Consider the following 288,358-nt stretch of genomic DNA (forward strand, 5'->3'; position numbering starts at 1 on the left):
ACTTGAGCGCCTTTGCAAAACCTGAAAATGTCTCCCTGGAGCAAAGGACTCGCTAAGCTACGTTTAAAGTAACTTGGGAAGTGATATAAAAGTGGAACTCTTTTGGGCTGTAGCAAACGGCTCGCACAGTCGGCTTTCAGCACTGACGGGCCAGTTCTGCACAGCTCTTCTCCCCATTAATCCACCATTTCCCAAGGAGGGAAGAAGAGGCGAGGCGAGAGCCACCTGTGCCGAGGCCTGTCCCGGCAGCTTGGTGGCAGAAACGGGCTAGTGACCAACGCTGGAGCAGGGCTGCGGAACTGCAGCCAGTCCCTTATGCCAGGGTGAGCCAGAAGGCAGCCTGATTGCGGTGGGCCTTGCGGCTTCTTACAGGACTGCAGCTTCATCGGGACGGGTAAGCTGGCAGTCAGCAGTGACCTCGCAGAAGCCCAGGCAGCGGGAGACGAAGCAAGAGAACTCCCACCGGCTGGCTTTCGGCCTGGAGGCAACGGGCATTAAAGCTGCCCGTTGGGCTTTCAGGAGACTGGAGGCCATTTTCCACGTGTGCTTAGCGCTTGAGCAAAAGAGTGCATTGCCGTGTTTGAACTTTTAGAAAAGAATCAGTCCAGATAAATCTGACAAAACTGTTAAATTTGCATTTCAAGGAGCTCCGAGGATTCACAAAGTCCAAAGTGCAGAGAAAATGAACCAGAATGGTTCACTTTTCAGAGGGGTCTAATTTGCAATGAATGCGAGACAGCTGTTAAAGTAATAAACCTCTTTCCCTTTTGAACGGTCAGGAGGAGAAGCAGGTACCAGCAAACTCGGGGGGCAGGTGGTGGGGAGGAAGGGGAGGTGTGTGTGTGGTGGGGGATGGGGATGTGTTGAGGCTCTATTGAAAAAAAAATCCCAGGGAAGGGCAAGATCGGAAAGTTGCTGATGCGGCTGTTGACAGATCTACAGGGCAGACAGGTGTGGCAGCCCCCAGATTAAAATGTGGCCCATGAAAACTTATAACCCCAGTACAGTGAGCCCTCACTTAACATCATTGACAGATCCCATGACTTTCAACAGAACCAATTTAAACAAGAGTTAAGTTCCTACAGCATCTCATCAACATTATAACAAAATGACACTGAACAAAAGGACATGGTTTGAGGACTTGCTGTGAGGCAGGGCAACTTGTTATCTGGGCTAAAGAGAGAATGGAGATCAAAACATGGGCCTTATATTTTTTTAAATTATAAAACACTAATCAGAAAGAATATATACACCCCTGTGTTCATAACAGTGCAATTTACAATAGCTAAGGTCTGGAAACAGCCCAAGTGCCCATTAGCAGATGAGTGGATAAAAAAGCTGTGGCACATTTACACCATGGAATACTACGCAGCTGTAAAAACGAAGGATCTCGTATCCTTTGGGACAGCATGGATGGACCTGGAGAGCATTATGCTAAGTGAAATAAGCCAGGCAGAGAAAGACAAACATCACATGATCTCACTTATGTGTGGAATCTAATGAACAAAATAAACTGATGAACAAAATAGATCTAGAGACATAGAAGCATGGAACAGACTGAGGGATCTCAGAGGGAAGGGGGGAGGGGAGCAAAGAAGAGATTAACCAAAGAACTTATATGCATATATGCATAAGCCATGGACACAGACAGTGGGCTGGTGAAGGCCCGGGAGGGGGCAGGTGTGGGGTCAATGGGGGGAAAAGGAGACATCTGTAATACTTCCAACAATAAATATAAACAAAAAACAAAACAAGAACATGGGCCTTAATGTAAAGTAAGGGGTGTCTTAACAAAAAGGAAGCAGCTAAGAGCTAAACTCAGGTCAACAGCTGCTATATTCAAATGATCAAATTCCATAGATGACTGATTGGAAAATAAAAAAGGTGGAGGGTTTGATTCCCGGTCAGGGCACATACCGAGGTTGTGGGTTCAATCCTGTCAGGGTGCCGTGTGGGAGGCAGCTGGTTGCTGTTACTCTTACACATCAATGTTTCTCTCTCTCCCTCCTCGTTACTCTAAAATCAATAAAAATATATTTTTTTAAATAAAATAAACCATTTGAGAGCCAAAGAATTCACACGATGTTGCACTGTTATTTGTACCAAGTTATTCATTTCTGTTCCAATCTTAATAGAAGGGTGAACAGATGTTAGGCTATGTCAGAGGACGGACAGAGGGAAAGAGCTTGCTGCAAACTTACAAAAAAGGAAAAACCTCCCAAATCTCTCACTGGCCGGGGGCCCATTTTCTTCCTTTCCCAATTCTAGCCATGTAACTTGAGGATGAGCACATTTGCGAAAGAACTTGATGTGTGGATATAATGTGATGGTTTTATGTTTGTGAGAAAATAAGTTCATAAACTTATGAGAAAGAGAATTATTAAAGAAGTTATTATAGTATTTAAATGAGAATGAACTATATAACCGTATTACAGGATATTTAAAAATATATGCAGTTAAAAATAGTCCCAAAGTGGTTATCTCTGGGTGGTGGGATTATGGGTTCTTTAAAAATTATTTTGCATCTCTACATTTTCTAAACTTCCCATAATAATACTAAACATGTATTTTTGTGTGATTAAAAATTATCTTAAGATGCCCAGTATTTCTGGGCGTAAGTTAGGATAATTGGGAGTATGAAATATATACATGCACGTTACACACCTATACATACACATATGTGATTCACTTAACATATAAACAAGTCAAGCACATTATAAAACACTTTTGGCTTGCCTTTGTCCTGTTGTGTCACCTGGAACAGATCTTGCATCTTCTTATCCTCCCGCTCATGTCATCCGTCTTGCTTCCCCTCACCCCACACATGATGGGGTTGGCAACTCAGAATTCATCCTGCTATTTCCCTCCATGCTTACGCAGACATGCAAACACATCACACATTGCTATTGGTTGTTTCGACAAAATTGGATCAATATACTTAGGTCTCCGTGTCTTGCCTTTCTCACTCAATTGAGCCCCTGCCAAACCGACTGCTAGAGCTCTCATTTATTACTGTAACGGCTGTATGGTAACCCAGTGTAGACGTGTCATCCTTTATTCAGCAATTCCCCTATTGAAGTTTCTAGGTGTTATTTGGTTTTGCTTTTTTTACACCATTATGAAAGATGTAATTGTCGTCCTTATACATGTATCATTACTCATAGTTTTATTTCTTTAGGAAAGTGCCCCAGGAGTAGGAATGTTTAGAGAAAATGCATTTAAAATTTTAACAGATACTGCCAGGTTGCTTTCCAAAAAGGAAGAAGCACTTAACAATTTCACTAGCCATGTGTATTTTAGCATATGTGCTGCCGCCAAAGCGAGCATAGCCAGTCATGCTTCAAGTATTATTTTTCCTGCATTACTGAAAGTAATTGGCATTCTCATTAGTTTTTGGCCATCCAAGAAGTATAAAGTAGTATCTCATTGCAACCCTGATTTCCCTACTTTAAAAATTTGAGTGTCTTTTCAAATGCTTATTATCTGAATTGATTCTTGTCTGGGTTGTTTATTTTGCCTGTTTTTATGGGGTACTTGCTTTTTCTTTTCAATTTGCGATTTGGATTTTTTAAGCTGACACAAGTAATTTATTTTTTAGAAAAGCAACATCCAGAGAATGCCCAACAGCCCTAGTATGTCTAAAGTGCTATATATAAAACTAGTAATTGCTCATAACGACAACACTGAAGTACTGAACAAATACTGAGCTACATTCTGAATCCATTTGATTTTAATGTCCTTCTATATATCAAAGTTCTAATACACTGATATTCGCTAAGCCAGGTATTCAATCATGTAACTTCTGGTGATACATGACTTGGCAATATCCAAGTCTTTTAGGAATACATAAGTTTACTCACACTCACCTGGTCTATCTCCACACAAATACTTTAAAGTCCCAATTTATTGGTCAAGTGGTATATTGCTTGAGTCCAATAAATATATTTAGACTTTTCTATTATACCAACCAAGTTAAATGTCCAACTAAATGAGTAAAAACAATCTGGATTAGGATGTGTGACCTAACCCCTTGTGTCATCTGTATTATTAAGTTTTCCGTATCAGTTTTTCCCTAAATTTGTTTATAGTAACATTTGTCTTATATTTTGATATAGCTAAATAGATCTTTTCTTTTTGTTACTACTAGTTTTTGTCTAGCTTTGGAGGATTATAAATGGTTATATTTAGTCAGTGTTTCTTGGTAGTCCCAGTATGAACTGCCAAGGGGAAAAACAATAACAAAATTGCCCTTTGTGAATGAACAAGTTAGGAACAGAAAACTCCAAAATAACAATGGCTCTAATAAGTAGTTTATTTCTGCCTTGAAGTCCAGAAGGAGTTAATCCAGGGCTTGTATGTGCACCCCAGTGTAGGGGATCAGGTTTCTTCTTTCTTGATGATCTGCTGGGCATGGCTTCCATCCCCCAGGTCAACTCACAATTCAAAATTCTGTTAGAGATCCAGCCATCTGTCCACTTCCAGTTAAGAAAGAGGAAGGAAAAAAGAAGGGCTATGCACTCTAAAGAGTTTCCCCAGAAATTGTCCAGATCCCATTTATACCACATTAACATCACATTAACAAGAACTTAATTACACTTAGTTGCAAAAGATGCTTATATTTCCCTGGCAACTAGTAAAGAGGGACTATAAAACAGCCTTTATTTCAGACGGCCCTGTGCTCAGCTACAAAACTGAGTGTTTCAATACATTGGAAGGTAGGTAAAAACTCACCACGAGTTTCAAAGCAAGAGCTTGCTGAGGTGCTTTGAAACTAATGATTTTTGGGGGAAAATACCTTTTTATGAACTTCATATTACTCTAAGTAAACAGGTGTATACAAATAAACGAGGAATGAATAAATGAATGAATGAACTCACTGCTAATAGTTTTCCAGAGTTCGTTTGCTATCCCTAACCTCGCTCTTCTAAGGTGGCCACTCCTGACCATCATTTTCTTCTCTAGCCAGGTGGGCACAGGTGTTTCAGCAGATGATGCCTACTTATTTGGAAAACTACTATCAACCAGAAGTGACCCAGCACCACTGCATAAAGGAGACTATGTTTCCCATCCACTGCTTGGGTTCATCAATTGCTCATCCCGTATGCCTGATGCTCTCAACAATCTGGAAACTTCCTTCATGAGCCAGGTAAAAGGATTAAAAAAAAAAAAAATCTACTGAGAGAAAAACATTTTTCAGCTAGAGGGTTAATGCTGCTGGGTGTTTTTTGATGAGTGGCTAGATGTGAAGGAATAACTTCTGTTGAGATGGTCTTGGGTCTAGCCATTTTTAATAAGACTGCACATCGAAAAGAATGTAATAAATTTTATCTTCAAGAAGTAAAGATAGACACAAAGCAGATGCCATGGTTTTATAATGTGGGTTTGTTATCTGCTGCCTTTTGAACCTAAGAGATGAATTTCAAAATACACTTCACCAATGCTTGCTGTATATTAAGAATAATGCGAACTTTCTGAGCAAATCAGGTCTCTAGTTTTAAAATAAAATACCTGTATTATTAAAGAAATGGTAAAAAACAGAATTAGGGACACATGATAGGCAGGCGTGTGTCTTTTGACTTTATTCTTTGATCATGTCTAACAGTAATAAGGAGGAGGAGAGGAAGGGGAAGGAAATATCCGGTGCTGAGCTGCTCACTTACAACCTACTGGTTCTGAAAACTCCTGGGTCCGTCTTTCAGCAGGGTGGCTCCTTTCCTCCTGATTGACACTGAACTCCAATGCATGAACTGGGCCAGTAAAGCTAGACTTAGGCGGTGATAAAGTCTGCTTTGATAAACAAACTCTCCATGCAGCATTTTATTAATCAATTCATGCCACCACCAAGTAGGCTACAATTATAAATCCTACAAATCAGAGCTACCCGATCTCGCAGCTGTGAGGCACAGACTTCTAGGTGGAACTTCGGTGAGTCCTCACTAAACTGAAGCCAGTAAAACCGTCTGAAACGGTGTTTCCCATCTGCCCGCCTTTCCTATCTGTTCTCCGATTTGTGAGGTTCTTGCCCTCTGACCCTTTTATACATTCCCAGTCAGTTCAGCTCATGGTCTGTTTATTGGGCAGCTGGGCACCAGGCTGTGTGCCAGGCATGGGGTGAAGGCTGGTGAATAAGGCAGGTCCGTACCCTCCAGGAGCTCACACCCTAGACGTTCTTAGCCCCATGCTGAGTGAGAACCATTACCCATTATTTGAAACAGAACAATAATGGTAATGTTAATGCTTCCCAGTGATTTTTACTTAAGGCTCTCTCTTTTCCTCCATCCTCTAACATCTATTTAAAATTAGAACAGATTTTTAAATATCTATACATTAACACATACATTTGCACTCACATATGTCTTCTCCAGGAAAAGGGCCTAGCTGACACCTGGTCATAAACTGTAGCAGCCCATCTCGTCCCTGCCACAAGCCCTAAACCTTGATTTTAGCACCATTAGTCATGTACATGGCAGAGGAAAGAGATAAGGACTGGGTTTATCTCGTGCACTTATTTCAGTCAAAAAGAACTGGAAGAGATCAAACGCAGTGGGTCAAACTCATTTAAATTTATCCGTAACTAATTCATCTTGAAGAGCTCTCAGCTACGTTCTTACATTTTAATGCTCATATTTCTAATTGTGGAATTTAAGAAGTGTCCTGCCAGCAGTGGCACTTAAAATGTAGTGTCTGTCGGAATGATCTAGAGGGTTTCTTAAAACACAGATTGCTGTGTGCTACCCCAAGTTTCTCATCCAGCAGGTCTGAGATGGGGCCTGAGAATCTGCATTTCTAACCAGCTCCCAGTTGATATTGATGCTGCCGGTCTGGGGATCTCGCTTTGAGAACCACTGTGCTAGACTAAAGGAGCTTCCAACAGAAATAGGAAGTGTGGAGATTCTGTTAGGCCAGTAGGGGCTGTGTACCCCTTTAGACCTGCCTACCCAGCCAGCCCTAAAGATGAGACTCAATTACCCTTTCTCTAGTGACTCAGACAGTGGCACATGCTAGCACTTTTCCAAACCAAGGGAGGCAAAGCTTCCTCCCCAAGTGCACCTGCCCAGCACAGGTCTGCCTAGAAACATCCATCTCCACCTCACACTACAAAGGACTCTTAGCTGCAGGGTCTATGTTTTATGAAACAATTTATGTTATTCTATATAGTGTTTAATTATTTTTTTAAATCATCACCCATCCCACCCTCAAGTCCGGAATGCATTTCCGTGACTCCTGTTTCCTGTTGACCGTGCCTCAGAACTTCCCAATATCTATACTAGTCAGGCCCATTTGGAGTCACGCAAATATGTCACCATAGATAAAATCTTACCTTGGCTCATCAGAAGAGCACAGAGGGTAAGCGGTGGGCTCCGAAGTCTGCCTGAGTGTGAATTCCCACTCTGTTCTTATCTAGCCAGGTAACAATGAGGAGGTTCTTTATTCTTCCTGTTCCTTAGTATTCTCCTCCATATTATGCCTACATTGTAAGGTCTTCATTTAAAATAAAACAATATCTATACATGCCCGGAAAAAAAGAAGGTATTCAATAAATGGCAATGCATATTATTATTATAGAACTGTAATCATATTGGGGAATATATAGAATTTATTTACCTTCTCACTAATTAGGAATGGCTATATTCTGTCAAGACTAATAGGCAGGCATAAAGTATAACAAATTTGTTTGGATCTTAAACATCTTGCAATAGTCTTGGTGAAACAGGTTGAATTCACAGATACATGGACATCGAGGATAATGACTGTGTCCTGCACTCAATCACTGCTGTGGGTTCAAATATTATGGTAAGGAATTATGTTCTTAAAAACAATGACCCAACTTAGGAGTATGAGGTGTATCTCAGTCCAATCCAGGAGTGCTAAACTCCCACGGAATGTGGTAAAAGATCTAAGTTCCTACAGAACTGTGTGCTGGGTATGTTTAGAGGTGAGGAACTGAGGCTTGGGGAGGAGAAATGACTGCATGAGGTCACAGTGCTAACATCCAGCAGAACCAGTACTCAAAGTCAGGCAGTCTGACATCCCAGGCCATGTTCTTAACCATGCTGGCTACTTGCCTTCGGGTTGGTCCCATAGACAACTACCCGTAGTAAATAATTAGGATTCATGCAGGTTTGGTGTCATTAAAGATAGAGAAGGTGACATGGCATATTCTGTCCCACCAAGTACAGAGGAGAAACCTGGTAGAGTGGAAAATTTTGGAACCATGACCCCTGGTGTGAGAGAACAGAGGAGCGAGAGGTTGGTGTTGTTGCACTGGGTACAGAGCACACAGGATAAATCACACAGAATGTTTTACCATCTGTCTGGATTTTTTAAAAGTAGGATGACTACATTTATGTCTTATCATGATTACTCAGAAACTACATCATAGCCTATTTTTATTCTGTCATATAGTAATTTGTGTGCTGCTGATTAAGACTAGCGAGGACAAAACTCTAGGCTCCTGTCATGGCATTCAGCATTCTGTTGGACATATTACAAACATATGCTGCGTGCCCACTCACCACCCAGTCTTTGTGCTAAGCTTCTGGGAAAAATATAAAAATATCGGACATAGTTACCATCCTAAAAGAGCATGTGATCTGGTTGGTAAGATGAGATAAACACAATTAAAATGATTATATAAAGTCAGAATGACCAAAATAGAGGATCGGATAAAAGGACGGTAGCCAGGAAGCCTATGGTATGTTGACAACATGGGAAGCCTGTAAGTAAACAGGGGGAAACATGCAAACTGCTTTTAGCCACTCTGCCTGGAACAGGGCAATCAATCTGAAATTTAGACTGTGGGCAGATTGTGGAAGGCCATTCCAGAACAAAGCTCAAAATTACTTATAGGAAAACAAATATGCCCAGCACCAAACAAGCTAAAATTCACAATGTCTGGCATCCAATTAAAAAATCAGCAGGCACTCAAAGGAGAGAGAAAATATAGCTCAAGATGAGAAGAAAAATCAATCAAACTGACCTAGAAGTGACACGGATGACAGAACTATTATAACTGTATTCCTTATGTTCAAGAACCAGAAAAAAGATTGAGCGTAATGGGGAGCATGGAATAGCTGCTCTGCTTCAAGGAATGTTAACCTGAAGATGGGCAAAAGCATGCGGTTCAGCGAAGCAGTCTGAGAATTATTACTCTAGGCTGCCGGAGCCAGTGAAGACTTTTCAGCAAAATTTGACATGAAAATTATGACTTTTAAAATATATCTTTATTGATTTCAGAGAGAGGAAGGGAGAGAGGGAGAGAGAGAGGAATAGCAATGATGAGAGAGTCACTGATCGGCTGCCTCCTGCACGCCCCCTACTGGGGATCGAGCCTGCAAACCGGGCATGTGTCCTGACCGGGAATCGAACCTCGCTCTCCTGGATCATAGGTCGAGGCTCAACCACTGAGCCATGCTGGCCGGGCTGAAAATTGTGATATTTTAGGAAGAATGAGCAGGTACGGGATTCAGAATGAACTGATGGGAAAACCAGAAGCAAAGATTTCAGGCAGTAACTATAATAAAACCACAGGAAAATGAGATTTTGGCCCAAAAGAACGGCAGTGGAAAGAGGTAAGAATTTTTTCCTATTTTAATTTACGTTTTGTTACTAAGAGCACCTAGATTTTTTAATTGGATGCCAGACATTGTGAATTTTAGCTTGTTTGGTGCTGGGCATATTTGTTTTCCTGTAAGTAATTTTGAGCTTGGTTCTAGAATGGCCTTCCACAATCTGCCCACAGTCTAAATTTCAAATTGATTGCCCTGTTCTAGTACCAGAGCACCTAGTACTCTAAATAACAAAACATAAATTAAAAGGAAAAAAATAAACTCTTGCAGCTCCATTGGGTGTTAGAACAATGTATAAGAAGGCATTATCTTTGAAATTTCACGAAAAGGAGGGGTTTCTTTTTAGAAATAACGAACAGAATAAAGCAACTCTGTGTGAAAGTTAGTACTGGAATGGTGCTTGGCTTTACATATAAGTTGCCTGAGTGGGGTCAAACTTTGTGATAAGTCCAGTTATGAAGAAAGAGACTTGGATTTAAGTAGAAGAAACTGTATGAGCAAAGACACCAAGAAGGAAACGAATTGCTCAGAAATGGAACATGGTGAATCAATGCCTAAGAACAGTGCTATCCAGAAGAAACAGAATGCAAGCCACATGTGTCATTTTAAATTTTCTAGCAGCCACATTAAAAAAGGTAAAGCCTGGCCTGTGTGGCTCAGTGGTTGAGCACTGACCTAGGAACCAGGAGGTCATAGTTCAACTCCTGGTCAGGGCACCTGCCAGGTTTGAGGCTGGTCCCTGGTAGGGGGCGTGCAGGAGGCGGCCAATTGATGGCGTTCCTCTCTCACTGATGCTTCTCTCTCTGTGTCCTACTCCCTTCCTCTCTCTCTAAATCAATAAAAATGTATCAAAACAAAACAAAACAAGGTAAAGAGAAAAGGTAAATTTAATTTTATTAATGAAACAGATATTTTCTTTAAACCAATATATCTGAAATATATGATCAATCTAAAATTATGAGAAAATTTTATATATTTCTTTCATACAAAGACACACACATTAATCTGGTACATTTCACCCTTATAACACAACTCAATTTGGAGTAATCACATTTCAAGTTCTCAGTAGCCACACGAGGCTAGTAGCTATTGTATTCAACGATGGAGCCCCTGAGCACCAGGCAGCCAGCCTTGCTTTCTTCTCTATTTTTTTTCTTACCTCTAACCCAGCTGAGCATCTATTAAGTACAAGATACTTCCCCTACTCAAAGCACCATACACAGTTAGACACAATAAACAGAACAGAGGCCCATAACAAGTATTTTTGTGGAAGTGGCTGCTGGCTATTGCTTGTAAAAATAAGAGGAAATGGGTGGAGCAAGGCTGCAGGTGATTATAATCCAGGGTTAAGGTAATGATAAATGTGTATAGTGGAAAGAGTGAGGATAGGAATACAGGCAATTTGGTTCCAGTTTGTTCTGATTTTCCACCCCTGGGATCATTACTTAAGTTCTCTAAGTACCATATTTCTAAGTGTAAAATAACATGCAAAAAATACTTGTGATATGTAAGATGTTGTAAAGTCAAAGTAATAATATTAATACTGTCATTTGTAGGGCATTTTATTTACAAAAAAAGTTAAATAAGTCTGACTTGGAGACAATGTTAGAGAAGCAATTATCTCCATTTTATTGAAAGAAGGTGTGATGTTGGGCCTGATGTGCTTCAGGGTAACAGCCAGTCTGCTCTCTAGATGCCAGTACCCTTGGCGATCCCCACCTGCCCAGAGAAGTTAGGTAATTACCTAAAACAATAAGCTGGTGCCAGGAGGATTTGTACTTTGACATTCCGTTTCCCAGTCCCCACCCCCTTCTTCCTGCTCTTCCACTCTCCTTCCCCAAGGATGTGAACTTGAGATATGGCCAAGGAAACAAAAGGGACTGCATCAAAATTGGTGAGAAAGAAAGGAACCTTATTTATGAGATAAATTTATGCTTTGGGTGAACTGTTCTTCCTAGTCTCAATTTATATCTTTTATGACTGTACTTTAAATCAATTCAGATATAGTGAAACAATAAAATATTCTGAAGAGCTTTTTGTTTCCTTCTCGTAAGTTCTGAGCAGGGGAAGAGGCAAAATGGGTAAGACCAAGTTTGACCTGGAGAGCACACTGCCCTAGGGGAGGTCCCAACAGCAAGCAGGAAAAAGTTCAGGCAGATGTAACTGCTAGAACTTCAGTGAAGTTTGGCACATAGGGAGAGTTAAGAAAAACAGTACTGAATTCACGTTCAGAGGACCTGATCCCACACCATTGTTGGTTATTCGTTAGCTCGGGATCTGGGCAGTTTAACTACCTGAGCCTCTCCACATATGCTCACCTGACCATATTTGATGATCAAAGAAATGTATAAAAACATTAGAGGGTGATTTGTCAAAGGTAAAGTCCTACCCAGAGACTGGTTATGATGACCATCCAGGTGGCAGGTGCACTGGAATTCTCACAGCACAGGGCAGGGAGTCAGACTTTGGAGGAGTCAGGCTGTATTTCTAGGCAAGATCCCAACCATGGAGGAATTGGGGTTCTGTAGAGAAAGCTAAAACACACAAGGCATGTTAAGAATCCACTTATTAGGACTTGGTTGGAAGGTAGGATTGAATTAAAAGGCAAAAGCATAGGTAGTGGAATTTGGACATCTGATTAGAGTTGGACCATCAGCAAATTCGACAAGGTAACATCACCGCCCTGCCTCCCCTTGCACGGTTTTTAAAAATGATGCCTGATCAAAAGTAGGACTGGCTGAGATGGCTGGGTGGGGATGAGTGTACAGATAGAGAGCATGCACTCATACATTTGGTGGTGGAGAGAGATTCTAGGTAGAGAGCCCAGGAGATTTTTACTATAAGCATCAAAAAAATATAAAACTTACTCTGGAAAAAAAAAATAGGCTCGTAAATTTGAAGGGCTTTTTGAAAGATTCCTGCTTTCTATTCATGGGTCGCTACCAGAGCATTTGTCATTAATCCAAGGAGTCCTGTGAAATATATGATTCTTCTCCAGCTGCTGTGCAAATGATCGCGCTGCTCAGTAACGGAATACTAATGAGATGCCTGGGTCCTTTAAGAAAGCTGAGTGATAGTGATCATCAAAGTGCACATTAGAAAATCCAACTGCATGTGATAAACCACGTCAGCCATATTAACTCATTTAACTCGCACAGAGGAGGTCAGACCAGTGTATTCGAGAATGCATTATCTTCCAGTGGGTTCATCCTTAGCAGGATGCCTGTACAAGCTCTATCAAACCAACAGCATTCAAAACTGAAGTCAGCTGGTCTTCCGTAAGTTCAAAAAGGTGAAGGATTCAATTATTATTAAACAGGAACCTGGTTTAATTTTCTCTCTTAATTTTTATCTAAAAGTCATGTGGTAAGAAATACTGATTATTAATTGTTTTCTTCACAAACTGTTCCTAAAGTGTAGAGAGACTGATGCAAGAAATCTCTGACCAAGGTTGAGAGGAAAACTTCACTCTCTTCTTGAGAAGGCGACTTTTGATCCTGTGCTTCTGGCATCTGTCACTTAGGCATTCCCACCACCCTATGAAGATTTAACATACGACAGCCTCTTCACTACATCCTACACCAACTGGGGTCTATTTTCTCAAAATAGGTGAGAAAGAAGACAACAGGCACTGGTACTGTAAGGCAGCGGGTGACATTAGCATCCCTTGGGAAGTTAGGAATGAAACTCTTAGACCCAACCCAGACCTACTGAAACAGAAGCTGAGGGGAGGCCTCAGAAATCTATTTTAACAAGCCTTCCAGGTGATTTTCGATGTACACTCAAATTTGATAACCACTGTCTAAGGTACTAACAATGTGAGAGCCTAGTAAAAAGGTGCTGATTTTTTTGGTAACTAATTTAAGTGTACTGAGATAAAATATTAAGGATTCAGACTTATTATATAGTCTTATTAATAGGAGAGACAGGCAGAAAGCACCCAAATCTGACAAGTATCCACTAGCCAATGCCTTCCCCACTCAGTTCAAAATAGTTGGCAAGGGTTTTTTTATACGTATGATGACATTCCCTTTGTTGTTTTTGTTGCCTCAACAAATAGCATTAGAAGACACTTGCTTGTTTAATACCAAAGAACTTGTATGCATAAATGCATCACCCATGGACAGATGACACTGTGGTGAAGGCCTGGGGAGGGGGTGGGAGTGGGGTAGCGGGTGGTCAATGAGAGAAAAAAAGGGGACATCTGTAATATTTTCAACAATAAAGATAAATTTTAAAAAAGACTGGGAGGAGGGAAAGGGTTGGTGACACCTGTGTCTATCCCCCTTTATTAGAAAAACAGAAGCTTTTCAAGAAACACCACTCACTCAGCATATTTCTATGGTTCACTTGTCTGAACTATGGCTCAGGACAACCCCTCCTATCAAAGGAAGCAAGTATAATTATTTTCTCACTCTGTAGTTTGAGAAAGAACTCTACAGGCAAGGAGGGGTTGCCATGGGTGATGGGTCAGTTACGGAGTTATAAATGTATGTCAATTTAGGTAGCCATAACTAAAGTATTTACAAGGATGTTTCAGCTGCAGTGACAAAGGGGCAAGTACATCAAGGTGGGATCCCAAGTCCCATGTCTCCAAGTTCCAATGAGGGGCCTTCCCCTGCACCCAAAGGGGCCCTAATAGGATGTACTCTTGGGGTACCTCAGTGATCATCACTTGCCCCTCCCAGGAGGGGTGACGTATCTGCCTAGTGAACTTGAGGGAGGCTGACAGCCAGGACTACGTCATTGGGCAGGCAGGCTACCCTTAGGGGCTCACAGTGCAGGTCCCTGTCTGTCTCGGACCTGTCTGATCTCAAGTGAAGTACGTCGTCCTCAGTTACTCTCCCTTGTGGTGAGCAGCACACAGGCCTCAGCGGGGATTTACTATTTTCTCCCTGATGACTAAATGGAAAAACTTAAACTGGAATAGGAGGAAGGCTGGCTTCCAAATTAAATTTAACTTTTGATTTAACTCCTGCCCCCACCCTGTATATCACTGTTAAGTTAAACCTGTCCTTTGATTCTGGCTTGGTGTTTTTGTTTCTTCTTAATTGAACATAACTCAGAGAAAAGAGAGGGTGTATGGCAACTCCTCCAGACCTCTAACAAAGAGCAAAATCAGAGAGAGATCTTAATCTGCAACCTACAACCTATAAGGAGTAAATGCACAGTATCAAATCAGAAATCAGAAAGAATTCCTGGAGGTAGAAAGTTACACGAGTGGAGCATCAGGAAAGGAACCAGGGTATTAGGGTGTAAGGGGTTTCTTGTGGGAATGAGTGAAACAATTGTGAGAAGGCCTTCCCCGAAGCTAGAGGCCAACCTCCTGAAGCACTAAAGCAAGCTGGCAGCTTGAAAGAGAGTATGTGCAGCTGCCAGAGGGAGACTGAAGGGAAGCTGGTGATTCTACAGAAAGCTCCTGCCTCCAGGCGAGCCTGGGTGCTGTGGGTCAGCAGGACTGGCAAGTGGGGAGAGCTGCACCCAGAGCAGGAGAGAAGATAACCTGGAATCTCCTGGTCTCTCTCTCTCATCACAACCACCATGGAAGCCTCCAGAGAGTAATGACAGCTGCTTTATCTCTGCTTCTAAATCTTATGCAGTTTCTCTTCTAACTCTAATCCTAAACCTGGGGAATATAGTTGCAGTCACACTCAACTTCCAAATAAAGAAACAGTGAAATCATGCTTCCACTTAAAATGACTCATCTGTCCCTGTACAACTAAAACATACCCTCTTCCTAGAGGATGCAGTTTCATGTCACCTCAGTCACAGATGACGTCCATTCCTCTTTGGGCTGAATCACTGCACCTTTGATATCCTAGAACCTAAATATTAAGCCATAAGATTAACCACTATTAACACATCATGTTAGACAACAAAGGGATGCAAGATGGGAGAAAAAGAACTGAAATTGAATGAATACATAGATTCATTTCAAATTTGAGATGAAATACTTGTTACTACTAGAGCCTCTGCTTTTGTAACTGGTATGTGGTCAGTGCTGGTATTTCAACATCCTTCTGGCGCTTATCCTTCCCTATCCCTTAGCCCTGTAGTAAACACTTCAGTGGTAGTTTGTTGCCTGCTGGGGTGATACAAATTGTCATTCCTTAAAGGCCTGGGTCATCAGCAGTTACTGTAGTTTTCCAATGACTTTTATCACAGGCACAGAAGTACTGAGAGGCCCTCCCGAGGCTCTCCTGTATTCTGGACATCCTCCTGCCCCCACCCTGTATATCATGCAGGATCATTCCTCTTTCAGTACAGTACCCCTTCTGCTCCTGACGGTTCCTGATGGTTCAAAGCTCAAAGCAGCCAGGTGCCAGTCTCAATTTCCAGGTCACTAGAACATTTGCTGTATCCCTTGGTGAAAGAACTTTACTCTGGGAACCAGAAACTCAAATCCAGCAGAGTCTAAGGTTGCAGGAGCAGGAAGTTCAAATGGTGCTGGATCAATGGGAATAGAGGAACCCATCCTATTTATATCCCTTGCAGAAAAGACATTTAATAAAAAATGTATATCCTTTTAAACTAAAAATAGAAACTTATTTAATCTCATACAACATTTCTTAAAAAAAAAAACCCACATCACTCATACTTAATGGTGGAATGCTAACATCATATCCTTCAAGGCTGGGAAGGAGGTACAAATGTCCATTCAATGAAATATTTTATTGGAGGTCTTTAAAATAAAGATACAAGGTACAATAAAGTGATGAATAAATGATAAGTATAAGAACTGGAAAGAAACTGTCTTTTTTGGTGAACGATGTATTATATATATATGTATATAAATTCAAAAGAATAGATGAATAAATAAGAGTTTAGCAACTTGGTTGGATCCAAGGTTAAGATACAAAAATCAACTGCATTTTAATAGGTACAAATTAGAAAATAATTTTTTTTAAATCTCATTATGTTGAATGAAAGAAGATACAAATGAATACATACTTGGTGACTCTACTTATGAAAAGTTTAAAACCAGGTAAAACTGTAGGTGTTAGCACTGTAGTACTTACCTTTGATGAGAGAGAAGGGGCATGAGGTAAACTTGCAACTTGGTTATGGGCTCACTAGTGTTTTGCTTTGTTATATATGTCATTGAATAACATTAATTACTTTGTGCACTTTTTTACATGTGTACCATCTTCACAATTAAAAAATTTAAAAATTTATATATTAATAAACAAAAAGATGATAAAGTAATAAATGCATCCAAGAGATAATTCTCTGAAATACATCAATAGATAAACTTCTGGTTGATCTAACGCAGAAGAAAAAGTAAAAAGGTCAAGTACATAAAATCAGAAAAGAAAATTAGAGATATAGAGAAAACTAAAAGCATCTCAGGATATTTTTTTGTTCAAATATATGCAAAACAATTTAACACCTGGAATTAAAACAAATGCTATTTTTAAGGAAAATATAAATTATTTAAAAAATTCAGACAGAGAGAAAAAAGTCTGAACAAATTAACATAGAAATAATACAGAAAACCATCTTGGCACTAACCTCTTCCTCTGCAAAAAAGCACACCACACCTAGATGGTCAATTCTCTTAACCTTCAAGGAACATAAAACTCATTCCTTTAAAATTACATACAATGTAAGTAAAACATTATTCTTTTATTAAGCTAGAATGAAATCTAACCCTGACAAAGGATGCACATGAGCACACACAAACTAAAACCTCTCATTTATGATTCACTGCAAAAATTCTAAATAAAATGTTACCAGGCAGAATCCATTAACACATTTAAATTTTCCATGACTAAGGTCTATTTATTTGAGAAACCTGAGGATCATTAAAATTAAGGAATATATTAATATATTTTATCATACATTGACCAAACTTTTCCAGCTCTTTTCCAGGGTACATGGTAGGATTTCTCTTTCCTCTCCCCTTACAGTTCCATATGGTCATGTAATTTGCATTGGCCAATAAAGTGAGAGCCAGAGATGTGTGTCACTTCCAGGTGGAAGGTTTAGAAGTCAGTGACTGACTTGCCATGCTCTGTTTCCCTCTATGATAGCAACTCTCAGTGCTCCAGATGGCTGCTCTGCGAGCCTGAGTCTGGGAGTAAGGAAGACATGGAGCCTCTATGACATGCAGCAAGAGTAAGAAATAAACCATGCTGTTTTAAGCTGAGAATTTGAGATCACTGATTACTTCGGCATAAACTAGCATATACTGACTGTTAGGGATTAATAAATAAGAAAAGTCATGTTATCTTCCATAGATGCAAAAAGATAAAAATTTATATCCATTTTGATACAATCAATCCATTTCCAGTCTTGATAAAATTAATGCAAATGTTTAATACATTAAAATATATATATATATATCTTAATTCAAAAGTTAGCATAATGCTTAATAGAAAAATACTAGAAGTATTTCCATTAAAGACAAGAATGAACAAGAAAGTCCTTTATTAATATATTTTTTTAAACTGGCGTGAATCAGAAAAAAAAATATATGATTTAAAACTTGGAAATGAAGATGTAAATTCTTTCTTGTGTATAGATGATATAAATGGTTTCATTATTATTTATAGTAGTTGTTAGGTGCTTCTCTTGGATTCTTTCAGATACGTTCAGTAATGCTTTGGGTACAAAATATAAAACTACTTATAGGAATCAACAGCTTTCATTTAATCAAAAAAATATAATGAATAAAAAAACCAAAAAAGTTAAAATTTAACAGTATATAGAAACTATAAACAAATAAAATATTATCAAAGGTTATAAAAGACTTGAACCCATGGAAAGGCAAATCATGTAATAGAAAAGATGATTTAACACAGAGATGTTAGATTTATAGATTACTTTAGAGATAATTGACATCATACAAGTAAAAGTGTCAATCTTTTTTTTAATCTGGACAAGATGATTCTAAAATACTATGGAAAATAAACAAGTATATTCAGGAAAACTCAAAAAAATTAGATAAACTCTATAAAATATTAAAACATCAAGCTACAATAAAATTTAAAAAAATAAATTTAAAACAAAAAAATTATGCATAGAAAAAATACACCATTAACAAAGTCAAAAGTTAGTCAACCAAGTAGGAAAAATATTTGCAACTTTTATCACAGGTAATTGGAATATTTCTTACTAAAGATGCCTGCAATCCAGTAACATAAACCACCCAAGAAAAAAAACTGGAAAGAGATTAAACAGTTCACTGAAAAGGAAACAGAAAAATGTAATTTCTACATGTAGGGCAGCCATGCAAAGTTTAACACCATAATGGTTGACTGATTATAATAAAATGATGAGGAATGGGGCAAACAAACATTGCCGGTGGGATATCTTAAAATGCATACATTTGGACCAACTAATTCTACTTCAAATGGCATCTGTATAAGGATAATTACTGCAGTCTTCATTATAGCAAAAGATGAAAAATACTGTGTTCATTAATGAGTTGAATAAATGATGGTGTATATCTACCAGTGAAATATGAAATTATCAAAAGTGATCAGTAAGCTCTATGTGTACTAACAGTCTAGGCCATTTTCCTAGATATTGTCTGGTGGGCAGAGGAGGGTACAGAACGACATGTATAGCATGCTTCTATTTCTGTAACCCACCAAGAACATACAGATGCACACACATCTCTGTATGTAATGCACATCTCTTTATGGCTACATAAACTGGTAACAAGTCCATAATTCTGTGGAGAGAAACTAGCTGGCTGAGAGAGAGGGGTAAAAGGGATTATCACCATGTACTTTTTTCTTTTTTGCACTTAATTTTTTTATAATAGTTTTAGATTTAGAGAATAAGCAGATAGAGTTGCAGACCCTCACCCTACCCCTGGCACCTCCATCATTTACACCCTGCACTTGTGTGGTATATTTATTACAATTCATGTAGCAATACTGATATAGTAACCAGAGACTACAATTTACATTAAGGTTCATTCTTTTGAGTTCCATGGATTTTGAGAAATGAATGTCACGTCCCCATTACAATAACATGCAAAGTAGTTTCACTGCCCTAAAAATCACCTAGGCTCCACCTATTTATCTGTCCTCCTTGCTCTCCCCTCCCCACCACCAGGCAACCAGTTTTTACTACTGCTACTGTTTTGACTTTTCAAAAATGCCATATAGATCGAATCATACAGTATGCAAGCTTCTCCGGTTGCCTTCTTTCAGCTAGCAGTATGCACTCAAGTTTCCTGTTTCCTTTTATTCCTGAACAATATCCCATTGTACGGATGTAACAGTTTACTACACCACACTTGGCTGTGATTTATATTTTTTATACACCTTTGGATTCAATCTGCTAATTTTTGTTGAGAATTTGGTAGACAGGTTCATGAGATGTTGGTTGCCAGAGTTTTTCCTGCGTTATAATGTCCTGGGCTTACCCCAAAAGGGTTACTTTCTCTCTACCCCAGGCCAAAGATGAGGTGAGTTTTCTCTGATCTTCACTATGAGGACCTGGTAGGGATCTCAGAAGTATAACTCAGGAAAGTATGCAAGTATGAGGGCTCCCAGCAGCCTAAATTCTTAAATTAATCCACACAGTAAAATAGCCTCTAGCAATTCATCCAAGTTCCCATTTACGTGTTCCTGCCAGGCTTGCGCTTCAGGTAAGTTGATCTATATTCTCTGAATTCACCTGTCTCTACAGTTTTCAAGATGGTGGTTAGTCCTGTGACTTCAGTTCTCTGATGGAGCTAAGAAAAGTCACGGATTTTTCAGGTTGTTCAGCTTTTCTCTTGTTGTGAGGGTGGGAGAGACAACTCCAAGCTCATGTCGGAGCGGAAAGTGGAAGTCCATGCTTTTCTTAAAGTTTGATTTTGCACCATTAGCTTATAATCCACTCCTTAGCCGGATCCTTTAAAGAATAAAGAATCTCACTCATAGTTGTTAAAATTAAGGTAATATTATTGCCCACAGAATGGGACAGATCCAAAAGAGACATAAGTACACTTGATTACTATGTAATCATCACCAAACTAACCTGACAAAGTAGCACAAGCCCTGAAAATATTACCCAAATGACCAGAAGTTCAGTTCCCATCCAAGCACCATAGTAAATGAGACATTTTACTACCTGATCAATCCACAACATCAATACCTGAGTCTCCTATTCAGATTAGCAGCTCAAAGATAGCAGCAATTTCAGTCATGGCTTCAATTAGTCTAATCTCAAGGGTATTTGCATGAAATGCTGCTCAGGCTAAAGGTTCAGGGTGACCTTGCTTATTCTCCTAAAGGGTGTTTACAAAGCCAGCCTCAAATATCTATCACCCTGTTTCCTCTCCTCTTGATTCCATACAAGTTTCCAATATTGTAATCCTTCCTTGATATTCCAACTAAAGCTTATATTTTCATATCTCTGTAAAGACAATGCATAAATCTTTACTTTGAAATACATGGCCCTAAACATTTTTGGTGTTTTAAAAAGAGGCTAATAGGAAAATGACATTTCTAAATAGAAATATTAACACAGAATAAAACAACTATAATTTATATAAAGTGGAGTATCGGTAAGACTATTACAAATATGTGGCTTAAGTAGCAAAATATTCTTTAAAGTTTGTTTGCTGGTAGTGTCCTTATATGTTGAAAGATCTAGGAATATAACAGGATCCAAGTCTTAGACATATTGTTTTGTTTTGAAATTTAGCAAATGTTTCTCAACTATGTCTTTTCCTCATAATCTTTTCCAAGAAATTAAAGAAATAACATCATATAACTTCATAATACATTTTGTAGGTACAATCATCAGTTGGAAAAGGCTACAATAACCAAAAGAAGGCTGATTTAAAGTATGAAAAATGCTTCTTTGAAAGTGAAAAAATGTTTACTTAACACTAAACAGAAATAAATTAAGTAGAAGAGCAACCTAGACTAGTTGTAGTCAATAAAATTGTTTCCCTAGGTGTAGACAAGAACACTTTGAAGATCTGAAGATTTAACTTCCAGTACTAACCTTACCACCTTACACTACTCTTGAAAATGCAGAATCTTTACTCTTAATTTTACTTTGTACAACTGGTCACAAGTTTGTTGAGAAGAGATACGAAACCAAGGACAAAGGAATAAAAGTTTCTATTCTAGTCCCCTTCCAAAAGAGAAACACTGAGAAACTGCTAAAAGCCAGGAGCTTTATTTGTATTTTAAAAATATATAACAATACTATGAAGCATGTGTTATTTTCATTTTGCAGATAACTGAGGTAGAGTCAGAAATTAAAGTTAGACGTGGTTATAAAACTCATGTTTTAAACCATGATTTTTAAAAGTTAAAGTAGCATTTATTTTAAAAATTGAGAATTCAAATAAACAACAAAATTGAACATAATTTTATTGCTCAAAGGCATGCACAAAAATAGGGTTCTACTGAAAGTAACTTCACAGGTGATCTAACCATAAATTCCTAACATGGAGTAGTCATGCCCTAGGCATATAACTTTAGTAAAAGGCGTATCTTTGCCTTAAGTAAGCCCTGTCTATTTTTGTGCATCTACCTTAACACACTTTTGAAATGCCTCTTTTTCAGACGCCTCAGAAGTGTGACAACATAATCTCAACTATCCTGCAATCTAATCCCTGCCTTGCTTTCTCCCACCTTCATGTAATCTTCCTTAAGTTTCCTCCTTAATTTCAAATGCATGAGAGAAACTGCAAAACTGTCATTCTCTGGAGCATTATGAGATGTAGCTTCCCAGCCATTCTGTTTGGCTGAAATAAATTCATATAAAAGTTCTCTACAGGTCTGGATGTTTCTTATGTTACCACCAATTTTTTTGGTATATATACAAATATTTATACACACCTATATAACTTAAAAAATGCAGATATATGAATCATTGTTTACAAATAATTTGGTTTCCTGCCTTTTCCACTTAACAGCAAAAATCTTTCCATGAATTTACATATTTCAGTATCATTTCAAAAAGGCTGCATGTTATTCTATTAAATGACACTTTACCCTAATTAACCAATCTCCTCTTACTGCATATATAAATTATCTCTAATTTTGTGGCAGAGTAAAGTGTTGTAATATTACTGTACCTATTTCTTAATACATGTCTGTATTTTCTTAAGATAAATTTCTATAAGTGAATCTGCCTATAATGCATGTTTATTTTTTAATCACATACCAGTCTATATTGGAATCACAGGGATCCTTTTCTGAAAATGCAATATAAAGTTTACATATCTTTTTGAAACATGAGGGGCCTGGGTCACTGCTCTTTAAGGATCCTTTCAGCTTTAACATGGTCTAATTAACTGTTGGTTTTATACAAATTAGTTGGTAGTAAATACTAGTCTATATTTGTGGGTACATAAAAGCCCTGCCTAACTGAACATGATCAGTGTTGTCTTTTCCTAGGGCTAATCATAAGCCTTTTAATTTGAAGTTTAAGAAAAAAGTAAGGCTACTCTAATACACTTCTAATACACTGTACCTTTTGGCTCTTTGAGATAAGTGAGATGAAATTAACTCCTGGAATAACAGTATAGATAATGTAGTGGAGAGACAGAATCATGTTCACTATTAAATCCCTGCCAAATGCTCGGCTACTTAGTGGAAAATTAGTTTTTAATAACATAATGAAACTGTAATCCAACCTACTCTATTGACTTTGAAAATGTCACCCTCTCTTGAAGCATTGGCTGGACCTTACAAAAAAAGCCCTTTGCTATGTATCCTAGGATTATCTACCTTTTTTGAGATACCAAGAGCACATAAATACTGGGTCCTTAGGGAATTACATAACTAAAAAAGTACAGTTAGTTGGGAGAAAAGATACTTCTCACATTTAATGACCTTTATGAAGGGCTATATTGTAGTTCAATGTGCAAAAAAAACCCCCAAAACAAAACAAAAACTGGGTTCTGCGAATTATGGCACCTCATTTATGGTGATAATTAAGTTTCTCTCGGGTATTTTTGAAATGTTTAGATGAACACAAGCAGAAACAAAACAGGCCTTATGGTCATGAAGAAAGTCAATTAGTTACAAAATGCTGAACAAAGTAAAACTGTAAGATTTCAAGGTAATTTGCAGATTCAAAAGAACCCATGGTTTTTAAAAATATTTATACTATTTCCTTTTAATTTATGGATTACAAAGGCATACAATTTCAAATACTTTTAGGCTCATTGCCCACATTATAAAAATTAATCACCTACCTTTTAAAGGTATAGGTTATATTATTTATTTGTTCATTTTGCTTATTTTTTTAAAAATACCTTGAATATAAGTAAATGCTGAAAATATACAATTAGTTTCTTAATTCAAAAGACTTATTTATCATTAGGGGCAATAGGCATTTAATATTTTTTGGTGATCACTGAGCGAACCAAGACAAGTGACTAAAACAAACAGAATTTATGGTCTAAATGAACAGTTCTCAAATTAGGGGGTTTGAAAAGGAAGATAATATCTAAAGGGCCCTGTGGCTTGATAAATATTCAATATGTTTAACATACCTCTTACTTATTTTCTTAAACTACAGAAAGCAAATCTCAAATTCTTGGCTTGGGAAAATATATGCATAAAATGTGCATACTCTATTAATAATAAAACTGTAAGTACTATATTTTAATTTTTTCAATGATATAATAAACGATGCAATTTAGATGGCTATTCACAGAATATCATAATATTACCAAAATGTCAAATTTTCTCCCATTAAGAAGAAAATATCCATTTGGCAATCATCAGAGTAATAATTGATTCAAGCAAGAATTAATAGTGGATGCTAAAACTAGTGGGTAAAAGTTGAAAGAAACAAGTTATTTTCAATATCTCCCCACAGGTTAATTATTTCCAAAGGGAAAAATAGTAATATTACATTCAAGGTATTTTGTGTCTATTATTGCATACAAATAGATAACTACATTTTGGTGTTGCAAACCAAGGTATTTCCATATACTGGTATAAAGCAAAACTTATCAATTGTTTTTGGGGTTGGTAATGTATGAGACATATGAGGCAATTACAGAAGATGAAGAGGGTAAACGGGTTGGCATAACCGCAAGCTTTCTACACTTACATTACGTACAACATTAACTCCAAGCGGACTGTGAAAGTTAAAGACATTTGTCAAAACAGATAAAAGAGCAAGGCCCAACTACATACTGTCTAAAAGTTCATGCGATTTATATATAAAGACATAGGTAAAAGGTAAATTGATAGAAAAAGATATACCAGGCCAACAGAAAATGTTAAAAGGCTGGAGCAGCTATATTAATATCAAATAAAATAGACCTCAAGACAAATATACCAAAGAGACACACTTGTTAATAATAGAAGAGTCAATCAGTAAGATAGAACATCCAAAAGCAAAGCTCTGATTTTGTAAAGGAAGTCTTTTTGGGAGGCTACGATACTGGACAGCCATGCCCGTTTACGTAGGTAGTGTCTATGACTGCTTTCATGCTACAAGGGCAGTGCTCAGTAGTTGTGAGAGAGACTGTATGTTTCACAAAGCCTAAAATATTTACTACCTGGCTCTTTACAGAAAATGTTTGCTGACTCCTAAAAAGAATTAAGTTACACACCAGACATGTGTTTGGTTCAACAGTAGGTACGTCAAAAGCAAAGTTGTAAATACAATGCATAACTATTTAAAAAGAGAAAAAGAATCAAAATAAGGTTATGAGTTTTAAGGACTATACCTTGATTAGAAGTACCTGTAACATATGTAAATGAGCCTCAGGTAAAACTTGAAATTCAAACATATTTTCATTTAACTAACAGTCCTAACTCAAGGCAGAATCTCCTTATATCCTTAAAAAAATTAACATAACTAGTTTTTAAAACACAGAATAAAACTAAAAGGGCACTAATCTGACAATGTCCCCCCAAAACACAGCATCAAGTTTTAATGATGAGAAGTCTATATTTTATATTTGTTCAAGCAGCAAATGGAAATGGTAGCAGGAACTGTATTAGTGTGCACTTGAAAACAAATTCTTCACAGCAAAATTTTAGAGATCTAAACAATTCTAATATAATGATGCATATACTTAGTTTTTGTTTTCTCCATTAGGAAATGGGCGCACACACACACACACACACAGAATTTTGTCAAACTCTATGATGGTGGCTCGAACGTGCTTAAAATAAAAAAATTTTTATAGAAAAATATACACAGGCACACACACACAAATACTTTGGGTTTTTGTTTTGCGATTTTAAATCTGAGACACACAGAACCAAAAAGCAAAAACAAAAGGTACCCAACATCCTTAGGTTAAGAAAATCAATAGGAACAACATGAAAGATGCTCCAAGAGACAAAGGCTAGGAAAAAGAGAAGTGAAGAAGGTTGATGAGCACTCACCTTTAAAACTGAAGTACGCTTTTCCTCTTCAGGCAGAGACTAAGAATAACAAGTTAAAACTGTTGTATTAGCAAAGGCTGCAGCCCAGCCAGGCGTGGCTTAGTGGTTGAGCTTCGACCTAGGATCCAGGAGACCAGGGTTCGATTCCCGGTCAGGGCACATGCCTGGGTTGCGGGTCAATCCCCACACTCCAGTCGGGAGTGTGCAGGAGGCAGCTGATCAATGACTCCATCATCACTGATGTTTCTACCTCTCTCCCTCTCCCTTCCTCTCTCTGAAATCAATAAAGATATGAAAAAGAAAAAAAACACAAATGCTGCTTTAAAAAAAAAAAAGGATCCTTTGTCTATGTTGGTCTTCAGGAACAGGCAAATTGAGTGGTTTAAATAAATGCATACTTGCAAGAATGGACTAGATCTGCACTGTCTAGTAGGATGGCAATTAAAGTTAAAGAAAATTCAATAATATTAAAACTTCAGTCTTTAGCTACATTAGCCACATTTTAAGTGTTCGATGACCACATGCGGCTAAAGGCTATGATACTCAACAGTGTAGATGTAGAACATTCCCACCATCACGAAAAGGTCCACTGGATAGCACTGGGCTAGGCTCAGTGTCTTGAGAGTGTCTAAATTATAAAGATAGTTTGATTTTCCCTGGAGCTTTTGGTTTATTTATTTTACAAAAATTTGTTTTTTATTTTACAGTCTTTTTTCTTCAGTCATATGTATCCATTTAAACATTTTACATATTAAACAGAAAATGCATGCAGTTGCACAAAAAAATAAAATGTACTCCTTATGGAATAAGAATTTAAAATGTGTTACTTTGCACAATGCTCCTTTTTAAAATTTGCGTAACTGAACAAAATGCAGATAGGTAAAATTATTATAGTTTGATATTATCTAATGTAATTAGTAAATTACAAAAATATGTTTAATTTCTAAACACAAAGTCAAATATACTATAGTAGAAAAATAGAAAAGTAAATCTAAGTTCACCTAAGTTAAATGGAGATATAAATAGTAAAAAAAACACAAGTAAAATTAAGTTGTAAAAGTGCAGCATAAATTCAACCAAAATATTGATATAAAAATCTCTTTTCAAACACTACTTATAACATTTGATTCAAATGAGGAGTACTGAAAAATTCCCTTGTATTAAAGAGAAAGATAAAGAATATTTAACCTATGCTTTAAAATTAAACAGCCAAATTAAAAACTATTTAAATGAAAGGTAATACATTAAATAAAATACACATCAGCACTAACAACAAATAAATTTCTGAATATGTAGCAAGGATAGAATCAAAGTTATATGACATAAATTGTAAGAAATTCATAATTGATTGAAATGATATAGGTGGGCCAACATACAACATTTTAAAGAGTAAAACTAAAGCTATTTCATAAATAATTCTATAAGGTATTAGTTCCATATATGACAAACAATAGTCATTTTTACACATCAGCTATTTTCTAATTTTTATACACTATTTTATATTCATTCCCTTTTTTTTTCAAATTTAGAACTTATACCATATATCTTAATGTACTTTAAATGCAGTAATACAGTTATTTTAAATTCACTGATTTTCTTTTGTGTTGCTTTAGAGAAAAACTCCTCTGGCTATATCATGTCTTCTCTCTTTTTACTAATCACATTTCCAATTTATTGATCTTTATGATTGTTATGTCAAGCAAGTTTGATTTTAAAATCTAAATAATCACAAATGAAACTAAATTAAATAAACTGAAGGGAATGGGAAGCAACTAAGGAAAAGTAAAAAAACCTTAGAAAAAGACAGTAATGATGGAGGTTAACAACAATATTCTAATGTAAGAACCAAAGAAGATTCTAAGCAATAAAAGCCAAAAACAGGAAGTAAAACTTTAAGACCAGATAAAATCATGTATCAGATCAGGTTCTTTACTAAATTAATAATTTGCTATTCTTTTGCAGTCAGAAATTACCTTTCCCACCCCCCCTCCAGTAGATAAATACATAATGTCTATATACTGAGATTCACAGTTTCTGGATTTATTTTTCCACCACTTAAACTGTGGATCATTGCTATCATATGAGAGTGTTTGTTCAATTCCTCTTGCTGAAGTTTCACTTGTGACTCTTTCTCTTCCAAACGGCCTTCTAATTGGGACTTTTGAACCTCTAGGGAGGAAGCCTAAGAAATTGAGGGTGGGGGGAAGAGGAAAACAAACAACTTTGCATTTGTCTCTTCACAGATATTTTAAGATGTTCTTATTTTTCATTTGTAAGACAACATTTCAAAAGATTAGTTTAAGGTAAGTAATCATTAAACAATACAAAATAAGTTGGGAAGACGCATTCAATTTGTCTCTTTAAATCAAGGCTAGCAACTGAAATTTTGCAGAAAATACTACATTTTACTATTTAGAATTACTATTAAAATAACCACATTAAAGCAAAACCAGGAAATCTGTAAATGTGGCACGGAATTTCATGCCTCTTCTGTCACTTATGCTCTTAGTTGTTCAGTCTTTTAACTGTGGTCTTTTCTCATCTTCCTGACAGTGGGTGGACACTCATAGCTTCCACAGCAAGCAACCGCGATAATGCAGAGGAGTAATGGGCTTAGATTCAGAACATATAAGTCCACTATTCCACTGAGCTCTGTGACTGTCCTTGAGCCAAAAACTTAACCCAACACTCGGTTTTGTTTGTGGGATGAAAACAATTATTAAATTATATACTAACATATTTGTCAAAGTGAGGAGCATTAAGACAAATGTCTCAGAGTCCTTTGCAAATTATAAAGTTCTGAACAAACGTGAACTACTATTATTATTACCATCTCTATAATCAGAGAGGCGGCGATATGCCTATTTACAGCTACCTGTATGTGACACAAAGAACTGGGAACCCTTTTCTGTATTCCCTTCCCATTTAACGGCAGTAAGTGCCGGCAAACAGTATATATTTAATAAATGTTTGATTATTTTCCGAAATACAGGTTTTCACATTGTGAGAGAGTCCTCACAACAAACAATTGTCAAGCCACTTTGAGATCCTATTATCTTCAAAACAAAATCACACTAAAGAAACAGAATATTAATTTATCCAAATTCACCTTTTTCACAAAGAAAGACTTTTTCATTTTACTGCAAATGAGAACTCAACAGATTCTTACCTTAATGCTCAATTCTTTTCTTATATGTTCAGATCTGCTTACTTCTTTTCTAAGGATATCAATGGTTTCTTCCTTATCTTCCCTTTCTTTTTGTAAGATTTTTATTTTTTCTTCTTGGACTTTTGTTTTTTGTTGCAAGTCTTAAAACAAACAAACAGTCAGCTATACTGACTTACCCTGAAAAGCTTTCGTAGCTATTATGTCTTAAGAGCAAAAGAAAGACAACTAGAAAGACAAAGAAATAACTTGCTGGAAATAAAAGTTTTACAGTATTTGATGAATTAAAAACACCAAGTAACTCTTGCCCTGTACCAGAAAAATGTGAAATCTCCATGTCTTTCCCACTTCCTCTGTTCTAAAGATAAAATACAGTAACGAGGGAAAGGACAATCCTCAGAGCTTACAGGTTAGAAGAGAAAGGGAGAGAGAAAACTATGAAAAATTATATAGGTAAATGATGTCTGTGCTCTAAGGCAAGTGAGTTAGAACAAAAATGTTTTTGTGGAACACTTCAGAGCTATCATTAAGAAACTAGTAACTAAAAGTTACCTAGCACTGCCACCTGCTGTTATGCTCCTTTAAAATGTTTTATTTTTAAAAAGGCAATAATTTCCTATAACTCCCAGTTTTTAAAACCAATTTAACTAAATTGCTTTTTGAAATGTTATGGCAAGAAAAGGAGAGCTGTTTGGGATGTCATTTAAGGTGTTAAAAAAATGAGAGAAGTAGAAACTAATGAAAAAGCAAAATAAAAACCCATGTTTTGATTAACACAAGATAATGTTACCATATAAACAATTGGTTAAATAAAAAGCTACTTACTTGCTAGTTTACATTCTCTGTCTACTAGTTGGTTCTGTACTTCTTTTCTCTGTTCTTCTCTTTCTATTAATTGGGCAACAGTTCTGAAGTTACGAAAAACAAAACAGAAGAAAACATCAGTGAACCATTATCATTTCTTTTTCTCCTCAAGTATTTTAAGAGAAAGTTCCTAAGAATAGTAGTTACCCTAAAGTAAGTTAAAATTCTATTAATTTATTTGTAATAAACAATGTTCTGTATAAAGAGAATCAGTTTTTAAAAATTCCAAAAAAATTAAAAGAACTAAACATTTTACTTTTCATTTTGTTGCTTGAGTGACTCATTCAACTTTTTCACTGTCTCAATTTGTTTCTTCAGAGACTCACATGTGATCTGCAACTCTTTATTCTTCTTTTCAGCAGTTTCATTCCTGAAGACAAGGAGATGAGTAATATTTTTATGGAAGAAAACAAAATGAAGAAAAGAAACTCAATGTTTTCTTTATTTTTTCTTCTAACCAAATTATATACACTGCAGGTGAGAGGACTGTTACAAACAAGCAGGACATAAATAGAGTTAGATTAACTCTAAAAGACAATGAAGACATGTTTTGCCTGACTGAGGTGATAAAAATTACTATGAAATGGCAATGTGTGGGCCATTAACCTCACATTTATAAATATAGAGTTCTATTTTATAGACAATACTGTATTACATAATTTCCTGTAAAATAACATACAGCTATCTTTATAGTGAGGTCCAGAAACTGAAACAATTTCTGTAAAAGTCTGTCATCATTAGCCTGTTAAGCATACTATACGCTGAATTATAAATGTCAAATTAATGAATAAGTAGTTGAGGGTTCTAAATTTCTCTTGCCTCTTTAAAGCTCTGCATCTAATAGTCTTGCTTATTTTACTTGCAAGATAAACACAGAAAGAGTGATACTGTGACATTCAACTAAAGTGTGAAAAATTGACATAATTGGAACCACTTTTTAAATAGAGCTAAGGCAGCCATTCCAGAGGAATCACCATGCATGGCTTACTCTTCAAACCTATGGAATGTTTGAACTGGGAAAAATAATGTTGGGACTGGGCAAAACGAACACTGTATTTCAAAGAATTGTTTGCAATCTGGATGGTTTGGCTCAGTGGTTGAGTGCCGACCCATGAACCAGGTGGTCATGGTTCATTCAATTACTGGTCAGGGCCTGTGCCCAGGTTTCAGGCTCAACCCCCAGTAGGGGGCATGCAGGAGGCAGCTGATTGAAGTTTCTCTCTCATCATTGATGTTTCTCTCTCTCTCTTCCCCCTTCCTCTTTCTGAAATCAATAAAAACATTTAAGGGGAAAAAAAGAACTGTTTGCAAAGCTAACAAAAAAGCAGACATCCTAACTACCAAACTGAAAATTAAAGCTGTTCTTTAGAGTTAGCATCACCATGTACAGCCAAACAATAACTTAGCTAATTTGCACCTATAGAAAGTCCTTCCTTTTATTTATGTAATTATTTTCCTTCCCTTTCTTGTAAAAACCTCTTCCCTTCACTCACTAATTTGAACACTATTTGGGTTTCTGCCTGAATCAATGCTTCCCAAAGAGCTATTTTTTGTGATCTCAAATAAACACTTGCTGCCTCTCACTTTGGCCTTTTCTTTTTAGGTTAACATAATCATAAAATGTCCTTTCGCTTTGCAAAGTACTAAGATAAACAAACTGGCTCACTAGCCAAATTTGGCCAGCAGAAGTGTTTTATCTTCCTATACAGAGTTTATAAAATTTAAATTGGAATTCCCTAATATTACATATGAGTTTTCCCCAGCCAGCTTCATTTACTTGTTACCCACCTGGCTGCTCAAGGCAGGAGTTTTACTTCAATCACTATCTTGAACATCAGCAGGTACTAGAAACCACTATTCTTCTTGGACCACTAACTTACTTTCTCTTATACCCTGACTTAACACTAATAATTCACTTTATCAGGGCTGCCTAAATCAGACTTCGGAAAAAGTTGTCACTGGAGGAAAATATCCTGTTTTAGGTCACCTTGTCATCACACATTTTCCAGATGTTATACATTTTCCACCCTTCATTTTTATTGACAGGCAAATAAGCACATGGACCTTGCCAAAGTTAACCATTTTCTATATCTCTTTATTAACAACATAAAACACTAAAAAATTTTCAAACCTTAACCAATCACGAAATATATATTAAAACAAGGAACAAGTTAACCAGTGTTTTTATTTTTACTGTTTGGTGGAAAATACGTAATTGTCCCTGGACTTCCTTATAATTCAAAAGTTTTAAGACTGGCCTAAAAGATCAAAAAGTTTTACAAGGGAGGAAAAAACAATCAATCTTATACTTTGTTAGTGGGTGTATAAATTGGTATAGCCTTTTTGGCGGGACACTTGGCAATGTATCAAAAATTTAAAAGCACACACCCTTTAACCCAGCAATTCACCTTTAAGAATTTATTGTACAAATATAGTCGCATATAACTAAACTGAATTCAGTAGCATTAAGGATAAATACTGACTAAAAATGTAAAAATCAGTTAAACACTAACACCCAAATTTCCATTCTATTGGGCTGAATGACATGAAAGTGTTAATATTCAACCACTTTTGATCTACAGAAATGACCACTTTATGGTTAAACCTAATATAAACCGTGACAACTAAGGTCATTCAGCAATTACTTATGGTGTGTCTATATGTACCAAACACTGTTCTAGGCCTAGGGATTTCTCAGTGAACAAAACAGACAAAACTTGTCCTTGCCCTGCTAACATCCCAGGTAACTGATGAACAAATGAAAAGAAATAGAGTCAAATTGGAAAGAAATAAAGAGGCCTTCTGTTTCCAACTTTAATACTGAGTTTGAGTAAGCAATACTTCATTTCACTGTAACTAAGTTTCTTGCTAACTACTTGCCTTATGGTATTATCTATATATATATATATATATATATATATATATAAATACTTACAAAAGGATTTTAGGACCACAGAAAAGAAGTGCTGTGTGTTCATTATAGGTTCTAACCCTTAAACAGAAACATTTATTAATTTACCTCTGAAGAAGTTCCATGTAGGATTTTGTCAATACTTCATGTTCTTCAGCCACAGACTGTAACTTCCTATTATGTTGAAAGAGATGCTCTATATCACTCTGGGCTCTTTCTGATTCAGCCTGCTGTGACTTTAGCAATGCACCAAGCTCTTCATTTTTTCTCTCAACTTCTCTCAACATACCAGCAAGTGTCCGTGCCTAAAAGAAAATGGAATTTTCCAATATCATTTTTTAATACGCTCAGTTTTTACAATTTTAAAAGATTTACCAAATACCTAATAGGCTAGCATCTACTGGGTTATATAAAAATTTATTAGTCATATATACTTATTACTTAATTACTTCTAATAAATACGACACGACTATAGTTTTTTATTTAATAGATTACACTGACAAAACAATCTCGGAATGGCCAGATTCATGAAAATGGACACAATTATAATAACATGAAAGCAGCTGTACATGCAGTACTCAATTAAAAGGATACAGTCCCTGGGGCTAGCTGTAAACACTAAGTCAGAGTTTGCACACCTGTTTTCCCATTTCAGGCAAAAATTAAGAAAAAGATCTTAACCATATAACAGATGCATAAGCAAACATTTAAGATTAAGCTAGCATAATCAGCGAACAAAACCTAGATTCAATATGAAAGTAATTGTGATAAAAAACATTAAAGAAAAATACATCAAAGTAGCAGGAAAATAACTAGACTAAGAAGTTTACATTCCTCTTCTTTTGTCGAAAAAATACTACTTATTTTGAAATACCAGATGAAAACCTAAGCTATTCTCCGCTTCAGGACAGAGTCTATAAAGCAGTAAATACCCAATTGTTTAGTGTTATTTTTGCAAAAAGCCTTTTCAGTAAAATGAGTAAAAAATTAAATTCCCCAATAAAATTCACGCCATGTCCAATAGGCAGGATATAAAATATGCTATGAGAAGGGAGAGAAAAAATGATTTTAATATCACTAATTTTCTTTATTGTAATTTATGAAAAACTCAATATACCATCATCAGTCAAGCCAAATGAATCCATGTTAAAATAAGGAAAAAAGGAAAAATATGGCTATATTTATTTCTATTTTTTAGAATACCTTTACTTGGAGAAGATTTAAAAGGTATGGTACTTATCACTGATTTTAATGCCTCTTTCAAAAGTCAGAGAATTTTATTATAATTACAAATAATATCAAGTTGTCTAGATCCCATTTGTATCTACTGGGATATTCATATTACTGCACTAAATTCTCATTCATAACGCATACATTATGTACATACACATACATAGCACAACACCAAACTTTCCCAGCCCCTACTGTGTGCCAAGTACTGTGCTGGGGCCATTTAGATACAGAAACAGTCTCTGACATCAAGGGTGGGGGTGAAGTCATACAATTTTCACATGGTGTGAGAAGTGTTATAAAGAGGGAAGCCCAGGGTAGATGTACAGAGGAAGAAGACCAGAGTAGCTTCCTGGAAAATGGAGACATTTAAACTAAAATCTGAAGGAATACGAAGAGCTAGAGAGGAAACGGTGCTGCAGACATGGAAGAGCAAGTACAAGGTCAGGGAAACCTAAGACTGTCAAGCTCCAGAAACAGCAAAGTAATCTAATATGGTTGACTGCAGAGAATGCACAGAAATGCAAGGAGATGTGGAATGAAAAGTAGTTACAATCCTAGCATGCAAAACTAAGGAATTTAAGTGATCTCTGAGCCGAAGGTAAGCCACTAAAGGATGCTCAGCACAGGAGTGACAGGATCAGATTATGGCCTCATGGGTCACTGGGGGGAAGAAGGGATGGTAGAACCAAGTACAAAAGAAAGATGACTTGGCTGTATATAGTAGATGGCTGAGAAGAGGGCACTACACTGAAGACAGGAAGCCTAATTAGAGACTCTACTGTGATTCATATGAGAAATGAAAAAGTTTTGACTTGCAGCAAATAGTGGCAAGAAGAGAGGCAAAAGACAGAAAAAAGTAATACTTAGGTAAAATCTACTGGATTTGGTAAACGACTAACTGCAGAAGGTAAACTGTGATTTCCATTTTTGTTTGGAGAAATCTAAGAACACTAGAGGAATGAATATCTAAGAAAGAATACATTTTTAAAAAGGGAGGGTGATGACCTCAGTATTGGTTATGCTGAGTTTACAGTATTTGTTATATATTTAAATGGAGCTGTATGAGAAGTCATTCAGTACTTAGGAAGAAGGGCTCCGAGTATAAATTTGGGAGCATTAATATGGTAATGACTGAAACCATGTTCCATCTAAAAGGGGGAAAGGATAAATACACCAAGAAGTGGAACTGCTGGGTCACATGGTTGTTCTACTTTCAAGTTTTTAAGGAATTACCATACTGTTTTTGACAGTGGCTGCACCAATTTACACTCCCACCAATAGTACAAGAGGTTTCCCTTTCCCCCACATCCTTGATAACCCTTGTTATTTGTTGACTTTTTGATAACAGCCACTTTGACATGTGTGAGGTGGTATCTCATTGTAGTTTTGATTTGCATTACTTTGCATTGTGACAGATGGTTACTACATTTAGTGTGGTGATCACATCATAAGGTATATAAACATCAAATCACGATATTATCCATCTGAAACAAATATTATATTGTATGCCAACTATACTTAAATTTTAAAAATGGGGGGGAGAGCTTAGAACATGATCCTGGGAAAACCCAGTATTTAGGGTTGAATGGAGAGAAAAGCTCATAAAGAATACAGAAAACAAAATAAACAAAACAGAAGCAAACTCGTGGATACAGAGAACAAACTGATGGTTGCCAGATGGGAGGGGGTTTGAAGGGATGGGTGAAAAAGGTGAAAGGGATTAAGTGCAAATTGCCAGCTATAAAAATAGTCAAAGGAATATAAAGCATAATACAGATAATATAGTTAATAATATAATAACTATATATGCTGTCAGATGGATACAAGCCTTATCAGAGTGATCACTTCATAGGGTACATAAATGTCCAATCACTATGTTGGACACCTGAAACTAATATAATATTGGATGTCAACTGTAATTAAAAAATAAATTTTACTGGACCCTACAGGACACCTACTACACAAAGCCACTCTACAAATTCCAGGAGACATAGCAGCTCTACCTAATACATAGAAACAAACACCTGGAAGCAGTCAAAATGTGGAGGCAAAAAAACATGTCACAAAGGAAAGGAGAAATCTCTAGAAGAGGAACTAAATGAAATAGATCCAAGCAAGCTAACAGATACAGAGTTCAGAATTTTGTTTATAAGGTTGTTTAAGCATACTATTAGGGAAATAACTGAGAAAATCGATAACATAATAAAGTACCAATTTGAAATGAAGGCTACACGAACTGAAATGAAGAATAATTTACAGGGAATCAACAGTAGAGTAGAGGACACTGAGAATCAAATCAGCAATTTGGAATATGAAGAAACAAAAAACATCCAACCAGAAGAGCAAAAAGAAAAAAGAATCCAGAAATATGAAGATAGTATAAGGAGCCTCTGGGACAATTTCAAGAGGCCCAACATTCGTATTATTGGGGTGCCAGAAGGGGAAGAAAGAGACCAAGAAATTGAAAACCTACTTGAAAAAAATAGTTACAGAAAACTTCCCCTACCTGGGGAAAGAAATAGACTTACAAGTCCAGGAAGCACAGAGAGTCCCAAACAAGAGGAACCCAAAGAGGCCCACAGCAAGACACATCATTATTAAAATGCCAAAGGTTAAAGACAAGGAGAGAATCTTAAAATCAACAAGAGAAAAGCAGTTAGGTACCTACAAGGGAGCTCCCATAAGACTGTCAGCTAATTTCTCAACAGAAACCTTGCAGGCCAGAAGGGAGTGGCAAAAAATATTCAAAGTGATGAAAAACAGGGAACTACAACCAAGATTGCTCTACCCAGCAAAGCTATCATTTAGAATTGAGCGTCAGATAGAGCTTCACAGATAAGAAAAAGCTAAAGGAGTTCATCACCACCAGACTAGCACTAAAGGAAAAGTTGAAGGGTCTTCTTTAAGAAGAAGCTAATGAACAAAAGAATCTGATGAACTAAATAGATCCAGAGATATTGATGCATGCAATAGACGATCATATTTCAGAGGAAAGAGGGAAGGGGAGTGGAGGGTGGGAAGAAATTAACCAAATAAGTTATATGCATATATGCATAATCCATGGACACAGTCAATAACGGGGTAAAGGCCTGGGGAGGGGGTGGGAGTGAAGTGGAGGGAGTCAACTGGGGGGAAAAATGGGACACCTGTAATATTCTCAACGATAAAGATTTTTAAAAATTTAAATAAGTAAATAAAAATAAAAATTTTAAGAAAATATCCATTAGGATAGAAAGGAAATCAGAAGATAACAGTGAAATCAAAATTAATGGGAAGGGGTTTCAAGATAGAAGGAGTAGTGTAAAATGCTGAGGACAATTTACTTCAACCAGAGCAACAAAGATATAACTTTGTACATATTTTACTTCATTTATTTTTCTACTAATTAGATGTATCTTTACATTGTACAGACCTCTGACTCGGCTTGAGTTCTCTGACAGCGATATTGAGCAATCAATCTATCAGCCTGTGCGAGAGCTAGAGCTTTTGCTTCCAAGAGATCTTGTAGCCTGCTTTCTTTGGACTATAAAAACAAAACAAAAATACACTGCATTAATCTTCATCATTAACTGGAAAAGATCTATTAAGGCTTAATTGTTACACATAGTTAAAATAAGCTTGTACTCACAGCTAATGTAGACAGTTTCATCTCATATACATCCATTATGTCAGATAGTCTCACATCATTAATCTGATCCTTCACCTAAGTTTTAATACAATTGGGTCAAAAAATCAGAAAATGTTAACATCCGACAAAATAAAGAAATGCCTACTAAAAAACTAAATCATTAAAATTTAATAAATAACAAGTAAAAAAAATAATGAATGTCATATCAGGTGATTCACAAACATTTCACTAATCTGGCTATTGTATAAGAATATGTGGGTAAAATTTGGAATGCTTGCGGTAATTTAAAATATATTTCTTAATCTGAGAATGTGGGGAGGGTGGGCTGGCAGGGGAATAGTAGGGATATATGATAGCTGTGTTAAAATATAGGAATTTTTTGGCTGATTTTTTTCTTATTTCCAAACTTTCCATAATATTGTTACTTTTTATATTAAAAGATTTCAACAATCAAATCTGCATCTAATGTTGTTTAAATAAATGTTATAATTGGGGCTGATATTCACTGGTATGTAGTGAGCAGAATCCCATTTATAATGGCTGTTTATCACTCACCACCACTCCAGACTGAAGTTTCTCTATTAAGTCCTCAATGTTCAATCCAGGAACTCTCTCTTTCAAAAGTGGAGGAGTTGAACATTTTAATGATGTTGGAAAACTGTGATTTAATGATTGCACAGGCATTCTTCTGGGCATATGTTCTGTTTCCTGTTGTCTATAGGCATTGTTTGCTGCTATACTTTCTCCAAGTCTGAATGAGAATCAAAATGAGGAAGAAATAATTACATAAAAACAGAACAAAAGGCAGAGTTAGTACAGAAGTGGAGAATCTTTTAGAATGGGTCTTTTTGGGAATATAAATCTTTGAATATTTCTGAAATAACCTTGGAGTCTATGATGAAGAGGGATTTAGGGAAATATCTAAATATGCTAGAGGAAACTCTTTTCTACTTACAACCCTTTATAATAACTATTCCGCCTCCGGTTTCGAGGCACTAGAACTAGTTTGTGACTATGAATTTATATGTAAAAATTACGTACAACGTTATTGGTTGTAGTAAGAACATCTTTACCATGGGCAACATCACCTGGCCTTTATCTATGTTCTTCACCCTTTCCCTTTTTCCCTCAGTATGTGTTCCCACAAACCCAACTTCCATTCTGCCCCTTCCATTTATCCTGTCTCAGGGCCTTTGTACAAGCTGTTTCTTTACCTAAAACACTTTTCCTATGAGATCTGCATAACTGATGACTCCTTATCATCAGTTCTCAATTCAAATTCCCTTCTTCAAAGAGGTCCCGCTACTCATAATGATGTGCACATTATAAATGGGAATCTGAAATAGTTTCCAAAGAGAAAAGTATACAATACAAATAAGACAGGGACAACTAAGACACAGTGAAATGGTGGGAAGGCGTGACATGCAGAGACAGAAGATGAACTCCCACTTTCAATGACTCTGAAGTATAGGGGGTTTTGCTTCATGTCAGATCACCACAGCTCAAGCAAGCAGGCCACCAACATTTCTATCCTGACTTGAGACGCTCCCCTTTGTCCATTTATTTCTTTAAAAATATTTATTATAAAATAAAGGGAATTTTGATTGATTTCTAGGTCTTGTTTTCCATAGTTCTTCCTCTCTGAATTTATGACTATTTAAATTCATTCTGAAAAATAAGTTTGCTAAGTCAGTTAATAGAAACAGCAGAGGTTAGCAAACTTTTCTTTCAAGGACAAGGTAGTAAGTACTTCAGGCACGAGGGTCTATATAGTCTCTGTTACAACTTCCCAACACTGACATCATATCATGAAAATAGACACAAACTATACAGACAGTACGAAAATGAATGGATGTGGCCCTATCCCAATAAAACTTTATTTACAAAAACAGGTTCCTGTCTGCTGGCTATAGTCTGCTGACCCCTGGCATGTAGAAATGTCTTACCTACTTATCACTGCTTCAGTTTATTCAAACTACTTTAGCAAATACATTTATACAAAGCACTTCAACTTTTTAAAGTATAACCCTACTAGAAATTTTGTCAACCATTTAGTTTATAGAGAAGCTCTGAAATACTAAAATTTTTTCAAACACAATTGCAAATATTCTCTTAATGTTTGAAATTAATAAGTATAGTGGATAATTTTGCCTGGTCATTATCTATTCCACTTTCTGATAAAAGCACAGAACTTTTCTCTGGGAATTCTCTCATCCCCCATCCTCCCACCTCGCACACCCCCCAACTCCCAACCTCCAGTCCATGTAGTTCTCATAGCTAACCCCTTGGCATTTGTCAAGGTCCCCTCCTTGGCAAATGACCCAGATCTGGTCAATGACAGTGATGCTTAGACTTATTTAAACAGTTGGGAAGGAAAAGCTCTTTCTAGAGAGGAACTAAACTGGGAGGATGTAAGCTTAGTCCAGGAGTTACTAGACAGAGAGGAACAGTACATGGTTAACATATTCAACCATCTGGATCTAGCTTTTCCCTGAGTATACACCTGGTCTTTTCTGTTGGAATCAATTTCTTTTTAATTACTTGAAAAATTACTCTTACAATGAAGTCTTCAGTTCACCAATTTTCTCATCTGTCTATATTGAGGCCTACTAAAGAAACACAGCAGGATATTCCAGCACTACAAGAGGTACATTGAAAATGATTACAACTCACACTAAAGCAGGAAAATCTGGCAGTGGAGCAGCTTCCAATAATATTCTCAGTCCAGACTGTACTTGTTCTCTATTATCTGACGTTAAAGCAAAGGCCAAGGGAGTTATCAGGCGTGGATCCTAAGCAAATCAGGAACCAGAAAACAAGAGGCAGAAAGAATAAATAATGTCAAGTGAGTAAACAGATCTAAATCATAAAATAATTCTAGGCAAATTCTAAAAGTGTTTCTATTTGATGTTTGAATGTATTCATTAGTTTTTACTTTGTTCTAATAGTCTTAGCAAGCAATATTAACACTAGCTTTAAAAATCTGGCGAAGATTTTGGATGTTTTTGACTGTGCCTATGAAAATCATGTCTTAAATATTTTGATGAAATTAATATATGAGCTGACAAATGTTTTGAGTTATTGTTTTATTTTTCTAGCTACCATTTAAAAGAAAAACTGGCTAAAAGAAAAAACAGCTAATCACTTCCAAATTAAGTAAAAAGTTAAATTAACGCAATAAAAAATAAAATTCAAATTAACTCAATAAAATTTTTTAATTTAGTGACTAAAACAATTATACTTAAAGTCTAAGTCCTTCATGTCAGTAAATACTTTATATTAGTACTGTAAACCCCAAATCACCTATTTTGAAAATATCTCCTAAGAATTCACATAAAATCAATTTGACTCAATTTTTAAGCTGAGTAAAAACTGAGAACATTAGAACATGAATCCTTTATGACTATAACATTTTACTACATTGAGTTCTTCTAGATACTCAAGTATAATCTAATGCCACAGAACCATAAGAGCCATCCTTTTCTTCATAACCCACATGGTAAGCCACCATAACTCCCCCCATGGAGGATCATTATTTGCATCTTATAGTCAGGAACCCAGAGCCCAGAGAAGTGAAATAACTGGCTCAAGTCTGCAGTGACTAATAAGTGGTGGAATCAATATCGGAACCCCCGCCTCTTAAGCATTATGCTCTCAAAGTGTATAAGTGGCGCAAGGCTAAGGTTTCAGTTTTGGTTTCTATCATGTCTAGAGAGACACAAGAACCATCTTTGTTAAGTTATTATAGTAACTTAATTCACATATTTTTGTTAAGTATCTGTCATAAACCAGGTTTTATAGATATCAAGGTAAACATCTAGAGCTCTTATTCAGCTACTATCATCGAAACTTTTGAAGTAGCTATTTTCTGCACACCTTCTCTAATCCTATCATTCACAATCAAGTCCTTTTCTTCCAAATGTCTCCCTAGCCCCTTAATACCCTACCTCATCAACTCCAACTAAAAACAAAAACCCAAAACAACTACCACTCCCCTCATTACCACTATGCCAATAAAAATGAAGAAAACTGAAGATACAAAAAAGAGAGGAAGCGTCACTATCATGAATACTCTGTACAGTAGAACCAGGAGCACTTAAGTTCAGTTTCTGCGAAACTGTAAAGTAACTGTGTAGTGAAAATATTATAGCTGTTTAAGAAAATTAACAACCTTAAACTTTCTTCTGAATGCTAACTCTATGAAAATCATCTTCCCAAAATTAAGAATTTTAAAACAGAAACATATATTAGGAAGTATTTACATATGAATAAACTTCAGTTATTTGAAGAGTTTGAACTCACCTGAAGGATTTTGTAGAAGCTTACTTCCATACCAGGAACCAAATGTTTAAGTTTGTTCATCAAATCAAGAGTTTTCAAAATTACATCAGCGGCAAGTTTGCTTTAATAGAAGTCATATCTAAATTAGTTAACTCAAAAGTTACTTAGAGTTTATTTCTGTCCATAATTCCAAAGGAAATGAAAAACCAACATCTTTGTTTTTAAATCTCAAGAAGATACAGTATTGTTTCTGAGAAGTAAAAAATCATTGAAAAGAAAAAAATATCACAGACACCAACATCCTTTTAACCTAAGACCCAAAGAGAACAAATCAGCATTAAGTTTAGACGACATTTCTTCTTCTATTCTTAAATACCACCATGCTTCAACTTTCTGCTTCAAATTACTAGCAGCATTGGTAACATGACCCACTTAATTCTTAGTTTTGTCACTGAAATGTCAATAATAGAGGGCAACATGAGGCAATAAAAAATATTTACTGAATGAATCATCCTAAACTGTATGCTCAGCCATGTGCTTAAAAGGGAGTAGAAAAAGGTAAAAAGATAACCCTTGTTACTGAACAGTGCAATTCTGACAATTATGATATTTATGAAAACTGGAACAAATCATAGTGTCTAGCATTTAGCAGGTCCTCAAATAAATAATTGTTGGATGGACTTAATTCACGTGGAAGGAGGGGAATAAAATAATCTCGTTACTATGTCACCTTTAACCATAAGTCTTAACACACTAGGATAGAAGGGTTGTCTGTGTTATCAGGAAACCTCCAGGAGTGACTGATTTCCTTATAACAAAAGCTATCCATTTTTTCATGCTTTTCCACTGAAACATATAAAATTAAATAAACATAAAAATAATTACTAAGGTAATGTCAAAAAGGACCCCCAGAAAAGAAATGTTCAGGAATATAAAAGACCCTTAGATAATCACAATAAATTAAAACATGACAAAACAAACTCTACCGATAAAAAACAGATCACAGATGTTAACATCTTTCTTCAGAAACATGTGATCTATGAATTGAATAAATTTTCTAAAAATTCACTATGAAAACATTCTCTGCTACACCTTTAGTTAACCGAACATACCCCAAAGATGAGCCTCCAAAAGAGATGAGAATCACTTCATCTTTTGATGTTTATTAAGTTTGGCCTCACCATTTTGCAATTTGGATTTCATATACTTACCACAATTCAGAATCAGCTACCTTTGTTCCAAACCCCAGATCAATCTTGCCATATGTAAACTGTTGTTCTATCAGAGTGGTACATTTGATAGTAGTCAAAATTTTAGCAACATGCACTTTTAGAGTATCATCTCCACATACAGGTAACATTGGTTAAGGAACATGAACAAAAAATTTTCAAAAAGCCTTACATTTGTATAGCACTTTACAGCATTTAGGATGATTTCATGCAAATTATCTGAAATTTGGTATAATTATTGTTACATTAGCTCAATGACAGATTAGGAAACGAGAGTTCAGAGCATTTAGGTGGCTAGAGATGAGACTGACACCAACAGTTTCTGACTTAAAGGTAAAAGAGAAAGAATCTGTTTCTCTCCTAGATGTTAGTTTTTTGCTAGCAGGCTATCACAACGGTTCAGTAAGTATTTGTTGAACGAAAGGGTTATTTTCTCATACTTTATATATTGTTAAGTTATTTTGAATACTTATAATTTAAAAAGGGTCGTTTTCCCCTGGCTGGGTAGCTCAGTTGGTTAGAGCGTTGTCCTGATACACCAAGGTTTTGGGTTTGATTCCCTGTCAGGGCACATAAAAGAACCAATCAATGAATGCATATATAAATGGAAAAACAAATTGATGTTTCTCTCTCTCTTAAAAATTGATTAATTGATTGATTAAAAGAGTCAAATTTGGTATCAAATTTGAGAGAAGGCCTGAATATATTATAGATATCATTAACGTCAAGCAAAGTACTCATGTGTCTCTACAGCAATGATTTCTCAATTTTAGCTGTATGTCAGAATCACCTGGGTAGTTTAAATAAATAATCCTAAACTCCTCTCCAAAGTATTCATGTGTCTCTACAGCGATTTCTCAATTTTAGCTGTATGTCAGAATCACCTGGGTAGTTTAAATAAATAATCCTAAACTCCTCTCCCCTAGCCTTTAACTCCAGTTAAATAAGAATCTCTAGAAGTAAGGTTCTGGTGTCAGTATTTTTTAAATGTCCTCCTGATGATTCTAATAAATAGGCAAGGTTGAGAATCACTGTTGTAAAGGAAGAAGAAAATTAAGAAGCAGCAGCTGAGAGAGAAGAGTAAAGAAATACGGAGTTTGCTCTAAGGCAGGACAAAGTTGAACAAATTCTTCCTACTCTGAGATACAAAAACTAACTAGGCAAATGTAAGAGATCTGGCTCAGATATAGTGGCTCCTTGCTGGTTTTTGAAAAAGGATTAAAGCATTAATGAAATATTTAAAAACTGAGATTTGGACTTTTTGGAGGGTTAGAATCAGCTGATCTTAAAAAAAAAAAGTTAGCAAGGAAAGACCTAAGGAAATCAGTATATATAAGTTAAACAGTGACACTAACTGTACTCAAGGTTTTTCTTGAAATGAATTAATTTGTCTTCATAATATTTGTCTGTTTTATTACCAAGTGTGATGTCACCTTTATTAAAAACATATATGCTTTAATTTTTAAAATACAACTAAACATTACTGAGCTAAAATAATAACACCTTTACCAACATTTATTATTATGATATACTCAATCAAAGATGGCACCACAAATCATCCAGGGGCAACAATTAACATCAGAAGTAACAGGGCAGTTAATTTAGAATTTAGCTCCTAATCTAAAATTATAATAATATCTAAATCAAATTTAAAAAGCATTTCTAAAAATGTTCTTTAGCTTAAAAGTTTTGCACAAAACTAAGAAAAAAAAATCTGAATAACTTTTATAGAAATTCTTCATTGAGAATTAGTTCTGTAGTTTAAACTTCAGTTCAATAATTGTGAATAGATACAAGCATGAGAAGTTACAAAATTACAACTAAAGACAAAAGTGCAGGAAATACAATGGTGGGGAAAAAGTGAGTGATTATTCAGTTTCCATGTTTATAATAGTAAAGGATATTTAATAAAACTTCAATGCCTTTGACCATCCTTTCACATTTTTTTCTTATTAAAGCCTCATCCAGATTTTGCTCTGTGAACTGAAGCTGATCAAGAACTGTAGGCAGCAGAAGGGTCACAAAACGGTCAGCTAAGGAACTGTTAGCAGTATCTATGACATCCTGGAATATAACCACCACCAATAATTAAAAACAAAACAAAACAAAACAAAACAAAAGATGCAATACAGAATGCAGAAATAATCATGGAGCTGTAATACTTTCTTTAAATGTTTTATAATTACTTTAATAGTTCATTGACCTGTATCTTCTATTAAAAATCTACCTTTTAGCCCAGCCAGTGTGGCTCAGTGGTTGAGCATCAACCTATGAACCAGGAGGTCAAGGTTCGATTCCCAGTCAAGGCACATGCCAGGGTTGCCAGCTCAATCCCCAATAGGGGGCATGCAGGAGGCAGCTGATCAATAACTCTCTTATCACTGATGTTTCTATCTCTCCCTCCCTCTCACTGAAATCAATAAAAACATATTTAAAAAAAAAAAATCTACCTTTTATCCAGTGTTGAGGGCTATGATGACTTCTTTCTCACACAGAACAATAAGGTTTTGGGATAATCAACTGCAAACAAGACGTTTTTATTTATTTATTTAATTTTTATTTTATTTATTTATTTTTTAAATATATCTTTATTGATTTCAGGGAGAGAAAAGGAGAGGGAGAGAGAGTTGAAACATCAATGATGAGAGAGTCATTGATTGGCTGCCTCCTGCACACCGATCGGGCATGTGCCCTGACCAGGAACCAAACCCCAATCACCTGGATCCTAGGTCAACGCTCAACCGCTGAGCCACTCCCGGACAGGCAACAGGACGTTTTTAAATAGACTATATTTGTGATTTAAAAACTATTTTAAATTAAAAGTGTACACTAAAGACAAATATCCTGAATTTGCTAAATGTAATTACAACAATTATATAGGCACTAGTTTTAATGCTTTACAACCACAAATAATTCCCATGAAGAATCTCAAAGGGCTTTTGAAACACTAAAACTGATTGTTAACAGTCAAGACTAACTTAAAACAGAACAACTTGTGCATAATTCCTAACAAATATATTTAATCATTCATACACATTTCTGTTTATGCATAGGGCTCAGTAAGAAGAGGGGAAGAATTCTAGAAAGATACTGAATATAGGCAGAATAGGTAAAAACAGGGAGAACAGTAGAGAATACAAAATGACCCTGATGGTAGAATCTGTTAGAATGTAATGGCCTCTATGGCAAGAATTTTTGTCTGTATCCTAATGATAGGGGAAGGGCATGTAACAGGAATAAAACCACAGTTGTTTAATGATGATTCACCTTACTAACTATAGATAAGAGGCTTTCTTAGACCCTGGGAAACTGGAGGATGTGCTGAAAGAAGAAAAACAGGGCTATAAAAAGACAAGACACCTCAGAGCCTGGATATGGGTCTATTACCAAGGACAGGACACACTGTGACTTGGTTGTTGTGCCTGGACCCTGCCCCCCCCCTCCCCCCCCCCCCCCCGCAGGAGTTTGCCTCAGGAATGCTGACCATTCTCCAGTCCCAGGAACGGGCTGAGCTGTTTTTAACATCAAAAATTAACTACCTTGTTATTAGACTTCAAGATCCTGGAAGGAGACACACAGACCACAGGCCCTGCAGCCTTATCCCGCCCCCCTTTCCCCTTGCATGCAGCCCTTCTTCTTTAGCCCTATATAATCAGCCGGCTAGCCGGAGGTGTTAGAGCAGAATTTTCAGGATGACCTGCTGCTCTCTCCATACTGCCGGCATTATTAGAATAAACGTTCATATATGATTCAACCTTATCTCTGCTTAACTTGGCTCAAGTGGTGACAGGCGGCGTTGGACCCGTTTTGTGTCTGATTTCACTAGTGTCTAGAAGTGTGGGGCATGTTTCATGCCATTTCACTGACTGAATCCAATGTCCCTGTTAATCCACTCAAGAGAGCAGACTGTACCTACTGAGATAGACAGAATGTGATTACTTCAAAAAATAGTCATACAACAACAAACATACAAACCATAAGCCTTTACTAATTACACTGAAAGGAGTATATATATATAAGCTATTCAGTGAAAAAAAGGAAACACTAATATTTGTGACTCTGCCAAAGAAAAGAAATTCAGTAACTGAATGGTAGGGAGCCTAGTAATGAAGAAGTTTTCCTAAAGTGTGTGAACTGGAAGTCTATTGTGAACATAACTGAAAACAAACTATTCATTGAGAATCATAAAAGTGAGAAAGTCAAATTATCAAATATTACCTCAAATATTTCCTTGAACAACTCCAAGGCTAAAATAGAACAGTTTTCTGATCCATCCAAGGGTTGGCTTGACCAACGAAGTAGAGCTACAGTAGGTTCTAAACATTTAGAACGGCTTCCCAGAATGGTGTTGCCAGATGGAGATTGTTCAAATATCATCTGAGTGAGAACATGGCGCAGCTGGGTCACTGAACAGAAGGCAAGAAGTAATTCTAAAACCTGTGCAATACAAAGTCTTCATTAAATGTCAATTCCATTAGGCTTTAATGCACAAAGCAACCAAATTATAAAGCTGAAAGTGACATACATTTTTTTAAGAAAATACAACAAAAATTAGGGGCAGCTTCCAATTTTTCTTTCAGTATTATTTTTCAAAATGAGTAATAGGTCCACACAGTTACGAAGAAATCTGTTAATGCTGGTAACTCCTGATTGACAGGACTATGAGAGCCGAAGAAGGAAGGGCAACTTCAACTAATGTTTACATGCCTTCTACAGTACTTAATTTTTTAAAGTACACATATATTTTATGTACTTTTATTTTTAATTTTAAAAATAAAATTAGTGATTAACACTTGCTCTCATGCTAAGATTCAAGAATTGCTATAAAGCATACATACTTTAGGATAATATTTAAAAGTGGCATCCCAAAAAGCTTTAAAACCTTAAGAATGGCTATTTCCAACCCATGTTTGCATGTCAGCATTATGCTGCTTAGTTCCCCTATTCTACCTCATTTCCTCTTTACTTCATAGTTGGGCCTTATCCCATTACATAACATCCCACATCAACCTGTTTATTAACTGTTAAGTTAAATTCTACCTTATTTCATATACCACCGACCTATCTTTAAAAAAATTTTTTTGTATCTCTCTCTCTGCCTATCACCTATTTCCTACGTTTGTCTGTTTCTTGTAAATGACATATAATTGGGATTTGTGTTTAATCAACTTGATAGTACCTAATTTTAATAGAATTCAGCCCATTAGCATTTACTATGAAACAAATGATAACAACCTTTGATTTGTTTTCTTTTAAACATAAATTGTAGTACTTGTTTTTGAGTAGGTAATACATTTTCTTGAGTCAAAAGTATGTACCAGTCTGACCTCTAGTTACACTCCCAGGGGCAAGGAATGTTACTAGTTTCTTGTTTATCTTACAAGAAAATACTTTCTCAAGTTCACTTACTCTGTAAGTATAACATACAGAGAGGTAAACAAGTGAATCGCTAGTGCAAAGCTAGATGGTTTTCCCAAAGTGAACTCACCTGTGTAACTAGCAACCAGATCAAGAAGAAAATTCTACCAGAACTCCAGAACCCACTTGTTTCCCCTCCTAAGGCCATGTGGAACCACTCCTCCACATCCAATTTCTGACACATAGATTAATTTTATCTTAGCTATCCTTGGATCTTTGTATTTCTACATAAATGTTTCAATCACTTTACCAGTTTATATTAAACGATCACATGGAACTTTATACAGGGCTGGGCAAAAGTAGGTTTACAGTTATTCATATGGAAAATACAATAATCAATAAATACTAATACAAGAATAAACTGTGTTTTATGTACTCACAACTGTAAACCTACCTTTGCCCCACCCTGTATATAAAATGGAATCTCACAGTGTATACTCTTATGTCTAGCTTCTTTAGCTTAGCATTATGTGAGATTCATCCATATGTTGCATGCAGTTTCATTTCACACACGTTCACTGCTTTAGAGTGCAGTCATGCACCACATAATGACATTTCAGTCAATGACAGCCCACGTATATAATGATGGTCCCGTAAGTTTATAATGGAGCTGAAAAATTCCTATCACTTAGTGTCATCTTAATGCCAGAGAGCAACTACTCATGTGTTTGTGGTGCCACTGGTGTAAACAAACTTACTGCACTGCCAGTCATATAAAAGTATAGCCATACAGTTATTTTCAGTGCATAATACTTAATACTAGTAAACGACTGTGTTACTGCTTTATGTATTTACTATGCTATACTTTTTAATCATTTTATTTTTTTAAATATATCTTTATTGATTTCAGAGAGAAGGAGAGGGGGAGAGAGAGAGAGAGAGATAGAAACATCAATGATGAGAGTCACTGATAGGCTAGCCTCCTGCACACCCCTGCTGGGGATCAAGTCTGCAACCCGGTCATGTGCCCTGACCGGGAATTGAACCCCCGATCGCCTGGATCCTAGGTCGACGCTCAACCGCTGAGCCATGCCCGGCCGGGCTTTAATCATTTTAGAATGTACTTACTTATAAAAAACCAGTTTGCTGTAAAACAGTATGCTGTTATGCCAGTAGCACCTTCAAAGATCTCATGTTTATTGCATCTTGATTGCATCATTTCCCCTTGTGCTTGATTTAATCTCATGTTTTATTAATTTAGTGTAGGTGTGCAGTGTTCATAGTCTACAGTAGGGTACAGTAATGTTCTAGGCCTTCACATTCACCACTCAATCACTCACCCAGGGCAAGTGCCTTATATACCACACCATTTTAAAATCTTTTATACTGTATTTTTACTGTACCTTTTCAATATTTAGATGCATAAATACCACTGTGTTACAACTGCCTACAGTATGCAGTACAGTAACATGCTGTACAGGCTTGTAGCCTAGGAGCAACAGACTATACCATATAGCCTAGGTGTGTAGTAGGCTATACCACCCAGGTTTGTGTTACATTTATGATGTTCATACAAAGTTTCACTTCTCAGAATGTATCCCTGTTGTAAAGCGATGTATGACTGTATTCCAGTGTATAAATATACTATAGTTTATCTGCCCATTCCACTGTTGATGGCATTTGAGTTTCTAATTCTTGGCTACCATGAGCAGTACTGCTATGTTTAGCATATGTCTTCTGGTGAACATACACATTCAGTTCTTTGGGGTAAATACTTAAGAGTTGAATGGTTGGATCCTGGTGCATGCATGTGTACAATGTTAGTAGTTATCAGCATGAAAGGAGTGTCAGGTTGAGAACCAAAGTTTTGCTTAACAACCGAGGTTTGACTATAGATAATTCCAGTTTTCATAAGTGGTTGTACCAATTTTCAGCCCATGCATACTGGGACACAGGAATTCTTTACATTCTCATCTATGCTTGATCTTATCTCTATTTTTAAACTTAACCATCTGCCATCTGGTGGGTATGCCGTGGTATTGCATCACCATTTAAATCTGCATTTCCCTAAATATTAATCAAGTTGAATAACTATTTCATATTTATTGACCAATTCAAATTTTCTTTGTTTAGGTTAGCTACTGGGTTCAGTGTTTATTCTGACATATATGTACAAGTTTTTAAATAATATATTTTAGATAAGACTCTTTTTTTAAATATTTGTATTATAGATAACTTTCCCCATGCTGTGAGTTGCCTTTTCACTCTTATTGGTGGACTTTACATGACCAGAAACTCTTAATTTTAATGTAGTTCTAATTATCAACTTTTTTTCTGTATAGTTGGTGGGTTTTTTTCCTTGTCTAAGAAAATCCTCATCTATTCCAAGGCTATAAAGATATTCTGCTAAGTGTTTCTTCTAAAAGTTCATAGTTCACTGTTTCACCTTTCACATCTAAATCTACAAATTTTCTGGAACTGATTTTCTCACTTGGTGTGAGATAGAGGTCAAAATTCAGTTTCTTCCCATAGATATTCAACTAACTCAGTGGCATTTAGTGAAATTACCATACTTTTAAGACTACACTGTTTCAATATGATCCATAAACTATGGGCTTGGTTTTGGACTGTACTCTGTTCCATTCTTTTAATTACTGTCGTTTCATATTAAATCTTGATATCTGGTAGTATTTTAAGTCCTCCAATTTTGTCCATTTTTTTCAGGATAGCCATGGATATTTTTGGACCTTTGCATAATGATACAAAGTTTATAATCAGCTTCCCAACTTCCAAATACACCAAAATAAAACAAATACAGAAACAAAAAACACTAAAACCAGCTGTAATTTTGATTAACCTACTATTGTAAACTCTTGCTATCTATGAATTTGGTATATACATGTTTATTTAGGTGTTTTATTTCTCTCAATATTTCATAATTTCAGAGTAGAGGCTTTGTACATGTTTTGTTGGATTTATCCCCTAAAAGCATTTGACATATTTACTTATTTATTTTTATTTTTTTAAAAACATATCTTTATTGATTTCAGAGAGAGGAAAGGAGGGGGAGAGAGAGAGATAGAAACATCAATGATGAGTCATTGATGGAGCCCGCAATCCGGGCATGTGCCCTGACCGGGAACCGAACCCTGATCTCCTGGATCCTAGGTCGATGCTCAACCGCTGAGCCACGCCTGGCCAGGAGCATTTGACATTTTTAAAAATCAGTAAATGATATTATTTTTAAAATTTCATTTTCTATTTGTTTAACATTTTCTGCATGTATTTTAGTGAACTTATGGACATGTCTCTCACGCCTATGTAGCTAGGAGTGGAATTGCTATTTCACATGGTATACACATGCTCAGTAGGCACCGTGAAACAGTTTTCCAAAGGGACTACTGTTCCAGTGTATAAAGATTTGAGGAGGGTTCTAGACTACCAGCAGTGTCCTGTTTCCTGATCTAGACACTGCTTGTATGTCTATGTTTAGTTTGTAAAAATCGAGAGAACTGTGCACTTTGATTTTTCCTCACTTTACAGTTTTTAAAAAGTGTAAAACAAATAGTCATGTTTTTACATACCTTTGAAGAAGAATCAGGGTCCTTTCCATTAAGAAGACCTAATACTTGACTAAGACATGAAGAAAAGTGTTCATACCTAGGTTGGAAATAAAAATATACATCAAATGAATAGTACTGTAATAACTATATAGGGTGCCAGGCGGGTAATGGAAATACTGAGGGAACACTTTGTAAGGTATATTGTTGTCTAACCACTATGCTGTACACCTGAAACTAATACAAAATTTTAAAAAAATACATCAAATAAGATTATAAAATTGATACATAAAAATATTTATGTACAAAACATTTAATTATATTTTCTTCTATTTATTATGAGCTTCTAATATAAAATAGTCTTCGTAAAGTTTATACTTAAAACTTGAAACATATTCTACCACTATGATATACATAAATTGGCTCTGTCATTTATAAGACAGTGAAAAAATGATCCATGTAGCAATAAATAAATCATTGAAACTTTCTGTACCTCAATAGCCATTTTTTAAAGGTTGTAAAATTCAAAGAACACTCATATACTAATAAATTAGACAAGCTACTTATTTATAAAGCCTTTATACTTTCCAGGCATTAAATTAGGTTCTGCAGATATAGAGGTAAGGAGAAGGGCCCTGTGTTAAACAACTCTAAGAGTACTAGTGGTACCACATTACATTCTACGTGATTGGTATATCCTAGATTTGGGAGAATAGTGCCCTGTCAGAGAACTCAATAGTCTAAGACTGGAAGCAAAAAGACAAAAAATAGTAATATAGTAATGTAATGTAACATATGTTATAGTGGAAATGTATAAAGTGCTATGAAAACAGGATGGGTATCAAACCTAGACTTGGTGGAAATAGGCCTGACCAGGTGAAGCTTCCCAGACTTTAGTCTTAAAGAATAAAAAGGAGTCAAATACAACGGAAAGAGTCTTCTGGCCTTCTAGACGAAGCGCTTTAGAGGAACCGGCACATAAATACATTTCTAGCGAGGGGTAGTTCTATTTTCTGAAATGATTATACAGAAGAAAGGAAATGTGAAGAAATAAGGCTGATAGATTGGCAGGGACCATATTTTGAAGGGCTATAATAAGAATGTGGATAGTCACCATGAATACAATGGTAGATCACCGACTTGAAAAAGGACATAAGGTTGGAGAAAAAGATGGAAGTTGGACATATGTATAAATCACAGGAGTCACCTGAATGGTAGGCACTGAAGAGATAGGAGAAACTGCTGAAGATAGTACAGAATGAGACTTAATGCATAGAATGGGACATGTTTATGAACAGAACAGGAGGACACTAAGTAAAAATTGGAATAAACATAGGTAACTTTGCCTAGAACATATCTGAGGAAACTCCAACTATATGGAATTCAGAGGGGTTTTTTCTGTGAAACAAAGATTAAGGACATGGACATCTTCTAAGTGAAAAGTGGTAAGAAGAAAGTAGCAAATATTTAAAGGAGCCACTGTAGAAAATGTGAGAGAAAGCTGACTGGGAATAAATATAAGGGGTGCTGCCCAGATAAAGTTAGAGATCATGAGTATGTGGCATACATATTCATAAGGTGTGATTTTTCTCAAGCTTTAATTAGGAACACAGGTATTAAGTTAGACTTTGGAACAGGAATGTTTTGCTAAATGATAGAGCAGGTAAATAAGAGGTCAACATAATTTTCTTTCTAGAGGGGACTCTGGGGTCTAGGCTAGACAGAAAATAGATAAACGTAATTAAGAGATATACAGAAGTAATTAAGCAACCACTTACTAATGTTAAATCAGATTATCTTTCTGTCCTCCTAAAGAGGTATACTCAAAATAATTCTTCTATTTACTCCGAAGCTGTTAAATAAGCACTTTGGGTGGTCAGAACAGGTATTATATGAGAATATATTGGGAATATTCTTAGAAGAGATAAAGAGAGGGCAGGTAAAGGGAGGGCACTTTGGAAGACAGTTCTCTTACCTACTGATGCTTAAGAGAAAGAAAAATAAAATGCCAATGTGAATGCTGTTTGATATTACAAAGTACCAGTTAACCATATGAGTAGTGGTCAACCTGCCCTAGTGCTTAGCTTTTGTTTTTTTAACTTCTAGATTCTGGGTTCTTTAAAGATTAGGAACTACATACATCTTTGTGTAACTTCCAGATTCTATATTCCTTAAAGTGTAAGAACCGCCTTCCTGTTCCTGTCTCTGCTAACACTGACTCCTCCCCCATGCTTGAACACAGTAGGGCTCAATAAACATTTTATTTCTGAATGATTCGTTATCTTAACTTTTTGAAGCAATTTCAACAATTTTCTAACTTAGGACCACAAAGCAGCTTAGACATTGGGGAAGTTTAATTCAAGATGCAATAAGGCCATGAGCTCTTTGGAAAACAGTTGCTAATCGATCTCGAAACTTAAATAATTATATGAAATGTCAGTGAGATAGAATGAACATATAAACGTGTTCTCATTTTTTATCTCATAACACAATAGAGGCATCCGCTAAAGGAAACATCCATTTTTTATACAAAAAAGAAAAAAAGCACACAAAGACATACTGACATGAATGTTCCCATAATAAAGATATTTTTTCAAAAAATCATAATGTTCAAGATTTAAACTGGTTTTAAAACAGATTAATCGAGATTTGTAAATTGTGGAGAATGACAAGTTTATTCATCTAATACAAAGGCTAAAACATACACACATGCCCTTGTTATACTTTTACATTTCAGGCCAGGAAAGCAAACAGAATGGGAATAAAGCACATCAAGATGTTCTTATTTGGTCTATTGTGAACCAAGTAGAATTCAAGTTTACTAAATCTAAAAACGAAGTTTTATTTATCAGAAACATCTTGTTTTGTTTGTTGTTGTTTTTGTTTTTTTTTTTAAAAAAAAGGTCTTAAAATTTGTTAAAGAGACCCATACCTGGTAAGATAATCAGCAATTTTAGGATTCTTCAGGAGATCCATCAATAGGTCAACTGAATACTTTCTGGTTAATGTGCCATCACCATTTATGAGAATATTAAATATTAGCTGAAAAGTCTGATGAATGTTTCGAGCATGGAATAGCTTAAAAACAAATTAAGGAAAGCATATTATACCAAAAAAAAGTTAAGTTGAAACCATCCTAAAACTTAAATAAAGAGCCTCTCTTTTAAACTACCAGAGAATATAAACTTCAGAATTATCTTCAAAAATAGTAACAAAAAGAATATTTACCTTTTCCCCAACCTCTTCATTTAATGTCAAACTGGATAATATTGAAAGTGCAAACACAACTACAGTTAAACTGCTATGAGCCAAGAAGCTTATAAGAGTTCGATAAAAAGATTTCACATTATTCTGAGGAAGAAAAAATTAAAAATAAGTTAGAATGAAAAATTATAAGTTTTATATTTTGGTTCAGAAAGTGTATCTTGCACAGGGTAGATAAACTTTTATTAATCATCATTATCAACTTAAGACATCATTTCAAGGAGAGGGTACTTTCATATACTGCTTACAGTAGTATAGACAAGTACAATCTTAATGAAAAGCAGTGTTCGGATATGGGATTATGAATAAAAGTGTAACTTCTCAAACATTTCCATGGCTCAAAATAACCTCCACCTCCAAATAAGACCAGAATAATCCAACACATGAATGAGATTATTTAATTTAAAATTAAATAGGTAATACTGTATATTGCACAGCAGGGGAATTGTCCACAAAGCACTTTAAAGAATCAACAAACTTCCTCGATCTAATATATTTCTAATGGTAGGTCAGTTAACCTCTTTAGTATGCCTTCACTTATCACAAGTACTGGTAGCTGATCAGAGGCATTTACTCATGAATCTTTCTGGTAGAGCTGCCACTGATTTTGTGGAAATACAAGACTGAGGTAAATGGATTGCCAGTGATGTGCATCTCTTCTATCAGCACAAAATAATTCAGCTTTCCTTGTGTTATTCAATACAATAATGGGATACTAACAGAAGAAAAATTTTTAGCACGCAATACTTGCATTAACCCCTAACATCTTAAACAACACATATGAAGGGTGCAGTACTTCAAGTTATTTGTATGTCAATTTGATTCTGCATTAACTCTGATGGGTCAGCTGCACAAGACAAGATGGATAAAATTCTCTTGAAACACAGAACCCACGACAAAACAAGAAAAAAAATTTTACAAACAAACTTCTTACCAAAGTCTTTATGTGTGTTTGAACAGAAAGATTGTGTCGACAAAGATTTGCCAATAATCCTAGACAAGGCATTGTTAACTCATCTTCAGAAGACTGACTATTGTTTAAGAAAAATTAAAAAAAAAAAAAGCATTAAGTTCATTTTAAATTACTGAAAATATACACATATAAATTCCTCTTTGCATACAAAAAGAAAAATCTGATTAACATGTGAAGACCATCAAGCTTTGAATAGTATTGCGCATTTATTTCATGTTTTGAAACTAAATGATCCTACTAAATTGCAGCACAGAAATATGAAAATAATTGTAAGAGTGATCACATGCTATCTGATCAGTATATTCTCCTACCAAGATTAAATATAAACATATAACTTTCAGTTTCAACCGTTTTTTTCTGCTCAAATAAAGTTATTTCAAAAATTTTTGTTATGGAAATTAAAGGTGCTTTACACCATTTGATCCTTAAAATCATCTAAGGAGTAGACAAGAAATCAGTCTCAGTTTAAAAAAGATGGATAAAATTATCTAAGTAAAATTGATTACATAGCTTTATTTTAAAAATAAACCAATAGATTATTTGGTTATATGTTTGGTTGCATACTCACATATGATCTATCAGGAATGTAATTAATTCATCTATATTTGCACCAGAATGGAAAATTTTGACGTTATATGTTAACCTCTGCAGAAGTTGAATGCACTGAGAATAAAAAAATAGTAATGAATATAAACACATAAAAACATATTGCATGCTCCCCAAAATGGACTCCTGTGCATATTCTGAACACATCACCATTTCAGGAGGCAGACTTTAGAGCAAGAACTTTTCCATTTCTTAAAATGGTTCTCTTTTTTAATTTTAAATGCGAAGTAGTTAGTCTACTAAGAACCTTGGGATTCATCTCCTGACTCACATATTCTTACACATCCTAACTCAAGCAGAGCATCTTTCCATCAACCTGGTTTACTTAATCATCTTAAACTTATATGTAGGTTGAAACATATATATTCCATCAATTTTTATATACATTTTTTCACATTCATCATCTTTAAAATTTCATGTCAGTTTAATTGGCAACACTTTTCTTTCTTACAACTGCATTTTAGGTTCAATAATGGGTATAAGAGCTTTGAGTCTATGCTAAATAAGACCAAATCTATAGCTACTATTTTTGTAGACTGTTTCCTCAACAAATTGAGACTATACGCCAACTCAAATTACAATTTTAATGCGAATAACATTTATCTCAAAATGCTGACATTTGTGTTTACAATCTGTCAAAGAAGTTATAATGTAGATTGTTTTCTTTAGTAATAGTGCAAGATGTGAATAAGCTTCCCTTCTTCACAACTTTTAAATAGTAGTACATGTGTGATCAACCTGTTCTTAAATTTATTAATGGCAAGAATGTGCCTAATTTACAGTATTATGCTGACATATACGCTATAAGTTAGTTTCTAATAGATACTATCAATTTTGATCTGAAATTAAGGAAGAACAAGTACTAAATGAAAAGTACAGTGCAGTGTGTATACCTGCAAAAACACTGAATCACTGTGGCAAGTGCTGCTCCGACATACCACTCCTGCCAGCACATTATTCAGGTTATATGTATTCTGAAGATAGTCTCTGGTTTCACTATCTACAGCTGTAAATTAAAATAAAAGGCACAAAACATCAATTTTACATATATCTTTATGCTGAAAGAAATAATTTTAATTTCCCTATTAAATTTGCCATTATATAAAAACATCAAATATGGTATGGCTAATTTACAAATACTTTCCAATTCAGCAGTTTAGTCAAGAAATTACATGAGCTGGAAAAGAGAAGGGAGTGTGCGCTTTTCTTTTTTTGCCAATAAACAAATGATTTCTCAATGTGGGCTAAATCTCAAGTAAAAAATTTGCTTTACATATTTATACAAATTTTACTGTTAAAAATCATTTCAATTTTTCTGTAATCTAAAACTACTCTAAAAATGAAGTCTATTAACTAAAAAATAAAAATTTAAAAAGCAAATATAAAGATCATTTTAATATATTTCAACATTGAAAGTGACTGCCATTCTCATACATATGGTTGGTGGATGTTAGAATTAGCATAGCCTTTTTGGACAGCAACTTAGTAATGACTATCAAACTGAACAATGTCCTGAAAATTCTCCTGGGAATTTATTCAACAAATACGCAGTAATATTTGAACAAAAATACATAAAAATGTTCATGCACTATTGATTCTAACAGCAAAAACTCAAGAAAAGAACATACATGAGTACACATCCTTAGTGGAGTCACTGAATAAATTATATTACTCTACAATGTGGTACAAGGCAGCTATTAAAAAGATTGCACTATAGAAAGATATCTAAGACATAACAAGTATAAAAGAAAACAAGTGGTGCTCTGCAACACCATTTTCGTTAAAAATAACCAAAATTATTTGTTAATTTTTATCTAAAATTATTTGTTATAGCATAAAAAAAAATCTGGAAAGACACATATCAAACAATTAAGAAAGCTCTCCAATATTTTTCCCAAAGTGGAAATGATGAGAAGGGTGGTGGTGATGAATACAGACTCATTTTATTTTACTCTCTATACTATGCTGTCTAATTTGGTAGAGACTAAGCCACATGTGGCTATTTAAATATAGATTAATTAAAGATTAGGTTCCTTAGTCTAGTACTCACACTTCAAATGGTCAATAGTCCTATGTGGCTTGTGGCTACTATATTGGACAGCAGATACAGAACATTTTCATCAAGAAAGTTCTATTGAACATGCTGTATGTCAATCCTTCTGGATCACTGGGATTTTGTTTTCAATAATAAGCACATGTTAATTTTATAATCATACACAAAAGTATCTCACCACACCCCCAATACAAATCAAGAAAAAAGGTAACTATTAAATGAAAATTTAAAAACTAAAGCTTAAAGTAGGAAAAAATAGAAAAAGCAACACCATTTTAACCCTTAGCTCTAAGTGTAGTCTATCAAAAACGGACAATTGTTTTTTATCATTAGCAGTGATTTTTCCAAGCAGCGTATTTAATATTGGCATTATGTGGATGTAGTTTTGGTTTTTTTTTAATTCAAAAGTAGGTCAGCATTTCTGAAGGTGCATTCTTATCTGTAGACCACTGAACCTTTGATATGTTTGAGATTCTTTGTTCCAAAAATTTTTAAGAAAGCATGCATACAATATTCCCCTTTCAAGATATCCACAAAGCAAAAGTATTCTGTAAGGTCCTGCAATGAAGAAATCTTTTGAATATGAATCATTCTCCTAAAGATTCTATAACAAAATCTGCCCTTTAAAAATTGTTAAATTCATACATCATCTAAAAAACGAAAAATGGAAATTAAATTACCTAACTGAGATAGCAAACTGATGATACTGAAGATCAGTGGTGCACTTATGTTTGGGTCTTCAAGTAGCTCTACAAGGCAACTCAAGCATTCACTTGGTAATATCTGATTTGATGTAAATAATCGTGTAAGCTTCTGTCCAGAAATTACCTACAAAATAGTAATTAAAATGTGTTAGTTAAAAATTGGTGCCCTGCTGGTGTGGCTCAGTTGGTTGGTCATCGTATGTCCTGTGCACCAAAAGGTTGCTGGTTCTATTCCTGGTCAGGGTTGTAGCCGGTTGATGTTTGTCTCTCTCCCTCCCTCTTTCTCTAAAATTCAATTTAAAAAAATTTGTTTTTTTAATTGGCAGTTTTTATCTCTTTTCCATTTCAAACAAAAACTCAGTTCTTCCAAAGAACTCTCCCGTTCTTCCATTGCCACTCTCCCAATTCCGAAAATTCATACATGCTGTTATTTCTGCCTGGAAGATTAATTACCTATCCCATCTCTCACTGGCTAATGTAATCATTGGGGTCTCAGCTTTAATTTGTTTCTTCCAGAAGCTTTTTCTAACCCTCTTCCACCAATTACATTAGGTTTGCCTATTACACTATCCTATAGTACATTATACTTTTATTTCATAAACTGGCAAACTTTTGATCACCTAGCAATATATATATCCTCCCTACCGACTAACAATACTTATCTTCCCTACTACACTGAACACTCATGAAGGCATCAACTACAAATCAATACTCTACTACCGATATAATGAATAAACGAATTCCAGTACATTCATTCCACCTACTTTAAGGGAGACAATGGAAAGTGAAAAGTAGCTAAATTCAGAGGCTTACCTATGTGATTAAGTAGGTGATTATTCCTGTTCCCTCCCCCAAACAGTAGCTGAGCCCAGAGATTAGAGATTTCAAAAGAGGAAGTTTAAAAAAATTTTTAAGTAGCCAGGTCAGGCATAAACAAATTTTATTTTTGGTTATTCCACTTTTTTTTTAAATCCTCACCTGAGGATATATATATATTTTTTCCATTGCTTTTCTCAGAGTGAGTGGAAAGGAGAGAGGGAGAGAGAGAAACATTGATCTGAGAGAGACACATTGATTGGTTGCCTCCTGCACACACCCCAACCAGGGCAGGGGACTGAGCCTGCAACTGAGGTACATGCCCTTGGCCGAAATCGAACCCCGGACCCTTCAGTCCGCGGGCTGACAATCTAGCCACTGAGCCAAACTGGCTAGGGCTATTCCATTTTTTACTCCTCTTTTATAACCCTACAAACCACACTCGCCCTACCTCCTCGAAAAGGTAAAGCTGGGACTGAAGACCCCAAACAGTTGTTAGACAGCCATGTATTTTGAAAATGCTTTCTGAATGTTATTTATTAATAAACATACCTTTTCTATGAAAAAGGAAAACCAGTTAGTTACTTTAGAATTAGAGTAAATCTGTTCTAAACATTTTTGTTTTTAAAAGATGAAGTCTAAGAAAGCTGTTTTAGCATTCCTCTAATCTTCCCTTTCTGTGTCCCTTTATTCCCTTACCCAGATGACAGTTTTTCTTCTAAAGCTTTGCTGATAAGGGAGCTTCAGGGTATCTTTTCCCAAGGATTATGTGTTTCAACATTAAAGTAAAAACCTGAAATACTGAAAAATGTTCCAAAGGTGAAATGATAGAAGATACTTTGTGATAAGGAACCTTCTGAGCATTGTCCTTTTGCCTACATACAAAGCTAGCCCTCTACATGAAGACATTTTCTGCTTTAAATACAATTTCCTTCAGGACTGGAACTGTATTTAAATATAACATAATACTCTAACAAGTAATAATTATTTATTACAATATAAAATTTATTTTTTATTTTTTTATTTTTTAAAAAATATATCTTTATCGATTTCAGAGAGAGGAAAGGAGAGGGATAGAGAGAGATAGAAACACCAATGATGAGAGAGTCATTGATTGGCTGCCTCCTGCATGCCCCCAACTGGGGGATCAAGCCCGAAACCGGGGCATGTGCCCTGACCGGGAATCAAACCCTGATCACCTGGATCCTAGGTCGATGCTCAACTGCTGAGCCATGCCCGGTCGGGCTACAATGTAAAATTTAAAAGTCATTTTATAAATTTTCTTCTTTCCTCATACACATTGAGTGTTTTATGTAAATAGAATTTATTTTAGGAATAACTAATACTTTAGTACATACTCTGGCCTAGGCATTGCCCTAGGTACATCATGTATGTTAATTCTTTTCATATTCACAATAGTCTGCAAGGTAGGTGCCAACTGTATTGTAGATGAGTAAACTGAAGCACACACTATAGTAGCATAACTGGGATTCACTGTTCCTAATCAATGCTCATAATCATTACATAAGATTAGTGCCATGAAAGCCCATAAAGATTGAGACCAGTTCAGCTCTGCCAATAATAAGAAAAATTCAAAGCTCAGTTTCTGCATGGGACTATAAAGAAAAATTAGCAGAAGTGCAGCAGGATAGCAGAATGAATAGTTAATATCCTTTCACAGAATAACCATCTCTCTTTGTATCCTCCATGTTGCTCAAAGATATCCACCATTATTATAATCACCAAAATGGTTAAAACTTTTAAATCTGAAACACCAAAGATTAGTATGGATGAATGACAGCAAATTTCATATATTGCTGGTTGAGGGTAAAATGGTGTAACTTCTGAAAAATTGCTTGGCAGTTTCAACTAAAACTGAACATAAACTGTAAGACCTAACAATTCCACTTCTAGGTATATAAGAGAAATTAGTGCATACATCCACAAAAAAAATGTATGAAAATACTTATAACAGATTTATTAAAACTCTACCCAGAACTGGAAACCCAAATGCCCATCAACAGAATACAAATAAACTGGTGAATGTATAAAATGAAATTCTACACTAATCAAAGAGTAAAATGTGCAGCATGAATGAATTTCAGAGATTACTTTGAGTGAAAGAAGCCAGATACAAAAGTATGTATTGTATAAGTCCACTTATCTGAACTTCGTGAGAAGGAACAATTGAAAAAAACCTTATAGGGAGCTAGAAACATCCAATATTATCATATAGATTGTACCTACTTGAATATACACGTTAAAAAAAACTATCAAGCTCTTTCTTTAGTTAAGATTATTGCAGGTTATGCACTGAATGTATGTTATCTCTCTAAATGGTAGATTTTTCAGTAAACCCCTTGAAAGTTTGGAACACAGTACCAAGTTGTTAAGCCTCAAATTTCTTTGAAGTCTCCTTCAATTCACCGTAACACGGTGTTCAGATTCACAACATACCTGTTTATTCTGAAAGACAGGTAACGTTTCAAATTAATATTTAAAATAATTCCTTTATCTTAAAAATAAAACTAATAGCCTTGCTTATTCTGTGGCTTGAGGATCCACTAGCACACTGCTGTATTCTAATAGAGAAGTAAAGCATTAGCATGTAACAGCTAACACCATCATTATTAGGTTTGCAGAAATTTGTTGAGGTAATGAATGAAAAAAAAATGTACTTAGGAGATGGGCACCTTAAGTAGTAAGAAGGAGCACCAGTGAAGCCGGAGAAAACAAAGGCACATTTAACGCACTCCAGTTTCACGAAGAACTAATGTTGCTGTACCACTCACCATCGTCTTCTCTCCGCTGTAGTTTGCTATCTTTGGTAATTTAACCTTTTATCACATGGTTAATATAACAGAATATATTTTAAAATTATGTTCAATTCTATATTAATAGAAGCTGCGACAGAGAATTAAAATAAGATTTGGTTGAGCTTAATTGTGTTTTATTAGACGGAGGTCAATGTTAGTTGGCATTCCATGAATGCATAACAAATGACAGCCGATTAAGAGCAAAAAAACCTCTAACACAGACTAAGTAGACACAAATCAGTGGTAACAAAACAGAACAAAAATGAAAGCAATTCAGTATTTTAGGACTGAAAAACAGCATTAGGATTAAAAACAAGTTTTAATCATCACTCCCCACCACTGCCACTCCCGAGGATCGCTGTATACTGTCAGCGCTGTTACGATGGAAAAAAACAAAATAAAAAGCAAGGGACAAGATACAGGTTTACGTTTTCTCCTCTACCAGCCCCAAGCACAGCCTCAGTGTCCAACCTGTCGCCCCTCCCTTCCGGTTCCTAGGACTTTCCGCGGCCCCTCCTCCCCTCCGGCTGCAGCGCCCGAGGGAGCGCGGAGGGCCCAGGGGCGGGGCAGGGGGCGGTGGGACTTCTAGGCTGACACTCGCCTCCTTCACCTACACGAAAAGACAGCCGGGGGAGGGGGGAGGGGGGAGCTGCCCTCCGGCCCTAAATGGGCCGCTCCACCCTGGCTGCACCGTGCACTCAAAACTACTACAGGGAGCCCGTCTCGCCCTCCCCGCGGGAGCCCCTCACCTCCAAGTGCCGCAAAAGCTGGGCAGCGTTCGCCTCCGACTTAACGGCTTTATACTGACTGATAGTGAGCAGCAAGGACTTCAAGCAGGCAGTGGAGTCCATCGGGACCCGCCACAGGACCGCCCGAGGGCCACCACCAGCCGGCCAGTTCGGGCCTCCAGCTTTCGCCGCGCTCTTTTTTTGATTTTTCGGCCCCACCCCCTCGCTTCCAGGAGTTTCCGGTTCCGGTCTAGCTCCGGAAGTCCCTAGGACTGCTCCTAAACACGGGAGGGGTGGGGGTTGGAGGATGGAAGGGAGGGGAGGACCGGGCAGTGAGGTTGTGGCGCTCGAAAAATCAGGAGCTGTCCTTTCAGACCCCTTACTTAAAAAGCCGCGAGGTTTCAGCTTCGCGATCCCATAAAGACGAGAAATCTCGCGAGAGATGCGATTGCAGCTCAGTCTGTGAAGGGGCGGTTAGGCGTGAGGGGTCCCGGTTCCTCCGTGCGCCGTGTTTTGGTTTGCTCCCTGGGCCTTCACGCTGGATGGCGTGCTTTTTCTTTGTGCATCAGCCTATTCCTGAGAAACGGTCGCGTCCCCCTAGTCTAGACACGGTGAGGAGTTCTGAGGAGGAGAAACTTGGGCTCTAGATTTTGAGGCGGCCTGGGAGGGGTCTCTTTTTAAAATCTCTCGTATGTGCATCCCTTCCGCGCAGGACTGTTTGTTTCTCCGAGTAAACCTATGGCCCTTGGGATTCAGTTAAGTTAGTCTCGTACCTTTACGATGGTCGGCAGACTTACCTGAGAAAGCGACCTGCGAGTGACTCCTGGGCTCTGTATTGCTCCGGGTGTGTTCTCGTTAGCGTCAGTTTTTGTAAGTGAAGATGTCTGTTTTACCTGGCATGATTCCTTGTTTTAGAAATCTCGTCTATGGAAGTAGTACCGTCGTTGGCGGGTTTTGATCGGAGGTAATTAATATGCATGCGTATATAATGAAGTAAGTTAAATAGCGGGTGCTGGAGCTTTTGCTTAATAGATGCTAATATTGAATAAAGTTTTAAAAACCAGTTTGGAGAAAATTGTAAGAATGGGATACATATCCTTTTAATTAAACTATTTGTCAGAAATAATGCTTTCTCAATTCAAAGAAAAAAATTTTTTTTACATCAGTACATTCTAAAAGCAGGGTTTTTATATTAAGATACAATTTAAAATTAAATCTGAAAGCTTAAATAATCTAGCCAATTGATACATACATGTAAAAATCATTGGGTAATTAATCTATTTATGCATTCTGCAAATAATTATTCAGTGTAATATGGGCGAGACGTGGCCAGCCAAGGGTCAGAGATAATGAAGTATCCCCTGCAGGGAAGGGACTGTCTAATAAGGGAAACATCGTAAATGGTGCCTATGTAATTCACCACGTAAATTAGAGGCACCATGCAGTTATGTTAGAGTCAGGCTGTCTGCTTACAAATCCTAGCTCTACCTTTTACTGAGTGAGCATAGGCAGATCCTCACTGCTTCAGTCTCTAAATAGGGTAAAATCTGGCCAAGAATAATACCTGTTTCATAAGATCGTTCATTCAATAAAAAATTGGAGCCTACAATGTGCTAGGCACTAGATTCAGTGAATAAAATAAGAATCCTACTGTAAGTAAAACAATTCTACCATTACATTCTGATAGAGAAAAGAAAAACAATAAATAATAAACACAATAAGTTAAGGAAAGTGAAATGGAGAAAATAAAACAATTATTCCTCTAATCTAACAGACCGAGAAGGGAAATGGGACATCAGGATAAAGAAAGCAGCATTTGAGGAAATACTTCAAGGAAACATACTCTCTAGTTGAAAAGATTTCTAGATAGAATAGCAAGGGCAGAGGCCCTGAAGTGGGAGCCTGACAGGTGTGTCCGGAACAGCAGGGAAGCCGCTGCAGCTGGAGTAGATAGAGTGGTAGAGATGAGGTCATGTCAGGTCGTGCAGACAGTTGCCTGGCATAATTATGTTGTCAACAAGTGCTCGTTACATCTTAGTTCCTTGGCAAATGCAGTGATAACAGTTTGGTAGTGTTAGATTTCACTAGTAATGACAAGTGTGTCATCATCATGCCCAGGGTGGGGAACATCCGGCCGGTGGCCTTATATGGCCCGCTAAATCATTCGTCCCTGCCAAGGCAACTGCAGGCAAGACTCGAAATTCAATAAATCTAGGAGCTTTTTTCCTAGCTAATATTTAAGTTGATAATTTTATATGGCCTGAGAATGATGTTATAAATATCCAAATGGCCCTTGACAGAAAAAAGTTTCCCGACCCCTGATCATGCCCTTCCCTATTTTATAGAACCAACAGGAAAAGGGTCAGAGCTGCTTGCTGTGCCATCTTTGTTTGAAATCTTGCATTTTAACTTAAGCAGTTACACGAATTTTGCATTGCTTCCATAAAGAATTCATTTTAATGTAAAATAACATTTTCTCAAAAAAATCACCAAAAATTGATATTGTAAGTTTAGTAGGGTGTACCATGATGATAGCTGTGAGAAGCCCTAACATCTTTAGTCAGAGGTACTTGCATATCCTAATATGAGAAACATAGAACCATATTTTAAGCCCCCAAAAGGGGCGGGGGGGAGGAAGGGGAGATGAAGCTGGGTGCAGATGACTGAGGACCTTATTAGCTTTGAACTTGAACTCCATCCAGAATTCAGTGGTGACCTCTGGTTTTTAAGCTGGGACCTGATGATCTAGTTAGGTTTGTGTTTTAGATTGATTACTGTGGCAGCTGGATGGGCTATGATTTTGATGAGGGTAAGGCTGCAAGTAGGGAGAATATATAATTTGCTGGAGTCTTTCCAAAGGAGAACCAAGATAATTAAAGTGGAGATAGCAAAGAGGTGACAAATTTGAGAACTATTTATGAGGTGAAATAGGCAGGATTTAATGACTAATTTCAGTTGTGAAGAGCAAGAAAAGAGATAAAACTAGAAGGGATTCCAAGTTTCTTAGTTTGGGTGGTTAAGAAGATACAGATACTGCTGAGTAGTTAATAGAAAGTATTCAGGTTGTATTTTATGCTCAATGAAATGTTACGTAGTTTATCATATAATCTTATACCATTCTCATTAAGTTTATTCCTGGTTATTATATAATTTTTGTTACTGTGAGTGGGTTTTCTTTTTCTCCTATAAATTTTTAATTTGTCACTGTCACTATAAAAACATACTGATTTTTGGTATATCTTTTATTTAGCCTACTAACTAAAATCTCATTAATTCTAATAGTTTTGCTTACTCTCTTAGACTTTCTAGCTATATATATAAAATCTGCAAATAATAATTTCATCCCTTTCAATATTTGTTGTTTTAACTTATTTCAATAGTTTAATATCCAAAATATGGAATAATCATGGTGATACTGAACATCTGTGTCTTAATATTTAATTGAATGAAAACGACACAGTATTTTAATACAGTATAATTTGTGCTATTAGAGTGTGATAAATATTTTTTAAAATGTTTAGGAGATTGCCCTTTATACCTTTTTAAAAGATTTGCCAAAATGTCTGCTAAAAAATTATCAGATGTTTACACTTATATATCTTATTTTCCTCTTTAAAATGATAATGCAGTGGGTTATGTTGCTTTTGTTCTTGGGATAAAAATAGCTTACTGAGCTTTTGCATGTGCCAAGCTCTGTTCTTAAGAACTTGATACTTCATAACAGCTCCATGCTTTAGGTGCTTATGTTGTCCATTTTACAGATGAAAAAACTAAGAGAAAGGTGTAATAATTTGCCATCACACAGGTAGTAATAACAAACCTTCTATTTGCTATGCTGCAAATATTTTATTCAGGATTTTATATCTATGTTCATGAGAATTAAAAATAATTTTTCCTTTATTCTCTCTTGGAATTTGGGTTATATGTTACTTTTGAAAAATGAATTGGAAGCTTTTCTCTTTTTTTTTTCTGTGCTATAGAATAATGAATCACATAAGAGTCATCTGATCTTTGTGGGTTGTATACAACTGGCCAATAAAATTCAGCTTGATAGCTTATTTAGTGATAGATCTTTAGAATACATTTATATTTCTAATAGGGTTATCTGTTTCATATTTTTCTGTTTTTTCTTGAGTTGATTTTGGAAATACTATAAATTTTTTCAGCATAGCAACTATTTATCTAGATTTTAAAAATTGTTGATATAAAGTTGCATCAGTATTCCAATAATTCTCATTATCTCTTCCTTGTAGTTTTAAATTTCCTTTTTCATCCTATCTCATTTTTCAGTTGGGCTTGCCAGCCATTAGTCTATTTTATTCAGCATTTCAATAACCAACTTTGGTTTTATTCTTGTTTTTCCCCTCCCAAAATCACTAGTTTTACTTTTTATTAATTCCATCCATATACATACACTTTCCTTTATTTGCTCTTTTTATAGTTTTTTTTTTAAGTTGAAGGCTTAGTATATTTCCATACTATGTGGGTTTTTTTTTAATAAAGTGCATTTATTTTATGCCAAAAAAAATTTTAAAGACACTAGCTAAAGTAAACATCTGCATTTTATCAGTCAGGTAAATATATTTTTTAAATGCTAATATACATTCAGTTACCAAATATTTACTGAGTACTAGTTCTTTTCAGAGAGCTTAGAGTCTGTTTTGGAAATAGACCAGAGTAAGTGCTATTAAGAGAAGTAGAATATTCTATGGGAACACATGATATTTTCTTAGGGCAAAATATTAAGTATCCAATTTCTTCATTTTTTTAAGGATTGGCATAAAATCCCTGTTCTCTGTAAATTTTTATTGCTCTCTTTTTTAATGTTTGGCATAGGTATTTTCCCTAATTTATAGTTCTGGAAACACATTTAAGGGAGTTAAACAAAAGCTGCTTAGGATCATACAACCTAAGTTTAGGGTTGTGTAGCTCCTTTATTTCTTTTGGAAAGGCTTAAAAATATATATATCTTCAGTACTGAATAGGAAAATGGAAATTTTTAATGACTCTTGATTAGGGTTTAAGTCACATTAGATGAGTCAGACTGAATGACAATATTAATTACATTTTTGAGAGAAGTACAGAATTTGTAGAATCCTGAATGTTGTAACATGGGAATTATACTAGAGGTATGAACACAGGGCTAATTGTTAATTCATTCATCCACTACATATTTAATGAATGTTAAGTGGTAGGTACATTTCTATGTTTTGGAAATACAGCAGTAAGTCAAATAGACAAAAAATTTCTACCCAAGTAGAGCTTTTATTTTAATGGGGGATATAAACAAGACATATAAAATATATGAATATTAGTAGTAAGTGCTATGGAGGAAAAAAAGGGAAGCGGGATGGAAACTATCTGTCAGGGTGGGATGTTGTAGTTAGTGTGGAGTGTTAATCAGTATTTGCTGTATAACAAATCACCTCAAAACTCAATGATTAAAACCATGAGCAATTATTTCTTGCTCACAGGTCTGTGGGTTAACTGTCGTTAGTCTGATTGAGGCCTGACTTGGCTGGGTTACTCTGCTGAAGCTATTTTGTGGGGAAGGGGAGATATCTAGAGCTCAGTTTCAGTTATGTTGAGATGTCTGCTAGATACCCAGGAGATGCTGAATGGGTTGTTGAATATATTATTTGTAGTTAAGGGAAAGGTCAAGGCTGGTGATGAAAATTTAAAACCTTTAGACCAAATGATATAGGGCGAGTATGGATAGAAAAGATTGAACCAAAGTACTTAAGTACTTAGAGGTTTAAGAGATGGGGAAGAATCAGCAAAGAACACTGAAAAGTAGCTGCCAGAGACAAAGGCCCTTTCTTGACCCGCAGTTGTCTGCAGGGATCAGTCTTGTAGAATCTGGGCTTCTCTTGAGGTTGGCAGAGAAGGCAGTCTTAATACATACACAAGCTCACCCTTTCTTTTTACTTTCAGAGGCCTTGCGGTATGCAGAAGGATGGGAGGCTTCATTCTTTAAATCAGTATTGAGTGTTTAAGTGTGCCAGGTGTTCTAGGCACCAGGGATATAACAGAGGAATTAAAATTTTTTCCTGACTTTGTAGGGCTTGCATTCTAGTGGGGACATGAGGCCAAATCTAAAACTAGGAGATTATTCAGTAGGTTTAAACACTAGGTGGAATAGTAGTTCCATTGGCTCTGGTTCCAAAGACTCAAGGCAAAGAAATTCAGTGGTAGAACTGGCAGAGGTCTAGGAGTGGGGTCATTTGGATACCATGTCCTCACTATGGCTAAAACAATTCAAATACTAACATTAAATTGATTTTATCCTTTATGCAGGTCTAGAAAACAAAGTCTACCATTAATGTCACCTTTCATTTTTCAGAAATGTCATCTTCATCACAAAACCAGAAAATTTGTATAAACCAGAAACATTCTCCCTTTACAGTTCTTCCTGTTTCCTTTTCCAACTGTCAAGTATTAAAATTCAGCTAATCTATAAAAGATTTGCCAAACCATAAAGTAAACATTCTCACTTTTCAAACTATTCCTGATTATTTTCCCCCTATACATTTCACAGAATTCAACTCTAGGTTAATGAGTACAAGGTTTGGATATTTTTTTGATAAATCTCTTTCCCCATTGCTACACACATTTTCACATCTAATTTCATATCCCAGAATCAGAAGGTTGCCATTTTGTTTAAACACAAGTACTATCCATTGTTTCTGAATCCAATTTTGTAGATAGTAAATATGAAAGTGACATACTTTTAAGTTAAGGTACAGTAATCATTTTTAATCATAACTAATATATATTGAAGGCCTACTTTGTGCAGACCTTCTCATTTTTAGATTTCTGGTCTTTCAGAAAATAGGCATCAAGTTCATGGAACAGTTAGATACTTATTTCTTGAATTAAAATGTGAAGCTGTTTTCTAAGACAGTGGGGCCCAAAGTGGAGTGTGCACATCTCAAGATACATGAAATTGTCTCTCAGGGTATGGGGACAAATATTAGAACTTTTATTTTTATTTATTTTAATCTCATTCTTTTTAATATTATAGTTGTAATTGAATATAATTCATAAATGAATTTCTATTCATATATTTTAAATGTATTCTCAGGTTTACTGCTTTAGAGATAATGTGACCAAATAATTGGAGACTTCCCCCAAATCTTTAACTTTGACAGAGTATTTATTTATTTAAAATATGTTTTTATTTATTTCAGAGGAAGGAAGAGGGAGGGAAAGGGAGAGAGAGAGAGAAACATCAATGATGAGAGAGAGTCATTGATCCATTGCCTCCTGCACGCTCCCTACTAGGGATTGAGCCCACAGCCCAAGCATGTGCCCTGACCGGAAATTGAACTATGACCTCCTGGTTCATAGGTCGACACTAAACCACCACGCAGGCTGGGCTTGACAGAGTATTTAGACAAGCATTATTATTCATTTCATTACCAAATATAGTATCTGGCATTGTTCTGAATCGTTTTGTTGAACAAATAAATTCTCTTAGCAAAAACTAGTATGAATAGTGTACCATGAAATAGTAAGATGGCATGATTAATTATTTTTACAATATCATTTACTGATCAGTGCAGTCATGTAAATAGTGTTATTTCTGCGTGTTTGCCTGTGTGATTATTATCTAATTCAGTTCCTAATTGTACATTAAGCTTATAGTGGGAAGAATATGCAATTTGTGGTTGGTGAAACTTGGGCATGAATTTCTGCTCTGATTGATTTATTAGCTATGTGAACTTTCTAAGCTTCAGTTTCTTAATTTTTAAAATGGAACACAGTAATGTTTATCTTTCAAAGTTGTGTAAGATCAGATGTGTACTCAGTGTGCTTAGATGCATAGCCCAGCATATAGGAACTGTTGAAAATTAACCTTATTTTCAATGAAACCAAGTTAATGCACCTCATTAATTTTATATGAATATAAACTATAATTAAAAGCTCGACCTACCTAAACACTACTTACAAACATATGTCTTTCTGAGATAATGAGGGGCAGTACTTTTCTCACATGGGTGGGTCAAGTTGGATTTGGGAAGTGTAGGCTTTGTTGACTGGCGGTGATGGAGTCAAGTACATACTGTGTCCTCCATTCCCTGCTTGACGATCATCTCTACACGTGCCATGTCTCAACATCCTGTCATGTTTGCTTTTGTCTAACAACCGTAATGACAACATATTTTTTAAGTTGCTGAAAATATTTCACTTTTGGAGAATTTGCTTAGGGGTGACATATGCTCCTTCCAATAGTTCCTAGCTACATTTCTGAACAGTGTAGTTTTGGCAGTGCTACCTGTAATTAACCTGAAACTGATGGGTAGTTTGATATATGGATAGTATTATTTAGGTAAATCCTGACCTGTCATTGTAATTTTAGGTACATTTCAGATATTCAACACAAATTAATATGCATTCTTTGGGTTTGCCTGTGTAAGTGCAGAAATAATTGACTGAATAGATCTGAAAGAATTAAAAATCTGCTTCTGACAAGGTGCTAATTTTGGCAAGGATGTTTCCTGTTTTGGCAAATTTATAAGGAGGGGGCAGTGGGTATACATTGCAAGGTTTCTGCTTCCTGGTATAAGTTGCCAGGTAGTGTTAACAATGGTCTTTGTTAAATGGCAAGAGCTGAAGTATCCTCTCATATTTTTTTTAACCTTGAAGTGACTACTATTCATCTGTGGTCAAAACATCTCACATCAACTTTCAGGAGTTTTTTTTGGAATTCTTTTGGTAAAAATCTAACAGAAGTAATAACTAATGGTGTCAGAGTTTGTGTTATTAACAGATCCATGAACTTCTTGAGTACATTTAACTCATTGCTGACCTAGAAAGTCCAGCTTTAAAAATAGCTATCAAAATTTTACCAAGTTGCAGATTCAAGGTTGTTAATTGCAGCATTGTTTGTAATAGCCAAAAAAAAAAGAAGAAAGAAAAAAAAAAAAAGACAAAGCTGATATATCAGTAGTGGTCAGAGAAGATGAAATACTTACACAATGGCATATCATGCAATTTAAAGAATATGACTGATGTATATGTGCTCATACAAAAAATACAAAGTGCTAAATGTGCAAACTAACCTGCTATCTGTGCCGTGTGGGATATATTTGAAAAAATAGTAGTTTTGCCTCAATTCTTAAATGTCATTATTACCATTCCTTTCTGTACAATAGCATTTCTCCATCATGTAGAGAATTGGAAGAAAGGTGAACTAATTTTGCTGCAAACTTAAACAAAAGTAAATGATGATCTGGTGGTGGTGATTAGGAACATATATAGTGCCTACTATGTGCCAGGTACTTTTCTATTACGTTTTAAATACCTAATTTTCATGACAACCCTATGGTATAATCTTCAGGTTCATGGGTTGATGCTCAGCTGCTGAGCCACACTGGGCCGGGCCTACCAGGTATAATCTGAATCCCATTTTTTAGATGAGGAAACTGGGGCGCGGCGGTGTTAATTAATTTACACAAGATTGCACAGCTAGTGTGCATCAAAGCAGGCTTATATGCGCTTGCAAACTGATCCCAGTGTTCCTGTGCTCCTAACTACCAGCGTTATGCAACCTCTCTACTTATTTTTAGCATTGATGGAAATCTAAATGAGATACTTTATGTCATTTCTCTTTCTTGTAGACAGGTGGTTTATTGTTTGTGTTTATACATGCTACACAATATCAGGATGGTCTTATTTTTCTTCCTCAGAACAATCTGTTATATGTTTACTTAATTAACCTTTCCATTTTAACTCATTTATTTAGTTAGGTGGTTCTCAACTGGGAGCAATTTTGTCCCCCAGGGGACATTTTGCAATGTTTAGAGACATTTTTGGTTGCCACAATGCAGCTGAGAAGTGGGAGAGAGTTGCCATCTACTGAGTAGAGGCCAGGAAGGCTGCTAAACATTTAAAAAATGTGTAGGAAAGCCCTGGCTGCTATGGCTCAGTTAGTTGGAGCATCATCTCACCAAAAGGTAGCAGGTTTGATTTCCAGTCAGGGCACATACCCAGGTTACAGGTTTTATCCCTGGTTGGGGTACACTTGAGGCAAATGATGAATGTTTCTCTCTTTCTTTCTTTTTCTCCTTCCCTCCTTCTGTCTAAAATCAATAAAGAAATAAATAAAAATGTATTTTTTTATACACTTCCCATAGCACATAACTATCCAGCCCAAAATGTCAGTAGTGCCAAGAGAAACTCCAGTTTTAGTGAGCATAAGAAAAGTTCTCAATAACTGAACTACTGTCCTGCAAAATAGCAAGTATATTATTTTGTTTTCATTTATTTTCCTTTTTTCCTTTCTTCTTTTTTACATTAATATCAACTTTCCTACTTGGCAATGTGTGATCTGTAAGTGTCAGAACTGTCAAGGGTAGCAAATTCATGGGACATCCTCCCATACATTGAAATGTAAACTTGTTGGCCAATCAGAGCCTGTAAATTGTTCAGGTGGATTTAAAAACAATGTGCTTATATACAATTTAGGGAGGTGATAAGAGTCCTCAAGGTACATGTTTGAATGAATAATTAAAAGTTATAAACAAGAGCTGTGCCTACTTTGATGTGAATAAGCACAGCTTTAAAACTGGGGAAAATAGCCCTGCCCAGTGTGGCTTAGTGGTTATAGCAACAACTGCACCCAAAGGGTCGCAGGTTTGATTCCTGGTCAAGGCCATGTACCTGGGTTGAGGGTGCATTCCTGGCCCCCAGTTGGGGTGTGTGGGGAAGGCATCAAGTCGATGTTGCTCTCATATTGATGTTTCTCTGTCTCCCTCTCCCTCTCTTACACTCCCACCCTCCCTTCCACTCTCTCTGAAAAAGCAATGGAAAAAAATATCCTCAGGTGAGGAGTAACAACAACAAAAAAATGGGGAAAAATAGCTATTTACAAAAAAAAGTTTATTATAATTTCAGTAGATAAGAGGGAAAGTGGGAGCTGGGAATTTAGAAAGAGTAGTAAAAAAGGTATTTTACTGTTATCAAGATATAGATGGTAAGACCTTATTTTTCAAACAGCCTGCAAAAAAAATCATTTTGGTTGGTGGATAAAGATGTATTGTAAATTGACACTGAACTTCAGCTTGCCTTCTGTTTGACCAGCCAGAATCTGAACAGGTTTCAGAAGAGCCGTTCCTCAGTTCCAGGAAAGCAGTTAGTTTTTAGTTTCCTGCTGATAGGATAAGTCTGTTGAAACGAATATACCAGGGGAAACCAGATTCCCCTTTCTCCCATGTTAACCCTGAGTTTAAAGGTTTCCTTCAGCATCTAGACTGGTAAGAACCTTTGGATTATTTTAGAAGCACAGTGGTAATGTTGCAGGCTGGCTACTTCCTTTCTGTTGCTAGGCACTGAGGCCTTCCGTCCCGACAGAGGCTGTGAAGTGCTACTGCTGCTGCTATTGCTGGTAGGGTTTGCCACACATCTGCTCAGCTCCAGGGAAATGATGGGATTGATGGTCTGTCCTGGAAAACCTTTCATCACAGAGATTCATCTCAGGTTGTATTTTTAAGCAGGCTGAAAAAGAAAGCCATTAGCCTTTTTAAACTCTTAATTCAGATCCAAATATTTTCTGATTGATTAATTTTACACCCTTTTATTTTTCAAGCTAAACACTGAATAGCTTAGTGGAGACCTTCCATCCTCTCTGCCTTGTTGCCAGAGGGTTTGCTTGCCTTCTTTTTAGCCTCCCTGCTGTCTGTTCAAACAGCTACTGACTAAAGGGAAGCTTGTCAGAGGGGGAGGTGTTGATGTCCAGGGAGGTTATAGAAACCATAAAAGAAAAACAGTTTGATTACAATCCTAAAATTCTCAAAGCGATGTCCTTTTCTATACAGCTGTTTAAACAGATGAAGCAGATATGATGTAGTGTGAAAGAATAACAAGGCTTATCCAGCCTGTCTCTGCTTCCTTATTAGCTTTAGGTTCTTTCACTGGGATTTGGATAGAATGTAACTTTAAATAGGCTTATGACTTTGCTTACTCAGGTTTTAAAATAAGAATACAACTAAAATAAAATAATTTTCCTAGGAGAACTAGATTCTGTACAGGTAATACTGACAGCAAGAGGTGTTTTGTTAGGGATGGGCAAGAAACTAAGAGGTGTTAGAAAGCTTGGTTTTAAATGAGGAAATTTAGAAGTCAGCATGTGTGAATCTTTGCATTTGTGTTTTGATTAAGTATCAGCTAGCATTAAATTATCTTTGTCTCAATACTTTCTGTGTAACTTAGAGCTGGTGTGAGTCAAATACAGAATATAGGTAGTATTATAATCAGGGATACTTGTTTGCAGATGATCCCTTCAGGACTTCTTTTAGCCTTTAGACCAGGAACTTGTCCCCTCCCTGTTAAGCTCATGAGTGACAGGATACTCAGACCTCAAGGCTTAGGAGGGTTCAGGTTCTGCAGTTCCTTCTTCCTCTCTTTGTGTTGCTGTCTTTTTCTGGCTTTGGGGGAGACTGGACATCATATAAAACAATGTTTCTTTGAGTAAATACAATCTGAATTCTTAATAGGAGACTTAAAATATGATCTTGTGGAATATATCTTCTTGATTTGGGAATTACCTATGCTGAATTGTCTTTTAATAATGGGCCTCCAAAACTCTCCCAGTCTAATTTATGGGTGTGTATTAAATATACTTTTAGAGAAACTAGCTACCGAATTACTGAGATAAATAAGCAGTCCAGAGGCAAAAAATGAGAAACTGTACCTGGTATGGTGCTTGGTAGCAAGCCCAAGGCACTCTAGGTCTGTTTCATTTATGCTGTTGCTGCCATATTCTTTTCTTTTTCCTCCTCATTTCCTACTTTGCCCCAGGCACTGAGAAATAGTTTTACATGTGTTTGCTCTGTCAGTTCCTGGGCTTATGTACAGTGAGATCAGAAAGGCAAGTCAGCCTAGCAGAAGGCAATGGAGTCTGGAGGCTTGAACTCTTAGTAAAAGAAATCATATGGGACTAAATTGAGAAGAGTTGGTCTAGGGATATTACATAGAGAGGTATATAAATAAATAGATATACTAATGTACTATTCTATACTGTTCCCCTTTTTGTTTTCATTTGTTGCTTCAATATTCTTTTTTCTTTCAGGAAACATCCCTAACATGCATTGATATTTGAACCAGAGAGTATGCAGGAGTTGTTTATATCCCACCTTTCTTATTTTATGAAGATATACTATCATACGGCTTTGGGAAAATGTGGCTGCATGTTATTTTTAGACTAAAAGAAAATAAAACAATTAGTGCTATCAAGATTGTATTAAACAGGAACTTTTATACCTATTGGAAATAAATTAGTACAAACCTTTTCTGAAGCCATTTAGCAATACACAGCTTTAAATATTTGTGTCTTTTGACCTAGGAATTCTACTGAGATTTTATTGTAAGGATATCATAAATATAGAGAAAACCTTATGGACAGTGGAGTTTATCAAAATACTATTTATGATAAAACAATGAGAAACAATCTAAATGTCCAACCATATGGAAATGGTCAAAAAAATCCCAATCAACTAGTTGTGTAGCCGTTGAGAATGATTACTAGAAGTATAAAATGGAGGAACAGGCTGTTGATACAGTGGTCAGTGGCGAAAAGGCCGGTGTAGAGCATTGTCTATTCAGTATGATTACAAATTGGTAAAATACATGTACACTTGGAAAAAATGAAGTATATTAAAATGTAAAAGTGATTTATTTTTGGATGATGAAACTGATTTTTGTTTTATCTCACAGCAGTTTCAAAATTTTCTTTAATGATCATGTACTACTTATATACTAGGGAGAAGGAGTGCAATCCTCCTACTTTTCCACTAAAAATACCACTTTCCTTACAGCTTTAAACAGCAGTAGTAAAAGTCAGTCTGCAAGCATTGGAATAAGACTTCTGTAAAAGAAAATTGTGCATCATGGATTCTCTACCAGAAGAATTTTTTGTGAGGTGAGGGATGGATTGACAAAAGCCAACTGCATTTGTTGTATTCCAAAGACACAACATTTGTTTCTTACATGTAACCTTGGGAAGCTAGTGTTAATGAGATACCTTTGTTTTTCAGGACAGTTTAGCAGCTTTGATTAGTGGGGGATGTATACTGGGTAAAATCTAATTTTAGAAAATTTCTCTAAGAACCACACCCTGGTTGAAGAGCCAAGAATTGAAAAATTCTTGTCATAGAAATATGTCACAGCTTGTCATATTTGGGCATTTTCAATAAAACTATTTTATTTATCATTTTACAAGCACTTACATAGATTTATTCTTTGCCAGGCATTATTTTAAATGCTTTTACAAATGTTAACATATAAATCTTATAACAACTCTGAGGTGGATGCTATTATTATTCTCATTTTATAGATGGTAACCTAACCTTAACACAGAAGACTCTACTGAGTGGTTCACCTGGGTAAAGGCCAAAAGTCCATTATCTCCTCTAGTCAGGCCAAGGTTAGCTTGCCGATACCTCTCCCATATAATGCTAAACAACAGATTAGTTTGGAGGTCTCCTTCCTACCTTTAACTGTCTCATATAATAAGCAATGTGATCTATTAATTTATTTTACAAGCACTTACTGACCTTCTTGGTGCTTAGGGAATGAAGACTAAACAAAATGTGTGAACTTAGAATTATAATGTAGTAAGAAGATATATAAAAGTTATGTTTAAGCAAAATGCATACATAGTGATATATTACAGATGCTGAGGCTATATATAGAGAGAGAATGAGAAAGGAACAATAATTATTGTCTAGGGTGGAATGGGTTTTCACAATGCCCTGAATAAACCTTTCTTTTTTTTTAAATAGGGATCCTCCTGTGGAGGCGCAAACTAAGGAGGAAACTGAGAATAAGGTAGAAAAACCAACTGGTCAACTGGTAAGAGAAGATTTAATTTTCATTAACTGTTAGTTAATTAATAATGACTAATTATGTAGAGAATGTAATGCTAAATCTAATTATTTTAATTATTTTAAAATTTTAGGGTAAGTTCACTTTCGTGTCTTAATAAATAAAATTATGGTCATAATTAAACCTTTCTTTGATAATTGATTCTGTGTCTCAAAGTTACCATTCTATGCACCAATCCTCACTGTAAGTTAAAATTAATAGATAATTGAGTTGACTTGCTCAGGAACATCCTACAGTCAGTTTTAAGAAATCTCTTACTTTTAAAAGGAAAATTCAAACAAAATGAAAACTATATACATACAAAGAAAACACACACATGCACACACAGAATTTTATTTAGTAGGAGATTCACTGAGTCGTTTCTGAAGTTAATTCTCTTCCCTATTTTTATCATCTTTACTGTTAGAATGTCCAATATGCTATGAATGAAAATATACATTAACATAAGGCTTTTATTGCCAATGATAATATGCTTCATGGTTGATTAAATATGAATATCACATATGTTTATATTTAATGAAGTCTGGGTTCAACAGGTTTTATATAATGATTGGTATCCACTTAATAAAGTTTGTAAAAGTTATTCAGTAACTTATGAAGAAAATATATATAAGCATAAAATAACCATAGTATTTACTTGCATGAGGTTACCACCGTAAGTAATTTTGCAGAGTAAACACAATATGTGCAAATGTACATAGGGATGCACAGTTGAACCAGGGGGACTAGATACAGAAAAGACATTTCAAGATCCAGATTTGGGAGTAAAGAAGGCAAGGGAGGTGGAAACTTTGACTTGAATTTGATTTAGACGCTATGTCAATTTTGCAAAAATGGATTGAGCATCAATAGTTTGACAACTTGAAAAAAATTAAAATTGTATTTATAATAAGATATATTTAACAAGCATAATGCTTACAGTCTTTCCTGTTGAAACAAAAAAACTATCTCATGATCCTGTGTGTGTATAAATTTGGTAATTACTATTAGATGATTCTGTGGTAACTTTTGATGGCAGAATTGACCTTTAGTTTGAAATATATGCACTACTGATAATGGTTATTCTTTATAAGAGCTTGTCTCGTTACTTTATGGAAGTCCTTTTTTTTTTAACTTTTTAAAAAATTTTAAACCTACAGAAAAGTTGCAAGAATTGTACAACATACACTTAGATACCCTCTATTGGGATTTAGAAAATTTTTAATGTTTTCCTACATTTTTGGATATAATTTTCATATAATGAAGTGCTATCAAATGTAAGGTATATTTGTTGGGTATTGTTGGAGATGGAGGAATCTTAATTTAAGACTCAAACCCAGAAGTGGAGAGTAGGCAGATAGTTCTGCAATGGACTTTATTGGTCCCTAGTTACAGTCAAAGTCACCCCACACCAGGGCATTTTCAGGGACTCCAGCCCTGTATGGCCTCTGCAGTAAGAAGCTGTTCTGCTATGCAGAGGTCAGCAGCAACATACTCATATTCCTAGAGTTTCAGCAGGGTACAGAAGCTGTGGTATCTTGTTAAGGTTTGAAGGAAGGCCATCATCCATCTGTTCCAGGCCCTTCATCCATTTATGTTGCCCACCCATTCCTCACAACTAATGTAAAAACCACTCTTAGAAATAGTTTTCATATTATTATGTAGAATATTCTATGTAACATTTTAAACTTAGCATTTTTTATGCTTTAAATGGAGCAATTCAATGCATGCTGTATATTTCTCAAGAGCAACTATTTTTTAAGGGCTAACTCATACTTAAACCTAAAATTGTAAATTGTTCATGTTTCCTGTTCCACCACCCTATCAAAAAAGATGTAATTATTCTTTTTGAATTTCTACTTTGTTTATAAATTTCAAATGAATTTATAATGATATTCCCAATACTAAAGCTTCTTGAGTTTTGGTCTTAAACTTCCTGCAATGTTGTAAGTTCCTTGAGAGCAGAAGAATGTCTTAATCCTCTATTTGGGTTTTCTGTAGCCTGTCACAGTGATCTACATATAGTATGTAAAAGCACTTTGCTCTTTTTTGTTTTTTAATTCTTTGACTGACTTTAATATTAGCCAAATATAATTGTGTAAATTTTTAATAATGTCTTCTAGGATAAACAGGAAAAGGACACACCTACTGATCTTGTCCCTGTTAACATACTGTTAGAAGTGAAGAAGTTATTGAGTGCAATTAATAATCTACCAAAAGGTGTGGTCCCTCACATTAAGAAGTTTGTACAAGAAGATTTTTCTTTCCAAACAATACAGGTAAGATCATAATTTGTTCTTTGAGGCAGAAGTGTAGCCCTCTGTATGTAACTAAGAAAACACTTTATGTTCCTTTACTCTCATGTTGCTACCACACTGACAGTACTTCTCACATTAGATGTGTGGGTTTATTCCCACACTGATCAATTCTCCAAGGCTAGCTGGGTGTCCTACAAGTCAGTTCAATTCTGACACCATCTATCTGGAGTTAGCATCAGATCCCGTAGGTTTTAAGGGTCCAATACCACAAGATTGCCCCCACTTCAGATGTCATTCACCAGTCCTATATTGTCCCTGGTACTTCTGACCAACTGGCTATAAATTTGGGTTTTTACAACCCCTTCTTGGTTGTAATGATTTGCTAGAACAGCCCACAGAAGTTGGGGAAACACTTGCATTTACTATTTTATTACATAATATAGTTCATGATAAAGGATACAGATGAAAGGATATAGAGCATGTTCTCTGACTATTGTACAATTAATTTAGAAATCAATAACAGATAAACTAGAAAGCATTTTTCCTAACTTAACATATATACCTCTAACCTAGGTAATCTGTGGTTCAAATAAGAAATCACAATGAAAATTACATAAATTTTTTAACTGAATAAAAAATATATATCAAAGCTGTGTTATTAAATAAAAGCTGTGCTTCCAGCAGTATTTATAGCTTGAAATGCATATATTCGAAAACGAAGCAAGGTTGAATACCAATCATCTAAATAAAAAGTTCAAGAGGTTATTGGAAGAACAGCAAATTAAAAATGAAGTCTAATGAAGGAAGTAATAAAAATAGTTAAAACTAATAAAGCACGTAATAGAGAAGGTCAGTAAAGCAAAAACTTGTTCTTTTGAAAAGACCAATAAAATTGATAAATGCCTGGTAGGAATGTTCAAAGAAAAAGAAGGCAAAAAAAACCAAATCATGAATGTGAACATAAAAACATTAATACAAATTCCACAGTTATCTAAAAGATGATAGAAAATTCTGCTATTTGCAGTGGCTTCCTAGATTGGTTTAGAGGAACCTTCCTTTGAGAAGAACTAGAAACACTAGACAAAATATTTCTTAGTAATGCTTATTTGTGCTTTTCTGGAAGATCACTTAATTCAATTAGGGACTGGGGTGATTTCAAGCTTTACTTCTGTTCCATAAAGAAGGATCTATTCATGGTTTACCCTTTGTAGCAGATACTTCCAGTGCCCTGCCCATACCCCTTGACTTTTATAGTTTCAGTATGCTCTGGACAATTTCCAGTTTTCAGTATCTGCATCTCTCTGCCTCAGACCTTTTTTTTTTCTTTTTTTGGAACTACAAAAGGCTATACTCTCATAGCAGTTCTGAAGTCCCAAGAAATTAATACTCTCCCTTTACTCTAGAAAGCACCCAATAAGCCTTGGGAGTTGTTATATAAATATCCCAGTTCCCTTTCTCCTTGCGTTGGTTAATACTGAGGTTTGTATTTTTATTGTTTCTCAGTTTAACCCCAGTTTCCCACTGTGGGTAACTGGTTTAATAACACATCCATTAATTTAAGCCTGCTTTCCCTTCCCTGTATCAGTTCTCCATTCCCCTACCATTGTTCTCTGCATGTCCCAAATAAACTATGTGCATTCAAATCCTTGTGTTAGGGTCTGTTCCCAATGGGAATAAAAATAAACACTCTTAGGGTGTATTTCTTCAGGGTCCCAACCAAAAGAGTGAGGTGTTTACCAGGGCCCTTCTTCCTTGATAGATCATGAAGTCTCAATTTTTCCCTTAGTTTTCCAGGTTTGCTGAAAGCTCGGCCTAGTACCTTGGCCTCTCAGCCACAACTGAATACAAAGGTTGCCTTAAGGATAAAAGTGACTCCAAAAGTCAGTCTCACACTTCTGGACCTTCCTCCTCTCTTGCATGTTGGCCCCAGAGATTTTCAGTGCCTTGGTAGTTTTCCATTGCTTTCAAACAAGTGGTTATGTTTTGTCCAGCTTTTTTAGTTGTCATGGAGAGAATTTATCTGAAATTATCTAGACTCTTTGGCAGATGTAGAACTTCAGTGTTAGATTTTATATGCCTTTTCAAATTCAAGATTCATTGTTGAGTAAGTGGTTGGATCTATGAGTCTGGAATTCAGGTGATAGTTCTGAGCTGGAAATATAAATTTGGAAACTATCAGTGTGTAGACACTGTTTAAAAACATGACAGTGAATTACTTTATCCAGGGAATGTGTATAGATGGAGAAGAGGTTTATTAAATTGAGTGCTAGGGAGACTGACATAAAGCATCGAGTTAGCTAGGAGAAAAACAGGAAAGTATTGTATACTAGAAACCAAGTTAAAAAAATGTAGATTAAACTTTCCAGACAGATAATACATCATTAAACAGATAATATAATTTAAGCCAACACTTGTTGGGCATAAGGCATTGGGGAATGGACACAAATATAAGACACAGTCCTTCCTTTCATTTAATCCATGTAAATATCAAACTATGCTACATAATAAGTCATATATTAGCTTGGTTCCAATCAGATCGCAGTATAAGATGGCTTATCCTGGTGTTGGTATTAAAGCCAGCATTCCTGCTTACCACAGGTTCAGAAATGGAAAGGAGATTTTAGTTATGCTAGAGAAACGAAGGTATGAGAATGAAGTGGGATTACCACTTTCCTCCAAAGTAAGAGTGGATGTTGCCAATCCCTTGGCAGGCACAGGAATACGTTTTTGTGTTTTGAGGAAATAGTTGCAAAGATTTGCCAGACTACTTAAAAACAAACAATTATAAGAACAGTTGTATCTGGGTTGTGTGGGTTTTTTAAAAACCATCTTTATATCTGTACTCCACATTTTTTACAATGAAAATGTATTATTTGTATAATAAGAATATGTAGATATTTATTCTAACTTCACATTTTCAACTGAATAATTTTGCATAGAGAGAAGTTGCAACTAACAGCCAGAATGGGGAGGAAATTGTTCCTGCTTTGACTTTACGTTTCTTGATAACACAACTGGAAGCAGCACTTAGGAACATTCAAGCTACTAATTATACTGTAAGTGTTTTGTTTTTGAAAGATTGAAATGATGGACTCCCATAACATTTTTCAATGAGAGAATGGTTAATGCATGCTAACTTTAATGTATAGGTCAATTTCTATTTTCCTCTTCTACCTCTGGAGAACAGTACACATAAATTGATTTTCTTCCTTTGTCTTGTACTTTCTTATGACTGCATCTCTTTAATGAGCTATTCTAGTTCCCTTCCCTGCCATAAAATTGTTTATCTTAAGTAAAGAGAAACCTGAACTAATAAAAATGAACTTTCCCAATTAGAAATGGAGTCATGACAAAATCTACTCCTTCCTTTCCTCCTAATTATTATTATTATTATTATTTTAAATATGTCTTTATTGATTTCAGAGAGAGGAAGGGAAACAGAGAGAGAAACATCAGTGATGAAAGAGTTAATTGATCTGCCGCCTCTGCATGCCCCCTACCAGGGATTGAGCCCGCAACCCGGGCCATGTGCCCTGACAGGAATCTAACCGCCACCTCCTGGATCATAGGTTGATGCTCAACTGCTGAGCCACGCCAGCTGGGCTCCCCCTAATTATTAATCAGCTCCTCTTTCTTCTGATATTTCTATATTTGTAAAAATTGGTACTGCTATTACCTGTTATTGAATAATCATGTGAGATAAAATTGATGAGATATAATTGCATGCTCAAAGTCAAATGATACCTTAGAACTACATAGAAAAATCTGAGAAAAAGAAACCTTGCGTCAAAAATTAATACAAAATGGTAAAAGGAATAGTAAACCAATAGTACAAAATGGTGAAAGGAAAAATCAGTTCTTTGACTAATTTGGATCAGTAAAGTAATCTGTGTTTTAGTGTAATCTATGCAGCAGTGTAATCACTACTGCAATTAAGATAAAAGAATTGTCACATCACTACAATTTTAGTCACATGCACCTTTTGCCCTCCCCCCTCTCCCTAATCACTAATCTTTTCTCCATCTCTATAATTTGGCATATACCATTTTTAAATGAAGTAAATATCATCATGTTTTAATTTTTCACTGAAGAAGTTACAGGCTTTATGTTTATACTGTTATAACAAAATGCACACACAGACAATAAAATACTTTGATTTAAGACAGGGGTGGGGAACGTCTGGCCCACGGGCCGTATCTGGCCCCCAAAATCATTTGGTCTGACCCTTGCCAAGGCAACCACAAGCAGGACTCAAAATTCAATAAACCTAGGAGTTTTTTTCATAGCTAATTTTTAAGTAGATAATTTTGTATGGCTCTCAAGTTCTGTTATAAATATCCAAATGGCCTTTGCAGAAAAAAGGTTCCCTAGCCCTGATTTAAGAAATCATTGTATTTTTTAAGCTGGATGGTAGATACTTAGTTGTTTATTGTATTATTACCTAAAGTGTTTTGATGCCTGAAATATAAATGAGAGAATTTTTTGAAAGTTTTAATATAACAAATCTTGATGTCATTTGCTTTCATTTTCTTTAGTCAAACTCTCATGTTTTATTTTAGGATTATTGACTCTCTTCTTCTTCTGGGTCAAATTATCAAATACATCTAAAATGTACTCTCTATAGTTATTAGATGATTGATAATATGATAATTTTACTATTTTTAATAATTATTAAATAGACCTACGATATTTAATTAATCTTGTTAAAGTTTAAAGTAGCTTAGTCTAAATAACCAATTAAAATGTTTTCTTTTTAGGCACATCAGATTAATATTGGTTATTATTTGACATTACTATTTTTGTATGGAGTAGCACTCACTGAAAGAGGAAAGAAAGAGGTATGTAGCACTTGTTATTTGGCCATTATAAATCTTTTCACATATACTGACCTCATTTTAACAAATTAAAATGTTGTTTTTGAAATTCTCTAAAAATTGAAACCAGTGACTTTTCTTTCATATACTTATAATATAGAATAATTATGCCAGAGACTGTTTTGTAAAATTGAAAATGTTGATGAGGAAACATAATTTTATCTTATAGCCTTAGTTATTTTATTTATCCTTTAAATGCTTACCATTTGTATAAAACAGAAAATTGTTTAGCATCTTTCACTTTTATACAATACATTTTAATCAGTTTTCTAGTGTAGCTTAATCTCTCTGGTCCTAATCTTACCCCTTGTAAAATATGAGTTTTACTTCAAATTCTTTGTTTAATTTGAAGTGCAAAAGTAAAATTCTGGAAGTTAACTGGGTATTTCTAAGAGTGCTTTCGAATTTAAAATTCTCTTTTTATGGTTTTTAATGATTTCTCTCTCTCTTTTTTTTGCAACCTTGATATGTCCTTTACTTTTTGTCTTCAGGAATCTCTACTCTCTGCTTGCTATTTGAAGAATTAGGAAGATTTGTGCTCCAATTAGAAAGAAAATTAGTAAGCATTATAAAGACATGCTCCCATAGTAATCAGAAAAGTTCTTGTTTTAGCTAGTAGTATCTGTCAGTTTGAGAAACAAAAATTGTTGTTTTTTTAATTCTCACCCAAGGATATGTTTTTATTGATATTTAGAGAGAGATAGAGAGATTGACGTGAGAGAGAAACATTGATTGGTTGCCTCCCATACCTACCCCTTGCCCCAACGGGGGGATTGAACCCGAAACCTTTTGCTGTATGTGACCACGCTCCAACCAACTTGGGCACCAGGCCAGAGCTGCTGTTGTGGTTTTAATGTTCACTTTTAAATGTTGGTCAAAGAATATCTTAAGTTATTTTGCAAATATTTTAAGCATACATGATCACATACAGAGGTGCTAGGATTAGAGATGTGAATAAATGACCAAAAGACTGGATCAATATTAAAATTTCCCTAACTTCTCTAGTTTGGGAAATACTTGTTTATTGTAAAAGAAAAAAGAATGTCTTTACATCAGCCAAACTTAGATTTATGTTCCTACAGGATTATATAGAAGCTGAGAATAAGTTTCTAGTGATGAAGATGGTGATCCAAGAAAATGAAATTTGTGAAAATTTTATGTCTTTAGCTTATTTTGGACGTGGTTTGCTTCGATGTGCTCAAAAGAGGTAAGGATTTTAATTAATAGGTAGATCTTCCCTGTCAGCTTTCTGCATTGCAAAATGGGAATAAAGTTTGCACAGTATACCAGGTATAATGACATTTGTGCTGGACTGATTTTTTTCTTCACCTGTTTTTACAGATAATAATTTCTGTAATGCACTTGAGAATATTATCAAACTTGACAGGTCATGACAATAAGAGGCAATATAGCATAGACATTGGAATATGGACTTTGAAGTCTGACAGACCTGGGTTCAAATACATTTTCTACCACCTACCTAATCTTTGATCCAAGGAATCTTAATGTTGCTAAGCCTTATCTTTTTTTATTTATTTATAAAATGAAACTAACAATAATGCCCACCTCATAAGGATGTTGTAGGTGATTAACATAATGCCCAGGACACAGAAATGCTATTCTTAATAAATAAATGATGGTTGTAGTTATTATCACACTTGGAATAGGTGTTTAAGGTATAAATGAACTCATAAAACATCAAAACGGTTCAAATGCTGAGTTTGGGAAGTGTTGTGTATTATATATTTAGTGAAACTGTACAGGGTAACCAATATGGACTAGCAGTCCATTCCCTATGTGGAGCTCTTTGGCCATTTGTAACATCATTCATTCATTTTATTTGCTAAGCATTTATCATATTCTAGGGACTGTGCTAGATTTGGGGATTCAATTATTTACAAATAGATAGTTCCTGTTCCCATATAACTGATACTATTATAGATATTAATCAAGTAAGTTATGCAAAATAATTATGAAATGTGATAAAGAACTATGAAGGAAAATACAGTGAACAATAAAAGACTTCTGGAGCCCCAGTCTGGTTCTGGGAATCAGAAGTCTCTCTGAGGAAATAATGTTTGCTTAAGATCTGAAGGGTGAATTAGACAGTTTACTTGTGCAAATCCTTATGAAGGATTACTGCTTGGCCCAGCCATTGGACACCCTAAAAGCATAACTATCTGGTAGTTCCCTGATTCTTTGCTTTATCTTCTATCCTTTGGCATGCTTGCTTTTTACTGAGGTATCCAGAAGATTTCCCACTTCCTGTTCACTAGTATGATGTCATCAATACTAGTCAACTGTGTAATGTTTTGCAGAATGTCAGAATGATCAAAATCCCTATAGTCTGTATTGTGGAGAGAATTAACATAGCTCTGAGACAGGACAACGAATGTGTACTTCTGTCCTTCCCTCAGATATGTGAACTACTTTTATTCTCTTTACTTATGGACATTGGAGAGAATTCATTTTCCATATTATTGACACTAGAAAGCCCAGTCATATGGCATTATTTACTTTCATAAATGACCTATAGAGAACAACCACCACTGAGCTGCCCTTCCCACTCTGTATTTCTTACTATATTAGTGGATGGAGTGTCATCTAGGTCTTTCCAGGGGATATTGTCTAGTGGTGGGCTCTGGTCTTATGCACTAAGTCTTTCTAATATCCTTATCTCTCTGAGCTTTCTTTTAATACTTTGCGAAGAAATTTTCAGCATTTCCACTTCAGTTACTATAGGCCATTGTTATGTCCAAGCTTCATATAACCTTCTTAGCAGCATGTTAGGAATGGTTTCAGGTATCCTTGCTAGGAAATTAAATCTTGACTTATGGAAGAGTTGTCCCATGTCTATACAGGTGTCCCTGTTCAGCTGTATATTTGTCCACTGGTTCAGCACTCTTAAGATTCACTCCCACACGTGTTCCTGCCAGTACAGACTAGTCAAGTTCTGCAATTCTTAGATGAGGAAACTTTTCCTTCCTGGGCAGGGGCTCTGTTTTCCCATTTGGACTTTGCTTTTACCTGATCCTAGATATATTAATCTGTAGGCAATGAGTAGAGATAGGGAGGATCTTAAGAAGGAAGGCGTCATCTTTTGAGACATGTACCCCAGGTGATATTTTTGTGGGGTCCCTAAGTAAAGGAAATCTGCTCTCCTCTAGCAAGGAAGAGGTCTTTGCCAGCCAGAGGGTTCAGAGGAATTGAGGGATTCATTGTTTTTAAGCATAATCACCCATTCCAGATCTCAGTCTACTTGTTTCCTGGCAGATCCCCAGTTTTCACAGATGGTCCTGTTTAGGCTCTGCTTTTGGTCTTTACTGTTGTTCTACCCTCATGGTTAAATACTGGGCCTCATTTTCAGCATAGTTTGTCCTTATGTTTAGGGTTGATCAGGATTCTTTATATGTTACCATAGAGGCCTTTTATCTTGAGTTAGTAGTAGTCCTGTCAAGGTTATGTATTTCATCTCTTTTATGGTTTGTTACACCTTGTGATTAAATCTGGGACTGATTTTTAACACAGATTATCTTTATGGCTACAGAAGATGAGGGTCTCTTTTAATGCTGCCATAAAGGCCTCTGTCTTTCACAGTGTGTCCTGAGTCAATAGTTGGCTGACCTGTGCCTGTCATTCTCTTTCTTCAAGGCTTCCAAGACAGTAAACAAAAGCCAGTCAACTCTACAATCCCTTTAATTACCATGGTCCCCATACTGTTCAAGTGAGCTACTACATAATCTATTGTCTCCCCTTCCACCTGTTTTTCATCCCAATCTACCACAGGTGAGAGTCCTAGTATTTGTATTTCTATAGCATGCCAGAGGTTATCACTACCCTACTTATCACACAAAAAATAAATATTAATAATGGGTTACTTGTCTTATTTGTAAACTAGTTACAAAATTACATTCAAACTAACCTTATTTAAAATGCCTTGCAGATATAATGGAGGACTGCTAGAATTTCATAAAAGCTTACAAGAAATAGGAGATACAAATGATCATTGGTTTGACATAGAGCCTATGGAGGATGAAGATTTACCTACAACTTTTAAAGTAAGCAACTATTTAAGAATAACGTTTTATTTCTGCCTAATCAGAATCATCTTTGATAAAGTGCAGGTTATCTTAACTATGTCATATTCTATACCAAGCACATTCTTTAATTGGAAATTAGTTTTTTATATAAGAAACAACCTTGATTTCATTACATAGTACGGAATGTGAGTATGATTGAACAAACAGAGAGAAGTGAGGAGGCTGTGTTAGCATTTCTAAATAACAAGACTAAAAGCTTTATTAGTCCAGTTCTTCACAGGGCTGGAGCTAAATGCAATAGTTAACTTATTTTTTTCAAATTATACATATAATTATTTTGTTGTTGATTTAAATTTTAAAAGTACTAAATGCTTCAGAAAACTTGAAAAATGTAAAAATGCCTGAAGGTAAAACTAAAATTTGTTCGTATTTCTTTAAATGGGAAAACCATTGTTAGTATTTTCATTTATCTCTTTCCAGATAGTCATCCTGCTATGAATAGTTTATCCTAAACATTTCAGTTTTTCACTATTATGTAAAGTGATCTTTGTGTATTTTTTATACAGTTTTCTTAGGATAAATTTCTAAAAGTGGAATTGTGAACCCAGTGTTCACACACTTGTAAAGTTGCTATATCTTTATATTTTCTCTCAGAAAGTTTGTACCAGTTTATATTCTTAAGACAGAGTATGAGAGTTTCCATATTTCCACATCCTCTGCGTATTCTTTACTTTTTGGATAATTTTTATCTATTTGATAAATCACATTGGTCACTTTTTAATTTGTTGAATATGAACATTAACCACCGGTTTCTCTTGGTTAGTGTTGGAATGACATACCTCTTTCCAAACTTTTACTTTAAACCTTTTTGGATCCTTATATTTTAGCTGACTTCAAGGCCAAATGAATTCCTCAGAATAAAAAGAGTTTCATTAAATACAAAATTCAATTTTCCAGGAAGCTATAACAACTCAAAATTTGTAAGATAGCTTCAAAATAGATGGGACAAAAACAGATAGAACTGAAAAGAGAATTTAAAAACTCCCAATCACAGTAACGTATTTTAACATACCTATCTCAATAATCAATAGAATAAACATACAAGTTTTGGCATTTGTCAGGATAACCAATATGCCTTTTAACTTTCACTTAAAGTAATATAATTTTATACATTTGAAAAAAATTGAACTTCTGTACTTATCTACTGAAACTTTACTTGGTCTTGGTTGTTTTTGTAACTCTGAACATTGGAAGCATATTTCTGTACCCTACTTCTGCTCATTAAGACAGTGAGTGCCATAGTGCACCACTGCAGTAGTCCCATTGCCAACATGGTGTCTTGGGGGCCAGTTCTGGCAAAGACACTCCTGGCTTCTAATGATTTCTTATCTCTCTGTATATAGGTATCAGAGCAGGTAATTCTTGATAGGAACATGCCACTATAAGTTCTTCTATAAGTTAGGATGGTGAGGTATAGTTTCAAATAGAGACTTTTTTCTTTCTCCATGCTTATATTCAGTAAGAAATCCAGTATTTCTATTTTAGCACCTTCCTGTCTGTTGTTTACTTTGAATGAGGAAAATACATTCTACTATTTTTTTAAAAAAAAACACAGACTGTGTCTTCAAAAAGGTATGTTACTTAAATTACTTAAAATTATGTATGGTAAGTGATATATATTGGAAATGATATAGTCTCTTATTATTACTAATTCATGAGATTTATTTTTATTTTTAAAATCTAGGATCTTCTCAATAATTTTATCAAGACAACTGAAAGTAATATAATGAAGCAGACCATTTGCAGCTATCTAGATTGTGAACGATCTTGTGAAGCTGACATTTTAAGGAACACCAATTATAAGGTACCATAAATTAAATTTAGATAGAAATTATTTAATTATGCTTCAAAATAGTGTTTAAAAGAGTACTTAGTTTAATTACGGCGGTAATGGAGTTGAGAAGCTGTTTGAGTGTCTCTGAGAACTTAGAGTCATAATGAGCTGCAATTGTTTGTGCTCTGTGAGCCAATAAAAGAATGAATTGGTTTTGCTCAGGTTTTTGTAATATTCACACGTCTCTGAAGTTACGGTACTCCTGCTACCATGCAGTGCAAATTATCTAAAGTAGTCTGTATAGATAGAAGTGGTATTTTCTGTTCATTTATTTAAAATTTATTTTACTAAGGAAAAAGGTGGCCATTCTTCAAGAATTATGTTACTATGAAGGTGATCATTATCTCTGCTGTGGGCCTTGGGGAGAAAAAGCATAACTAGCCTTGACTTGAAGAAATTCAACAATCAAAGTACTTTAAGTCTAGTTCTCAGGGGTCTGTCAGAATAAGACTAGGAAATCACAAGATAAAATGAGATGTGATTATCAGTGCAAATCTGACACCACTTCTATAAGATAACAGAAATCTCTGTTGAAAGCCATGGACTCTGGAATGAAGTATGTAGTAGGGAGGGCTGCCTGAAAAAACATGTTTGTGTGAATTATACGGGGAAGGTTTTTATGTGTGTCTTTGTTTCTGTAAAAAGGAAAACTCAGAAAGACTGAAAGAATATATTTTATATTTGGATTTTTACAAATAAAGATGGTTATTAAAATGGAAAAAAAGGAAAGGCATGATGTGTATAGCAAATGGGATATGTGGGGAGGAGGGGAAGGCCAGGACCTTATTCAGTAGGGTAAGTTAGGAATTAGGAAGGTGGGCCTGGTGAAGTACAATGTGTACGGTGGAGCAAGGTGAGTTTTGGTTTAGGTGACAAGGTGATATGCTTTGGGTTTCCCAGGGAGGCATTAGGGTTCTGATCGCATGGATAGCATGTAGCAGCAGGAAGTCCTGGTCACAAAATTTAGAGTTTTGTCATCCAAGCAGTCTACCTCTTTAAAGGAAGCATAGCTATAGTTTCAAGAAAGGACACACCGGGAAGGGCGAGAAACTTGTAAAGTTAAGGTGGTATTTTCTTTGTGTACATGAATTCCTATTTCCATGTCAACAGCTTACTTTCATTCTTTTCCAGGGATTTTTCCAATTAATGTGCAGTAAAAGCTGCTGTGTTTATTTTCATAAAATTTGTTGGAAAAAGTTCAAGAATTTAAAATATCCAGGTGAAAATGATCAGGTATTTTGTTTTTCCGTCAAAGCTTGACTACAACATTTCTTCCTCTACCCTTCTCTCTTTTCCCCTCACATTTCTTCCTGTTCACATCCTTCCTCCTCTTTCTTATTCCATTTTTTCCCGTATTTTCTCTGATGCTTTTCTCCTTACTATTCCTTGTTCATCATCACCATTTATTAAACAGATTTTTGTAGGGGATACTCTGCTTGTTGCTTTACTAAGTGATATCAGCTTGTTCCTTTCCCTATAGAAGTTTAACTCTTAAGAATAGAACTATTGTTGCATATATTTACATAAAAGACATAGAGTCAAAGAATAGAATTGCTTAATAAACAGACAATTATACAATTTTAAGGATCATTTCTATTTTAAGGATAGAGAACAATGATAAATTTTATAGTCTTCAAAAATCTATTTGTGATTATGTATATTTATGTATATTTAGTCATATAACTAAATTGAACTCTTTGCCACTAAAATTAAAATAAAAGTATAAAGCCCAATTCTGTATTAATTACTCTTTGCTGAGCTGATGACTCTGATATTTGGTTCCAGAGTGTTTACATTGTGTGCACAGAAAAGCACAATAAAGCAGTTGTGGTATAGAAAGAGCATTGTATATGGAGTTGGGAGATCTGAGTTCAAGTCCAGACTGAGCCACTTATAGTTTTGTGGGGGGGTTTTGTTTGTTTTTTACATTAGGCTGGTAATTTAACTGCTTTGAGACTCATTTTTCTAAGCCATAAAGTGAGAATAGTAATACCTACTTTATAAGGTTGTTGTGAGGATTAACAGATAAAACATGAACTTGGATTGTTTTACACTGTAAAAGTTATTGTACAATAAAGCATTATTACTCATTTGTTTAAGCAGCATGTTTTTACTTTCTTTGATTGTTAGGGCAATGATTATTGCTCAACTTTAGAAAGAGAATTAAAAGAAAACTAAGTAATTTAACAAGAGGAAATAAGGTCAGAACCAGAGAAAGCTTCAACATTTTTATTCTTTCCTTTTCCCTGGAATCCATATAGCTAATAGAAATTCAGTATTCCTTTATATGCTTACCTAACTAGTACATTTTACTTGAAGTTGCTTTCCCTCTGCATAGTGACTATATCTTAAGTAGTGATATAGCTACTTGAAGATTTTGTACTAGAAATTATGAGAAAAAGGACAATCATGCATTTTAAATAGGAAAGTCATTTGATACATGAGATGGACTGTTTTTGAACAGCAGACTCTCAAATGTTTATTCACATCTTTTGTTTTATCATCTAGAGAGAAATACCTGCTTCTAACTTTATTTAAATATAATTAGATTTGCACATCAGTAATATTTTCTTTTTTATTGTCTGTAATGTTTTTCGTTTTGATAATTCTTTTTTTTCTATTGATAACTTTAGAGTTTTAGTGGGAAAAAATGTTTGAAGGAAGGATGTACAGGTGACATGGTAAGGATGCTACAATGTGATGTACCTGGAATTGTTAAAATTTTGGTGAGTATCTTTTTTTTTTTTTTTTTTTGCTTTCTTTCATTGGAATGTTGTTTTCAATTTCAACACATTTGGGAGTCATAATAGTGTTTTAGCCATATTCTCTTTGATGGTGACTAAATTCTGTGACCTCTATGTATTGCTTTGATTTCTCCAAAGTAGAATTTAAATGGTCCTGAAGAATAAGAAAAAATTTAAAAATAAAGACACACACACACACACATACACACACAAGAGACACAGACAAGCCAAGGATGATAATCTAATCTGTGCCACCTAAGGTTAAAAATACTTTTAGACTTACTGACCCTCTTTTAGTCTGTAAGCATCTTCCTATGAAAATATCTGTAGAAATCACATATAGTACCTGTTACATAAAATGTGCTCAAATGGTATTCATTTTATTTTTTACATTAATGAAATGCATGTTGAATTTTCAGTTTATAAGTAAACAGATCAAAATTATGAATAGAAATACATATTTCTTTCTTTATCTTTAGCTATGCTCTTTTTGTATTTCAGATTTGGCATTTAAATCCTTTTGTGATGTAAAGTAGAATTCTTTAAAAATCGGCTCTAGTTTATTGTTTGATTAGGGCTGTTTATGGCTCACCTTGTTACTTCTGTTTTGTTTATATTTGCTACAGCTTCATTCTCATTGTCTTTTTTCAAATGTTAAGGCTAACTAGTGACATTAAAGAATTTTGAAAATTGAACTACTTTAGGGCTATTTTTTTCCATCACTTGCAGTTTGAAGTTGTGAGAAAGGATGAATATATAACCATTGAAAATTTAGGAGCAAGGTAAGTCTGAAATAAAATACTTTGTTTTTTCTGAGCATGTATATGTTTTTCAGTTGCTTCTTTCTTCTGTTTCTGTGACTTGTTAGAGCTCCATTAAATTTAAAGGTAATATTGTGTGAAAAAATTATATTTAACTGACATTATTTCCCCGCTCTCTCCCTACTTTGTAGACATTTAAATTCTAAAGCAGGAAAGGAGAAATTATGTGAACACTTTTTCCTTAAGTATGAAAATAACCTTTTCTGAAATAAATTAATTGGTTGTTACAATATAAAAACTTTCTCCTAGCTTTCAAAACTCATTTAGGCCTCTCAGCGTGTGTGACAATTAGAATCGTCCTGTTGCTTAGATGAGAAAACTGTATTGCAGAGGAATATAAGCTAGGAATTCATAGAGATGTAGAATGTTGCCATTGAAATTAGAAATTTCAATATAAAAAGTTCTTCTAACACACTGTTTCTCTTTTCTTTGGTTTATACTGTTAATGTCTACCATTTTTCAATCTACCAGGGACATAGCATTGATATCTGAGGTATTAGTTTTCCCTTATAAGCTAATGAAACCCAAATCTTTTTATCTCTATCATAGATCTCACCCTTAAAATGTAGGTCAATCTACCTGCACACTGAAGAAACCTACACTTCTATGTTTCAAAAAGATCTGTAGTTCAGCATGCCAACAACTGGACTTGCAATCATTCTTCCCAACACTGCTCTGTAATATTTTTAAAGTCCAATCAATTCAACTTCTTAAATATATTATAAATGCCTCCTCACTTCCACTAAACTATTTCTCCTCACTTCCACTAAACTATTTCTCACTTGGAATTCTGAAACAGCTTCTAAACTGGTCTCTCTTACCTTTCTTCAGTCTGTTTCTATAGCCATAAGGGCACTTTTCTAAAATGAAAATTGAAATATATCACTTTTCTGCTTGAAAATCTTTCAGAGGCTTCTCATTGCTCTTAATTAAGTTCAGATTCCTTAGCTTGGCTCTTCAGTCACTTTGGCCCCTGCTGACCTCACTGGTATCATCTCTTGTCATCCTTTTCTTACTGTATGTACACCAACTATATTGGGCTTCTTTTAGTTCTTGATTGTGCCATCCATTTTACCTCTAAGCCTTGCCTAGAATACTCTGCTCCTTTGGCTTTACCTGTTTAAAGCTTCTGGGAAGCCTTATTTACATTAGATTAGGTGTTTCTGTCATGTATTCCCTCTACTGTTGCCATTACAACATTTACTAAGTTTTAATACACTTTCTTGGCTCTCTTCTTCATTTAATTGTAACCTCCACAAGGGCATGAACTTTATCTTGTTTACTGCTATAATCCCACAACATAGCATAATGCCTAGCATATAGCATGTATCCAATAAGTACAGGACAGATGTAGAGATTCTGAATTCCATTCTTTTACAATGGGTATGTTACTTTTGTTTTGACAGGCAGTTAACTTGGTTGGATATGAACTGTGAACTCTTTTTCTTGGGTGATGGTTCTAGTCTCAATTCAGATCTTTTGCCTTTAGCTGAGCTGCTTTGAGTTTATTCTACACATGTGGAGTTGATCAGTCAGTCAGAGATGTGGCTATAAATAATTTGTGGTCTCTTCTCTGACTCTCCCCTCTGGAATTCCCCCACTCTCTTCAGCAGCCATGATTCTGTGGCTTCAGTTTTCTGGTTCCTTTGGCCAAGGAGACCTTTGTTTACCACCAGGCTCCTTAGCCCCAGGCTAAAAGCTCTAACACTGGTGAATTTACAAACTTATTTTATATAATCCTTTCCTCTGAGCAAGTACCCCACCATCAGAGTTGGTCTGTTCGTTCCACACTTCACTGTCAGGGAGTTGCCTTTTGTAATTTGCCTAGGTATTGCAATTGTTTCCTGGGGGAGATTCCTCTGATAACTAACTGGATCTTATTACCAAAAGTGGAGGAGCTACTTCATAGGGTTTTATGAACAAATGGCAAAATGTTTGGTCATTTTTTATACTTTAAAATGCATTATTGTTTTTAAAGCAAATATTTTGTCCCATTCAGTAGGTTGCCATTGCATTTTGTTGATTGTTTCCTTTGCTCTGCAGAAACTTTTAAATTTGATGTAGTTCCACTTGTTTTTCCTTTTGTTGCTTGTGCTTTTGGTGTCAAATCCAAAAAATTGTTGCCAGTCCAATGTCAAGGCAATGTTGCTTTTTTCTTGCTGCTTTCAAAGTTCTATGTTTGCCAATTTAATTATAATGTTTCTCTTTTTTTCTCATTGTAGTCCTTTTGGGATTCAACCCACTTGCAGCCCTTTGAGCCTCATAAATTTGAATGTTTATTTCTTACCCCAAGTTTGGTAAAGGGCTATTATTTTTTTAAATAAACTTTCTGTCCCTTTCTCTTTCTCTTCTTCTGGGATTTCCGTATACATTGTTTCTCTTGTTATCCCATAAGTTCCCTAAGTTTTCTTAACTCTTTCATTGTCTGTTCTTTCTTTCTTCTCTGAGTAGGTAATTTCAGATGATTTGCCTTTGAGTTTACTGATTCTTTCTTCTCCTTGATTGAATCTGTTGTTGAAGCTCTATTGAATTCTTCATTCATTGTTTCTTCAGCTCTAGGATTTCTGGGTGTGTTGTTTTTAATGGTTTCTATTTCTTTCTTGAACTTCTAATTTTGTTCGTGCATTGTTTTCCTAATTTCATTTGGTCGTCTGTGTGCTCTTATAAATCACTGAAGTTCTTTAAGAGGATTATTCTGAATTCTTTGTCAGATAGTTCAGATCTCCATTTCTTTATGGTCACTTACTGGAGGATTATTACTGGAGGTAATGTCATGTTATCTGATTATTCATGGTTTTGTATCAATGTGTAGGTGTCTGCACATTCGAGTATATGGTCACCTCTTGCAGACTTTGTTTTGGCAGGGAAAGACCTTCACCAGTCACCTCAGCTTGGGGGTACAGGATGAGTCAGCTGGTAATGTCTAAAGGCAGGTGGAGCTTCCTATTGTGTTCTCTAGTTACGTGAAGCCAAAGTTGGGAGTGGGGTGCTGTTGGCTGGGCTTCATGGTTGGGTGGGGCTTGTGGCTGGGCCTCATGTTCAAGGGGGACTGCTAGGTGGGCTCCCTGGCCAGGTGGGGCTGGTGGCTATTTTCTGCAGTCAGGTGGGGTCACTAGCTATGCTCTGCAATCATCTCTGGTCAGGCAGGTTCACAAGTTTTTAATCTTGGCAGGGCGTTGTTACCAGTTGGATCCTGTGATTGGGCAGGGCTATGCTCTGCAGTTGCTTCTGGTCGGGTGGGGCCTCAGGCTGTGCTCCCTGACCAGATGGTACCACTAGCTTGACTTCACATTCAGATGAGGCCACAGGCCAGGTTTCATGGTCAGATGAGGTCTGAGGTGGTGCTCTGAGATCAGGTAGGGCTGCAAGCTGTGCCCTGAAGTTGAGCAAGGCTGCAGGCTGGGCTTTGTGATCAAGTAAGCTGTTGACTGTCCTCTGCTGTTAGTTGATGTTGCTGGCTTGGGTTGGTTCTTGGTAAATTTGAGCTCTTGAAGACATGGACAAGGGTGGAGTCTAGCTGAAAAAGAGCTTAGAGGAGCCTTACTAGAATTTTAGTTCAGGAGAGAATCTTTATCACTGGATTCAGTTTTCTAATATGTTTAATGGATTTCTGTTCTGTGTTTCTATGGGAAATTGATTCATAGTTTTCTTTTTGTACTGTCTTTGTCTGGATTTGGTATCTGTGTTATGGCAACATTTACTTAGTGTTTAATCCATTTAATAAATTTTGCTACTTTTCCCTAACTTTTTTTCTAATTATTTGTATTGCTGTTATGCCAGTTTCTTTCTCTCTTTTTAAAATCACTTATCATTTAAATGAATTGAATTTTCTTAGAATAATTATTGGTAAGAAGATTGTGTGGTGGAGGATGACCTGGGAGGAGTTTCCATTTTGCTTGTTTTTTCACAATGCAAAGATTTCTTTTTTTCTGCTACTACACAGTCCTTTTGCAAATAAGGTAGTCGTGTGATTTTTTTGGATATGAAATCTTGAAATTCTACTTGCCTCTTAATTCCAATGAAAATGACAATATGGAGTTGTGATTGTTGGTGGGTTTTGTCTGTTCATTCATTTTTCTCCTTTGCTTTTAAATTATTCCCAGGAGGAGGAGGAGGAAATACCCACTCCCTTAGCCGTGCTGACACCAGCAACCTTGACTGACTTTGGTATTGACTGTAACAATTTTTTTCCACTTGCAGTTATAAAAAGTTGATGTCTCTGAAAAGAACTGATACTGATATAAGACCGAAGATCAGTTTAAAATTTAGTACAAAAGGTATTATTTTTATATGCCTCCTATTGAAAAGTATGTTAAAAGTTTTTGCTTACTCTGCAGGGGTGGGGAACGTCCGGCCCGCGGGCTCTATACAGCCTGCAAAATCTTTTGGTCTGGCCCTGCCAAGGCCTCACCAAAGAGAAGCAGTTCCAGCCATCACATTAGGGGTGAGTTAATTAAATGATTGACAAATATAGCAGGCTAATTTTTAAGTTGATAATTTAGTATGGCCCACAAATGATGTTATAAATATCCAAATGGCCCTTGGCAGTAAAAAGATTCCCCACCCCCGCAGAGTATCATGCCATTAACCATGTGCTTCTTGCATTTGTCATTCATTGGGATTAGATTTACAGTAGCAAACTACTTAGTATGAGCTAGAATTAATGGACAGAAAGATCAGCAGGTGCTTGGGTTTCACAGTACCTTGGTATTCTGCAGAGAAGTTTGCTAGTCTAGTGCGTAGCTGTGACTTCACAATGAGATTGGACTTCAGCAGATTCCCTACCAAACCCTACTCTCTTGTTGTATTCCCTGTTAATAGAGCAAAACGGAAGGAATGAACATTTTGGGCTCAAGACCAAGTAATTGAAAGTCAGTTACCAGCTGTCTAGGAGTGCGTGCTAGGAAATGCCAGCTGCTTAGCACTTGGATACCTTAAGGGCCCCTGGTCCCATGGAAGAATAGTCTGGTGGCAAACCTTCTTGCTAAAGGGAATGGATGTCCCTGGTCCCAGCCTTATTGGCAACCCAGAGAAACCTCCCTGGGTCATTTGCTTTGTAACCCTGCTTGCCTCCACACAGTGTATGCCAAGTATACCAAGCAAAATACTAAGTTAAAATTCTCTTGAAACACAGAATCATGAAGGATAAAATAATAAAGCTGCATTTTATGGTAAACATTTTTATGTTAATACAACAAATATACCACATTCTTACCACTTTCTAAGTCATCTCAGTCTACTTCATTGGAAGTGCTACCAAACCAGAAAAATACTGAACAGTTCTATCCCTCATGCCTTATTCCATTTCATTAATGAAATACCCACTTAATGATTACTCTCTTTTTTTAGAGGGTAAGAACATGAAGCTCATTAGGTAACTGTCTCAGACTTTAATAGCTATTTACATTATTTGGAGATTTTGTTAAAAATGTTAGGAGCCAATTCAGTAGCTCTGGGGTAGGGCCTGAAAGTGTCCTTTTCTGACAGGCTCCCATATGGATGCTGATGTTGCCGGTCCATGGCCTACACTTTGTGTGGCAAGGCATTATATCACTTTATATTTCTTGATACAGTTCTGTGTTGTCTACTATGGTAGCCACTAGCCATATGTCTATTTAAATTAATTAAAATTAGATACAATTTTAAACTCAGTTTCTTTGTCAGACAAGCGGCCTTTTTAGTGATCAGTGGCTAGTGGACAGTGCAAATCTAAAACATTTTCATAAGTTCTGTTGGACAGCGCTGATTCAGGTAAAATATAATTGCCTAAGTAAAGTATAATTAAACACTGGCAGTTACTATTCTTGACAGTCTTCAGAATTGAAAGCCTAAGACTTTTATGCCATTTGGTTGCCAAAGCTCATTTACTTGAACTGGATGGTTGAAAGACTTCTGTGGTGATTAGTCTTTGTGATTACTTTTGCTTGGGGATGTAATATTTTTTTTTGAATTTTTGACAGCTAGACAGATAGCAGCATGTGTATTGAGCGCTGGCTGTGGCAAAGCACTGTACTGTACGTCATTCTTCTGTACTAGTCCCTGTCCTACAGGAGCTAAGCATGTAATACGGGAGACCACATAGGAAAATAGCATTAATGTGGAATGTTTTGACTTCTCAAAATTCATTTTCAGATGAAATGCCTATCTTCAAACTTGATTATAATTATTTCTATCATCTGCTTCATATAATTATTATTTCTGGTACTGACATTGTCCGGCAAATATTTGATGAGGCTCTGCCACCCCCTCTTTTGAAAAAAGAGCTTCTTATTCACAAGAATGTGCTGGAACCCTACTACAACCATCTTTGGACTAATCACCCTTTGGGTGGAGCATGGCATCTGCTTTATCCCCCAAACAAGGAGCTACCACAGTCTAAACAATTTGACTTATACCTCCTGTTAGCACTCATAAAACACTTGAATGTATTCCCTGCACCCAAAAGAGGCTGGAATATGGAACCACCATCTTCTGATCTCTCTAAGTCTGCAGACATCCTGAGGCTGTGCAAATACAGGGATATCCTCCTTAGTGAGATTTTGATGAATGGTCTCACTGAGTCACAATTCAATTCAATTTGGAAAAAAGTTTCAGATACCCTTCTGCGCCTTGGGATGAAGCAAGAGGATATTGACAAAGTGAAGGAGAATCCCATTGAGAATATCTCCCTTGATTACCATCAGCTGTCCATCTACCTAGGCATACCAGTACCAGATATCATCCAGAGGATGTTATCCTGCTATCAACAAGGTACAAAATAATTACTTACTTCAGCCAGTAAACTTTCACTGTGCCAGACACAGTGCTAAGGGCAGGAGATTCAGTGAGCTCACATTCTTGGGAGAATAGACTCATCAAGAACCTAATAGGAATTATAGTGCTAGAGATGTTTCAGAATACCTTGAGAAATCCTAGCCTAAAAGAATCAAAAAAAACTTTCTGGAAAATACAGTATTTAAGGAATTCCTAAATCACATGTAAAAGTTAGCCAAGTGAAGAAGATGGAGAAGAATGTTTCAGACGGAATCAAGAACAAAGGTATAGACACATAAAAATATAATGGAGGGAACTAAAAGTTTTGCCTTAAAGTAGATTACTAATAAACCTTAAAGAGATTAAAGTAGGGGAGCATTCATAGAGAGAATACATTCAAGAGGATTTCTCTTACCATGTTGAGGGGTTTGTATTTTCAGAAAGGAATTGCTGAAGATTTTTAAGTAGAGGAGTTTTATTCTACAAAATTAAGGATGCCTAAAACTATGAAATACTGGTACTGTGTGTTTCAAGGAAACCCTTTTAGACATCATGAGTGTGTGTTTTTCCTCCTTTTCAGCAGAATCTTGATGCTTATATGTTTGGCAGCATAATTACCCAATGGCCATGGGTAATTAAAAAAATTAGATACCATTTATACAAGTATTTAAGGTCAGCAGTGTATTGATATGGAAAAGACTTCAGACCTCCTCTCCCACATGCCATGGTAGCCTCTCAGGTGTCAACATGGAAAACGGAGTTCAAGGCACCTCAGCATCACTGAAACCCTTGTGCTATTCTGGGTAACTTTTCCTGACCCCAAGTTATTAGTCATACTATCTAGTGAGCTACTGATGCTATTTAAATGTACAACTTCCGAAGCGTCTAGTAATTATTGAACAGGTCCAGATTTTTGTCAGAGATGATGACTAGGTCCCTATCCCATTCCTTTAAGGCTCTGGGATACCATTGTGTTTCCTGCTTAACTTTTAAGAACTTTCTTTGAGCATGAAAGAAGAGAATGCCAAGTTTTATGATATAAGAAAGTCAGGCAAGGACCCCTGACTTATAAATTACAGGCTTTTTTTTTTTATACATTCACTCTGTTGTGAGAGTAAAAGTAATACTTGGGAAAGTGCTTTGGACACTAGATAAATTAAAGGCATTTCAAGAATTCTCAGTCTGAAGAGCTTATTGGTCAAGTCCCTTTAATGGAGACTTTCCTAGCATCTTATATGTCTTTCTTAGTAGTTATTATATTTGCAGTTTTCATTCATATATCTGATTATTTGATTAATACCCATTGTCCCCACTAAGTCTCTATGAAGTTATCTTTAGTTATCTTTATGTATCATTCAGTCTCTAGAGCCTGATATAATATTAATGTGCAAGGAGAATGGAGGGCTGATCAGGATAATTAATATTGCTAAAAAAAGGCTCAAACTTTCAATGGAAGATTGACTTTAGACTTTATAAATCATAACAATTTGCTGCTTGGTTTAAAGTGCTTATATTCTAAAGTGCTTATTATCTATCAAGAACTATCAAAATTTTTGTTCTTTTCTTTCCTTAATCATGGGTTTATAACCTTTATGTTACAATCTAAAGATCATGCCTTGTTTAAACTGGATTCATGAGTGAAACTGATTATCTTTACAGTTAGTTATAAAAGTAGTACAGTATAAAAATCTTCTGGCTTTCCGTAGTACCAGTCATATATTTGTTGGTTGCATTTGCAATTGCACATCTAAATGTTTTCTTTATGTATCATAGGAATTGCTCTACAGTCAATAACCGGCTGTCAACGTAAGTATGTTAAAAACAAAATGCCTAAGCGACCTTTTAATTTGGGAAAGCTAAGGGATCACTATAAGAGTCTTACTTGTCAGATAAACTGTATGATAAGCTGTAATTGTTGCAGGCTTGGAAAAGCATGTGGTCACATTTCTACTGGCCCGCTGAATTTAGTTTGAGCTTTTCTACTCTGCCTTGGTCTTAGTGCCTGTGCCCCAGGGTTTACCCAAGCATAGTATTTTAACTTTTTGACACACAGGACACTTCAAGAGGCAAAAATGCCTACCTGCTTGCTCTACCTGCTCATACATGTTATTGTTTAGCTTATGTAGCTTTTATCTAGTTAGCTATCAGTTGTTAAAGCTGTATTCTTTTTGGCTAGATAGTGAGTTGCTATTTTTTTAAAATTTTTATTTTTGTGCTGTAGTGTGTTTTAATGTAATTATATTGTGCAATTAAAATTTACTTAAGAAAACAACACTATGGGTTTTGTTTGGAGTAAAATTATACTTAATAACATAGTGGGTTTTGTTTGGACTATCTGTGACCAGTCAGATGAAGTTTACAAGATTTGAGATTGAATCTCTAGGGCAATATCAAGGAGCATGGTGTCAAAGAAGAGGTCACATAATAACAGGCTAGTACCCTTCCAAACTTTTGGTTATGAAAAATTATGAAAAGGGAAAAATTAGACTTTCTGTCTTTCTCTATGTTTTAGATTTATGTCCTAAAATAATTCTACTTGAAGTGTAGTAATAGGATCAATGTCAGGATACTCAGAAACTTAATATTTAGAGTCAACTTAAGTTCTAGAATATTAATATATAGAGTTTACGTAAGATAACAGTAAAGCCTCTTAGCATTTGGGTTCAGGCTAGTATATGTATCTGTTATGTGGTCATTGATAAATGAGCATTTTATTTTCATCTAGTATTTGAACAAAGTAAGATGTCTTCTATTTCTATTTCTGGAATGGTGTTTTGGGGGTATATATGTTTGTAATAGTGATAGAGGCTAAAATTGCGTGCATTCAAATGTTGTTATGTTTTGTCTTTAACATTTAGATATTGATGTAGAAGAGTTACAGAATGAGGAAGAACTAAGCCCGCTTCTAATGGAGTACAATATAACTGTGAACTCAAACCCTGAAATACAGTTAGCAGAGATGCATAAGGACGGGGCATCCATACCCAGTGAATCTTCCACAGAATCTATTAAAGATCTTCAGGAAGTACAAGCTCTCATTAATATTTGAATTAGAAGAACTTAATAATCAGTGCCTTTAGTTTTTTGCACTTGCTATACTTAAAGGATCCCAGACAGTCTTAGTTTATATTTATCATAGTGTTCATACAAAACTTAAATTGGAATGGTTCTTTCTCTAGTACTTTATTCCATAATGTTTCCTGCCTTAACCATTCATTTTGCCAGCATTTATTGAGTATGTATTATGTACCAGACACTATGCTAGACTTTTTGAACATGATTCTTTATTCTGATTGATGGGAGTAGATGTGAGAGGTTAATAGAAAGTAGAAGAAAGCATAGTGAGGAATAGAAAGAGAAAGGACGAAAAACCGCTATTTTAACACCATTTACACAGAGGTAGAGTTAAAATCATCCAGGTTGGAATTTCTGTATTTCTTTATAGATAAGTGATAATAGTTATTATATAGTAACCAAATTCTTCCTAGGATTAATATTTCATTTTATAGACCTAAATATGTTGACTTTTTAAAAGTACCTCCCTCCTCTGTTACTCATGCACGCATGTGTGGACGTGAGGATTTGTGAACTCTTTTCAGTGGCCTACTCACTGATGTTCTGTTGTTCCATTACGCATCAGTGATACTTTTTAAGAGCAGAAGACTGAGATTAAAATGAAAAATTTCCATAGAGTCTAGAAAGAAAATGTGATCTATAATACTAGAAGATAAAAGGTTTCAGTGATTAGAGAAAATTTATTTTGCAGAATAACCCATTGTGCAGTTTGCTTTCATATTAACTAAAGGATTTATTTCTTATCTGTCAGGTTAAGAGTAAACCGAAGAAAAAGAAAAAGACTAAGAATAAAAAGGTAAGAGGGTATATTAGCATTATAATAGAGGGATGTCTAATTATGAACACGTGTAATATATAGATTCACTGTTAGAACTTACAATTAATCTAAGTAGACATATAGCACAAGTGACTTAAAAATGTCAATAGCTTATTGAATATATGATTATAGAGAAGTCTATGTGTGTTAGATCCTGAATGAGTTAAACTTACAGTGTGCCTACTTTACTTCCCTAAATCATAATTTATACATTTAAATATACAAATAAGAAATAGAGCCCTAGCCAGGTTGGCTCAGTGGTGAGAGCACCAGCCTGAGGACTGAAGGGTATCAGGTTCCATTCAGGTCACATACCTTGGTTGCAGGCTCGATCCCCACCCTGACAGGAGGCAGCTTATCAATGTATCTCTCTCACATTGATGTTTTTCTCTCTCTTTCCATTCCACTCTCTTTGAAATGCAATGGAAAAAATAGCCTCGGGTGAGGATTAAAAAAAAGTAGAATTAGAATTAGTCATTTAAAAATACTGGAAATAAATGTAAACACCATTCAAAAATTCATACTTTAGTAATATTAAAAAGTCCTTTTATATGTCAGTGAATAGGAATTTCTTGGGGTTTTTTAACATCCTAAGTTTTTTTCCAATTATTAAAAGAAGTTGAGATCCTTTGAATATAAGATAATTTTATCAAGATAAAATGTGGACATTGGAAAAGAGATCTTATATCTTTTATCTAAATTTTTAAGTATAGGCCCTAAAAATACTGAAATTTTTGCATATGGTCATTTTATATAGAATAGTCCTATTCATATACTCAATTGCTGTTATTTGAAGTGCAAAGAATTGTCTACTCATAGTATAAGCAACCAGTCATAAAAAGTCAGTCTAATTTTCTAATCAGGAGTTCTCATGAAAAATTCTAGCATATAGAAATTTGCTTGTGTTAACAGAGTGATGACAAAGCCCCTATGCATGAAATTGTGTCCTCTGTTATTTGTTTTGAAACATCTCTACCTAATGACAGTTGAAGTCCTAAAAACTTCAGGGACTCACCAGAGGAATGTGATAAAAAAGTAAAATTTGTGTAGCAAATAGAAGGTACAGTATAGATAACTTCTAACTAGTACGTATAGAGACTTTGTAGCTACTGTATATGCTCCCTTCAGTTATGAATTTAATATTTAGCTTCTAATATATTCAAATTGTAAATAACTCTTTGGTCTTAATTAGAGTATTAATTGCTCATGTATTACCCTTCCATGAAGAGTATTAATTACTGTTTCATAGTACTCTTATTCTTGCTCCTACTTCTACCCCCCACCCAGGGGAATTGAGGGTCAGGAATAGAAATGAGAGAAAAAGCAGATGGCAGAAGAATAGAAGGCCCTGTGGTGAGGCTTGGAGATAAAAAACAAAAACATGGCAGGAATAAATTTAGGCCTTCAAATTGGATGTCCTCTATAAAGAAGGGAAGTTGCTGAGGTGCATCTAAGAAAACAGACTGATTCATGCATTGGCATAGTTGCCATGGAAAGACTTAAAAGGAGTTTCAGAAATACTAATAAACTATAACTGGATATGTTCATTATGAAGAATAACCAAAGGTCTTCAACTCAGTTATTCAGGTACACTGGAACCAAGGCAGGAGTTCATAATTTTTAATTGTAGAATCAAACTGCCACTAGGCATTGATCAGACACTGAAATGCAAAAACTCTTTTAGTATACAGACGATAAATCAAAACAGATTTGTAAGTACATTATGGAATCTGTATGGAAAGAGATTCTGAAGTTTCTTTTAAACAAGAGGTGGTAGAAATTAATACTGTAACTTATGTAAGAGTAATTAGTACTCTTAATGGAATGGTAATATATGAGTAATTAATACTCTTAATATGTGTTAAATGTCATTGATATTACCTTTATTTAGTATGTTGCTTTTGTAGTTTTTTTTTTAATCCTCAGCTGAGGATATTTTTTCCATTGCTTTTCAGAGAGAGTGGAAGGGGGGATGGGGAGAGAGAGAAAGAGAGGAAGCATCAATGTGAGAGAGACACATCAATTGGTTGCTTCCCACACTCGCCCTGGCCTGGGTAGGGATCAAGCATGCAACCAATGTACGTGCCCTTGGCCGAAATTGAACCCAAGACCCTTCAGTCTTTGGGCTGACACTCTAAACATTGAGACAAACTGGCTAGGGCTATAGTTCTATTTTAATGAACATAAAATTTAGGGCTTTTTAACATTTCCTCCCAATTGTGATTTCCGTAACATTTCTTTTTTTTTAAGATTTTTAATATATAAATCTGCTTTTTTATATTCTGATTTTCAGGAACTCTTGTATTTAGTATAGGGTTCTGTAAATGAGAATTCCATGTACCCTTTCTCAAGATATACAATAGGTACAAACTCAGCCTCAATACTCACTTCCAATACCCGAATGAATGATTTTCAGTTGTGTTTCATTACTCAGTAATAGATTACAAAATCCATTTAGTGGGTTACAACTAACATTTTTAAAAAGGAAATAGAATTAGTAGGAATAAAATAATTTCCAGAGTTCATCACCCATTGTTTTAGTCAGTTCAGACTTCTGTAACAAACTGTGATAGATTGGGTGGCTTAAACAACAAATATTTCTTACACTTCTGGAGGCTGGGAAGTCCAAGATCAAGGTGCCAGCATATTTGATGCCTGGTGAGGGCCCTCTTCTTAGTTTGCAGATGACTGCCTTCTTGCTCTGTCATCACATGGCGGAGAGAGAAAGAAAGAGCTAGCTCGTTGGTCTGTTTTTATAAGGGCACTAATTCCATTATGAGGACTCCACAACATCATCTTAACCTGATTACTTCCCAGTGGACCTACCTTCAGTTACCATGACATGGAGGATCAGGGATTCAATGCATGAATTTGAGGGAGAGGACACAATATGCAATTCACAACACACATAAAATGGGTAGGGTTTATTTCATGGAACTTATATTCTAGTTTTATAATTATGTATAAAGATGCTTGTATAAATGCATTTACATTATTAGGTAAAATATATTCCTTCTTACGGTTGTGGTCAAAAAGTTTGAGAAACTGACCTAAATGTAGTCAGATCGCTGCACTGTACTGACAGTGAATACAGATGACTAATTCTTGATGCTGTTTTTCAGAATAAGGAGTCAAACGAAGAGCAAGTGTACGTATTAGTTTATTTAATTTTTAAAGTTTTCTTAGTACTTTCAAAATGTGCTTTGCCAGTATGACACAGCCTTGCCTTGGGAAGTGTTCTCATTAGGGGGATTAAGGACAGGTCCTTATCTTAATAAGTTTTCACCATTTATAGACATGACAAAAAGTTAAATTATCCTTTACTTTGGTAGAATAGAATCTCTGGCCAGTTTTCAAGAGGGCTACTCAAGAGTTATCCAATGCTAACAGTTTAATTTGAGGACTGCTTTGGGCCCAGCATAAAATCTTTTAAAATATAGTCTAAATTTGGCTAACTACAATCTAGGACTTAACTTTACTAAATAAGACTTATTTACTAAATAAGACTTAACTTTAAAGGGCAAAATATTGTTTGTCCCAATGATCTCTTTAACAAAAGACTTTGTTTTTATTTGTTTTGGTTTAGTTTGTTTAATTTACCTGAGGTGGTTGGTTTTTTTTAATCCCAGTTGTTAACAGTGAATTTTGAATCTTTATTGGAAACCTTTTAATGTTTAAAGATCACTTATGATCTATATTGTACAGTCATTAGATTGATGACAGTGTAGAATAGGAAGGAAGTAGGGGAGACAATCCAATAAAGAGATCATCATACCCACCAAAAAGTTTAACTGAAATTAGTAGTACCTCTACAGAGCTCACTGTGAGGACATGTTATCTTCAAAATGGTAACAAGAACATACATATTTTGTTATGTTTAAAGCCATCGCTTGTAGTTGATAATTCTCATTGATAATTGATATGATCTACTTGGTAAATAAATAGTTTATCATCCAAGATGAATTTTCACTTTGTCAACAAGTTGAGCCCCTAGAGCAGCGATTTTCAACTGGTGTGCCACAAGAATTTTTAAAACATGCAATACATGACTATTTAGTCAGGGACACTGACCTCTTTTCCCTTAGGTTGTCAAATAAATAAAAATGACAGCAGCCAACACAACAGTAGGCCATCTGGTGTGAATGAATCAAAGTTTTACCTATTTTTTTGTGAGACTGGCAAAAAGTATATTTTGTGTGTGTTGCAGAATTTTAGCAATTAGTTTATGTGTGCCGTGAGATGAAAAAGGTTGAAAATTGCTCCCCTAGAGCAATAGTTCTTCTGGTTTTTTGTTGTTTTTTAGGCTGTGTCTAAATGGCATAAAAAGAACTTACTAAAGAATAATATAGTGTCATCAGTAATTTTGCTCATTTTGCCTACAGTGTAGACCCAAACCTGTATGATCATCAGATCACACAGTGAGCTTTGTTTTTAAATGAGAATTTCCAAATGCACAGAAAAGTAAAGAAAATAATATATCTACATTATACATCTACCTATTGTCTTGATTGAACAATTACCACTTTTTTCACATTTGCTTTATCCTTAACATTTTGCTCTTTGTTGAAGCGTTTTTAATCCCTAAGTTTATGTAATTTTACTTCTTCTACATGTTTCAGTTTGCATCTCTTAGTAATATGAACATTTTCCTATATTATCACAGTGCTATTAATTATTCTTAAAGTATTTAGGAATAATCTTCTGAAGCTTTAAAAAATATATAAATTCACCTATATTTTTACAGTTGTTGGGGTGCCTGGAAAATGTAATTTGAAATTTTAAAAGTTTCTCAGGTAACTTTTAAAATCAATTTTGTTTGGGGACCAGTGGTATACACAAGCAGTTGATTTCATTGGACTTCCCAAAATGTTTGAGTCATTCTAGAATACCTTGGTGATACCTAAGGAGTGTTCTACAAGCATTAGATGTCACTTTAACTAGGTTTCAGTGGCCTAAAAGAGGCAATAATGCATCCTAGAGTTATCTTTTTTCTTTCTCTTCACTGATAAAATCAAGTCATTTATATCATGCTATAAGTAAAAGTACTATTTTTCATTCCTATCAGTGAGGTTAGGAAGTAATTTTATGGCTACTAAATAGTAGGCCAGCTGAAAGGGTAGTAACATGCATTTTTACCCTTTAGACATAGGTATAAAAATGGCTTAATTGCCATTGTACATGTAGTACTTTTATACTTTTTGCAGTGGTTCCTAGTGACTGAAATGCATGTTATCACTACAGTTTCTTTAAGATCCTGTTACAAACAAAGCATTTTAAAATCTACTTTATGTTGCTATTTGCAGCCTTCTATTTAAGTGTACATTAAACCTAAGTGCTAAAGTTGATTAAACCAGCCTGTCAAGAATGTTGAGCAGTTGAGCGTCGACCTAGGATCCAGTCGATTGGGGTTCGATTCCTGGTCAGGGCACATGCCCCGGTTGTGGGCTTGATCAATGACTCTCTCATCATTGATGTTTCTATCTCTCTCTCTCCCTCTCCTTTCCTCTCTCTGAAATCAATAAAGATATATTTAAAAAAAAAAAAGAATGTTGTGATAAAATAATATAGTAGATGTGGAAGTGCTTGTCAGTATTTTTCAAAGCAATTGATATTAATAGTTACAGTTTAAAAAAAGAACTTCATGCTCTTGTAGTTCTTGAAAACACTGGGATGAGCAGAATAGGTACTTTGATTGAGTGCTATTTCAAATATGCTAAAAATCATGGTGATCTTTGAGAAGTACACAGTCTGAGCACTGTCTAAACTTTTGACTATGAACCCTTCTGATGCTGAGCATGTCATGAGACCAGTGAAATATTAATTTGGAACACAGTGGCTTAAATGAAAAACTACAACTGTAAAAAATCGCATTGCTTATGTCACTACTGTAGCCCAAATATGGTAGAAAAGGAAGAGCAGCTGAAGAAAGAGCAAGCAAATCTACACCCAATCAGTAGATTTATGAAAGATGATGCAAGTGATATTCAAGAAGATTCTGCAGCTGAAGAAAAGTTCTATAGCCTGGATGAATTGCATATTCTGGACATGATAGAGCAGGTAAGCCTGGAGAGAGGATAGCCCTGCCTTCCTCCTTCCAGAAATAATTGTTAACCTTTGTTTGCCCCATGACTGTTTGAACAGCATGTTAGTCTAGTGGTTTATTCAGTGTTTATGAGGAGAAAGAAAAAACAGGAAGGGAAGGACAGAGAAATGAGAGAGGAAAACAGAACTTTAGGAGCTAGAAACTTCATTTTACCCCTCAAGCCATTTTCTGCCTTTAATTATTGGGCAGAGTTTATTACAACTGTATTCCTTGCAAAGGGTTTTCAGCTACTTCGGAAAAGGGGGCAAAACTGGCATAATCCCATTGGATTAAATTTCATGAGAAAAATAGTTTTGTAAAACAAAGCTACTTTTATTGTTTTTTAATTAAACCTGGTTGTTAACTGTGAAATGTTTACAAACAATATCAGTGTACAACAGTCTTTTCTTTGGTTCCCTTCTTGGTAGTAGTCATTGCTGGAAATGAGATACCTATATGTGAAGGTGCATATGAACGTGATAAGTACTCTACAGAGTACTTACTGTCGCAGCACTATTGTCACAGCTCTGTTGTCTGTGTCCATGCATAACCCATGGACACAAACAATAGTGTGGTGAAGGCCTGGGGGTAGGGGTGCAGGGTAGAGGGGATCAGTGGAGGAAAAGGGGGGACATTTGTAATACTTTCAACAATAAAGATAAATTAAAAAACAAAAAATATTTAGTACCTGCTTTGTCTCAAGAGCTACGCTATGACATGCACCCTGTGATCATAGTGTTTATAAATATAGTGGAGAAGTTGAACATTAAACTAAGGTATGTCATGTAATAATTTAATAAGTGCTTGAGCAATTAAGGCTCCTCCACTCCCAGTCTGTGTGACCTTGGGCAATTTTATCATCTCTAAAATGGAAGTATTCATTGCCTACCTCATGTGGTGTTTGTTTTTTTTTACAGCAAAAGCATTACCCAAAAAATGCCTAAAAAATGGTAAACATGCAGATAATTTTATCCAACAGTAGCATCAATAGACAGGTAACTGTGGTATTATTTAGTGAATGCTGTAATTAAGGAGAGGCTGTGTTTGTTTATCTGAACTAATCAGAAGGGATGTCTGCATTGATACCTATAAAGCGTGAATAGGTGATAGATGGCAACTTTAAATTTCCTTTAAGTAACTGAAATATTAGTGCTTTTTTAAAAGAGGAAAATAAAGCATGCATATTTCATTTGCTCAATAGGGCTCAACCAGCAAGGTATCTGCAGAATATGGAGAAACTGAGAAGGAAAAGCTTGCTCGACAACAGCAGCTTTATAAATTGCACTATCAGTGTGAAGTAAGTACTTTCGCCATTGTATCTAAGGCAAGGCAGAGGTAGTTCAAATGTTCAACTTAATGCTATCTTTTTTTAAAGAACACAATTTTTTTCTTTCAATTTTTAGTGACTTAAGCAGAATTAACTGAAATAATATTTTTCTTTGAGTAGGATTTCAAAAGACAGTTGAAAACAGTGACATTTCGGTGGCAAGAAAACCAAATGCAAATTAAAAAGAGAGACAAAATCATCGCATCTCTTAATCAACAAGTGGCTTTTGGAATCAATAAGGTTTCCAAGTAAGTACAAATCCGTTAACAGAAAATTCTGGGTTTGCTCCACAGTGAACAGTCTTTAAAAGATAATCCCTATGTAGCCACTGGGTGGCATTGTGACTGCACATTAGGAACTGCCAACCACAGGATTGCACTTAAAAACCAACTCTATTTTTGCCTTGCCAGATGAATGGAGAAATAAGCAACTGATCACTCTGTATATCAAGCTTTTCATGTATTAGATGAATAAGTGTGAAGATAATAGAATTTCATGAGAAAGATAATTAACTTTAAGATCATGATTCTAGTTTGTAAAAATGTGACCAATGATTGGCTGTTTCTTTATAGCATATGATAAATATATTCCTCAAAGACACCATGGAATCACTTGCATTCTTTTTTGTGTTGGTCCCTCAGAGAATTTGTGTTCCAAGCCCAAGAGATGGAAAATAAATCAGATTCCTGGAAACTTTTCTCACCCCTACCAATTTCATTTATCTTACAACCTTAAAGATTAAATGCCTAAGACTAAAAATTCTGACTTGATAGGGAAAAACAAGTGTCTTGTTTTACTTCTTCTAGTAATCACTGCCTCCAATAAGAGTCAGTTGAAAGAATAATATAATTTGTAACAAATTATTTTAATGAACAGTAGTACCACAAGATACCAGTCATTGTGAAGTCTAACTTGAAATCCTTTGCAGTTCCTAGACTGCTAATAAGAAGAATAGGCAAGTTCTAGGAAATATCTTAAAGTGAGGAGTCCAAAATACTAATTGTAAAATTGGATAAATATTTGTCAGAAATGTAGGTCTTAAATTTCCCCCCACATATCATATCCAACCTGAAGAGGTTTTTAAGAAGAACTGAATGACATAGTTCTGGCAACATAATACCAGTTGAAAATACTTTTAGGCTTGTCCATGCTGGACTTAAGAGAGATCCTTCAAGTTCAGAAGGAGGTGAGTACCAAAGATAGCTTGGGCAAACTAAGTGCTGCAGCCACTTAAGAAGGATTCAAAACTTTGTCTTTTAGCCTGGAAGATAATGACCAATCCAGAAATGTGTTACATAATACCAGAGATCAGAAAAGTAATGCCATCCATGCAGAGGAGCTTCCTTTCTTTTACTATTTGAGGATATCCCTTCTCAACTCTGATAGCTGACCCAGGCACCCTTATACGCTCAACACTACAAACAGATCCCGTTAGGGGATGCGTATGTCTTCACTTAATAAGCGTTCAGTGTTGAATATTCACCAAATATTTATTAAGTACTAACTGTGAGAATAATTATGTAAGGCACATGTAGAGGATACCAAGACGTGTTAGACATTGACTGTGAGCTATTAGAGAGTATAGATTACCATGAGGGGATTAAAATTACATATAAAGATGGGCTTCCATTTCCACCAAGATATAGTAGCTCCATTACTTGCAAGTCCTTCATCTTACAACTAAAACACCCTCAACCTAAAACAACAAACAAACACAGGAAGACTCTGAGAGGTGGAAGAAGAAAGCAGACTGTCTAGCAACCTTTGGACTTAAGGAATGATGCATCGGTGATTTTCCTTATTGCCTCCCATATATCCTAGACAGGGCGCTGCAGAAGCTCCCAACCTACAACTGCCAATAGGCACAAGGTGAAAAAAGCTCCAAGAAAAACCTGTTCCCTTTAGCCAAAGAATCAGGAAAAGGAAAATATAATAAGTAGAAACCTTCTTAGCATTACCCACCTACTCCAGCCAAACACTAGCAGCCCCATACCACTCCTTGGAAGCACGCAGTGTGTTCTGACAAAAGCAGGTGGCAGGAATCAGATTGCTCTGCTGGGATAGTAGTACTGATCAGGCAGTTGGCCTTCCACTCTCCACCAAGAGGAAGCAGATAGTGCTTCAGTTCCTTTGCCAAGATAGCATCAATGTGGTCCAGCTGCGAGCTAAACCTCTACCTCTACTCTGCATCAGTGGACTTAACGAACTGATTTGAGGTGGGACTAGTCAGTGCTAGGTTTTTATCCCTGCTCTCCCTATGGGGAGCTGAGTCTCCACCACTGGGGCTAGTTGGCACTCCCCTTTTTTCCCTCTCCTCAGTTGGTACCAGAGCTCCTACTCCACCCTACAGCAACAAAGCAGTGTGAATAAGCCGTTCTACTCTTCACTTGAAGTAGGAAAAGATCAATAGCAGTAGGCTATATATGCATATTATAATACCTAGGGCAACAACAAAGAAAACTACACAAATAGAGATACTCAAAAACACTTTAAGTCAAGATGGAGTCCTAAAAAAATGTTCAAATAACCCACAAGAAGGTAAGGAAAGAAAATCAGAGGGAACAGAAAACCAATAATGAAATGACTGACCTAATCAGTAACATATCAATAATTAGCTTAAATATAAATGGTCTGAATACACCAATTAAAAGACAGAGACTGGCAGAGTGGATTTTAAAAATAAAACAAACAACCATTGACACAGTGTGGTAAAGGCCTGGGAGGGGGATGTTGAGTGTGGGGTAGATGGGCTCAAAGGAAAAAAGGGGGTGCATCTGTAATACTTGCAACAATAAAGATAAATTTTTAAAAAATTTAAAAAAATAAATTTAAAAAGTGTGATCCAATAATACGCTATTTACAAGAAACTCACCTCAGTTTCAGTAACATAGGTAGGTTGAAAGTAAAAGGATGGTAAAAGATACTCTGTGCAAACATTAATAACAAAAAGGAGGAGTGGCTGTATAAAGCTGTATTAATGTGATAAAATGGGCTTCAGAGCAAAGTAAACTACTGGAGACAGAGAAGGACATTACTGATGATAAAAGGATCTATCAGGAAGGCACCAAAATGAAGTCATATGTACCAGCAACAGAGCCTCAAAATACATGAAGCAAAACCTGACAGAACTGAAAGAAAGAAAAATGTACAATTTTAGTTGACTTGAACAACCTATTCTCAGCAATTTATAGAACTACTATACAGAAAACAAAGATAAAGAAGGCCTTTACAATACCACCCACTAACAGGATCTGATCGATACTTATAGAACAATTCACCAGATAACAGCAGAATGCTTATGCTTTCAAGTGTCCACAAGAAATACACCAAAATAGATTATATCCTGGGCCATAAAACAAACCAACAAATTTAAAAGAATTGAAATTATGCTGAACATAGATCACATGGAATCAAACTAGAAAACAATAATGCTAAGATAATAGGAAAATCTCCAAACACTTGGAAACTACACAACACATATCCAATTATTCCAAGGGAAATAAAAATACATTGAACTGAATTAACGTGAAAATACAATATATATCAAAATTTGTGGGACACAGCAGTCTGAGAAAAACTAACGTGCGCATCAGAAAAGAGGGAAGTCTCAAAGGAATAATATAAGCTCCTACCTCAAGAACACAGAAAAAGAAAAGCAAAATAACCCAAAACAAGCAGTGGGAAATAATAAAGATTAGAAATAATGAAATCAGAAACAAAACAATAGAGAAAAATTCATGAAATAAAACTGGTATTTTGAAAAGATCAATAAAATTAACAAACCTCTAGCAAAACTGACAATAAAAGAGAAAACACAATACCACCATGAAGAATGAAACAGTGATATCTCTACATATACTGCAGGCATCAGAAAACTCTGCTGAGTGAAAAAACCCAATCCTCAAAGCTTATATACTATATGATTCCATTTCTATAACATTCTTGAAATGAAAAAATTTCCCCAAAAAATGATAAAAATGGAAAGCAGATTAGTGGTTTCAGGTTATAAGGAGGAGATGGGAGTGGAAAGGAAATGGGTGTGGCTATAAAAGGGCAAAATGAGGGATCCTTGTGATTAAACTGTACAGTATCTTGAACTGTATCACTGTCAACATTGTCATTTTGCAGGATGATACCATTAGAGGATGGTGGGTAAACAGTACATGGGACCTGTCTATCATTTTTTACACCTGAATATGAATCTATGAGTATCCCAAGAAGGTTAACTTTTTAAAAAGTACATAACTGTCAAATGGAGCTATTCTTCATAAGGATTTTGTTGTGATAAGAAAAACTTCACTGAAGATATAGTATTGAACCTATGCTAGGTAAGATGAGATGGGAGAAAAGACAAAGGGCATCTAGGCAGAAAAAAAGCATGAGCACTATGTGTTCTCATAGAAGCTTTCAAGCCTATTTTTGTTTAACTAACTTGATCATGTCCCAAGAATATGTGATAAAAATATAAATAATCTTTATTTGTAGAATGTTGATTTTTTTCATCTTAGGATGTGTGGTGTTCAGGAAGCAAAAACTAAACTTTTTCCTTTGGCCTAATTCAATGCCAATCTTACAGTAAACGTTTGGTAAATATTTGTTGATGATAGTTGCAATTTTAACAAAGAAGATTTACCTAAAAGTGACATTTTGTACAAATTACAATAAACACTTAATGTTAAGAAACTGCTGTCAGTGAAGTCCGTACAATAAAATTAACAGCCAGCCAGAATAAGCTTGAGAACTTTAGATCTTCTAGAAAAGAAAATCTAATTCTACTCTATCATGGTATTCATGAGAAAGATAGAACTGAGAAGTTCTGACTGCCTGAACATATAGAGCTGGTTCATGTCCAGGCTGGATGATAAGAACGGTGCATACCTTATCCTCTCTTATTTACAAATCCAGGTCTTCTGTATTCCCTATCAGCACTGTCAACTCTTAATACCCACTCTAAACAAGAGCTTGGTAAATATTGAAATTATGGAAGCTTACAAAGGAAAGGAAGATGTAGGTTTTAGAAATCTTACTACTTTTCAACTCTCTTTCCATTCTCCTGTATATTACAATAACAAAGTTTGTATTGCTTATTATTTACTTGAGAACATGACCTGTTTTGTATAAAAAGATATATGTTTTCTTTTATTGCATTTTCAGTCCAATAGAACATTGTAAGTCTCTATAGCTTCTAAGAGGCTTAGAGTAAAGGTGAGTGGGTAGTCTCTGAGATCTGGTAGTGAGCAATCCAGCCAGCATTTAAAGTCACTGTTTTAAGGCATTACCATTCTAATAACTTACATTAACCAATACTCCTATGTATCTCAAGTGTCTCAGCATATTAGAAACTTAAAAAGAAATGTGCTTTTGCTATAAATCTCTTTCTACTGAAGCAAACTAACAAGGTGATTTAAAAGCTTGGTTGTGAAGAGAAATATAACGTTGCAAGGGAGGAATATAAAAAATGGTATGTGAATATATGTTAACCAAAAAGTATTACTTTGCATTTTTCTTAACAGCTTCTTGCATATTAGTTTTAAGCTAATCACTGGTTTTGTTTTCTGATTTATACAAAATTTTTATGCCACCTTCCCAAGATTAGGTCATATGAGTGATTCCCAGTTTTATAGTTTTTATTAAAATTCTTATTTGCACATAGTTTTATTACTTCTATATTTAAGGTCTGATTTCTTTCAAACCTTAAGTCTTTAACAGTTTGCATGACTTGATATATCATCTCTTTAAGGAACTTAAAGTTCTCAATCCCACCACAGGCCTAGAATATCAGAGGATACCATCTCTTGTTTTCTAGTGGGTAAACTGAAGTACAAAGAACTAAAGACATTTTTCTAAGGCATTGAGCTGGGAATACAAGATAAGATAACTCTTCTCTTTAGCTTTCTAGTTTATAACTTAGTTAAAACTAAGGGGTTAGAACTTAGTTCTTTCTTTGTGAAGTCAGTTAAATCACGCATCAGAAATAAGCAGAAGGACTAGGTATCAGCGTTTAGTTATTTTCAGGCTCAACATTTGTGTCCCAAAATGGGCATACTTAAACCTTCCTCATCTATAAGTAGAGCTGACTATATTAATGACAAATAATTTCTAACTTTTTATCACTTTCTTCTTTGCTTAGGTTACAGCGTCAGAGCCATGCTAAAGATAATGAAATCAAGAACCTTAAAGAGCAACTTTCCATGAAAAGGTACAAACAACTATTGCTTTGATTGAATGCACCCTCTCTGAAACTATGTATTCCACTCAGCATGTTCTGGCTCGGGTAGCCATGTAATTTATCATTTAAACTGGGGCACTTTGAGCCTAAAATTGAACAGTATTTGTAATTATACTGGGACAACAGGTATAAACTGGAAGTGCCCTTAGGCAAATTGGGAGGTATGTTCACTTTAGCTCTGGCCCTAGAAAACTGCTGAGACAGAATAAATCAGCCAAATTATGGTCCCACAACACACTGTTGTCAGAGACTAATGCTTATTGAGTTCTTATCTCTTTACCCTAATCCATATAACTGGGTGTGACTGCTTTATGAAACTGGCTTAAATTCATAGATTTGCCTGTAAGTAATTTTTTTATAATAGCTTTTTTGAGATCTATTCATAAAGCATAAAATTAACCCTGTCTACAATTCATTGGTTTTTAGTATATTCACAGAAGTGTACAACCATCACCACTATCTAATTTCAGAACATTTTTATCACCCTAAAAAGAAACCCTGGATTCATTAGAAGTCATTCTTCATTCTCTCTTTCCCCAGTTTCTGGCAACCATTAATCTATTTTTTATCTCTGGATTTGCCTATTCTGGACATTTATTATAAATGGAATCATTTAATGTATGGTCTCTTGTGATTAACTTCTTTCACTTAACATAATTTTTTCAAGGTTCATCTGTGGTATAGCATGTATCTATACTCATTACTTTCTGTGGGTAAATAATATCCCATTGTATTGATATACCACATTTTGTTTTATCTTTTCATCAGTTTATGGACATTTGATTTGTTTTCATTTTTGGCTGTAATGAATAATGCTGTTAAACATTTGTATACAAGTGTTTATGTGGACATGTTTTTAATTCTCTTAGGTATATACGTAAGAATGCAATTGCTAAGACATGCAGTAAACTCCATTTAACTTTTTGAGGAACTACCAAACTGTTTCCCAGATCAGTTCACCATTTTACAACTTCACTGACAATGGATGAGAGTTCTGATTTCTCTACATCCTGACCTACATTTATTGTATTATCTGTCTTTATATTACCCATTCTAATGGATGTAAAATGGTACCATTGTGGTTTTCATTTGCATTTTCTAATGGTTAATTATATAGAGCATCTTTTCATGTCCTTATTGGCCATTTGTTTATCTAATTAGAGAAATATCTGTTTATATCCTTTGACCATTTTTAATATTGGTTTGTGTTTTTACTGTTGAGTTTTAATTGTTCTTTGTATGTTCTGGATGCAAGTCCCTTATCAAATATTTGCAAATATTTTCTCCATTCTGTGGGTTGTCTTTTCACTTTCTTGATGATGTCCTTTGAAGTACAAAAGTTTTTAATTTGATGAAGTCCAATTTATTTTTTTCTCTTGTTGTAGGCAAATTTTCTACAATATTCACTGGTATAATAAGTCTCTTGGTTAAGATGTCTCCTTGAATATTTTATTATTTTTCCCCCCTCAAACACTCACCTCAGTGGTATTAACAATATATTGTTTTATCAAGCTTCTCGTCAATGTTTGTCAGGTACTCAAGTATCCAGATATTTCTAATAATAAAACATTGAAGATAGCTTTTGTGAAAGTTCCCTATTACCATGTTTTATTTCCAATTAATTGCTTTCATTTAAGACATTGATTTGCATGCCCTAGAGTTCTGGGGCTTAAGCTGAAATGAGATAAGGAAAAGAAAAACCTCACAGGTAGCCATTTTCCATAATGCCCTTGATAAATAATGTCCTATTGTCATTGTCCTCCCTGTTAAGCTATAGGATTTGTTTTCATTGTGAGGTGTTGATTGTAAGCACTGAGAAAACAATAAAATATTTTCATGCACGGACCTAGCTTTATGACAAGGATAATAAAAACCTCTGTAGTTGCTATTGTTGGCATAAAAAAGGCTTGTAGAAACTTTATGTAAAATTTATTAACAATGAGAATACCTGACACTTATTTAGTACTTACTGTGTGCCAAACACAAAGTGCTTTGTGTATATTACCTGAATTCATTTTCACTATAGCTCTTTGAGGTAAGTAATACAATTTTCTCCATTTTTACATATGAAGAAACTGAAGTACAGAGAAATTTAGTAATTTGCCCAGGGTTTCACATTTAATAAATTGTGGAACTCAGATTCATCCTCAGACAGCATGGTTTGAGAACCAAGTTTTAAATTATTACCTCTATATTGACAACTTTAAAACTTCTGTGCTCTTGATAGTAAAGGATAACAGTAAGGCTTAAGTAATGTCTTCTCTTGTTTACTTTTCAGGAAATCGTTAGCTAATCATTGAATAGCTTATCTTTCTTCCTCCTGAATAAGGTAGAAAAGTATGTTCTTGCTGCAATGTTACTGACTCTTTGATGGTCATGTATTTCAGATCTCAGTGGGAAATGGAGAAGCATAATATGGAAAGCACAATGAAAACATACTTAAGCAAACTGAACGCAGAAACTAGCAGAGCTTTAACAGCTGAGGTAAAAAAAGAGAGAGACAGAGATGGGGTCAGGGAGACAAGTTTTACTTGTGTACTAATTTCCTAAAGAATTTTAAAAAACAGACACAAAAACTGTTTTGTGAATAAAGAGAAATAAGACATTTTAGGACCAGCCCTAAAAACTCAGCTCTAACCTTTGTGCTTTTTTGACTCATTGGCATTTTGTACATGATTACTTCAGTGTTGATCATATGTTGTTTTTCTTCAGATGACTCCAAGAAATTGGTCTGCTTCAATATGTATAGCAAATGCAGACATCTTGGGGAAACTCTCATGAAGCCAGGTCGCCAAGCCAAACTTCAAAGAATAACATTTCACTGCTGCCATATCTCCCTTTGCTACTTCTTACGTAGACCTTCTAAAAGCACATATACATCATACACTCCAGTGTCAAAAACCAGCTTACCTTCTGGACCCAGAAAGTTCCCCAGTTTCCACTACGTTAGCTTAGAACCCCACAGCTAGGGTCTCAAAAGAAATATATGTGTATGTAATTTTTGTTTATAGATAACTAGATAAGATTCAAGTTTTGGAGAGTTCACTAACATTAAAATCATTACAGATCTTCCCTCCTCTTTCCCAGTAAGCTCTGTTCTTTAGCACAGTGCTCAGAAATCCAGAGGTCAACAGTCGAGGAGTGATATCTGAACCAAAAAACTTTGGAGAATAACGTGTTAGAGTTCCAGTTTTAACAACAACAAAAAGCTCAGATTACCTTAAGAGCTCAAATTTGTACTCTTTGTTTTTCACTGCTTTTAGTCAGGAAGTTTCTACTTCCATTATTAATTTTAGAAACAGTGCTGTCTAAGAGAATAATAAATTTTTTTCAATAATGGTGCAAAAGGGTTTCCTACTGTGCGATTGACATTGGACTAGATGACCTACAAGGCCCATTGGACTATAGGGTCCTATATGGTCTGATTTTCTTACCCCTTCATCAGTTAGAAAACAAACAAATAGCAGGAATTTCTTTCAGTGTTCTCTACTCAGTACTACTTAATACCCAGACTGCATCTAGTATCAATTAAATTAGAATCTCTGGGACCAAGCATCACTTTTGAAAGTTGGTTTAAAAACTTTTGAGATGATTCCAGTGTATGTGCAAGTTTGAAAACTGATCTTCTAGAATGTTCACAAACCCAGTAACCACTGAATAAAAGATTAGAATTTCAGAATTCATCAAAGAGATTTCATAATGTATCATGGATGGTCAAGAAGCTCAGTTACTGTTGGAAGAGACTGAAAAATGGCTTAAAATTTACTTGAAATGGTTGAGAAAAGAATGTGTTCATTTACAAAGACACCTTCAACTTCTTTTTCTTTCCTTCAAAAACCTGCAGGTATATTTCTTGCAGTGCCGTAGAGATTTTGGTTTGCTTCATCTAGAGCAGACTGAAAAGGAATGCCTCAGTCAGCTTGCCAGGGTGACTCAGATGGCGGCAAGGTAACCTTTCCCTCTTCCTTAATGTACCTTGATCTCAGAGATACTCGAAGGTGGCTCCGAGGTTGAACATAATCCGTGATATGTTTTACATATATGACATCAGAGTCTTTGGAGTAAAGAAGCCCTTGTGTGTTTAAACTTCAAAAGTCACCTAGTCGCTTTGATGCTTTTACTTTGTTGCTTCTGCTGAAGCACCAAGAAGTCTACTGAATGCATTAATAGCTGCTGGCAGTTTTCTCTTCCTCCACATTGAAACAGATCAAAAATCTCAAATAGACATGCATGAAGACCAGATATTTACAAATCAAGGTGGATTTTAAGTGGAAAACTTCTCAAATTTTTTTCTCTTCAAAGGCTTGATTTTTAAATACTTTTGAAGTATTTTGGGGGCAAATCAGTATTAACACTCCTAAAATATGTTAAAGGCAATTTCCTGCTGTGTTTTATAAATGAGCGATTTTCAAATACTGCGCAGGTTGTATGAGATTCTCCTTAAATTTTTAATTTTATGTAAGTTTTATAATTAAAACTTCAAACTCAATTAAATTAGAATCTCTGGAACCAAGGCGTCATCATCATTATTATTATTATCATCTTAATTCTCACCCGAGAATATGTTTATTGATTTTAGAGAGGAAGGGAGAGAGAGAAACATCGATTGGTTGCCTTATGAGCCCCAACCAGGGATCAAACGCACAACCTAGATATGTGCCCTGACTGGGAATCAAACCTGCAACCTTTTTGGTGTATAAGACGATGCTCCAACCAACTGAATCACCTGGCCAGGGCACATCATTATTTTTTAAAATAATTTTCACTTTAATGATTATTCTTCATTTCCAAAGGATCAGAATCTCTGAGATTTAGCAAGATTGCCAAGATATACTGATGTGCATTCAAGTCAGGGAAGCACTGTTTAAGTGATCAGTCTCTTTGCTTACTAGACGGAGAAAAAATGCTCTGTAAACTAGAATATTATCAAGCCTCTTTGTATAAGATGATTCCAATGATAGCTTGTTCTGCTTTTTTAAAGCTTTTGTACTGGGTGATACTGGGCTGGGGATGTTTTAACAGCCTTTTGGAAGACTCTGAAATCTCTCTTCTGGAGACAGCAGACCCTAAACACCTCAAAGCTATTCTTACTTAAGTCATTTGGCGGGGATGTTTGTCAGAGCTGCTGTGTTTGTGCCAGTTTATGCACTGCTTAGAAGCAGCAGTCTGATTGCAGAAGAGGTACTTCTTTGTCATTTGCTCTCCCATACAGAATATCTGTTTCTAATTTGCAAAAGAGCCTGATAAGCCAACTGTGGCCTTGTCATGTCAGGGTTAATGTGAAGATAATCTAAAACCTGCTTCCCACATGAGTATTCTCAGCATCAGATGACTAGGGCAGTTTCTTTGTTTGGCTTTCACTGCCCACTTCAGTGGAGGGATTTCTGTGCAAAAGTTTTATAATATATCCTAAAAATATATTGCCATGCTAGAAAAATAAAAATAAAAACCTCGCTGTGCTGAAGCAGAAGTTATGTTTTCTCTTGAAAAACAAACAAAAACAAAACAAAAAAACCACCTCATTGTTTCTAGTTCTTGTTTTTATTTTTAATAATAAGCCCTTCCATATAATTTTGTGCCCATTTGAGGTAATGGTTGGTGATGGAGGTAATTTTGTTGTTTTATATTATCGACATATATGCTAGAAAACATAATGGAAAATTTTGGAAACCTAATTCTTATATAAAAAGAAAGAACCTCCTCTTGTGTCTCCTTGTCTATTCCAGCAACCTAGAATCGCTTCAGTTAAAGGCTGCAGTAGACAGTTGGAATGCCATTGTGACAGATGTCAGAAACAAGATTGCATTCCTCAGGGTAAGTTGTGAAGTATGTTTCGAGTAAATTGACTGAATGTTGTAGGTGGCATGTACTTAAAGAAAACATTTAACATTAAAAACAATTGCTAGATGAATTTAAGGAAGAGCATGTTTTTCATTTCAGTTACTAAAGTTTATGCCTTTTTGAGGTTTGAGATCGATTACTCCTCCATAGTTGGTTGTAGGTAGCAACCAACTTAGTACAGTAAATGCTTAACTTAAACATTGTGCCTCACACCTAATTTTTTTTAGAATTCCAAAGCTAACTCGGCTCCAATTAGAAATAAATGTCTAACTTGGTTTTAGTAATTGTGTGTGTACAGAATTAAAAGGAAGATCAAGCAAACCCATATTAATCTTCAGTCTTAACTTTTTATGTAATTATTCCATAAAGTAGAATAATAGTCTTAATTATTGGTTTAATACTATTAGGACTATGATAAAGGAAATATAAAGAAGTAACCACTGAATTTTTATTCATTTGAGTTTGGGATATTTTTGTATTTATATATATATATATATATATTTTTTTAATATATCTTTATTGATTTCAGAAAGAGGAAAGGAGAGGGAGAGAGAGAGATAGAAACATCAATGACGAGAGAGTCATTGATCAAGCCCTCAACCTGGGCATGTGCCCTGACTGGGAATCGAACCCTGATCGCCTGGATCCCAGGTCGATGCTCCACCACTGAGCCACGCCCGGCCAGGCTGTATTTATATCTTAAAGCTTATATATAATGTTGATTGTCTTGTGATTTCACAACACAATGACATTCAGTTGTGAAAAGCTGCCTCAAAGCATTAACTACTTCTAGCTTTTTTGTTCGTGGTTTTGACTGTTTCTCTCCTTTACTCTTTCTTACTCAGTCTTTACTGATGCTTAGCATTTCTGTTGGGCTTATTCAAAGTTCTGGCCACAAAAGAGCTGCTCCTTGCCCTCGCTGCTTTGGCTTAGTGATTAGAGCATCAGCCTGTGGACAGAAGGGTCTGAGGTTCAATTCTGGCCAACGGCATGTACCTCGGTTGTAGGCTCTATCCCCAGCCCCAGTCAAGGTGTGAGCAGGATGCAACCATTAGATGTGTCTCTCTCACATCGATGTTTCTCTCTCTCTCCCTCCCTCCCTTCCTCCCCCTTCCACTCTCTCTGAAAAGCAGTGGAAAAAATATCCTCGATGAGGAGTAAAAAAAAAAAGAGCTGCCCCTTGTCCTGTATCCTTGTTTTCGTTCAAGCACATGCTCTCTGTGTGGAAGTTTCTAAATGTTTTGCTTCTTAAGACTTTCTTTTCCAGCTCTGTGGGTTGTTTACAAAATAATAGGTAAAGCAAAATGGAGACAATGCCCAAAAAAGGGGGGTTAAAAGCATATTGTTAAGCTTCAGGGATTAGAAGTCTTTTGGCAAAATCTAAGAGAACAAAACAAAAGTAGAACTGAAGAAAGCTAGAGGTGTAACTTTTGAGATAGATAAAATATGTTTAATAAATATTCCCTAAAATTTCCCCCTAGGTTTCAAAATGAACATTTTATGCAAGAAATCCATCTCTTTGTTGCAGATACTTTCCCCCCATGTTTATCAGCCAGTATATTATTTATAGCTTCTCAAATCTTTAGCTTCTATTCATTTTATGTCAGTGGCTCCTAGTTTGGGGCTGAAAATTATGGAAACACTGAAGAATTATCACAAGGATCTGTGAGTTATGTGTCTCTGTATCTTGTCAATCAACAACTTCTAAAAACACAACTATTTACATTCAGGGATAACACTCTATAAAATTGTTTTTATGTTAGAAATTGTTTTTATATTATTTCTGACAATAGAGAATCACTCTTCTATGCTGTATTATTCAAAACTCCAGTAAGTATTTTATATGCTATTTTTTTGAAGTTGATTTTGCTTTAAAATAGTTTCTCTTTTTCTACTAGACACAATACAATGAACAAATTAACAAGGTGAAGCAAGGATTTGCCTTGAGTACCTTGCCTCCAATCCAGCTTCCTCCACCACCACCCAGTCCTGAGATACTGGTAAGAAATATGACATTTTGAAAAATTCCCATCTTCGTCTTGGTAAAATGGTAAGGGCTATAAAACACTGAATATGCAGTATGTTTAATATATGTTCAGAATGGAATAGGCACAAAATGTGCATATCATTTATAATTATGTCTATTTCTGCTATATCATCTTCAGTTGATATAACTAGTTGGCTGCCTCAACTGGAGACACTGACATAGGTTGTAACACTGGATTTTAGTGATGCATTTGTAAAGATGATATGTAAAGAGGTAGTATATTTTCATTCATCCTGTCACTCTCATCTGCATCATGGGAGAAAACGGGTGAATGCTCAGCATTTCCATTGCCCTCATGTTACCACCCCTAGGTGACTGAGTCACTTCAGCATACTACCCTAGCAGGCTGGACTTTACCCCTCCACTTCTACTTTGGACTTTCTTTTTCTTAAATTTTATCTTCTATTCTACCTTTAACAGCAAGGATACCTTACATTTATGCCCCTTCCCTGCTTGTTGATAGGGATCAATGAGTCTTAATCAGACATACTAATACCTACGCTATACTGTTTATGTTATCCTTTGGGATACATAGTACCTTAACCCAATAAACACATACAGCTTTCCAAAACACCTTTTAGGGCGAAACCATTAGATGATAATAAAAATTATCATAAAAGACCTGGGGGTAGGAAAAGAAAAAAGGTATGAGATATTTAGGGGCAGATCACATTTGACATCAGCACTTCTGCTTGTTAGGAGAGTTTTGAAATGTTATTTCTACAAATAATTAGTAAATTAAAGAATTTAAAAATTATGTAAATTGTATGGATTTTCACTGTGTTTCAAAAGCAGAATCCAAAGCTTAAAGTATTATATGACATACACTCTGGACTTTAGTTTAGAATCATAGTATTGCCTCTTATATTTTGGTCACTCTGCTTTTTATAGGAGTACTGTATTATGGACATTATTATTTTCGGCTTGGAGCACCATCATACCCCATTAAAGAATGTGTTACATAGATGACAGAGTAACCCCAAAGATTCCCTGTAATTCTACAGGAAGTAACACACACTCTTGGTAGGATTTCTAGAAACCCTGTGCCTTCTGCCCATGTTAAAACTACGACTTATAGGTTGTAAACTCTCCCATGACTAAATATAAAATGGCTCCAGAGACTCAAAAGCTAGTTATAGAGTTGTTTTTCGGAGTTTCCTGGAATCAGACCAGCATAAGCTGTCTGATACCAGTGTTATTGTGTAACTGACAAACACAGGCAAACCTTGACCTCTATCTACATCCGTATTCCTTCAGAGACTGTTTTAGTTCTGTTGTAGCTACCCAGGTTTGGTCAAAGGCAAAAACCCACTGGCAGTTAGGCCCTATGGAATTCAAAGCATCCTTCTACTAACATCTGAGAGGTATAAGTGTGTCTTTTGTGCTTCCTAACAGAGTCTCTGCTGTGTGTGATCAAAGCTGACAGTGTGTTAAAGTGCAGGCGTTGGTGACCATTGAGCATTAGTGGAGTGGGTTGAATGCACAAATGTTAGAAATGTGAATATACTATTTCCTATAAATTAAACTGGTATTATACAATGGAAATACACTAGAGATCTGGGTTCAGGTCCTAACTATGAAGAACTTCGCTGGTCTTCAGAAAATGAGCTATTCTCAACTTTGGTTTTCTCATTTATATATCAGGAAATTGTACTAGATGATTTGATCACTAAAGTCCATCAATCTCTAGATTCTAGTACCATGAGACATGGTCACCAGGTTTTAACTATATAGTAGTCTTACCTGAGAAGTCTGGAATAATGGGTACTGTTCCCAATTTAACCCAGTGTTTTTGTGTGTTTCATTATATTTTTATTTTTGTACCCTGGCTTTAATTCTCAAAGTAGTATTAAGTAATAGCCCTCAAAGAGAGCAGGGCTGTTGACTTAGTACCCACCATTCATAAATTCTTTAAAAACTTTATATTATGAAAATATAAAATATGTATGAAAATAGAATAGTATAATGAACCTCTGTGAACCCAAGAATCAACTTCAACATTATCAACATTTTGTCAGTCTTGTTTAACGTCATCTCTTTTTTTCCTCCCCACTGGAATATCTTAAAGTAAACCTTACATATCTACAATATCATCCAAATATACTCTCCTATGTATTCCTAAAAGATTATTGGATATAATCATATCACCATTTTTCTATCTAAGAATTGTAAATTATTTTTAATAATACTCAGTTAAATTTTATATTACCCCAGTTGTCTCAAAAATGTTTTTTTCTTACCTAGCTTGACAATATTTCCAATTTGGTTATAATTACCCTTACTTTAAAAGCTCTAATTCTTAAAAAGCAATCAAACCATGGTTTATACTTTGCATTTAGCTGATTATTCTTTAAATTTGTAACAGCTACCTAACCTTCTCTTCTTTATTTATGTAATTTTTTGTTAAGAAACTAGGTCACTTATCCTGTTCAATTTCCCACTTTATTGATTTAACTGATTTCATCCTTCTGATATCATTTTACATGTTCTACTTTTTCCTATAAACTGATCATTAGATCAAGAGGGTTGGTGAGAATCAGGTTCAGTACTTTGGGCAAGACAGACAGTGTTTCTCCTTTAGTGATGTTAGGAATCCAATGTCAACCTCATCTATCCATTATATAGTTCCTCATTAACCTTTTACCTATTGGTTTTAGGATCATTACTTAAGAGCTATACTGATACTCAGTTTTTAATTCAACAAATAGTTGAACTCCTACTTTATGCCTGTACCTGACCTGGCACATGGTAGATGCTGAATAAATCTGTTGTCTTCTGTGGTCCAGCATAGTTCTATATTATTCCATTTGGGAGGGTTGGGAGGGAACCTTATACTAACTCTACTCTCTCATTTTATAAATTAGTAACTTGGTATCCAAGGTTACACAGCTAGGTGGGAAAAAAGTGGGACTAGAACTCTGTTCTCTTCTAAGTTCTTTATTATATCTCACTTCCCTTTGCTATTTGAATATTTATGTATTTAACTAATTTTATGACAACATTGTTTCTATTGTGTTTTGTAACTAGATTTTAAATCAGTCTTTCCCCCAAACATTGCTCTATAAGTTTAGATCATTGCCCATACAAATAGACGTTTTTATTTTTTACTGTTTCTATTTTAGATGCAGCAGTTCTTGGGAAGACCCCTTGTGAAAGAATCTTTCTTTAGACCCGTACTCACTGTTCCTCACATGCCTGCCGTTTGTCATGGAGTCATTTCTGCACCTGGCCAACCTAGACCCCCACTGGTACAGAGCCCTTCTTGGTGGATAGATATTAACTAGTTAGTTATCACTACAGTGGACTTCCAGAATGAATGTCTGTCTTCTCTTTGTTCATTTATATGGTAAATGATGATAATGGTGATGATGGTGATAACTGAGTGATAATTGCATAAATAGTTTCATGTGAGGCACTGTGTTAAGGACCTTACATATATTATCTGTTTTATTAAACTTATTAGCTTAGTTTTTGGATACAAAGATAAATATATTTTTATAGTAGAGAATCCTTACAGTTATTCTTTGCTTCTAATGACAGGCAATAATGACAGGTTGATATTTTAATAGATAATTTATATTTAGCACGATTGTTGGGTAGGTTGAAAAAAGAAGTCAAATCATAAACTAAATTATGCTTCAAAGCTAAAGAAAAATTTATACACACATGTAATATATATAGTAGGACAGTGTTTGTCTATAAGCATATAATATAAATAGCATCACCTGGGAACATATTATACTGTAAGGTTATAAATCTTCCTACCTACAAATAGCTAGACAAGCCTTATCCAAACCTGAAGAAACACTAGTGAAATTTAAAATGAATAGAATTATTAGTCATAATCTTGGTTAAGGTAAACTTCTTTATTAAAACAAATATTTTCCCAGATTATGTTAAATATAATTAATGAAAAATTGTCTAATTTTGACTTTCCCATAAGTACATCCTAGTCAGGTATTTTTTGTACCTATATAATACTAACAGTCTCCCTTTGAAATACATAGTCTGAGGGACTCTGCTTAGTTTTGTAGAGGCTGCCTCTCTGCAAACAAATATGTTAACTAAATACCATGTCTTTTTATCACCATGATTTCACAGTGTTGCTCATGTGGTTTGCTCCTGCACCATTCTATAAGGAACTATGGTAAAATTTTATTGAAGAAACATTAAAGTACCTCAACCTTCTAATAAGGTTACTTTCTGATTGCCAGGAAGAAGCTTGATACTGAGGCAAACCCTGATTTCTGGGCAGTGTTCTCCTCTGACTTACTAGGCTCTGTATGAGTTATCCCAGTGGCTGTTAATAGTTGGTAGTTTTCATGAGTAATAACCTTATATTTGAAGATAACCTGTAGGTAAAAGATGCTATATTTATAATTATCGTAGTAATCAGATTAGCACTCCAAAAATATTCACTTACTGATATTAATTAATTAGAATCTTAATGGTTCTAATAAGGAACTACCATAAAATATGGGGAAAACTTTGTGGTTTCATGGCTCAGAGGTGTCACTACAACTTCCATACCACCTTTGTAACAGTCATGAGACTGATACACAAAACAGAAAGCAAAATAACCCTGCAATTGAATCCTGGGAAGTAATCACTATTTACAGGTTGTACAGAAAAAGGTCTGTAAGTTATAAAACATACAGAAATAAACACCTTGTATATATTTCAGTACATGTTTACAATTACTGGGACTAGTACATCCCATTTTTAAAATAAGGGTAATATAAACAATTAGAATACTGTTTTGCTAGTTAAGAAAAAACTAAAAAGGGTACGAGTATGTCAGTATTCCTCTGCTTTATTCTCCCTGTTTTCTGAGATACGGAAATATGTTGGCATGGTATGTTACTTCCTAATAGTTGAAGCTGATGGGTTATAACTCTGTGTTCCTTACAGATGACTGGCATAGCCTGGACTGTGCCGGCACCTGTGGGAGAGGCTGTGCCTCCCAGTGCAGGTCTGGGAAGTGATCCCCCCATGATGAATTGGGAGAGGATTACAGACAGACTGAAAACTGCCTTCCCACAACAGACCAGGTACCTTAGTTTATGTTTAGTGGTGAGTGCAGGTCATACTCTACAATCCATAGCCATAATTACAGCAGTGAAATATTTGAGAGAAACATCTCACACACACACACGCAGATATCTCACACACACACACACACACACACACACATCTCTCTCTCTCACACATCTCTCTCTCTCACACACACACATACACTACAGATATTTCTTTACCATGGCCTTGGTAAGGAAAAGGAAATGTATCAAGATGGGATTGTATTCAATATAAATGCTAACTAAACCTCTTCACTGAAGTTACTAGTGTTAAGTCATGAGAGAATGCATTTTTAAATTTAGTTTTGCTCATTTACTGAAAGTGCTACTAGTTGTAAACTTATCCAATTTTAATGCCACCAGCTGCAATCATTATCTTAATAACCTATTTCCAAAGTGAATTTTAAGTTGATAGTATGCCATATAAACCCAAACATGATCAGGTTTTACTTTCCTATTTTCTTAATTTTACTGAGAGTCCTTATAGTTTCTTTATTAGGCAACACAGTTAAATGCAAGAAATCATAATTTTACTGTTCTTTTCACAATTCTGACTTTGGTAGAAAGATAATTAATTCTGTCCCTCGAGAAATGAAGTTTCTTTTATCTTTACTCTTGTTTACATGGAAAAAGTATAGTTTTCACCAGTATTTTTATTTGAAGACACACTGTAATGCTTCAGTATAGATTATGGTTTTATAAACATTTTCATAGATAGTGAAAATAGAACTGTAACACATTTGTTACTATTGCACCAAAATGTGTGTGCAGGCTTTGGGTCAATGGACCATGAAAACTGAAAAGAACCTATCAATTAAAATATTGCTAGGTTTTTAAAAAAATTTGTCTTTTATTTAATCTTTGCTTTCCTGTTCTGTTTAATATTTGTTTTCTGTGTCTGAGTTTTACAAAGATAAAACTGTTACAAGTGATAGAGGAGAGAAACACCAATGGTAACATAGTTAAAAAAGAATGTTTAGTCCTAGCAAGAGAGCATTGAGAGATGTGATATAAAGAGCTCAGTACATAAATAAGTAGATAACAAATTACACACAGTGAGCTTTCAAAAACAGTTAAAATATCTTTTTGAAAAGAAAATAAATACTAAACTTTATCACTCGTGAACACATTTAGTATCTTAATAAAACATTAGGGCTTTTCATTTTGGTTTAAGATAAATGCAGATAGACCTATGATCATGTTTTTAGATCAAAGATCTAAATAGTTATGTCTATATAATACATATCAGTTATAAAATAGAATTTTATATCCGTTTGGGGAGCACATCCTCAAGGCAATAAGGAAAACCACCACTGCTCTTTCCTTTATCTATTCCAGAAAGGAGCTTACAGATTTCTTACGAAAATTGAAGGATGCTCATGGGAAGTCCTTATCTGGACTGACATTTGATGAAATTGTTTACAAGATTTCTCAATTTATTGACCCCAAGCGATCTCAGGTAAAAAAAAAAAAACACCACAAAAAAACAAAACAAAAAACACACACCTATATCTCTCTGCCCTTAACTATAGTAATTGGCTGGTTTTTAAAATATGTATAAACTTATATAATTAGTGAAGCCTGTGTTGTCACCTCCTAGACAAAGTTTTTACTGCTCAAGTATCTGGGGCATATTTCTTCGTCTTCCCATTTTGGCTGCTTCACTGTATTTTTTTTTCTGTGTATTAGGTAGATCTGTTATATCTTCCAGTCTTAGTAGTATATAAGTAATATTGCCAACATTTTGTTTCAACATTATGAATCTGATGGACCTTTACCCTTTTGCTACTTCTCACTGTAGCACATTCTGTGCTATTCTGTTAGTTCTTCCTGTTCAGTATGATTTCCGTCTCTTCAGAGTCAAGGGAAATCAGTGCCGGGTGGCAGCTGTGTGTCCCCCAGCCGTACTCCACCACAGCCCAGTGCCGCCCAGCCCCCCAAACCAGCCTGGAGGCCCCTCAGTTCACAAGGCCCTGTCACGTGGGAAGGAGCCAGTAATTTGGTGAGACTGAGACTGTTGATTATAAATACATTGAAATTTGCAAGAAAGAAATGAGCTGAGTACGTCTTCTGTATTTTCCGTAGGATGATGAGGAAGAGGAAGAGCCTTGTGTCATCTGTCATGAGAACCTCTCTCCAGAAAACCTCTCAGTTTTGCCTTGTGCTCACAAATTCCACTCTCAGGTAAACTCATCTTTTAAATATTTTACCATTAATCAACTAAGCAAGATTCATACTGCCTTACTTGAAATAATATGCATGTATCATTGTCCAGGCTGTTTCTTGAGTTCCACTGGATATAATGCTGGGCTTTTGGGTACCATACAGAAATATTTACACCTGTTTCCCCATATCCAGCTACGGATTGCACTCTGCTTTCTCAGATCTCCATATACCCTACAGGAGAAGGGGCCAACAGTGGGACTTAAATGCTAGAGAGTAGGTGGTTCACCTGAGTAGAACTGGAAAGAATGTTGATTGACATGGCAGTTCAGTGGCAGTTTAGCAACAGTGCAGCTTCACTTTGACGTGCTATAAATAACACGTAGTGTCCTTTGTCCACACTATTTTTCCATTAGAATGCATAAGACTTACCTTAGTGGTCTCTCCAGGCTCCAGTATTTGTGTTTGAAGATGCTCAGGCTTGAGTTTTGATGTTAGGAAAATGTGAGGCTGGCATATTTTTTGTTGGTTCTTGGCATTCATATAAATCAACTCCTGGTGTTACTGCTGTGCAAATGCTATTGATATACAATTTATGACCCAAGTCTTCTGTTACAGAGCTGTAATTTGACACCGGAAAAGATAATCTTACACAAAAAAGGCTTCTCAGAGAAGTGAACTATAGCCAGCTCGTTGAAGCCGTGTCTAAAACACCATTTCAGAGATATGTGACATGCTATAGAATTATATTTTGCATCTGCTCTGATATGAAGAGATACACACAGAATGGCTAATCCTAAAAGATCTCAAGGACACATACTTAGCCACCTGACTTTCCCATTTAAAGTTTTAAAAGTCGATTTATTTAGAAATTAAATGTTTCACAAAACTTACTTTATTATTTGCCATTACCCATTGAATAGAAGTAAGTAATTCATCCAGGTTACTTTTTAGGGTTAGATTTAATGGGCATCATATATAGTGTCTCTTCTTAATCCTCTCTCATCTGACCTGGCTCTCCATTATTCATACAGGTAGGAAAATTTTTTGCAGAATTCGTTTTCAAGCAAATGACCTAACAGATAGTTCATAGCCAAAGAGTACCATTGTCACCAAAGAAAACACAGTCTGAAAAGTATATCCATCATCTAGGTATTGTAACTTCAAAGCTCATAAGCACTTGATACAAGGTATTGGTGACTTCTGTATGTTTAGTTATGATGTTTTCTGAATTATAAATCAGGACGATATGTAATAAACTAGAGAAAAAATATAGCAGCTTTCCTCAGCCCTTTTGTTAGGAAGAACTGCTAAACATCCTGAATATTGTGGTTAGGCAAAGGATCGTAGTAGAATAAATTGGCTGAAAGGTGTTCTGTTACCAGCTGTCTCTCAGCGAACTCTACAGAAGGCACCATGATTGCAGCAGTTGGCTTGGCAATCCACTGGATAAGGCTTTAAGACCTGCTGATAGACAAGTTGGTTGACAGTCCTAATATATAGATTAATAGCTGCCTCTGCTAGGCTAAATCTGAGACTGACATGAATCTTTTTGCTCCTTTAGTGCATTAGACCTTGGTTAATGCAGCAGGGGACATGCCCAACCTGCAGGCTCCATGTTTTGCTACCAGAAGAATTTCCTGGTCACTCCAGCCGGCACTTGCCTAAGATCTGATACAGGGGTGACTATGCAAAGGAAGTTTTCAGACTCCACAATTTAGTTTTGCCTTTTGTTATGAGCTTTATAGTGTGAGTGGTATGAAGCAGTATACTCCTCAGTTTTGTGCAAAAGAAGCTAGCTAATCTCACCAAAGCTACAGCCAAAGAGGACAGGACAAATCTTCAGGACTGTGAACTGAACTGAAAGGGCTTAAAAAGGGTAGAATTTTAAAGGTTACATCATATTTTCCCTTATCTTAGTAGGTATTTCCTTCCTGCATAGATATGATAACTGTTAGCATATATCTCAGGATGTCTTTTCTTGTCATTTTTCCTCCTTATTCCACTCATGCTTTACTTTCCCCCATCATTCTACATTTTAATTTCCTGAAAAAAATTTAAGCAAGAGAACAACTGGAATAGTAAAAAGAGAAGTAGGAAAATTCCACAAATTTTAGTGTTTCTTTTAACTTTTAAAACTGCTTACAAAAATATAATTACTTAAATTTTATCTCTATCTTCCCCATTCTTTTCCGTTCTTTAAAATATGTACCCATGAAGAGATTATGAGCTACTTGAGAGTGTGGACCATACAGTGATGTGTTGGAACTGGCTTATAATGGCTTGTGAGAGATAACTGTTATCAAAGTTTCAGGAATTTTGTGAGCCAGTTATCAAGTTGTTGGGAGCTTGAAATTTGCCGTAGTGGGAGTATTTTACCCCATAGAAATTGGCAAGTGCTGTAATTAAGTGCTTCTTTTCCTCTGAAGAGCTGATAAACATTTACCAGCACACCACTGGGACCATGGCTGATCCTTCTTTATGCTCCCAATGTCTTACCCAGTAGATGCAGCATAAATATTCCCAGAATCAGAAATAAGGAAGTAGTAAGAAAAGGTGTTAATGTGTGAATTAAGTCACTTGCTCAGTTGAATAATCGAGATCTTATGTCCATTTGTTGTAAACATGATTTTTGGGCCTTAATCATTTATACTTTGTAGGATTATTGCTTTTCTGCTTTAAGTGTCTGATTTCACTTTCTGATGCTGGGGGTTGTGGGGAACTGTTTGTGTGTAGTTGCTTCTTGTGACAGTCTTGATACCCACTGGGCTAAGTTGCATATCTAAAGCTGTCACTGAGAACTTTCATTCTTAAAAGTCAAAGACCTATTTTGAAAATAATATCGTGTAAATGCTATAAGTGCCATACATGTCCCCAGTTACAAAATTGGAAGCATTCTGTTACTGTGTAAGACAAATGTTACTTGGTTCATGTTTTTTCCATAATTAATGAAATGCAGACTGTGAGTGTATTCCCTGACTCAGCGAGTGTTCTTTATATTTCAGTGTAAACGTATCTTGAAGTTACTTCAGATCTCTATTTAAATCTGTTGTTTCTGTAATGGTATGCTAAACATTTTCTTCTGTAATGAGAACAGAGTGTATGTAAAATGTAAAGGAAATATCCAAAAATGAAGGCAGTCATCTAGACACGTGAAATGGCAAAAATGTATCAGAATTGCAAAATTCAGAACAGAATGTATCAGAATTGCAAAATTCAGAACTTACAGGGCCTTTAGTAATTTTCTTGTCTGACATCTCAAGGTCATGGTAATATAGCAAATTACCTTGTAAAACAAATGTTTCTTAGCTTATGATTACAACTGCAATTTTATTTTCATGTGGGAAAGAATAAATGTTTCTTAATTGAACACCTATGTTATCTGTGTGTATCTGTTTAAATGTATCCTGAAACTGCTTAAATCTCTATTTTAAAGTCTTTTTCTGTTTAATTGTGCTTAACTTTTTCTTCTGTTATGAGATAGGAAAATATCCAAGAAGGCGGCAGTTTACAAGTCATCTAGACTTGCAAAATGCCAAGGATGTCTTGGATATTGAATGTCAGAGTTTGTAGCGTCCTTAATGATCCTCTAGTCTATCCCCTCATTTTACAGGTACATTTTGCCCAAGGTCATGTGGCTACATAGTGGCTGAGGCAGTCCTAATATTTGAGGGTCCTGACATTCAGTCACATACTTTCTCTACAAACTCATGCTGCAAGATTGCATTGGTGCTGAACTTGCTATTCTTGGCTCCAAAGATGGGACCAGAGGACTTAACACCGTAGCTGATATATAGTGAGAATGTAGTAGTACATGCTCCTGAAAGTCATGTCCAATTCTGTAGATGCTGAGGGCAGTGGGAATTATAATTTAATAATAAAGACAACCGTAGTGCTCATTATACTGTAAACAGTTATAACTGTTGTTCTGTGAGTACGAAGGATCCAGAATACCATCCTGCCCAGAAGTCCAGTGAGGGAAGTGACAGTATTTACATCAGAAACACCTGTAGCCCCTCGTAGTATCATTGCAGCTTCTGTCAGACAATTTGTCTTGTAAGTTTTCCTTCATATTTGTTGTCCATGTACATAATGTTTTCCAGCTTTTAGGGGACGCCTTCAGGTGTGTTTGTTACATGATTCTGAAGGGGATATTCTCCTCCTCATTTTACAGCTGGTAAAACTGAGGCTCAAGTAAAAGGGAAATAGTTTGTCCTAGGCCATAGCTACAAAGCACATTCTGGGATTTGAATGCAGACCTTAGTCCCTTCGCTAGTGTTCTCTTGCAGTACTTCAAGCTGCATCCCCATTCTGGATTGATTTTGTACACACAAAAATATAGGGGATTTTTTCCTTTTAAATACTATTCTTCAAAATAAAATGAAACATGGTAAACTTACTGATTGCTTAGGACTAGGAACATAGTACTGAGGAACATAGTACTATCTTTCAAGTACATAGAAAGATACTTGATAGTGGTAGGACATGGTGAGAAAAGTTTGACTGACTTTTGCATATGTGTTAGTTTGTTTGGGATGGTTCCAGTTAATGCCTGTTGTCTTGTCATTGTTAGTAGTGCTCCTTCCATTCTCAAAAGTGTCCCTGTCTGAAGAATGAATTATATCTTATGGTTAATTCCCGGGAGGTAGGCTTATTTTTTACCAGATTCAAATTTAACTAGAATCCTCTGCATTTATAAAAGTCTCCTGAAATATCTTACCACACAGCCTCTCAGGCAAGAATTCTAGGACTACAGTAGCTGAGGAATGTTCTGGATTTATAGCCGGATAAAAATAACAAATGAGTCCTGGCCAGTGTGGCTCGGTTGGAGCGTCGTCCTGTGCATCGAATGGTCGTGGAACCTGGTCAGGGTACATATGCAGGTTGTAGGTTCGATCCCTGGGGGAGGCAGCCCATCGATGTGTCTCCCCCCCTCCCCACTAGACTTGAAATGAAACATTACTTTTCCATGTGTCTCTAGCCTGCCAGCCCACCAGGCGGGTTTTCGGACCTGCCAGCCTCCACAATCAGCTGAGACATAAACCAATTCCTTAAAATAAATCGCTCAATCAATCTCCAGCTCTGTCTGTATCTCTCTACACACACACACACACACACACACACACAAACACACGAGAGTAATGAAAGTATATGACCATACAAAGGCTCATATGTGATGTTCATGGAAGTTTCATTTGTATTACCCCTACACTGGAAATAACCTCAAAATGTATGGGTGTTTTCCACACCAACAACCAGTTTTCCATCTCTCAGAACACCAACTGGATGTCCTACATTTCAGTTCTGACACTACCACCTGGAATCAGCACTGACCGACCTCACAGATTAAGGACTCAGACCCACAAAACTACACCAACTTCAGATGCCAATCACAAATCCCTGGCCTCCCATATTTCTGACTGACTGCCTATAAATAGGGGCTTCCCATGACCCCCTCCTCAGTGTCAATAATTTGCTAGAATGGCTCACAGTACTCAAGAAAGTGTTTTACTATTACCAGTTCATTATAAAAACAAACTCAGAAGCAGCTAGATGGAAAAGGAATTGAGCAAGTGTGATGGAGAGGGCACACAACTGTCTTGCCCTCTCTGGGCTTATTACTCTCCCAGCATCTTAATGTATTTGCCAGCTTCGAAGCTCTCTGAACCTCTCATTTAGAGGGGTTTTATGTAGGTTCTATTATGTGGGCATGATTGATTGAATCACTGGTCATTGGCAATTAATTCAATCTCTAGTCCCTCTCTCCTCGCTGGAGATGAGGGTGGGTGAGTTGGGACTGAAACTTCCAATAGGCCTTGGTCTTTCTGGTGACTAGCCTTCAACCTGAAGCTATCTAGGGGCCAAGTCATCTCATTAGCATACCAAAGACATCACCTGGAGACTTCCAAGGGTTCTGGGACCTGTCTCTCAGGATCTGGGAACTAACACCCAATATATGTTTCTTATTATATCACAGCCTCTCAATAGGTAAATGGATAAACAATAAAAAGAACAAACATTTGATACATGCAACAATTTGGATAATCTCAAAATAATTGTGCTGATTGAAAGAAGCCAGACCAAAAAGTAGTATATATTGCATGAGTTCATTTGTATAAAACTTTAGAAAATGCAACCTTATCTACATTGACACCTGGGAGTGGGAAGGACAGGAAAAACTTATTATTAAGGAGCACAAAGAAAAATTGGGATGATGTTAATGAACATACTTTGATTATGGTGATGTTTTCATGAGTATATACATATAACAATACTTATCAAATTGTATACATAGTGCAGTTCATTGTATGTCATTATATCTTAAGCTGTCTTTTTTAACTGAGCATTAAATTATAATATCTAATATACATTAAATTAAACATTAGGATGGTCATTCCATCCTAAAGAGTTTGCTTTAGTAAACTAGAGCAAAGACACTAAGATGAGGTCCCACCCAGGACCACCACCCAGCTGGGTAGATCTGGGCTTCTTTGGTTTTCTATCTTATCCTTAGAAAGTTTAATGTTTGGATCTTTCCCCACATTCCATTCTGATGATACTCATAGAATGACCTTGGAAAAGGCAATCACCCTATTTCTGACTATTGATCCTGAAACTGAGCTCTCACTTCTTAAAAAATCTAATATATATCTTGGGTGGCACAGCAGGAGAGGGGCAATGGTAGCGGGAGTGGGGGCGGGGGTGGGAGTTGGGGGAGGGAGCTTAATGGAGAATGAGCTTTAGGGTGGGATGAACACCATTTACTAGCTACATAATTTTGGGTAAATCACGACCTATCTGAGCTGCAATTTTCTTCTTTTAAATATACTTAGCAAGTCTTACCTCACAGAGTTGTCTTGAAGGTATATATATAAAAGAATGAGACAATACCTGGCTGAACGTGGAGCTCAATAAGGAATGCCTCTCCCCTTTCTGTGGTTGCTTGAAAGCCCTCCCCCCTTTAAGCCAGGGATTCTGCACATGCTGGTCGTCATCACGCTCTTGGGACAAGGCCGAAGCCTCAGGTGTAAACTGTAAACAAGGTTCTGAGCTAGTTGTCCTCAGGCCTGGCTACCCATTAGAACCACCTGGGGAGATTAAAAACAACAAAAAACCTGATGCCCGGGGTTCTTCTCCTAGAGTTGTTTTTTTCTTGCTATTTCATTTTTTTAATGAGGTCTTTTAAAGAGCAAGAGTTTTAATTTTGATGAAAATTTCTTTATGAATTTTTTCATTTATAATTCCTGTATTTTATATCCTTTATAAAAATCTTTGCTTGCCTCAAGATCACAAAGATGCTTTCATATATATTTTTTAATAATTTTTTAATTTTTCAATTACAGTTGACATACAGTGTTATTTCAAGTGTACAACATAATAATCAGACATTTATAAAACTTACAAAATGATAAGCCTAGTACTCATCTGACACTAGCTCAGAAATAAACCCTTGCCTATCTGGACAATTAATCTATGACAAATGAGGCAAGAGTATGCAATGGGGTAAAGACAGTCTCTTCAGTAAGTGGTGTTGGGAAAATTGGACAGATGCAAGTAAAAGAAAAGAAACTAGACCACTTTCCTACACCATATACAAGAATAAACTTAAAATGAATTAAAGACTTAAATATAAGGCCTGAAACTATAAAACTTCTAGAAAAAAACATAGGCAGTAAACTCTGTGATATTGCTCTTAGCAATATATATATATATATATATATATATATATATGTCTCCTTGGGCAAGGGAAAGAAAAGAAAAAAAATAAATGGGACTATATCAAATTAAAAAATTTTTTCACAGCAAAGAAAATCAACAAAATGACCTACTGAATAGGAGAAGATATTCACCAATGATATATCCGATAAGGGGTTAATATCCAAAATATATAAGAAACTCATGCAACTTAACAAAAAAATCTCTAATTAAAAAATGGATGGAGGACCTGAATAGACACTTCTCTGAAGACGACATACAGATGGCTGATAGACATATGAAAGGAGGGTCAGTGTCACTAATCATCAGAGAAATGCAAATTAAAACCACAATGAAATATCACTTCACACCTGTCAGAATGGCTATAATCAATAAATCAAAGAACAACATGTATTGCCAGATTATGAAGCAAAGGGGGCCCTTGTGCACTGTTGGTAGAATTGCAAATTGGTGCAGCCACTATGGAAAACATTATGAAGGTTTCTCAAAAAATTAAAAATAGAACTACCTTATGACCCTCTGGGTATTTATCCAAAAAAAATACAAAACACAAGTTCAAAAAGATATATGCATCCCTATGTTCATTTCAGCATTATTTACAATTACCAAGTTATGGAAGCAACCCAACTGTCTACCAATAGGCAAGTGGATAAAGAAGTACATATATATATATATATATATATATATATATATGTACTTCTTATATACATGTATGTACATATATATAATGGCATACTACTCAGCCATAAAAAAGGGTGAAATCTTGCCATTTGTAAAAACATGGATGGATCGAGGGGGTGTTGTGCTAAGTGAAATAAGTCAGACAGAGAAAGACAGATACCATAGGATTTCACTTGTATGTGGAATCTAATAAACAAAATGAATGAACAATCGAAAGAGAGACAAAGATGCAGAGAACAAACTGATAGTTGCCAGATGGGAGGGAATTTCGGGGACAGGTGAGGGGATTAAGAAAGCTGAGGGATTAAGAAACACACATTGCCAGTTATAAAAACAGTCATGGGGATGTAAAGCACAGCATAGGGAATATAGTCAGTAACACAGTACTCCCAGAGGTTTTGATTTGAGTCTGTGGCACAGCTGAGCAGTGGGATATTTAAAGGCTTCCCAAGAGTTGTTAAGATGGGTTTAAGGCTGTGAAACGCTGTTCTAATGCTGCTCAAATTTTAATGTGCATTGAATCACCAGGGACCTTGTTAAAATTCAGATTCTGATTCTGCATTTTGAATAAGCTCCCAGCAGATGCTGATGCTGTTAGCCCTGGAATGACACTTTGAGTAAAAAGGCTCAACCCAGGTGAGCATTAGAATTACTCAGGGATCTTCTAAAGCTGAGGATTTCCAGGTCCTACACTGGGATGGGGTCCCAGCCCTGTGCTTTTATGTTGGGAAAATAAATCTGGCGCACTTCTCTTATTGAGAACCATGGATTTAGTCTGACCTTTTACATGTGAGAACGCTGTGTCCCCAAGAAGCTGTGTGACCTTTGTCCTGATGCAACCTCCCAAAAAGGCTCATTAGTGAATGAAACCTACTTTCAACGGGAACATTGTCTGGTGTAGGGCCCCCCAGGTGCTGATTGGAGACTGCAATCTGCAGCATGAGCAGAGCGTGACGCTTTCATTAACATACAGCTCAGAACTCAGCCGAGGAGCAGCCTTTGTGATGAATGGGGGTCCCTGGTTCTACTAGAAGCATTATCACACAATATATCAGTTTTATGTCAAATGAACTGATGGTTTTATGCCTTTCTATTCAATTTGATAGGCCCCTTGTCACAGGCTTTTTAAAATATGGCTAGAGGGAATTTTTTGGTGGTGATGTCATAGTGATTTATTTATAAAACCCACTTCCTGTATCAGCCACACGTATGTAAATCAGAAACATTTCTTTCTGGGGAAAATTGTCATTGCCATCGTGTGATAAATAGGTGCATATTCAATGAGCAGGCATTCATCAAGACACAGATTCGTATTCGCTTCTCTACATCCCATACGACCAAGCAATTAGCACCATGTCTAGGAAATTGTCTTGTGCAACAGGATCCTTCTATATGGGGGACATGAAGCGACTGAGCTTGGTGCCGACCGGGCCCTCTCTGTGCTGGAGCGAGGTGACTGGGGTCCCACCCAGAGATACCAGAGCATCAACCTGGAGGCTGGGGAGGAAGAAGAAAGGGAGCAATTTTTTTTTCATCTCTAAGGATTAAATCTTCCAGGATTGTGACATAATATTCTTCTCAAACATGCTGCAAGATAGGAATTATTATCTCCATCTTAAAGATAAGAAAACTATCCTGGCTCAGCGGTTGGGCATCGACCGATGGCCCAGGGGATGAAGGTTCAATTCCCGGGCAGGGCACATGCCGGGTGGGGGGGGTGCCGGAGGCGGCCAATCAATGGCTCTTTAATCATTGATGTTTCTGTCTCCTTCCCTCCTCTTCCTCTTTCTGGAATCAATGAAGACATATTTCAAAAAACAAACAAAACTAAAGTGAAAAAACTCATCTAAAATTTGAAGCGGGGTCAATCGGACTCGAAAGGCTATGGCTCCTTCTGCTACACTCCAGTGTTGGCACAGAGGGGCAGCACCCGCAGGTCAGCCAAAGAGAACAGTCACTGTGATAGCCGCTTTGCTGAGACCAGAGTGCCACTCTCAGTAGCTGTACCTGCCATCAGATTCCCATGCCCAGCCTTGAACCTGTAGAGTGCTGCATGGGAAGCTTGAATGCCGACACATGAAAGGTTAAACAAAACGAAACTCATAAAAACTCTCTTTCATTGATCAAATCAAATCTGTTAAATAATACTAACTGCTATGTGAATAAAACTGTAACTAAATTTAAAACTGTCCAGAAATAATTGGTAATGGAAATACAAATAAACTTGAAAGCAATATATTTTATTTTCTAAATACTTGTGAAATTGTGGGAGACTCACATTTCTCCACGAACGTCTTAAATTATTATACCTAAGAAAGAGACAGCTCATTTCAAAAAAATAATTAACTTTTTTAAAACTTTCGACATTTATAAGTCACTTTCGCAAATATCACATGAGCCTCATGGCATTTCTGCAGTGTCGGCAGGTTATTATTTGATCCATTTTTGATGAGGACATCAAGGTTCTGAGACCCACAGACTGGGATCCCACTCTTAGAAATGGGCATACAGCCAGTAATCAGGGCACAGATCTCCACGCTCTGTATCTCATAGGCTTCCCACTGCTCAGGAAAATACCTTTCTGATTTTATTTTTTAAATTAATTTTTAATTTTTTCAATCACAGTTGACATCCAATATTGTATTAGTTTCAGGTGCACAACATAGTGATTAGACATCTATATAACTTACAAAGTGATTACCCTGATAAATCCAGTACCCATCTGACACCACACATAGTTATTACAATATAATTAACTATATTCCCTGTGCTGCACTCTACATTCCCATGACGATTCTTACAACTGGCAATTTGTATTTCTTAATCCCTTCACCTTAGGAAATATCTTACAACCTACTCTTTTGCTTTCCCAAATCTCCCTATCAAAGCAAGAAAACATTTACTCCAATAATTATAGTAAAAAATATAGTCTTTCCCTCTTAGAGAGGTAAGAGATTTCTTCACGCAAATATTTTGGGACTTCCTATATAATTTGGTGTCCAGAATGTTACCCTCAATTGAATATTTCAAATCTGTTTTCCTCATTTCCTCATTTCTTTCTAAATGTAAAATCAAAGTGGGTATTCAGTAGACAGAAAAAAAAGCAGCAGAGGCTTCTGACCTCCAAATTTAGTCAGAGAAAATATGTAATGTAAACAGGATGTCCCACAGAACAAATCAGAAAGGGAGCAGAGAGATCATAGCAGACCTCTTCATGCTGGCAGAACTGGTAGGGAGCAGAGAGGATGTGGAGCTGAGAGGCCTGGTATTGGGAAGGGACTCTGGGGCTTTCTTGATGTCATGGATGTTTGGTGGTTTTATCCTGAGATCACTTGGTGCAGTGGAATGAGAGTGTTTCTAGTCAATTTCTTAAAGGAAGTGAGTTCAAGCTGTGCAGAGAGGAGGGGCAATAGTCTGAAGCAGCAGTGATCTAGGGAATACACGAAGGAAACCCTTCAGGCAGCAGAATGGCCTGGGGCTTGGACGGCAGTGACCACATGGCATCTCTAGGTGGAGTTTTTGGTGGTACCCACATTCCAGAGGTGCTGGGAGTAACCTGGAAACCATCTCGGCGACTGGAAACCACCAGTCACTTGGGAATATGGAGAAGTTGTATGAGACACCAGGCTTCCAGGCTTCTCTTCCTGCCATTTTCAGCCAAATGGATGAGTAATGGTAATGATAATAAAACAATGTTAAACTTAAACCAGATAGCACATGAATTTTCTAACATGATTCCCATGACATATTCATGAAGTGAAATCATTACCCATTTTACAGATGAGGAAAGAAGCTTAGAAAGGTGAAGAGGCTTTCCTCAATGTCTCATACAGAGCTGGAATTTGAACCCAGGCAGTGTGCCTACAATGCATTCAGCAGGCAGCTCTGAAGTTGAGGCCAGACTGGAGAAATATACAGGTACTGTTTTTCCTCTGAAACCTTTCTTATCATAGGCTAGACACCTGTTAATAAGCAAATATCCATTTAATTGGCAAAGGCAAAGAAACAAGCCTTACACAGAGATGGATAATAGATATTACGAAGCATAATATTTCAGTAGATATGAACACCTGATAGTGCTAGCTAGGTGAGGAGGCCTCAGATATGAGCTGATAATGTCTGCACTGGAATACCTGCATTCTCATTACAAGGTAAAGTCACTTCCTCGGGAGACCTTTCCCAACCTCTCTGGTCAAGGTTTAATCTCCTGGGGATTCTTCTATAACACCCCGTCCACCTACATCCTAACACACATCTGACTTGTGCTTATTTTGTGTTTGCAAGCAGAACTAGCTTTGTCTGGTTCACCTGTGGTCCCTATCGGGTAACATAGGGTTGTGTGTATGCTAGCTCTAAAAAAATGTTTGTTAAACTGAAATGGAAAATAATGTTATATAATTTTGAATGACCTGGGAAAAAAATGTGTAATGATTAAGTGAAAGGCAATAAATTAGAAAACTATCTGGTACTACGATTCAATTTTTGTAAAAAATTGTTTTATATGCATGGCAACACACTAGAAATATATATTCTAAAACACAACAATGGTTTTCTTCATGGTAGATTATAGATGCTTTTCATTTTCATTTTTCTTTCTTTTGCTTGACTGTAGTTGTTTTTAAAATGATTAACATATTTTACTTTTATAGAAAGAAAATATCAATATTAACTATTTTTAGACTCTACAGAGTAGGACTGAGTCCACTTTAAATGTGAAGAATGACCGATGAGTAACCCATGCAGTAGTGCTCACCCGACCCCTGTTAGTGTGGGTCTCAGATAAAGAAACAGATTCAAGGGTTGGGCAGGTTGGGGGGAGGTGGAAAGGGAGATGACAGAACACAAGGAGGGAAAGAGCGTCACTGAGGAAGAGAGGAATCCAATTCCTTGAACACTTAAATAATCAAGGGACAGAGTCAACCCTTCTTAATAATTCTTAATGACTACAGAGACTGTACTATTTGAATGTATCTTTAGATCATTAAATAAGTTCAGCTCAAGGCAAAGCGACGGTGACCTGCGACCTCCTGGCTTTGTTCAATACCACTGGTGTCAACTTTTTATCAAAAGAGTATGAATTTGTAGAATGTGCTTCACATATCACATAGAAACTTGTGGTTTCTTAGCGTTCTTAATTAAAATCCTAAGACTATGGGAAATAACTTTCAAATACCACACTTTTTCCCAACATTTAGGGGTGTGCTGTTTAATCTTCACATTGGCTATAGAGGACTTTCTGGTAATGATTCTGAGCAGAGAAACCTGAAAACACACAAAAGAAAATGGTTAGTTGTAGGTCACTAAGGCAAATGATGATTTCTTCTCATTTGCTTGCCTATAACTCCATTGTAAAAAAAAAAAGCCCGGCCGGGTGTGGCTCAGCGGTTGAGCATCAACCTGGGATCCAGGCGATCGGGGTTCGATTCCCGGTCAGGGCACATGCCCTGGTTGTGGGCTCGATCAATGACTCTCTCATCATTGATGTTTCTATCTCTCTCTCTCCCTCTCCTTTCCTCTCTCTGAAATCAATAAAGATATATTTAAAAAAAAAAAAAAAAAAGTCCAAGAAGAGACAAGCTCTCATTTCCTTTGAAACGACAGTCACAGGGGCCATTTAAGTTTTCATCAACAAATGGAAAATATTTTACAAATATTTTGAAGACTATTTTAAAAGAGAAGTAGAGTCAGAGAAGAAGAAAGTGGAAAGATAAATCCCATTTTAATCATCACATGAGCCCTGGGACCCTGGGACCGCAAGTTGACTTAGCTGATGAGAAAATAACCAGAGCTCCTGCTAATTGAGAACCTACTATGAGAGAGACTTCATACCAATCACCTTACATAAATTGTCGCTCTTGGTCACAACAGCTCTTTCGTGTGGGGAAATCAGTGATTGATCATAGTCGACCACTGCAGAAAATTTCAAAACCAGGTAAAGAAAAAAGTCTACAGCCACTCAAAATTTTTCTTCTCCATAAGACAGTAAATCCCTAGACAGGAGAGATTGTACTTTGTTCATCGCCTCCAGAAAGTCCCATTTTCTTTGGGATTCTGAGGCCTCCAGAAAGTCCCGTTTTCTTTGGGATTCTGAGACATATAGAGTCACCCATGGATCTCTTACACTATATCAAAAAAGAAGGGGGAGTCACCTGGCACCTGGCAGGACGACGACATTCGCTTTCCTAAGGCGTACGCTTGTTTTATCCCCACACTTTACGCCTCTACTGCAGGGACCAGAAGCCCAGGGAGTTAAAGCAACTTGTTCAAAGCCAAGAAACAATTAGTGGCAGAGTCAAGACAAGACCTCAGGTCTTTGGCCTTCTTGTTACTCTATCACTATCCCCTGTAACCTATGCCACCTCGGATCTGAACCCGGATGATGGCTTTTATTTGTGAATTTGCTCTTTATTCTCCACTTTAACTCCTGTCCCTGGGCTGACGATAGCTCTCCGAGCAGAAGTGCGGCACTTCCAGAAGGAACCCCGCTGCTTCCTGCGGCCTCTGCACATGCGCCCGGCTCGGCGGCCTGGCCAGCAGCCTTCAGCGGCGACTTGCTTGGGGGCCTGTCTGTGCCAGCTGCTCCGCTGCGGCTCACACCCTTTCCAGACTGAAACCCCTCCCGAATCTCCTAGCCAGCTGTTTTTTAAAATATCAAAAATCAGGCACATTTCCAGTTCATTGTGCCAGAATTGCTGTGCCTTCGTTTTAATCAGAACATCAGGAAGTTATCTGTTTCATGCCATTAGTTTATCTTGAGTTTTAAGGGAAATGGGTTTTCTTCCATCCGCTGAGGCATTTCTTTATTAGTCACTGGTGATGTAGAGTGAGCTCAATTTAGTCTGAGTTTCATTTGGTGGATTGAAAAAAAAAAATTAACATTATTAAAATCTATAGTATTTTTCTTTAGAGAGCAATTGATTTTAAAAGTATATATGTATTCCTCATTCCTTTCCAGTCATTAACAAGACAGCTTAATCTAAAGTAAAAGAAATTTTTTTCTACTGTAACCAACATTAAAAAGCAAATCCAATTTCCTTCTAACACTGTAAACCTACCTACATTTAAACCACCGAAAGATGCTAAATTCCCAAAGAAGGAAAAAGAAAGCTGAAACCACCAATGAGGGGTTAACAACAATCCTGCTAGTCACAGTTGCTTTTCCTCAGAGGAAAAACAGAAATACCACCCCTGAAAACTTCGCAAAGCTATGACCAGAGAGTTTCCTGTCGGTAGCACTCTCATTTCCTGTCTGAATCTTAAGGACAGAGATTGTCGTCAGATAAGATCCCTGGAGCTGATGTCGAGGGCCTGGCGTTTCCTCTGCAGTGCCGATCATCAGTGTGGGTTCTGGGCCCCCGCCATTACCAGGCCCCAGCAGGTAGATAACAACATTCTTCAGCTCTCAGAGCTCAGGTGTAAGCCTCACGCTGGCGGAGCTTAGATTTATAGGCGATGTAATTGAGAATTCTAGACTCATAAGGTAATGCTTCAGAAATGTCTTCATCTTTCCCCCAGTGATAAATGGCAGATCCCTGGCACAGCTCCCCATCTCTTTGCTTGATCTCCTGGATATTAATGAAGGCCTGTTTGCAGTAGAAAAAGGGAAGATTTGGTATAGACAAGAAAGGGAAGATGAATGTCAATGGCAGGGCAGAGTCATGTTTTTGAAGCGGTATCTTTGCTGAGATAAATAATATTCTAGAGCACTTACTAAATCCTGGGATCTGAATTGGTACTTTGGAAAATAATATCTTAAATGCATTTTAATTATGTAGACAATTAAAGCTAATTTTTATACAATATTTTACATATAGTGTATTATTATCAATTTAATGCTTTCAGCATCTTTATTATTATTATCCCCATTTTAAAGATGAGGAGACTAATGCATAAGTTATCATACAACAATCTCATATCTTTATGCGTTTTCATGTCTTTCTTTTAAATCAAACAGACTTGAAAGAAACTAGTTTATAGTTTTATTTATATTTCATTTCAGAGAGGTCAATGGGAAATGATTCCTTGGTCATTCTACACTAAAACCTCAGTTATGATTCTATAGCAGTAAAATTATTTCAGCAAGGCCTGAGGCCAAAGACATAGCATCACAAAGAATTAAACTATATGATAAAACATTCATAACAGAAATGAATAAAAGGTTTCTATCCAAGCCAGGGTGCTACAGGGCATTTGACCAAGGCTTCACCCAAGCCTAGCGCCTTCTGTTCACTGGCATTCTTTGTTATTGTCAGATGCACCCAATTATGTCTGATGGTCATTCCAGTTGCTCTGCTCTAAACCATGGTCTGGTCACTGAACTGAGAGTCACCCAGGGGAGAGAAGTTTAATATCTTTTTTTTGTTTTAAGTTTGTCTTTATTTCAGAGAGAGGAAAGTAGAGGGAGAGAGAGAAATAGAAACATCAATGATGAGAGAGTCACTGATGGGCTGCTTCCTGCAGGCCCCCAACTGGGGGTTGAGCCTGCAACTCGGGCATGTGCCCTGACCAGGAATCTAGCCACAATCTCCTGGATCCTCGGTCGATGCTCAACCACTGAGCCATGCCTGGCTGGGCCAATATCCATTTTTACAGTGGTGATGTTCTTATTGATCACAACAGACCTTTTAAGGTGTGATGTATTTCACAAACTGACCAATTTTTGCACCAGAGCCCATTTTCATTTGAAGATCTACGCATGGTAATTATTTACATCGAGGTGATGATTTCAGCTGTCCCAGTACCTGGGAGCATTGCAGAATTTGATGCTGCTCAATTGCCTCATATCCACCCATTTTCCTGATGCAATTGGGCTGGAATCCTCAAAAATTCACCTGTCATGAACAAGTTCACAGTTGAGAAAGAGACCTAAACACTGTTACTTTACCTGAACACCCTTATTGATGGGATTGGTATTATGTTCTGTTCTGTGGTACTTACTACTCCCATACATAAAAGGAATATTATATGAATGCTAGTTCCTGATTAGTCAGGGCATTTATGACATTAGGTCAACACCGAATAATATGAACATTTTTTAGCTAAAGAATATATTTTAAATATACTTGAGTCCAGAATCTTTCAAGTTTACTTGTTCAGAAATGCTTTCCTTTGTTGTGTCCAGAAGATGGTACCAACCCAGCTTGGCTCAGATGTCAATCACCCCTTGTCTAAGGCAGAGGGGCTAATGGACTTGGGGAAGAGTGGTGCCGATCATGAAGAAGTCCTTCAGTGGATATATTACATCCAATATACATTAAGTACTGACAAATCCTATCGTTTTTAGGTCTGGGTAATGGCTTATGCTCATTCTAACCAGGCCCCATCCATCATATACTCTAACAGCCTGCATTCATCTCAGTTAAGATTACTTAGTGCTTGTTAGGACCCAAATCATACACTTATTTTGAGGGCAGTTGGTGGATGTCCTCCTCAGTGTTCATCAGTCCACTTTTGCTGGTTGGTAAAGAGTAACATGGCAGGGTGAGGGTTTTCAGCTGTGCTGATTCCAGACCACTGTCTCATCACATGGTTACCTTCCAATTGTATTCTCCAAATATAAACTGGATGGGTTTTAAATGATCTCAAAGATCTACCCTACCAAATATCATCCCTTTTATTTGAGGCCAGGGTACAGGAGGCCCCTCAAAGTGCAATGCAGCTAAGAGCAGGATCCTTTTAAAGAGATCCTATCTCACCTTCAATGGGCTGTAATGTCCTTGGTGTTTTGGTCAGATTTTCATGCTACTCATATCTAAATCATAGATTAAAAGTTGTGCTATTCTATAGCTGGATCCCATGAATTTCCTATTAAATTCATCATCTTTTAAAGAGCAGTTTATTGCTTCTTCCAGCCTGGGGGTTTGTGTGAATAAGTGTTTTGTAAAACCATTCAGACTCAAAGAGGCCAGTTTTGAAGCCCAAAGCTAAAAGGTGATCCCTTTGCTCTAAGGCTGGGTTGTCACTACACTCTTACTGGAAGTTTATCAGGTATAAACGTTGTTTGTATGGTTAGTTAGATAATATATTGGCTACTGCAGTGTTGCATTTTCTCACACCTCCCAGTATACATGACTTTAAACCTTTGCTGGTGAATGTTGCTTGAGGTAAGCATAGACTGAGCTTCTATCAGCCTCTCCCTCTCTGTGAATCCCATTTCTCACCTGTCCCAATGCTACTTGGGGACTTCATAGACTTCTTTGATCACTTTCCTTGATTTGTATATCCTCACATAAGCCTCACTCACCCTAGCATTTCCCACAGATAATTTCCCTCACCCTGTATATTGAGGAAACCGACCCTTTTCATCCAGGTACTTTCTTTATGCACACTCAGCCTCAAACAGATCTCAGAGCACTAACTGTACCTTGACTACCCCAGTCCTTTTCTCCCAAACACATCCTTACTTTCTCATGTTTTTCATTGTCTACTCCTCAGAGGACCTTGTCTCTGGAAGTTCATGCTTGTACACAACTTCCCTTCTCCTTTCTTCCCCCCAGGGCTTGGCTTCATGGTTGACAGAGTAAATAGTGACATAAGTAAAATTTACCTTTGTGAATTTTTTCACCTTAAGTTCCACTGCCCTCCCCATTATACACACAGCACTGTTTGATAAGGCTCTAAGTAGATATGTACCTTTAATTAGAGAGCTCAGAGATTTCTAGACTCATCCAAATTAAACTAATGGGAGACTCTGAGCCAGGAAACACAAGAACACTTAAAGAAAGGATTTTCTCAGAATCCCTCAAATTATACCACTGGTCATGAACTAATCTTTGTTCAGAGAAGTGGAGTCACTATGAGTGTATAGAGCTGTTTTTCTGTGGCCTCTTTCATCATAAATGGTGTAATTCCTCTCTAGTTCCTAAGGGATTATGTCCTGGTCTTAGTAGTTTACATATATACTCCTGTTCCTACAGAGCAAGTGGCTGAATTTTTTTTTCTCTCAAGTGTTTGGCAAGAGTAAAATAACAACTCTAACTACCTATCATTTCAATATGAAGAGAATTATTTAACACAAAAGACATTTATTACAATAGAAATAATATGTGTCAGCTAAAGATAAGACCCAGCAATGGCTGGTAGATTATCATGGCCTTCTCAAATATTCTGTACTTCTTTAACTTACAGCTATAAATATTAATATGTATAAACATAATTTTAAGAAAAAGTAAGTGAGATATCACAAAATTTACTAAGAATTCTTTCTGGAGGAAGTTCTAATAATTTCCCACCCCCCACCCCCAAAAAGAAGCCAATGTTTGTTTCCAAAGATGATTATGTTTCCTTCCCCCTGCAAATATATCATGATCCAAAGTAACTTTGTATTGGTTATCATGCCCCAGCCAGAAGAATGTTTTGATTTATTATGTGACAAGAAATATTTAAATAATTAGACCCCTATTCTTTTATCTGAGTCTTTAGAGGAAATGAGCCAATGATGGTTAAACTCTACTTCTAATATAGCAGCCTGGAAGAGAAGGATCTATGGGCAGGTGGCATTGGACTGATGGTCTGGAATGCACATGACGAGATAGAGGAGGAGGACAAGTTCTATAAGAGATCTCAGGACCAGGAATGACACACAACTTTCCTTCCCCAGTGACAACCCTCAGGATGATGTCCTCAGACCCAAACCTACTTTCCAGTTCTTCCCAGTATAAAAAAGACAAGTACTTGAGAGTAAAAACTTTGTCTAGGTGACAACACATGCCTCAATCACATCATTCTACACTATAAGAAAAATAGCTGTTTGTTTTTTCACGACAGAATAGAGACATGGAACATCAACTTTTGGTAAAGCTCTAGGACCAGTTTTGGCTTTCTATATAAGAGAAAGATTTTTAAATTTAGTTTAAATTTTCTTCCACAATAATTTAATTTTAAACATTATTTTCCCCCCAAGGATTCAAATAAGTCAGTTTTCAGACTCAAATCTAAGAAATTTTTACTCCATTGATTCAATGGGTGGGGAAATTGGGGAAACTAGGAACTAGCTATTACTGAGAACAAAAATAGTTTTAATAATTCAGAAAATCTGTTGTCTCAGTAAATTTTTTAAATGTCTTCATAAATTATATGTGTGTTTTATATGATTTAAAAAGCTATATTACGAGTATTAGGACTAATGGACTCTACTTTACTCTTAAGGGTAATGAGTCCATTCAGAGGAGACCATACCCACGGCAGTTTACCAATATGTATTTTTCTCAGGAAGTCTGAAATTTTACACAATAACAATTTATGAGTTACTCACCACTAGATGTGGCAGTTGACTCACACAAACTGTGCTTATCCTAATTACCATAAACCTCTGGTACTAGTTGCTTACAGAAGACAATGATATAATTAAGTAGTACACCGTGTCTCCCCTTTGTGAGCCCTGCTGCTTGTCTGTCCTGATCCTACCAACCATATGCCAATGAGGGCTACACAAATCTCTTCTCTCAGGGTTTTCCATAATTAGTGAAACCCCTAAGCCTTATTCATAATGATTTTTCTCAAAACCAACTCTCAGCTTATAGTGGGAGGAACTGACATTTTTCACCATTTTTCATCTAAGCACACCCAGTCTCAGGCAGTCCTCAGCCTCTCATCCCTTTCTTGTCAGCCTTTTTCTCCTGACACCCCCACAACACATCCTCACATCCCCACTATTTCTACCGTTCACTCCTCAGCTATGGTGTCTTCTCCAGGTAGATCTTACTAGTAAGCAAAACTCTTTCTCTTCTTCCTTCTACTTTCCCCCTCCAAGGTTGAGCTCCAGGACTGATTTGAAGAGTAAATAGTGTCAACCTTGCCTTGGTAATTTTTCTACCTTAGATTCTATCGTCCCTCCCATTATACAAACAGCACTGTTGGGTAAGACTCAAAGTGGGACCACTCTTGAGGGTGTGTGTGCTTAAATTAGAAGGTTCAGAGGTTTCTGGTCACCTTCACTCTCCAAGTTAATCTAGTGATGGTATTTGAGGCAAGAAGAAGGACATTTGAAGAAAGGGAGCTTTCTTAGAATCTCTCAAATGATATCATAAGTCAATCAGATAGTGATCATTACTCAGACAAGCACTGTCACTGTAAAGTCAGAGATTTGTTTTCTTGTGGTTTTCTCAATCTATTTATAGCCTGATTTCTATTCATAATCAGATACCTTCTCTTCTATCTTTATTCCATATACTAAGGGCTTAGGTCGAAGTCTTAGCACTAACATATTCTTTCCCTTATAGATAATGTGGTGACATTTATTCTATATGGGATTTGCCAAAAAGGAAAATAACAACTCCTCTCAAGTAAGAGAAGATTTATTTAACTAAAATAACAATACCTCAAAAATAGTGTATGTGATGGCTTACTAGAGATAAAGGTCCAGTGATGGCTTACTAGATAACTAATGTCTTCCCAAATGGTCCACATTATGTTTCTGCTGCACAAATGTACAGAAGCTCTGGCTTCTGAAATGCAGAGGCCTCACAAATAAATAAAAGTAGTTGGCATATAGATTTATAACACATGATAAACTGGTAGCTCTAACGTCTTTCTCTCTTAAGGTCAGTTTTACGGTTTCTATAAACTAGAAATCTGTCATTCAAAATATCTTCCAGGTACTTATTCACTGGTCAGTTTGAATACATGTAAGAAATGTGTTCTAATTGCTAGTATGTGAGGAAGAATTGTTAACATCAGCTATAGGGAAAGCTAGCGTTCTCTATTACCATCATGCCTTGATTTATGTAACGAGCAGCTCTCTTGGGAATTAGGGAATGGATATACATATATTTTAGCTTAAAAGTAGTGATATCTAGAAGAATAGTATTTTTACTATTGCTAAGACCTACCTCCAGTATTCCCTTTGAGTGAGAAATAAGGCCATATACCTACAATAGAAGCACACATTCTAGCACAGGGGTTTTTGTTCCTGGAACTTGACATTTTGTTTGGAATAACTGTTGTGGGAGCCTCTCCTGTGCATTGCAGGATGTTTCCCAGCATCTGTGGCCTGTACACACTAGATGCCAATATCATCATATCCCCACAACTGTGACAACCAGAAAGGATTCCAGACATTTCCAAATTCTCTGGTTGAGAACCGCTATTCAAGTATAAAAAGAGGGTGGGACAAAAATCTTCAACAAAATATTAGCGAATTGAATCCAACAGTGTATAATAAGAATGGGTGGCTCAGTTGGAGCACTGTCCTGTACACCAAAAGGCTGAGGGCTAGATCCCCGGTTGGGACGCATATGGGAAGCAACTTATCAATATTTCTAAAAATCAATAAACATATCCTCAGGTGAGAATAAAAAGAGAAATTACATACCATGACCAACTGGGACTTATCTCAGGTATGTAAGGTGGTTTAACAGTCAAAAATCCACTAATGTATTCTGTCATATCAACAGGCTGAGGAAGGAAAATTACATGATGATCTCAGTAGATACAGAAAAAACATTTGAGATAATTCATCACCCTTTCATGGTAAAAACTCTCAACAAACTAGGACTCGAGGGGAACTTACTCAATAAGAAGCATCTGCAAAAAATGTATGGATAGCATCATAATTGAGGAAAAATTCAAAGCTTTCCTTCAAAGATCAGGAACAAGACAAGGTTCTCCTCTGCCTTTCAACATCATACTGGATGTCTTAGGTAATGCAATAGGAAGGAAGAAAAAAGGTGTGTGTATATAGTTATATATATATATATATATATATATATATATAGAGAGAGAGAGAGAGAGAGAGAGAGAGAGAGAGAGAAAGAGAGGGGAGAGAGAGAGAGAGAGAAGAAATAAAACTGTTTTTGTTTGCAGATGACATGATCCTCTATGTAGAAAATCTGACAGAATTGACAAAAATACTCCTGGAACTTATAAATTATTGTGGCAAGCTTTCAAGTTTCAAAGTTAATATACAAAAGTCAATCACTTTCCCATATACCAGCAACAAAATTCAAAAAGACAATACTATTTAGGCTAGCTTCCAAAAAATTAAGTACTTAGGTATAAATATAACAAATATTTACAAGATTGTCTTAGTCTGTTTAGGCTACTATAACAAGCTACCACAGACTGGGTAGCTTATAAAAAACATATTTAGTACTCACAGTTTTTTAAGACTATGAAACTATTCTGTATACTACAATGTCGAGTACATGTCATTAGACATGTTTCAACTCACAGAATGTACAACACCAAGAGTGAACTCTAATGTAAACTCTTAACTTTGGGTGATAATAATGTGTCAATGTAAGTTAATTGATTGTAATAAATGTACCACTGTGGTGCAGGTATGTTGATGGGGGGGGACTGTGGATACGTAGAGACCCAGGGTATATGGGAATTCTGTAATTTCTGCTTAATTTTGCTATGAATCCAAAACTGCTATAAAAAAAATAGTGTATTGATTAAATAAAAAAGAATGATAGCTATTCTTTTCTAGGGAGCCAAAGGGCAACATGTGAAGCTTATGTGATGTGTAGTCAGCATTTGAATAAAAATTATGGATCACTGCCTTGGCAGGCGTGGCTCAGTGGTTAGAGTGTCAGCCGGTGCACCAAAGGGCCACGGGTTCGGTTACCGGTCAAGAGCACATACCTGGGTTGCAGGTCCCCCTCCCTGGCCGGAGCACGTGTGGAAGGCAACCAGTTGATGTGGCTCTCTCACATCGATGTGTCTTTATCTCCTCTCTCTCCTCTCTCTCCCTGCCCTTTGCCCCCTCCCTTCCACTCTCTCCAGAATCAATGGAAAAAATATCCTCGTGTGAGGATTAACAACAACAACAAAAAGTTGTGGAGAACTACATACGCACATACACACACATTTTTTATTATCTTACCATTTTCTGTTCCTTGTCTGGAATGTTCCACCTCCCCAGTCTCATCTTATGAGTAATAAACGAGCAAAGAGCACTGAACGATATATAGGTTTCCGAAAAATGTCCTGTTCTCTTTGTGATCATGGTATTTTAGGGATTTGAGTAGTGAAAATAAAGCAGTGGTCAGCCTCATTTGAGGGATTTTATTTCCCTGTGGAATATTGCTGCTATTTGTCTCTCCCAAAGGCAAACGTTCAGAAAAAAGATGGTGAATATGTTTTGGCTTAAACATGAATAGAGTTTTGTGTCAAACTACATGATAAAGCCAGTAGATAAAACCTATCAGGTATTTGTCATTCAATGTATATTTTTCAATGGAGTTTTAAGCAAGAATAAGCCAACTCTTGTCTAAAGGAGTAACAAACTTTAGAGGGGAAAAAGTTGTGGGACGTCAGCACTAGGCTGTAATGGTTATAGTGGGCCTACGCAGAGGTGGGGAGGAGAGGTGGGAGCGGCACTATAACCCCCAACTCCTGATCCCACACCAGGTGGCTCCATTGGTGTTAGCACCCTCCCATTAGAATGAATATCTGAACACCAATCATACTTCTCTGGTTCTTCCAAGCACAGAAAATACGGTGTCCTAGTCAGTGGAACCATGATCTGAAACGTTACACAGTAAATGGTGTAAGCCATTCCCATTTGGAGGGAAGGCATACCCAGAACTGTGAGAGAGTATTCCACACTGGATCCTGGCAGAAGAGAGTGGGAACATTGGATATTGTTTACATTTTTATCTTTTTCTTTTTGTTCATATATTCAGGAACTAAGAGTCTTTTATTATTAAATGCCTGATGTAGAATTGAAGAGAACTGTCTAAAAATCATGGGTGGTAGGCTATCTGATTCCATAACAGTGGATGATTTATCTTCCTTACCAGAGGCATTGGGAACTGGTCAGCCTGGGACAAATGATCGCAGATTCCAAGGAATAAAGGCTGAGTGGTCATTCATATTAGGGTGAGAAGCAGGTTCATTTATGCTGGATCCCAGAAGCAGTAGAACGAAGATTTCTCCCTATGGCTTGGGGAAGTTGTAAACATTGTCAGCTGACGTCTCATTACTGGCTCATGATTCCCTAGAGAGGGCCTGCACTTAGGGACTGGCGCTGAAGACACCAGAAAGCTGCAGGAAGAATTACCACCTGCCTTTGTCACCTGCTACTTTCTCTTTGACTTGGCTTCTCCAAAAACAAAAGACAGGCTCTTCTGGTGTTTTTTCTGTGTGTTTCACAGTACTGATCACAGGATAATATAACTTATGAGTTCTCTTTTGATATCAGCATAGGGTCCAGTTTCAGGTCTGTAGCTAACAATTGGACAAATCACTCAAATCCCATGAAAGAGGAACTGCACAGAGAAGTGAGTGCAGTCAGTCTGACTTTGACAATGAGTCAGACTTGCACTGAGCTATGCTAAAAGGATCTTTGGAACTTGCAACATAGAGATTCTAGTATACTTGGAAGGATCTGAGGCTTCATATACTACTCCTCAGGCTGGAGCATCACAGTAGGCTGAAGAGGAATTATGTGCCAGGCTCCTTTCCTGGAGGAAGGGTCAGCAGAACTGGCCACCTGCAAAAAATGAGTGTATTAACCATACCTTTCACTTTCTGATGCTTTGACATTTTAGGGCTTTGCTGACCTTGGAAAGCCTTCCCTTCCCTAGGTTAGCTAATGTCTAGACGTAGCCAACAACTAGACTGTGAGGAAACATTTCATATGCAAAGCATCCAGTCCAAAACCCATAACCTACCCACTTCCTCTGTTGGGGGTTTTCACACTCTGGGCCTCTATCCACCTGCCCTCATCACCACAAGGCCAGATTCCAGACATTGAGGACAGCCCCTATGCCCCAGAGTCTGCTGAAACTGTGTAAACTAGTTGATCCTAAACTACTTACCCTGCCTCACCCATTCCTTCCTGTGGAAACCACAATAAAATGTTCTTGCCTGCCTCCCCCCTCACTCTGCCTCCTGGCTGATCCCTGTGTCCCCTGTGTGCCACCCCCACCTGCCCCAACAGCAGGGCATGCTTTGGTCTTTTTCTTGGATCTGTAAATATAACAAACTATCTTTTCAATGGCAGTCATCTCCTGATCTGCTGGCCTTGCCATATCAGATAATAAAACCTGTATTTTAAAGCAGTGTGTAGTGATCAGGAGACTGATTACTAGACCACCAAGGTTGCTCCCGAGCAGAGGCAAAATTTATGTGCCTTGATGTCTAAGGAATGTTCTAGATTTTGAGCACTCTTGGGGCATGTATCTGTGTTGGATTTCAACCTCCTCAGAACTTCCTGGGTGTAATCTGAAACCAGCCCCCTAACTAAGAGGGCAGGGAGAAACCAAAGAAAAGGCAGACCACTCCAGATTGGTAGGCTGCAGGTTTCCTAAACAAGGAAACTTACATATGAGGCTTGTTTTAGGAGACCACAATGCTGGTAGATTTTTGTGTCCACCTGCCAAATTTTCAAAGTTTATATAGAGGCTTTAATTGGGGACAGTCATGTACAAAGGAAACCTAACAGGGTTCAGTCATGTACCCAGACTCATTACCCATTACTGTCTCAAGGATGTGTCCTTGGGCAGCTTCCAGCACAGGAAAAGCTAGCAGAGAGCACATTCCTAACACAGGGGAGGAAGTGGGGAGCCTCCAATTGCCTGGGTCCAGCTTGTGAGTCAAACCAGTGGCCATGTCTTCTTGATGACCGTCCCCAACTGCGTGATTTACTTCTCTATACATCTAGCACCAAGAAGAGAGCCCAGAACAGTGTGATTAATGTTTGTTGAAGAATGAGATGATGGTGGTGGAAGTAGGAAGTTGATTTCAGTTCTTCTGATCCTCTCCATAGCTTTCCCATCTCAACACACGTTGGAGCACTTAGTGCAGGGAAACATCCTATAGAGAGAAAAGGCACAAGTGAGGGGCTAGGAACACCAAAGACACAAACAAAGACTATCTTTATTATGTGGGAAGCAGGGCTGTCAGAGGCAGAGGGAACTTGAGAAGTCATGATTTGAATGAGAATGGGTAGAGGTTTCCTGGTTTTATTGCCTTCATAGTCCCCAGTCTAAGATCTGGGCCTCCTTTACGTAGATGAGGTGGCAGGAGTGGGCAGTGGTCCACCCTACATGTCTGTACTAACAATAGCATGTGGTTTCCACCTGTACATCCCAGGAGCCACAGGTGTAGCCACATGAGTATCTGATGATGATGTACATGGGGCAGGGACAGAAAACCATAGCCCTTAGATTTTGAGAGGGGTCTTCCACTAATTACCCTTTTCCTTTTCCCTTCTGATGGGGCAGAAACAGTGTGGGATTAGAATGTGAGGGGGAGAGGACATGGAGTAGGAGGTAGACAACATGGCCAGGCACTGGAGGAAAGAAAAGGTTGGGTAGGTGAGATTAACAAAGCGGGGAGGGGGTGGAAAGAAATCTCAGATTCTTAAACTGCCCCTTGAGAGGAAAGGATGGAAAAGAAATGATCGGTATTAGAGTTGTGACTCAATTCAATGACATTAGAGTCCTGAAGTTGAGGACAACCTGCTGGTAGCCCAAGCTCAGGAGCATGAGAATAGATGTGGGGTGAGCAAGCACCTTTATCCTCATATAACTACTTAACCTGAGGGGCAGGATGACCAATTACCTTCATTAGTGATGCTGGTCCAGGAGGGCTGCTTTGTACAGCCAGAGGGCTTACAATCTGTAAGAAATACAAAAAGCTAAAACGGGGCCTAAATTGGCTAGACTCTTCCCCCAAATTCCATATTACCTTTATGCTCATACAAAGGAGTCTCTGTGTCCAGGATCAAGTCACTTAATAGCTGGGTGCTGTTGGCAAAATTGTGTAACTTTCCTAAGCCTCAGTTCCCTCTTTTATAAAATGGAAATAGCAGCGCTTACCTCATAGAGTTGTACTGTGGAGTTAATGAAATAATAATAGAACACCTAACCGTGCCTGGCACACAGTACTTGCTCAAGAATGTTAAAAGTAGTCTTCATCTCTGCATCTCCGGCAGCTCCAAGCACCAATAAGGCATGGAGAGGGCAGGGGCTTTGCGAGGAATCTTCCAGTTAGAGGTTGCCCTCTGGAGATGGGGTGGGAAATGGGGTGGGATCTAGTAGCAGGACTGAGCATCAGAGATACAGCTGCATTGCCTTCTGTCACCCCCGCCAATATCAGCCACCCAGTTCACTGAGAGATGCTCTTTTCATTCATGGCAAAATCTGAGGAGTGTTGAGCATCCCCTGAGCTCATCAGTTGGAGTATGATGGGAAGGTGAGAAGAGGGCTTCATCCTGTAGAGAGAGAGCAACCTGTGGTGAAGGGAAAATGGACAGAAGATGAAAAACAACTCCTGGATCCAGAGAGATGGGGAGAGGAAGGGAGGGGAAGGAGAAAAGAAAGTAGAACGAGGTGCTCTTGGGAGCAGGGGAAGGGAGGCAGCAGGGCCAGGGCGACCTGGATCTCTTTGCAGCACTCTGAGAAGCTGGGTGTCAGGGAGGAGAGCTGTGCATCCCACTCACCCAGCCAGGTTTGGGAAAGGGCTGCCGAGGTTGGGAGGGCAGGGATGCTTTACACCCTGGCGTCCTGTCGAGGGCACTCCCTTCTCTTCACCAGCGAACAATGGCAGTACTTGGCATCTAAGGTAGCTAGGGAGGGTCAAACCTTCAGAAAGAGCCTGAAACAATCTCCACTGTGTGCCTGGAGAGATACTAGCTGCCTCTACTCTGGTTCCCTGCCTTAGGCAAGTCTTTCTGCCTTTCTCCATTTCCCCTCTCCTTCCTTCTTGGTAGCTCCACAAGCCTGGCAGCTAACCTGCCAGGAATTTCCAAGTTTGCTGACATCTCTCATTATAGACCTTTTGTTCATTCCTTCAACAGGAAGAGGTATAAAAGGTGAGGTCTAAAAGCCCTGCTGTCATCTGCTCAGATACTATTACATTGCCCTTGACTAATTCTGTCCACAGGAAAGTAACACAAATCCCATCTGGTAAAAGCTTAAAATTACAATAGAGGTTCCATGAAGGCAGCAATTCTTTTCCATTTTAGCCTCTATTATATCCCAAAGCCTATCACACAGCAGAACTCAATAAATATTAGTAAAATGAACAAACGCAAACATTTATTACTTACTTAGGAGGAAATGAGATTCAATGACTCTAGACTTTGTTCAGTGGCTGAATAATGTTATTATAGCCTCAGGTTCCCCCCCCCCCCCCCCCCCGCTTCCTACTTCACAACCCTTATAATTTTCTCTCAAAAGTCACAAAATGGTTGACTAACTCCATGGTGACAACTCCAGACTCACATTCTCACACCAACATCCAAAGCAACAAGGGTTACGGATAATTTTGAATCTCTGGTTTTTATTCAGGAAACAAATTGTTCCTCAGGAGGTCCAAACAAAGTTCTCTGTCTTCTTGGCCTGATTTTGGTCAGGTGCTACAACTCCACCCCATATGAAAGTGTCTAGGATAGAGAATATATGGCCAAGGGGAGCAGGGGCTCAATTATTGGCTTAAACCGTAACCTATCATTCAGGACTGGGCGGGCACATGAGCACCCTGAATACAATCAAGGATACTGTTAACAGAGAAAGGGAATATTGGCCGCTAAGTGGCCAATGAACTATTTCAGCCAGAGCTACAAAATCTGACTTCTGCTTCTACTGTTCCCAACCTCTCTAGCCTCCCTCTCCTCTCTTTGGCTTTTTCTTTCAAAGAGGTGCCCTCTGATGTACAGCTATAGGCACCTAAAGAATGGAACCCAGGGACCAGTTAAAACAAAGTCTGTCCTTCAGTGACCAAGGTTGAGGTAAAGGGAGAGAACCAGAAAGCAAGAGAGAAAGTGGACTCAGAGTTGGACTTGACAGTAGGCTCATTCACTATTCATTATAGCTGCTCCATGGGCCAGGCATTATTTTAAGAAGTGAAGATTCAATGACATTCCATTTAAATAAAGTTTCATCTTTCACAGATCACATTGTCCCAAGGGGGGATTGACAGATAAATATATACAATGATATCAGGACTGAGAAGCATTTAAAAAAAGGGGGGAGGGCAAGAGATAAAGCATGATGGGATAGCTTCTCTGAAAAATACTGAGGCTTGACCTTGTGTGTGGAAAACCATGTAATTATCTAGGGGACACAGAGTGGAAAGGTCCTGAGGTAGGAGGGTGGTTATGACTTATAGGAACACCAAGAACATAAGCGTGGGCAGGACAAAGTGAGCCAAGATCAGAAATGAGGTCAGAGATATAACCAGTGGCTAGATGCAGGGTTTTCTTGGCCATGATAAATACCTAGTAATTTATTCTATATATAATGAGAAGTCACTAGAAGTGTACTCTGGGCAGGAAAGTGACATAATTTGGTTTATATTTTAAAAACTAACTCTAGATGCCATAAATACGAATACATTTTAATTATTACAATGATTAATAATACAATTGAACAAAACAAAAATTTTGATAAGTATTTAATAAACACAAACGTTATCCTTTGTAAATGTATTCCTTTTTTAAAAATTTTATTTTATTTTATTTTTCTATCACCAATTATCCCCTCTATACCCTCTTCCACCTCCACCCATCCCCACAAATGTATTCTTAAATGAGAGAGATGAGGCTGTTCCCCCCCCAAGTATTTTCTATACCCATGAATAAATAATCCTAGAGAGAAATAAAGTTTAGAAACAATTATATTCCTATTTTTTTCTTCTCATACTTATAAGCTTTGAGACTACTTCATAATTATGTAGGAAGGGGAAATTTTTTTATATTAATGTCATTCAATTTGTTTGAATTCCTTTTGCATTATTAGTTAAAAATCACACTGCAACTTACTAGTAAAAGTTGCTTTTTAGTGGTCTATCCACTGATAACTGGATTATGTCTTCCTCCAGTATTGAGTCAAAAACTGAAGCTTCGCAACTTGCAAGAGACTTGTTACCCAGACACTGAATCACCCACCCAACACTGGCACCAATATTTTGCATCTTTTTTTTTTTTTTACATTAGGCAGATTTTTATACCCCAGGGCAATGAACCATGGGAAGGATTAATGACAGGTAAGGGCTCGTCTTTATTTTGTTATGGAGGAGAAACACAATGGCAAATTTATCACCTTGATCAAAGCAGATCTCTGACACATAAGTTTAGGAAACGGTGCACATACAAATCAAAAATCTAGACGCTGATCATTGTGGAGGACTTTGCCAGCCTCCACTTTGAAAAGTCACCCTGTACCTGGTTTGGAGCCTGCAGTATTAGTTGGTGATGTCCGCAAGGGCACGTGTGTTATTTTCTTCCTTTGTACCTCTAGTGCCAAGCAAAGTGCCTGCCACAGAGTCATTGTCCTTTTGTTAAACGATAAAAGAACTGGAGTGTCCATCTCAGCTTTTGCCATTTTCCTCATAGTTTTCCTAATCCTTGCTAAGATGGAGCAATTGGGATGTTAGAAACATTTTCCTGCTAGAGGAGTCCTAAGCCAGAAGTGGTAACATCAAAAACATATACATAGATGGATAGATGCAAAAACTGCCTTTATTACCCAAGAAGCAGGATGGTAACAAATGAAAGGGACAGTTTGTGTCAGGTTTCCTGTTTGGGGCCCTGGTTTCATTACAGTCATAGTCACACAATGCGTTTCTCAACCTCCTTCTCAGACCAGGCGGCAGCAGCGGGCAGTGGTCCAGTCTACCACACTGCACTGGCAGTGACACGTGGCTTCCCCTTGGATATCCCAGGAACCACAGCCATAGCCGCAAGCGCAGCCGGTGACGGCGCTCCCTGCACGGGCACATGCGACATGGACGTCAGAGCCCTGAGGTTTTGAGTAAAGTCCACCCATAACCATCTTTCAGCCCTGCGCAGCCCAGGAGTAGATCTAGGTTTTGTAGGGCCTGAAGTTAATCCAGTTGTGAAGGTTCTCTTTAAGGAGAAAAAATTACTAAGACAAATTGAGGTGTGTAGCCAGGGAGGAGATCCATGAAAGCGAGGGGCCCAGGCGTTTCCGATCCCTCAGATTCATGGTAAATCCACCTCCGTGCTGGCACCTTACCCATGGAAACGGTAATAAATTGAAAAAGGGGGACATATGGCAGGGGACTGGGTAGGTGATAGGACTCCAAAGGGACAATTAAGAGGAAGGGCTCATATATTAGGTCATGAAAGGAAGGTGGGAAGGGAAGAGGCAGAAACCCAAGATCCCTCAGTAACTTCCTTAAGGGAAATGAGAATGGGTAAGCGCTTTCTGGGAGCCAGGAGTCATGGCACAGCCCAGGCAAATACAAACCTGAGGTGGGGGAGAGATTTAGATGCTGGGCATGGACGGGGGGGCACAGGGCATCGCACCCTCCATCCCTGCTCGTGGAATTACTCACCTGAAGGGCAAGAGGACAGTCTGCCGGAATTGGTGACACTGGTACATGACATCTTTGGTGGGGCAGGATTGAACTCTGAGTAGGAGAGAAAAGGGGTATTGCCCATGATCCCTGTCTCCCATACGGCCTTCCTAAATCTCCTTCTTCCTCAGATGTGTCCCTGTGTCCATGATCAGGCTACAAACTAGTTTTAATGTTTGGTTTTCTCATTTTTTAAATGAAAGTAATAGTTGTACTTACCCCAGAAAGGGAAAATTAAATGAAGTAACCTATGTAAAACTTCTCATCATGAGTGTTCATAAATAAATTATTACTATCCTCCTGCTCCCCCCCCCCCATCATCATCAATCTCATTACCATCAAGGAAGCCTGAACTTTTAGCCAAGAGTCCAAAAAGAGATAAGGGAGTGGGAAGGCCCTGGGCAGGAAGCTTGGGCTTGAGTTGACTGATTAGGTTGGGATCTGAGGACGGGATAGAGGAGAAGCTAGGGTTTAGGAGCAGAAGGCACGACCAGGGGTTACCCTCCCGCTTCCCCCAGTTCCTATCAGTTAGCCAAACCTTGAAGAGCATCATTTATCTTTTCATCCACAATCGAGTCTAAGGAACACTGAGTGCCCCCTGGGATCACCAACTGGAGCAGGAGGATGGGGAGGAGAAGGCAGCAAGAAGTAGGCTTCATCCTGCGGGAAGGCGGCGTCCTGGAGCTGGGAGGAAAGATTGGAAAGAAGCTGAGATCCCCGAGCTCCAGTGTGGCGGGGGAGGAAGCGAGAAGAGAGCGTGGAGAAATGGCAATGTCCCTATGGAGTTCGGATCTCTCTAAGCAGTTTGGAGAAGCAGGGAGGGTGGCCACAGAGAGCACTCACTCACCAACGAGTTCAGAAAAGGTCTTGCAAAGACTGTTGGGGCCAGGATGTTTCATAACCTGTGGTATTGACCTGGGCACTCCTTAATACACAAGCAGGCACACTCCCTAGTTCAGAGGACTCTGCCAGTTGGGGTGTGCCAATCAACAGTTTTTCCATGATAAGCGCCAACTGCCTTTGTTCTGCTTCTCTAGTGCAAGGGGAATTCTCTGGTCTCTCTATCTTCTGTCTCTTTTCTTCTTGGCAACCTGATAAGGCCAGCACCTGACATTCTGTTGACGGCCCCATATGACAGGCTTCTTGTTCGATTCTTCATCAGGAAAAGGTTACTTTATGGTCTGCTGAGCAAGGGCTCTACTTGTCACCTGTGAAGACATCATTTTATTGTCCCTGGCTAATCCCATCTGTGGGAAAGTAGAAAATCTGATGACCACGGATTTACAAGCAAGGAAGTGTACTATTTGCTTAACCAGAAGCACAGTGCTTGACTCCAGGGCTCTTTTGGAGACGCAACAAGGTCATTACCAACCTGATCGTTTCCCCCCTTCCTCCACCAGTCTCAGTTTATTGGCTTTTCCTCCTTGATCTTGTCTCATTGTGGTCACGAGGTGGCAGGTATCACATTGTCAGCAGAGACCCTGAGCAGGAAGGAAGGGTTGGAATATGGCCATTTTCTTTGGAAGCTCAAGCGGATGTCTTCTTACATTCCCTTATTCAGCTCTGGGTCACGTGAGCTCCTCCTCCTTCACGCATGGCTGAGAAATCAAGTAGGGCTCCATCATCCACATTCAAGGCCAGATGTGCTTAAGAACTCCGAATTTCTTTCAGGTTTTAGAAGGTCAAAGAGTACAAATTATGTATATTATGCTATATTACCAAAGAAGTGGGAGGAAGCATCCTGCAATCAAACACATAAGTCTTCTGCAAAAACATATGAATATTCACAAAACACGTGATAAAGACTGTATAGAGCCTGACACCAGGCCATGTCTGGTTTTGCTACCAAATGAGTTAGCTGCAAACTTAGGGAAAATGTCTCAGGCTCTCAAAAGACTTTAATTTTTGAATCATAAGCAAAAGATTGAATCTTATGATTCAAGAGTGAGGAGAGGGAGCAGAGACCACTCATGGGAGACAGTCATGGGAAAGTCCGGCTCTGCCTCTGCTGTGGCCAGTCTTGTGTCCCTTCCCCAGATATGCCTTCGGATGCACAGTGATTTCTTCCTCATATCTCTCTTTGGAAACATTGAGAGCGGGGCTCAGGATAGCAACAAAAAGGCAAGGATACTCTCTTAATTACGAGATAGGGGTTGAAGAAAGGAGTGACTGAGGAAAACAAGAAAGAGCACAGACTTGGATTTGATATAGAAGTGGGATAGATTAATTCATTTGTTAATTCAATGACTATTTATACAGCTTCTCTGTACCACGTCTAGCTCCGGTAACTCAGCAACGGGCAACACAAGCAAAGTCCTTGCCCTCTTGAGACTACATTGTAATTGGGATATAAATATGCACTATGTCACATATTTTAAAATCCCCCTTAGAAAAAGAAATCCAGGCAAGACAATTGAGTGTGCCTCTGTACTGTTGTTCACAATGCAGTGTGTCCAGGGAACGGCATCTCAGAAAAGGCAACCTATGAGCAATGACCCGGAGAGGTGTGCGGTGAGACAGAGGAAGAGCTGGGCAAGTGCTCCAGACTAAAGAGCCTAAGGCAGGGAGATGGTCAGTGTGTTGAAGGAAGAGCTACAGAGGCAGTGTGACCAGAGCCAGTGATGTGAATAAGGGAAAGAGAAGTTGGAAAAGAGGTCAGAAAATACAACCAGGGTCAGATTGTTAAATCTTGTTAAATCAACATACCAACTCTGGACTTTATTGTAAATTTGACAGGTAATTATTGGAGTGTTTTGCTCAGGAGAAAAACACAAGATGGTTTATGTTTTAAAAAGCTTCCTAAGGAACCTGTCATGGAAAAGAGACTGGAGGGAAAACAGGTAAGCAAGGAGACCAGGCAGTAGGTTTTTGCAGAGTTCCATGTCAAAGGGGGTAGTCAGGGAAGGAGTGAGAATTGGATGCATTTGGGTTAGAGGTAGAAGGCTGAGCCTCTTTAGGGCTTACTGGTGGACTGGATGTGGGTCACAGGGGAAAGAGAACAGTGAAAGATGAAGGTTATGTTCTGAACAGCTTGCTGAAGAGTGATGCCATTTATTGAAATGGGGACTCCTGGGGAAAGAATAGATATCACAAGAACATTAAATCATATTTGATGATGATCACTTTAATATGCCTATTAGACATCCAGAGCGAGCTGTGGCATAAGGAATTGAATATACAAGTTTGGGGTTCAGGGGAAAGGTAAGAGTAAAAGACATAAATTTGAGAGTAATCTGTACACACAGATGAATATAATAGCATAGATAATCTAAAAAAAGAAATCAAAAACATTTTTCAGGGCTCAGGTAAAGAAAGTGATTGACTGGGAAGTGGATGACCAAAAGGACATTGGTTTACAGGTATGAATTGAATTGCATTTGCTAGTGAGCTTGCTGAGAATGGCAGGAAAAGAGAAGAGAAGAGGTTCACACAAGACTGCTCTTAGATTAAATAGAACCTGGACAGTGGGGACAGTGACCATCACCCCTGTGTACCACGTGTAGTCAGTGGCATGCCTAGGTATTTGACACCCAGAGGGGATCAGGTTTAACACCTCTGTCCTTTATATAACAGAGTTATTTCCAGTCATTATTGTGCAATGATCAGTAATAATCATTAGTTTTTATTCATTATCTGGTTTTAAAACAAAAAATAACTATTAAAAGAATGACTGTGAATTTTAAATATATTGTTTACATCTAGTAAATTTTTGTGTGAACTAAAATTTGCACCTACCAAGCAAAATATTATACCTTTCAATTTGCACAGTCTTTGAATTTATATTTTGAACACAATTAAACTCCTCGTAATCATATAGAACGACAAAACTGATGTAATTCAAGTTCTGTTAATTTGTCTTCACCATCACTGGGTTGTCATTGCTTATTTAGAATCTGCTGTTTAACTGCAGAAATATGTAGTAGCACAGGGATTGGTGACACAAATGCAAACCTGAACATTTCTGAATTGTTAAGAACTAGCTTACTTTAAAAAAAAAAGAAGACCTATAGCTAAGGCTGAGTGTGTGGGGCCCCACTATAGAGGAGGAAGTTCTCTGAATTCACTTCCATGTAGAATATAATGCTTCTTAAAAAATAAGCAACAAAAATTGCTAATTTGAAGTTTACATACACCCCTACCCTTGGTAGTCACTGCTTATGGTATGAGGACGTTGCCTGGGATCCGCCACCACATGGTAGAGCTTCCACCTCACACTGCTGGAAAATGTTCAGCATCTTACACAGAGGAGGTAGAAGAAAGATTTTTGTTCCTCCAACATGTGTAAACTAGTCTTTTAACATTCTTTTTTTTCCCTAGAGCTACCCTCTTCCTAAGAGTGCAATCTTTTCCTAATGACCCAAATGTGGAGGTACATTTTAATCTTGCTTATCTTCTCCTCCCAAACAATTCTCCACTGGTTACCTTATATTTTACTCTATATAAATAAAGTGTGAAAAGTTGGTAGAATAAGGCAGAGGCTGTAAACAGGGAGACCCCAAAAATCTGAGTAAAAGTAACTGGACAATTAAAAAAAATAAAGGTGTGAAAGATGGGGCTGGGGCTGACAAGGTCATCTGTTCTAGGTTAAGCTAAGGCCAGCACTGTTTTCCTCTGACTTTCTTTGTACATGGAAGCTGGGATCTTCAATATGGAATGTAGAACCCTAATGCTACACAAAATAATCCATTGAGTGTTAAGTAACTAACAGAGCTTCTATTTTTATTTTTTCTTATTTAATATTTTCTGGTTTATATATGCTTTAGAACAAACATATTAATTAGCACATGTTCATAGTTTATAAATTACATTTTAATGTATGCTTAATTTTTTAAAAAATATATCTGTATTGATTTCGGAGAGAGGAAGGGAGAGGGAGAGAGAGAGATAGAAACATCAATGATGAGAGTCATTGCTCAGTTGTCTCTGCACACCCCCTACTGGGGATCGAACACACAACCCGTTCATGTGCCCTGACAGGGAATCAAACTGTGATCTCCTATATCCTAGGTCAATGCTCAACTGCTGAGCCATGCCCGGCAGGGCTGTATGCTTAATTTTTTAAAACTCATGGTGCATCTGAAAATATAATAGGAAACCAAGAAAACCAAGAACACAGGAAGCTTGCAGGTGTCTCAAACACAAGTTTCTAGCTCTGTTTTTGGTTAGAGTTCGTGAGCTCTCTGAGGAAACATTGAAGTACTGCTATTTCATCTTGTGGATTCATGTACTTTAGAGGGTACATGAGAAATCAGTCAGGTTGGTATTAAATGTAAAAAGTGAGATGCAGATAAAAACTGAGAAGCTGACCTGCCTTAAATAGAGATTAATCATGGGTTTGCAAAATGTCCCTCAAAAATTATCTTGGAATCTGCTCAAGGGTTATAGAGGTACCTGATTAACACTGCAGAGTTCTGTGTCATTAAGCAGGGAAAAAATTGGTTCTTTAAAACTTGACAGGTTGATGCTTTCAATTAGCTGGGAAACCATACAGGCTCCTTACTCATCAAGGTTCCAATCAGGCACGAGTCAGCTATAAGGAGAAAATTTGCATTCCAGTAGCCGAAGGAGTTCCCCGGAGTGGCTGAGCGAATTGATTTGTCCAAAGCTGTTGTCCCTTTGGATGCTGGAAATAATCTAATAAAGACCACAGTATGTTCTTGGCATTGTTTATTGTAAAGTTAGTTGTGGTAACAATTGGATAATAGGTTCAGCTCTTGAGTGTGGACAAAAGCAGAGGCAAGAGACAGAGATAATGGGTGAAGCGTAATTCCAAGGTGGAACACTGGGAAGGGGCTAATGAAAGAAGGGTGTGGAGAAGGAGATGCTAGAGAAGAGGAAGTGAAAGGATGAGAATGAGTGTGGTAGAGGCTAGGGGAGCCACAGGCGTGTGGATTTTCCTGGAGTATACAGCATTTCCGTGGAGCTGTTTAAAGGTGATGTAGGTCAAACCTACACCAACAGAGTCAACCTGGGATCACTGGCCATGGCAGCCATCCTAGCTCAGTGCTCTTCCCCCCCCCTCCCCCATTATTCTGTCTTTCTGTCTCTGTGTGCTGGTTAAAGAGGTTCTGATTTTGGAAGGAGATGGGTCCAGGGGGAGATTGTCAGGAACAACTATAAAAGAGGACACTGTTCCACACCCAAGAGGAGGTGATATGGGGTAGTGGTCTTCTGGTAGTAGTGCTTCTGCCATATTCCTAGGAGTGGATGCCCAGCCACTTGACTCTCCAGTCAATGCTTTTTTGAAAGAACCTCCAGATGTCTGTGGTTAAATGGGGGGTGGCAGGGATGGGAGGTGTAGGGTGATCCTTCCAAAATAACTTCAACAGCTTAGAAGCCATGTACCCTTTAGTTCTTCAAAGGTGTAAGAAGAGGGCTGAACTGATCAGGGGCAAGCTGGGAAGTCTGAGCAAAGCTATGTATCTCTATCTCTCTATCTCTATACGGATATATAGAAAGACAAAACCTACAACAAAATTTATTTACATACATTTTAATGCCATTGTTGTGCTACCTGGTAATTAGTGATATATGGTAAACAGCTGATATACATGATTAATAAATATGGCTTTACATAGCCTAATCAAATTTTTGGGCTTTGGCCACCTATAATAAGTGTCCATGTTGATAGAATTTCCTGATACCAGGTTCTGTCTCATTTTTAACATAATCCCTGAATTAAATGTAACTGGAAAGTCATCTTCATGTACGCAGAAATAGAACATGATTGGATAACACCTGGCTAGTTTTTGATCCACTCTACTCTTGAGATTCCTGGAATGCAGAACTAAGCACTGCGAGAAGGGGGGCACATTTATAAAGGGGCCAAAGGGGTTTCTGGGAGGAAAGGAGTAGAGACTCCAACACATTGGCTTTGAAGTTCAAATTCTTTAGAATCTTGTTTAGAATGAGACTTTTAGGACTGAGATGATCCTTTAGACCCAAAGTTAGAGGACTGAGATGGTCCTAATTGAGTTCTGCTAATCCACTAAGGACACCAAGATCCCAATCAAGGACCCATTATGAAGGAGGAGGGAGTCTGGATTAGGTGACCTGCTCCACACCAGGAATTAGAGGCTCTCAGTTGAAGACTGGTTCTGGAAAACCTGTGGCTGCGCCACGAACCCTTTTGGGAATTGATCATGATTTGAGAACAAACACAAATTGGAAGATTCTGGATTAGGATGCTTAGTTTAAGTTATAACTCATGTTTCTGAGGTTGTTTATTCTTAGTAGTAGGACAAACTTCATGCCACAGTGCAAAGGTCTCACGATGGACCCATCATAGATTCCCTGCCTAAATAATTAGACGTAAGCAGATGTCTCTGCCCAGTCATTTCCTTTCCCCAAATGTCTAGTGCCTTACTAGATTTTAAGTTGCTTTGGTGCAAGAATCATTTCTTATTCTCTATACCTCCAGGTCCCAGTGTTTGTCATATGGCAGGTGTCAATAGTTGTTGATTGGTGAATAAATGAATAGATGAATGTTGCTCTAAGAATTTATTTTATCTTCTTATCTGGTTCCATCCTGCCTCAACTAAGGGGCCAAACTAGAGTTTCTCATCCTGGTGACATATACCATGAGGATTCTGGACCTTTGGTCAAGTTTTAAAAGACAGAGTTTGAGTTAAGGTTGAACCCCTATTTTGCCATTTGGCAAAATATCTCAAAGTTTTAGAATACATATTTCTTTTGATTCAGAAATTCCACTTTATGGACTTAATCTAAAAGACATAATCAGAGATATGCACAAAGATTTATATGAAAAAGTTTATTATATTATTATTTATAGTAGTAAAATATTTAAATAAGTTATGGCACATTAAATACATGAGTTATAAGGTACATCATGAAAAAATGTTTAGTACATACTTTCAGATTATAAAAATTAGGGCACAAAACAGTATATGTATTTTTAGACCCAATATAAAGATGTACAGAAAAATGCTGGGAGTACATACACCGATTATATTAACAGTCATTCTGGGATAGTGGGATGAAGGCAGATTTTTATTTTCTTATTCATAATTATTAATACATTCAACTTTTTCCATTATTATAATGCTTCACTTTCTTATTATTTTAAAAGCTTTTTGTGGTAGAGGTGAAAAGGGCTGCAACCACCTCCAGTTCCTGCACATATCCCTCTTTGACTTTGTTGTGCCTCCCATGAAGAGACAAAGTCTAGCCCAGCTGGGCGTGGCTCAGTGGTTGAGCATCGACCTAGGATCCAGGCGATCAGGGTTCGATTCCCGGTCAGGGCACATGCCTGGGTTGCTGGCTGCAGCAGATCAATGACTCTCACATGATTGATGTTTCTATCTCTCTCTCTCCCTCTCCCTTCCTCTCTCTGAAATCAATAAAGATATATTTAAAAAAAAAAAAAAAAGACAAAGTCTATTTTCCCACCTTCTCAATCTGATCTGGCCTGTGACTTGCTTTGACCAATGGATGCAGCAGAAATAACATCATACAACTTTGCAGTCAGGCCATCCATAACAAACCTTGCACTCTGCTTTTTCCCCTCAAAGTGTTTCCCTGAAACTACCCTGTAAGGAAGTCCAGCCGACTTGAGGAAAAGAGACTTCACAGAGAAGAAAGAACCAAAGTCCCCCAGCCAACAGCCAGCACCACCGCCAGACATCAGTAAAGGTATCAGGGACCTTCCCGGCAGCCAACTCTGCAGCTGAATGCAGCAGGATGAGCGAGTCTGAGTGAGCCCAGCAGAGAAACCTCCCGTCAACCCACAGGATCATGAGAAATTATAAGTTGTTGTTTTAAGCACTAAGTTTGGGAATGAATTGTTACTCAGATCATTAAAACAGCAAAATAAACATTAACTTTAAAAAGGAAGTTATAGGCTGGCTATGGTTGTCAATCTAGCTTCCAAGGAGCTTGCAAATATTACCTCAGAAGTTTAAATGGAAGCTGTCATGGTTTAGTTTATGTTTTGGAAGAATGACTGGTGAGAAGAGACTGGATGGTCTGCAGCAGGTCAGCAAATAGGTAGTGAGTGTGTGTTTGTATGTGTGTGGCTTTTCCTCATTGAAAGAGCACAATTTATGCAAAGTATCTGCAGATGGCTCAAAATGCACCCCCAGCGGGCTGTGAGCAAAGTTCTGGGGCTCTCCCTCCCAACAGCACTGCGGGAGGGAGTGTGTGGCTGCATGCCCGCATCCTTCAGAGCTCTCTTAGCCATGGGACCTCCAGGAGTGCAGGAGAGGTAGGGTTCTCACTATTTTTGAAGGTATTCTCAAAAGCTATATTCCTTGTCCAGAGAGAAATGAGAAATTCCTCAGGAATATTAGGCAGAAAATGGCACGAAGTTCTCTGTTAACTTTTCCTCTGAAGTCTCTGTCTTCCCAATATCCTACCCTTTAGTGGCCCATGTATCATTATAGGAATAAAAACTTGAAGAGGAGGCCCATGAGCCTGTGTCTCAGATGTCAGCCCAAGTTCAGCATTAGAGTCTTAGAGCTTACCAGGGCCTTTGGAGATTGATATAATTCTATTCCTTCATTCAAAGACAAACTCAATCTAAGACTGAGTCGATTGCTGTGGCTTACCTGAGGTCACAACCAAGCGACTCTGTGGGCTCAGAGCTGGGAGTACACCCGGGGGTCTCTGCTTCTCTGCATTGTACTTTGCACAGTGTTGTCCCACTTCTCCAAGCCCGAATGAACCCTGAGGGATGGGATTAGACTTGGCCTTTGCTAATTTTAGGTTCATTTCACATTTCAGTGGGATCATTGGTTACAGGAAAGAGAAATCCTGAAAATTACTCAGTCAAAAGTTTCATACAATGCTGTAAATATAATCATAAAATAAAATAGCAAAGTGATTCATTTCTCTGGATTCAAGACTGCTTGAGATCCCCAGAGAATGAAGGCTGCACAGATTCTGTCTCACAGCAAAGCTGTGTTCTCCTCAGCAAAGCTCCTTCCAAAGCCAGATGTCTGGTGATGGATGTTGACTCCTCTCCTCCTGGGTAATTGATATTTATTATGAAACTAAACAGGAGCGTGTGGTGCTTGGGGAAAAGAATTCTGACAACTGCTAGTTTTAATATTCTATTTTTCACAGTTCATCTGCCCCAAGCATAATCCTCACGGATGTCACCCTCACTGACAGATTCCTCTGCAATCAGCCTCCATTATTATTATTTTCTCTCTTCCATGCTGAGCCCTGGCCAAGAGCCCTGAGCTGCGGGTGAGGCTTCAAAGATGTGTTAGCAAATATAAGGATGATCTATTGTTAACATGCCCAAACTTGGCAGTTGTGCCCATAGATCAGAATCTAGGAGTTAGTCCTGCTCTGAGAGCCCCTTCTTCCCCCTGCTGCACTTTCTCCCTAGAATTAGGTATTTCCAGCCCAGTATTAGGGAAGAATTTAAACCTCTGGCTCTTTCTGAAGCTGTCTGATGCCAACCAAGACATCTGGGGTGGGACCTCAGCATTCCCTATTGGCATCAATTTTGGCATAAGGCTCCATGATGTCTAAGTTTGCCTTAATCCTGACAGGTTCTAATTTTTGTTGGTCCTCTGAGCTCTCATTCATCTCACTTCTCTGCCAGCAAGATGCTAGGTTATGCTTGTGCACGTTTGACAAAGGCCCAGACTATTTTGGGAGCTGTCAGTCTTTGTTGGCATGGAGCTTTGTCCACTTGTCCTTTGTGGGGTCTGGCCGTAGAGGTCTGGTGCTAGGATTGGAGGTCTGGGCCATATGTGGATCAAGAGCTGGAACACCACCCGGCCAGGCGTGGCTCTGCGGTTGAGCTTTGACCTGGGATCCAGGCAATCGGGGTTCGATTCCTGGTCAGGGCACATGCCCGGGTTGTGGGCTCAATCAATGACTCTCTCATCATTGATATTTCTGTCTCTCTCTCTCCCTCTCCTTTCCTCTCTCTGAAATCAATAAATATATATTTAAAAAAAAAAAAAAAAAGCTGGAAAACCTGCTAACTTAACCCTTGCTTTTGAGAGATTTTTTTCATTAAGGTCAAGGGCATGCAGGGCATTTAGAGAAGGAGTCAGCCCAAGAAGTCAGGAGTTGAGCACACATGTAAAGCAAGATTGGGAGCAAAGAAAAGTCTAATAAGGTCTAATAATACAAAGGATGCAAATTTTGGCTAAGGAGCTTGGCCTGCATAATATTGTGAAAAAAATAAAATTAGTTGTTCACATTTAATCAGAGGGTATATCACATTCAGATGATTTCCAGCACGTTTGGATTTGCATCTCCTATTGAAGCACCTTGTAGGTCCTCAGCCCAGGTTGGATCTTTCTCTCCAACCACTTAACTCAGCCTAGAGGAAATTGCTCATTTCAGGTTTGTATTTCTTAGTCTTCATTGTCCATTTTCTTCACAAAGCATTGGATAGGGGACAAGGGACACATACCACCATCTGAGTTTTCTTCCTGAGGAGTGATTCACTGTTTAAACCAAGGACCAGGACTTGTGAAACAGAATTCTGACATCTCTGAAGCTGCCTCTATTCCGTGTTATAATTGATGGCGGGGGGACAGCATACTTTGAGTTGGAGACACTCCTCTATCAGAGGCTGACATTTCAATGAGAAAATAATAGTAATAAGAAGAATATTAAGGATTTGAAAAGTAGCTAATCCAATTGATTTAGCAGCCATATTTATAGAATTTAGATGTCACGCTCTTTGATGCTTTTTTGCTTTAACTTATACAGTTTTATTAGTTCAGGAAGTCCTCTCTGCCTTCTCCATCTATTCATTTTTAAGTCCTCTGTTAAATGGCAGTTTCTTAGTGATGTCTTCTTGTCACCAGGATTAAGCCTGGCATCTTACATATGCCTTTTCCTAGGCTTTTTTCATTGTGACTGTTTATTTTTATGTCTGATTTCTGGTAGATTATAAAAGCAGCAGTCATCTTCTCATCTTCGTATACCTGATATTTAGCACAATACGTGGTGGCTACTGACACTCACAGAACAACCGCTGAAAGAAAGGATAAGACGGCGATGAAGGAATAACCAACCCATTTTATCAGTATGAACCAAGCGCAGTAACACGATCATTGTCTTTCACTCGTTAAGGCTCATGAACAGAGGTGAGGGACACCTGGAGGAAAGCCACAGTCCGCTCAGTGGCTAGTCCTTTGGCCCCAGAGCAGGGCCATTCTACTCAGATGATTTAATTCCTTCTCAAAATAGTGCACTTACCTGAAGTGCTCTATCGTTTCCCATCTGGAAGGAAATGGCATCAGAGAGCAAAGTTCAAAGCAACCAAGTGGAGAATGTAGTGGGTTCGAGGTATTTCAAGATTGGGCTGACAAGGGGAGGGTAAATATAGGCACAACCACAAAGCAGGGTTTTCCTGCTCCTGACTCTAGCACGGCATCCAGAAAAGCCACTCGGGCACGCGGGCACGGCCAGCCTCTGCGTCACGTGCCAGTGTGGCCTGAGCCGCGTCCTCGCGTGCCTGCTTCCCGGGAGCCGGCCCAAAGCGCTGCTGCCCCCGAGAAACCGGGCCGAGTGGCCCGTCCGTGCGTGTGCTCGGCGGAGGTCCTGCCCTGCCCCAGGGCGTGAAGCTGGAATGGGCTTGGGGAAAGGTCCCCTGAAGCCTTGTTTCACAATTAGCTTTGGATGGGCTTCCGAGAAGCAACTTGTCACAATGAGCGGAGGGGAGACATCTCTCTGCGTAAGCCGCTCCATGTCCAACGTGGCCAGCAGGTGTGGGCAGCGAAGGTGACAGATGGAGATATTCATGGAGACTCTTACCAAGGAAGTGATATCAAACAAAAGAGAAACAAACGGGGAGCATGATACAAATGGCAGATGAATATAAATTTAAATTAAATGGACACAGACTATAGACAGGTGGAGGTTTGGGGTGGGGTGGGAGATGGGTGGAGGGGGGCAAATGGGGGATTTTGTAATACTCTCAATGATAAAATAAATTTTAAAAAAAGAAACAAAGCATTTATGAAGGGCCTAGCTGTGACGAGCTCTTCCTAAGGTTCTCTGGGGAGGCTTTTCAGAAGAAAACGCCTGAAGGAAGCACTGAGTGATAAGGAGTCGGTGGTTCGGCGTCCTCAGAGGGAAACCAGCTGGCGAAGAAATCGGATCATCACCAGATCATGTTTGTGGCAAGAGCTTGTTCTTTGTCACTTTCCATTCTTCTTTGTCACAATTCTTCTGTGAAAAGGCCTTGAGCAATATTTGCATGAAGAGATAGATGCCTTCCTAAGGGACATTTAAAAATTAATCTGGTATAAATCAACCCGATTCTAGAGCCCACGATGTCTGGTTCATTGACAGTTAAAAGAAATTTAAAATATTCAGTGATTTAATCAGTCTCTCAATGGACCATGTAAGAGAAAAGTGCGTTTTAAAGCAAAGCAAGCATCTTTAAAAGCCTTTTATCATCACTTTCTCCTCCATATTTTTCACTCAAAACATATCTACTCTCTTCACCCTCTTCTTCCCATGCTCAGTGCTTCCAAACTCCTTCCCCCACTGTCGGGAACAACCCTGAGTTCGAGTGGTGGGAATTAAAGAGACAAACAAAGTTATGGGAACAGGCGGGCTGCCTCCAATGAGGTGCAGCCCCAAATGGCTTCAGTGCCTTTATTATACAGTGAGTAACAAACACCTGGTAAGGAACTGAGGGTGATACAAAGTAGTTCTTTCATGGCTGCACAAACACACTTTCAGAGTAAACATCCTGCCTCCTGCATGGGCTCAGACCTTGGTAACTATCTTCATTTCGGCTCCCCACAGGAACCTGCAGGCAGGGTCGAGTCCTTGGCTCCAGGCCCTCAGGCTACGTGGACCATGTCCAGACACGTAGCGGGCTCTCAATATCAAGGGTCACTGTGGGGAGGGTCGAGTCCCTGACAGCAGGTCCTCAGGTGGCGTGGACCATGTCCAGACACGTCACCGGCTCCCAACACCCCACCTCTCAGAGCTTCCCCAAATGCACACAGCCTTAGTTCCTTATTAGACAAGCCAAAGCTGAATTCTTTGCTTCCCTCGGTACTCCCTCCCCATAAGCCATTTTTTTTAGATCCAAGAAGTGCCCAGGAGGTGACTCAACATGTAAAAAAGGGAACTGAAATCCTTGAGAAAGGGTGAAAATTGAGAATGTTCATGAATTAATCAATTGTTCATTAGTAAAATTTCTATTTTGGGGAACTAAAAAATAAAAGAAATCTTGATAAGGAGTGGTACCATGAAACACACAATTAAACAATAGAATAAAATTGCCTGCTTCTTTCCTGAAGCTCGATTTCAGGGGTACTTTACAAGGTGGACTTCATATAAGAGGAGAAAATCTAGGAAGCATTGTGTGTGAGGCTGGAATTTTTTAATTTTTTTTTACCAACCATCTTTTGTTAAATGTTAATTATAATATGAAAGGATTCAGAGGTGCTGGGCAAAGGTCATGGTCAGGAATGTGGAGTCCACACTGGGCCCACTTCATGTTTTAGTTCCTTATATAGAACGACAGTAGTTGAAAAGCACACAAGCTGCCAGCACCATAGAAACCCCAGGAGTGCTCCTCTTCACATTGACATACTTGCTGTAATACCTGTAGTAACCTCTTTGAAACGCTCCAGCAGTGCCTTTAAGAGGTGAAATCCCGCATCACTATCCAGCTTAGCAGCTTTCCTCTTTTGACATCTAAGAGTCTCTCCTTCAATGGTACGATTGACAGCATCTGGGAGTCCAAGGTGTCTGCTCCCATCTTGGGTTTGAACAAGTAGCTGAGAGATGAGGTGAAGTTGATTCTTTACCATGTGGCTGGATGACAATACAGACATTAGTGATTTGGACACTTGCTCTTGTTTGCTACATTTATACTAGTGACATCTGAAATGAGGCACGGTGGATTTCTTCTGAGGCCTCTCTTTAGATTGTAGATGTCTGTCTTCTCCCAGTGGCTTTACATGGTCTTCCTTCTGCATATATCTGTATCCTAATCTCTTATTATAAAGACACCAGTCATATTGATTTAGGACCCACTCGTTTTACCTTAATTATCTTTTAAAAGGATACAACTAACTGAATTCACCAGCTCATTAAAAAACACACATCAGGACCAAATATGATTTATCCCCAGAATACAAGGATGATTCAACATTAGGGAATTTGTTAATTTAATGCACCATATTAACAGAACAAAGGGAAAAATCATTTGAGTATCTCTATACATGTTTAAATATCTTGAAAAAACAACAACAGATATCCATCCCTGATAAGAACACTCAATAAAATAGTACTTGAGATACTTTCTTAACATGATAAAAAGTATATACTTTCGTACTTAAAGTAATCACTTTATTGAATGGAGAAACACTAGATGCTATCCCAATAAGGTTAGAAACAACGTAAGTATGCTCGCTATTTCTGTTACCACTTTGCATTATATTGGAGGCTTTTAACTAGCAATATTATATTCTTAATGTAGGTGGCTACAGAGGCAACGATTTTATAGTCATTTTCTAAATTGTATGTGTGTTTTGTACACTCTTTTGAATATGCATTTCACAATAAAAAAGTAAAAAAGTTAACATAAGGAAACCGTACATACATTTAAAAGGGCTATTTGAGGTAATTTATGTTCATTTGTACATTTAAGATATAAAGCCAGGCATTTTCAGCAAAATAAAAGGAAGCACCATAGATACAAAACATGTAGCATAAGATAAAAATGGTTATGTGGTAATAAAAAAGTAAATCAATGGCAGTTGATGTACTGTCAAGAAGAAAAGCACAAACATTTTTAATATTTAAGTATAAAATTTCATCTGCAAAATATAGCCAATGAAAGTTAAATGCAGGCTTCATCTCCAACATTAAAAGAGCTTGGAGGTCACCACTCCAAGTTCACACACACACATAAAAAAAGTTGGACAAATTGAAAATCAACACCTTCTCTTGGACCCCTCAGAGAACTGAGTTTGCAGTACAAAACACTGCCCTGAAATCTGGAGAGACAGGTGGATCCAACATCACAATGGCTTTGCTTGCCTAGAGCAGAGACCACTGAAGGCATAAACTAATAGAAATACTTAAGTGGTAATTTTGGTGAATTGCTGGAGGCTGACTATGGACTAGCTTGAGAGTGAGTAACCCGAGGGACTAAGTTTTTGGGGCATCCACATTTTATTGACTTTACCTCTGAGAAACCCAAGTTCTCATGGTGAAGATGTAAGAAAGATAATCTTTTTGGCTCTGGCAGATGGAGAAAAGAAATAATCATTGTGAAATGCATGTTTGGAGCCTCCCCCATAACAAAGGCCCACTTTTCATGGGGAAAGACTTTATCAGAGCATTGTTGGAGAACTGTGAACTGTGCAGAAAGGCATTTCTCTCATTTCAGGGCCATCAAGCCCTCCGTTTCACCTAAGGGTGTTGGAGGGAAGCAATACAAGAGAAACCATTTGTGAAAGTCACAGTCCAGAACACAAACCCATTAAAAGGCCTCAAGCCCCCACTTCACTTTAGCAACACAAAGACCCAGTATAATAGCATCGGATTACAACTGAGTGACCTATTCTGTCTGAAGAGGAATACATAGGAAAGTCTGGAGTAAAGAAGTTAGAGGGAAAATGAAGACACTAGAGAAATTTTAAGACCCTGTCACTGATAGCTATAGCAAACATTAAATGATACTCAGCTCCTAGACAGATTAACATAAATCCTTACACTAGTGGCCTATTTAGTTGAGTTCCTATTTCCAAACAGCAACATATCTGGCTTTCAACAAGGCATGCCAAAAAGGAAGAAATAAACAGTATGAAAAGAAACATCACTAGAACCAGACTCAAATATGACACAGATGTTGTAATTATCAGACAGAAAATTATAAAATAACTATGATGACTATGTTAAGAACTCTAATAGGAAATGTAGACAACATGCTAGAAAAGGTGGATAATATAAGCAGAGAGATGACAATTCTTGACATGGCTGAAGAAAGAATCAGTGTGCCTGAAGATGAGTAATAGAAAATCCCCAAGCTGGAAACTAGAACTCAATCACAAGAAAAAAACTGAAAAACATATAAAGATGTGGAGGCTAAATAACATATTACCAAACAATGAATGGATTAACAATAAGATCAAGGAAGTAATCAAAAGATAACTTGAGACAAATGAAAATAAAAACACAACAACCCAAATCATATGGGACACAGCAAAAGCAGTCCTAAGAGAGAAATTCATAGCCTTACAGGCCTATCTCAAGAAACAAGAAAAATCTAAAATAAGCAATCTAACTTTACACTTAAAGAAACTAGAAAAAGGACAACAAAGCCCAAAGTGAGCAGAATAAAGGAAATAATAAAGATCAGAGCAGAATTAAACAAAATAGAATCTCAAAAAACAATACAAAAGACCAATGAAACCAAGAGCTGGGTTTTGCTGAACAGTGAGTGTCATTCATCTGTAAGGGAGAAATGGTGTCGATTTCTTCTCAACCACATGACAGCTCAGTTGATATTGACTAAAACTATTTTCCCATTCTTCTTTTAGACATAATTAATTCAGTGTTATTCAAGTAAATGCCAGTTCCTGAAACAGCTGTGAAATTTCAATATTTTTCCTTGGCCAAGATTCTCAAAATTTTTTTTATTTTGCCTGGGTGGTTTTAGGTGCTTCAGTCTGGCAGCTTTTTGGTATCAAATGAGAATCTGGATTTCTGAGCCAAGTGATAGTCTTACGCTGTGATCTCTTCCATCCAAACAGTTTACTTTTATTAATAACAGGGCGATGTTGAGCTTTTTGTATAAATCATTCATTGCTACTAGTTATTTTTGATATTTTGAATACCAAGTCTTCTTCGCTGATATAAGGATTCAGGGAAATAGGCACAATATGTATGCATATTTACTAGAAAAATTTAGCAATGGAATCTTCTCAAATATAAACATAAATATAAGCAAAAGAGCCTTTTAAAAAAAATGTAATTCTCTCCATAGTGAGAACAGGCTAACCAATGTGAAGGACTTGTATCAACCTATACAAAGCACCTCAATAAGACTAAACAAATAGCAACCGTATCCATAACGCTTACAGCTTTTTCCCTGTTCTCCCTTTTTGTCTGGAAATGTGTATGCTTTTAAAATAATCACTTTTATTATCATTATTTGCTAACCCTGCAGAGTTTCCTTGGAAACGATGCCAGTTAAGGCTCAGTGGTGGGAGGAGGAGGGTTAGGGGCAGAGAAGTGGTTTCCCACAGGAAACCCATCTTGCAGCTTATAATAAAACTGACTTCAGGGGCAGGTTAATGAGACTACGGCCTGCTAATCATCCTGATACCCATTATTTGATGCTTCCAAACAAGATGGCAATTATCAAGCAGCTTTATCTTGTAAAACCAAAAGCCTGTAGGTCTACCTTTCAATGCTGCAATTGACAATTTATCTATGTATACAGTGAAGAAAAAGTTTCAGAAACTGATTACATTATCCAGCTGTGGGTTTAGTAGCATGGGACACCACACTTAGTCTAGTAAAAAACCATGCAAGTATTTTTGGTGCACTTATTGCTGATGAAATCATAGGAAAACCTCTTCTGCCAAAGTATACTTGCTGTTCAATTCAGTTAGTATGTAAGAGAATATTATGTGAAAGTCTCTGAGTTGGGCAGTTTGAGAACTACAAAGATAAATAAGGTAAGACCCTGTAAGCAATGGCTGTGGCCAAAGAGGAGCAATTAAATGATTTTCAGTGGTAGAAAGAGAAATTGTCATATATGCAAGGTGGAAAATTTGTGCTTTTGCTCTTTTCTCTCCCCTATCCTTAGCTTTCAGATGACATTTTGTCTAACTCCACAAATACCTAGTGACCAGACTGTTCAAAGCCTTCTCTTGGAGAACGACATCGTAACCCAATATCACTGAGCTCCAAAAAAAGTCCTCCACCCCAAACTGCTCCTCTCTCTCCATTGCTGACCAGACTCACAATTCCTAGAAGAAAATTCTGCTTAGAGAGTGCTTCAGCCACATCTACCTAAACACGCTTAGTTCTACAGAGCAGTTTCCACTGGGGTTCACATGACCATTGCTGACTGTTATAGTCCTGGGGTTAACAGCAAAATTCTTGCTGAGTCTTTGAGGTGTTTCTGGATAACTAGCATGAGCAGGGTAGTGAGTTGGGAAAATCTCAGTCAAAATCTTTAACTTTTGAAATGTCTTAGTCATATTAAGACAATGATAGTCACACTTCTGCCCAATAGACAAGCTTATCAGATCTTGCCACTTTCCCCACAGATGGCTATCAATAAATATTTGTTGAATGAATAATTGCACAAACGAATGAATCCAAAAAGCAACTTGACTACATCTAGAAGCAGCAATAACAATGTTTATTGTTATCCTCTTGTGTGTTCTAGGCTATTTTGAAGGGAGAGAGAGAGCACTGTTTTTCCTGTGGGAAATTCATACTGGCTGTGAAGCTAAGTGATTGGATGTCATTTAGGAAAATGGTCGCAATTGTTATTGCATTAAATCAATAAATATTTGCTGAGCACATACTACATACAGTCACTTTTTAAGTTTGGGGGGAAACAAACTGAGGAAGGAAGACACAGGGCTTGACTTCCTGGAGCTTAGAGTCTTGTGGAAGAAAGTAGACTAAAAAGAAACAGAAGCAAAGAATTTCCACTTTCATGTGTTATACAAGAAACAGGATATGATAGAGTGGAATGTACCGGGAGAGATGGGTACCCTACTTTAGTTAGTTATATTTATCTGTTCTGAATATTTAATCTTGAGCTGAGTCATTGAGAAGATGGAAGAAGCTTCATGAAGAAACATTTACCCTCTCCAAGCAGAGGGGAAAGCAAGTACAAAGGCTGGAGTTGATAAAGAGTTTATCCTGATCAAGGCAGGGGGAGGAGGCTAGTGAGACTTATAGCAAAACGTTTTCTACAGGGCCTGATACTAAGTATTTTGGGTTTTAAGGGCCACATGTTCTCTGTTAAAACACTCAGCTTGTGCTATTGCAGCCCAAAAGCAGTCATACACGTACATAAATGAATGAATGAGTATGGCTGTGTTCCAGTGAAACTTTATTTGCAAAAACAGGTGATGGGGTGGATTTGGTCCATGGGCTGTAGTTTGTCCTGCTCCATACTATAGAGAAAAAGGAAAGCAGTTACATATTGAAATCGGAAAACTGTGCAGTGACAAGACCATGAGGTGCCTGAGGGAGGAAAGGAGAGAGAGAGAAACATGGATATGAAACATCAATCAGTTGCCTCCTGCATGCACCCGGACCAGGGATCGAACCCGCAATCTGGGTATGTGCCCTGACGGGGAATTGAACTGCCACCCTTTGGTGCATGGGACACTCCAGCCAACTGAGCGACAGTGGCCAGGGCTGGAATTTTATTCTTAATGCAATGTTAACACAGTGAGAGTGCCCATTAAGCAAGGAAATGACTTGGTATAATTTAGTTTTTAAAATATTGTTCTGCCCGGCCGGGCGTGGCTCAGCGGTTGAGCGTCGACCTAGGATCCCGGCAACTGGGGTTCGATTCCCCGTCAGGGCACATGCCCGGGCTGCGGGCTCGAGCCTACATGGGGGCAGCAAAGATGGTGTGAATGAATTAGTATTTCTTCTGAAGCGGGGCATGAAAATGGATTGGATATGAGGGTGAGAGACATGCCAAGGCAGCAAGGATGAGGAGTTCGGGGTTTCTGGATTGAATTAGGTTTCTGGGTAATGATAGTGCTGTTATCAAAATGTGGGAGATGGAGAAGTCATCAAAAGTTCAATTTCAGGAAGCTTTAGTTTGACATGTCTATGAGACATTCTGAGTCATCCTTCAAAAGAAGAATTACAATAAATAACTACAAGGAAAAATGGACCATTTTTGAAGCAGGTCAAAGACAGAAGCAAGACTAGTATCCAGTCATTCACACTAGAATGACTCTGGAGGAAGAGTACCAAAGCCCCTCTCTGTAGATCATGATATATAGAGATGCCAGGCTCGGAAACTACGTTAGCAAATGCAACTCACGACTTTTGGTAAAGTGTCCACAACCATTACTTCCTGTGTCAAAATAGAGGATTGTCCGTCCAGGCGTGGCTCAGAGGTTGAGTGTCAGCCTAGGATCCAGGAGACCTAGGTTCGATTCCCAGTCAGGGCACATGCCCGGGTTGCGGGCTCGATCCCAGCGGGGTGTGTGCGGGAGGCGACCGATCAATGACTCTCTCATCATTGATGTTTCTATCTCTCCCTCTCCCTTCCACTCTCTGAAATCAATAAAAACATATATCTATATATATAAATATATAGATATATAGATATATATGGACGGCCTCCTTCTTTAGCATGGAATGCTGCCTGTATCCACCTCACGTCTTTGTTTCTGTACTGTCAATGAGCAAGCTCGCACAGTAGTAAAAGGGGGCTGATTGCAGGCAGATAAAAATAACTAGTATAGAGAGACACAGGATGTTTACTGTGACCAGAAAAAAAAGTGTGCAGGCTAGTTGTGATCTGCAAATGTGCTGCATATGTTTCTGTGTTGGGCTTTGACCACATCCTAGAAAGATGGCAATATTTCAGAGCTAACTAGTTTGCTTGCTTGAGAAATCTGGGGCAACCAGTTTTCACTGTTTTGCTTAATTCAACTTAAACGGGATGATCCTAGGAAAACTGCTGCAGGAAATAATCATAGAAATAGAGAACAAGTTAATGAACCACGGATCGGAACACACGCTAAACGAGGTTTCCCAGTCCATTTCACATAAGCGGGTAAAGTTTTACTAGGTATTTTTTAGTTCGTTGAAGTAGGTTCATTTATGGCAGAACATCTTAATGCAATTAATTGATATCATGCATGCTAATATGCAGTATGAAATCCCAGACGGAAGATAGAGTATTTGGTGTTTTCGAATTTATTGCCAACACACTGCAATTTGGTAAACACACACACACACACATACATGTTATCAACTATATATTTTCAGTAGAGTCATTATCCTATCTTATAACTCTTCATTCAGTTTGGATTATGCTTTACAGCCAGGGACAAAATATCCAATTTTAGCTACTTTAACAGTTAGGGTTATTTTTCTTTAACAGCTACCGAGGGTGGGAGAGCAAGTAGAGGCTCTAGGAAGCAGAGAACAGGATTCTTGTAATCGATTTAGATACTCATGTTACTTGGCCTGCCCTGGGTATGTCGCTGCTTCAAACAAATTAGGACGCCAGGAGAACACGGGTCTTGGCCGGGCAACCAATAGTATCGGCCACACAGATCGTGTGACAAGACAAACTTAGTATAACTCACTTGTATTTTCAAATTGTGACGAACACTGTAATGTGCTGCCCACACACATCTGCCTTCAGGAGTAAAGGGCTGATTACTCAGCTGCTGGGAGGGCTGCTCCAAGGAGAAGCCCTTCAGTTCCCTTCACCGCCTGAACTGAGCAGGGTCGCCTTACCAAGGACACGTCCCCTTCTCAGGGATGGCTTCATCAGTGTGGGCCTGCAAAGGCCCTTCCCCGTCGGCTTCCCCTTCACTCCTCCCTCTTCTCCACTCCTTCCTTACCTCTCAGAACCGCCTGAAAGGTCATCCCATCTTTAGGGCGGTGGGTGGGCTGGCGCTTCTATTGAGACTGCGTTGCAGCTTAACTTTTCCCTTTGCCCAGTCCTGCTTCTGTCCCTTGTCTTCCACAGGCACCTGTGATCCCGACTGCACTCCTAGTAAACCTCCTGCAAGCTAATGTTCACCTCAGAGCCTTCTTCCTGGGAAAGCCAACCCGCTACAAAAACAGAAAAGAAAACTGAACATACTCAAAACATGGCCTTTCCTCTTTTAGTTTCAAAGCTTATTTGGAATTTTGAAGTAAATTTTTAAAATTAGAGTTATCAAAGTTGAAATGTAATTTTTAAGACTGCCACGTGCCAGTGAAATTCTTTGTCCTTCCAACGTTGGCAAGTAAGACAATATTTGCCATCTGCACCAACTGTTCATTTCCCCAGTTGAGCAAATACTTGATTTGTTTATAAAAATGTATTGTTTTTGGAAATAGCTGTATTTTTCTGAATATAAAATTAATTAGTACTCATTGAAAAATTACAAAGCAGGTGAAAGTTTAGATAAGAAAAAAAATTCCTATACTCGTAATGCATAACTGTTACTGATCTTTGAGTGGTATCTGTGAACTTTTTTAGTCTCAGGAAAATTCGAAGATTTGACTCATGCTCCATCCTTTGCAAATTAACTGAAAAAATATTTAGTAGTTTAACTACAGAAAACCCATATTAAAAGAGAATCTGGCCAGCGACTAGGTACAGGATCAACCATACCTCCCTCATTATTGAGACGGAGTATTGAACACTTGGGATTTAGGAGATGCAGCTGTGCCAGAGAATTGAGGCTGGTTGCAAAACTTGAGAGATTAATGTGACTAACTAGGATAAAAGCTTAAGAAATATGTACAGCACAGAGAATATAGTCAATAATATCATCATGACTTTGTACAGTGACAGATGGTTACAAGACTTACTGTGCTGATCACATCATAAAGTGTATAAATATCGAATCACTGTGCCATACACCTGAAACTGATATAATATTGTATGTCAGCTATACTTTCATTTAAAAAAGAAAATGTGAAATTAAAAATAAATGAAGATTTTAAAAATTAAAAAGAGGAAAACCGAGTCACTGATTTAAAAAAACAAAAAAGCTTAAGGGAAACCTACAGCGATGGTCCCCTGAGGTCCCATACTCTACACATTTCAGCTTCGTTCCCTATGACCATGCGTGTTCTCTGAGCACCACGACAGGAGCATTGCAAGCTGGGCCTGGAGGTGCAACACCGTGGGCTGCATTGTTGCATGTACTGGGCTCTTTCCTGTTTGTTCTCTTAAAACTAAATGAACCTGATGCTGGGTGAAGCCTGATGTGTCCTAAGAGTTTAATATTTAAGCTGATCTCTAAACGACTACAGCTAGGAGAGACAGACATTTTTATCATCACACAAATAATTCATCACTATATTCTCATTGTAAAAGATTCAAATAATATAGAATTTTATAGTCTCCCTCCTTCAATCCTCTTCCCTAATTTTAATTACTATTTTAATTTTAATTTTCTTTTTTTGCTAGGTCTATTCAGGTTTTCTATTACTTCTCAAGTCTGTTTTGGTAATTTGTATCTTTCTAGAAACTTATCTATTTCATCTGTGTTTAATTTTTAGGCATGCAAATTTGTTCATATTTACTTTTAATTATTTTTATTCCTATAGGGTCTCTATTTATGATTATCAATTTTACTGACCTTTACAAAAAAAACAGCTCTTGGTTCCACTGATATTTTCTATTGTTTTTATGTTTCTATTCTACTGATCACTGCTCTGATCCTTTTTATTTTCTTCTTTCTACTTTAAGTATGATTTCTTCCTCCTTGTTTGTCAAGTAGAAGATTATTGATTTAGATATTTTTTCTTTAATTATGTAAGCATTTTATGACCTATATTTCCTTCTAAACATTGCTTAAGCTGCATCCCCTAAATTTTGGTGTTGTGTTTTTATTTTCACTCAGTTTAAAGTGTTTTATAATATCCCTTGTGGGTTCTTCTTTGACCATCAGTTATTTAGAAGTCTGCTGCTTATTTTCCAAATATTTGGGGATTTCCCAAATAACTTTCTATTGTTGATTTCTAATTTAATTCCATTATGATAATAAAAATACCCAGTGTTATTTCAATCCCTTTAATTGTTGTAAGACTTGCTTTATGAAATAGCATATACCAGTCATCCTGAAGATTGTTCCATGTGTGTGCTTAAAAATGTGTATTTTGTTACAGGTGGATTAAATCCTTTTGATGGTGGCGTTCAAGGCTTCTACATTCTTGCTCATGTTCTTTCAACTTCTATCAATTACTGAGTCAGGAGTAGCTAAATCTCCAACTCTGGCTGTTGTAGTTTCCGTTTCTCCTTAAAATGTGTCAGTTTTTGCTTCATTTGTTTTGGGGTTCCTATTGTTAGAAGCATATATATTTATAATTTTTATATGTTTCTGATGTGTTGACTCTTTTATCATTATGAAATGTTGTCCACAAAATCACCACTAGTAATATTCTTTGCCTTGAAGTCTATTTCATCTCAGATTAATAGAGCCACTATCTGTCATGGTTACTATATGCACGCATTTTTGCCCCATCCTTTTACCCTCACCTATTTGTATCTTTGAATTTTAAGTATTTCTTTTGTAGACAGATTATAAGAGCTTCTGGGTTTTTTAAAACCTATTCTACCTCTGCCTTTTGAGTGGAGTGTTCAGTTCATTCACATTTACTGTAATTATTCATATAGTTAGATTTATAGCTGCCATTTTGCTATTTGTTTTCTACATATTTCATTTCTTTTTTGGTCCTCTGTTCCTTATTACTGTCTTTGTGCTAAATAAAAACTTTTTGGATACCATTTTAACTCCCCTGTTGATTATTTAACTGTATTCTTTGAGATTTTTTTGTTAGTCTAGGGATTAAAATATTCATCTTTAAATTTCGCAATTCATTTAAAGTTAGCACTGACTTACTTTTAGTAAAATATATAATATCATTAAAGCTCCATTTCATCTCTCCCCATTCATTCGTGTTACTGTCATATACATAAAAAACTTCATATATATTATAAAACTAATAATAATGTGTTAGAATTACGACTTTATGCAATCTCCTGATTTTAAAGAAATTAAGAAAGAAAAAAATTATACACACACACATAGTCTTTTCATTTACTCATATATTTCTGATGACCTCCATTTCTTCCTGTGCATCTGAGTTAGTATCTCATGTAATTTCCTTCAGCGGTCAAGGATTTACTTTGTGTGTTTTTTTCCTGTAAGTCAGGTTTGCAGTGAATTCTGTCAATTTTTGTTTATCTAGGAATGCCTTTATTTTGATTTTTAAAAAAGGATAATTTCACTAAGCTATAGAATTCTTGGTTGACTTTTTTTCTTTCGGTACTTTGAATATGTCATTCCTCTTTCTCGTGGCCTCCATTATTTCTTATAAAAAGTTAACCATTAATTATATTGCTGTTTCCTTCTATACGATGAGTTGTTTTCTCTTGCTGCTTTCAAGACTTTCTCTTTTCTTTGGCTTTCGTGAATCTGAATATAGGGTGTCCCCCCAAAATATATACACACACTTTGAATAATTATAAAGGCAGTGTTTATTAAAACACATTTCATTTTTTAAATTGAGCTATCAGCTGTTAAAGTGTGTATGCATTTAGGGGGGACACCCTGTATAATGTGTCTAATTGGGTTTTCTTTGTGTGTGTGTATACTTGGCGTTCATTGAGCTACTAGGGTCTGAAAATTAATGTTTTTCATCAAAATGGAAAGGTTTTGACTATTATATTTTAAATAATTTTCTGCCCTTTTCTATGCCTTCCTTTCACAACTCCCAATAAATATATGCTGGAATTATTGAAATTGTCCTGCAAAATTCTGAGACACTTTTTTTAAAATTTCTTTTATTTTTGTTCTTTGAATTAGACAATTTCTATTGATCTATCTTCTAATTCACTTAGAAGGCTTCTGCTATTTCAAATCTGCTGTTGAGTCTACCTGATGAATTTTTTATTTCAGTTATTGTACTTTTCAACTCTTGAATTTCCATTTGGTTCTTTCATCTGGGTTCTTAAGAGTCAATTTCTGTTAACTGTTTTTCCGCCCTGAGTATGAGCTGCACTCTTCTGTTTCTCAGCATGCCTTATAATGGTTGTGTGAAACTAAAAATTTTAGGTAACATATTATAGCACCTGTGCAATCAGTTTTATTTTCTAAGGCTCACTGTATTGTGGGTTTTTTCTATTGTTTGTTTCTTTGTCTTAGTAACTTGCCTGGACTTAAACCACAGAATCTCCTTTCTTCTAAAGCCAACAATATGTCTGCTCAGTTTTTTCCCCCCTTAGCATTCCTTTCTTAAGTTCCCCTCTGAGCAGACACCTTCATTCCCTAAGGCTTTCCCAGACATTGCTGACTGAGGTGGGTGTAGTTGAAGAAGGCCTTCAGAGTTGCAGTCACGTCTCAAGTCTACCTTGGCTTGCATTTCCCCTGGCCCCTCTTAGGTCTCCCAGAGACCAGGCTGGTTTGGCAGCCAGGCACGGGTGAGTGAAGAGCTTGTCTCTGTGCGCTTGTGGTCCTCACCGTTATATTTGTGTCTGGCACGTCAGTTGTTCTAAACCATGCCTGCAGCCTGGACCTGCAAAGCTGTGATCTTTCCCCATTCATTCTGAAATGAGGTTGCCACTGTTAGGCAGCAGTGTGTGGGATTTTCACACTCATCTTTCTACCTCACTCTTTTTATACCCCCCACCCCCAGATCGAATCTTCCAGCTTGGCTATAAAGCTACTCGCTTTGCTGCCATTTTCAAGCCTGTATCCTACCAAGCACCAAAAGGGGAATGAGGAGTGGGGACTGAAGGTGGTGAAGACCAGAAAACCATGGACAGCTGCCAAGCTTACCTGAAACTGAAATTTTCCAAGAATAAGAATTTCTTAATTTTCAGATGGTGGTTTTAAGCATTTCCCCCCTTTATACTTGTTTCATTGCAAAGTGGAACTCTATAACCTCTTCGTGTCACTATCATAAGATCTCCCTCCATCTGATTTTTAAAATAATAACACGTTTGATATTGATGAAAATACAATCAGATAATTCAATGACAATTTCTTTAGCATGATAATATACCTATATCTTTTGAATATCTATTTTGTATCTATAATTAATCTATGTTTAATTATCCATCTGTACCTCTATCTCAAGGCAAATAAGGAAACTGTTCAGTGTTGAAACACTAGAAACATTCCCAATAGTAAAAGGTTGGCACTTTTTTATAGGGGAATCCTTACAATTTTTTAAATACCTTGAAAATTTGCCTGTTTAGACATCTCTTTTAAGGTCAGTTTGGGAAATTTATATTTTTCTAAGAAATCATATCTTTCAACTAGGTTATCAAATATATTTGCCTGGAGTTAAACAAAGCACTCTTTGTAACCCTGTCAACTTTCTCTATACTTATGTTATTTTCCCATTCTTATTTCTGTCTTATTTTGTATAAGAAATATACAAAATATTATCCACTTTAACTAGATTTGGATAGCCAATAATTTGTATGTTTTAATATTGAGGTTTCAAATAACTAGCTTTTAGATCTACATATTAATTTAACAGTTCTTGGTTTTCTAATTTATTAATTATTGCTTTTATCTTAACTATGATCTACATTAAATTTTTGGATTTATTTTATAGTTATATAACTAACTTATTGAGTTGGGTGTCCAATTCATTTAGTGTGTTCTTATTTATTAACAGCATAATTTTTTCTGAGCTCTAGTTAAACCATAGCCTATAAATTGATAGCACAAAAAAAGTCTCATTTGCCTTTTATTCAAATACACCAATTGTTAACATTCTCTCGCTTTGCTTTACATTTATCATTTGCTTGCTCTCTCTTCCTTTCTGTGCATGCATTTGTAAATTGATTGTAAACTGCAGAAATTATACCCCTTTATCTCTAAATACATTAGTGTGTATTTCCTAAGATCAGGCCTTTCTATTCTGAAAACATAGTACTATTGTCAAAATCAATAAATTTAACATTGATATAAAACTGTTATCTTATTGACAGTCCATATTCAAAATGTAACAATTATTCCAATAATGTCTTATATATTTATTTTTCCCTAAATCATTTTTTTCCTGAATCAGTGGTTTATTTGATAGTTTCAAAAAGGTGGATTTTCTAAATCCATCATTCCTCCCACACATATTAATTTGCACAGTAAGAAACAATTTTCCCTTTTCATTTATTTATTTATCAACATGTACTCATAGATTCTTATTTTTTCTCTTTTTTAATCTCCAAATTTTTAAAATTAGATTTATTGAGGTATATACAGTAAAAATGAAACTATTTAAAATGGTTCCCTTGTGTAATTTTCAGTCAACACCTTTTCCAGCCTTTAGTTCTCAAACCTACTGATCTCATTTGTTCCCATTTTAATTTCAATTTCTAATTTTTGTTGGTAGTATAAAAAATACAGTTAAGTTTTTTATATATTAATCTTATGTTCTGAAACCCTGCTACACTTGCTAATTAGTTCTAACAGAGTTCTTGGTAGATTATATAGAATGAGGCCTCTGTGAGGCAGCTTTACTTCTTCCTTTCCAATTCAGATGCATACACTTAATTGCCTTTTATCTTTTTGCTTGAGCTAGAGCCTCCAGTGCAATGTTAAATTATACTGGAATTCAATTGAATTTATATACACACACACACACACACACACACACACACACACACAAGGGTGGGCCAAAGCAGGTTTATAGTTGTGTGTACACAAACACAGTTTATTCTTGTATTATTTATTAATTATTGCATTATTTATTTGCACTACAACTGTAAGTCTACTTTTGTCCACCCCTGTATATAATTTATATATATATAATTATAATTATATATATTTATTGAATAAATGTTTCCCCTATTATCCTTGCCTTATGGCCGTATTAAGGGGAAAACATTCAGTAATTGACAAGGATAATGTCCTAAATCATTGATTAAGGATGAGGTGAGTTGTAGGTTTTCCATAAGTCCTTTTACTATGTTGAGGAAGTTCCCTTCTATTCCCAGTTTTTTGACAGTTTTATGATTTTACTTTGGAATGTATGTTTGGATTTTGTTACATAGTTCTTCTGCCTCTTTTGAAATGATCACGTGGTTGCTTTATGGTTTGGGTTGTTTTTTTTAGCCTGTTAACCTGATTGATTACATTGATTAATTTTCTAATGTTAAACCCACTCACTTATGATATATTATCCTTTTAATATACTACTGGGTTAATTTTTTCTATAGCTTTCTTGTAATGTCTTTATTAAATTTTGTTATCAGTTTAATAATGACAGCAACAACATTTAGTACTTACTGAGCACTTCACACATAGAAGATACTGTAGTAATTTACATGTATTCTTAAACTTTTGCATTTGACATCATTTCAGACTTCACAAAACAATTGCGAGAATGGTACTAAGCATTCTCATATACCTTTCATTTAGATTTTTCAAATATCAACCATCTGCCACACTGGTTTACTTCTCTCTCTGAGTTTTTTCACTTTAAAGATTCATATCTTTTTTTTAATTTAACTGAACTTATTAGGGTGACATTGGTTCACAAAATCATATAGGTGTCAACTGTACAACTCAATAAAACAGCATCTGCTCACTGCATCATGTGATCATGTGCACATCACCCCACGCAAAGTCTCTTTTTATTTTTTATTTTTGTTGTTGACATTATTATAGATGTCCTGCATTTCCTCCCCTTACCTCCCTCCATCCAACCCCCACTCCACCCCAGGCCTTCAAAACACTATTGTCTGCATCCATGGGCTATGTGCATATGCATATATGTTCTTTGGTTAATTTCATCCTGTCCCCTCCACCTCCAGTCTGAGATCTGTCAGAGCGTTCCATGCATCCATACCTCTGGACTTATTTTGTTCATTAGATTCCAAATATAAATGAAATCATGTGATCTTTGTCTTTTTCTGATTGGTTTATTTCTATTAGTATAGTATTCTCCACGTCCATCCATGATGTCACAAAGGGTAAGAGCTCCTTCTTTTTAACAGCCAGGTAGTATTCCATGGTGCAAATGTCCCACAGCTTTTTCTCCACTCATCTACTGATGGGCACTTGGGCTGTTGCCAGATCTTAGCTATTGTAAGTAACGCTGCTATGAACATCGGGGTGCATATATTCTTTCTGATTGATCATTCAGGATTCTTAGGAACCATTCCTAGAAGTGGATTCACTGGGTCAAAAGGCAGCTCCATTTCTAATTCTTTGAGGAACCTCCATACTGTTTCCACAGTGGCTGCCCCAGTCTGCATTCCCACAGCAGTGTGCTAGGGTTCCCTTTCCTCCACATCCTCACCAGCACATGTCGTTTGTTGATTTATTGATGGAGCCATTCTGACAAGCGTGAGTGATATTTCATTGTCATTTTAATTTGCATCACTCTGTTAATTAGTGACGTTGAGCATTTTTTCTTATGTCTATTAGCCATCTGTATGTCCTCTTTGGGGAAGTGTCTATTCAGTTCCTTTGCCCACTTTTTAATTGGATCTTTTTTTTTGGTGTTGAATTCTTTATAAATTTTGGATATTAACCCCTTAGCAAATGTATCCTTGGCAAATATGTTCTCCCATTCAGTGGGTCGTCTTTTCGATGATGGTTCCCTTTGCTGTACAAAAAAAGTGTTAGTTTGATGTAGTACCATTTGTTTATTTTTTCTTTTGTTTCCTTGCCTGAATCAATATATCAGAAAAAATATTGCATAAGAAATGTCTGAAACTTACTGCCTATGTTTATTTTTAGGATCTTTATGTTTTCAAGTCTAACATTTAAGTCATTAATCCATTTTGAGTTTATTCTTGAGTGTAGTGTAAGAAGGTGGTCTAGTTTCACTTTTTTTTGCATCTGTCCAATTTTCCCAACACTTATTGAAGAGACAGTCTTTATCCCATTGTATGTTCTTGTCTCCTTCTTTATCAAATATTAATTGACCATAAAAGCCTGGATTTATTTCTGTGCTCTCTAGTCTGTTCCATTGATCTATATGCCTGTTCTTGTGCCAGTCCCATGCTGTTTTTATTACTTTGGCCTTATAGTATAGTTTGATATCAAGCAGCATGATACCTCCAACTTTGTTCTTCTTTCTCCAGATTGCTGAGGCTATTTGGAGTCTTCTGTGATTCCACATAAGTTTTTGGAATATTTGTTCTAGATCTGTGAAATATGCCTTTAGTATTTTAACAGGAATTACGTTGCATCTGTAGATTGCTTTAGGTGTATGGACATTTTAATGATGTTAACTTTTCCTAACCATGAACATGGTATATGGTTTCATTTATTTGATTCTTCTTCAATTTCTTTTTTCAATATCTTATAATTTTCCAAGTACAGGTCTTTTACCTCCTTGGTAAAATTTATTCCTAGGTACCCTATTATTATTATTTTTGCAATAGTAAAAATGATTGTTTTCTTAAGTTCTCTTTCTGATAGTTCATTGTTGGAATATAAAAATGCCACCAATTTTTAAATATTAATTTTGTATCCTGCCACTTTGCTGAATTCATTTATTAGATCTGTTAGTTTTTTGGTTGCGTCTTTAGGGTTTTCTATATACAATATCATGTGAGCTTCAAATAATAGTAGTTTTACTTCTCCCTTTCTAATTTGGATGCCTTTTATTTCTTCTTGTCTCATTGCTGTGGCTAGGACTTCCAGTACTATGTTGAATAAGAGTAGTAAAAGCGGACATACCTGTCTTGTTTCTGATCTTAAAAGAAACAATTAGTTTTTGTTCATTGAGTATGATGTTGGCTGTAAGTTTGTCATATATGGCCTTTACTATGTTGAGGTATGATCCCTCTATTTCCACTTTGCTGAGAGTTTTTATCATAAATGGGTGCTGGATTTTTCAAATGCTTTTTCTGCATCTATTGATATCCTGATGCGGTTTTTCATTTTGCTTATGTGATGTATCATGTTAATTGATTTTCAAATATTGTACCAACTTTGCATCTCTGGAATAAATCCCACTTGATCATGGTGTATGATCTTTTTAATGCATTGCTGGATCCAGTTTGCTAATATTTTGTTGAAGACTTTAGCATCTATGTTTATCAGAAGTATTGGCTTATAATTTTCTTTCTTTGTAATGACTTTATCTGATTTTGGAATTAGGATAATTCTGGCCTCGTAAAAAGTACTTGGAAGTCTTTCCTCCTCTTGGATTTTTTGGAATAGTTTGAGAAGGATAGGTATTAGCTCTTCCTTGAATGTTTGATAAAATTTGTCTGTGAAGCCATCCAGTCCAGGACTTTTGTTTGCTGGGAGTTCTTTGATTTCATTACTTGTAATTGGTTTATTTGGGTTTTCTGATTCTTCCTGATTCAGTTTTAGAAGATTTCATGTGTCTAAGAATTTATCCATTTCTTCCAGATTGTCCAATTTGTTTGCACATGGTTCTTCACAGTGTTTTCTTATGCTCCTTTGTATTTCTGTGGTGTCAGTAGTTACTTCTGCTCTTTCTTTTATGATTTTATTTATTTGGGTTCCTTTTTTTCTTGACAAGTCTGGTTAAAAATTTGTCTATCTTGTTTATCTTTTCAAAGAACCAGCTCTTGGTTTCATTGATCTTTTATAATTTTTTTTTTTAGTCTCTATGTCATTATTTCCTCTCTAATCTTTATTATTTCCTTCATTCTACCTACTCTAGGCTTTGTTTGTTCTTTTTTTTAGTTGTTTTTAAGTGTAGGGTTAGATTGTTTATATGAGATTTTTCTTGTTTCTTGAGGTAGGACTCTAATGCTGTGAACTTCCTTCTCAGTATTGCTTTTGCTGTGTCCCATAGATTTTGGATTGTTGTATATTCCCTTTCATTTGTTTCCAGGTAACTTTTAATTTCTCCTTTGACCTCATTGTTAACCCATTCATTGTTTAATAATATGTTATTTGGCCTACATGTGTTGAATGTTTTTAAGTTTTTTTTATTGTAATTGATTTCTAGTTTTATACTATTGTGGTCAAAGATGCTTGATATGATTTCAATCTTCTTGAATTTATTAAGATTTATTTTGTGTCCTAACATGTGGTCTATCTTTGAGAATGTACTATGTGCACTTGAGAAGAATGTATATTCTATTGCTTTGGGATGAAATGTTCTGTAAATATCAATTAAATCTATCTGATCCACTGTGATGTTGAAGGTCACTGTTGCTTTGTTGATTTTTGGTATGGAAGATTCATCAATTGATGTCAGCAGGGTGTTAAAATCCCCTACTATGACTGTATTGCTGTTGATCTCTCCCTTAATATCCACCAAGGTTTTCTTTACTTTTTTTAAAAAAATATACCTTTGATTTCAGAGAGAGGAAGGAAGAGGGAGAGAGAAATAGAACATCACATAAAAATCTGTACTGGGGCATATTATTTTCTTCTAGAAAATTTGGATACTTAAGCCTTTCCCATGAAGGAAAATAGGCTATTCCTGCTATTAGCCATTTCTCTCTCTTGTTTCTAAATTTTTATTATCTACTCTATTGTTTTTGTGTTTTATATCTTAAGAATTCTGGTTCTGTAAGGCTATAATAAATGTAATAAAAATATCTGAGACTATTATGCCAAATCTATGCATTGTTCTATTGCTTTTAACTTGTTTTTTCTTTTCCATCTGAATAATTACGTTTTTTCTGAAGGATCTTATAGTGTAAACACAATGAAAATATGAATTATCAATATATTATAATCAAGTACAATTGTAACACCATAATTAATTTTGAATAATTTCCCCCTTTTTTTTTTTAAATATATCTTTATTGATTTCAGAGAGGAAAGGAGAGGGAGAGAGAGAGATAGAAACATCAATGATGAGAGAGTTATTGATCGAGCCCACAACCCGGGCATGTGCCCTGACTAGGAATCGAACCCTGATCACCTGGATCCTAGGTCGACGCTTAACCACTGAGCCATGCCCTGCCGGGCAATAATTTCCCATTTTAAAACAGCATAATTTGAAGCACAGGGACCCTGTCCTTCCTGTCTAAAGGTGTTTGTTTATTTTGTACTAGCTTTGGTTTTACTAAGGAATGATTCATCGGAATAAAGAAAAACCACACAGAGAAATAAATTCTGTTTCTATAGAACAATGTTATTTTAAAGGGTCTTTAAAATAAGGAAGCATCCTTTATTACAACTATAAGAGTTGTGCATGTTATTATAAATAACTTAAACAATAGATAAACATATAAAGTGTAAAGTCAAAGTCCCAGATAATCCCTTGCTGAAAACTACACTTTATAGTTTGGAACCCCTTGCATTAAAAAAAGAAAAAAGAAAAATATATATGAGCCTGTGTATAATATATGTGTATATTATATACATATGTGTATATATATATACACACAGATATAAATAAATATACTATCATGATAAAGATTAACTACAAAAATAATAGATAGCCATAAAAAAAGAGATTTGAAAACTGGGATTCTTTTTATACTCTATGACCTGTTTTTTCTGAGTGTGGAAACTCTGACTGGCAGCTGCCATTCTGATATGTTTTTAATTTTTTTTGGCAACAAAATCTCAATTTTGTTGGCCTTAAAATTCTCCTTTCTTGACAGGTGCTCATCAAAACCACATAACTTCTCTCAAAATTTCCTACAACATTTCTAACTGTCAGGACAGTTCTGCTGAGTCTAGCTATCTTATAAACTTCATTTTGATAACCCATCCCATTAAAAAGTACCACAGAAGCCTCATGTTTATTTATCATTTGAATATGCTCATGAAGCTATTACCCAAATCTCTGAATGCTCTCACTAACATATATCTGTGTGGTTTTTTATGATAATGTCTCTATGTGCTCAACCATCTATATCTGATGAAAAGCTATCATCCCTGCACCCACACCCCCCAGCAAATTTCAAACTTCTGTGGAGCTATCTAGTGCACAAATACAAACTTTCTGTGTGACCTTGGACAATCTTGCTCTATCTCTGGATTATATAAATCTATGGAATGGGGGGACATTATAATGTAGATCACTTTTAAAAAATATTATAATTGGAAATTGTGAAGTGGTTAGGGTTTATCAGCCTAAGTTTTAATATTTTGGAGATACCAATCATGTTTATTAACTCTTTGAAGCCATTAAAATGTGTACCACAGGCTGCTTTATTGACCTGAAGAGGGACAGTATACCCTTTCTCTGTCTCTGCCCGTCTCTTCTGCCCTTGCCTTCCCCGGATCTCACAGAGTTGAGGCAGAGGAGCCCTTAGGCAGCTTCAGGCACTGTCCCAACGGCTGGATTTACGTTGACTCTCCCTCCCTTTGGGGCTGCCTTGAGAAGTACACCTACCTCCTGGACTATCCACGGAATTCCTGCATTTTTACCTGAATCATTCTTACTGAGTCTGACCTTCTCTGCAGCCAAAGCCAACTATTGAACACCCTTATTGTTCCTGGATTTGTGCTTTATCCAGAAACAGTAAGGGTGTTCAGTAGTTGGCTTTGGCTGCAGAGAAAAATGGAGGTATCCTGATCTTCCCTATTCATCCTCTGCACTGCTCTTGTTCTAACCAGGGGGTGCCTGCATCTATTTCCAGTCCTGAGACCACTTCTCTCTGCCATGTATGCTCTCGGTCTGTCTCAGTTGATAAGAGGGCATCTACGTTGTCCATGCTCCAAGGTCTGGTTTAGGTAATCCGTGCAGGTCCTTTTTGAGCCTGGGGCTCCTGTTGTCCTTGCCAGTTCTCCTATTTCAGGACCAAAACTCAACCCTCAAGGCTGCCCCAGAGCTGGGCCTTCTCCTCTTAAGCGGACATCTCAGGTGTTCAAAACTACCTGAAGTCTGGGCTTCAGCCTTTCAGCAGCCTCTGTTCCTGTGTTCTGCCTTATTCTTGAACGGAGCCTTCTGATTTTTTGTTGTCCTTTGGTCTCTCCAGGAACCTGAGACTTCTGTTCCCTTGAGCTCTTGGTCTGTGGGCACCCAGGCCTGCTGCACGCGACCTGCCACCTTCTGATTCTTTGCTGTGTGCAGCGGGCCTGCATGCCCTTCTGAACACCTTTTGAAAGTGCTTTTTTGATTTTGTTTTTTAAGTGAGATTAGATGAGGAACCTCCAAGGTCTCTTTCAGTTTTACAGATTCTGATTCAATGATTCACGAGGCATGTTTTTGGAGAAAGCAATTGAAATAGAAAACTCTGTTAGCATTTAGTCAACTCTGCCCAAAGGGTACGGAAGCCCTGCGTTTTGGTTACTAGGGAGCTGCCTTCTGTAGCGAAGCGAGGAGAAAGCAGAAGGCTAACATTCCTTTCCCTGTTCAGTCATTGTGGGAATATTCACTGAGAACTACAGTGTGCCAGGCACTATTCTAGAGGCTGGAATTTTGATGATGGATAAGATCGATACTCTCCCTGCCCCCCAGAATCTTAGAGAAATCAGCCAGAGTAAAATATCCTGCCAGCCGTCTATCTTAATACCTTTGCTCTGAGTCTGTGCATCAATTCTCATTTCTAAGTTTCCCTTAAAGTTTAAGTACATCTCCTTTTGTAATAAACTGGATTCAGGCTTGTCATTCTTCTATAATTAAAGAAAACCCGTGGACTACATAAGCAAATATGCACAGGCACACAACACGCTGCAGATGTACATACACAGGAACACATACAAGCCATATACGTACATGCCACTGAGGCAACCTTTATCTGATTAATGTTAAAAATAAAATGCTACCATTGATATACATGTGAGTTTCTCAGAACATGTTCAGAAGGCCTGCATTAAAATAACCAGGGGGACTTGTGGAAATGCAGGCTCCTGAGCTCCTCTCCAAATATTCTGATTTAGAGGGCCTCAAGGATATACATGTTAAATCGGTACCACATAACACACTTACGCTCACTAACATTTTAAAACTTCTGATTATTGAGACTCTGGGGTGGGGATTGGGAGCCGGAGCGTGTTGCCGAGTGGCCTAGATTGATCAAAGGGACCCGCGCTGGCTGAGGTGAGGGTTGGCAGGAGAGAAGGGGGCACTCATTTTCCTAGCCTGGTGGAATAATGCAGAGAAGGCAGCTGACACACAGTGTGTTCAAACAGCGTCAATGCCCCCTCTTCTGTCATGCGTCAAAGGAAGCGCGACAGACAGCTCAGCACACCTGGGGGCTTCTCACTGTTTCCTCCCCAGTTTAGTACATTTTATTTTATTTTTATGTAAACTCATTAGTGAGGAGATCCCTGCATTCTCTCTAGAAAGTTTGGAGATCCCTCCTAGTGGAATTTGTAACTTGATTTCATTGTTTAGTGTTAAATGAGGTTTAGGTGTTGATAAAAATTTAAATACCAGAGTACAGAGCATCGTGGGATTTTTCTCACGTTACACAAAATCTTCAGAGCCTGCTAGTTTCACATCAAAAGTCTAGAAGCCTCCATCACCACATTTCCTGTTTGTAACTGAACAGAGTACACAGGAAAGATTTTAAGAAACACACAAGAGAAAAAAGCGAGGCAGAGACAAAGACAAGTTTTACTGCCACACTTCTTGAACATAGCAAAGCAACATCCTTAGAAACAAAGTTTGTAGGAGTATATTTAATCCATGTGTTTGCCTTATGGCTACATAAGGATTTCTCTGAGGAAAGAAGCATGTCAGGTAAGTGGTGTTTTTAATTCTTTTGTTCCATTTCTATGCCTAAAATTTCACTTAATAATCTCTGAGTCTCCAGCAAAGACCCTTAAGATTTGGAAAGTAAATTAGTTTACACATTATTTTTAAAATGTGAGATAACCCTTAGAACATAAACCTCTAACCATAAATAGAACGTATTTTTAATTTATTAATGAGTGTAAATGACTATTTTCTCTTAAAAGAAAGAATTGAGAAGTGTTTTATAATATAAAGCTAGTTGTAGCTGTTCAGTGTTTTCTGTTGTTGTTGTTGTTTATAATTATGGCATTTAAAGGATTTGCCATTTTTAAAGAAACTCTCATTGACCATACACATTCCTCTTTAGTTAGGTTCAGTTATAAAGCAAGTTAGGAGTAATCACATTCTAATTCTTTAGAGTTTAGCAACTATATTAACTCCTCAGAAATCAATCCAATTGTTAACATTCAGAGAGATGACAATTTTGCACAGGCCAGTGAAATGCCATCACTTGTGGAACGGATTGTGAGAGCTGAATCCACACCGAGTAGCTCTACTTCTTCCATGTCGATGATTTATTCCTCTTTTATTCATTTATGTACTTTTTATTTCTCTGTGGTAAGAGAAAACATGCATATTTAGTAAAGATGAAAACTGTGAAATATATGTCAAAAAGAAAAAAAATTTACATCGTTCCTATCTCCTTAAAAGTACATTGTATTTTCAATTTTTATTTCTTTATATTCTACATGGCTTGCTATTCACAACTGAAATAACAATGTACCTAAAATTATAATCCATCTTTTTTCACAAACATTATAACTATTTCTCTTTTTACAATAATTTCTGTCTAATTATTGTACATGATTGCACAAAATAACATCTATGGGTTAATTATAGTTTACTTGGTTACTTGTTTATTGTTGGGCAATTATGTTGTGTCCAGTTTTTTTTAATATTTTAAATGTCAGAAAGATGAACATCTCTATAGCTTTTCCTATATTTAGGATTATTTTCTTGGGAAAGATTCCTAGAATTGGAATTACTGAGTAAGAGGTTATGAACATTTTAAGTCTCATTATTACCAAGTTGCTTTTCAAAGAGCGATGTCAATTCGCTTTCCTCCTAGTAGTGCTTCTCTTTAACAGGCTGATCTAACTTAAAAAAAAATCTTTACTTATAAAAAACACAACATGCTAATCTATTGTTTAATATGCATTACTCTGATTATAACGAGGTTGAACACTTTTGCATAGATTTTTAAACTGTTTATAATTCTATCACTTGTAAATTGTCTGATAACATCTTTTGCTTAATTGTGTTTACAGCACTTTTAGTGTTAATTTGTATGAACTATTTATAAAGATATTATATCTTAGAATTTCTGTGAATTTGCTTCCAATGTTTTGTTTGCTGGATTTTAAAATCAATTGATTGGATTAATCACACTGGGGAGCATAAATTGACATATATGGTTCTCACACCTTTCATCTCCTCCAGGGTCCATAGATTAGCAAAGAACAAAAACAACTGTTCCAGTTTTGCTAGTGTCCCCCAAGAAATGAACTCAACAATACTATGAACAGTTGCCATGAGCTGATGGTGATGGGGAACTTGGGAAGGCCAAAGTCAGTGGATATGACATTCAACAATTTCCAGTATTAGTTAATGCTAATTTTATAAGGGATATGCTAAAATTTTCTCCATAGTACTTTGAAATTTAGATTTTTCCTTCATGTGTAATACAGGAGCTCCTCCATTGTCAATTAAGACCTTCTACAATTCCACAGAAGAGACAAAAATATAAAGTATTCATCATGAAAGCCTCATAGATCTTAAAACAAGACAAAAAACCTTAATGTGAAATAAGATGACAATCAGATGATAATATTTTTTTACATTGAGATAGGTAAAGCAAAAACGAAAATGAACACAAGAAAAAAGTGAAATCCGCAGCCAATTAAAACAATGCATGAGAAGAAAAATCCAAATCTTTCCTTTTCTCCTACCTATATGCCTGGTAGTAACTGCATCAATAGATGTGCCAGTATCATAATTCCCAGTGTTTCTACATTCACACAAAATCACTATTAGCTGAGTTAAGTGGTGAAAACAGTTCCTTTGGGCTACCATTAATTTAGTTTAAACAATGATTCACAGTGTAGTTACATTGCTGTTTTTCTAAAAAAGAATGCTCACGGTCTTTGTTCAGTTTTCTTTTCTCTTGAGCCTCAATCACCTTTTTTGAGAACAATGAAGGCCTTTGTTTTAGAAACTAGGTAGGTGGGACTAATTTAGGATTCATCTTTTAAATTCAGATGTTCTTTAAAATAAAAATAGGTAAAACATCTTGTTTCAACTTTACTTTAGATAGTTTGGCAGTGGTTTTAAGGAAATTCAATCCAGGAAAAACTGTCACTTTAAAGGTCAAGCTGAGGATAAATAGCTAGTTAATAATAAATATTACCGATCGCTTTTCCAGGCATTTTTAATTTCATTTAATTTTCTCGGCATTTGGACATGGGTGTTGTCCTGTCGGAATTAAGAGCTTTCAGAGAAATTATGAACTGATACATGAATGAATAGAGTTAAGATTCGTCCGGTTCCTTGTTGTGGTGGCTGAGAGCAGACATATGACCGCAAAGGGTTAAAAAGAAGAGAGTGAAAATTAACAGACCTTCTTAAGACATTAAAGAAACATAGTAGTTAAAGTATTTTGTTGGATGAAAGTTTCCACACAGTCATGTCATCTTCAGAGGGTGCTTCACAAATAGGAAACAATAAGTGCCTATGTAAGATGGACAGATGAAGAGAGAATCACCTACAGTAGGGATCTGAGGATTACTTCAATCCTAATAGGATTTCTAAAGTTTACCAATCACAATTAAAGTTTAATTATAAAAGTGACGGCAGGAATCACACATATTGTCTTAAAGTCTTCCCTCCACCTCACTCCCATATGTATGCCTTCCTTGATTAAATTTAGTAAGAATTGGTTAAGAGCACTCATGATGTTCTAAAAGGAGGGAACCCTGATGTCACAAACTTGGGGATCTGAACTCCTGTTCTACCAGTGGCTTAGGGAGTGAGGTTCAGTGATTTGCAAAAAGTCACACAGCTAGTATGTGACTGCACTCATTCACTTTCTCCACACTGTTTGAAACACATTCCAATGGGCTATATTGCTATTGTCCTCACTTTCATGGCCCCTCTCAGACATACACCATTCACTTCTCAAATAGCCCTTTGTTATAATAGACATTTAAGGTAGACAGGTTTTAAATTTTGCATTAAAAACATCATCTCATTGCCCTGGCCAGTGTGGCACAGCTGGCTGAGCATCCTCCCATGCACCAAGAAGTCACCAGTTCGATTCCCAGTCAGGGTACATGCCTGAGTTGTGGGCTACATCCCTAGTAGGGGGTGTGCAGGAGGCAGCCGATCAATGTTACTCTCTCATCAATGTTTCTCTCTCATAGATGTTTCTCTCTCTCTCCTTCTCCTTTTCTCTCTCTAAAATCAATAAAAACATATTTTAGAAAAACCATTATCTCTTTTACTTGGAGGCCTGGGACTGGATTTGAGAATCCCTCCCAGTGCTCCTATCACTCTAATGCCTTCTAAAGATAGGGTATTGGAGATGGACCGTGGTGGTGAGACTGTGTGGATAGTGACAACATGCCCCATTCAAAGAGTCAAGAGTGTGCCTAGTTTGGCACCAAACCATCTGCACAGTAAGAAAAACTCATGAGTAGAATCTGTGGGGGTTAGACCAGAGCTTTTTCTTTGAATTTTCTGTGGTGCCTAAAATAAATATATACATTCATGGAATGCAAGGAAGAGATAGTCACTGCTCTGACAGAGTTTACAAGCCAAGAACAGAAACCATCAAGAGAAGCCATATCCTAAATACTATAAACTCACTCATACACTTAACTCAGTTACAGAACCCCTGAAGGAGAAACAATTAAGGCATTATATTTATTGCTTTTCTATTGTTACTTGTTTAAGTAAAGGCTTCTGTATGAATCAAACCTGCAAGCAGAAAGACATTACATTTGCTTAGCTGAGTTTCCTTCCAGAGCACATGTAATTGTGAATTTTAAATACAGTGCCTGCCAAGTAATATTGGCTTTAAGGGAGAAAGAAGTCTTATAATTAAACCTATCTCTCGTAGCCTCTGGCAGTTGAAAGCTAGATTGAAACTTAAACCATGGCTTTCCTGGTTGTCATTGCCTCACTAATAACTTCTTGAGGCCTTTGGCTTTTTAACAGTGTAAATAGCTAAATTCAAATTATGTAGTTCTTTTTAAATTGATAAAAGCTATACAAATGAAAGTAATTACAATGAATAAATATGATACTAAAGATTGCATTTGTTGGGCAAAAATTTTTGAGCACTTTGTGCATTCAATATTATAAGAGGGATCTGGGAATATTTATATCACATATAGAAAATAACTAGGTAAGGGAGGGATGAAGTATGTGTGTGTGTGAACATTCATAAAGATTTGCTTTTCAAGTTGAAAATCTTCACCATTTAGCTACTCAGTATCTTCTTATCTGTGTGTGTTTTGTTTTGTTTTGCAAAATGGGGATATTTATTGTTGGCAATCAAAGATTACGAAAGACATTAAGGAAGCCATGAAATACAAAGCTTCTAAATGAAAATCTGCTATATAAAACTCAGATCACATTACAAAAGGAAAAAAATCTTGGAAAATAAAAGGGTTCGCTAACATTAGAGGAAAACTGGTTTAGTATGTCTTGATGAGAACATTCACCAAAGCCACAGCGGCCTAATGAGTTACTCTTCTCTCCCGGTTCTATTTCCCAGCTTCTGGAAGGAAGGTCTTTTCTCAATAGCACTGGAGACAAATGTAATAAATCTTCAACTTGTCTTCCTTGGGTTGTGGGCATTTCTAGACCTCACACTTGATTGGGATCTTTCTGTTGGCCCTAGCCATTACATTACTCTTCTTTACTCTACTTTTTACTTGTTGTCAACTCTATAGTTGACACATGTTTAGTGAGCACCTACTTTGTGCTAAATAGGTTGCAGAAATGATGGTAGGAGCCTTACTAGCAGTAAGATAATAATAAAAAGAATAACTAATATTTATTAAACATTAAGCATTAAATATTAGTGAGAAAGACTACTCTCCAAATCTCATTGCATGTCTTAACTCATTTAATCCCTATAATAATAGGTACAATGAAGAAATGAGGCATGAAGATGAAGATAAATATCATAGTCTTTCTGTCCTTTGGGAACTTAAGAGTCTATTGGGGAGAGATATTTATATATAAATGATTATGTCAATACTTGTTGAAATGTAGAGGGACATTGGGATGTCACTTGGTGGGAGACAGGAAGCACTGAGTGAATGCTTCCAAGAGAAGGTGGTCTTGAAGGATGGCTGGGAACTCATCCGATGGGTAAGGGAGAGGTATTTCAGGCAAAGGGGCAAGTACACAGACGTAAAGACATGAAATGGTAAGTATGGTATCTACTGAAAATTGTAAGTGCTTTAGAATGATTGGAGCGTGGTGTACTATTAGGTGGGTATAGCAGATACACCTTAAAAGATATAGGAAACCTGAATAACATTTTGTGGAACTAGTTCGTGGTAAGGAAAGAAAAGTGGGATGTTCTCCAATTTTAGGGCAGAAATAGGAACAGGTAGGTTCTTTGGAAGGACCTATGTCAGACTCCAGAAAGACAAAGAAACAACTTTCTCCAGAAATCATGGAGGAGGGGAATATACGAGGACAGTGTGTAGAAGGATAGAGCTAGATCCTGAATGGTGGCTGATGTAGTGTGGATTAATCTAAAGAGTTATAAACATATGTCAGGGCCGGTTGAACTAATAGGAAAGAGGGCAGACACCTGAGAACTGTTTGCTTAGTATTGTAGTTTAAAACCTTGGACATCAAGATATTAAGATGTGTATATTCTTTAATCCAGCAATTCATCTTCAAGAATTTTTACCTAAAAAAATAAGGTGGTTATATAGTTTTAGCTAAAGATATTCATCACAACGTTGCTTATATAGCTAAAAATTAGAAGCAACTTAAATATCTTACAATAAGGAATTATTTAAATCTATTATGGAAAACTCATACAATGGAAGATAGGGCAGCTAAAAGAAATGGAAGCATATTTTGTTTATAGGAAAAGGAGCACACTATGAAATTATTGGGGGTAAAGTAGATAACAGTATAGCCAGTATAACTGAATCCTATGTCTTCATCTGTAACAATTCCTACATAGAGAATAACAAGTTTGGAAGTATATTAATCAAGGTGTTCACAGTGATTGTCTCTTGATAAAATTGTGGTTGATACTGATCTTTTTATTTTTGCTTCTCTGAGTTTACTAATTGTTTTTCAACATTGAACATCGATGGTGTGTATAATACATCTGCCTTCTTTGTAACAATTAAAATTTACTTATTTAAACGCCACTAAATACAGTGACTGTAGAGGGTGAATGAATACAGTCTACTCTGGCTGCCTGAATAACCTGAAATGATCGTTGTGATATATCTCAATAGAAAATACAGTGTATGCCTTCAACTTGCTTTAAAATGTGAAAGAACTTAGAACTGTACCTAGACTGTGGGCCTTAAGTGACATACGCAAGAAGAAAAGAAGAGAAGTCTTTAAAAATAAAGCCATTAATTTAATAATAGACACCAGAAATTAATATTTCTGTAAAATTTCTGTATTATGACAGCAAGAAGGGAAACTGAGACCCATCTGGCAAGTGAGACAACTTGCTGGCCCCATTTTGCCCAATTATGTTAAATCAACCACCTGAAAAGGATTATTATCAATGGGAGGTGGGGATCGATCTCTCCCTGAAAGCATGCTTTAAAAGTTCCCATGGACACAACAAATCTATTCTCAAGAACCTCTTCTACAAATAACCCACATATGTGCAAAATGTCTGTACAATGGAGTTTCTTGCGTTTTGTTTATAGGAGAAAAACATTTTAAAACATTAGTATATCCATCTTAGAGAAATGGGTAGATGAATTCTATTACAGCAAATACTGTGGAATTCCATGCACCCACTTAAATTAACATACTAGCATGGTAAAAATCCCCCAAACACACTCTTAAGTTTTTTTTAAAGGCCAATTAGTGTAATATTAGTGTCGCATTTATGTTTTAATAGAGGACTTTATGTGTTATTTTGTATTTTAGTATTGCTGGAATTTTAAAATTTACTCTCAGCAGGCACTTGTGGTTTTTAAACATAAATACCAAATAAATAATTCTAGGAATATATGCAGCATCATACAATACCTAGAATTATTATTATATTTAAAATAGTTTATAAATATTATTGTAGAAGTCTCGTAAATATTTACAAGATTATGTTCTTGTTGAATAAATTAGCCCCTTCCAAACCTTAGTGTTTTTAACCAAATTAATTGGTAGGTCTATTGCAGAAGATGAAAGACTATTCCAGTCTTCTCGATTTTCTTATACTTTCTGAAGTATAAAAATTCCCTTAAAGAAAAGAAAACCACACAGTTTCCTACCATTTATTAATTAATTAATATTTGAAAAATGTATTAATTAATTCTTGAAACATTTTTATAAATCATATACTCTATGTCTGGCACGTCAGGGTAGAGGCAGAAATCGTCCTATTCTTTGTGGAACTTGCAGTACTTTGAACATCTAACGTGGTGCAAAACTAAAGAGGAGGTAGCAAACATTAGCAGAAAGATTTGCTGGTGTTATATGAGCCACCGACTAATACAAACAAAAGCAGTGTATATAAGAATAAGTGATATGCAAATTATATGCATATATGCATATGTACATCTATATCATAAATACATATGTACATTTGATATATTTAATCATCTATATGTTTATATTCATTTAAAAATAAATGATGCCAATAAATAAATAAGCCAACTAACATACACAGGACTACTTAGGGCAGTTCAACCACCAAGGCAATGTCAACAAGTATTCAAAGAAAACAATTAGCAATTCAAACGTCAAATTTGAGACAAAGATAGAGCAGCACAAAGAACACTTGGGTTTAGGTAGTCTTTATTGGATGATCTAAAGACAGATTAGGGAAGCAAAACAAATTTCCCTCCTGTTAAGGGTTTGCTTGCTTTTTTGTTGTGTTTAAGGTCACTATTTAGATTTCTTTGAAAGGGTCTAAAATGGTTTCCTTTTTTAAAAATTAATTAATTTATTTATTTATTTTTATTGTTCAAAATATTACAGATGTCCCTTTTTGTCTCCATTGACCCCTTCCACCCCACACCCCTCCCCACCGCAAGCCTCCACCACACCATAGTCTGTGTCCATGGGTTATGCATACATACATATAAATTCTTTGGTTAATCTCTCTGCGCCCACCTTCCCTCTGAGATCCCTCAGTCTGTTCCATGCTTCTATGTTACTGAATCTATTTTGTTCATCAGTTAATTATATTCTTTAGATTCCACATATAAGTGAGATCATGTGATATTTGTCTTTCTCTGCCTGGCTTATTTCACTTGGCATAATTTTTCATCCATGCTGTCCCAAAGGGTACAAGATCCTAAAATGGTTTCTTTTTCTTGGTAGTCACAGAGAGTTGTGCCTGGAAGGAACACGATCCCTGTTGTAGCTATTTACACATTGCATTTCTAATGGTGTGTTTACACATCCATGTCCCCCACCCCCACACCACCCCCAACTAAACGGAGTTCCTGGAGGACAAGATGCTGTTTTCTTTATCTTTGATTCCCTGATATAGGGCATAGTTCCTGGCACAGAAGAGATATCTCATTAATACTGGTTGAATACATAAATATACAGTAATGTAGAATCACAAGCTACTTTTCTAGGTTCAGCATTCATATGGGTATATCACTACTAATATAATTAGCCTAACTGTATATATGTATATTATAATATAAAGGCTATAAAATTGGGCTCATATATATTATAATATATAATAAATAATATATATTAGGTTACTATAGATAATTAAGCTAATATATAATATATACATATATTTATATATTATATAGATATAAATGATTTTAAATATAGTAAGTTGTATAATTTATGTATACTATATATTATATTATAAATACATAAAATTAAGCTAATTATCTTAATAGTCACTCATATGTGTAAAGATTGCCATAAATAATCAAGGGCAACTGATAGGCAATATCCCACAGAACCCCCTTTATGGCTCAGGAATGAAAAAAGAAGCCTTCACAGATGAGAAAGGGAAGCATAATCTACTCTCCATTCATGGGGATCTAAAACATGAGAAAAGTTCCGTATGGCCAGTGTTGACAAAACTGGGTTACTGTGATTCCAGAACTATTGTTTTATCCCAACACACAGTATCCTATACTACTGGGGAAAATAGAAGAGAGTAAGTCATTTTCAGTAAATAATGAAAGCAAGTATGATTATAGTCTGAGGATGAAAGAAGGGGCAGAAGTATAGAAAATTATGATTTTGGGTAGTTTGGATGTTCTTGATTTTGAACCAAAGTTTTTATAGTCAGTCACCAGTTGTCAAATTTTAGTAGCTGGACTAAAAATGTCTTCCATGCCATTAACACTAAGAATCTTCTTTTTGCCCATGCTGAATTCAGGGACCTTCACCAATACCCATTTTGAAATCTGTAAAAAGCCTTTGGCTTTCAATGTTAATTAATTTCTTAGCGGAGGATTTGTCTTTCATTGTAAATAAATCCAGTAGTTTTAACTGTGGAAATACCCAGTTCAAAACAAATAGAGAGTAGCTACTATATATTGTTTTATTTGACAGCACATTTTATTTGTTTACTTACTTAATTACAGTTCACATTCAATATTATATTAGTGTAAGATGAACAGCGTAGCCATTAGACATTTATATAATTTACGAAGTGATTCCCCCAATAAGTCCAGTACCTATATTAAGGTCATGTTTGCTTTGCTTTGCAGGAAACTCTGAATGCCAGTTTTATGTCTGGGCAATTATAGCCTCCTTGGTTTTAGCTCTGGTTCTATCGCTCATCTTCAATGTTTCCCACTATGTGGAAAAGCAGCGACAAGGTAAGACATTTTGAGAAATAGCTGTATGGGACCTGCTTGAATGGAAAACGATTCACTGCAAAACCTACAGAAGAAGACAATTTTATAAAATGTTATCCAACAGGATATTTTTTTCTGTAGAAAATCTATTTGATACATTTTTTACCCTAAGGGTTCTCTTAATTTAAGAATGCAGTCACATTAAGAAATGAACGTAAAAGACTCCCAATCTTAACTTTATCTCTGCCTTAAGGTATAGAGTAGGAAGAGATTGTCCTGATAAAACCTATCTGTCTCTCACCAGTTGAACAACCTATAGAGTTAGTCTATTCTGGAACAGCCATAAAGATTCCCTCTGATACATGATGAAAAAATTGAAGACTAGCTCTTTAAGGTTCCACTCAATCCTGCTCCAACTTCTCAGCATCTGTCAGGGCCTTCAAGGGGCAGAAGGCTCTTTTGGGACAGAAGAGAACTGAGCCATGGGCTTGTTTTTAAACACTCTCAGAGTCTGGGGGACTTGCCACTGTCAGCTTTTCTTTTCAACAAACTGAGCAGCAGTTTTAAACATACGAATTTTACCCTCATGTGCATTGTTGAAATAGTGCAATGGCCAGCAACTGGCACAATCTTTGCGCAGTGTAGGCATTCAATATATGTACAATGAGTGCATGAGTGGATTGGATGGGTGGATGGATGTGTGGATGGATGATGGGTGGCTGGATGGAAAAATGAAATTTTAACTATTTTTGGGAGGGGGTCTTAATATTCTAGAACCAACAACTTATTAGAGGCAGAACACTTAAGTGATAATAAACAAATATAAAAGATAAATACATTTTCTTTTTTTCTTTTTTTTAATATATCTTTATTGATTTCAGAGAGAGGAAAGGAGAGGGAGAGAGAGAGATAGAAACATCAATGATGAGAGAGTCATTGATGGAGCCCACAACCCGGGCATGTGCCCTAACCGGGAATCGAACCCTGATCGCCTGGATCCTAGGTCGATGCTCAACCGCTGAGCCACGCCTGGCCGGGCAAATACATTTTCTTTTAACAGATCTAAAGAAATCAAATGAAGTTAACCAAACTAAATTAGACACATGTCACCGAGAAAAATTGCATAAAGCTAATTTAGAACAATGGTCAGATTCTGGGGCAAGTCCTGGATTCTCTTAGGAGTGTCCTCTTCGGTGCTGATAACAGTAATGTAAAATGTGAGGGGGAAGGCATCACTGTCATGTGGGTTTAAAAAAAAAAAAGAGACACTAGAAAAGAAAGTGGCATAGCTGAGGTCTCACATCTATTTAACAGCAAAATCAAGGAAAAGTGTTCAGTTTTTCTAATTCTCTGTCCACAACGGTTTCCACCAGCACATGCTGCTTTTGCACTGTTGACCAAAAGTCCTCAGCCAGAAAACCTACCCTCTTTCAGGACCTCTATCATATCATTTCTATGCCTAAGATGAAATTCCAGGCAAGCAACACTTTCATTAGCAACAATTTTATTTTTTATATTTTTATTTTTTTAAATTTATCTTTATTGTTGAAAGTATTACAGATGTCCCCCTTTTTCCCATTGACCCCCTACACCCTGCACCTGCCTTGCCCCAGTCCTTCACCACACTATTGCTTGTGTCCATGGATTATGCATATGTGTGTATAAATTCTTTGGTTATTCTCATTAGCAGCAATTTTAGTAATTACTTTTAAAATCAAATATTTTTCAAACAAAGTTTATATCAGATGCACAAATGACCCAACATCAGACATCTTCTTTAAAAAGTTTCCTTCCTTTATAGAAAAAATGAGCTAAGAGTAGCACTTTTCTTTATACAATAGCTCGAAATGAATATATTTTAAATTTTATTAAAATAGTTTATGATTGCAGATAATATTTTCACCTGAGTTACAGAAGATGAATTGAGACTACAGAGGTGAAATAATTTAAGGTGGAAACCAGGACAACAATAAGCATCTGAAGTAGTGCTTCACCCTTCCACTGATTGTCGTGACAATCATTTGGAGATTTGGGTGGGGCCAGGGAACAAGTGGGTTTTCCAAATCTCAATTAAAAAATATATATATACATATATATCTTTATTGATTTTAGAGAGAGGAATGGAGGGAGAGAGAGAGACAAATATCAGTGATGAGAGAGTCATTGATCGGCTGCCTCCTGCATGCCCCCAGCTGGGGATCGAGCCCGTAGCCCAGGCCTGTGCCCTGACTGGGATCCAACTTCGATCTCCTGGATCTTATGTCGATACTCAACTGCTGAGCTATGCCTGGTTGGACCCAAAACTCATTTTTGATAGTTTGTACACTGAAATTCATTTACCCATATCCATACCATGTTGCCACCATACAAACTCCTTTGGGGAATCATTTGCTTATAATGGTTAATTGACCACTGCTAAAAGATAGCAGCAGGCTTTTAATATGCTCAGATTTATTTTTTCTTTTCAATTTTACAAACCCTTACCTCCTCTGTCATACCATAAATGAATCTATTGCGTAAAAGCAGTATAGAGGGAAATAACATTTTTAAAAAACTGGAAATAATAAATTACATTCATTAATGTATTTTTAAAAGTCAGTTTCAGTTCCCTCAGCTTTTAACATCATGACTTTTAAGCTAATCTGACATTGAATTAGAACTCTGCTTTTAATATTTACCTTGGAGATCTTATACAAGTAGTATAAATTCTTTGAGTTTCAGTTTCCTATCTACAAATTGATGTAATATCATTTAGACTGTAGGGTTCTCGTGAGGATTATATAGATACAGTAGTCCTCCTTATCCAGGGGGATACATTCCAAGACTCCCAGTGGATACCTGAAGTGGACAGTTAACAAATCCTATATATACTATGTTTTTTTCTTACATGTATGTACCTATGATAATGTTTAATTTTTATATTAAGCACCATAAGGGGTTAACAACAATAATAATGAAAGAGAAAAATTACAATAAAATAAGGGTTACTTGAACACAAGCACTGTGAGTCCATGACAGTCAATCTGATAACCGAGAGGGCTACTAAGTGACTAATGAAATGGGCAAGGAGTGTATGCATTGTGGATGGGCTGGACAAAGGGATGATTCCCACCCCAGGTGAGACGTAGCGGGACAGCTCGAGATTTAATCGTGCTACTTAAAATAGTACGCAGTTTAAAACGTATGTATTTATTTCTGGAGTTTCCTATTTAATATATTTGAACCAAGGTTGACCATGGGTAACTGAAACCACAGATAAGGGGGTACTTCTGTATGTCAGCACAGTGGCAGGGACTCAGTAGGTCAGTCCTGGACAGGATACACCCCGTATCACCATTCTTGGTGGCCCCGGTGCTTCCTTTCCTCAGTTCACAAACATTTAAGGAGTTACTATGGCTGCATGTTATCCCATTTAATGTTAATGTCTGTTATTTCAGTGAACATGAGTTCCCCTGGCTTCTCTGCTCCCACCATTCCTACACTCTCTAGGGCCCTCCAGCTCCCATCTCACTTCTTGTCCCCATCTCTCTTTAACACGCCTGTACAATCCCCTGGATTTTAGCAATAACTGTTGTGTTCCTTTTAGTCGCATAGTTTCATTTTAGAGAGTTTTCTGTAGGCTTTCATGGAAATGGTTGTAAACATTAGCCTGTTGCAAATTATTTACTTGAGATGCAACGTGTCCTCCTTAGGTGGTGCACACAGCCCTGGTCCTGCCCTTCGTTAGCGTGCAAACCTAAGATGAGCCTTGGGGGAGTGTTTGTTTATGCTGAAAGAATGCCCTTCATTCTCACCCCCTCTCCTTTTTCTGTCTGCTGTCCCTCCCCAACCTCCTCAGCTTCTCCCTACATCTTTTCCCAAGTATCAGGTAGTAGCTGCCTTCCTCTCTATTACATAGGAGCAAACAGAACTCTCTTTCTTTGCACCCAGAGGCTCCAGGTGATTTGGGATTCAGCTCTGCAAACTGACTCCTCTCCGGTCCTCTTGCTGATTCCTCCCTGCTTTGCTTCTGCTAGACAGACAGACTAGAGGAGATTCCATCCCATCAGCCAGCTTTTCTGCCACTTGGTCTGGGAATGCCATGTCCATGTATCTGGCCTCATGTACCTTTTTTTTTTAATTTAAATTGTTTTATTGTTGACACTATTGCAGATGCCTCCCATTTGCCAGCCTCCACCCAGCTCCTGCACCGCCCGCTCCCTTGGCCCCCCCCACACTATAGTCTGTGTCCATGGGCTATGCATATGTGTTCTTTAGCTAATCCCTCCACCTTATTTTTGCATCTTTGTGTTATTTTTTGTGGTTAAGAAACTTGCAAGATATGACTCCACCTTGGCAAACAGTGGGTGAGTAAGTTCTGCTGGTGTATTAAATCGTTTACAAAAGACAGTCTCTATCCCAGCAGCAGTATAATATCTACACGCTCAATCAGATAGACAAGATAAGCCTCTCCTTGAGGTTTTCTGTAGCAGTGCTAGGTAGAAGCTTTGAAATGGAGTTCTTTCTTCCCTGCAAAATAAATCTTTCATTTTTATGTGATTTTGTCCAAATCTGTTCTTCAGGAGGATTAAGTTTGTTTCTTTTTCTCCGATGGGATTGCATTCATTTTTTCCCCTCTTTTAAAGCAAAAAAAAAAAAATCTATATTCAGCCTTTTTTCTCTTTTTGAGAAGGATAAACAAGTGCACAGTTTGCTCATACATCAAAGTCCTATCAGTAGATACAGCAAAGTCTTATTCACTAGAAAATTATGGCACATTTTTACATTAAAGATGTATCAAAACTATTTTTATTATAGAGTTTCAGCCACGTGCTATTGTTTCTTGTTGCTCTGCATTGCACACGGAGGTGAGGAAGGGCGAACACTACGAAGGGGAAAACACAAAAGCAAATGCTGGCTCACACCTCTCAACCAAGATCCCGAAACAACCAAGTGTTTGCACCTGAATCACAGGGGAGGCCTATGAAAACTCACCCAGCTCTTCTCTAACAAAATCTTGCCAATGGAACTGCTTTATGCAAAATAAAAACTGCTTTTTTGTCTTACTGATTATCACTGTGATGATGCGGTAGCTTTCAAGTCATTCCAGTTACTTGTAAAGAAACTTCCGAGCCCTGGTGACAGAGGGAGCCCTTTTCGGGAGCCTGAGCTCGCTGACCTTTCTCCTTAGCTGTAGCCTCGAGGCTTTTGATTGCTGCTCCCCTGCTGAAGGAGGTCACATCTACCCTACTTCTTAGAGTAAGTGTTGTAAAACTAAAACCACTCAAGTCCTGAGCATCCAGCTCCAGAGGGCACATTTAAATCGGGAGAGTCGCGTGGAGTGCAGTGCTGTCCTTCAACTTTGCTTTTGAGTCCCCTCCGGGGGCTTCTTCAATGTAGCTGGTCCTGCCATATACCATTTGTTACCTGTTTTTTTTTTTTCCTTCACATTGTTTTAGTTTTCTTTCCTTTTACCTTAGCATCACATTATTGTTTTGTATCCTTTACCTAATTGCTTCTACTTCCTTGTTCCCACAAAGCTTTTGGTCTAAAGCTCTGCTTTGCTTTTCCCTGGTGATAATACACCAACTGCATTTCCTTCCCAGAGAGCTGTTCTCTTACACATGCCGTCAGCATGCTTTCCAGGGCCCAACGTTCATACTCCAACCACCTCCACTGGAAAAGCCGCAGGATCTTTTAGCTTGTTCGGGGAAATAGTTTTACTCCACACCTGTTTTTTCATATTCTATTTAAGCAATGCCACTCTGTATTTTTCTTTTCACAGTCTTTATTTTTTATCTTTTTTTTTTTTTCAATTTAACACTCAGATGGTGACAATCCCTCCTGCTGAAGGCGAGGTTTGGTTATTTCATTCTAAATCAAGCTTTACTTATAAATATTTTACCTTTAAAATAGCATCTTAATTATATCAGTTGTTTTCAACTAACCCATTTTAATGAAAAACTTCCCAATTCAAATCAGCACAATTAAATTGTGGCTTGTTATATGATTTAGATTTAGAATGTATAATATTAAAAACCAACTTTGTCATTTTCTGTGATGTTTTTACAAAAATTTTTTTACTTGTCTTCTACATCTGCTTGCCTGACACACGCATTGTTATTCCTGATGGATAAACTGAGAATCAGAGTTTTAAGGTGATTTGCATGTTGTCACATGGCAGCTGCATCGAAGAACTGCTACCTAAATCCAGTGTCTGCTGATTTCTTACTTTGAATTTGTTCCATGATACATCAGGCTATTCTTGTAGATGTACTTTAATTCTAGGCAAATCTGAATAATTATTGATGACCTGAGTATAAACATTTCTGTCATATCAAAAAAATTCAGCATATACTTTCTATTTTCCAGTTTACATTTTTCTGATCTATTAACTAGTTTTTATTCTTATGCTCATTGACATTGTTTCTCAAGCCTTCTGATTGTGTTGGGCTCCCATTAACTGTGGTTTTGTGCAACAGCAGGTGCTTCTCCCTGATCTACGTGCTTTCATATTGACAAGGCTAATCTGAAGGTAGTTGGAAACAACTGCATCTTTTATATGCAGCTCACGGGAGGGCATTTCCTGGGGGCTCGATAAAGAGTATTTTGGATACATCCCAATGGACTACAGTCACCATTTTGGTCCCACAGCTGCTTGGCTTTGTGAAAACTTTCCACATTTGGTCCTTCACAGAATCATTCCACACACATTGACCTGTGACGTGTCCATTTCATTCCCCAATGTAGTGATTTTAATGTTGTCCCGGTAATGTTTCTCCAGGAGCTAATGACCTCTCCGGAGAATAACCTAACTTTGTTGCACTTAAATCTACCTAAGTATAATCTTTGTAGTTTGGAGACTCATTCGATGATTTGGAAATGTTTGTGCTGGTTCCTTAGAAACGCACAGTGCTTTTCACATGTTAAAGCTGAAAGATCACTGTTTGGTTATTGTTGTGTCTGAGTCATTGTGAGAGACTCAGATAACACCAGGCTTCATTTTTATAGGAATAACTTCTGCAGGATTTTGGCTTTTATTTAATTTTAGATTAAATATATAATCAAAATACAATAAATATCATATCATATTTATTCACCCAGTTCAACATCAACAAAAATTTATTGATGAACAGATAATACACACTTCTTCATTATATTGATATATTTTTTTTAATCCTCACTCAAGGTTGTGTTTATTGATTTCAGAAAGGGGGAGAGAGAGAGAGAGAGAGAGAGAGAGAAAGAGAGAAAGGGAGAGAGGGAAGGAAACATCAATGTGAGAGAAAACATCGGTTGGTCACCCTCCATGCCCAGAACGGGGATCTAACCTGCAACCTAGGACCAGGAATGAAACTCACTACCTTTTGGTGTATGGACGATGCTCCATCCAGTATAGGGGCATAATACCACTGCATTGATCTTAATTATTAAAACCGTACTCTGAATTTGCTTTAATGCCACTCAATAATTCATTATTAATGCCTTTCACTAAAAAAAAGAAAAAGAAATTCTTGAAACTATTTTTTCAATTTTGAAAACACATATTTAATTTTAAATAAAAATATTTCTTTTATTTGCCTTTGAACCAGCACCTTCAAGGTTCAACAGTGGGTTACTTTCTGAGAACGGGCACATAATTTTTTCCTGGTTTTACAATCCTCCGTCAGAGCTCTGCTTCTTCTAAAAGCCATTTTATTGTTGTTATTTTTTATTCAATGTATTGGGATGACTTGGTTAATAAGATCATATAGGTTCCAAGTGTACATTTTTATGATACATGATCTGTATATTGCATTCTGTGCCCACCATCCAAAGTCACATCATCTTCTGTCACCATATATTTGTCCCCCTTTACCCTTTACTACCTCCCCAACAACTTCCCTCTTATAACCACCATGCTGTTGCCTGTGTCTGTGAGTTTCAGTTTTATTTTATTTATTTATTTTAATATATCTTTATTGATTTCAGAGAGAGGAAAGGAGAGGGAGAGAGAGAGAGAAACATCAATGATGAGAGAGTCATTGATCGGCTGCCTCCTGCACGCCCCCCACTGGGGATGGAGCCCGCAACCCGGGCATGTGCCCTGCCTGGGAATCGAACCCTGGTCGCCTGGATCCTAGGCTGACGCTCAACCGCTGAGCCAAGCCTGACCGGGCTGAGTTTCAGTTTTATATCCCACATATGAGTGAAATCATATGGCTTTTAGTTTTTTCTGATTTACTTTGTTTAGCATAATATTCTCAAGGTCCACCCATATTGTCACAAATGACAGTATTTCACCTTTTCTTATGGGTAAGTAGTAGTCAATAGTATACATGTACCACATCTCTTTATCCAATCCACTATCAAAGGACACTTTGTTTGTCTCCATGTCTTGGCCACCGTGAATAATGTTGCAATGAACATGGGGGTGCATATATCTTTGCGAATAAATGCTTTTGGATACGTACCCAGAAGAGGAATTGATAGGTCATATGGTAACTTTATTTTTAACTTTTTGAGGAACCACCATACTGTTTTCCATAGTGGCTGTACCAGTTTACATTCCCACCATCTCTGAATAATGGTCCCCTTTTCTCCACAACCTCTCCAATACTTGCTATTACCTGTCTTGTTGGTAGTAGTCATTCTAGTAGGTGTGAGGTGATATCTCATTGTAGTTTTTATTTGCATTTTCTTAATAGCTAGTGAAGTTGAACATTTTTTCATATATCTGTTGGCCATTTTTATGTCTTGGGAGAGGTGTCTGTTCAGGTCCTCTGCCGATTTTTTAATTGGATTTTTTTGTTTGGTGTTGAGTTGTATGAGTTCTTTATATATTTTGGATATTAACCCTTTTTCATAGGTGTTGTTTGCAAATATCATCTCTCATTTTTTTGGTAGTCTTTTTGTTTTGTTGTTGGTTTCTTTTGCTCTGCAGAAGCTTTTTAATTTGATACAGTCCCATTCATTTATTTTTGCCTTTACTTCTCTTGTCTTTGGGGTCAGATTCATAAAATGTTCTTTACAACCACAGTCTGTAAGTTTAGTACCTATGTTTTCCTCTATGTAATTTATTACTTCAGATCTTATAGTTAGGTCTTTAATCCATTTTGAATTAATTTTTGTACCTGGGGACAAACTGTAATCTAGTATAATTCTTTTGCATGTGGCTTTCCAATTTTCCCAGCACCATTTATTGAAGAAGCTTTTCTTTCTTCATTGTGTGTTTTTGGCTCCTTTGACAAAAATTATTTGCCCATGTACATGTGCTTTTATTTCTGAGCTCTTAATTCTGTTCCGTTGGTCTGTGTGTCTGTTTTTCTGCCAGTACCATGCTATTTTGATTACCATATATCTGTAATTTAATTTGAAGTCAGGTAGTGTGATACCTCCGACTTCGTTCTTTTTTCTCAGGATTGCTTTGGCTTTTTGAGGTCTTTTGTGGCTCCATACAAATCTGATTATTTTTTTATTCTATTTCTTTAAAAAATGACATTGGGATTTTGATGAGGATTGCATTAAGTCTGAAAACTATTGCTTTGGCCATTTTAATTATGTTGATTTTTCCAATCCATGAACATGAAATATCTTTACATTTAATTTTGTCTTTTTCAATCTCTTTTAATAATGCTTTGTATTTTTCAGTATTTAAGTCCTTTACATCCTTTGTTAAGCTTATTCCTAGGTATTTTATTCTTTTTGTTGCAATTGCAAAACGAATTGTTGTTTCATGTCTTTTTTCTGAAGTTTCATTGTTAGTAAATAGGAAAGTAGTAGATTTTTGTACATTGACTTTGTATCCTGCAACTGTACTGCATTTGTTTATAGTTTCTAATAGTTTTTTGGTTGAGTCTTTAGGGTTTTCCATATATAGAATCATGTCATCTGCAAAAAAGTGACATTTTTACTTCTTCCTTCCCTATTTGGATGCCTTTTATTTCTTTCTTTTGCTTGATTGGTCTGGCTAGGACTTCCAGAACTATGCTGAATAAGAGTGGTGAGAGTGGGCATCCTTTCCTTGATTTTAAAGGAAAAGCTTTCAGTTTTTCACCATTGAATATGATTTTAGGTGAGGGTTTGTCATATGTGGCCTCAATTATGTGTAGATCCTTTCCTTCTATACCCATATTATTGAGTATTTTCATCATAAATGGATGTTGTATCTTATCAAATGTTTTTTCTGAATCTGTTGATAAGATCGTATGATTTTTACCCTTTCTTTTGTTAATGTGTGTATTACATTGATAGATTTGTGTATGCTGAGTCATCTTTGCAGCCCTGGAATTCACTTGATCGTAATGTATTGTTATTATTATTTTTAAATATATCTTTATTGATTTTAGAGAGAGGAAGGGGGAGAGAGAGAGAGAAAGAGAGAGAGAGAGAGAAACATCAATGATAAGAGAATCATTGATCGGCTGCCTCCTGCACGCCCCCAACTGGGAACTGAGCCCGAAACCTGGGCATGTGCCCTGACGGAGAATCGAACTGTAATCTCTTGGAGCCTAGATCAATGCTCAACTGCTGAGCCACACCTGGCCGGGCGTCATGTATTATTTTTTTTAATGTATTGTTGTATTTGATTTGCATCTGTATTCATCAGAGACATTGATCTGTAGGGTTTTTTTTTTAATGTTATTCTTGCCAGGTTTTGGTTTCAGGGTTATGTTGGCCTCATAACATCTGTTAGGAAGTAGCTCCTCTTCTTCAAATTTCTGAAAGAGTTTAAGGAGGATGGGTATCAAATCTTTTTCTTATGTCTGGTAGAATTCACCAGTGAAGCCATCTAGGCCTGGACTTTTATTTTTTGGGAGGTTTTTGATGGCTGTTTCAATTTCCTCACTGTTGATCAGTCTATTTAGATTTTCCAATTATTCATGATTCAGTCTAGGAAGGTCATATATTTCTAGCAACTTATCCATTTTTTCTAGGTTATTCAGTTTAGTGGCATGTAGTCTTTCATAGTATTCCAGTATAATTCTTTGTATATCTGTGATGTCTCTGGGAACTTCTCCTGTTTTACTTCTGATTTTGTTTGTATGAGTATTTTCTTTTTTCCTTAGTGAGTCTAGCCAGGGGTCAACTTTATTAATCTTTTAAAAGAACCAGCTCTTTGTGTATTAATGTTTTGTGTAGTCTTTTTATTCAATTTCATTCAATTCTGCTCTAATTTTTATTTTAACATTTCCTTTTTTCTGCTGCACCGTGTTTTGATTCCAAATTAGTAAGAGAGAATATGGACTGTGATTGGCCCAAATCAGACATGCTCTTTATCTCTATTTCAAACAGTGGTGGCCAAATGGTTTAATTAAAGACATTAGCTGACATTGATGCTAAGCTCCCCTCACAACCCTCTTTAGAAGATATAACAAATGTATTTTAATTTGTCTGTTTTGAATATCTTTCAGGTAAAATATACAGGTACTCTGAGGACTACATTACTAGGTATGTAGAAATGAGTTATGTATTGTGATTCCTAATTAATAAGGGAAAGTAACAAGTGCTATATTGCTTGTAGGTCTGGCTCAAGGATATTGTATTTGGGTTAACAATAAAATTTAAAGTGAGTTTTAATTACTTTTACTCCCATCTGAAAATTAAAAGCTATAGCATTACTATCTGCCCTAGTTACTTACACATCCTGAGTCAATAATAGAGCTGGATAAAGAACGAAATGGGATTCTAAACTCTTATCTACAGAATTATCATCAATTTCAAGAGGAAATATCCTAGGTTATAATTCAGAGCAGATTGCAAGAATGCAGTCTAATTATGTATAAAATTTTGTAGGCCTTAAGAATCCAGGGTAAAAAGAAATCTGGCAATACCTAATAAAATTTAAGGTATGTTTACACACAAACATTGACTAGGATGCTTCTTGGTATGCTGTTTTTAAGGATAATGTCAATCACTAGAAAAGTGTGCTCAATCAACTCTAAAATAATATGCAGTTATAACTTACTCTCTTTCATACTTTTTGAGCTAGTTGCAGGGAAATTGTATAGTATAATACTTTTTTTATATATAAAAGGTTTATGGTGTGAGTTATAGTAAAGAAGTTTCATTTTCTTAGTATATTCTGACCCAAATGTGTCATTAGATTGGAGCTTTCTCTTTGGGGATTAAAAAAAATCTAAATGTAAAGAACTTCCTTGAGTCCTTTCTGAAATGGTAGAAGGAAAGGCTGAAAGGTCTTTCAAAAACACAGCTTTCTCACTAGGTAGAATATTATATAAGCTTTCTGTTGACCTCTAAAAGGTCTTTTTTTTCTTTTTCTTCCTGTGGAAATGTCTCTGGCAGATTCAGGATCTATGCTGCAGGCAGATTCACACACACACACACACACACACACACTCATTTTTATGAGTACTCTTAACCTTGGATTCTATACATGAGAAAATTTTCAAGTCATTCGCTCAAATGGAGAGTAATTTGCTGACTTGGTTGTAACAATGTAACAAAGAAAATCTTACATAGCTATGTATAAATTAATCTGAGGATTGATTTGATACTTGTCATTTGAAGAACAATTAAGATGCAATATGATAGAAGGTCTTTCAATTTGAACATTTTGCTAAATACTGGGTTGGTAGTTTGTAGATGAAGATGGTAAGTCAAAAGGGGAACTTGGTAAAATACCCATCTAAAAGTAAGCAGGCTCTTAGCTGCACGGCAAATGCAGAAAAGAGGCTGGTTCTTTTATCATCTATCTATCTATCTATCTATCTATCTATCTATCTATCTATCTATCTATCTATCATCATCTATCATCTATCTATCATCTATCATCTATCTATCTATCTATCTATCTATCTATCTATCTATCTATCTATCTATCATCTATCTATCTATCTATCTATCTATCTATCTATCATCATCTATCATCTATCTATCTATCTATCTATCTATCTATCTATCTATCTATCTATCTATCTATCATCATCTATCATCTATCTATCATCTATCATCTATCTATCTATCATCATCTATCATCTATCTATCTATCATCTATCTATCTATCTATCTATCTATCTATCTATCTATCTATCTATCTATCATCTATCTATCTATCATCTATCTATCTATCTATCTATCTATCTATCTATCTATCTATCTATCATCTATCTATCTATCTATCTATCTATCTATCTATCTATCTATCTATCTATCTATCTATCTATCTATCTATCATCTATCATCTATCTATCATCTATCATCTATCTATCTATCATCATCTATCATCTATCTATCATCTATCTATCTATCTATCTATCTATCTATCTATCTATCTATCATCTATCTATCTATCTATCATCTATCTATCTATCTATCTATCTATCTATCTATCTATCTATCTATCTATCATCTTTATCTAATATATCTTTATATTTGAAAGTATTACAGATGTCCACCCTTTTTCCCCTATCGACCTCCTCCACCCTGCTCCTGCCCCCTCCCCAGGCCTTCATGGCACTATTGTCTATATCCAAGGGCTATGCATACATGCATATAAATTCTTTGGTTAATCTCTTCTCACCCCATTCATTTATTTAATAACGTTCATTGAACAAATAAGAACTTTGCTAGACAATAGGCACACAAAGTTGGAAAGATGCAGATTCCCTCAAGGATTTAATAATCTATTGTAATGAATCTCCACTTAGGCAAAATTTGATTATGCAATGCATATTTTATCTATAAAAAGTGGTTGGCATGTTAATTCACACACATTTATGAATATACTTCACAACTTGTCTATATCTGATTATGTACTTTGGGAGCCAAAATGACCCATGGCTTTAAATAACATTTATACCCTCATGGAGCCCAAACATATATCTGCCTAAACAAAGAAATATCTATGAAGCAATCAAGTTAACACCCAAACCAGCTCTGATAGACCCCTCAGCTTGCTCGTTCCTCAATCTGACAACTTTCCAGCCCCTTAAAATAGCTTGATTTAGTTTGGTAGAAATATCTTTCATTTTTATTTGAATATTGGAACCCTACATTTATATCATAGAATTATAGAACTGAACAGAACAATGGGTATTAAATAGTTTAATATTCTTGATTTATAAATAAGAAAGTTACACTCAGAGAACTTATGCCCAAGGTCAGTCAGGAAGAAGTAATGATATTTTTTAAAAATTGAATTTATTTAATCTACTTAAATAATAAAGTATTGAGATGTTTTTCTGAAAGGACTTAACAATTTTAAAATGTAAACTAGAGAAAATACATGTGAAAATAGAAAATTTGGGCCCTAGTAAAAGACAATTTTAAATTTTAGAATGTCATTAAATTTTATGAAATGTCATGGTATATGCTTATTGGTTAGGGGACTATTTTAGACATGTTCTGAACAATGGACAGTCTGATCTGACCAAAACTCAGAGGTGCACAGGCCTCTGGGATATAATTTACTTTCAATAGCAATTCATCTTCCACATAAAACACTGCCAAACACTTGTGCTTGAAGTTTATTAGATATTTGCAATAGGCTGAAGCTATTTGGAATTGATAAGAAAATACATAGATTTGTTTTTTTTAATTTGTTAGGCAACTGCTTCTGAATATTTTTTTATTTGAGATGATTAATCTTTGGAGACCTGTCTGTAGACACAGGGCACTGCATTATAAATCACATCTTATTTTCATTCATAATGAATGAAATGATGTTCATTTTTTGGACATGATTTATCATTTGCAGATTGTATCTGCTCTCTGTGTGGGCTAGGAAAATAGATGGATTGTCTTATTAAAAATTCTTCACCTTTCGCTATTATATTCTCTGCATAGCCAGAGAAAACCATGAGCAGTGTCTCCTCCATACCCCAATATTAAGCTGTATTGAATTACCGATGGAAAGAATGAATTCCTTTGTTATAAAATAAGCAAAATACATGCCAGCATCTGGACTTTTCAAACCATTTTATCCAGGTATCATTTGATCTGTAATTTTTTAAGGACAACTACTTGCTATTTACATATACTCTGTATTCTTTCAGAAGCACGGTGAGTAATATAGGTGTTATGCCTTGAGATAAGGGTTCTTTTTTTTCCCCAGATGCAATTCCCTCCAGCTCTCTGTGATATCTAATCTCAAAGTTAAAGCAGTTGCTACTCTTTTATGAAATGTCACTCTCACTGCCTGATAGGTCTCTGTTCCCAGACTGCTATTGTGAAAGCTGGTCACCAGGGCCATCTCTACTGTCTGGTGCCAATGGTGGGATGTCTGCTATAATCCTAATAGGATTACTCAGAAGAGGCTGTAAGGGAACTTAAACAAACATCAAGAGCAAATAGGATTCAGGGTTTTAGAATCAGAGCAGCACTGCCAGCTACTGTCTGTGTGTCTTTGAACAATTTACCTATATGAGCTGCAGATTCCTTGTATGCACAGTGGGGATAAAAACAAAATGCATCTGAGGGTTCAGTGAGCACCAGCGTAAAGAAAAGCTTTCATAACTGGTGGTTATTGCTGACATCACACATAACGTTAGGGAAAATACATTAATCTTTCTGACCTCAGACTTCTCATCTGTAAAGTGGGGACTGAGAATAGTATTTTGGCAGAATTTCTCTGGGTCTTTGATATAATGTATGTAACAGCACAGCGCCTGGATGTAATAGGTAATCAATCATTTCATTGAATCTGCCAATATTTCTTTGGCCTTTTATTTTTTAAACATCCTTGTCAATGAATATTTACTTAGTAAATATAGTTTTAGGGGATTGCTCAGAGTGAAAGTCTGGGCAAATAAGCAGGCAGTACAATGTATAGTTAAGAACACAGGTAATCAAGGCTCTAATCCCAGCTCTGCCACTTACTACTCTTAGACCTTCAGCAAATCTATGACCTCTCTGTGCCTTAGATTCCTTACCTTAAAATAGGGATGTTGTAGTGCCTATTTTTCCAATTGTTGTAAGGGTTAAATACATGAATATATAAAATACCCTTCCAGTAGCATCTGACAACAGTAAGTGCTAAATAAGTACCTCTTATCATTATTCCCTGAAAGAAGGCCCCCAAAATTAACTTTTCAAATGGATACAACCCACGGATGCAGGCTTGCTTGCACTCCTGCATTCACTCACTCGCACATAAACGTGTCGACCTTGGCTGGCCAAGGCTGAATAAGAACAATAGTTTACCCAGCATCGAATTTAACTGAGGAATTAGTTAAGAACTATGTGGAAAATGGATTCTAATAAAATAAATTATTTTTCCTTCTTATAGGGAGGATGACTATTATATTGAAGACACACCAATTTATGGTAACTTAGATAATGTGGTTCCAGGTAAGTTTTAATTTTTTCAGAAATTAATTTACTTATAAATTAATACTCACCCCGCCACACACACTTAATTCCACAAAGAATTTGAGGTGGCTTATTTTTTGTCACAATCACATTTAAATATCTCAATGATAACCATAAATTCAAGAATGTTTAGCATATCATTTACTATGTATTCCCAAAGCCACACTTTATAAATTTTATCTCAACATTTGTTGTAAATTAACATCCTGTTTTCTATGTGCTCTCCATTTCAGTCTAGTAGTGATGAGAACACAGGAAGAGCCTATTACCGTGAATTCTGACACACAGAATTCTACGAATACTATTTCTAGAACAGAAAGTGGCCCACCCAGGGAAACAGTACTTTATGCACAGCATACAAAAGCAAAACTACAGTGAAATATCTGGAATAATAAATACGTTTTCTGGTTTCCCTTATGTTAACTTGTTCTTTGTAAGTTAGAGAACCTGGGGCTATTTTCATGGCAAGTAGGGAAAAAGAAGAGCTAAATCATCACTGAGTGGGTTATATATTTTTGTTCTTATGTGACAGGTACTCATCAATTCCCGACATCCCTTATTATTTGAAACATCCCAACCGCTCCAAAACAAAACACTCTATATTCCTCAAAACAGACACCTGTGATCTGATCCCAGAGCTCTGATGAGAGGAGGCAGGAGGGTGATGTGAGCATTAAGCCCATCCTTGCCCTGCAAGCAATTCACTTAATTCATGACAAGAGAATTGGGCTTCACTCCTGTGGGTCTCTGAGTCTCGAGCCCAGAGATGTCCAGGAATGGACTAAATTGATATGGATCTCTGTATATCAAAATAGCGTGGAATTCTCCTAAAGTTAGAAATGTGAGAGTTTTATAGGATTCAAGAGCTTATATCATTGTTGTCTTTCCTCCATTGTAACGTGCCTTCTGATCTCTGCAATCTGAGGATTAGGAACTGTTTTTCAGTAATGAACTATTAAAATGAATTTCCCCCCCTGTTTCACCTTGCAGGATTGTGGTGGTCCCCTATTAGATTTGAGGACTTCATTTATTATGTATTCTGGTTGCTTGAAGCCACCATATCTCTAATTTCCATATCTAAGTGAGCACAGGGTTACCCCCACAGGTTCTGATGTAGGAGGCCCAGGATAGGGCCCAGGAATCTGCTATTTAACACACCTTCCAGGTGATTCTAGTGCATGTTTTCCATGAACTATATGCTTTGAGAAATATCACTCTATGGACCCTTTCTTTAGTGTTGTTTTCAGAAAGGGCTGCATAATTATGAGGTACCTTGTATTATAATAAATATATCTTTTTTTCTATGGGGTCAAATTGGGGCCGTTCACATGTTACTGGCCATTCTACCAGTCACTAACTCTCTTTCCTCTGCATTTAATTTATTTGTTTACTTATTTACATATTTATTTAAATTTTTAAAAATCCTAACCTGAGGATATTTTTTCCATTTCTTTTTAGAGAGAGTGGAAGGGAGGGAAGGAGGCAGAGGAGGAAGAGAGAGAGAGAGTTTGAGAGAGAGAGACTGAGAGAGAGAAACATCCATGCAAGTGAGACACATAGATTGGTTGCCTCCCACATGAGCCCAGGATTGAAACTGCAACCCAGGTAGCTTGTCCCCACGGGGTGAAATGAGTACAGGCCTGCTGGCTGGTGATACTGCACAAAAACTCCAAGTATTAGAGTCAGCCTCAGACAGCCTGCCTTCAGAACAGCCTGGCTGCACTGTCCTGTCACTGATTTATGGAACAAAAATGATAACCTAAATTCTATTTTTCAAAAGTAGGATGTAGGGTTCAGAATGCCTCTGAGTAAAACTTCTTACTTATGGAGAAAATCACCAAATTGTAGTCATCAATGCAGGTGTGATGTGCGTATACATCATTTGCAATCAAACTGAAGAGAACACAGCCCAAAATTTAGCTCATGGGATCTCTATAACATCTAAATGGTAGTTTGAGACTGTCATGGCCTATAATGGTATTTAAAAAAAGGACTATGATCTAGTCGTTACCCCAAGTGACATCCTTTTGTCTTATTGTTAATGCTATGGGGCAAAAGACTTCACTATCTGACCTGCAGAGAAAAGTTAGTACTTTCTTACCTCTTTCCACCTTCATGAAAAAGACAAGTTAAATGATTCTTGGGGGTTTCTCATTTACAGCTAAATGTTGTTTGGGTCATATTTTTTACTTGTTCCAGCATAATTTGTTTTTCCATTGTCAATCATAATATTTTCAACTCCCAAGAACCGATGGATGAAAATTGCTATGAACAAATGAAAGCCCGACCAGAGAGGTCTGTGAATGAACGGCAAGCTGCCCCCCCGGCGCAGGTGAGTTTTGTTTTCCCTATCAAGGGTCTCGTCTAGATCACAGCACAGCTGCAGGTTTCAAGAGCAGAGAGGGAGCGCATTCTTGATGCACAACTAGAGCAGGTGATAGAAATTTTGCGGCAAATGTGTCAAGTTCTAGGACCTGAGGTCTAAAGGAAAACTCAAAGGCAAGTAAACGCTACTCAGACCCACATTCAGAGTCCAAATTATGTACAATTCAAAGGTAACAGATTTGAATGGAAAGTGAATTCTCTTCCTAAATAGTCAATTTAAGCTTTTACTTTTAGATTGAAAAGAATTGTGTGTGTCACAGAGATAAATATGAAAGTTGGCACATAGATAAGGCTCGCAAGGCCTAGGTGTTAGGAATTTATGGAGAGGGGGGAGAGAAAAAGAGAAGGAGGGGGGAGAGGGAGAGAGAAAGAGAGAGAGAGGGAGAAGGAGAGGGAGAGGGAGAGCGAGAACGGACCTTTGGTTAAAAGGTAAATTAGCCAGATATAAAAGACTATACTTCTATTTCACAAGGCAAATGAGTGTAAACTTTAATACAATTCCAATGACTTTGGTCTTACAGAAAGAGATTTATTTACACACAGCTTAATTAGGGATAGGCAGGGCAAGAGCTTAAGCAGAATGTATAAAAACCTAAGAAGAAATGTAGAGCTTCTCCTTTTCCTACCACAGTCAGCTCAGCCTCCTCAGACAGAGCACTGACTTCCTCAAAAGCCATTTACATGCTACTGAAGTATAAATTTCAGTTAAAACAACTTTTATTCCTTCTCTTCCCAGATCTTGTTTCTTCAATGATGTGCACTCTTGCTACTGTCTAGAAGCAGCCATAGGGCCAGTATTTCCTATGCAGTTGCGATGTGTCAGGCTTGTATTATGTGCTTTATATGCATTATCTTCTTAGATTGCTATGAGGGGGCAGCATTATTATTCCCATTTGACAGTCTTGAAAATGATGAAAAACTTGCCCCAGAGCACTCAGGTACTAGGTGGGGAGACAGAATCTAAACTTAGTCTCTCCTAACAGAAAATATCCTCCTTCCTAAGATGGGTCACATCTTGGAAACGTCCCAATAAAGTAGAATTTTTCTGTTTTTCTTTATATGAGCTCCCTACACAGTCAAAAATTCTTGAAATTTTTATTAAGAAAGCAAGATGTGGTAAGGTTTAAGCAAATGTATAGTCGCCCTCTGATGGTCAAATCTGTCATCTGATATTCAATTAATTGTAAAATGTATTTTTAGATAGAAGCTATGAAAAACTGCATGTTATAATATGACCTGCTAAATCCATGCTAACAAAAAGAAAACCTCTAAAAGAAGGTTAAAACATAACCAGGCCACCTGAAATGTAGAGATTCACAGCACCTTAGCTGTAAAAAAACCCAGAATTTGGAATAGAAATTGCTATTTAATAGATATGAATTGAACAAGCCTTCTTTGTTTGAGCTACATCTGCTTTTTACTAAAGTCAAAATTGTGCAGAGCCTTAAAATGTCTTTAAAGTCTGTTGTTTTATAAATTATATGATTAAAGATACTCTAAGGAGATTAGCTTTTATTCTATTACACCCTTCTCACAAATTTAGTTTCATGAATTAGAAGTAATTTCTTTATATTTACTCAATTCCATTTTATTAGAATGATGATTATCATCAAAACACTGCCAAGTTTGTTACCACAATATGTACTTTGTTACTATAATCAATTACAAAAGTATAAGGAATCTATGATATGCATAAAGTTTGACGGATGAAGTGACTGTTAGAAAAATGGAAATAAGTTCCTTACCCCTTGAAAATCATGTGTACTGTTCAGAACTTGTAATTTCAGTATCTCAATCTTCTATTAACTAAGAAGAATTTATCAGGAAACCCAATAATAAAATGAGTCCACAAGAATTCTCATATCCTAAAAAATTTGAGGGAAACAAGTGTGCACTTGCTCCTCTCTCTTATCTTCATGTCAAAATCTTGCATCAATCTCTCCTTTCCCTGTGTCAGAAGCACCCTCTCTCCTTTCCAAAGCTAATGCTACTACTTATGCTCTTGACCATTTCTCCTGTGTCTTTCAAGATCTTGCACATTAAATTATGTGTCTCCATTTCTCACTTTTTGAAAACTAAATATTACTATTTACTTACCAATATGCACAAATCACCCCAATATTTTTAAAAACAAAACAGCAAAACTTGACTTCAACTTGCTTATCTCTCTAATTCCTAAACTAATTCTTACTTTCCTCTACTGTTTCCATTTCTTTCCATAGATACACATTCGTTTACCTCTGGCTGTATATTTTCCACCCATGCACTCGACTGAAATAACACTCTGTAAGGCACAAGTGACTGTGCCACGTACAGTTTGTGGTTCTTTCTCAGGATCACCATTGCTGAACTCTGCAGCACTAGATAAAGTTGGCCAATTGTTGACCAGGTATACATTATTGGGAATCTTTAAGTTATCAGTACAGGAACACAATCTAAACCTCTTTAGCATAAGAGGAAAAACACTGGCTCACATGACAGGGAGTTGTAAGGGGTATTTTGTTTTTGAGATCACTGAATATGAGGGCTCTCTTCCTGTCTCCTCCCTCTCTGCTTCCCTCTGTTACTGACTTCATTCTCTTCTGTTACCACAGGCTCTTCCATTGAGGCTTGGCAAGCCCCTGGGAGACCCCAATTTTCTTCCTCCCAACTCCAGGAAACAGCATGTTTTCTATTCCTGCATCTGTACATCAATTCCAAACATGCCATATAATTGGCTCTGCTGAAACCACATGTCATCTATTCTTGGGCCAACTTCTGTTGCCAGGGGCATAGATAGTGTGATTGGTTCCAGCCTAGGCCACATGCTCAGTCCTGTGCTGGGCTTGTGGTACAGCACTGTAATCCAGGCCCAGGTAAGGGAAAGGAATTCCCCAAAGGAAAATGAAGAATTGTCCAGTTTGCCTGAAATACTGAGTGTATGCAGCAGAGTAGTATCAAGCATGGAAAACCTTGAATGTCAGGATATGAAATTCAGACTTTAGTATAGGTCAAAATTTTGGAGGCTGAATGGTGAAAATATGAAAGTTGTGCCTTAGGAAGATAATTTGAATATAGTATACAAGCTAAATGGCAGAGGGAAGAGTCTAGAGCAAGGATATCAGTTAGGCAGCTATTGTAATTTTCCAGAAAAGATTATTTTAGGAATAAAAAGTCAGGCAAAAATACCAGAGAAGTTGCAAATAGAACCATCTCTGCTGCCTGGTAGCAACTATCACACATTTAACTCTTAGCATGAAAATGAGTGCAATAGGGCGATGCTTACTGATTCATTAGGAGTTCATTTAATCCAAATGTTGCTTCCTTCCCCTGCCCTCACAAGTTGCTACAATTTTGGCTAACTTTAAAGGTAAATCCATAATATGGATTTTTTTTGTTTATTCAATGGCTGTTCTAAAGTTTTAGCCTATAAATTCTAATAATTATAATCCTGCACCTTACTTTTAGACAGTGGTTACAGCTTCCACATATATTATCTCTATACTCATAACACTATGATTTAGGTACTCTCCATTTATAAGCGAGAAAATTGAGGCTCAGAATAGTTTTTAAAAACAGCCCAAGATCCTACGATTAGTACATTACAGAGGCAGAATTCAATCCTCAGCTTTCCAGCACCAAATTCAAGGTCTTGCCTTTAAGCCTATTGCTTCCCCAAGTTTCCCTAGTCTCGGGTTCTTCCTAGTCTAGTACTGACCCAGCTCTAGGCCGGAGAGGACTACCAGACCCTCTTAGATGCAAATAAGTGTTTTGAAGGCCAACCTAAAATGAGCTCAAAGGGGATCTAGGGATAGGTAGGCAAGAGGAAAGTAACAGAGAAAGATGGGAAGTGTAATTCTTGCCAAATACCAGTCATATAAGTGGACACTGTCATTTTTATACTTCTGAATTTCAAAAATGTAGACAAATTGGGGACTTTAGTGGATACCATTAAAGGACCAATTATTAAATTATAACGTAGACCTTGTGATTTGTTAAATTCCTTCCTGTTATGCTTGTTCCCAGTTTAACAAATTGGAGTATTGTTACCTGGTAAGAACAACATAGGGCAAGTGCTCCCTAAGGTAAAGGCAGGTAAGAGCCCATCTAAAATGTATATATATACATTTTGATTTAAGAAAGAAATAAAACTGAACACACAAAAGTTCATGTAAACACTGTTTTCCACTAAAATATCTTGAGTTGACTATTGTTTTTTTATCATCATTCTGATAAATTTGGCAAAATCAGGTAGCTGAAGCCCAGACTGCAAGCTTCTTGCTTTTCATATGACTTAGAAATTCCCAGAGGTCATCAAAGAATGGGCTGCCATGAAAAATTAACATGCCTTTCTTTTTAGACAATCGATGAAGCACAGATGTTTTATGCTTCACTGAATCACAACTATGAGGGAAAGTACAGAAAGCCCAGGAAACAAAATACGTATATGTCAGATAAGAATGAAGATGAGCTGTTACATGGAATGAACGCCAGCGTTTCGCAGACGACTCTGGTGGACAGTTTCCCGCCAGAGAGCCAGGCAACAGAGGAAAACATTCATGATGATCCCGTTAGACTGTTTGGATTGATTCGTGGGAAGACAGAACCTGTAAACTAGCTGGACTGTGATTTGGCTCTTGTTGAAGAAGATTGTGAAAGAAAGCGAGATCCCTCTATGACACAGCATGGTGTGGTAGGGTGTTGATCTGATCACTGGTTGGTGAGATGGTGATTTAGCTCTTATCATGAGTTTATGTTCTTGCACACTGAATGGAATGTCATGAAAATTAGTTATTTGAATTAGTTATTTGAATTCACTTTAAAAATGTCTAATAGTAAAATGTAAAATAAAATCAAGTTTGCAAGTTGAGCTTGATGACAATGTCACAACTTCAACAACAATGCTTAATACTCAGTGAAATAAAACCAAATATATATATATATATATATATATTTTTTAAAATATATCTTTATTGATTTCAGAGAGAGGAAAGGAGACAGAGAGAGATAGAAACATCAATGATGAGAGAGTCACTGATCGAGCCCACAACCCAGGCATGTGCCCTGACCGGGAATCGAACCTTGATTGCCTGGATCCTAGGTCAACCGCTCAACTGCTGAGCCACGCCCGGCCGGGCCCAAAAAATATTTTAAGCATTGTGTTCTGGAACACACTGGAAGAAGAATAAAAGTCAGTTTCTTAAAACATTTCTCTTTTCTAACCAAGGTGAAATACCCTATAATTGGAAGACATTTCTTTTTTTTTAATTTCTTTTTATTTTATTGAATTTATTGGGGTAACATTGGTTAATAAAATTATATAGATTTCAGGTGTACAGTTCTATAATATATCATCTGCATATTGTATTGTGTGTACACCACCCCAAGTCAAAGTCTCCCTCCACAACCATTTATCCCCCTGTATTCTCTTCTCCCTCGCCCACCCCGCTTTCCCTCTGGCAGTCACCATACTGTTGTGTGTGTCTATGAGGCTTTTTTTTTTTTTTGCTTAATCTCTTTACTCTTTTCTCCCAACCCTCATCCCCTTTAATAGCTGTCAGTCTGTTTCTACTCTGTTTGTTTATTTATTTTGTTCATTAGATTCCACATATAAGTGAATTCATATGATATTTGCCTTTCTCTGGCTGGCTTATTTCACTTAGCATAATACTCTCCAGGTCTGTCCATGCTGTCGCAAAAGATAAGATTTCCTTCTTTTTTGCAGCTGAGTAGTATTCTATTGCGTAAATGTACCACAGCTTTTTTTATCCACTCATTTCCCGATGGGCACTTGGGCTGCTTCCAAGTTTTGGCTGTTGTAAATAACGCTGTAATGGATATAAGAGTGCATGTATACTTTCAAATCAATGTTTCAGGTTTCTTCGGATATATTCCCAGACGTAAAATCACTGGATTATAAGGTGGAAGAAATTTCTGATTGAAATACATGTGAGACAGTTAAATATATTCCTAAGAGAAGTGGGATACTGTTCTTAAAACGTATTTTTTTCCAAATAGAAATATATTTATTAGTTTTAAAAAATACTATAAAATAAATGCATGCTTCTTGTAACAATAAACAAGTTTCAAAAGGAATTGAGAAATTCCACTAGCCAAAAATAATCACTATGAGCAAACTTCCTATATATCCTTCTAAATATTTTTCTGGGCATGCCAACATACATATGTCAATTGTTTTTGATTTTTTAATAAAAAAAGGAGAGATTACTGTTTATGTGTTAAACTTTTTTCACTTAACAATTTATTATGGATTTATTTTCCCTGTGATTTTTAACTATAACTAAATATAATTATATACAGGGTGGGGCAAAAGTAGGTTACAATTGTATGTGAAGCACAGAGTTTATTCTTGTATTATTATTTATTATTGTATTTTTTCATACGAGTAACTGTAAACCTACTTTTGTCCCACCCTGTATTATAATTTAGTGCTTGCATAGCATCTCATTGATGACTACATCAGAACTTATTTAAATAATTTTGAAGTACACTTAGCTAATTTCCAACTTCTGTTTTTTGCTTTTACAAATAACAATGTGATGAGAATTCATCTCCCCGTACGTTTGGGTACTTGTCTGACTTCTTGCCTAGCAGGAAAGGAATTGTTGCCTCAAAAGGTGTGCATATTGGGAGTCTCTATAGACTACATTACTGAAAGGTCCAGAGTTTCAATCCTGTGTTCAGTTTCAATCCTGATAAGTGTTCCTAATCATCCCTCCCAGAAGATAGTTTTTAAAACATTTCTGTTATCACTGCCCAGGAAGCCTGCGGCCTCTGCCCAGAGCGCGGTGGATTTTGTTCAGGCTGCTGCGGGTCTTTCTGGAGCTCCCCCTGCAGCTCAGCGTGAATCAGAGCCTGGCGCAGCGGCGGGGAAACAGGCTCCCTGTCCCGTGGAGCTCACAGGCTCGCAGAAACGACGAGCAGCAGGTTAACAACAGAAATGTGTAGCTATTAGCACTAAAAAAGACTATGAAGAAAACAGAAGGTTGAGGAATAATAATGGCGAAAAGGCATCTCTGAAGAAGAAATTTTGAGTCGGAGAACTGAGGGAAGAGAAGGAGTCATCTCTGTAAAAAGAGGAAGGACGACTACGTGGTTGTGTGAGAATTCCATCCGTACTTGGAAGTACCTACTTCTGTCAACAATTATTTTCATTATGAACATGTATAAAATTAAATAATTTAAAATGAAAAATTTGAAGTTGCCCACAATGTCGTAGGAAACGCAAAATATAGTGATACCTGAGGGTGGAAGAAAAGGAATCAGGTTCCTGATTCCAGAGAAAAGCCAAAACACCACAAGAAATAAAATTATTAATTAACAATTACATATTGACTTTAAGTTTTACTTTCAAATTAAAATAAAGTCTTTGCTGTCATATGTTTATATTATGTTACATTTCTATATCTATGCACCATGGTTCAGTGAAAATAAAGTTTGATTGTATTTTTGGCAGTTATTTTTTCCTATAACTATTTTCAACATTCACTTACATTATTTACCTTGCTCCCAAAGATATTTAAACTTTTGCTCCTGTTTTATACCCTTTGAATTCCACTCAATAACATTTTGAGTTTTATGCATCAAATATACCTAATGACTGATAACTGGGAAGACTTTTAACTACAAATTCAAATTCTACTATAGACGTAAGGCTATTCAAGTTATCTATTTCCTGTAGAGTGGACTTTAGTAGTTTGTGTCTTTCAAAGAATTTGTCCCTCTCATCTATGTTGTTAAGTTTACTGGCATAAAGTTGTTCAAAATATTTCCATATTAGCCTTTGAATACCTGTAGAATCTATAGTGATTTCAACTCTCTTTTGTACTAGCAATTTGTTTCAGTTTCTCCTGATCTGTCCAGTTTTATCAATTATATTGATTTCCTCAAAGAACAAGTTATTGTTCACATGATTTTTCTAGTTTTTATATTTTGTTTTTATTGATTTGTCCTCTGATCAATGTTATATTTTTTTCTTCTGCTTATTGTGTGTTTCATTTGTTCTTCATTTTTTAGCTGCTTAAGGTGGAAGTTGAGGTCATTAATATGAGACTTTTCTTCTTGTTTAAAATAGTGATTTAGTTTTATAAATTACCCTTCTTAAATTATTGTTTTGCTTTAGCTGCATCCCACAACTGATATATTGTGTTTTCATTTTTATTCATTGCTATTCTTTCAGGCTCCGTTTTGATTTCTTCTTTGACCTATGGGCTATTTAGAAGTGTGTTACTTAGTTCTCTAATATTTGAGGATTTGGGGGGGATCTCTTTCTTTACTGATTTCTAATTTAATTCCACTGTGGTCAGGAAACATGACTTAAATCCTTTTAAATTTACTGAGCCTCCCTTTATAGCCCAGGATATAGTTTATCTTGCAGGATGATGGTGTGCACTTGAAAAGAATGCATATTTTATTGTTATTGGGATACTGTTCTATAAATTTCAATCAGGTCAATTTGGTTGATGGAACTTTTCAAATCTTCTATATTCTCATTGGTTTGGCTTATTTGTTCTATTTATTAAGGAGGAAATTACTAAGAGGGAAATGTTGAAATTCCTGACTATAATTGTCTAAATAAACATTTGTCTATTTCTCCATGCCATTCTAACAGTTTTTGCTTTATGTATTTGGAACTTATATTATTAGGAGCATAAATGTTTAGAAGTATTATATCTTTTTTATGAATTAATCCCTTATCATTAAGAAATGTCCTTTTATTCTTGCTAGTATTATTTTCTATGAAATCTACTTTGTCTAATATTAAGACTGTCATTCCAGATCTCTCTTGATTAATGTTAGCATGGCATATTCTTTTCTATCTTTTTAAAACTTATTTACATTTTTATATTTAAAATGCATTTTTTTTCTTGTTGGCAGCATACAGTTGCATACAATTTAATCAGTTAGAGTATTGCTTTTAAACTTTGTTAGCTAAGACCAGAGTAGTGCCTTGCCTCAGTAGTAGGTCAAGTTAATTTGATTAAAAGCAGCTCTGTGCCCAGGAGGCATGCCTCAGTGGCTGGGCATCGACCTGTGGCAGGAGGTCCTGGTTCAGGTCCCTGTCAGGCCACATTACCAGGGTTGCCAGCTCGATCCCCAGTAGGGGGCGTGCAGGAGGCAGCCTATCAGTGACTCTCTCTCCTCATTGATGTTTCTATCTTTCTCTCCTTCTCCCTCTCCCTTCCTCTCTCTGGATTCAGTTCAAAAAAAATAATAATAATAAAATATATATATATATATATATATATATATATATATATATATATAGAGAGAGAGAGAGAGAGAGAGAGAGAGAGAGAGAGAGAGAGAGAGAAGCAAGGACCTGAATCCAAGACTACACTATGTAGCAAGGCTATCATTTAAAATTGAAGCCCATGTGCATCTGTAATAGTGTCAACAATTTTTAAAAATTAATAAATATGTATAAACATTAAAAAAAGATGTAAATAAATAAGAAAGAAACTGACTCAATAGTTTTAATTCTTCATACTGAAAATGGGCACTCCTACACTGCTGGTAAAGATGCAATATAGGATAATTTAGCAATATTTATAAACTATAAATTCAATTGCTGTTTGACATAGCACTCCCATTTTAAAGAATTTATTCTGTAGATACAAAATAAACTGACAAACAAATAGGTCCAGAGATAGAAGCATGTAACAGACTGACAGATCTCAAAGGGAAGGGGGTGGGTGGGAAGAGATTAACGAAATAACTTACATGCATATGTGCATAGCCCCTGGACATAGACCATAGTGTGGTGAAGGACTGGGGTGAAGCAGAAGCCAGTTGGAGGGGAAAAAAGGGGGTGAAATGGGAGACAACTATAATACTGTCAACAATAAAAGTAAATTTTAAAAAAATTCATTCTACAGATACATTAGAATATATGAAGTGAAATGTCTACATAGTATATATTGCAGCTTTATTTGCAATAGCAGAAGTTTGGAAATGACAGGAATCTTCTTAATAAACTCCAGTACAAAAACTAAACTGACTGCTATAGGCTTCTTCTATGCTAATTTGGTTTTAAGAGGAGAATCTTTCCCATGATATAAAAGGACTAAAAGGACCTGTGCTCTGGCCTCTTTCTGCATTGTCAAGCTTATTTCACCCCCTGTATTGTCTGTTAGTGTCTCCAATCAGCAAACTCTTCATGTCTCTGAAATTCATATACACAAATTCTATACATTGACATGAAAAAGAAACATCACTTCCAACACACACTCTCCTACTTTCCATCTATGTATCTATCTATTGATCTATCTGTGCATCCATCCATCCATCCATCGATTTATCCATCCATCCATCTATTATCTACCAAGGTAACTACCATCTATCTGTCCCTATTATATCATTTATGTACGTATGTATATATGTATCTGTTACCTATCATCTATCTATCCACTTATATATGTATGTATGTTTATGTATCTATCTCCTATTTCTCTATTGATCTATCTCACTATCTATCATCTATCTATCTATCTATCTATCTATCTATCTATCTATCTATCTATCTATCTATTATCTATCTATCTATCTATCTATCTATCATCTATCATCTATCTATCTATCATCTATCTATCATCATCTACAAAGTATCCTTTAAAGCTCATTTCAAGTGAATCCTTCAAATAAACTTTCTTTCCATGCCCTCTCCACAGTGGAGTTAGTGGTCAGGTCCCTCTTTTCATTTCTTAACACTCTCTTTCTTTGCAGCACTTGTCAGAATCTGGCCTTCCACAGTTATTGGTGCGATTCTTTGTTTGAGTTCTGTCTCCCCCATTCAAATGGGGGTTTCTGAGAGTTGGGCCTGGGTCATTCAATAAAAATTTTTAAATTCCTCCAACTTTAATGAGAATCAAGTGATAAATCAGGTATAGACTGTCCTTGAGGTCCTTAGAGTCTAGGGGGAGGGAAAAGATATGTATATAAGTAACCATTTGCAGGAGCCTATAGGGAAAGGACAAATGTTGTCAGGGGGATCAAGATTAATCCTCCTTAGTTGTCAAACAGCAATGACCTACGAGAAGGGCGGTGTGAACTCCTAAGGCAGCTGAACTTGAATCCTTCCTGATACGTTGTGGCTGCCTGGCTGCAAAGCACCTCACCTATCTGGGCAGCCTCCTCATCTGCAAAATGGTTAGTTTTCTTTCTTCAAAAAAATATGTTTTTATTGATTTCAAGAGAAAGAGGAAGGGAGAGGTATGTATGGAGAGAAACATCGCTGAGAGAGAAACATCATGGATGGGCCGTCTCCTGCATGTCCCCGACTGGGCATTGAGCCCACAAGCCGGGCATGCGCCCTGACTGGGAAGACCTCTTGCTTCGTGGGTTGCTGCTCAACCACTGAGCCACAAGGATGGGGCAAAAGGGTGAGTTTTCTAGTGGGAAGGGAATTCTTTTTACATCAAGTATTCTTAGCAGGCTGCTAGAGCTTTCATAACATTGGAAGATAGACACATGGCAAATAAACACCTGAAAAGCTGTCAGCAACATTAACCATCAAGAAAATAAAATTAAATCCACAGTGGAGTCTCACCACACGGCTATCAGAACGGCTGAAATAACAATGAAAGCACTGAATGCTGGTGTGGATGTGAAAAAACTGAATCCCTCATGCAGTGCTGGTGAGGCTGTGACATGGTACTGCTACTTTGGAACACAGTTTAATAGTTTCTTAAAAAAACAGAGAACTACCACATGGCCCAGCAAGTGCATGCCTAGGCTTTAAACCCGGAGAAAGGAAGACTTACACTGACACAAAACCCTGTCCACAAATGTCCGTAGCAGTCTGATGTCTAATAGCCCCAAACTACACACAACCCAGAAGTCCTTGGGCTGTTGAAGAGTTAAACACACTGAGATACATCACCACCACGATTCCTACCAGGCAAGGCTGAGCAACGGACCCCTGACACCTGAAACAATGCACAAGACCCTCCAGTTATGCCGAGTGCAAAGAGCCAATCCAGAAAGGCTACAAACTCTGCGATCCCATTGACACAACATTCGTGAAAGGGCAAAATGATAGAAACGGAGAAGAGATGAGTGGTTGCCAGGGATGAGAGGGGTGGACCACATGGGAGGGACGTTTGTGGGACTGTACGTGGTGATACAAAGGGTCCTGTGGGCATGACAGTGGCTCTACCAACGCCACTAGCTCAGTTACGATGTGGTCTACAGTAGAGGAATTGCCCTCAGGGTCAACTGGGTAAAGTGTGGGTGGAATCTCCGTGGGATCTCTTACAACTGTCAACGAATCTAGAGTTTCCTCCAAATCAAACAATTCATTCAAAACTCAAGATGGAGGACACTTTAGGGAAACACGTCCGTCAGTTGGTCGGGGGCGGCGTGAGCCTCAGAACCCTGACATCACACTGGCCGCCGCCTCGACCACTGTGGAACCCTCGGGCTTCCTGGCACTCTTGACAGTTTTCTGCCAAGTGCTGCAGACACACTCGTATTCCAGTGCGAAAAATCGACGCGAAAAGGATGTTCACGTCGATCAGAAAGTGCTGGGGGCATCCGCATGTTTTCTCAAGGCTTCACCGCAGAAGGTAGTCTTTGAAAATACTACTTGGGATCATTGAAATGGTCTTGGAGTCATGGGAACTGTTCTGTTTTCTTTCCTCTATAACATATGGGCTAATTCTTAACTACAGCCCTGGTTTCATGCAAAGCTGCTTTCTTCAGTGCTGCTGAGCACAAGAAAGCCGGCTTTGCTTTGTCAGGGAGGAGGGCACCTTCTTGGCTCCATGGGAGAAGATTTTCTGTAGGTCTATGAAAATACCTGTCCTATGATCAAAGGCTTTTCACGGTCAGTTCAATGGTGCTGCTTTACCGGTTTTGACCAGCAAGTCTTGCTAAAGGCTAGTCACTGCTCAACTCAATCATAGCTAAGCACCTTCTTGTGTTTCCAGTATTATTTGCTGACCTTTGAGAATTTCCCTCAATTTTTCACTATTGATTTAGATAAGATTAGGTCAATTTTCCACAATCCTCAGTCATCTACATTTGTACATTAACATGAAACCAGATTGTAACTACTTCTTCACAAGTCTGTACCATTTTATTTAGACGATGTTAGGCCACAAACTGCCCTGTCTTGGTTGGGTTCTGCCTTCTTGTGACACACTCTGCCTTCGGCCCCTTGGTTCTCCCCTCCCAATGGCTCTGATCTGATCCACTCTGTGGTTTCTCCTTTCCCTCCTCTAATAGCTTTCAGTTCCCGGGACGTGTCCTGGAAATGCTTCTCGATCTGCATCAGCTCCCTAAGGGGCCTCCTCTCTCTCCATAGCTATCTCTACCTCAGTGACTCCTGCATTTGAGCTCTGGGGCTCTGTGGGGGCCATCGAGACTCAGTTTTAGTTTTGTGCCAACCTTGACCTTCAGCATAAAACACTAGGGTAACTTTGACCAGAGACTGGTTATTGTGTGGCGTTTGTTGTGATGCAGGAGAAGCCCTTCTGCTGAGGTGGACGGCAAGATACAACACTCTGCGACATCAGGGGGTGCCAGTATGGAACACTCCACAACAGCTGAGGACACCGGTCGCACCCTGCTGATGCACAGCCCCGTTCAGCTCGGGACAGGCTGGAGGAAGAAGAGGCGCCACCTCTTCTTGTTCAGCGATTTGTTGCTCATATCTAACACCAAGTACGTCTACACACACACACACACACACTCCTTAATACCATGGGGTTGCATTTTCACTAGCCCTCACTTGAAAAAAAAATTCCTGCCATAAATCCCATTAAAGTTTTAGCTGAACTGTACCCCTAATGAGTGGTCATAGGGAATTTTGTAAGTGGCTTTCTTGGATCTGATTTGATCTTTGGTGTTTCCATAAGTGGCTTTTGATTCCCAGGGAGTTCCAGCTGTGTGCCCATGTGGCCTGCGCATCCTCCATAGGTTCATAGGGCCTGTGACTATTTTAGCTCAATCCCACCTGCACTTTAAAGTTGTGAATTAACCAAGACATATGGTTTCCATGTCAGAGCTCAAACGCAGATTTGGCAGAAATGGCCAGAAAATGATTTCACTATTCACAGAGCTGATCAACTTCTGAGTTTCTAGACACAGCTGGGAAGTAGGTCCATCACTAACATTTACTACCTCTGGGCCACTGGTCTGGGATGGATGGGTTGATTGATGTTTTAAACTGGGTTCAGTCTGTAAGATACCACTTTTTCAGTTTTAGCCAGAATCTCAGAGAAAACAGTATGAACAAAATCTTAAGAAGGAAATTTAAAATAACCTATGCCTTAAAGACTAGAAAAACTTTTTGCAAGTTAAGGTTGAAAACGTATTTGAAATCCCTCTGTTCCAACCATTTATTTTTTAGTTTTCCTCTCTTAAGAAATAGGTCGAATAAATATTTCATACATCATGTATCTTGGCTCAGTTTCTCAAATTTGTTTTGATGCAAGCAAGACATGTCTAATTAATAAATTGATAATAATAATAAATATCACAGAATATAATACATAATAAAGGACAAATATCACTATAAAAAATTAATTAATGGTTCTTTAAAAAAGGTCTAAACTACAGAGTTGGTCCATACCCAATACTCAACAGTCAGAAAAATGGCTATTTGCTGCCGTGGATGAAGTGTGTTCAGGGTGCTGCTGGGCCAGGCTTCTCTCAGCACATGTGGTCAAGGCCCCCCCATCTCACCCATAGGCGCGCTGTGCACAAAGGGTGACAGAGGTGGAGGAGGCCTGCTTCCCTGGAGCAGTAGGAACTGGCATCTTATGATGAGCACAGCTGCTCCCATAACATTCCAGAAGCTAACAGAGAGCCTGTTTGCTTATCTTTCTAGGTATAGAAAAATCTTTAAGATAAAGAATAAAATACCACTGCACACCATGTGGACTTCCAACTGCACGGACCAAGTGGGGAAAGCCAACAAAGGTGCTAGGAGTTCCTTTGTGTTCGGCTGCTCTACGGTGAACTTTGTGGCCACATTTAGGTAAGTGCTACTGCTTGGTCCTGTATTTGCACAGGTTTAAAATGGAAACTATTTTAATCAATTGTATATTAAGCTAGGGCCTCACTCTTTGAGATCCCATAATGATGTCTGTACACCCAGCAGTTTCCATGAGACAGCTGAAATGTTTCCAAGTTGCTAATTTACTAAAGTCTAATATTTGACTATTGATTTAAAAACATATTTCAAAGCTTATCAAGAAACATGTATTTACATCATTCTCTGCACATCTCTCCCTTCACACATTTCGGCAAGATGATCAGCTCTGCTCGCTTCACCCCTTCCTCATGTTGCAGGTGAAAGGAGGCACTCTCCACGGGGAACAGAAAGGTCTCCGGAAAAAAAGTTTCCAAAACCGTCTTTGCCTGAGGAGAGGGAAGTGTGGAAGCAGGTTCCCACGTTATACTGGTGGGAACGCTGTGTAGAGGTGGGCAGGCCTTACAACCCTGCCCGCACCTAGTGCTCTGCTTTTCGCTATTCTTACTCTTTTGCAGCCTGGCAGAGGAATCAGAAGCTGTGGCCATGTACATGTTCAGGGGACCTAGGCGGGCAGCCCACTGTCCTGAAGAAACAGGTCCTGAAATGGGGATGGAGGGGCCGGAGCAGCATCGCTGGTGGGCATATGAAATGTGGCAGCCACTGGGGAGAAGTTTGATGGTTTCTCTCTAAGTTCAAAGTACAATTAACACATGACCAAGCAATGTCACTTCCAGGGATATGCCCAAGGGAAATGAAACACAAAAATTTATCCACAAAGATTCACAGAGCATTGTCCATTACAGCCAAAGACAGTGGACGCATCCCACATGTTTGTCAACTGATGGCTGGACACACAAAATGTGGTATAAGAGCCTGGGACAGGGGAGTGGGGAATGACCGCTTAATGGATACAAGGTTTGCTGTGGGGCCAGGAAAATGACCGGCAACTAGATGGTGGTGGTGGTTGCACAGCATTGTGAATGTTCTGAAGGTCACTAACGAACCATTTGATATTATGTGTAGTTTACTACAATGAAAAAGGAAGTGCAAAGTCCGTGTCTTATTGAGCCTTAATGCATTTTCACCTTTGGCTATGAAATTCTGCAGAAAATCTAGCAAGGAAAATACGAATCTTTAGTAATTTAGTGATTGGGAGATTGATCTTGATCAGAGGATCATAGTAATGAGGAATAAATTTTCTAGGAACTAATTTCATGCATCACAACCTGATATATGTACAAAGAAATCAAACACTATGGGTTGTTTTCTTCTAAAACAATATTCTTGTTTCTATGCCAAGAGGGTTCCATCCAGATGCCAGATTTCTGAGGTATGATTTCATGTGCGTAATAATGTTCTCGCTGTTTGAACAACATTTCCAGAAGCAGGAACACTCGGAGGTGTAACCGACCCTATTCCAGCTCTGGAAACTGAAGCTCAGAGTGGTTAAGTGATTTGCCCACCACCACCCAACCTGAGTCAGCTAGCTGTGACGAAGTGTTTAGATTTCAAAGCAACTTCTTTGACACTTTGAAACCTACTTCACACCCCTGTGACACTGCCCGACAAAGAGCAGGGCTCCTTGAAACTCCCCCTGAGGAGGGGACAATTTCGGCACCGTCCACACTGCTAACACCTGGCTGCTGGTATTGGCTCCTGGAATCACTCTTAACATGTTAGTTTAAGTATTTCATGTCGTTTAACTGTTTCTCCCCCTTTTTGAATTACAGTTCTTCAGAACTAAAGGAGAAATGGCTCTCGATCCTTCAAAGGTACTTTGTCAGTCAATACACACAGTTTAAACCCTTAATCCCTGATAAAGGAATACACAGCTCTGCAAAGCAGCGTCCCCAGCCCATGCTCCCTGTTCTCAGTAGGGATCCTTAGGCGATTCTCACAGAACTACAACAAAGTGCTCTCGCGGACAGGCGCGTTCGCTTTTTTTCAGAGGAAGTTCTGCCTTTCACTCTCATCGCTCCCTTCTCTCCAACCCTATGGCTTAGAGCTAACGTTATTCTCAAAACATATATTAAATTTCCCTAAGGGCAGGTTCACTACTGATGGATTCTCAAAGCAACTGCTGCTTTCTGTCCTTGAAGCCAAGAAAGAGCTGGGCCCTCAGTTCCAGGCAGGAAAGCTTTGAGGACTGGCTTTGCTGCCCAGATCTCACATGACAAAGGCAACCTGTTATTTTGGGGTCATGTCTTATTTTCCTGAAATATTTTTGCATATTTTCTTTCAACCCTTATTTTTATTGCTGAACCTATTTATGTGCTTTTTAAAATTTAGAGTACATTAAAAATATTAGCAACCTAGATGAACTTGAAAATAAGCTAAGAGCTAATTCATTCTACTCTGTTTGGGTTAATATTGAATTTGATTAGGCACATTGATCTAGCCAAAGAGAAGGACCTACTGAAAAGCTGTCCCCTCACCATCTTCACTGAGGACCTCGAGAGCTGTGCACCTGTAAGTGTTAAGACCAAAATCAAATCCAATTTCCTCATTTAGACTGAATGCAATACAGAGAAAGAGAGACAAGACAGAGAGCCATGGGGAGGGTGGGAGGAAGAAAGGAAGAGAGGGCAACAGAGAGTATTTGAAAAGTACCGTGTGGGAAATTGTATTTTCTAAATACATGTTTGCCTTTGTATATATAAAATGTGAATTCTCGCCAATAGTAATCAGAGGATTCATGATAGCTACAGTTTTTAACATGGAATATATAGTGCATATGAATAGTCTATAATGTTTTTCTGGATCCTTCTAATAGTAACTATACTGGTTTGTAATAATTTGATTTTTACAAGCCGATACATCCTACTAGAATTAAACAATTTCTTTTCTGATGAATTAGGGACTCCTTATCAGTACCTCAAAAGGATTTTTTTTACATTACAAAATATTTCATGGGAGAGTGTTTGTTTGTTTGTTCATCCTTTCCCGAGGATATTTTTCCACCGATTTTTCAGAGAGAGTGCAAGGGAGGGGGAGACAGAGAGAAACGTCGATGTGAGAGAGACACACATCAATCGGTAGCCTCCCACACATGCCGCGACAGGCGCCAGGGATCGAGCCTGCAGCCGGGGTGTGTGCCCTTGCCTAGATCCAAAACCAAGACCCTTCAGTCCAAGGGCCAACGCTCTAACCACTGAGCCAAACCAGCAGGGCTCACGGGAGAGTTTTTTAATCCTATTAAAGGATTTTTAGAATTAAAAAAAAAATAGCAGAACCATGTGTAACTTCTAATGATATCCCAAGCTAAAATCCACTGTATGAGCTCTCCTGGACACAACAGCAGAGGAAGCCCCGACGTGCCTGAGGATGGGAGCTCTGGCCCTACTCTTGGGTTCTGAAACACTTTTTCATAATCCTTAAGGTTATGAAGTAGCATAGCTTAAAATCAATGAATTTAAAATGTTCGGCTTTAACAATCCAATTATAAAACAACATTTAGGGCCATCTGTCTTATCAAGCAATTGGTCCATAAGAAGACAAGTACAATGAAAGGGCAAGTAGTGAATGATGAAAGGGTTTCCTTTAACTTTGGTTTTACTATCTATCACCTTCAAAGTCTGTGAGTAACCACTAGGCTGTTCATTTGTCTTGTGAGCACTGCTCATCAAAGAACACAGCCTCCCTGCCTAACAATATTGGCAAACTTATGTGCATGGTAAATGTTCTTGGTTCCATATGGTCTTATTTTAAAATGTCTTTGGAATGCAGATAGTTTGGTAGAGATCATCTCAGAGCCCTATTAATAACTCATCAGTCTTTATAATTCAGACCTTATTGTTTCAAGTGGGATTTCCAGTGTTGTGGGCCACCGTTCTGCTAGGAGTAAGTGTTTTCTGCTCTGACCTATACTCTAGGTTAGTGTCCCTGCCCCTTTTCTCCCTGGAATGGGGCTGCTCTGCACCAAGGCCAGTGTGCTGGCTTCACTCTGCCACCAACTCTAGGCGCCTTGGGCATCTCTGTCCTTTGCTCAGGGTTGCTGTGCTCAAGGTGCCTTTCATGTTTGACTTTGTTCAGAAACAGTCATGGCAGGGTGTGTGGCTATCTGGACATCATGCCTCTCTGGGCGGGGACAACAAAGGCAAAATCCTAACTTCACTAAGGGGCCTGGAGACAGCAGAAAGCAGAGCTCTAGAGGCTGCAATTTTTTTCCTTTGGCAAGAACCATAACTGTGATTTCTTATGCAACAGGCCACCCAGGAAGTAAGGGGCTGGCTGTATTGTGGTTCATAGATCTCCCTCCTACCAAAAAGGACAAGGCAAGAATCAGTCTGGATTGATCTGTATCGGAGGCTGTGAAGGAGACAAGGGCTTAACAAACTCGACTCTGTTAACTCAAACACTGGAGGCACCCCCATGAACCAAAGAGCATTTCTACTGGTTCTGTTTCTTTCTCTTTTGGGGAACTTAAGAATGCGAAGGAAAAGTGTTCCTCAGGCACCTAACTGTGAGTGATTTGTTGTGACACATAGTTCTCTTTGTCTCCAAGGACCCTGAGAGAGATTACCAGCAGTCGGTCAGCTCGGGAAAGGATGAGGCCCCATACCCACTCATCGGTGAGTGTCAGGAAAAATCTACGTTGAGTTGGCTGGGTTTCAAACTCTAAAGTCTCCAAGGAATACTTGTTTGGTCTTAAGCTTCAATAATCTTAAAAGTGAAAACTCAAGCAATCTTCACCCATTAGTTTAATAAAAAGCTACCAAATACTTATGGGGTCCCAGATACTGGTAACATCTATTCATTCAGCAGTGTATAGTCTAGTTGTGGAAAATGTGAATTTCTCTTTTTTTACTTGACAAACAAGGCTCTCTTGAAAAATGTCTCTCTCTGTATGGATGTATAAAAGGCACATGGATTGGAATTTTCCTCCCCCATATTTTTATTTTTCATAACCCAGTCTGAAATCCTTCTGTCCCATTTCCTAACTACTCAGTAGCTTCTGTTTGGTGAGAATCTTCTAATTCTCCACCTGCCTCTGAATCCAACAACAAGTATGTATTTAGGTCCTGCTCTGTGCCAGAACTTTCAGCATCAAAGAGAAACCCAGACTATCACATTCAGACTCCTCAGGTTTTCACCTGCTGAACCAGCTAGACTGTGCTATTTCTCAGGCCGGGTTTTCTCACATTGTACTTCAGGTCATTGATAGATTACACCTCTTCTAACATAGCTACTGACACAATTTAGCTAAAAAATAACCATAAAGCTTGGCTCAACAAGTGTGTTCAGTGTGGTTAAAGGAAACAGAGGGATTTAAAGAAGGGCAAGGCCCGGATCTCTAGCAGACCCAGCACCACAGTGATGGTGATGATGATGACCTCTGGGAGAAGTCTGAGAACACCCCGTCCTGCATGCATTCTCTCTTTTATCCCTTCAGCAATCCCGTGAGGCTATTACTCCTTTTCGGGTCATTTGGAAGTTCTTAACAACCTAACATTTTCAATGAAGTGTATATTCCCGGTATGGGAACGTAGGGAGTCCCCAGGTACACAGATGACGACAGAATCCCTGCAGCCACTTCATGCTTTCCTTGTTTGTTCTTTATCAATATTGCCTTATCTTTGTCAAAGTCGATTGTAATAGACTGAAAATATCAAATAATACTTAAATATGTTTGTATTAACAAAATGTGTTAATTTAGACAAAGGACTGTAGATGACAACTTTTAGGCTTAGGACAGCCTCCTGCGACAAGGCTGCTTGTAAAGCAATTCTCCAGACCTCTTAGTACCTATTCTGAGTGCATGTTTCAACTGCCCTCAGTTCTCCAATGAGGATTAGCTCCTGGCTGTCCTGGAGATTTGCTTGCACTTTACTGCCATCATGGAATCTGCTTTTGCCTAAAAAAAGGGAAGCTGCTGTGAGTCTTGCTCTGAACAGAGCCCTGACATCGCCCAGGGCCCTTGGAAGGGAAACACAAGCCCTCCTGAGTTACACTCACTAGTAAATCAGAAAGGCAAGAAAGGGGCCTCCATTCTGTTCTGAAACACAAAAGCCCCTTCACAGCACGAGGCCTTTGGGAATTCCATGACCAGGAAGCAATTTACAGCTTGAAAATGCCAAACAAATCACTTGGCCACAGCCCCGGATGATCTAGGTGCAGCTTCCCACCACATATATACTGTTTCCCACATCGTTTCTAGTTTCCTGGGGTCCGGAGCCTCCCCTCTGATCACTGCCTGGGAGGACACCCTCACAGGGTGGGGCGCTTGGGGGAAGGGTCAAGGCACACCCACACCCGCTCTGGAGCAGGACTGGCTATGAAGCCCCAGAGGCAATGCAACAACTGTTAAACTGAGTCTAGGTGTGAGAGAACTGCAAATCTGGACAGTCTCATTATTTGAAAACTATGAACCAGCAATGTTGATTAACAGATTGGCTTGGATCTTACCAGCATGGGTCACAGAGCGGTAAGGGTTTAAAAACACAAATGTCAGACTCAGAGGGGTCAAGTAACTCGCCTAAGATGTAGTCTAGTTGATGTCATGGAAGGAACAAACTGAAAAAAAAGGAAATATTCTCAGATGGAAACAACAAAAGCCAACATCGTGCAGTGTCCCGAACGATCTGTGCCTTCCAAGCACAGCAACAGGTTCCAATATTTTTTGTCTTTACTTTTGAAATTATTCAGCTTAGGCACTCCCTTGTGCAGGGCGTCTGCAGTAAGAGAGCCCGTGATGCTCACTCTGGAGGCTCAGCCTTAGTTATCCAGGAGCCCCAGGAAAAGGGCACCAGGGCAGGACCCTCATTCATGGTAAGGTAGCTTTGAACACATCAGTACCACCAGCCTAAATCTCTGTGTGGATTTTTCTCTGTCTAGGTCATGAACATCCCAATGACCTCACAGAAAGCCATCTTCTGGCCACTGCTCTCCTGCCTCAGGGACCCGAGGACTCCACATCTCCTTCCCCCAAGGGGTCCCCAAAGATGCAAGGTCAGTTCATACTGAAGCCCAGACACCCAGCCGGGCAAGAGCAGGGGACAGCTGAGCTCTTCCCTTCCCACAAGTGTCTTCTCTTGGCTCATGATTCCATTCCTTAAAGGAACTCAGGCCACAGAGCCCATTCTCCATGTGGAGGTGGGCAGGGGACAGTACCCGTAGGAACCAGGACCCACTCAGAATCAAGCTGAGAGGAACCTCAAAGGTCTGAAAATGACAGTTCTAGGAAGAATCGACTGAGTGTGAGGGAGTCTCTGGGTTGGATTTTTATTTTATAGAATGTGGAAAAGGGCAACCCCTGAAAGCCACGAGAGTACAATCCCCCTAATTCAGAATGTGGAAATTCTAGACAGAAAGGACTCAGTTTCTCCCTCCTCTAGCCTCACAACAAACAAGATTAAAATGAAAACTGTGGAAACAAAGCTAAGTGAATTGAACTACTACTATCGATGATCTCACTTCTTCCTAGATGCAGGCCTAAAGTGTGATCACATGAGGTCACCGATAACATCTCCTTCATGGCAGGGCCTTCCCACCAGCCAGGACAACCAGGTGGTGACCCCACCACCCGCAAAGCCAAAACAACTCTTTGGATCTTCTCTCACACACCTGTGTGAGGATGACACCCTGCCTGGCCCTCTTCTGGTAGGTCACATTTTGGTCTCGCTAGCCCCCTGAGTTGAGGGCCGAGAACCCTGGAAGGCTGTGTTCTCACCTAAGTCTGTCCCCAAATAGTTGTCCTTAGACAGTTCCTGGCTTTGGCTAAGAAGATTTGTGAACATGGCTTCAAAGAACAAATGTGATGCAGGGATCACAGGGTCATAGGCAGGTACAAAGGGAAATGATAGTCTTGTCCCTCCCACGGATTCAGCCAAAACCCAACCACACAGGCTCAGATCAGTCACGATGGGTTTGTGTACAGGAATCTGGAGTCTGCCCCACACTCCCCTTCTCCTGAAATCTCCTTCCATGAAAGCCACACTCCTCTCCTGTCACCGTTAATTGCGTCTTCAGCTGAGTCTTTTCAATGTTGCAAATCAAATAGCTCACATGGATTTGATTTGTATTTCAAGGGCCTACACATAAAGTGTCACCTTCAGGCAAATGAGGACCCATCCCTCTAACAGTATGTGTCCAGAAAGAGACCCAGGATTTGGCCTGTGTTATCTCAGTGAATTCTCAGTGTTAACATTGATTGATTGAGGGTCCAGGGTCCCTCCAAACGTGATACCAGATGTAGGGAATTCTTTCTAGAGATGAAGGAGTTTGTCATGTAGTCCATGTTGGCTGTGACATAGGCCTGCATCTTTCTCAGCAGCTTTAGGGGGAACTCTGATTACCATCTCCACACTTCACAAATCCAACGAGAAGCCGCACAGAAGTATGTACCGTGCCAAAGGGCACACAGCAAACAAGCAGCATAATAGGTTTCAAATCCCTGGATTCCTGACTCCAACCCCCAGGACGCTCTATACTGTGAGCAGGAGATAAGAAGATGCAGGAAAGGAAATGAGAGACTAGTGGGAAGGGAACAGCCTCAGAGGAAGACAGGGGTTGTGAGCCTGATTTTAAAAGAAAAAGCAGGTCTCCAGTCCCTTAATGGGGGGTAAAGAGGTGGGAATGAGTACGGAAGAAAGACTTGTGTACTTGTTTCGCTGTATGAACGGAGAGTGGACTATTGGGTACAAAATATATTGAGACAGTAAAAAACAAATCCAAATATTTGGTTAGGCCTTGAATCCAGGACTGTCCCTTCACTTACCAAGGTCTGCCTGTCACAGGGGAAAGTCTGCGCTCTGGGCTTAAGGATACTTAATGCCACAATACTTTTCTTTCCTATAGGATATGCTTTCGTCCATCAATAAGAAAGGGCCGTTCACAGAAGGCATCTTCAGAAAATGGGCTGATAGGGACTCATGCAGAGTCCTAACACACAGACTCAATTCTGGGGACAAAGTCAACCTGGACAGTGAGTCCGTGCTTGTGGTAGCATGTGTCCTCAAGGTAAGGAACCTTCTAGAGTTACCCACACACAGCATATCTCTGATGGTACAAGACTGACTTCCATCACCATGTTTGCCCAAGAACCAAAATGGGCATAATGGAGTGACAATCTGAAAAACTGCAAAACACCCCACCAGGGCAAAATTTAAGGAAGCCCCTTTGGTAGAAAAAGCTCCATAAGTCAGATGCACTTTCTGTGATCACACCCACCACAATCCCTCTCTTCACTCCTGAACATTCCCCAGAAAATAATAACAACAATATTAATCATAAGAATGATAAAAATTTCAAAATACACACAAATATAGAAGGTTTACCAAATCAAACATCCTGTTTTTGATGAAATTCTCATCATCTTCCAAATGAAGGCAACATTTCCAAAAGGAAATTCCTACTGCTTGCAAATAGTTATAGAAGTTGACTAGAGTTAGCAAGCGTTTCCCTATGATGAATCCAAAATTGCCTGACCAGGCCTCGGGAAACCCTGTTCACCCATCATGTTGCATGGTCACCTCTCAGGACCTGTGGTCGGAAAGACACGTAGGGATAAGTCCACCACTGGGGACTGCTTTCACCTTTCCCAAGTTGACATCCTTTCTCACCAGTGCTGCTGTTTAAGCCACCATCCTCAAGTATGGTTTCATAGTAACAAGTTCCCACCGCAAACCTTTTCCTATAAATTTGACTTTTAAAGTCTGTGCAGCACACAAAATTAGTTTGGAATTCTGAAAATTCAATTTTTTATAAAAAAAAAAATTGTGAGTGATACCTTGAAATCACAAGCATCAAGTTACGTGTGAACAAGGGGAATAATAGACCAGAGAGAGAGGTTAATCAGTCCATGCCGGTACTCGTGAAAGCGCTGAACAGCACTATGCTAATGTAGAAATGACTACAAACAGGTCATTAAAATTGTCTTAGACTCTCTGTTACAGGGGTCTTTCCTTGTGCCCCATTACTCTTCATGTGTACGATCAATCATGACAGTCCAGAAATGACTTGAATTCGACCCCCTACACTGGTACCACGGGGATGTACATGGGACCACAGTGATGTATAAGGGACCACAGTGACACACATGGGACCACAGTCATGTACATGGGACGACTGTGATGCACATGGTCCATTGAAAGGTAGGAGAGGACCAGAGCTTTGCCCAATTGCATCACCGCTCTGTCCCCAGTGCTGAGAACAGTGCCTGCCACAAACATCAGCTCAATCAGGATCAGAAGGAGGGGACCTTCGCTGGATCGTAACCATGAGAGTTGCCTGGAGGGCCTCCTGACCCAGCTAGAATTAAGAAAAGTCTTGGGCTATTTAGTCAAACCAGTGGAAAGAAGGCTGCCCTGAAGCTAGCAAGGCCTGTGACACCTTCTCCTCAGTCTCAGGCACAAAGAAATTCAAGCTTCATAAATGTCACGCAGCTCAGTTCTATGGTTTTCAGTCTTGTTCGTCAGCCCTCTGCAGTGAGCCGGTTTCCAGGCCGCCCTCGGAAGCTGGCCTCTGCTCGCCTCTGCCCGGGTTACTCACAGGCCTGAAGCCGCCATCTACCTACATTTCCTTCTTTCTCTCTTTTGGGGGGATATTCTGTTCCACTCCAGGGGTGGGCAGGAATAACATGTCCTTGCACAGTGGGGATGAGATACAGCTCCCACACGTGCTGCTTCCACGTCTGCAGAACTGAAGTCGCATCAGGGAAGCAAAAGGAAGGATTAAGCTGTCGCCAGTTGTTTTCTCCAAGAGGCACCTCCAGCTCAAGTGAGAGGCCCAGTTCTCTCTCTTCATGTGAGCAAGAGACCGTGGCTGGGTGTGCCTGCCCCAGTCCTTCTCTTGCTAAGAAAGGAGCCCGAGCACCATGTGTAACCCGCCCAAGCACAGTCGCCACGTGTATTTATTAGGAATGACTTTGTAGGCCTGCAGCAGCCGGCTGACGGGTAGGCAGAGAGGAAGCGCCAAACAGCAGACGGGCCTCCGTCCTCACTCCCACCACATTCCACACTGAGTCTGAGCTTCCAAGTTCAGTTGGATGGACCCCAGCCTTCGCCTCTGAGTTTATGGATCATCGGGGAGCTGGACCCTCGATATTCAGAGCTCACAGTGGGAGGCGCTCAGGAGGGAGAGGGGACTGAGACTGAGTTTTCAATTGAATATTTTCTATGTAATGTTTCCAAATACACATTTTCCATAACAATGCTCTTCCTCTTTATCTCTGTAAGGATTTCCTTCGCAATATCCCAGGAAGCATATTTACACCCGGGGCCTATGACAAATGGCTCGGTGTCATGGACCAAGGGAACGACGCCGAGAAAATCAGGGCATCCCAGAGGTAAGGAGGCCCCGATGACTCCCCTGGGTCACGCTTCCACACAGCCAGCACACCCTTAGGAGAACATCAGCTTAGAGTGTCCAGCCCTGTCCACTGAAATCATGAGCAGAGCCTCAGCGTTCATCTCATCACACCCACGGAGGCCAGGTTAGTCACAGATGCGTATCTCCTGCCACTACTGATTCTTGCTTTTCTCATCATATTGATGTGCAATCCCTGAGCCCTCTGCATGAATGAAACCCACAGGTGAGATCCCCTGGTCCGAGAGATGCTAGAGGGACCACTCTGCCGGTGGTACGCTCTTAGCCCTGTCACTTACTGAACCAGACAAGTTCCAGTCTGGTCCAGGAACTGAATTCAGTGTCCCAGGCCCGTACGCGTTCATGCCTGGAGCTCTGCTAGTCTCCCGGGTCATAAGCAGTGCTGAGGCTCTTACCCTGAGACAGCCCGCCCATCCTGCTGCCTTAAAGATAAAGGAGCCTCTGCTGTTTAACTGTGGTTTAATTTCATCCATAAGAACCTGTGTGTGCACTTTAGTGGAACACATTGTATTAAATGAGATATAAATAGTTTACCCACCCCAAAATCATATGACAGGAGTCCCAGGGAACTAGTTCAGGCAGTGCTTTCATGAGATATATTTCTACATGGAACATACAGAGGACTCCGTTCCCATCTCTCTGTTCCGACCTCCTGAGAGAAACGACTGGTCTTTGAAAACTGTGTCTTTCTGTCTTCAGGCTCCTGGAGCAGCTGCCGAGGGCCAACGCTGAGCTCCTGCGACACCTCTTCGGGCTGCTGCGCACCATCCAGCTGCACTCCTCCACCAACCAGATGACGGCCCGCAACCTGGGCGTGTCCCTCACCCCCAGCTTGTTCTGCCTGCCTGTTCCCTGCCACTCAGACTTAGTGAAGGACCTGAGGAAACGGGTAATGAGATCTCCCACTTTGATGTCCTGGGGGCATAGATCCCAGTTGCAACCCCAAGTGCAGGGCACTAACTCTGACCCACCAGTGTTTTGAGTGGACACTTCAATCACAGGCGTCCGGAGTGACAGGGCCATTCGGCCCACCCCCGTGCGATAGGGGAAGGCAGGAGGTTTTCAGGCAACTTTAAAGCCCTTGGGTCCCTTCTCTGATTCCACCAAGGAGACAAAACACTACAGGATGAACCCCGAGAGAGAAGGTTGGTGTGGCATCATAGGTCGAACCTGGACTCTTGAGTTTGACACGCCAGGTCCAGCTCTCAGCCCAGTCCCTGAGGGATGTGTGACCTTGGGCACAGTTTCCAGGTGCTGGTTTCATCATGACACAGCAGTGACCACACCAGCTCCTCTGGATCTTTTCCTGGCACGTCCTGGTTGGCTTGGGAGATGGGAGCACCCATGGCTACACTCACATGGGCCTTCCAACAAGTGAGGCCCATTGAGGAAACTATTTGCCTACCATTGGGCCTCTGGGACGGGTGAGGAAACTAGTATAGAGTCCGGAGCCCCTCATGGAGCCACAACAGGCCTGGGAAGGTCACAGCTCTTCCCCAAGCAAGCTCGGGGCAGGCAGTGTGTGGACCCACTGCAGTGAGACAAAGGGACCTGCTTCTCCCAGCTGCTTGCTTCCTTCACAAGAAACCTCAGAATTCCCTGCTTCCCAAGATATTCAGATATTTCTTCACTCTAGAAGTGATTTCACCAGCTTTGTCTAGTGGATGCTCTAGAAATGTTCATAAGAGTTTATGTGTCATTTATACCTCAATAAACATGGGGAAAATTTAAATTAGTAATTAAAAACAAGTAAAAGTTAATATGAGAGTATATATTTTCAACCCAAACATTCCATGAGGGTTACTTGAAAACTACATTAGTTTTAAGGATGTAAACCATTGCTATCAAATGTTAGCTACTGAACTAGGTTACAAATTTAACTCTAGACCCCTGATGACAAGCATTTTAAAATGTTCCCAAAGAGCTCTTGAAAGCTCTTTATTTGTGAAAGGAGGTTGAAATAGTTTTTATGCCACTCTGAAGTCCTCAGAATTCTTTCCTATTTTGTGAGCTGCACGATTCATATCTAACTTGCCAGTGATGTGACTAGTGAGATGCCCGTTTTGCCCTAGCTTTCACAGTTCAATCTTACCCAATTTCTCATCGAAAATGGCCTCCAAATTTTTGGAGATGACATCAGCTCCCTGTGTGAGGAAAGCCGCCTGGTTGGTGACACCAGCAAAGAGGCTGCCAGTCCTGGGAAGAATGTAAGCGGCACTGGGGAGAAACAGACCCCAAGGCTGCCCGGCGGGGCGAGAGATGCCCAGGCGGGGCTGTAAAGCTCAGCCCAAGGTAAGTGGCTCCAGCTCACCCCCTTCAGATGGCTGGCGCCCAGGTCCGGGAGGGCTCCACTGTTCTGATAGCCAATGGAAAGTGGCATTAGGAGACCTCATGCTGAGGCAAGACACGTTGCATGGGGAAGAGGCCCAGGGCTCTGCCCCTCTCCTCCCTTTCTTTCCAGGTTAGGTCAATGGGGATGTGCCTTGTGGCTAGGCACCTGTCACCCTCAGCCCCTCTTCCAATTTCCTGGTGTAAGAAATAGTTGAGACACATGAAAACTAGGCTCGGCCACATTGGCCTCCGTGTTGACCTATGGCTCTGTTTTAAAGCCCCTCCACCCTTCAGACAGCCACCATATGGAGGGATGAGGCTCAGTTGAGCTAAGCTGAGGACCACACACCAGCATCAGAAACTCCAACCACCCAGTTCCCACCCCTTGCCCACAGCTGATCAAAATCTCTACCCACACCCTCCACCTGACTCACACCCTGATTATGACCCACTCCTCTCATCTGCAGTGCTTTGCAGATTCTCTGTCTCACTCCCGAATCCTTTCTTGTGCAGTGATAAGAACCTCGACATAGCAATTGGGTTGAGGCCTCCCTTGGCTTCCCCGTGAGCCCTTTGGGATCAATAGTAAATGGAATTTTTTAAAACAAAACTTGACCTGAACCCCTCTATACATAAGAGATGTGCCCTGGTCGGAGCCAGACTCGGGGAATGAGAGCTCTGCCTCTTTTATTCCTCCATCTCCCTTTTCTGCTATGAGTTACCAGCTGTTTTATCCTTGGCCAATTCTTCATGTCTAAAATATCAATAAAAGCGATGTCTAAATATGGGGACTCTTGTCAAGATTATAAAGGTTAAAGGATGTAAAAGAAACATGTAGAGAAGCAAACAGGGCTGGCAGAAGTCCCACTGAGGCAGGAGCTCATGTTCTCTGAGCTGAGCTAAGCACAGCTCACTGGCCACAGTCCGCTCCCTCAGGCTCTCGGGGGCAGAGCAGAATCTGGGTCCTGGATCACCAGTCCCTTCATATTTTTGACAGTTCTTGGTTTTATGCCATATACCTCATTGCTTTGTGCAAATTTTTAGGAAAAACCATTTCATGACAGATCAGATTAGTCTAGTGCCTGAAACTAATGTTTGTACTAAGACAAGTGTTTTCATTTCAGCAGGGACAACAGAGCAACCTCTCAAGTCCAAGCCGGTGAGCCTGCCAGTGCTGGGAAGACAGGCTCGCCTCCGGGATGTCACCATGGCCCGGGTGGGCCTGTGTCCACTCAGCTGCCTGCTGACAGTTTTCTAAGTCACTCAAGATTAGCATCTCCAGAATCACACCCGACCTCCCCCTCCTTTATTTCCTGCACTCTCTCACTGAGAAAAAGTTTTTCAAAATGTTTGAATTTGGATGAAATTCTCCAGTCCTGTTGTAAATAAGTAAATTTTCCTTAGAAGGATTAACATGAAGCACTTAAAACTAAGACAGCCCCTGAGGTTATGTTTTTAGTTTGAATTTTGCATAAAAAGGGGGCACCTTCCAAGGCCCCAGCTCATCCCAATTCAGTTTTCTTTTTCTTAATCCCATTTATCCATATTTGAGAAAATGTTCCCACACTCTGTACTTCTCTCTTTCCCTTTCTACCATTTTATATGATCTATAATTTTCAATCTTTTATGGGAAATTTTTTTATCGATGAAGTAAAAGTCCACCCATAACTTAGTGGTTGAGACACCCTTTTTATCTGCCCACAATTTATATTCACATTTTGGTGGAGGCTTCTTTGGGAAGTTCTGGTCTCAACTGAGGTCACCTGTGCACCTGCTGTGAGCTGGCAGCTCAACTGGGGCTCCCTTATGTGTCTGTCCCCGGCGCTGGCTCCTGGTCAGTCCCTGTGTCTTCAACAAACTGGCCCAACCTTCTTTATATGGTGGGGGAAGATTTTCTAGCAGAAAGAGAGCCTTTTTAAGTCAGTGTGGAAAGAGACTGAGAAGGGAAGACTGACATATGAAGGAAGGCTGGGAAATAAGGTCATTGCCCATTGTCCGTGAGCCAGTCAAGTGTAAGCCAAGGTGGGCTGTCCCTCCAGCAGGGCAGTCTGCATGCTCACAGGCTCCTGTGTTCTCACCTTGCTGAACCCTGCTTCCTTCCACACAAACGCCCTCTGGAGCTGCTGGTGGGCATTTGGCCATGTGCCCAACGACTCCAGAAAATGGAGTCAGACAGGATTCTGGGGACTAAAAATGGGTCTCATACAAAACCTCACAAGCTCAGAGGAGGCCTGCATGGCGGCCTTACAAACTCAGAAACCAAAGGTTAACCTGGTAGGATGGTCTGAAATGAAAACTTCCTAGCTAAAAGCAAGTAGTGGTGGGTAGTCATGTCCCAGCTGGTATCTTTCCTGACAAAGGTCCATCTTTTCCCCAACTGAGCCTGTCTGTTGCCTTTTGCACCTATGATAACATACCTTCAGATGTCAAGAAGAATCCCTTTTCTTCAGACCCCCAGGCCACAATCTCCCACCAGAGCATGTTACCACAGGACCCCTCATTGTCACCTTGTTTCCCCACATAGTATCTCTACCTGCTGTAAATGTTCATTGTTAACTATCCTGTACCCACCCACATAAGAGAAGTATTTGTCTCTTCATTTTAGTCTTTATCCCATCTCAGAGATTTCGCTGCTTTGCTTTCTCCAGCCTCCCTAATCTATCACCAATGAATTTAATGTAAGTCGTCTTATACTTCCTCCTCTGAATGTAATGTATAAAATAAACTGCAAAACTAGCATTCCCTGGAGCGTTTTCTCCATTTGTTGAGATTCGGCTTCTTGGCAATTGTCACCAGTTTGACTCAAACTCATAAAAATACAGATTTGGATGTTTCTTACATTGACAATAAGAAGGGTCTAACTCCCTAACACGTTAAACTTGATTACAACTTTGAAACAACTATCTCCAGCTTTTTTAAATGTAAGACAGAAATTTCTGTTTTAATTCAGCCATTATTATTTTGAGTTTTCTGTTACTTTCTGGTATACCTAATCTAGCTAATACACCCACAAATATCTTGGTTTTGTTTATTAGTTAACGTTTCTTTAAGGGGTATCATCAAGAGTGCTAAAATAATGTCACTTAGGGTGAGGTGGCAGAGTGAGATCCACTCACATTTTTTTGTGGACCTAGTCTGCCCCCTAACACTCAGAATACTCTATTCTTAGAGATAAAGAAGCCAGTTTTTAAGATGAATATAGAAATTTCTTACAAATGCATAAACTTGTTTCCTCTCCATTAAAACTTAGAATATTTTATGTAGGACTATGAAAATTAAATTTGCATATAGTTATTGGTTATATTCATAAATACTGAGGAAATATAACAAAAAGAATAAAATTGTGCCTTAAGGAGATAACTTTAAAACAATTTGGTGAGATATTTAGAGATATTTTAAATAAGTATTAAACAACCTGTTTTTAAAAGACCCTTGGTGATTTATCATACAAACACTCTCTAAATCTTCCTGTCAAATTGTTAAGGACAATAACACTTGCTGCATTTTTAATTACTATTTTGATATCAGTCTGACCAAATTCAGTCAACCTAGCAGGCCCTGGAAAACAAGGTTCCAGCAAAGATATAAATCAAGTGGCCTGTAGAGTTCAATGGATGCAGGTGAGATGAAAGGAATGGAAAAGGGCAAAGGTCAGTTTCTAACCAGGGGGCAGGTTTGCAGGCTCTTGTAAGGGATTTAAGAGAGCCAGGAAATTTGCTCTCCTCTAGACGGAGTGCCTCAGTTTGCCCAGCTCAGGAAGCTTTTAAAGCTTTTATTACTTTAAGGAAGCCATACCTTTGTTGGTCGGCATCTGTTGACATCTTTTTGTCAATTCCAACATTCTTGAATTCTTTGCATTCAATGAGGAACAGCGCATTTGTCATTTCCAAAATCAGAATGTGGAAGATTAATGCTACCTGCACCTTTTTTTTTTACTATTAATAAGTAAACCCTATTCACTTCTTAGTCCATTTCTGCAAATAAAAACAAGGTCTTCTGCCTGCTTTTTATTCTTTTTATGCTAAGTAATAAAGTTCACAGAGTCTCCCCTTAACAAAAGTGCAAATCTTCACAAATAACTAAAGCAGTCTAAAGGAGACATCCTCTCTCTCTGAAGTTAGAGAGATGGAGCTTTCTGCATCGTAATACACATTCCATCAGTCTGATTTGATAAGGTATTAAGCTGAGAACATTCTCAAGAATATCATCTTGTTACCTCTGCAACAAAGGGACTTGTGTGAATATTCATAAGTGTTACCAACTTGTAGTATTAATAGAAATTTGTCCTTGGAAGTATCATTTGAAGAAAAGATTCTTGTAAGACTTTAAAGAGTTTAGAGATTGTTGCCAGGCTCTATAACAATAACCAAAAGAAACCTGCAGTTCTGACTGGTTCTCTTACTTGGCCAGGTAATATTATTTTAACTGATACCTCAGTGTTTTTAAGCAATATGAATACTTGTAAGATTTGTAGGTCATATCAGGAAAGAATCACTGGCATTTTTCTCTGACAGGCATGATGGAAACTTAAACCTATGACTGAAACTTTTCTTATTTTAACAGGGAGATTGAGTCTACTTACTTATCAGGAATAATATTTCACAAATATTGTGAAAATGAAGGGATAATTCACCCATATGCTGCCTACAAGTAATGTGTCTAAAACATCAGGATACAAAAGTTGAAAATAAAAAGATAAAAAATATATAATAAGCAAATAACATATGTCAGCTCGATTCATTTTAGGGAAAATAAACATAAAAACAGAAAGCGATACAACTTCAGTTTATTAACTGCTATCAATAAAGTTAACATTTACTAGGAACATATAACAATTCTAATTTGTATGTACCTAATAACCATATATAAAGCCAAAATTTGCCCAACTACAAAGGGAAAGTATGAAAATAAGAGACAAAACACAACTTTCTCTGTAATTAATAGATTAATACTTTAGGAAGGATTTGGAAGATTTGGAAAATGTCGCTAATATTGACGCCATGCAAAACTTACAAGCTGCTGAGCTTTGGCAAAGTGTTATTCGCGACATGGTTTCACGTTGGCCCAGATCCCATTACCTGTGTTCTGGGATCGCTGAGCGTGGGCTTGGGGGCTTCAGCCTCACAGGTCAGTCTACGCTGACCTCAACCAGCCTCACTCACTCACTGCAATAAGGCATAGGACAAAAATGTTTGAGAACTGGGATAATGAACTTGTACGGAGGACTGAATTCAGCAGCTGGGCATTCTTTTCAAGAACAGTGGACACAGACAACAGTGTGGAAATTCCCAAAGGGAGGAATGTGGCGGCGGGGTGGGTAGAAGGAGGTAAAGGCCGGATAAATGGGGGTGGAAGGAGACTTGGCTTGGGGGGTGAACAAACAATACAGTGTACAGACGATGCACTGTAGAAGTGTACACCTGAACCTATATAATTTCGTGATCCAAAGTCATCCCAGTAAATTCAATTAAAAAAGGATACATAGAACAATGATAAAAATTATTGACCATATTCTAAACCATAAGTCTCAACATATATCAAACGATCACAATTACACAGACACAGTCCTTGATTATTACAGGAAGTTAGAAATCATGTTTTAAAAAGTTAAAAAATCCATACATTTAGAAATGATAAAAGCATATTTTTAAATTTTAACCTATGAATAAAAGTTAAAACCAAACTATAATTCCACCTACTTGTGGGTGGCAGTTAAGTGATACTTAGAAGGAAGTGTATTCCCATAAATACTTGTGTCAGGGAAAAAAATAAGGTGAAAACTAAAGTATTAAATATCAATCATAAAAAGTCAGAAAATAAACATTAATAAGACTAAACAGAGAAGGAAAAGAAACAGAGGTAAAAGCAGCAACTAAATTAACAAAGCCAAAGTTCATTCTTCCAAAAGGCCCGACACTACCAACTTCTCTAGATCAGTGGTTCTCAACTGAGAGCAAATTCGCTTCCCTCTCCCACCTTTCCAGGGGACATCTGTCAATGTCTCAGGACATACTGTGACTCAAACACAAACTGGGGTGGGAGGGATACTGGCATGGAGTGGGCAGAGGCCAGCGATGCCGCGAAACATCCTACAGTGCACAGAACACCCACGACAAAGGCTCATCTGACCCAAACATCAAGGTTGAGAAGCCCTGGCTAGACGGATGGATGAAGATTCGACAGAAGCCATTAGGAAATAACATTAGGAATGAAAAGGGGGCCACATCTGCAAATACAAAAAGAGATGAAATACAGAATGATACGAAGAACAAATATATGCAAAACTGTGCAGATATTTAGACAAAAGGCGGATATTGCTAGAAAAGTACAATTTACCAGAACTAACTCAAGAAACAAACAGAAAAACTGAAAGGTTCTATAACTGTTAAAAATAACTGACGCCAGGGGATCTTGCTGGCATCTCCTCCCAGAACCAGACTGGAAGTTCCAGTTAAAGTGGGCAACTATAGCCCTGAATTACTAAGTAGAGACTACATGAAGAGGAGACTTTGAACCAGGGACCGCAGAAGCCTCCCCTGGAGGGCAGGGCGGAGTCGCGAAAGGGGCTGCCCCACTCCCACAGGTGGCAGGGGACGAGGGGTCGCTCGGATGCAGGGTGTGCAGCCCCTGAGAGGTGTGAGGCACAGACCCAGACCAGGCTCCCCGGCCCGGCTGCCAGTGCCAGGGCCAGGGCCAGGAAGCGGCGCCCAGGTGGCATCAGCTGTGAAAGACAGCAGGGCTTCTGGTCACCAAGGAGAGACAGGGCCGCTGAAGTCAAAGCCCCCCGTGGAAAGGGCCAAGGCGCAAAATTTTCGTTGCAGTCACTCACCCTGGGCTCAGGTGGAGGGAAGGCAGTGAGGACAGGCGTGGCCTGAAGAGGGTCTGGGTGGCAGGTTCCAGGGAGAGATGTGGGGGAGCAGCCGCCAGGATCCCTGGGCTGAGTTCTCCTCTGACGCCTCAGCAGCCATTTTTCTCGGGAGAATGAAGCCCCTCTGAACAGAATCAGCTGGGGAAAAGCAGTTACCCCCAGCTTTTGGAATCCCCCGGCCCCACCCTCTGGAATCCCGCTCCCCCAACCCTGCATTTTCAGCCCCACTGCAGAGGCACAGGCTGGGGCGTGGGGGGCTGCGCAGTCTCCGGCTGGCAGGGACTGTGGGGAACAGGTTTCGACCTTGCCGCAAGCAAAGACACAAGCAATGGAAGGCCACCGGCAGGGCGGCTTTACTTCTGCAGAAGGGCCCGGGCCCCCCACACCAGGCAAGCCCAGGACGGGGAGTCCGCTGGGCTTCCATCCCTGACACGGGTGCCCCTGCGCCACGCCCGCCTGGTTAGGGGGAGGCCCCACAACCTAAACCCACAGCCTAGTCTGGAAAACGCCCGTGGGGCGGACCTTTGGGATGGACAATTGCCCGCACAGACTCTGAGCACAAATGGGGGGCTGCCACGGTAAAACAGAGGATGCTGAGCTGGGCAGCTATTCAGTCTGGCTTATTCCGATCCCTTTGACAGAAAATACTATTTCCTTCTCACGTAACTGGCTTTGGGGTGGGACTATTCCTCCCACTTTCCAGGGAACCTCATGGGAGATCCCCTAGAAACACCCCCACCCCGCAGCTTCCAGGAGACCCAACCTCTGGGCTCAGTAGGACGCTCAGTGGGCTCACTCACCTCACTGCTAGGTGCTGGGCTTTGCCAAGGTCAGGAAAAAATCCAGGTGAGACTCAGGTGTGCTCAGGGACAAGGAAACACGCCGACCATCTTCCCTGAAGTCTGAATGGCACCTCCCCTCACGGGAGAGCCAGAGGCCGCCTCCTTCCCATTCTGCCCGACGCTCCACCAGAGACGAAGCCTTTTCGGGGATTAAGCCTGGCAGCTGGTCAGCAGGCCCAGGCAGGTGAACGCCTGCTGACCTGTCCGTGGGCCCCGTGCTGGGAAAAGTCGGCCTTGGGGCACAGCTTGGTCCTTCCCGTGGGCAGCCACAGCCGGGGGGGGCAGCCACAAACTGCAGAACACTTGTCGCTTCAGGCAGCTGTAGAGGGCCAGCCATGGCAGCACCTGACACGGACTTGCACCAGAGCACCTCCCGGGAGGCCCGGAGCCTGCACACCAAGCGACCGATTTCAGAGGCATCTGAGGATTCAACAAGCTTCACTGTTTTCTTTTTTACCCTTTTTCTTAGTTTTTCTTTTCTATTTTGTTGTTTTCTTTTTTCCTGTCATATTTCTTCTCTTTTTCCTTTTCTAATTCTATTTTCTTTTCTTATACTTTTTTCCTGTTTTTCTTTCCTTAACCTTTCTTTTTTCCCTTCTTTCTTTATTTTTCTCCATTTTTTCTCTTGTATTCTTTTTTTAAAATGTCTTTTATTATTCTTTATTTTACTTTTTATTTTCTTACTCTATTTGTTGGTGGTGGTATTTTCTTTGTTTTTTTGTTCTTTTTGATTTGTCTTGTTTTGTTCTGTGAGCACCTGTACAACAGCTTACATGACGTGGTCAAAGTTCAGCCTCACAGTCAGCCAGCCTGAGGGCCGACCTCACCTACAAATGAACCAACAGCAATCAAGACCCGATGACAACAGAAGGGCCCACATAACCCACACAAGGTACATTCCTAGAGCATCAGGAGATCAAGTAGACTGTGCCACTGGGACCCACAGGACACCTACTACATAAGGCCACACCAGGAAGACAGACTTATAGCAGATCTATCTAATACATAGAAAAAAAACCCACAAAGAGAGCCAATCCAGAAAAGGAGCTAAATAAAATGGAGGCAAGCAATTTGTCAGATATAAAGTTCAAAGAAATGGTTATAAGAGTGCTCATGGAACATAATGAGGGTTATAAGGAAGTTAGTGGGAACTACAACAGCATAAAAAACAACAACATAGAAACCATGGATAAGAACCGGTCAGAAATAAAGAATACTATATCTGACATCAAGAACACACTGGGAGGAATTAAACCTAGGTTGGTTGAAGCAGAGGATCAAATCAGTGAGTTGAAAGACAAGGTAGAAAAATTACTCAATTAGAGAAGCAAAAGCAAAAAAATTTTTTAAAAATGAGGATAGTTTAAAGGGCATGAAATGTAACAACATCCTCATAATAAGGGTAACAGAAGGAGAGGTGAGCAAGGGATAGATAACCTGTTTGAAGAAATAATGACAAAAAACTTCCCTAACCTGGTAAAGGAAACAGTCACATAAGTTCAGAAAACACAGAGAATCCCAATCAAGATGAACCCAAAGAGACCCACACCAAGACACATAATTAAAAAGGCAAAGGTTAAAGACAAAGAGAGAACCTTAAAGGCAGTAAGAGAGAGAGAGTTAATTACCTAAAAGGGAGCTCCCATAAGACTGTCAGGTGATTTCTCAACAAATACTTCAGACCAGAAGGGATTGGCATGAAGCATTCAAAGTAATTCAAAGTAATAGAAAACAGGGACGTGAATCCAAGACTACATTATCTAGCAAAGCATTTTATTTTATTTTTTATTGTATTTTAATTTATTGTTTAAAATATTACAGATGTCCCTTTTTCTCCCCAATGACCCATTCCACCCCATCCAATCCCCCTCCCCAGTCCCTGTCCCCACCATTGTCCGTGTCCTTGGGTTGTGCATATATGCATATAAATTCTTTGGTTACTCTCTCCTCCTCCACCCACCCGCCCTCCTCCTTCCCTCTGACATTCATCAGTTTGATCTATGCTTCCATGTCATTGAATCTATTCTGTTCATCAGTTTATTAAGTTCTTTAGATTCCACATATAAGTGAGATCATGTGATGTTTGTCTTTCTCTGCCTGGCTTATTTCACTTAGCATAATATTCTCCAGGTCCATCCATACTGTCCAAAAGGGTACGAGATTCTTCTTCTTTACAGCTGCGTAGTATTCCATGGTGTGAATGTCCCACAGCCTTTTTATCCACTCATCTACTGATGGGCACTTGGGCTGTTTCCAGCTCTTAGCTATTGTAAACTGTGCTGCTATAAACATACGGGTGCATATATTCTTTCTGATTAGTGTTTCAGGATTCTGAGGACACATTCCTAGGAGTGGAATCACTGGGTCAAAAAGCAGCTCCATTTTTAATTTTTTGAGGAACCTCCATACTGTTTCCATAGTGGCTGCACCAGTCTGCATTCCCACCAGCAGTGTCCCAGGGTTCCCCTTTCTCCACACCCTCGCCAGCACATCGTTTGTTGATTTGTTGATGGCAGCCATTCTTACAGGTGTGAAGTGATACCTCATTGTGGTTTTAATTTGCATCTCTCTGATGATTAGTGATATTGAGCATTTTCTCATATGTCTCTGGGCCATCCGTATGCCCTCTTTGGAGAAGTGTCTATTCAGGTCCTTTGTCCATTTCTTAATTGGGTTGTTTGTTTTCCTCTTGCTGAGCACTATGAGTTCTTTGTACACTTTGGAAAGTAGCCCCTTATCAGATACATCCTTGGCAAATATGTTTTCCCAGACTGTGGGGTTCTTTTGTATTTGTTTTCTTTTGCTGTGCAGAAGAAGCTTTTTAGTTTGATGTAGTCCCATATGTTTATTTTTTCTTTTGTTTCTCTTGCCCAATAGTTTTAAGTCTTCGTACTGAAGACAGGCACTCCTACACTGCTGGTAAAGATGCACAATATAGGGTAATTTGGAAATATTTATAAAATTTATAAATTCTATTGTTGTTTGTCCAGCACTCCCATTTGTAAGAATTTATTTCTATAGATAAAAAATGAGCTAACAGACAAAATAGGTCCAAAGGCATGGAAGCAGGAAACAACAGATCTCAAAGGGAAGGGGTGGAGGTGGGCAGGGAAGAGATTAACCAAAGATCCTATACTCATATAAGCAAGCCCATAAACACAGGCAATAGTGTGGTGAAGGACAGGGGTGGAGCAGGAGCCAGGTGGAGGGGAGATACAGGGGGAAATGGGGAACATCTCAAATACTCTCAACAATAAAAACAAATTTTAAAAAGAGAATTCATTCTGAAGATACATTAGAATATATGAAGTGAAATGTCTACATAGTATATATTGCAGCATTATTTGCAATAGCAGAAGTTTGGAAATGACAGGAATCTTGTTAATAAACTCCAGTACAAAAACTAAACTGACTACTAAGAGGCTAAAAGGAAGAGCGCGGGCCCCCTCTGCACATTGACATGGAAGGATCTCAGGAGATAGTTAAAAAATTTGAAAGACACAATGTATAACAGTATATAATGTATGTGGCCTTTTGTGTAAGAAAGTCAGGGGTGGAGGAATAACAATATACATATATTTGTATGAATATGACTATGAAAGACTCCCTCTGAGGAGGTGAAGGAGGCCCCAAGACACTCAGATTGGAATTCACACAACCTTGACCAGCGAAGGCAAGAAGCCAGAATTAATTTGATATACACAGATAAAGCAAGCAATGTACCTTTTCTTTGTCCCAAAGTGCTGTGGAACAATTGCACACCTTCTATACTACCATGGTGCATTAACATTTTTAAGAATTGATTGATTTTACATGATCTTATTTAAAGACCAGCCCTCTTTGGAGCATGCAAATAAGAATCGTAAGATTGAGAGAGGTTCAGATTTTATCCAGGGTCATGTAGTTGTTACCAGTTACTGCCGACAAAGCCCGGTATTTAGATCACCGGCTCTGCTCAGAAACGTCAACCCAAATGTGCAGCACTTCTCTTGCAGAAAAAAAGCGCACCATGCACTTTCTTACCACTGCCTTATTTTCTTACCCCCCCATTTTATACAGAGAATGAATACAAAGTGGGCCTTTCTTGGTGGAGGAAAAATATCAGAAGACTCAGTATTATAATATAAAGTGGGAACTAGAATTCATTCATACATGTATGTGCTTTTGTCAGAATTCAATTGTTACCTCCAATGTGGCAGGCACGGTTCTAGGCACTGGGGTCTGATGAGGGAGAGATCGCACCTCTCTACCCTCCGGAAGCTCCCGATTCAGTTCGGCACCATCTACGCTGCATCACTGAATTCTGTCTAAGACGCCTGCGGCCCTTCATCAGCAGACGTTGGGAGAATTGTCATCTTCTCTTATTCTGTCTGCTGGGCAACTTGGTGCTTCGTTTCTCGGGAATTTACTGCCTTGCAGTGTTGTTAGAGCAAAAGGGAGGGGGAGAGGCAACCATGTGGAGCATGGCCTCTGTCAGGGCCCGCGTCGCATGCCTGCAAGTGCACTAAACATTAACAAAGCCATATAATAAGCGACCTTTTCAGTGTTGACATTGTTGTGTCCTGGGTATTTTATTTAGGTGCTGTTTATCAATATAAGCTGCACTAAAATGATACAAAGTTCTGACTTGAAAATGTTATTGGCCTCATAGTCTATGGAAGATACTTAAACAAGGAAGGTAATTGGGCAAAATACAGTTGAAAAGAGCACGGTAATCACTTGTCATTCTCCGCTCATCAGCCCACGATTCATCCGGCTCAGACACGCTGCCAGTTAATCTGCCTCCTTTCAGTTGGGGTAGCTTCTCACTCTGTCGGGGAATTAAAGGCTTACAAGTTATAAAGGAAAATCTCCTAAGGTAAGAGCACAGAAAACAACACTGAGCTCTCTGTGTGTGCACTTTGCCTGGCAGCACCCGCTTCTGTGTCCCCGGCAAATGGCAAACTGTGGCTCTACTTTAGGAGGTGTCCAGTGAAAAGTAAACAAGTGTTTGCTTAACGATCAATACCTTGTATTCAATAAGGAAAGCAAGTGATTCTGAAGAAAAGGGAAAATAAAAGGCTGTTGAAATTTGAAATTGGTCCCATTTCTCCAAAATTAAATGCACTCATATCAAATCATTCCACTGGTTCTTTGAGCTGTGATAATTCTATTACGATTTATTCATAGTAGCTGCATCCTTTCATCTCTAGGTTTGGGGGAGGAGCCCACCAAGCAATATAATAACCAAGAGCTGTTGGGTGTAATAGACATTTTCTAGGGAAGAAAATATGCTTAATGTTATTTTTCTCACTTTTTTGTTACGTTTTGAAAGCTGAACAGTTTGTTTATAATGTATTTATCATGTTCCATAAAAAGTGAGAGATTATGCAATGAGCCTAATTATGCCCTATGTGTAGGAAACAGTTTTTTCTTGAGTGAGGCCAAAAACATTTTGTACTAAAAACCCCAAATCTACACTGATCCCAAACTGCTGTCTCTGCCTGTCGGGCTGGGACGCACTCGGTTCCGAGGTTTCTCCTTTGTTTCTATACACCCCTGAGAGAGCTCAGAAAGCACTGCAGCGGAGCCAGAAGGCCTGAGACAAAGGACCCCTCCCACCCTCCAGAACTCTCAAAGGCTCTGTGAGGTCCCCCCAGGTTATGCTGCAAAGCAAAGGGTGTTGTCACTTTTCTGACAAGGCATAAACCCAATAGGAAAGCCTTTCTGCTTATTCTCTATTGAAGTTCAGTTTCATTTCAAAAATAAAAGTTGAATTAAATCAAACTTTTTGCAATTCATGGCATAGATTCTTAACTTCTTCAAGAAGCTAAGTCCTGTATTGGACAGAATGTCAAAAAGGTGAGGGATCATTTTGATAAACACTGAGTCGCATTTTTTGTTCTCATTTTTCTAAAATGTGTGCAGAGTATCTTGTTTGCAGATGTATCAGCCAAAAGCAGGGTTTGAAGGGGTGGAGGCAGGTGGGAAGTGGGTGGGGCTGACAAAGTGCAACAGGAGGGATCTGTTTCTGTGCAAATATTCTGTAGCTTGACTGCATCAATGTCAATGTCTGGTTGTGATATTGTACTGTTGATGTGAAATATGTCACCACGGGGGAAACTAGGTAAATGGTACACAGAACCTCTTGGTATTTTTCTTACAACTATGTGCAAATTTACAATTATATCAAAATAAAAACTGTAACAAAATGCAAGTACTATGTGAAAATCAATAGGGGGGGGAAGGGAGGGTATGCAATCTGATTGCAAGGTTTGAGTTACGCTGTACCCAACATTAGTAAGTGTAATTAATTTTTTAAAAATAAAAATTTTTCCCAAAACATTTTTATTTTTTTCCAAGATAACAGCAAATCTACCTAATTCCACCTCCTAATGCTTTTGTAGCAATTCAACCACCAGCCTTCACAGAAATAAGTAATGGTAATGCATAGACCTTTCCAAGATCTCTACATGTATCTGAAAGTTGCCAATGTCCTTCATGGCCACTGAACTAGTAACTGAATTACCACTGTTTGTAAAGTTCTGAACTGAATTGGTCTTGCTCTCTTTCATAGCACACGTGAAGATTTGCAATTTTATACCTATAATATGATGTATTTGGTGAATAACTCCTACTGGCCTGTAAACTCCAAGACAGCATGGTCCATGTCTGGTTTTATTAACTTTGTCTCCTTAGTGTCTATCTCATACAGTTTGGCAGATAATAGGGTCACAACAAATATTTTATAAATTAAAAAATAAATTAATGAGTGACTGTCTCTGCCCACTTCATCAATTCCAGTATCTTAGCAGCAAAGAGCATACAAGACTTATCTTTCTGCCTAGATATTTCACAAGGCAGTAGACTCAAGGGAGTTATGGTAACATAGATATAGATGTAGATTTTCCACTTTATTTCAGTTCAAAATAGGTTCATCAAACATTTCTTGCCATTAAATGAAAATAAAATATTGTATTTATGAAGTTCTATGGAAGAAAGCATTGAATAGATAGCTCAAGTTGCTTAGCAAAGATAATTTTGCTATCAAAACACCACCACATTAGCCAGAGTTAAAACAAAAATGCAATCAGGAAAACTACTTGAAATGTTTATGTTTACTTCTAGTTTCAAATTAAAGTAGAGCATCATGTTCCCTCGGATTGTCATTGAAATTCTCTCTTCCTCTCCTGATTCCTATAAATGCAGTAGCTGATAAACTCCTTTCTTTAGAAGTAGAATTACTATCCCCAAACTGGCATTTTTTACTTTCATGAGAGCTTCATTGCTTGTATGATTCCCAGAAATCACAAGCACATCTAGTTCAAGTTCTTTATTCAATAGACACTCATTTCTGATTTTAAAGCTATCATGTAAAATCTCTGCTGAGTACTATTGAACTACCATAGTTTATTAGTCATTTAACCCTAAGTTGAATGAGTTTGAATGCTTCTTAGAGGTCATCCACGTCAGCTAATTTCTCATCTCAACCAGAACCTTCCCATACAGCATCTTTGACAAATCTTGTTTCAGCTTGGGTTTTGTGACTTGGTAATCAGTGCTTGGTGAGTGACAGTGTTTGGAAAGCTGGGGTACAAAGCCCTTCCTTATATTTATCCTCATTCCCCAGCCTTCCACTGGCCTAGTTCTATCCTTTGGAATACGCAGAATGTTTATTCCTTGAGCTGGGCCTGCACATCAACTAGTTGAATGTCAGCTGACAGGTGAAAAAGGTTCTTACAAGTCTCCACATGACCGCATAGTTTAAATTTTGTCCTGATTGCCTTTACTTCTTCCTTTCTCTCTCTGACCTTCCTTCCTTCCTTCCTTCCTTCCTTCCTTCCTTCCTTCCTTCCTTCCTTCCTTCCTTCCTTCCTTCCTTCCTTCCTTCCTCTCTCTCTCTCTCTCTTTCTTTCTTTCTTTCCTTCCCCTCCCTCCCTCCCTCCCTCCCTCCCTCCCTCCCTCCCTCCCTCCCTCCCTCCCTCCCTCCCTCCCTCCCTCCCTCCCTTCCTTCCTTTCTCTTTCTTCTCTCTCTCTCTCTCTCTCTCTCCCTCTTTCTTTCTTTTCTTTCAACTGGAGAAAACATGATCAATCCAAGAGGGACAGGAAGGTAAATGCTGGGGTTAGAACACGAAGGCCTTTACTTCTGGTGCTGAGGAACATACTTACTGCACAGGTAAAGGGGAACTACCCATTTTCCTTGCCCACACTCCCCAACCTCACCACACAGGGTCTTTAAATTCTTTTTTTAAATTTTTCAATGATAGTTGACATCACTATTATATCAGTTTCAGGTCTACAACATAGCTATTTGACATTAATATAACATAACAAGTGACCATCCCCTAAATCTAGTACCCATTTGACACCATACAGTTATTACAATGTTATTGACTATATTCCCTATTCTGTACTGTATATCCTAGGACTAGTTTTATAACTGCCAATTTTTAGTTCTTAATCCCTTCCTCTTTTCCCCCATCCCCCACCTCCTCTCCCATCTGTCAACCATCAGTGGGTTCTCTGTATCTATGAATTTTTTTCTGCTCCCCCATCCTGATTCGTCACATTCTTTACCTGTGTGTGTGTAATCAGTTCTGATCAAATGACAAGACCGACAACATAAATCTCAATCCTGGAAGAGGAGCTTAGTTTAGATGCCTCATTTGCTCAAAAGTCATCTTTGAGCAACAACTTGCTTTGCCAGACACCAGCCAACAGCACAGAGTGAGAGTCGCACTCTGGCCACCAGGGGGAGATGGTGTTGGCGGACCCGGTTTTCTGGCGGGGCGTGAGTGAACATCCTTTCTTCCAGGGTCGCTGGGGTCGCGTTGGAGGACGTGGGCGACAATTATGCTACTCTGCGCGGGCCGCTGCATCTGGACTTCATCCACGCCAACTCGTGAATGGGGAAGGGTCTCAGTGAAATGTTTGGTGTACCTCCTAGCGGAACATGAACTTGGTATCATTGACTTATGGATCTATTTATTTAAAGTTGTTTAGCCTTGCCCTGCCGGGCGTGGCTCAGCGGTTGAGCATCGACCTGGGATCCAGGCGATCGGGGTTCCATTCCCCGTCAGGGCACATGCCCAGGTTGTGGGCTTGATCAATGACTCTCTCATCATTGATGTTTCTGTCTCTCTCTCCCTCTCCTTTCCTCTCTCTGAAATCAATAAAGATATATTTTTTAAAAAATAAAATAAAATAAAGTTGTTTATCCTTTAAAAAAAAAAAGTGATAAAAGATATATATTCTGGCCCCGCGGGGTGTGCCTCAGAGGTTGAGCATCAACCTAGAACCCAGGGGATCCGGGATCCATCCCCAGTCGAAGGTGTGCAGGAAGCAGCTGATGAGACTCTCCCATCGTTGATGCTTCTTCCTCTCTCTCCCTCTCCTTAGCTCTCTCTGAAATCAATAAAGATATATTAAATATATTAATATATATATATTAATATTTATATATATATTCTGGGCCAGACTAAACCCTTTTGGGTTTTTTCCCCTTTCATTAACAATAAGTGGTAGGCAGGCCTACATTGAACATTTAACAAAACCATGTAGTGGAAGCCGGCAGAACCCTCATTCCACCGAGGTTGCCCGTTTCTAGCGATTTCTCTACTCTATGTCCTGACATTTTAAAGATCAAAGTCGCTCCAGAGAGTAATTTGTATGTATTGATTCCAGCCTCTGTGGCCTCCAGAGTCTTTGCAAAAATGTGACCTCTCTGAGGATAGAGTTCGCACATTCTGGTTAGTAGGAGGGTGCTCTCACTCCTGCCAGGCCCAGGTGCCTCCTGGCTGCTGAAGAGGCGTCATTTCAGATGCTCAGGGTGCAGAGGAAGAGGACAGGGTTTTGTATTGCCGCTGGCACTTCCAACACAGCAGAGCAGTGAGGGCTGTGTAGTTCACAGTCGTAGGCTGTTTGGGGGGACCTTTTAGTAATTTGGATTTGCTAAAAGAACTGATTGATATGAGGCAGCAATTTTCAATCTTTTACATCTCCTGCACACATAAACTAATTACTAAAATTCTGTGGCCCACCGAAAAATATTTTTTGTTTTTGGTGGATCTGACCAAAAAACAAAAAAGTTATAATTTTGATTCATTCACACCAGACGGCCCTTGTTCTGCTGGCTGCTGTCATTTTCTTATTTGACAATTTAAGGGAAAAGAGGTCAGTGCCTCTGACTAAATAAGTCAGGTATTGCATGTTTTAAAAATTCTTGTGGCACACCGGTTGAAAATCGCTGATGTAAGGGATGCACCAGGTTTGAAACCACAGAAAAGTGTAAAGAGAACCAGGGAAAGCCAGCCTTCCTGTGTGGGACAGTGCAAGTTTTACAGAAAATACCAGTAAAACAGGCAATATTCAGCAGATACTTAGATTTTATTTCTCTATCACTGAGAATAATTTCAAGCTGGAAAGGATGGGGCAGTTAAGTAAAAGTCAACAGGGGTGGAAGACAGATGAAGAAATAGCAGTGTTGAGTTGCGTTTTACAAAAATCATATGCCGAGTGCGGGAGGGACTGAATCTTATCCTGGGCAGTTTCCTGAGCCTCAGTTTTGCAAAGTTTCTGCAGATCCTGCTTCCCAGCCCCCTCCTCCCCCAAACCGCCCCATTGTCAGTTGGTGGTCTGGTAACTGAGTAACGAAAGTGACAGCAGCACAGAAGCAGCAGGAACAAAATCAGATACAAGTTGTCATTTTCTCAGCTCCCGAGGCAGAGTGTCTGAGGCTTCCCTTCGCGAGAGCAGGAGCGACTGCGTGTTTCTGCGGCGCTTCCCCTGCCCTGCGCAGCCCCCCTCGAGGCCCCTGCCCTGCGCAGCCCCCCTCGGAGTCCCTGCCCTGCGCAGCCCCCCTCGGAGTCCCTGCCCTGCGCAGCCCCCCTCGAGGCCCCTGCCCTGCGCAGCCCCCCTCGAGGCCCCTGCCCTGCGCAGCCCCCCTCGGAGTCCCTGCCCTGCGCAGCCCCCCTCGGAGTCCCTGCCCTGCGCAGCCCCCCTCGAGGCCCCTGCCCTGCGCAGCCCCCCTCGGAGTCCCTGCCCTGCGCAGCCCCCCTCGAGGCCCCTGCCCTGCGCAGCCCCCCTCGAGGCCCCTGCCCTGCGCAGCCCCCCTCGGAGTCCCTGCCCTGCGCAGCCCCCCTCGAGGCCCCTGCCCTGCGCAGCCCCCCTCGAGGCCCCTGCCCTGCGCAGCCCCCCTCGAGGCCCCTTCCCTGCTCAGCCCCCCTCGAGGCCCCTGCCCTGCGCAGCCCCCCTCGAGGCCCCTGCCCTGCGCAGCCCCCCTCGAGGCCCCTTCACGTCCTCGAGGCCCCTTCAGCCGTCCCTAACCAGGTCTCGGTTTCATCTGTCCCTTTTCACCTCCGCCACCATCGGCTCCTCCAAACCACTGCCCCTCCGGTCTGGGCTCCCCCTCAAGCCTCTAAACTGGGTCCCCGCTTCCTGCTCTTGCCCCCACATGGTCCGTTTTCCTGAAGCTGCCAGGGTGAGCCCTTTAAAAAGTAAACCAGCTGTGCCGCTGTCCTTAAAACACTGCGGGGTTTCCAGGTGCGTGAACCGCGCCCAGGCTCCTAACCGTGACCGGGCCCGCCCCTCAAGGGGACCTCCCGTCTCCCCAGGGCAGAGCGACGGGCCTCCTCGGCTCTTTCTGCTTCGAGGCCTTTGCAGCGCCCGCTCTCGCTGCAGTTTCCCCTTTGGCTCTGCAAAGGGCCGAGCCCCCTCACCCTGCAGGGCTGTTGAAATGCTTTCTGTGCAGAGGGTCTCTCGCTGGCCGCCAGGCCCCCTCCTCGCCGGTTCCTCTCCCCCGCCTGCCCTCCTTCCCGGCACCTAATCAGGAGGCCTCACCACCCTCATGTGCTTGCTGACTTGGGTATTTGCCATACCCCCACGAGCTCGAGCCTGCAAAAGGTAAAGCCCATGTCCCTCGACATTGGTACATGGCAGGCAGACAGTATAATCTCTTTTTATTTTTTTATTTTTAGTACAATCTCTTGAGTGAATCAATACAGAAACTTCTATGGCTTTTTTTTTTTTTTGTCACAATGATTGCAGTGATTTTTTTGAAGGATCGCTTAAATTTTTATATATTGAATCTATATTGAATTGTGTTTTGAATTCATTATAATGGCTTGTGGTTTAGATGCTGCTTTTTAAAGCATATTACTCCATTTCGTCTTTGCTCCTTTTAGCTTTTTATATACGAGCTTTCTTTTGCTTGAAGAATACATTTTTGCAACAATACTATCTAATGTTTTATTTTTAAACTGCAAACTTGAAAACTGACTTGAGTCAAGAGAGCCCTCATCAGCATGTGTTTAAAGTTTAAAATTTTTAAAAAGTGGACAGATGTATATATATTTCTAAAAATACATTTTCAGCTACCGTATTGTCCTGTGGCCTGAGCTATTTGGCGTTTCTGAGACACTGCAGATGATCTTCCTCCTATACACATGAGCAGATGTTTTTTGATAAAGGGTGTTTATTGCTTTTGCTCCTTGTTTACTAAATATAAATATCTTCCCTTAATGCTGTGATAAGGTTGCTGATTGAAATATGCACAAAGGAAAATGAAAAGCAAGTGTGAGACCCTGAAGGCATCCTGATTTCACCCACAGAGGAATATTTAGCATTCAGAGTGTAGATAGTGATGGCTATGGAGTGTGTTCTGTTATCCAGGACCTGGCAGGGGTGGGTATGGGATAGAGTGACCCTAGGTAATTCGTGAGGTTATTTAAGGAGCAGGCTTTCCAGAGGTGAAAGATTCTACATAAAAATATAGATTAATGGGGCAGATAGGGGTCTCCTGTCAGTGTCTGTGCCTGCAGATGAAGTCTAAGGGCCTTTTAGTGAGCCAGGGTTTTGATCAGGACTTTTCAGAAATAATTTGGCCTTTAAAAATATAATTTTTTTTTTTTTTTTTTAAATAGGTCCTTATTGATTTCAGAGAGAGGAAAGGAGGGGGAGAGAGAGAGACAGAAACATCAATGATGAGAGAGTCATTGATCGAGCCCGAAACCCGGGCATGTGCCCTGACGGGGAATCGAATCTCGATCGCCTGGATCCTAGGTTGACGCTCAACCGCTGAGCCACGCCCGGCCGGGCTAAAAATATAATCTTAATGGAAAAAAATATTTGAAAAAACTTGAACAAATGCTTACAAAGCAATTTAAAATGTCAACATTTGCTCTAAGCACAGTAAGACCTGTGAAGTCTTTGTTTCATTAGGAGTAGACAGGATGTTTTGGCATTGGTGCTCTTAGTCCTGGCTTTGTAATGAAGTGCATCTACTTCAGAATCTGGATGGTGCTGAGGAAGTTGTTTCTAGAATAACTTCTTAATTGATCATCTGTCTACACCTAGAGAACATTTGTCTACAAATTTCTTGAGCCTTTTACACTGATTCCAGAGTTTAACTTTTGGTTTTCTCTCTATTTCTTCCTCAGCACCATGCACAGTTTCTTTTTTGGAGCACTGGCTGAATTACTGGACAATGCAAGGAAAGGCTTATCAGTGAACACTGAACAAAGGTTATTGTGGGAACCTCACACAGATCCAGTCTTGTTATATTTAAAGATGAAAAGATAATGCCATTTTCCCCCACCTGCAATATTTTGTGAATTGATTTGCTATGAAAACAATAACAGGAAAAAGAACAGGTGAGAGGAGAAATTACTCAGTTTGTATTTATGATCAAACTTGAAGTGCAGGTAAATTGGGTGTTTGTTTCTGTGTTGATAACCATGTAACAGCAGATAGTCATTTAGCTGTTTATGAGATATATATCTACGTATTTCTGAATTATATATCAATGAATACTCTTTCCTGAGAACTTAGATTTGAGTTTGGGCATTTGTTGAAGTCTCCATTAAAGTGAATTGCATAGTAAAGGAGAAAAGAGCTAACTTCTTGATCTCCTACATATCAGGCCCTGTTCTAGGCACCTTATAGATGGGTATTAGCTCTTTCATCTTTACAGCAGCACGTTAAGGTGGTTGTAATTATCGCAATTCTACAGATGTGGAAGTTGATGCTCAGAGAGGTTAGATGACTTAATCAGGGACCTACAACTGATATTTGGCAGAACTGGAATTCAAATTTAGTCTGTCCGGCTAAAGAACTCCCTTACCCCATTTTACTGTCTCTGGTAAAGGCACTGATGTTTAAAGAAGTCCCTTTAACAATTTAAGGCTCACTTAAGTGTATTTGTGGGGGCTTGTGAGTTTCTCAACTAATCAAATATGGCCTGGGATTTGTTTTCTATTTGTGTTTTCCTATAACAGAATATTTTACCTCCCTTTTCTGCAGAAAGCAGCCTATCCAGGAAGCAGTAGGTGATTGTTAGATCAGGGATCTGGGCAGAGAGACCTAAATTCCCTGCCATGGATAAATGGATTTCAGCTTTTTACATTTGGCCCCCATTTTTGATCTAAGAAGGGAAATGAGTGGGTGTGAATGCAGGATGTAGTCAGTTAAGCAGCCGTCCAGAACTTTCTGCACAGCAGTGCCCAGTACTAAGTCAAAAGTCACTAGTTCCCCCTTATAGGAGATTCTCTCTCTGTAGAACTAGTGGCATCACAGTTATCACAGAAAGGGAGGGGAGAGGAAAAAAGGAACAAAGTTCATTGGTTAGGAGAGCCCCAAACTCAGCTTAGAAGGAGCAAACAGGGATAGGTCAGGACTCAAGGACATTCATGGTGAGTGTCTCTTCAGGATTTCAGGGTTGCTAGCGTCTGCTTTGGCCCACGGCTCTGAAGCAGGGCCCCTTTGGTGTCCCTTAGCCCTTCCTCCCACTGAATGTCCATTTTCAGCAGCTTAGTATCTGTAACTCTGAATGAACAGGTCTCAACCTTGACATTTTGTTTCTCCGAGAGTATACAGTCTATTTTGCCAACTGTCTTCTCCTCTGAAGTTGTTTCACTCATTCATTCAGCAGTGGAGGGCAGGTAAAATCAGGATGCAGAAGAAATAGAACAAGGAGAACAGTTTATGCAGCAGACAGTGATTGGCAAAGAAAGACTGAGTTCAGATTCAGGGCAGTGAGAGAGATGTGATCAATAAAGCAATTCTTAGAGCAGCATTTGTAACCTGGCAGCCCCTGACCAAGTCCGGCCTGTCTCATGTTTGTTTGATTCATAGTGAAAGTTCACAGTGTTTGTAAAGAAAAGGAAGAAATGAAGGAATTGTTTGTAAAGTTTAAGAAACAGGAGGTGCCATATAAAAATCTAGATCCTGCACATTTGTTTTTGTTGTTTGTTTTAAAGATTAGAAATAGCAGCCTTGAGACCACATCCTCAAGGGATCAGGTGCGTAGCAAGTGCTCTCTGGGGACCAGCCTGTGCCTTCAGCTTGGCCATTGCTGAGGGCCCTGCATCCAGGCTGAACGCCTCAGTTCCTCTGCTCTCGGTGGACGCTTCACTTTGCCACCACTGCCTACATGCTAGTATTTGACATCAAGTGAGCTGTTTAACAGACTTAGCCAAGATGCTTGGTTTGTCTCCTAAGGAAGGTCTGTGCTATTCTAAAAAATTATTTTATATTATTTTAATTCAAGATTCTGATGATTTCCTGTAGTTTTCAAAATTTGAACTGGAAGGTAGTAAAGGAATGCTGTAAAAAGAAAAGGAAATTATGTGGCTGTACAGGAAGGCATGTTAGGAGCCTCTGCCAAATACAATAGCTGTTCAGAGAGAAATTTACCCGGGCTAAATTACAAAGTCTATTATAAAATGTCTTAATGTGCTGTAAAGGTGAATTATTGTTCTGTGCCTTATACCCATGGAATTTCTGTATGAGAAAAGTTTCTTTGAAAACTTTCATTTCAGTACAGGGGCATTTATTGAGCACCCGTTGTGTACATGGTACTCTGTATAATGTATAATTATATAATGGAAATAATGATACCTACGTATCATGTGATTGTGGTAAAAATGAGAAGAGAGTCCTTCTAATAGTCAAAATAAAAATAGATCAAAAATGCTCTACTCAGTGCTCACCTGGCACACAGATGCAGTTGGTTAGACGAAGGCGCTAAGGGGCTAAGTTTGAAACTAGGCATGTAGAGCAAGTATGTGCACATATTCAGATTATATGGGGTAGTTTTGGGTTGGGATTATTGGGAATTTGGGGAGAGACTCAGATTTTCCCGTCAGACTCTGACTGCTGTTTTTATTATTCTGAGCTTCCTTCTAGACTCTTTCCCTCAACATACCCTCTTCTCCCTCTAAGACCTTGTTCCCCATTGTCTTTCTCCTTTCTCTGGCATCCTTGATGTTGAAGCCAGGATCTTCTGGCTTTTCCTCCTTCCCTTTTTAAACTTTTACTTCAAAAATACACAAATAATGCTTGTGAATTGTAGAAAATTAAGGAAAAAAGAAAAGAAAACCTCACCCAGCAATCTTATCATCACACAGAGTGGGGGGTCAGCACACTTCTCTGTAGAGGGCCAGGTAAGAAATAGTCTCACCTTTGTGTGCCACGCGTTCTCTGCTGAAACTACTCACCTCTGCCATTGCAGTGTGAAGGCGGCCATAGACAATATGTAGGTGAATGGGCCTGATTGTGACCCAATAAAACTTTATTTACAAAAACACTTGGAGGGCCAGATTTGGCCAATGAGTTATATGGTATTCCCAGCCTCTGACCTAGAGAAAACCACTGTTAACATTTTGATTTCTTTCATTATAGTATACACATGTATACTACATATGTTCTTAAAAATGTATTCATGCAGTACACCATTGCTTAGGAATTTTGTTTTTCTTTTCACCTTTTTTAAAAACCAAAATATATCATGAAAATCTTTCTTGACTTCTGGATTATTCTCCAACCAGGTTTTTTGTTAAATATTCACATCGATTTTGTTGATTTTTTTGTGTGTGAAACTACCATTAATTCCAACTCTTCTTTTAAATATCTGAGTTTCAGGCTTTGTAACATTCTCAAATTATGAGTGATCAGAAATCTTAGTATATAAATGCAGAGTGAAACATTTTAGTAATTAGATTGTTCCTGAGGCAATGTAAGTGGATTTTACATCCCACAGGCACCCTGGGGCTGGAGGCTGAGTATGGGGAACCTGGCCAGGCCCCCTAGACTCCCCACGGGGCGGCTGCCCCAGACCCTAAGCGTAAGGGTGACCCCTAAGGGTCTTTAAACTTCTGCTGAGACGAGTTAGGTAACTGGAAAGGCGGAGCGAACGGTGAGCGGCCCCCAACAGCGCCCGATGCTCCCCCTCCCGTTCCTCCCCCGCTTCTGCGGCTCAGGTTCCTCGCCACGGGGGACGGGGGCTGCGACGCGAAGCGGGGTGCAAGGCGGGGCACGGTTCTTGGCGGGGAGGGAGGATATCGGGAACGGGGGTGCGCAGCCGGGTGGCATCGAGGGCGGGGAGAGACGCAGGGGGAGCGG

General features: G+C 37.8%; 5 protein-coding genes and 1 pseudogene across 13 annotated transcripts; 3 read left to right on the forward strand and 3 right to left on the reverse strand.

Annotated features, from left to right (window-relative positions):
* Window positions 1–26,536: 26,536 nt before the first annotated feature.
* On the reverse strand, window positions 26,537–64,241 carry CIP2A (cellular inhibitor of PP2A). The gene is made up of 21 exons (XM_016195657.2): window positions 64,103–64,241; window positions 59,698–59,845; window positions 57,858–57,970; window positions 56,927–57,021; window positions 56,320–56,416; window positions 55,350–55,472; window positions 55,054–55,199; window positions 52,146–52,221; window positions 47,422–47,640; window positions 45,108–45,267; window positions 43,186–43,327; window positions 41,996–42,095; window positions 40,367–40,485; window positions 38,249–38,444; window positions 37,694–37,768; window positions 37,478–37,588; window positions 32,941–33,137; window positions 30,178–30,291; window positions 29,883–29,965; window positions 29,061–29,200; window positions 26,537–28,073 (listed from the first exon to the last, which is right to left on the reverse strand). Exons 1-21 carry the CDS (start codon window positions 64,202–64,204, stop codon window positions 27,903–27,905), a joined length of 2,727 nt encoding a protein of 908 aa, XP_016051143.1. The 5' UTR covers window positions 64,205–64,241; the 3' UTR covers window positions 26,537–27,902.
* A 173-nt stretch (window positions 64,242–64,414) lies between these two features.
* DZIP3 (DAZ interacting zinc finger protein 3) lies at window positions 64,415–138,356 on the forward strand. Of its 9 annotated transcripts, none has more exons than XM_016195650.2 (33): window positions 64,415–64,692; window positions 64,794–65,045; window positions 77,899–78,002; window positions 78,865–78,934; window positions 81,070–81,225; window positions 84,144–84,260; window positions 85,962–86,042; window positions 87,161–87,285; window positions 90,022–90,136; window positions 91,863–91,982; window positions 93,144–93,245; window positions 94,646–94,738; window positions 95,486–95,538; window positions 99,778–99,854; window positions 101,710–102,327; window positions 104,104–104,136; window positions 105,189–105,355; window positions 106,157–106,201; window positions 109,345–109,370; window positions 112,114–112,279; window positions 113,506–113,601; window positions 113,752–113,879; window positions 119,762–119,830; window positions 122,248–122,344; window positions 123,705–123,808; window positions 125,587–125,674; window positions 127,600–127,701; window positions 130,871–130,996; window positions 132,660–132,799; window positions 134,162–134,282; window positions 134,682–134,825; window positions 134,909–135,007; window positions 136,551–138,356. In XM_016195650.2, exons 3-33 carry the CDS (start codon window positions 77,971–77,973, stop codon window positions 136,659–136,661), a joined length of 3,621 nt encoding a protein of 1,206 aa, XP_016051136.2. In that variant the 5' UTR covers window positions 64,415–64,692; window positions 64,794–65,045; window positions 77,899–77,970; the 3' UTR covers window positions 136,662–138,356. The 9 variants fall into 9 exon arrangements, with proteins under 9 accessions (XP_016051136.2, XP_016051137.2, XP_016051135.2 ...); XM_016195651.2 differs by having other exon boundaries at window positions 64,997–65,045; XM_016195649.2 differs by lacking the exon at window positions 64,794–65,045.
* A 28,558-nt stretch (window positions 138,357–166,914) lies between these two features.
* On the reverse strand, window positions 166,915–168,315 carry RETNLB (resistin like beta). Its single transcript, XM_087817860.1, has 3 exons — window positions 168,191–168,315; window positions 167,636–167,712; window positions 166,915–167,042 (listed from the first exon to the last, which is right to left on the reverse strand). The coding sequence occupies exons 1-3, from the start codon at window positions 168,313–168,315 to the stop codon at window positions 166,915–166,917; spliced, it is 330 nt and encodes a 109-aa protein (XP_087673986.1).
* Window positions 168,316–182,076: 13,761 nt separating this feature from the next.
* Window positions 182,077–182,348, reverse strand: LOC148092875 (ATP synthase F(0) complex subunit f, mitochondrial pseudogene; annotated as a pseudogene).
* Window positions 182,349–205,896: 23,548 nt separating this feature from the next.
* On the forward strand, window positions 205,897–239,453 carry TRAT1 (T cell receptor associated transmembrane adaptor 1). Its single transcript, XM_016195684.2, has 6 exons — window positions 205,897–205,903; window positions 215,872–215,982; window positions 227,334–227,370; window positions 232,169–232,230; window positions 234,498–234,583; window positions 238,976–239,453. Exons 1-6 carry the CDS (start codon window positions 205,897–205,899, stop codon window positions 239,231–239,233), a joined length of 561 nt encoding a protein of 186 aa, XP_016051170.1. The 3' UTR covers window positions 239,234–239,453.
* Window positions 239,454–248,164: 8,711 nt separating this feature from the next.
* LOC148092876 (rho GTPase-activating protein 20-like) lies at window positions 248,165–263,220 on the forward strand. Its single transcript, XM_087817798.1, has 12 exons — window positions 248,165–248,301; window positions 249,470–249,619; window positions 250,132–250,251; window positions 251,347–251,388; window positions 252,001–252,085; window positions 254,121–254,187; window positions 256,451–256,564; window positions 257,889–258,046; window positions 258,413–258,574; window positions 260,791–260,900; window positions 261,641–261,830; window positions 263,014–263,220. Exons 1-12 carry the CDS (start codon window positions 248,165–248,167, stop codon window positions 263,218–263,220), a joined length of 1,542 nt encoding a protein of 513 aa, XP_087673924.1.
* Window positions 263,221–288,358: the final 25,138 nt, after the last annotated feature.

Source organism: Miniopterus natalensis, chromosome 6 (assembly GCF_054644295.1).
Source record: "Miniopterus natalensis isolate mMinNat1 chromosome 6, mMinNat1.hap1, whole genome shotgun sequence".
In the NCBI taxonomy this organism is placed as follows: Eukaryota; Metazoa; Chordata; class Mammalia; order Chiroptera; family Miniopteridae; genus Miniopterus; species Miniopterus natalensis.

Coding starts and splice junctions, on each gene's coding strand:
- DZIP3 (XM_016195650.2), top strand. CDS start 77,971: ATGGATTCTCTACCAGAAGAATTTTTTGTGAG. Junction 90,137..91,862: donor ATTTACCTACAACTTTTAAA/GTAAGCAACTAT, acceptor TTTAAAATCTAG/GATCTTCTCAATAATTTTAT. Junction 113,880..119,761: donor GGAATCAATAAGGTTTCCAA/GTAAGTACAAAT, acceptor TTCTTTGCTTAG/GTTACAGCGTCAGAGCCATG.
- TRAT1 (XM_016195684.2), top strand. Junction 215,983..227,333: donor TGTGGAAAAGCAGCGACAAG/GTAAGACATTTT, acceptor AATATCTTTCAG/GTAAAATATACAGGTACTCT. Junction 232,231..234,497: donor CTTAGATAATGTGGTTCCAG/GTAAGTTTTAAT, acceptor TCAACTCCCAAG/AACCGATGGATGAAAATTGC.
- LOC148092876 (XM_087817798.1), top strand. CDS start 248,165: ATGGAACACTCCACAACAGCTGAGGACACCGGTCGCACCCTGCTGATG. Junction 248,302..249,469: donor TTGCTCATATCTAACACCAA/GTACGTCTACAC, acceptor TTATCTTTCTAG/GTATAGAAAAATCTTTAAGA. Junction 256,565..257,888: donor GGGGTCCCCAAAGATGCAAG/GTCAGTTCATAC, acceptor CTTTCTCAGCAG/CTTTAGGGGGAACTCTGATT.
- RETNLB (XM_087817860.1), bottom strand. CDS start 168,315: ATGAAGCCTACTTCTTGCTGCCTTCTCCTCCCCATCCTCCTGCTCCAG. Junction 167,713..168,190: donor AATGATGCTCTTCAAGGTTT/GGCTAACTGATA, acceptor TCTCTCCTACTC/AGAGTTCAATCCTGCCCCAC. Junction 167,043..167,635: donor ACTGTCCTCTTGCCCTTCAG/GTGAGTAATTCC, acceptor GTGCCCGTGCAG/GGAGCGCCGTCACCGGCTGC.
- CIP2A (XM_016195657.2), bottom strand. CDS start 64,204: ATGGACTCCACTGCCTGCTTGAAGTCCTTGCTGCTCACTATCAGTCAG. Junction 56,417..56,926: donor ACATTCCTGATAGATCATAT/GTGAGTATGCAA, acceptor CTTAAACAATAG/TCAGTCTTCTGAAGATGAGT. Junction 38,445..40,366: donor CCAGATTTTCCTGCTTTAGT/GTGAGTTGTAAT, acceptor ATTCTCATTCAG/ACTTGGAGAAAGTATAGCAG.